At 38.3% G+C, this 203,859-nt stretch overlaps 1 protein-coding gene and 2 pseudogenes across 5 annotated transcripts; 1 reads left to right on the top strand and 2 right to left on the bottom strand.

Moving 5' to 3' along the window:
* Positions 1-7,722: 7,722 nt before the first annotated feature.
* LOC101035029 (metallothionein-2 pseudogene) lies at positions 7,723-7,908 on the bottom strand (annotated as a pseudogene).
* An 18,630-nt stretch (positions 7,909-26,538) lies between these two features.
* Positions 26,539-199,230, bottom strand: FYB1 (FYN binding protein 1). Of its 5 annotated transcripts, none has more exons than XM_074386421.1 (19): positions 198,658-199,230; positions 179,017-179,144; positions 125,012-126,164; positions 79,756-79,912; positions 68,742-68,788; positions 66,304-66,323; positions 65,704-65,738; positions 64,628-64,748; positions 61,598-61,757; positions 60,951-61,092; positions 56,982-57,004; positions 53,808-53,874; positions 52,482-52,619; positions 50,421-50,446; positions 48,227-48,293; positions 40,757-40,856; positions 40,136-40,298; positions 30,819-30,852; positions 26,539-28,736 (listed from the first exon to the last, which is right to left on the bottom strand). In XM_074386421.1, the coding sequence occupies exons 3-19, from the start codon at positions 126,135-126,137 to the stop codon at positions 28,556-28,558; spliced, it is 2,607 nt and encodes an 868-aa protein (XP_074242522.1). In that variant the 5' UTR covers positions 126,138-126,164; positions 179,017-179,144; positions 198,658-199,230; the 3' UTR covers positions 26,539-28,555. The 5 variants fall into 5 exon arrangements, with proteins under 5 accessions (XP_074242522.1, XP_003925959.1, XP_074242511.1 ...); XM_003925910.3 differs by lacking the exon at positions 179,017-179,144 and having other exon boundaries at positions 26,539-27,940; positions 28,705-28,736; positions 198,658-199,226; XM_074386410.1 differs by lacking the exon at positions 179,017-179,144 and having other exon boundaries at positions 198,658-199,229.
* LOC120365378 (5S ribosomal RNA) lies at positions 123,462-123,578 on the top strand (annotated as a pseudogene).
* Positions 199,231-203,859: the final 4,629 nt, after the last annotated feature.

The following is a 203,859-nucleotide window of genomic DNA, read 5'->3' as shown; positions in this document are numbered from 1 at the left end:
TCTTTCTCTTTTCACAGGGCATGGTGGCTCATGCTTGTAATCCTAGCAGTTTGGGAGGCTGAGGCAGGAGGATCCTTTGAGCCCAGAAATTCCAGACTAGCCTAGGCAACATAGCAAAATCTCGTCTGTGATAAAATAATAATAAAATTATCTGGCATGATGGCATGCTCTTGTAATACCAGCTACTTGGGAGGCTGAGGTGGGAGGTTCACTTGAGCTCAGATTTTCAAGTCTGCATCGAGCAGTAATCACACCACTGCACTTCAGCCTGGGTAGTAAAGCAAAACCCTATCTCGAAAAAAAAAAAAAAGAAAGAAATCTTTCTTTTTGCAAAGTAATGAATTCAGTAGTGCATGACTGCTAACATCACAGAAAATTATCCTTATTTTCTGTTTATTTTAAAAATATTTTGCTAATCTAGTAGCTTTATAATAATAGCTAACATCTCAAGTTAAAATATATAATTAGGCATAGATAATAGTAAAGGATAATGCATGTAAATTCATATTTCACATAATTCTAATATTTTTAATTTTTTTAAATGTTGGCTAATATGACATCTGATTCCATTATCGTTGCTTTTTCCTTGTAACTACAGAAGCTGATAAAGTACTAAAATCAGAAGTATCAGATCTGCCGTTATTTAAAAACCTGTGCTGTGCTTTTATTATTTGTATTACATACGGTTTCTTTGCAAGATTTTTCTTAAGCCATGTGTACATTGTATGAGGAATAGTTTATAATATCCTCCTTAAATCCACTTAACTAGATAAAGCATATGGCCTTATGCCAAAGTGGAGAGAATTCCTGAGAGATTGTTGTGAATTCTTCTGAGTTGTAGAACTCCCAGTCTTTCCTCAAAATACTTACACGACTCATGTTAATTTAACCTACTGACAAGAAGAAAGCTCCATTGTTAATCTGTATAATAAATATCAATAGTTTAAGTTTTTCTTTCTTTTCATTTTTCTTTTCTCTCTTTTTTTTTTTTTTTTTTTTTGAATGGGACAGGTACAGGTAGAAAGCTAAAAAAATTTCCCCAAATTCCTCCACCAAAAACCGTAACAAAAAAGGACACAGAAATCAGAGTGAGGCACAGTGAGCAACTAGAAAACTAGAAAACTGGAAAACTGGAACTCTCTAGCTATCTAGATTTGAAGACTAAGCCACTGCAAGGTAGGAAGGCAGAACACAAGGCTCTTGCATTAAGCGCGGGATCCTAGGAGTGGACCAAAGTGGGCCCAGGTTGGTAGTGCCCCCTGGCTTCCAGCAGTAGCAATTACAAATCCTTTCTGGAGAAAGCCCATTGCTCCTAGGATCGTTACATATTAAGATCAAACAAATAAAGGCTCAAACAAAGAAAAGCTCACATTGAAAGATCACTAAGCTCCTAGAAAAAAACTAGCTGTGGGTAAGAATCCATAGAAATCAAAATGAACAAATTTTGATGCCAAGGACTTCAGATACTAATCATATGAAACAAAATACAAGGTATCTATCCTATATTTAATAATTTTTAATGAATTTATGATTCTATCCATGATAGAATAATGAGTGTTGGATGTACCTTCCTACAGTAAACAATTGTTAATTTAGAGACAAATATATGAAACAGCAGCTTTTAGGCATTGGACAATAGTGTGGCACTGTGACCTGGACATAAAAGGAGCAAAAGAAAGTGAGTTTCACATTCTCTCCAGCTTTGAAAATACAACACAAAATTTATGGGACCTAAACAGAGCAGCAGTCTCACAGAATGGAGGAAAGAAAAATCAAAGTTGAGATAATGAGGCAATTGAATGTTGAGGGGCAGAATACCAGAGATGAGAGAGCTGTATGAAGTAGAAGCTCCAGAAATCTGCACGGGGATACCCTTGCTTATGTAGATAAGTTTTAAGCTGGACAAGCATGGGGAAAGACTCAGTGAAACTTGGCAAAGAACAGCCCCTGGGGACTCTGAACTAAATGGACATTCCAGAGGTTGCAGATTGCTGATAGACATCTAACCGGCAAGTAAAGAGACTTTGGTGAACACTTTGAGTATTCAGGTAAGACTCCCAAAAGGCTATGCATTAGGAAATGAGTTGTGCTGAAACCCCACAAAGGCCATAACTTATAGAAAAGGAATAAGTCTACTATAGATATACCTAAACAGAGCCCAAAGTCAAGCCTCAATAGGATCAAGCTGATCTGCCAATTAATTAACTAAAGAACAAGGGAAAACTTATTAAAAATAAAACAACAATATTTCAACTCTGCAACACATCACATTGCTAATGTTCAGCATACAACACAAATTTTATGAGATTTTTGAAAAATCAGGAAAATACAACTCATCCTCCTGATTAAAAAAAGTCAATTAAAAGCAAGAACAGAGAAAGCACAGACATTGGAATTAATAGAATTTCATAAATATGATAAAAGATTTAAAAGAAATGTTGGACACAATAAGTAAACAGGTGGAGACTCTCTAGAGGAATGTATTCTGTAAAAAAGAACCAAGTGAAAATTTTAGAAATGAAAAATACAGTGCCAGCAATGATGATATGTTAGTCAGAAATTCAGTAAATGATGACAGATTGTACCCTAAAAAAGAAAAGGTCTGTGAATTTGAAGACAAACTAACAAAAAGCATAGAGAAGAAAAAGACTGGGGAAAAAAGGAAGAAGAAAAAGCTTCAATGACACATATTTAAAATATCAGATAGTCTGAAATACACATAACTGAAATCCTAGAAGAAGTGGAGAGAAAGATTGGGCAGAGAAAATAAAGTAATAATGAATAAACCTCTAGCTAGACTGACAAGAAAAAGGAGACAAGAAAGAAATAACAAATATCTAAAACTGAAGGATGGGACATTACTGTAGAACCTACAGATGTTAAAAGTATAGGAAGGGAATATTAACTTTATGCCAATAAATTTGTCAACTTAGATGAGGTGGACCAAATTTTTCAAAGACAGAAAATACCAAAGCTTACTTAAGAAGCTATTTGGCCGGGCGCGGTGGCTCAAGCCTGTAATCCCAGCACTTTGGGAGGCCGAGGCGGGTGAATCATGAGGTCAAGAGATCGAGACCATCCCGGTCAACATAGTGAAACCCCGTCTCTACTAAAAATACAAAAAATTAGCTGGGCATGGTGGCACGTGCCTGTAATCCCAGCTACTCAGGAGGCTGAGGCAGGAGAATTGTCTGAACCCAGGAGGCGGAGGTTGCAGTGAGCCGAGATCGCGCCATTGCACTCCAGCCTGGGTAACAAGAGCAAAAACTCTGTCTAAAAAAAAAAAAAAAAAAAAAAAAAAAGAAGCTATTTGGTAGATATACAAAGTGATTATAAAATTTATATAGAAAGGCAAAGATCTAAAATTGCCAGCACAATACTAAAGAAACATTATCTGAATTCAAGACTTACTCTAAAGCCAGAGTGAAGGCAAGTTTAGAGAAAGGATGGACATAAATTAATAGGACAAAAATAAAGTGTGTTAGTCTGTTCTCAAACTGCTCTAAAGACATAGCCAAGACTGGGTAATGTATAGAGAAAAGAGATTTAATTGACTCAAAGTTTTGCAGGGCTGGGGAGATCTCAGGAAACTTATAATCACGACAGAAGGGAAAGAGGCATGTCTTACATGGCAGCAGGCAAAAGAGCAAATGAGCAAAGGGGGAAGCACCTTATAAAACCTTCATGTCTTATGAGAACTCAGTCACTATCACAAGAACAGCATGAGGAAAACTGCCCCCATGATCCAGTTACCTCCCATTAGGTCCCACTTTCGATATGTGGGGATTATGGGAATTCCAATTCAAGATGAGATTTGGGTGGGGACACAGAGCCAAACCGTATCATAAAGAGCTCACAAAGTATATATATTTAATTAATTTTTTTTTTGAGACGGAGTTTCGCTCTTGTTACCCAGGCTGGAGTGCAATGGCGCGATCTCGGCTCACCGCAACCTCCGCCTCCTGGGTTCAGGCAATTCTCCTGCCTCAGCCTCCGGAGTAGCTGGGATTACAGGCACGCGCCACCATGCCCAGCTAATTTTTTGCACCTTTAGTAGAGATGGGGTTTCACCATGTTGACCAGGATGGTCTCGATCTCTTGACCTCGTGATCCACCCGCCTCGGCCTCCCAAAGTGCTGGGATTACAGGCTTGAGCCACCGCGCCCGGCAATTAATTTTTGACAAAGGTGCAAAGACAATTCATTGTAGATAGTCTTTTTCAACAAATGGTGTTGGATCAATTGGATATCCACATACAAATAACAAATCTTGATCTAGATGTTACACTGTATGCAAAAATTAACTCAAAATGAATCATAAACCTAAATGTAAAATTGAAACTATGCAACTTCTAGAAAAAAAATAGAAAACAATTTCTGTAGCCTTGAGTGAAGCAAAGATTTCTTAGATACTATACTGAGAAATCTGATCAATATGGGAAATAATTGATAGATTGAAGTTCATCAATAAGAAAAACTTCTGCTCCTGCAAAGATGCTTTTAAGAGAATAAAAACAGAAGCTGCAGACTGAGAAAATGTTTTCAAATCATGTATCTGATAAAGTAATTGTATGCAGGCTATATAAAGAGCTCTCAACACTCACTAATAGAAAAAAACTAAACAATGAAAACAAAATGGACAAAAACTTGAATAGACATTTCACCAAAAAAGATACACACGTGGAAAATAAGCACATAGAAATTACTCAATAAGTTATCAAGAATATGGTCATTAAAAGCACAATAAGATATCACTACGTATCTATTAGAATGTCTTTAAAAGTGCATAAAAATACAAAAATGTCAAGGATGTGGAACAAGTGCAACTCTCTTACATTATTGGTGGGGACGCAAAATACCTCAGTGACTTTGGAAATTCGTCAGCCAGTTTCTTTTGAAGTTATGCATGCACTTGTTGTACAACTCAGCATTCCCACGCCTGGGTGTTGCCCAAGTGAAATAACTAATGTTCACATGAAAATCTGGATGTGAGCATTTATAGGGGCTTTACTTATAATTGCCAAAAACTAAAATCAACCAAATGTCTCTCAACTGGAAAATGGATAGACAAATTATAGAGTTTTTATACACTTGAATATCACTTAGTATTAAAAAAGAGCAGATTACTGAATCACGAAACAATATACATGAATTTCTTTTCTTCTTTTTTTTTTTTTTTTTTTTTGTTGTTGTTACCCAGGCTGAGTGCAATGAAGTGATCTTGGCTCACTGCCACCTCCCGGGTTCAAGCAATTCTCCTGCCCCAGCCTCTCAAGTAGCTGGGGTTACAGGCACGTGCCACAACACCTGGGTAATTTTGTATTTTTCGTAGAGATGGAGTTTCTCCATGTTGGTCAGACTGGTCTAAATTCCTGACCTCAGGTGATCCACACGACGTGGCCTCCCAAAATGCTGGTATTATGGGTGTGAGCCACAGTGCCCAGCCTACAATATGCATGAATTTCAAATGTATTATGCTAAGTGAAAGAAGCCAGACTTAAAAGACTATATACTGTATGATTTTATTTATTTGACATTCTAGAAAAGGCAGAACTATAGTAACAGAAAGATCAGGGGTGGCCAGGATCTTGGGTTGGGCAGTGGAGTTAACTGTAACATGGCACAGGGTGGTTTTAGGAGTGATGGAATAGTTCTATTTCTTGCATACAGTGGTGGTTATGTGACTGTATGTGTTTCTTAAACTTACAGAAGTGCATATTAAAAAGGGCAAATTTGCCTTATGTAATTTATACTTTAATAAAAATGGAAATAACAAAAATCATTATTGTAAGAGGTAAAAAATACATGGAGCACCAAATGAAAAGATCTAGTTGGATTCCAAGAAAAAGAATTGAGAGATCAAAGGAGATATAATATTTGAAGAGATTATACATTTTCTGGGACTTACAAAAAACACAAATTAATGAATATAAGAGGGATAATATATGCAAATCAGGATAAATCAAGTGAAATGTAAACCTTGATGTTATATAGTAAAAGTACAGAACACTAAAAACAAAGCAGGTGGAGAGGAAAGGCAAATGCAGAAATTACAATTAGAATAATTATGTAGTTTCCTCAACATAAATAATATGGGGAAAACAGGAAAAATATCATTAGAGTACTGAATAAAAATCAGTATCAACCAAAATTTCTGTATTTTTAATATTTATCTTCAATAAAAATGAAAAAATAAAGTTATTTCTATATAATCAAAAAAATATGGGAAAGAATTTTAAGAAGGCATCCTTTCATGATAAAAATTTGCAACAAACTAGGCATACAGGGAACATACCTCAACATAAAAAAGGCCATATATGACAAACCTACCACTAACATTGTACAGAATGGGGAAAAATCCAGAGCCATTTCTCTAAGAACTGGAATAAGATGAGAATGCTCACTTTCACCACTCCTATTCAACATAGTAAAGAAAATGCTAGCCAGTATAATCAGGCAAGAAAAAGAAGTAAAAGACATCCAAATTTGAAAAAGGAAGTGTAATTTTACTTTTTGCTGACGATATATGATCTTACATCTAGTAAAACCTAAAGACTCCACTAAAGACTCTTTGATCTGACAAATACTTTCAGTAAAGTTGCAAGATATAAAATCAACACACAAAAGTAGTAACATTTCTATATACCTGTAATGAACTAGCTGAGAAAGAAATTAAGAAGGCAATCCCATTTATAATAGCTACAAAAAATACCTAGGAATAATTTTAACTAAAAAGGTGAACCATCTCTACAAAGAAAACTAAAAAAGCTCCAATGGAAGAAATTGAAGAGGAAACAAACAAATGGAAAGACATCCCATGCTCACGGATTGTAAGAATTAACATCATTTAAATGGCTGTAGTGTTCAAAGCAATCTACAGATTTAATGCATTTCCTATCAAATTGTTTATGTCATTTTCTCACAGACTTAGAAAAAGGCAATTCTAAAATTTGTATTAATCCAGAAGAGCCAGAATAACCAAAGCAATCCTGAGCAAAAGAGAACAAAGCTGGAAGTGTCACTGACTTCAAAATATATTACAAGGCTATAGTAACCAAAATATCATGGTATTGATATGAAAACAGGCAAATAGACCAATGTAAGAGAGTAGACAATCAAGAGATAAATCTATGTATTTATAGTCAACTGACTCCAACCAACTGACTAAGAACTTACACTGGGGAAAGGACAACTTCTTCAATAAATGGTGCTTGGAAAACTGTGTAACAATTTACAGAAGTATGAAGCTAGACCCTTATCTCTCACTGTACACAAAAATCAACTCATGACAGATTAAAGCCTTAAATGTAAGATCCCAAACTATAAAACTACTAGAAGAAAACATTAGGGAAAATACTTCAGGATATTGGTCTAGACAAAGATTTTATGGCTAAGACCCCAAAAGCATAGACAACAGAAACAAAAATAGACAAATGGGATTATATTACACTTAAAACTTCTGCATGGCAAAGCAATCAACAGAATAAAGAGACAACTTGTTGAAAGGAGCAAATATCTGCAGACCACCAAGGAACTAATATCCAGAATATGCTAGGAACTCAAACAACTCAATTTTTTTTTTCAAGTCAAAGCTGTTTTATTATCATTCACACTATTTCATAGAAAAAGGAAAGTAGCAAACGGGTCAGGGTTGTACATTTTTAAAAACTCCAGGTTTGTAGGGGTCGTGTTATTTAAACATGGGAGCAGGGCTGCCCTGGCATCAGCTGCAGCAGCTGCACTTGTCTGACTCCCCTTTGCAGATGCAGCCCTGGCCACACTTGGCACAGCCCACAGAGCAGCAGGAGCAGCAGCCTTTCTTGCAGGAGGTGCATTTGTGCTCTTTGCACTTGCAGGAGCCGGCTCAGGTGCAGGAGTAACTGGTGGCACAGGAGCAGTTGGGATCCATCCCTAGCTGAAGAGGCAGCTGGAGTCGAACACAGCTGCATGCGAACTCACTGGGACTTGGAGGAGGCGTGGTCAGCTCAATTTTAAAAACCCAACAATCTCATTAAAAAGTGGGTAAAGGGCACGAGTAGACATTTCTCAAAAGACAACATACAAATGGCCAACAGGTTTATAAAAAATGCTCAACATCCATAATTATCAGGGAAATGAAAAATCAAAACCACAATGAGATATCATCTTACCCCAGTTAGAATGATTATTATTTAAAAAAAGACAAAAAAAAATAGATGCAGGTGAGGATGTAGAAAAAAAGAGAACTCTTTTACACTGTTGGTGGGAATGTAAGTTAGTACATTGAGTATGTAAAACAGTATAGAGATTTCTCAAAAAATAAAAAATAGAGCTACTATATGATCCAGTAAGCTCACACTGGGTATTTATTTAAAGGAAAGGGAATCAGTATACCAAAGGAATATCTGTACCTTTGTATTTATTATAGCACTATTCACAATAGCAAAGATGTGGAATCAACCTAACTGTCTGTCAGTAGATGAATGAATAAAGAAAGATGTGGTATATATAAACAATGGAATACTATTTGGCCGTAAAAAGGGATAAAATTATGTCATTTGCAGCAACATGAGTGGAACTGGAGGTTATGATGTTAAATGAAATAAGCTAGGCATATAAAGACACATATTGTATGTTCTCACCCATATGTGGGAGCTATAAAAGTTGATGTCATGGAGATAAAGAATAGAATGATAGATACCAGAGGCTGGGGAGGGTGTGTGGATGGGAGGGAGGGTGATCAAGAATGATTGGTGAGTGGGTGCAAACATACAGTGATTTAGAAGAAATAAGTTCTGATTTTCAATAGCAGAGTAGGGTGACTACAGTTAGTGCAATGTATTGTGTATTTCAAAGTAGCTACAAGAGATGACTTGAAATGTTTGTGAAACAGAACTCACAAATACTCAGGGTGATTGATACCACAAATACTTTTACTTGATAATTACATATTCTAGACATGTAACAAATACTCACATGTACCCACGAAATATGTAAATTATTATGCATCAATAAAAAATGGGAACACTTACCACAAGACTTGACTAAATTAACTTTATTATGTGTACTTAAAGAATAAGAAAGTGGCATTGGAATGACAGTCTGAGATACAAGAAAGAATAAGAGTAAAGAAATTGGTAAAACATGTAGACAAATTTAAACAAAAACACTCTGCCCTTAATAATAAAAGTATTTTAATTTTAGGGTTTGAAAAGGAAAGAAATAAAATACCTGACACCAATAACTTGTCATTTAGGAGCAGGGGATCTTAGTCATACATTCTTGTACTTGCCTTTTTATATATTTGTCTTTGTTGCGTATACAGTCGAGAGTGAAAAGTGCAAGAAACTGTATATATATGGTTTTCAAGTGGGATAGCATCTGGGAGATTATGGAGAGATATGTGGAAGCCACTGCCTTTGTGGAAGCTTCTACCTATGCAGACCAGGAGCCAAGGGCTTGGTATTGTGCTTGGGGGTGGAATTGAACAGTGATTTAGTTTGGCTCTGTGTCCTCACTCAAATCTCATCTCGAATTCTAATCTCTATAATCCTCACATGTCGAGGGAGGTACCAGCTGGAGGTGATTGGATCATGCTGTTCTTATGATAGTGAATGAGGTCTCATGCTCTTGCTTGCTCTCTCACCTGCTGCTATGGAAAATGTGCCTGCTTCCCCTTCCACCGTGATTGTAAGTTTCCTGAGGCCTCCCCAGACAGGCAGAACGGTGAGTCAAACCTCTTTTCTTTATAAATTAAATTACCCAGGCTCAGGTATGTCTTTATAGCAGTCTGAAAATGGACTAATACAAACAATGAAGTCAGCAGGTGATATGAGTTTAGAGTAGAAAAGTAAGAATTGTCTGTGATCCACTGAATATATTTGTGTCTGTCCATTACCACATCTGACTGCTGGAACTTTCTGAGAGTAATAACCTCTGTGTGGTGCTTGTTTTCCAAATGCTGCACAATTTCTTTCATTGGCCAATTCTAACCCTATAGAAAAAAAGATTCTGGGATGTGTTGTTTTCCCTTTGTGTGGGGGTCCCCAAGGCTATTCCAGGTTTGATGATTTGGCTAGCAGGACTGACATGATTCAGCATGTAGTCATGTTCATAGCTATGATTCGTTATGGTGAAAAGATTCAAAGCAAAACAAGCAAAAGGAAAAGGCACAATGAGTGAAGTCCAGAGGAAGCCAGGTACAAACTTCCAATAATTCTTCTCCAGTACAGTCACACACATACTTAATTCCTCCAGCAACGATTTATGACAGCACATTTGAAATGTTGTTTCCCAAGGCAGTGTGTTGGAGACTTAGTGCCCGGGGTTTTTATTGAGGACTGGTCAAATAAGTACCCTCTGCCTAGCATGAACCAACATTCCCGACTTCTAGAGTAAAGCAGATGTTCAATGTAAATCATATTGTTTGTACAAACAGTCTAGGCACAGCGAGCCATTCTTATCAGTTCTGGGAATGTTGGAAATCCTCTCAAAATCCAGGTCCCCAGACAGCAATCCAAAGCCAACTTTCCAAGCAGGATGTTTTAAGGCAGCAGTCTCAGGCTTGCTATGTTAAGTCTTTTCTGCATAGGGCCTGAGACCTGGTGCTTTACTGCCCAAGTCGAAAACAGACAATCCAGCACATGGTGCTAATAAAGAGAGAGACTGGGTGACTAGCAGCCAAAAATGTCAATTCTTCAATACAGAAGTGATTATTATGCTCACTACACTTTGAAAGCATTGGGTAAATACCACATATTTTCTTCTGTGGGTTTGGAGGTATGCATCATGTTCAGGAGACAATTTCTTTATTCTTATAAGTACCGTTTTGCCCACCTGGTAAGCTGGGAAACGGAATTTATAGATATTGCTTTAAAAGTTGAAGTAACAAAATATTTAGCAGTTACACTTATCTTAGCTATATGCTTTTCAGTTTGTTGTGACAGAACTAATCCCTTGCATTGCAGGGTGGTATTGGTAATCCATATGACTTTCACATACTTTCAGCCAAACAAGTAGTTGGGACTGAGGCTGTAAGACAATCTGATTTGATGGTGACTTAGTATGTTATGAGAAATTATGACTCAACTTTTAAAATACTTTCTTTTTTCAATGTTAATAGTGCAACTAATCCAAAAATGCCTGGTAAAAATGTGAATAGGTATTATATATTTTTACTTTTCAAATTTAAAGTACGTAAGGAAATTTCTTACAGAAAGAATTTCTTACATAAAGGATTTCTTACATAAAGAAATTATGGCTTCTTTACAAGCCACCACGCCCGGCTTGTAAAGAAATTTCTTTTTTTTTCTTTTCTTTTCTTTTTTTTTTTGAGACAGAGTTTCACTGTTGTTACCCAGGCTGGTGTGCAATGGCACGATCTCGGCTCACCGCAACCTCCGCCTCCTGGGTTCAAGCAATTCTCCTGCCTCAGCCTCCCCAGTAGCTGGGACTACAGGTGTGCACCACCACGCCCGCCTAATTTTTGTATTTTTAGTAGAGACGGGGTTTCACCTTGTTGACCAAGATGGTCTCGATCTCTTGACCTCGTGATCCACCTGCCTCGGCCTCCCAGCCCAAAGTGCTGGGATTATAGGCGTGAGCCACCGCACCCGGCCAATAAAGAAATTTCTTAAAGCATGTAAAGAAATAACAGATTCTGAGCCGGGCGCGGTGGCTCAAGCCTGTAATCCCAGCACTTTGGGAGGCCGAGGCAGGTGGATCACGAGGTCGAGAGATCGAGACCATCCTGGTCAACATGGTGAAACCCCGTCTCTACTAAAAATACAAAAAAGTAGCTGGGTGTGGTGGCGCGTGCCTGTAATCCCAGCTACTCCGGAGGCTGAGGCAGGAGAATTGCCTGAACCCAGGAGGCGGAGGTTGGGGTGAGCCGAGACCGCGCCATTGCACTCCAGCCTGGGTAACAAGAGCGAAACTCGGTCTCAAAAAAAAAAAAAAAAGAAAGAAAGAAATACCAGATTCTTTGATAAGCATGATCATAATTGGCAACTTGTTATGTTCTTGTGTTGGAATTTTGCCTTTGTAATGTCTCTGATAAGTATTTTTTTTTTCATAATTATATATTTCTGGTGAGACTTCATTTGGTTGGAAATTGCCTTTCAGTTAATTTTCTTTTTTAAGAAAAGAAACTAAAATCATTCTTTAAAATGTTATTGAAGCAACATTGCCACAATTTTTTTTTCTTTCTTTCTTTTTTTTTTTTTTTTTTTTTGAGACGGTGTTTCACTCTTGTTACCCAGGCTGGAGTGCAATGGCGCAATCTCGGCTCACCGCAACCTCCGCCTCCTGGGTTCAGGCAATTCTCCTGCCTCAGCCTCCTGAGTAGCTGGAATTACAGGCACACACCACGATGCTCAGCTAATTTTTTGTATTCTTAGTAGAGATGGGGTTTCACCATGTTGACCAGGATGGTCTCGATTTCTTGACCTCGTGATCCACCCGCCTCGGCCTCCCAAAGTGCTGGGATTACAGGCTTGAGCCACCGCGCCTGGCCTATCATTGCCACATTTTAAAAAATACTTAAAAATTAGCTTACACAATGAAAACAGGTATAGAAGTATCAAAATAATGTAACCAAGGAGGAATCTCATTTCATTCTCTTTCAATTTGGCTTATCATATTTGTAATGACTAATTTCACATGAGAAAATACGCTGCAATAAGTAATTTAATAACCTGTAATTAGAGTCATAATGTCAAATGCTTGTGATACAGTACCTGGAAGTTAAAAAGATATTGGGACATCTGAATCCAATACTTCAATGGAAAGCTTACTATGAAAGGCCTTCTGATATACAAAATATCTAACAGTGAAGGAAAAGAGATAATACATGTTTCTTTGAATGTATGGTTGATCTCATAAGAAAAAGAGGGAAATCCCCAGGGATTGAAAGACTGGCTTCCAGGGAGTTGGAAACCAGAATGGTTAGCTGCAGCTGACATGATGACTTCCCAGGGTCTTTTGACAATGTTGACATTTAAGAGACTTGTGTTTTAAAATTAGTTTGGGAAACCTAAGATTTTGGGTCTATGGAAAGGTGGGAAATTGGAAGTAAGACTTCTCTCACAGATAGAGCCTAAGATCTGGAGGGACTACATGGTCAGGAAAAAGGTGGATTAGAATAAATAATCATTCCAGCCAAGGGACATGTTGAGGTTCCCCTATCTGTCCAGTTTTGGACTCTGAGTGTGGAATGAAAGACTCCCTTGAGGATTCAAGCATGCTGTCATAGAGTTTCAAAGTTCCCCTCTACACTTACTGGCAAAGTCTGGGAAATTCCAAGTAAATATATTGAAGTCCTGACTTAGTATAACTGGGACACCCAAAAGATGCAGAGATAAATCTCTGGAAAAATGCACCCTTGTCCCAGACATCACAGGATTCCTTCAGAAAAAGCCCACCCAAAGGTGAGCAAGAATCAGCAGAATCACAAAAGTGGAGAATGATACTCCCCACTAAGAATTTCAGATAATAAAATTATTCATACATAATACAAATAATGATGTTAAAATGTTTAAGAGAATGAAAGATAGACTAAAAAAACTATGAATACAAAACAAGCAATTGAAAATTATCAGATGGATTTGAAAAGTAATCAAGTAGACCTTAGAAAAAAATATATAAAATTAAAAACCCAATGGATAGGTACTTTAAAATCTACCTGCAATAGCAATATCTATCTTAAATGTTTTATTTATATTCCTTTCTCTCTTTTTTTTTTTTTTTTTTTTTTTGAGACAGGGTCTTGCTCTGCTGCCCAGGCTGGTCAGGTGCTGAATTTAAATAGTTTTATAAGTAAATCATATCAAAACATTTAAGAGAGCGGGTGTGGTGGCTCATGCCTGTAATCCTAGCATTTCGGGAGGCTGAGGCAGGAGGATCAGTTGAGGACAGGAGTTCAAAGTCAGTCCAGTAATGTAAGGAGACACTGTCTGTACAAAAAAAAAAAAAAAAAAAAAAAAAAAAAAGAAAGAAAAAGAAAAAAAAGAAAAGAAAAGAAAAAAGAAAAATTTTAAAAATTAGCTGGATGTGGTGGTACATGCCTGTATTTCTAGCTGCTGAGGAGATTGAAGCAGGATTGTTTGACCCCAGGAGTTCGAGGCTGCAGTGAGCCATGATTGTAGCACTGTGCTTCAGCCTAGGCAACAGAGACCCTGTCTCAAATAAAGACAAAAACAAACCAAAACTGAAAATTAAAACAAACAAAGAAAACACGACATTGAAGGACCAGGTAACCCTAATCTTATTCATACTTTTACAAAAAATAAAATGAGAAGGCATACCTTAAATGCTTCTATGAGCTTAATATAACCTTAGTATCCAAACCAAATGCAGTTGAGGAGAACAATAATACAGGCCAATTTGTAGATGACACTTATGATCACAGTTTCCAAAACTCATATAGAAAATATTAGCAAGCTGAATCCAGTGTTGTATTACGTGTAGCACAAATAGCCAGCACAGGTTTGAAGAAAATGAAGAAGGTGAAAGGACTTGCCTTAGTATCTATCAAGACCTTTTATAAAAATGTTAAATAAATAGAAAATGGAACAGAATAGAGAATCTCACAACAGACCCATAGATACATGGAACCTTGGTAGATGATAGCCTTACATGTTAGTAGAGAGGTTTGGACCAGTCATTAAATGGCCTGGAGAAATATTTATCTGCTTATTCACACTGGGGCAAGGGAGAAAGGGAGATCTACATTTCTGGGTGGTTCAAAGAACTTAAAGTAAAAAGTAAAACTGTAAAACTTTTAGAAGAAAACACAGGATAGTATCTTCCTCAGTTGGTGAAGGTAAGCGTTTCTTAAACAGGACACAAAAAGCCATTTGGCAGTATCTATTCAAGTGGAGGATGTGCAATCCTGCGTACCCTCCCATTTATGGTACACTCCTGTGTTTATGGCATAAAGAGACCTTCAGCCATGTGTCCTAGGAAATTCTAACATGAACATTCAGGGAAGCTTTCTTTAGGATAGCAAAAATATTGGGAACAATCTAACATGGCCTTCAACTGAAAAATAGAAATATCTGTAGGTTAGTAATTCAATAGAATTAGATACCTTTTCCAAACATAATGAGGACCAACGAAAGCAGGATGTGGAAAAGTATGTATTGGTTGAGTGGGTGGCTCCTGAGTGTAATCCCAGCACTTTGGGAGGCCAAGGCAGGCGAATCACTTGAGGTCGGGAGTTTAAGAACAACCTGGCCAACATGGTGAAATCCTATCTCTACCAAAAAATACAAAAATTAGCCAGATGTGGTGGCTGGTGCCTGTAATCCCAGCTACTTGGGAGGCTGAGGCCTGAGAATCAATTGAACCCTGGAGGTGGAGGCTAGAGTGAGCTGAGATCATGCCACTGCACTCCAGCCTGGGCAATAGTGAGACCCTGTCTCCAAACAAAAAAAGAGATAAAGATAAAAGAAAAGTACATATGGTATGATACTAGCTATATAAAGTTTTTTTAAAAAAAACCTACAAAATAATACTGAAAAATTTCCATGTGTAATAAAACATAAATAAATGCATGGAAATGACAAATTGTAAAACTGGGTGACAGTTTTCCCTGGGAAGGTGGAAAAGAGGAAGCGAAGTGTAATTGGGATGAAGTACACAGGTAGCTTTAAATATATTTGTGATGCTTTATATAACGATAGAAGTATTTCTTAAAAAGCAACTGAGAGGGAGATGGGAAACTGTTTTACTACTATCATAAATTTAAAAATTAAACATTCAATGAAATTTATCTTCCATTACTGAAAAGGTTAGGGGCAATTTATGATAAACAAGAAACTATCACTAATGTGAGGTCACAGCTTAATTTCACAAGAGCATTGCCTTTCTTGTTCATCCCCTTTACACACCGTATGTGACTCTGAATGGTTTTTGCCTGTTTGTAAAAATAAAATCCACTTTCAAAAGGTAAACATTTATAATATTTTAATAATAAAGATATTAAAATCATTTTTCTTAAGTCCTAAAGGCAAATTTGAAGATAGAATCTCTCTGCATCCTCTTTTTTTGCATAATAAGATATTTATTGATACATAATATTTGTACATATTTGTGGGTTACATGTGAAATGTTAATACATGCATAGAATGTGTAATGATCAAGTCAGGGTGTGTAGGCTATCCATCACCTTGAATGTTTATTATTTCTTTGTATTGGGAACATTTCAAATCTTCTTTTTTGGCTACTATGAATTATACAATGAATTATTGTTAACTATAGTCACCCTACTGTGCTATGACACATTAGACGTTCCTTCCAGCTAATTGCATGTCTGTGCCCATTCACCACCCTTTAGTCCTCCCTACCTTTCACTCCTCCCAACACACCCTTCCCAGCCTCTAGTATCTATCATTGTACTCTCACCTCTATAAGATCAACTTTTCTAGATCCCACATATGGGTGAGAACATTCAGTATTTGTCTTTCTGTGCCTGGCTTGTTTAATTTAATTTAATAACCTCCAGTTGCATCCATGTTACCACAAATGGCAGGATTTTATTCCTCTTCTACGACCGACTAGTGTTTCATTGTGTATATAAACCACAGTTTCTTTATCTATTCATCCGCTGATAGACACTTAGATTGATTCCATATATTGATTCACTACTTTGAATAGTGCTGCAATAAACATAGTGTGAACTATCCCTTTTGTTTTGTTTAGTTTAGAGGCAGGGGTCTGTCGCTCAGGCTAGAGTGCAGTGGGCATGATCATAGCTCACTGCAGCCTTGAACTCCTGGGCTTTAGGGATCCTCTTGCCTCAGACTCCCTGAATAGGTGGAACTACAGGCACACCCCACTGTGCCCTTTGTATTTTTTATTTTTGGTAGAGACGTGGTCTTGCTCTGTTCCCCAGACTGGTCTCAAGCTCCTAGCTTCAAGAAATCCTCCTGCTTTCACCTCCCAAAGTGTTGGGATTACAGGCATGAGCTGTAGCACTTGGCCAGGTATTCTTCTGATACACTGATAAATCTTAATTTTATACAAAATATTGAAATAGGTTTACATTCCCTAATGTTGGCTTCTTTGTAGATAACAATACTATTCTGGATATGTAACCTTAGATACGTTTGCTAAACAGTCAATCCTAATATATTGTCATCATTTTTCTTCAGTTATTATAAACTTTACAGCTCATGATATCAAATCAACCTAATATTAATTAAATGTATATATTAGGCTTATAACTTCCTTTCTTAAAACTAGGCTTTTGACTTTATTTACTATTATTCTGATTGTCATCTGTATCATAATAAAAAAGAACCAATGATTTTCCTAATTTCTGACTTCCTGTGTCTTACGGATAATTTTCAAGCTTTTCTTTGTTTGTTGCTTATTATTATTATCTTTTGAGATTAGGGAGAAGTGTGTGTCATATATAAAATGAAAGCGGGATATCACAATTAAGACCTTTGGCACAGGGTATAAACCTTATTGGCTTTGTAATCTGGGCAAATCATGTATCATCTCTAAGCCTCATTTTTTAAAAATAGTAAGATGATGAGGTCAGGAATTCAAGACCAGCCTGACCAACATGAGGAAACCCCATCTCTACTAAAAATACAAATATTAGCAGGGCATGGTGGTGGGTGCCTGTAATCCCAACTACTCAGGAGGCTGAGGCAGGAGAATCACTTGAGCCTGGGAGGCAGTGGTTGTATTGAGCTGAGATCGTGCCACTGCACTCCAGACTGGGTGACAGTGCGAAATTCCATCTCAAAAATAAATAAATAAATACATAAAAATAAATAAAATAGTAAAATGGCCCTCACTTGAAAGGGTTGATGTAAGGTTTAAATAAGACAAGGCCCATTAGGCACTTAGCACAATGGCTAGCAAATACTAAGCACTCAGTATACTAAGCAAATACTAAGCTCAAATATGATGAAGAAGATGATGATAATGCAGCATAAATGTGACTTACTTAAATGCTGAGATTGGACCATTTTACCATTCAAATAAGTGAATAAAAAATATGGAATAACAAGAAATAGGCTTGCAATGAATGTTCACCTCTCGACTGCATCTCAACTTACTCAATATAAATTTTGTTACTTAGGTGATGCTGCAGCTGAAAGGATTCAGGATGCTTGCAGGGCCCTGGCAAGCCAGAACACCCCCTTAATGATGTAGGGAGAGTCAGCTCTAGGGTCTGGTCCATAAAATATACTCCTTTATGTCTCTTTCTAGTCAATGACAGAACCACTATTCCTGCAGAAACATTACTTCCAATCAATCTCTATTAACTTTTCCTAGTGTGTGAACCTATTCCTCAGCTGATGTAAGAGTTGGTTGGTAAAGCTCCCACATGCAATTTACTTTTGAAAATTGCCCTTGGCTCGAAGGGGCAATGGTGCCCAGAAATTTGTAGAAAATTGAGGTTGAGGAAGGGGGATGCCTCCAGCAGCAAATGACTGACTGGGAGGGTATAAAAGCCCCCCTCCCTTGCCTCAAGGTAACGTAATTCAGTGACGCCTTTCTTGCTGTGGAATCAGGGTGAGGCTGGGCTTTAGCTGCATCTACATCTTTGCCTAACTTCTCCTGTGCTCTTTTCCTTCCTCACTCCCTATAGGTTTCTCCTGAGAACACGCCCATAGCAAATCCCTTGCACAAGAATTCCTGTCTTGAGCTCTGCTTCTAGAGAATCGGAGTGTTGTGGACTGATTGCTTGTGCTTGCCACACCTCCAAGTTTCATACGTTGAAACACAGTCCTTAGTGTGATGGTGTTTGGAGGTTGGGTCTTTGAGAGGTTGGGCCTTTGGGGGCTCAGGGATTGTTGAAGAGTGGTCCCTGGTGTTATGGTATTGGAAGGTTGAGTCTTTGATAGTGAAACCCTCATGGGTGGGATTAGTACCTTTATAAGAAGAGGCCAGAAAGCTAGCTCACTCTCTGCTGTAGAGTAAAAACAGAAGAACAACTAGGCAGTCTACATTCTGGAAGAGGGCCCTCCCCAGAACCTGACCATGCTGGCATCCTGATCTTGGACTCCCCAGCCTCCAGTGCTGTACTAAATACATTTCTACTGTTTATAAGCATCCAGTCTATGGTACTTTGTTATAGCAGTCCCAATGGATGAAAACACCAACCTAAGGTATCTTCCTACTAAGTCTACTTCTATAGATAGAGACATTATGAATAGTGGAGATCATTGTTGTTTCTCCTCTAGATGAAGGCACAAACACCTATATGTGTTCTTTAATAGCTTGCAGTTTTGGTTTTTGTAGTTCTGCACATTTATTTAGATCTTGGAAATTAGGTAACCACTATATCTTAGTGCTATAGTGGTTAGATCCACACATATTAAAGATAAGAAGCAATACACAATAAAGATAAAAAGATCTTTTAGATTCAAACATATTAAAGATAAGAAGCCAAAAGAAAACTCAGGTTTCCTGAGGCATGTGAGAGGCAAGAGGATTTCAGTGCTTTACTTAACACAGCTTCCACCATTTAGGGTGAACCTCTGACAAACATATTGAATTAAGCAAATTCAAAATATTCAAAATAAGTATAGTAACCTAAATTTCATCATAACTAAAAAAGACTAATAAAGATTCCCTTAGCCGGGCATGGTGGCTGTAATCCCAGCACTTTGGGAGGCCGAGGCAAGCTATTTACTAGGTCAGGAGATGGAGACCATCCTGGCTAACATGGTGAAAACCCATCTCTACTAAAAATACAAAAAATTGGCCGGGCATGATGGCATGCACCTGTAGTTATAGCTACTCAGGAGTCTGAGGCAGGAGAATCCCTTGAACCCAGGAGGCAGAAGTTTCAGTGAGCCAAGATTATACCACAGTACTCCAGACTGGGTGACAGAGTGAGACTCTATCTCAAACAAACAAACAAAAAACAGATTCCCTTTAGTATTGCTGCTAGAGACATGATGGAAAGCTAAGCTTTCATGTATGATGACATATGTGTTGAGATCATTAAGCTGAAAGAGAAGATACGGTTTACATTACTAAATAAAACTTCATGAACTTAATATAAGGTTTTTGTTTTTTTTTTTGAGACGGAGTTTCGCTCTTGTTACCCAGGCTGGAGTGCAATGGCACGATCTCGGCTCACTGCAACCTCCGCCTCCTGGGTTCAGGCAATTCTCCTGCCTCAGCCTCCTGAGTAGCTGGGATTACAGGCACGCACCACCATGCCCAGGTAACTTTTTGTATTTTTAGTAGAGACGGGGTTTCACCATGTTGACCAGGATGGTCTCGATCTCTTGACCTCGTGATCCACCCGCCTCGGCCTCCCAAAGTGCTGGGATTACAAGCTTGAGCCACCGCGCCCGGCCAATATAAGGTTTTTTAAAAATATGACAATATTTCAAAGATCTATTTCCAAGAACTGAGATGAGAGGGCTTACCTTGGTGGTCATAGCAGATATTTGTTTGCTCTCCATTGCTGATAACAAACTGGCCCCAGACAGCCTACATTATATAAGAATATTATATTCAGTTGAGCACATCCCAAACCACAGTTTGACTTTAGACTTCTGTTTGGTTTCAGGCGGTGGTATTGGCAAAATTTCAGATGCTAAAGAATGTTGTGCAGCCACATTACTTCTTTACTTTTTTGTGATCATACTCTTATTGGACTACTCAATGGCCTTTGGTGCTACTAAAAGTGATGGAATATGGCTGTTATAGACACTAAATACATCTTGTTCATCACTCACCTATACATAAAGTTTCCACAATATTGGCAGGGTTGGATAGCTAGAGTGGCCTGTCCTTCATCTGATTTATTTCTTATCATAAATAGCACAGGTTGTAGACTAACTGCATGGGACAACTCTGACCTACAGAGATTTTTTTTTTTTTTTTTGCTCTGAATAGTGCATTTAAAAAATTCAACTTACAATAAAAACAAGTGGAAATTTTATATATAAACCTTGATATTCAGCTTCTCTTGAAAAATAGGAGAATCAACACTGGGCTCACAATTCATTGGAGCTGAGTCATACATACATCAGCAGGGCCTACGTGGGAAACAAACAGCAAACTCAAATTGGGAAATTTGAGGAAGGCTTCATTCAGGGATTGTTTACAAATATGTGAACAGTATGTCAGGAAGCCACAAAATAAAAGACAGAACCCTAGGGCTGGTAAACATGGGAAGTGGTTGCAATTCTGAAGGAGCAAGTCCAGGGAGAAGCACTGGAACCCAGAGAGCCAGCACAATGCGGAAAAGCTTGTCCAACAGAGCTGTGGCCTTTGAGTGAAGAACACTGCCAGCTTGTAAGGACCTCTCTGGGAGGATGCTGCAGAAATAAATCTCCAAACCTCACTCTCTGTCCCTCTCATTGAGTGCTAGTGCTCCCCAACAGGCCCAATGAAACTGGCAGCTAGAAGTCAAGGGAGCCTCTTGAGGCAATCCATAAAGGTTGGTCTCAAGAAGCACAGAACAGGATGGAGACAGGTGGAGAGGGGGAATCTGGAGGCCAAACAGAAGATACCCAGCATAATTAGCAACTCATTCCCATGGACAGGCCTTATATTCTGCAGTTTGCCATGGTCCCCCACCTTCTGTACTGTCTCCACACCAAAGCTGATTATCAGTTATCATTTATCATCATGCCAATATGGTGTTCCTCATAGGACAAAACCAATCTTTTACCAACGTCTGTATCAAAAGTAGGCAAGGAATGATAAAGGACCAAATTCTTCAAGAAAACTGAGGAAAACTAATACATAAGAGAAACATTAATATGTGTTTAATATGTAAGCAGAATATACCTTGATCTTCTCTTAAAACATTTTTGGTCACATGTGTTGGCTCATGTCTGTAATCTCAGCACTTTGGGAAGCCAAGGTGGGTGGATCACTTGAGTCCAGAAATTTGAGACCAGTCTGGGCAACATAGTGAGACTCCCCATCTCTACAAAAATAAAAAATTAGCCAGGCCTGGTGGCATGTGCCTATAGTCCCAACTACTGGGGAGGCTGAGGTGGGAGGATTGCTTGAGCCTGGGAGATCAAGGGTGCAGTGAGCTAAGATGGCACCACTGCACTCTGGCCTGGGCAACAGAGTGAGACCCTGTCTCAAAAAAAAATTTTTATATACCCTGTTTCACTCATGAGGTCGAGTTTGCTTTCCCTGAATTTTTTATTGAAAAATTATCTTTCTGCCACTGAGTGTAGTCTTGTTTGGGAGGCTAATTCTAGGTGACTTTTTGCTGCTATGGGAGCTGAAGGGTTACAACCCTCCCTCCCCCCCACCACATGGTCAGGCACATGACTCAAGCACTGTCAATGGAGTTCGCTCTCCAGGGACTTTGACTCATGAGAAAGTTACTCAAGGGCAATTGTAAATTTCTGTTGTTTGCTGCCAATCATGAATAATAACTGAATCATTACCTAAACTGAGGAGGAAGACCATTAATAAGTTGGTTTTTAAAAATACTTTTCCAACATTTGGGAAACTTTTCTAACGCAGTAGGCTGTGGAGAGAGTTATAGAGGAATTACTGGTTGCAGATGAACTCCCAAAGATGAGAAGCACTTGTTGAGCATCTATTCATTTTTCAAATTTGCAAATAAAGGTGAAGATTGTGCCTATGCTCCAGCCTACTTTAGGAGAATGTACATACAGCCTAGTGTTTTCCTGGAGAGAATAGAATGGAAACTGTTCATGACTGTGCAATGTCATCTTGTACAGGTCATGACCTTTCCAGGATGACCCACCGATAATGATGAGCAAGGCAAAGTCACAAAGCCTGGCTATTTTGGCCTGAAGGAAGATAAGTATTGGGCCGCATTTACTCCAGAGGCCCCAGTCTGGTCGGCTGAAGCTTTGTCGGGTTTGCATCATGTTCAACCTTTTTCTCTGCCCAATTTTGCTTCCTCCCCTTCCTTTCACAGATACTGATCCTTAATAGACATCTCTTTCCTCAAACTCTATCCCATCTGTTTCCAGAAAGCCTGATAGCGACATCAATGCACTCAGCTTGGTCTTGATTGCTTCAGTGAATTTTTCTAAGGTGGCCAATGACATACATGTTGGTAAATCAAACAGACATTTCTTGGTCATCAATTTACTTAATCTCTTATGGCATCTGAAATAGTAATTAAGAAAAAATTACAGTGGCAGCCCACAGAATTCACACAGTTCTTGCAGACACATCATTTATTTATTTTTTCATTAATAAATATATAATGAAGGGCTTCAAATATGACATAAAGTAAGAAATATAAAAACAAATCAGACAAAATCATTTGTTTTCTAGGGGCTCTGTTTAATGAAATTTCATTGGATATGGAGAATAAAAGCGGAGAAAGAGAGCAGCCTCCATGTTTTGAGCTTGGATGACTGGATGATTCAGATGTCACTGAGGTAGAATCTCCAGGAAAGATAATTAGTTTAAAAGGGGAAAGAGGTTCGTTTTTGAGTTCCATGAGTTACAGGCACCTGTGGGGTATCACGTAGAGATGACTTCAGAGTAATCATACCAGAGATCAAGGTGTAGTAAGTTGAAGACTGAATATACTCTGAGCATATGGCAAAGGATGAATAGGGATGGGAGATTCTCAAATGTGACTGAGCGTCAAACTCATATTTAGAGTTAAGGAAAAATGAATTACAAAGTTTTTTTTTTCCCTAGAGACTTTTATTTGTTGATCTGCAGAGAAAAATGTATCTTTTTACGAACGCTTCAGATGTCCTGTGTTCAGCTTGGATTCTCTGGAAAGCAGACACCAAGACAGCGTGAAAATGGGAGGGGAGGAATACATATGTGGGTGGGGAAGAATACATGTGTGAGAGGAAATGGGAAGGGAGCCGGAAAAGGCCAGATGAGCTCTCACACTGCTGTGCAAATCTTCACCAATAAAAGCGGGAAGCGGGATGGTTAGAAGTGGCTCAGAGCATTCTGCAGGTTTAGCAAGCTTGTGAGGGAGTTCTCAAACTGAAGTTGGCCATGTGAGGAGTTCTGTATCTTTCAGCAGCAGGCCTGCCTTAGTATCCCTGCAACACTGAGTCATTGGTTAGAGCAGCCTGTGGGAAGCCTGGTCTTGGCACAAACATTGTGACGGATTTCAGAATACAGCAGCTGGGGCCTTTTGGGCAATTAAATGCCCCATAGTTGGAGGTCTTTGAGGCACATTCTCTTGGCTGCCACATGGACCCTGTCATTTTAAGACAATGAAATGAGGGGGAAAAAATCCAGCTGGGCTGTAGCTGGACAGGTATTTCGGCCTAAGGCAAAGTTCCATGCTGCTTTTTAGATGGGAAAGATTTCAATGTTTGTAAGCCTAGAGAAAGGAATCTGTATAGTGGGAGAACATAAAGAAGAGGGATAAAGAGAGGGAGGGAGAAAGGGAGAAAGAGAATCAGAAAGATTAAATTGTAAAGGACAAACACTCCAGAAAAGGCAGGAAGAAATAGGATCCAAAGCTTATGGGTTTGAATTTGAGGCATGACATCTTATTCTCTGGGACAGTGTCTGGATATGGGTTAAGGTCGAAGGTTGTAGGGAACTGAAAGGAATTGCATTAAGTTATCTTTTTTTTTTTTTTTTTTTTTTTTGAGACCGAGTTTCGCTCTTGTTACCCAGGCTGGAGTGCAATGGCGCGATCTCGGCTCACCGCAACCTCCGCCTCCTGGGTTCAGGCAATTCTCCTGCCTCAGCCTCCTGAGTAGCTGGGATTACAAGCACGCACCACCATGCCCAGCTAATTTTTTGTGTTTTTTTTTTAGTAGAGACGGGGTTTCATCATGTTGACCAGGATGGTCTCGATCTCTTGACCTCGTGATCCACCCGCCTTGGCCTCCCAAAGTGCTGGGATTACAGGCTTGAGCCACCGCGCCCGGCCAAGTTATCTTAATTTCTGACACAATATAGGAGGCAAAGTGTTAGGAGCCCTGGTAAGAGGTTTGGTCTTGAAGAGGAGATATCCCATCATCTGACGCTGAAGCTAAAGAGGCAAGGCTGGATGCCGAGAAAGACTCTTTTGTGATGTGGGATCAAGTTAAGGGAGAAAAAGACTAATGGCCTCAATATTAAAAAATATATATATATATATATATATATATATACATATATATATATATATGTATATATATTTCTTCTTTTTTGAGACAGGGTCAGTTTTTTTTTTTTTTTTTTTTTTTTTTTTTTTTTTTTTTTTGAGACAGTGGCACAATCATGGCTTATTGCAGCCTCAACCTCCTGGGCTTCAGTGATCCTCCCACTTCAGCCTCTGAAGTAGCTGGAACTACAGGCATGTGTCACCACACCCAGATAATTTATTGTATTTATTGTAGAGGCAGGGTTTTGCCATCTTGTCCCGGCTAGTCTGGAACTCCTGGGCTCATGAAATCTGACCGCCTCAGACTCCCAAAGTGCTGGGATTACAGACGTGAGCCACTGTGCCTGGCTAGCCTTGATTTTTTTAATGAAGTAGGAGGCAAGGTTATCCATTGAAGGTATTATTTATTTGCAGATCATCTCAAAAGACAAAATTCCATACATAAGACTATAACAGAAATCATATTTAATATATTAAAATTAATACTTCAAATATATCTTTCACATTAAGATGATTATCTATTATATAAATCTTTCCTAGGTACGTGTGTCTGTTTTCTTGATGTATAAACCAAAACTCTGAAATATTATCTTGATCTAACTTCAACTTTTAAAAACTGGCAGAGTATTGAATTTCTGTAATCCTCAATCAGAAAAAAAATTACTGGCAGACTGCAATGTGAGTCTGCCCCATCGAAGGTAGGAGGAAGGATGGTTGGAAGTGTTTCAGAGCACTCTGAAGGTTTTGCAAGGTTATTAGGGTGTCCTCAAACTAGAGCTGGCCAAAAACTTCAGCAGAAAAACTATCCTGTCTGTGTATTATATATACATTTACTACCAACTTTAATAAACAGAACCACTTTTGAACCAGGTAATTTCATCTAGTATGAAAAGAAGTTCATTATATGGTCATACACTGACTAACACTATCTAAAAGTAGACATCAAAGTATTTCATAATTGGAGAGAATCTTTGGAGATTAGTGGCTTCTAATCTGGGGGGCCTCAGACACCCAATATATATATATTTACCAGTGGAAGTTGATGGTTTATTATCAAATTTCAAAGTACCTAATAGAAATCCCACTTCATTTCTGTAAAGATTTTCAGTTCCTTTACAGTTATTTGAAATTATTTCAGTTCTGTGGGGCTGCTTCAGAAAGTCCAATGGGCCTTTGCAATATTAAAATGTGGAGAATGCATTAATCATTATTTAATCAATGAGTTTAAAAAACAGGCAAAAGCTTCTGAAACATGGGACTAAATTAGAGGGAACATTATAAAAGCCTAAGATAATTGGTAGTGAAGAGTTGGAAAAACTTACTTAGTCTAATCTTGTAATTTACAGATGAGAAGACTGAGATGATAAATAACTTATTCAATATCACATCCTGGTTCATTAGTGGAAGAGCCAGCATTAGGATTTGCTCATTTTGTACTTTAGAAGTTGTTAAAAAGTTACTTAATGTATTATTTTCTTGGGTGTTAGGGTTTTCCATTCTTTAAATCATGCTATTTAGTGTTCTTAGCATTTGAAACCCAAATGCTTCACATTTTATTTTTGGATTGCTTTGGAAATGAGTAACTCCTGATAGGGAATGGCCCAATCCAAATACCAGAGTTTTAATAATTTCTACTTCCTCTGCTGGCCAACTTTCCAGTAAAATTTTTTTTTTAAAGAAAGAAAAATTCGGAGGCTGACGTGGGTGGATCATGAGGCCAGGAGATCGAGACCATCCTGGCTAAGGGGTGAAAACCTGTCTCTACTAAAAATAGAAAAAAATTAGCTGGGCATGGTCATAGGTGCCTATAGTCCTAGCCACTCAGGAGGCTGAGGCAGGAGAATCACTTGAACCTGGAAGCCAGAGGTTGCAGTGAGCTGAGATTGCATCACTGCCCTCCAGCCTGGGCAACAGAGTGAGACTCCATCCCCCCACCCCCCACCAAAAAAAAAAAAAAAAAAAAGAAAGAAAGAAAATAAAGAAAAAAAATGTAGCAGTAATTGAAACAAAAACGTTAAAAAGTGTCTTCATTATAAAAAGGTGCTGTGCCATAAAAGCCTAGTTAGTTTCAAGGTCCATTCTTCCACTCCTCATAATTTTAGGATTGCCCTCATTCAGATCTACTCTAGTTATAATAGTACTTTAAACAGAGCATAGAATTAAACCATTAGCATGTGAATCTCCAAAAAGAGAACTTGTTTCAGACTCTTCTAAAGTTTAGATTTCAATGTGCACACTAAATGCCTAACATTCATATCAAATAATTAACATATATATACAATTACCAAATAGGGGCAAATTTTATACAAAAATTCTACTACTGCTATAATTTTTTTAAAACATTTAACACACAAGCAAGAGAAAAAACAGCGCTGCTTTTTAAAAAGGCAGGTCATTTGAATAGAGAATATAAGACATAATCATAATTAGAAGTAGAAACAATAATTTTTCTTTTGTGGAATGTTTTAAAATTTCCTTCTGTATATTATTATTCTTCCTTAGGATTTTTAGACAGATCATTTCTTCTTGAATGATTTTCCTTTTTCTTTTCTTTTTATTTCTTGAAGGAGGATTACTTATTGGTGGTCTAAAAGAAGTATCTTCAAATTCTTCATAATTGTAGCCAAAGGAGAAATGGGATATTTAATAATTCTTACATCTCACTAATCTAGTCTTCTGAGATAGCAATTAAGCAGAAAGATCATTTTCTATGCTCAAAATTTTAAAACTTTGTAAAGATAATTGGGATTTCATAACAAATGATAATAAGTGGTTTTGTGCATTAATTTCCTTGATACCCAATAACATGCCAATTAAAATTCAGACTTCATAGTGGCACCTAATGAACACAGCAGAATGACCAAAGTTGAGTGCTAGTCATTGTCATATATACAACCTGAAAGAAAAAAGTACAAATTTAAATATTGTTATAAAAAACATACTAAGTATTCCAAATTTGAAAATATGAGTGGTTCATCCTCCCCTGGCTAAGGATTGAAAAAAAAAAACAAAACTGGCTCACTTTATAAAAAATGAGTTAAATGGAAGGCCATATATTTAACTTTTTAAAATTTAGTATATAATTCCAACAAAACATCTGAATGGATTTATTCTCTATTAAAACAAGACTCAAGATTATTTTATGTGGCACTTAATCAGACATACTTTTTGGTAGTCACTCTGAATGAGGTTGAAGATATTAAAGAGCAAGCAAGAATTATAAGTTTAAAAGACTAAAGGGCATCATGGTCAATGCTATGCACCATTTCAACTAGATTAATTTTTTAGATTACAGTTTGAAACTCTATGATGCTTAGAGAATATTAGCATTACTGGTTATGAAATAGGTACCTCTTTATTTGCGAAAAATATTTATTTGGATAAGAAATTATTATGATTCATAGTAGAATGAAAAATTTACCAATTATTTTTATACTTCTGTTCTCAAAGAAAATAAATGAGGTTTTCCCTTAATTTCCCATCTTGTGGGAAATGTGATATTTTCCCCCCATTACGCCAGGGCGCTTACCTTTTCTATTTTCAAGTGATTCAAATTCTGATCACATTGGAAGTCTCTAATCCAACAAGTTATTTTTAGTATTTGCAAAAACAGAAAATTCACTGTTACTGTTCTCTGTGGTGGTATTATATAAGACTTACCATCAGCAATATCATCATAGATCTCTCCATCACTGTAAATGTAAAAAATAATTTTTATCTTAATGAAACTATCTTCTTAGCATTAGAGCAATACATAGAAGAAAAGATGATTTTATATACAGTATGATTTTATATAACACAATTTAAGGCTTGTTAAGCATAGTATGCATTTATAAGTATAAACAAATTTGGTATTATCTCTTCTTTCATTGACTTAATCTAATCCTCTGTTTTATTTTACATGCAGAATAATTAAAGGTGCTTCAAGAGCACAGACTATGCCTTACTCATCTTTGCAAGACATGTTTGTTAACAATGTACTGAACATCATGATGTAATACTCCCATTGTGGGCTTTAATTCAAAGCCGCAGTATCTGTTAATATCAGATTCATACTTTCACTTGAATTGCAAATGGTGAATGAAATACAACAATAATTGGCATAGGAAATGGCTCATCATTTTCACATTTCTAATTATAACTCATACATATGATAAAATATATAAATACTAGTTACAGAATGTGTAGCCAAGATATGATTATTATGGTGACTCTTACGTAATTTTAAAACTATTACTTATTATTGTAGACAGTATCCATAATAGCAGTTTTGCTACTTTTACACATTTTAGGTTTTGCCTGGCTCTTAATCTTTGTGATATTTTCCATCCAACACACATACTGAGTCCCTTCTATGTACCAGGAGACATAAATAGGAGTAAGAGACAAGCTTTGCTTTTAAGTACCTTATAATCAAACAGGAGATTTTATAAGAAATAAAAATCGAGAGTATTATAAACATGAACATTCCCTTGAAATGTAAGATATACTTCTAAAGTTCAGAAATGTAGGGTGGCTTTGTCTCTTAGACCAGACCAACTCTTCGCTGTACAATCTCTGTGCTTTATCATGGAAGCAGCAGCAGGCCCTTCAAACTGCTGCCAAGTATGGCAGATGTTGTGAGCTCCCTATGTCTTCTGTTTGGATCTTTTCGCTGAGATGGAAGGAGGGAGGGTTTGGCTAATGGAAATCTCATCCAAATGCAACAAGGACAGATTTTTCTGTCATTTACAGGATAAACATTTATTAAGTATTCGCTTCAATAGGTGGTGAACCAACAATTACTACAGTGTCCTTCCTAAATTCTCTCAATCAGCCTGTAATAATCACTGGTGAAGATGTTGTCCTATTATTTGCTACACATTCTGTCCTTAAACTTTGTATCTTTCATAGAACAAAACCTATTGAAAGTTTCATGCCTCCCACTTGATTAATGTGCTGAGAACAAAGGTATTGATTATTTTTCTTTGGCCTCCACTAGTTTGCCAACAAATCTCTTCACACTGATTTGTCTTTTTCTGATTGGTGTCAGGCTGTGATGGATATACAATTTGTGACTCCTCCTGGATCTTTTCATTGAGCTGAATTCTGTAAATCTTTGCATTGGCATGTTACCTAACCTGACAATGGAGTTCATTTCTTGCAATGGGTTACTTGGAACAGAATCTCATCATGTTTTGGGGGACTCCAGAGACACACTAGTACCAGACTGTGACAGACTGTGACAATGTCTTATTCATAAGAATAGAAGAATCATTGACTATTATCTTTTTTTCTGGCATGCTTCCAAAAAAGGCAACATAGTACTCTACTATGACTAGTGTGAGTGAAGTAAAGCCTTTAATTAAGGGCTAAACTATGAACTGTTAACAGGTGATATTAGTACCTACAGTGAACTCAATAATTGGTCCCAAATTAATTGCATTCAACCAATTGCATTAGCAAGTAAAATACAAAGTATTAATGAAAAGGTTACTGGCTTTGACCTGTCTGTCTTCAGTGTTTGCTGAGAGCCTAATGAATATAGAAAACTATTAACTATGAGCTGTGTAATTTTAAATGAGAAGGGCTTCTTGCCTATTTAAAAGAGTAGGACTTTATGAAAACCTTAACTTTATTACAGATACTAACATGTTAACATTAGTATAGCATATTGTTTTTAAATTTATTTATGATAGTTTAGGTTATGTTATTCAAATAAGATTAGAAATCTTTTTCAAAGAAAGGCACAAAATTCTTTTCACATGCGTAGTAGTAAAAGAAAATGGGCTTACTTGTCCACTAGATAACTCCGAAGGACATAGCCATCTATGAAGAATAAAGAAAATACATTTTATTAATAATACAGGTTTGAAAAATGTTTACTATTTCTTTCAGGAAATCAAAACATGAGAGTAATCATAATATAGCACACTAAATAATTGTATCTATCTCTGGAAATGACCCATTTTTCTTCCTTGTGTCTACTTTTGTGTGCTTCCTTTTTTTCCCCTTTCTCTCTAACTTTTCTCTTTCTCCAATATGTCTCTTTTTTTCTCCCATTTCATATTTTCTCCCTTCACTTTAAATAAAAAAACTTTTCATTAAGCTACTGTAGGCTGTAGCACAGAGTTCTTTCAATTTTTAATCTATTTCTTCAATATGTTACCCCCCTCATGATCCAGTTTTAGGAAGAATTTAGTAAGCAGAGATTATAAAAGTAGCTTACTGGTAAATATTTTAAATACTACCAGATCTAAGACTTACTTAAAAAATTTTTCTTATATTGAGCAGAGATAGAACTCTATTCAACTCCCCTTTCAGATGCCAGCCAGCTATTGACTATTAGGGGGACTATGCGTTGTAAATAGTCTCAAAACGGCTCTCTTTCAGCAGAGGAAGAAATTCCTATATTGCTTTGATATTGAACAGTATCGACATTTGCATTTCATCGCTCATGGAGCAAAAAGCTTTATTAGAAGGGCACATACTATAGATTCTATGATGACTGGTCAAGTAGAAAATAAACCATATTTGATGCAATAAAACTAAGTTCTGTTGTTGTTGTTGTATAAGGGGCACCTATATTTGCCCCTGATTGTGCAAATGTTTCTCAGGAAAAATATAAACTATTTTTCTTAGGAAAATGTCTGCTGATATCTAATTAATATTACTAATATTTGGAAAAATTAGTTTTGTGTTAGTGCCTAAAATCTGTTGTATGCTTGAAATTAGTACCATTTGTTGCTTCTTCAATACAATCCCTAAATAATTTCTCTCAGTGAGTCAATCTATTGGTTGTGGTCCACTTTAGATCTAACTTCGGTTCTAAATCAAAGTAAATACGTTAAAAAATTATAAAGAGAAAGCTCATAACCAAAATTAATAATACAAGTGATAAACTTACTTAAATGTATTGATGTCGTATTGCTATTGATTAAACATGAAAAATTTTTTTAAAGTTAGAATCATAAAACTGAATTTTTTTTTTTTTTTTTGAGACGGAGTTTCACTTGTTACCCAGATGGGAATGCAATGGTGCGGTCTCGGCTCACCGCAACCTCTGCCTCCTGGGTTCAGGCAATTCTCCTGCCTCAGCCTCCTGAGTAGCTCGGATTACAGGACTGTGCCACCATGCCCAGCTACTTTTTTGTATTTTTAGTAGAGACAAGGTTTCACCATGTTGACCAGGATGGTCTCGATCTCTTGACCTTGTGATCCACCCGCCTCGGCCTCCCAAAGTGCTGGGATTACAGGCTTGAGCCACTGCACCCGGCCCATAAAACTGAATTTATATGTTAACATTTAAGAAAATGAACTTTCTCTTGAAGTATTATAGGGTTAAAAAAACTCCACAAAATATTTTATCAAGAAGTTCACCACTTTTTAATAAAAACGATTTATATGTATCATTTTTGAAATAGAAAGAATCAAAGTTACCTTTGAATTTTTGTAGTAGGAAAGTAATGAAAAAAGTGTCAATATAATAAAAGCACAATAACATAATATATTACTTGGAGTATAAAAAAATAGAACATGTTGTACCTTCCTTTTTATTTCAATTAATGCAAAGGTAGCAAAAAGTATTAATGTAAGACCATCTACAATTAATATCTATAGTCTGTGGGTAGGCTTTGATATCACAGTTCATTTCATATTAACAGACTTTCTTTTTAAACAAGGTATAATTTAATATAACTTTTAAAAAAGGGATAAGCTCATATCCAACAAATTCAATTCTACATGTGTCTCTCAGAAGACAAAAATCTGTGTGTGCAAATAACAAGCTTTTAGAACAATTTGTGGATATTTATATCAGGGTCCTCATACCTGAAATAACTACTATCTGTATCTATACTTACAGCTACACTAAAATTTGAACAGTTTTCTACAAATAGTAACAGCCACATACTTTTTTATCAGTCAAAATTGGGGGTTCTGCTTTCTTTTTGGATTTTTTGCTAAAACAAATTGGAAAATAACATGAGAGTAAATGTTCCCATTACATACTCATGTTGATGTTAATAATTTAAAAACGATGTATATGATTTGTTAGGGCTTCATAAAGTCTCTGAGATGAAATTGGAAGATAAATTAGAGAAATACATAAGAATTATAAACAGTTGTTAGAGACTGAAGCCATACTGGCGCCAAGCATAAAGTTCAAAACAGAGAATGTAATCACCATTTTAGAAATTAAAGATTTTTATTTGCTTATACTTTGAAGTAATCTATTTTTAAAAACTCATTTATGCTACAATTTTGCAGGCTTGGATAAAACACTAAATGTCAAGAGAGCTAAAACAATCCTTTACATGACCAAAGTTCATCATTCATGGTATACAACTTAATACCTCAGCTTTACAAATTACTTCTAAAAAACATATTTCTTAGATTCTGAACCTGTATTTTCATTCCCTCCTGTATCTGTGTGTTCACAAGTTCTAAGGAACAGCCTTCTCCTGTGCTGAACACTTTGTTGCTATTGTTGTGTGTGTGTGTGTGTGTGTGTGTGTGTGTGTGAAATACATAAACATCAATAATTGAGACTATTTATGAAAAATGTATTAGGGAGACAGAATGTGAGATGGTACCATGCTGCAGAAATAATGTGATAACATGGGGCTTGTTAGCTATAAAATCGCTATTATGTAGCATTTTACACGGTAAATGACGTTTAATACAGTACAGGCTTTGCTGTCTGGTACCTTTAAAAATCTCAGCTAAAACTTCATTCTATTAAAAGCATGATTTATGACAGTGTCAAAATAAGTGACTTACCATAAATTTTTTTTTTTTTTTTTTTTTTTTTTTTTTTGAGACGGAGTTTCGCTCTTGTTACCCAGGCTGGAGTGCAATGGTGCGATCTCGGCTCACCGCAACCTCCGCCTCCCGGGTTCAGGCAATTCTCCTGCCTCAGCCTCCTGAGTAGCTGGGATTATAGGCACGCGCCACCATGCCCAGCTAATTTTTTGTATTTTTAGTAGAGACGGGGTTTCACCATGTTGACCAGGTTGGTCTCGATCTCTCGACCTTGTGATCCACCCGCCTCGGCCTCCCAAAGTGCTGGGATTACAGGCTTGAGCCACCGCGCCCGGCCTATAAATTTTTAAATAATCTCTCCATTATCAGTCATATATATATATATATATATATATATATATATATATATACACACACACACACACATATATTCACTTTGATCGGTACTTTTATTTTATTTTTCTGTACATTCTTTTTTCTTTTTTTTATTATACTTTAAGTCCTGGGGTACATGTGCAGATTGTGCAGTATTGTTACACGGGCATACAAATGCCATGGTGAAAAGAAATACATATCTTTTTTGCAGTAGGATAATCTCTTTGTTCATGTTATGTGTGTACATTTATTACAGGGAATATTAGTGAAAAATATAAACACATGAAATCAACAACAACAACAAAAATCTCATCATGGTCTGTACCATGCAGCATGGTGGCTATGTTTAGCCCTGTGGTATTGTGAGTGCTGGCACACCAGGGATTCTCACATATTGTATGAAATTATTATTGGAAACCTCAGATTCATACAGCAGAACATAATGGCTTGAAACAAATGTGAAATATGTGGTGGGGTAGAGCTAACACCTACCCCGCACATGTGCCAGTTAATTTCTTCCCCAAACATTTGCTTGCTACAGTGCAGATGTGTCTCAGGACTAATGACTACCTTTTAGAAGGGTATTGTGAATACAGATTAACTAAGGAAATAGAAAACAATCTTTGGAAAAGTGGAAATTACCTTCATTCTAATATTCTCAAATTTTTACTTAATAAAAATGACAACGTAATATTTCATCGTTATTTTATTTGTTGTGAGTAAATCCAGAAATAAAGTTAAATGTACTCAATTTGGTCTCATGCAGTTTAAAAACAATAAAATCATATGGTACAGATTTACCTAGGCAAGTGGAACAATGTCCAATTTCAATGCAAAATACTCATAATATAATAAAAAGAAAAAACAAAGTGTGTATAATACTGAATATACATTATTATCCTAGTTTTATAAAAGTGGTCACTCTTACCCTCTTTCTTCTCTGTCTCTGTTGTTATTTCTGCAGTTTCCTATTTGGATGACATTTTAACTTTCTAAATTTTAAAAATTTTCCTTCAGTGAGCATGTGTTGTTTTAAAATTGAAAAAAAAATATGCAAGTTAAAAAAATGATCAATTAGATTTGGGAAGATCAAAAGCACCTTTAAAATCCCTTCATCTTTGATGCCTAAAGAAAATGGAAAGTGTTTTGGCCACAAATAACTCAGACAAAAAGTGTCTCATTCTACATTTTTTGTAGAAATTTTTTTCAGTGACAGGAGGTGGGAAAACTCACAGCTTATGAGACATAGAGTTGTGGAATATGCATACATATTAGTGAGAAATTCTAAACATTTGGAAACGTGCCAGAAATTTATAGTTAAGATGTCAACACCCACACAAGTCAGTGGGTGAGACTTGATTGAATGTGATAATGCCTGTAAAAGTGGCTTATGTCCCCACTCTGTAATGGCAAGGGATTGTTGTTCATGCTTTAGCCTTTAATTGCTATCATTATGAACTTCAGGTTGAAGTAAGCTGTGCTTTTCTTTTTTGATGGATTAAAGAAGAATGGAGGCTAAGGATAATGTTAGTTTCACCATGGTGCTGGTTTACAAACGCAAAGCCAATTTCCAAATTGTTTCATTCAACCCAGCAAGCCCTGCGCAAGGTGCAAGGCACTGTGTAATGTGTTGACAATACAATGTTGAGAATATTTCGTTGAAGTGACTCTGAAGCTTGGAGTCTAATAAGAGTAATAGATTGGTAAAACAATAATGACAATGACAGCAGCAAAAGAAATATGGTAGAGTTGGGGAGAGATTAATTGTGATGATGTGGCTGGGAGTAGGGACAGGAGGTGCTTCTAATTTTAGATGACAACTAAGTTGTTTTTAATAGAGAATCACGGGCATTCCAAGTTGAATAAAATAGCATAGTAGGATGAAATACAGATTTTTTTTTTTTTGAGACGGAATTTCACTCTACCACCAGGCTGGAGTGCAGTGGCGCAACCTCGGCTCACTGCAACCTCTGCCTTCTGGGTTCAAGTGATTCTCCTGCCTTAGCCTCCTGAGTAGCTGGGATTACAGGCGTGTGCCACTGTGCTCGGCTAACTTTTGTACTTTTAGTAGAGATGGGGTTTCGCCATGTTGGCCAGGCTGATCTCAAACTCCTGACTAAAGTGATTTGCTCACCTCAGCCTCTCAAAGTGCTAGGATTACAGGTGTGAGCTACGATGCCCAGCCAAAACACCTAATTTATTCAGGGAATAAGTAAATAGTTTGTATTTCTGAAGTGTCAGTTGTAGATGGAAAATAGCAGTGGGTGAGGGTGAGGCTAGATCATAAAGAGTTTTATGTGCTAGCTTAAATTCTATATTTAAAAAAAATAATATTTGGGTAACAGTGTGGAGAAGTGGATTCTGAGTATAAGGGCAAAGATAGAAATGTCATTAGAAAGGCTATTGCAATCATCTGGGAGAGGGAGGGTTAAAACCCTACAATAATCTTACAGAGGTGTGCGAAGAATGAATTAACTATTTTTAAAAATTAAGAATGTCAAGGACCCAGTCCGTGGAAGGAGCAAGCAGGTTTGTAAAAATTAAGAAAGGCAGGAGGTTAGGAAAAACACAAATGAAATTAAGCAGATAAGGTGATTAAATCTTGGAATAATACTTCACCTGAAAGCCAGTAACAGATGGTCCTAGTGCCTCTCTTTTACACTCGCACCCTTACCACGTGGGTACTTGCAACTGACAGTACTTAGTTTAAACATTTTTTCACTGATGGCTTTTCTCTGGCTTCTGGAACTCTGTCAGCTTACTGAGTATCCTGTGTTCCTCCATACCTGCCCAGGAATAGGCTTCAGCTCCTGAAGGACAGGAGTTGGTGTAAAAATACCCCATTTTGTTTCCCCCTGGATGGGATAACACTGACACTTGGGGGTCTAGAGCAGGATCAGGCTCCAATAATCCAAGTGGTAACTTTTTTGGCAATAAGATTTTATTGGCTGCCTTCGCTTCCCTATCTCATTTCTCCACTTGCCACTGGCATTTTTCCAGAATCACTCCCTTTATGGGGAAGCCAAACAAAGACAAAACCAGCCCAAAGGAAATCTTTACATAAAAAGCAACAGGTAGGTGCTGCCATATAATCATGTGGTTTCCATCCTGTCTGAGATGTACCCCAAACCCATCTAAGAATTTAGGTAGTTAACCATGAACTGAGAAACTGTAAAGTGCACTGGTACTGCAGCAGAAAGGAAAAAGATATTTACATGAAACTCTTGATTATAATCTATCAGAAGTTTATGAAACATTTCACCTCATTCTTAGAAGATGACACATTGTAAGAGGACAGGAGACCTCTAGTATTTGTAATAGTACTTAGAATTATTGATGTTCCAATAGAAAATGATAGTAGATTATGCAGTTATTCTGAATGGCTACTTATTCTTAAGGTTCGCTGGTTCCTAGGAAGATAGGAGTCTCTTTGAGTTTATCTTACTGGTTCCATAACTATTCCTGTCCATCTATATCCATTCATGGTTGTTGAGGAGATCATTACAATCTTGTTACTCAGGATATGTGAGGATCCATGCTGATCCAAGGACCAGCAGCATCAATTACCTGCGAGCTTGATTAACTAGAATGTCATGTCATTTTTACAAATGCAAGGTGGAAAAAATAAACAAACAAAAAAAGAATGCCAGGCTTCACTTCTGCATTTTCAACAAGATCCCCATTGACGTGTATGCACCTCAAAGTTGGAGGAGCATTGCTTTAGATAAGATTTGCTGCTAAGGATAGGAAACTTAGGTCACTATGGCAAGATTTTCTTCTACTATACTTCTTAGTATAGTAGGTGCCAAGATATGTACAAGCTGATAGCTTGTGCCCTGGAGAGAGGTCTATATGACTAATACTAGGACAATCCTCTGTTGTAAAAAATGTGAAATTATTTGCAAAGTGGAGGACAGAAAACACATCATTTAGACTCAACACCCTTTGGAGCCTGATTTCTATTGTAGTATTTAATTTCTTTTAGTTTGGTTTCTCTTATTTCTATGATTTTTGTAACATGGCTATAAATCCTACCCCAAATTAAATAGCTTTCTTACTTTTTCTACCATATGTCATGAGAGATCCAGCGCATTATTATCATAATTATTATTTAGAATATTCAATTGACTATATTCATCATAGCATTTAATAATTTAAAAATCTTCGAACTTCTAAATATTTTTTGATGAACTTTTGATGCTTATAGTTCTGTTTGCACTAGGGATGTTCCTTAAGGTAGAGCCGTGCAAATCCTAGTCTGAATGGGGGTTTTCTTTGTTTCCTGGGGATCTTTCTACATGTTATCTTCAGTGAACTTACAATCTTAATATTACACTGCCCTTGCCCTTTATCTTTCATACCCACATTCCTCATTTTCCTTTGAAAAGCCAACCACACCTCCTCCGTGATAAACTTTACATCATTTCCTCCACCCTTGAGTCACTGTGTTTTATTCTTGAAACTCCATTTCAATTTCTGTCCCTGAGTCACCTTCCTCCCATTAAAATTAAACTCAGAGTCCATGTTTTCCATGCAGATTGACCAAGCTGATATGGGGCAGCTGTGGTGGCTATCCAATTTCAAATAAAAGACCATGTAATTTTGAATTACTCTTCTCTTGACTTTAAATAAGCTTTCTTTTGAAATTTGACAGAAATATTTCCATCTGTCAGCTTTCTTTTATTTTCCATTTTTTTTTTTGTTTGTTTGTTTCTTGAGTCAGGGTCTTGCTCTGTTGCCCCAGCTGGAGTGCAGCAGTGTGATCATGGTTCATTGCATCTTGGAACTCCTCAGTTCAAGTGATGTTTTTTCTGCCTTAGCTTCCCAAGTAGCTGGGACTACAGGCGCACACCACTACATCTGTCTAATTTATCTTTGATTTTTAGTAAAGTCTAGCTCTCGCTATGTTGCCCAGGCTGATCTCAAACTCCTGAGATCAAGCAATCATCCTGCCACAACCTCCCAAGGTGCTGGGATTACAGGTAAGAGCCACCACACCTGGCCCCCATCTGTCAGCTTTAATACCTGATAAAGTCAAAGGAGATGGGAGCTTTTTTGGATTTATTTGGAATATCATGTTGCACTAAGTGTGTTCAAATAGGAAACGAAAACAAGTGAATTTGCAACAGAATTCTATACAATTCTATATAATTCGAAATTCAACATAATTTTAAAACCAGGTCAGAGCAAGAGACACTGTCTACTTTAGCACAGCGGTTCTCATTTTAGTGTCAGAACACATGAACAAGCTAGAGAAAAGTTATGATCACTGTTTTTACCTCATTTCTAGAACTCAAGATTCAGCAAGTCAAGGGTGAGTCCAGGAAACTGCGATTTTAATAAACACACAAGGGCTTTCTGATGCTGATGGTCTATAGGACTGCATTTTGAGAAGCAGTAATTTGGCGTTATCTTTGACACCAGAGTATATAGATAGTAGATAGTAAATGAAAAGAGATTAAAATATATTGATTTCAGTACAGCAAAATGACCAACTTTTTTTTTTTTTTTTTTTTTTTTTTTTTTTTTTTTTTTTTTTTTTTTTTAGGCAGAGTTTCACTCTTGTTACCCAGGCTGGAGTGCAATGGCACGATCTCGGCTCACCGCAACCTCCGCCTCCTGGGTTCAGGCAATTCTCCCGCCTCAGCCTCCTGAGTAGCCGGGATTACAGGCACACGCCACCACACCCAGCTAATTTTTTGTATTTTTAGTAGAGACGGGGTTTCACCATGTTGACCAGGATGGTCTCGATCTCTTGACCTCGTGATCCACCCGCCTCGGCCTCCCAAAGTGCTGGGATTACAGGATTGAGCCACCGCGCCTGGCCAAAATGATCAACTTTTTAACATTTGCCACAATTTACAAAGGATAAAGCAAAAAGATAAGAGTTAGTAAACAGAGTAGTCACTGAAATTTGTTTGGTTGTTAAATTCTGGAGTGACATGTATATATTACAGTACAAGTAATGACTTACATTTCCCTTCTTCATTTCTGCAGAGAACTTTTGTATCATCTGTGTTTTGTATAACTTCTAGAGAGTCACCAGGTTTTACCTGTAGATCTCTGGTTCCCCACTTTTTAGAAGTTATGGAAGATGTAACTTTAGTTGAATATAAAACTCTAATTTCACCATCATACTAAAAAAAAAAGAACAATATTTAAATTATTGGTTTATGTGCATTATTAAAACAACTTATGTATTGACGGATTTATTAAATAGGTATTTGCTAAAGAAATAATGCAGTGTTTTCTAAATATAATGTAAGAATATTAAAGAAAATTTTGAGGGACAGACATCATTCATAACCTCACATACCCAATATAACAACTATTTTTAGTACCTTCTTATTAAGGTTCAAAGGACAGCTTAATTTAGATGATTATCACAGTATGAATACTGTGTATGTATTATAGTTTGCTTAATGTTTTAAAAAATAAATTTAAATCTAAAATAAATTTTGTACAAAGTAAAAGAGTTATAATTGCTAACTGTAGTATTGATAATTATACTTTAAAGTGTGCATTTTGGCACTTAAAAATAATCAGATTTTTCAATAGTGCTTTGTACTTTATGTAATATTTAGATATGACATACTTTAAATTTTTTCCTGAAGTCTTTTTCTTCTTTTTCCAGCTTTTTTAGCTTCTTAAGGTCCTTTTCTTCTGTCTTAGCTTTTCCAATATTAGGTCCTTGACTAGGATGGCAGAACACACATAAAACAACACTTTGTTTAGAAAATATAAAAAGAATAATCCATAACAGAGAAAATTCATGACATTATATTTTCAACTTTTTGTTTCAGTTAATTCTTTCTGTTAGAAATCCAGTAACTGTCATTATAATAAATGTCACTGTAATTTCATAATGTAGCAGGGTTTCCTCAAGCAAATATAGATTATGAAAATTAAAATGGAAGTGAGAGATTAGATTTCTTCTTATACTGAACCATATAAAATCACTGAGTCATGGTTTAAACATGGATTGCATGCCAGCAGTTTCATATGATTTAACCTATTCTTAAACCTCCCTATATTTTCAACACTTTATAGATATGTTAGTAGCTTTGCCAATGTCATAAGAAAGGCTTTTTTTTTTTTTGAGACGGAGTTTCGCTCTTGTTACCCAGGCTGGAGTGCAATGGCGTGATCTCGGCTCACCGCAACCTCTGCCTCCTGGGTTCAGGCAATTCTCCTGCCTCAGCCTCCTGAGTAGCTGGGATTACAGGCACGTGCCACCATGCCCAGCTAATTTTTTTGTATTTTTAGTAGAGACGGGGTTTCACCATGTTGACCAGGATGGTCTCGATCTCTTGACCTCCTGATCCACCCGCCTCGGCCTCCCAAAGTGCTGGGATTACAGGCTGAGCCACCGCGCCTGGCAAGGCTTTTTTTTTTAAAAGGAGACTTCAAAAAAAATCGATTTTTTTTTATTTATAACATTTATATGTTATTTTGTTCACATCTACTTAAAATGTATCCAGAGTTTTGGTTACTAAAAAAATCTTAGGTAAAAGTTAAGATTTTAGATATTATAAGAAGGAACTTCCTAAAAAAGATGGCTATTAGTGATCTTTCACTTCATCACTTTATCAATTGTTCGTGTGTGTGTGTGTGTGTGTGTGTGTGTGTGTTTGTGAAAGGGGGGAAGGGAGAGAGAAAATAAGAAATATAAGCACATGCTAAGTGTTTGGATCAATTAACGAACTTAATTTAAAAAAAAAAACCCCTAGGATCTAGGTATAGAAATCTACTATATTTTGTAGATACCAGTTGGTCTGAAGCCAATTACTACAATTTAAGTGAACATGTCTAAAACAGTGATTTTTCTAGCCTGTCCACACACAGGATCACCTGGGAAGTTTTTGGCACATACTGCTAGCCAAATGATGAATGAACTCCCATTCATAACCACTACAAAGAGAATAAAATACCTAGGAATACAACTTAAAGGGATGTGAAGGACTCCTTCAAGGAGAACTATGAACCACTACTCAAGGAAATAAGAGAGGACACAAACAAATGGAAAAACATTCCATGCTCATGGATAGGAAGAATCAATATCATGAAAATGGCCATACTGTTCAAAGTAATTTATAGATTCAATGCTACCCTCATCAAGCTGCCATTAACTTTTCTTCATAGAATTATAAAAAAAAGCTACTTTAAATTTCATATAGAACAAAAAAAGAGCCCGTATAGCCAAGACAATCTTAAGCAAAAAAGAACAAGGCTGGAGGCATCATGCTACCTGACTTCAAACTATATGCAAGGCTACAGTAATCAAAACAGCATGGTACTGGCACCAAAACAGAGATATAGACCAGTGGAACAGAACAGAGTCCTCAGAAATAATGCCACACATCTACAACCATCTGATCTTTGGCAAACCTGACAAAAACAAGCAACGGGAAAGGATTTCCTATTTAATAAATGGTGTTGGGAAAACTGGCTAGCCATATGCAGAAAACTGAAACTGAACTCCTTCCTTACACCTTATACAAAAAATTAACTCAAGGTGGATTAAAGACTTAAACGTAAGACCTAAAACCAAAAAACCCTAGAAGAAAACCTAGGCAATAGCATTCAGGACATAGGCATAGGCAAAGACTTTACTACTAAAACACCAAAAGCAATGGTAACAAAAACCAAAATTGACAAATAGGATCTAATTAAACTAAAGATGTTCTGCACAACAATAGAAATTATCATCAGAGTGAATAGGCAACCTACAGAATGGGAGAAAATTTTTGTAATCTGTACATCTGACAAAAAGCTAACATCCAGAATCTACAAAGAACTTAAACAAATATGCAAGAAAAAAACAACCCCATCAAAAAGTGGGTGAGGGATATAAACAGACACATCTCAGAAGAAGAAATGTATGTGGCCAACAAACATAAAGAAAAGTTCATCATCACTGGTCATTAGAGAAATGCAAATCAAAACCATAACACCTCATTCCAGTTGGAATGGCAATCATTAAAAAGTCAGGAAACAACAAGTCAGGAAACAACAGATGCTGAAGAGGATGTAGAGAAACAGAAACACTTTTACACTGTTGGTGGGAGTATAAATGAGTCCAACCACTGTGAAAGACAGTGTGGCAATTTCTCAAGGATTTAGAACCAGAAATATCATTTGATCCAGCAATCCCATTATTGGGTATATATCCAAAGGATTATAAATCATTCTATTATAAAGACACATGTACACATATGTTTATTGTGGCACTGTTTACAATAGCAAAGACTTGGAACCAACCTGAATGCCCATCAATGGTAGACTGGGTAAAGAAAATACGGCACATATACACCATGGAATACTATGTAGCTATAAAAAAAAGGATGAGTTCATGTCCTTTGCAGGGACATGGATGAAGCTGGAAACTATTATTCTCAGCAAACTAACACAAGAACAGAAAACCAAACACTGCATGTTCTCACTCATAAGTGGAAGTTGAACAATGAGAACAGATGGGCATGGGAAGGGGAACATCACACACACTGGGGCCTCTCAGGGAGTGGGGGGTTAGGGGAGGGATAATATAAGGAGAATACCTAATGTAGATGATGAGATGATGGGTGCAGCAAACCACCATGGCACGTGTATATCCCTGTAACAAAACTGCACGTTCTGCACATATACCCCAGAACTTAAAGTATAATAATAAAAAGCATACTACCGCTCTTGCCCAATGTTTGGACATTCTAATTTTAATTAATTTTAAAATTTAACTTAGTTTGAGTAGGGTCCAGGTAGTAATGGACATATTTTAAGAGATTCCCAGGTGATATTAATTTGTAACCAAGATTGACAACCATTCACTAGGGTTAAATTATGGATGGTAGGGAGGGGCTGTAGATTTCTTCAGTGAGCATTTTAAAAATTAGAATACAAAAATTTTTATTTAGATGGTCTAAGATAAAGTTTTGTTTGTAACCAATTTATTTTAAATATTTAATTCTCAATTTTGGAATCTTAGCATTTAGTTCATTCACTGTGGAAAGAATTAGTACAATATCTACCTTAGGTCTCGTGTCTGCCCTCAGTACTGCCTGCCTATGGTAGTCTGGGCATTTGTGAAATTACTTCCCCAGATTAGCTCTCTGGGGCAATCAGAATATACATGAAAGTTAGACGTCACCTAAAAGCTATCTTTTAAAAATTTATTGAAATTTTGTATCCTGAGACGTTGCTGAAGTTGTTTATCAGTTTCAGGAGATTTTGGGCTGAGATGATGGGGTCTTCTATATATACAATCATGTCATCTGCAAATAGAGACAATTTGATTTCCTCCTTTCCAATTTGAATACCCTTTATTTCTTTTTCTTGCCTGATTGCTCTGGCTAGAACTTCCAGTACTATACTGAATAGGAGTGGTGAGAGAGGGCATCCTTGTCTACTGCCAGATTTCAAAGGGAATGCTTCCAGTTTTTGCCCATTCAGTATGATATTGGCTGTTGGTTTGTCGTAAATAACTTTTATTATTTTGAAATACGTTCTGTCAATACCTAGTTTATTGATGGTTTTTAGCATAAAGGCCTGTTGAATTTTGTCAAAGGCCTTCTCTGCATCAATTGAGATAATCATGTGGTTTTTGTCTTTGGTTCTGTTTATGTGGTGAATTATGTTTATGGACTTGCATACGCAAGCCTTGCATTCCTGGGATGAATCCTACTTGATCATGGTGGATGAGCTTTTTGATATGTAATCGGTTTGCCAGTATTTTATTGAAGATTTTTGCATCTATGTTCATCATGGATATTGGCCTGAAATTTTCTTTTCTTGTTGAGTCTCTGCCGGGTTTTGGTCTCAGGATGATGTTTGTCTCATAAAATGATTTGGGAAGGATTCCCTCTTCACAAGCATTCCTATACACCAGTAACAGACTTAAAGAGAGCCAAATCAAGAATGAACTGCCATTCACAATTGCTACAAAGAGAATAAAATACCTAGAAATACAACTAACAAGGAACGTAAAGGACCTCTTCAAGGAGAACTACAAGCCACTGCTCAACAAAATAAGAGAAGACACAAACAGATGGAGAAACATTCCATGTTCATGGTTAGGAAGAATCAACATCGTGAAAATGGCCATACTGCCCAAAGTAATTTACAAATTCAATGCTATTCCCATCAAGCTACCAATGACCTTCTTCACAGAACTGGAAAAAAACACCTTAAACTTCATATGGAACCAAAAGAGAGCCCGCATAGCCAAGTCAATTCTAAGCAAAAAGAACAAAGCAGGAGGCATCACACTACCAGACTTCAAACTATACTATGAGGCTACAGTAATCAAAACAGCATGGTACTGGTACCAAAACAGAGATATAGACCAATGGAACAGAACAGAGGCCTCAGAGGAAATACAGCATACCCACAACCATCTGATCTTCGACAAACCTGACAAAAACAAGCAATGGGGAAAGGATTCCCTGTTTAATAAATGGTGTTGGGAAAGCTGGCTAGCCATGTGCAGAAAGCAGAAACAGGACCCCTTCCTGATGCCTTACACCAAAATTAACTCCAGATGGATTAAAGACTTAAACATCAGACCTAACACCATAAAAACCCTAGAAGAAAATCTAGGCAAAACCATTCAGGACATAGTAGGCAAGGACTTCATGACCAAAACGCCAAAAGCAATGGCAACAAAAGCCAAAATAGACAAATGGGACCTAATCAAACTCCACAGCTTCTGCATGGCAAAAGAAACAGTCAGTAGAGTGAATCAGCAACCAACAGAATGGGAAAAAAATTTTGCAGTCTACCCATCTGACAAGGGGCTGATATCCAGAATTTACAAAGAACTAAAGCAGATCTACAAGAAAAAAACAAACAAGCCCATTCAAAAATGGGCGAAGGATATAATAGATATTTTACAAAAGAAGACATACAGGAGGCCAACAAACATATGAAAAAATGCTCATCATCATTGGTCATTAGAGAAATGCAAATCAAAACCACATTGAGATACCATCTCACACCAGTTAGAATGGCGATCATTAACAAATCTGGAAACAACAGATGCTGGAGAGGATGTGGAGAAATAGGAACACTTTTACACTGTTGGTGGGAATGTAAATTAATTCAACCATTGTGGAAGACAGTGTGGCGATTCCTCAAGGACCTAAAAATAGAAATCCCATTTGACCCAGCAATCCCATTATTGGGTATATATTCAAAGGATTTTAAATCATTCTACTATAAGGACACGTGCACACGAATGTTCATTGCAGCACTGTTTACAATAGCAAAGACCTGGAACCAACCCAAATGCCCAACGATGATAGACTGGATAGGCAAAATGTGGTATATATACACCATGGAATTTTACGCAGCCATCAAAAACGATGAGTTCACATCCTTTGTAGGGACATGGATGAACCTGGAAACCAACATTCTCAGCAAACTGACACAAGAGCAGAAAATCAAACACTGCATGTTCTCACTCATAGGTGGGTGTTGATCAATGAGAACACATGGACACAGGGAGGGGAGCACTACACACTGGGGTCCGTTGGGGGGAAATGGGGGAGGGGCGGGGGGTGGGGAGGTGGGAAGAGATAGCATGGGGAGAAATGACAGATACAGGTGAGGGGACGGAAGGCAGAAAACCACACTGCCATGTGTGTACATAAGCAACAATCTTGCATGTTCTTCACATGTACCCCAACACCTAAAATGCAATAAAAAATTTATTGAAATTTATTTAAAAATAGAATATGACATTAGAGAACATAAATTTGCTTTAAATTCTGAAAATAAGCAAAAAGAGGAAGAAAATTGTCCATATCACATAAAGCTTAGTCAGCTGGGGTTTATTTTGTTTGAAGAATACGGCTAGTGTGTGACTCTGGGTTCCTGGAGAGGTATTTTACAGAATGTGATGGCATTTCCACAGTAATGTAAAGTGAAAAAATGCATTAACAACCATCAAGGACTAAAATGCCAGTGGCGAGAAATATTAAAACTTGAACATATTACTGAAGACTAGATTTTTGTTTCATGAAGAATTGAAAACAGGGCAACAATTCTCCTTTCATGGTTCTTATTTGTTTTGCCTGCAGAACTTGATCTTCGTATATGAATTATGACATATTTTTCCTTCAGAGTCTTTGATCTTGATACTCTCCGTAGTCCAATAAAATTAGTTTAAAAATGTTGGTTAAAAAAATAAATAAATAGTTAGCATTTACTAATGCATTTTTACCAGTACAGCTCAGAAGACACCACTTACTGCATTCCATTTATGTTACTTTAATCCTTTAATCAAACACAAGATCTTTTGAGTCATCGTTTTTTTCTTGAAAAAGCTATATAGGTGCTCTTGCTTTTATACCCAGTATGTATCAAATCATTTCATGTATTTATTGGGTTATGAGAAGGCATCCCACCATGTTATTTTATATTTCAAAAACAATTCCAAAAGGTACTCGTTTTGTATTACTTTATCTTACTTGATTTTACACGATTTTAGGCTAAACGTAGTTTTTGAAGACTTTAATGTAACCAACCTAAAAGTCCCTTTAAAAAACCAATCTTTTTTTTCTTTTTTTCATAAAGGAAACTATCCTGCAGAAGACAGAGGTAGCTTGAAAAAGATGGGTGAGTGCTGAGATGTAAGCTAAGAAGTGTAATCAAGAAAAAAAAGGTTTGGGGAAAACAGTAAAAACAAAGAGAGAAGAAGAATCTGTGAGACTGGTTTTGACCAAGACCTTAAACATATTTTCCCAGTGAAGAAATGAATAAATGAACCAGACATCAGTGAGTCACAGGCCCAAGGCTAATCAGGAAACAAGGAACAAAACCAGGGAGATGGAAGAGAAGGAGGGAAGGAAGAGATGGAGGTGGGAGCAAAGGACTGGGGCTATGTACTCACAAACCTAGCAGAGAGGGAAGAAACCGAGCTGAGATGGGAAGACAACAGCTTTAGAGAGAAGGCCAGAGCCAACGTCATCGCACACAGTAGACACACATCCCACTGGGTTTTTATTTCAGTTGAATTTTCTTGAGTAATCTCATTTTCATCACTTCGTTGTAATGCAAGCATTTTAATTACCTCATCTCTGCTGATGGAACAGGGAAATCAGAGGTATCCACATCATCATAAACTTCATCTCCCATGTCTAACAAAAGGCAGAATGTCAAAGGTTGAAACACTGTTAGTTGAGATTTTGATATGAGCATTCAATGATGTTTTTAATGTAAAGATTGCTTTAAGAACAATAAAAGAAGTTTTCCTAGCGTCTTGGTACATTTCTCCTGGAAGCATTGCCTGATTCTGAAAGGGGAGAGGTTGTTATTTGCCAGAATGTTTGTATTAAATTATCCTCAAAAAACCAGTGCCCATAACGATAATCATTATTATCTGGAACAAAACTCATGGCACAGTGACTAAGATTACCTGGAGATCTACAAGTACAACGAAAGGCAGGAGTGGCAAATTGCTGATAAATAAATCCACATTACTGGCCATTGGCAGGATGAAGCAGAGATACGAATTGTGATTCTGGTAGGATTTAGGGGGCTGTGATAATATACATCATCCTATTTAAATGTCCTTCCCCTTCCTTCCCTCTTTCCTTCCTCTCACTGGTCTGTTTGCCATTACCTTTTACCTTACAGTGATATTAGGTGTGGCACTGCCTTTAAATGGAAAGATTATTTCTTTTAATTAAATACTTCTGATACAAACAGGTATTGAGAAACAGTACAGTATCGGCAGAAAAGTTGCCATGACCTTAACTGCTTCAGTGACTTTTCCAGTCATTAGAGCTTTTTCTTCCTTCAAAGCTTCTTATTAGTAAAGTCAGGAAGAATGCTTCCTCTCTGCACCTATCAATTGCTGTACAGCCAATGAAGCTGAAGAGATTGAATCGAAGAAATTGCAAATATTTTAAAGAGTCGTTACCATAAAGAGGTTAAATGTTCTCTGGTAGTGGCAAGGAATTGATTTCCTTTATAAATCCCACCCGCATGTCCCCCTCCCTTGTGTGTGTATTCAGGTTAACTAATTTAACAGGATAAAACTTGCTCAGCTGCATGAAAAATAATGCTTTAAAAAATGTCATTTAGAAGAGTCAAAGCTATTACTCCGTGCACATGCACTTAAAACACATTTAAGAACAACAAGCAATTCTTTTTTTGTTTTTAATTTAAATTTACTTATTTTACTTTAGGTGCATACTACATCTGTCATTTCTCCCCATGTTATCCCTCCCCACTGTCCCCTCCCTCCCCACCCCCCACTGTCTCTCCCCTACCCCACCGACTGTCCCCAGGTGTGATGCTCCTCTCCCTGAGTCCACATTAAGAACAACAAGCAATTCTAACAAAACTTTATTTTTTACAGAATTGATTACATTTGTTCCATTTTATAGCTACTTTTTGTCAATACGTTAATTTTTTTGAATACTTTAAAAATACTATAGACTAGAATACAAGCTGATTATCAGGCATTGATCAGTTTTATTTGGTCTCTTACATATTTTCAAATTGATAACTGAAAAGAAAGTTCTAATATCAGATAAAGGGTCTAGAAAAATAGATTACCTCTGTGTTGGTTTGCTCTTTTAATATACTTATAAGTTAAAATAAGTAAACTTTTTGAAAGCCCTTGAATATTCTTGAGACAAAATTTTACTTTGTTCAAAGTAAATTTTTAAAACATCTAAAGATCTGTCTCAGAAGGGATGAAAAAATAATAACTGATTGAAATTGTATAAAGAAATGATTATATTTCACATTTTCCAAACACAATATAAACTATCCATTTAAATATCCAAAGAAATTAGATTTAGAAGAGACTTACTGGCATATAATCTGGCATGGGTATAGATATCCTTATGCAGAAGTCTCATGTATCAAATTTGGACTGAATTGGGGCAGGCGGACACAGGGAAAGTTGGTGCCCTTCCCTTCCCACTTATCCCTAACTCCATAGGAGCCGCTATTTGCTACTCCTGATCCTGGAAGAACAGTTTAAAAACTGTCAGTCTTATTTTTCTAGGTAGAGGTGAAAGAAAAGAAAAGGAAAAACAAAACTATCAGTCTTTTTTATTTTTCTCATCTTGTTATTTTATCATTGAGCAACTGTGGCCACTCAAGGTGAAGTTACTAGCTTGAGGTTACGCAACTTATTATTTTCAGAGTCAGGACTTTAATGCACATACTGTGATTATATCCAATGCTTTCCTACTACCACACTGCAAGAAATAAAGATACAGAACATACAATTAGTTATTATTACTCACCCAATTGTTTAGGAGGAGCAGGGAAACTACAAAGAAAGTAAGAACACAATTATAATCAGACTAATGTGAACACAGAAATTGATTCCGTTATATAAGAGAGTATAAAGAGGCAACAGCCTGGAGGCATATTAGGTTAATTAATCTGTTGATCATTCTTTCTTTCTCACCCTTAATTTCTCCACTAAGTTTATCAATTTGGAATTTAGCAAGAAACTTTTTGGGCCGGGTGCGGTGGCTCAGGCCTGCAATCCCAGCACTTTGAGATGCCATGGTGGGTGGATCACCTGAGGTCAGGAGTTAGAGACCAGCCTGGCTAACATGGTGAAACCTCATTTCTGCTAAAAAAAAAATTACCAAAAAATTAGCCGGGGACGGTGGAGCATGCCTGTAGCGCCTGTGATCCCAGCTACTCAGAAGGCTGAGGAAGGAGAATTGCTTGAACCCGGGAGGTGGAGGTTGCAGTGAGCTGAGATCTTGCTATTGCACTCCAAGAACAAAACTCCACCTCAATAAATACATAAATAAATAAATAAATAAAGGAAATTTTTTTAACCCCAAATGTTTGCCAAAACATCCAGAGTTGAGATAATCAGTTCGTTTATTTGGCCCACAGTCATTGGCCCAAAATTTCCAGATTTTTTTTTTATATGAAGTTTGGGCATATTATCACACCAGAGTAAATAAAAGGGACTCAGTATTTTGGAGTCATCGTGGCATACATATCTCTGCCTCCAAACTGCTTATTTGAACTAAGAAGCAGCAATACAGACTCAAAATTAACAGAGGTCATAGGAATATAACCATGTTTCCCAGTATTTGCATATGTACCCCCAAACAGGAAAATGGTGAATAAGAGAAATATTTACTTAAACCAGAGAGTGAGAACTTATTAATTAAAGTGATCTGAAGTTAGGATTAGGTGGCATTTAGCTGCAACAGAACACCAGTGCTTCTATTTCCTGAAACATGACTTCTAAATACAAGACACACACACACACACACACACACACACACACACACACACATCACGGAAAGAATGGTGCATGGGACAGAAATGACTGGTTAGAATACAGTGTGAGAAATTATTAATTCAAATAATCCCAAATCAGATTTGGGTGTAATTGAAGCGGAAAAAAAAGCTCTGTCTCTTATTTTTAAGTAAGGGATATATTTGAGTAATGTTGCTCAAGAGAAGAGAAGGTTTCTTGTGTTTTCCTGGAATTTCAGGTGTACCGTGTATTGACTTGTTGCTTTGGTGTTTTACAACCCAATTGGGAAGGCTATACGGAATTAACATCTTATAAAGACTTCAGCTAAATGTGGTGAATTCATGAGGTAAATAAAAACTGAAAGATTTTCTTTTTACCAAGGAATGTGATTAAGATCTTTCAAATTCATGTGTATGGAATTTATACTACAGCATTATTTTTGGACTGGACAGAGAAAAGTTATACCTTAGATTTTATTTAAACAAACTTGATATATTTAGAATACTTTTAGTACAGGAAAACTAATTATTATATCATTATATAATGGAACAGAGTTACAAGGCTTCAATTATTATATTTAAAGAAAAAATTCAAAATCATGTTCTTTATTTTAAACTAATTATTAAAAAAGAATGCATATTTTGAAGAGTATTCAATAAAAAAATACTATATAGTAAAATGTGGCATTGGAATTGTGAGTTTTCAGATGAAATGCTATATTTTAAAAAGTCCTACTAAATGTGTATGTCAGTGTTTGTGTATGACTGTGTGCATGAGCGTGAGAGGGTATGTGTGCACTTATGTGTACTTGTGTGTTTTTGTGCATGTTTGTGAAGAAAATAAAGTATATCTTTAAACTGTATAATTATTTTTGAGTACTTGGCCTTCTCTTATGTAGTGCATGAGCTTAAAGATGACACCATAAATGGGGCTAAGGTGATTAATGGAAAACTACATTAAGATGATTTAAGTCTACTAGAATTTGGTTATTGGTTATAGAATATTAGTAGCATTTGATTTAATAAATATTAGTGTAATTATTGTATACTGGATTTGGTTGGTTGACTCTTACGATGAACCTTCATTATTGTCTGACTCAGAGACTTTAGGTTTCTCTCGTATACTTTTCTTTTTGTCATCTTTTCCCTTTAACATCTTCAAAATCCCCCAGGACCACGTGTTACTCTTCTCTTGAACCTGTAGCATGGAGCTTTGGAGCATGCAGGCATTGATCAGAATGTAATAATCAGTGACAAGTGAAGACATTTTGTGGATATTTAGATTCTTTATAATTACACCCCATTAATAATTCAGGCAGTAAACAACCCATTGTATTGAACAAGATAGTGTTATTAAGCTTATAGATCATGATGACTGAATAATGCTTCTACTATCTTGATAATTTTTTTTCTATTAAGTGAGAATTCTCTCACTTCTTAAAATGTGACACAAGCCCATAATGATTAAGTTTTAAACAACTGGGTGCGGTGGCTCCCACCTGTGATTCTGGCACTTTGGGAAGCCATGGTGGGAGGATTGCTTAAGCCCAGGAGTTTGAGACCAGCCTGGGCAACATAGTGAGACCTCATCTCTACAAAAAATAAAAAACATTAGCTGGGTGTGGTGGTGTACACCTGTGGTCCCAAGCTGCTCAGAGGCTGAGGTGGGAGGATTGCTTGAGCCTGAGAGTTTGAGGCTGCAGTGAGCTGTAATCCTACCACTGCACTCCAGCCTGGGCAAGAGAGTGAGCCCTGGTCTCAGAAAAGAAAACCACAAAAGCTTAAGCATCAATTTTGCTTTATTTATGATTAAAACGAAGTAATTAAGAGAGCTTAAATTTTAAAATATGCCATTTAAAATGGAAAAGAAAATTTATTACCTAAAATATTTTTATTTTTGTGAATTGTTCTAATTATTATAAATGAACAGATATGTTTTATTAAGCTAAAGGATTAAGTATTCAGTACTGGTTCTGCCACAGGTAGCATATGGTCTCAATTTATTTGGGTTACCTACATTACAATCATGTTATAACACAAGGGATAGCCATGCAACTGATAAACTCTTCAGGGATTGTTGTAAAAGTAAATTATTGATGAATAAAGACTTGATTAGAAAAGGTTTTAAAAAATATCCACGACACCTGTAATTTATCTTTTTTTCATTGACTTCTTTTGCCATAGTTACTGAGGATCTTCTAAACAATCAACCACTTCATTTGATGTGTGTTGTAATTACACTTCCTGGCTTACAATTGCTGTTACTTAAACATTCAAATCATTTGGGGTAATATAAGAAAGAACACTATTTTCTGCTTTTTATTTTAACTGAAAATCAAAACTAAATTTCATATATATATATAATAATTTTCAGAAAGCAGTTCACTAATTATTCTTACCCATCATCAGCATCTTCCTCTTCAATGCCATCATAAATGTCATCATCTGGTGGTGGAGGGAATATCCCTTCATTTGGATTGAGGGAAAATCTTCTGTTAATTTTATAATTTGGTCATGTAATGGTCACTCAGATTTTAATTATAAATTGTCCTTATTTAACTGCAGAGAGCATTTCACTTTCATATAAACCATTTAGATAAAAATCTTTATTTTCCTACTATTCCATAATTAATTACTTTGTTGATCATTTTATAAAGAATTCTTAGGACTGAAATTACAAAAACAAAATGAGGGCTAAGAGGCACTGAGGACTTGAATTGAAAGGAATAAGGTTGCATAAACATGAGAAAAAGTAAACTTAAATAGTAGATGGAGTTAAATATTTATTGTGGAAAGAGATGTGAGGAGGTGACACAAATCTAGCTAACTAGTTAATAGTGAAGAGAAATTTAGGAAGATACTAATCAAGATACAAGTGAAAAGCAAATGGATGAAAGGTGAATTTGTAAACATTGATGGTAGTTGAAACAAAAAGAAGTGAAAAGTGACTTTTAAAATACCTATTTTTGAAAGTTAAACTCTTTCTCCTTTCATTTGTTACTCTATGCTCCTCAGGAAACTTGCTATTTGACAGATATTTTACTTAACAACTGTTTATTGAGTACTTTCTATGTGCAGGAAATATGTAAAATGACCTTGAAATTTGACTTTTAGTATGAAGATTCTAGCACTGCAAAGTATTAGATCAACTCTTTTATTTTGTTGCTGGGAAATATAAGGGCCATTGAACTAGAGTCAAGGTGACTTGATAGGTTATCATCCAAACAAAAACACTTCTGAAAGTGAAGGAGAATGCTGTTATTAATTGTGCTCTGACATCAGGTAATCTAACTGCTTCGGCCTCCCAAAGTGCCGGGATTACAGGAGTGAGCCACCATGCCCAGCCAAGAGTTTGAGACCAGCCTGGCCAACATGGTGAAACCCCATCTCTACTAAAAATACAAAAATTAGCTGAGTGTAGTAGCTACTTGGGAGGCTGAGGCACTAGAATTACTTGAATCCCAGAGGAGATTATGCTACTGCACTCCAGCCTAGGTGACAGAGTGAGACTTTTGTCTCAAAAAAAAAAAAAAAAAAAAATTGTGGTCTGATGACTGGTATAAATCAAGACTGCCTTGAACACATTGGAGTAGAGTCACCATATGATCTGTAACAAACTTAAAGAGTTTCTTGCTCAGAGCTACTTGGTGGCCAGGACTAGAATTCAGTTCACTGACTCCCAAGCTAGTGTTCTTTCCATCGTATTAAGATCGCTCTCATTATTTGTAAACTATTTTCTTCATTAATATACACAAACATAATGAAGACTTATGGAAAAATTACTGATAAAGTGCATAGTTTCTCATGCTCATATATTAGAATTAATATTGTTAAAAGGACCATACTACTCAAAGCAATTTACAAATTTAGTGCAATCCCTATCAAAATACCAATGTCATTTTTCACAGAATAGTAAAAACAATCCTTCAGTTTGTATGAAATAAAAAAAGAGCATTAATAGCCAAAGCAATCCTGAGCAAAAGAATAAAGCTGGAAGCATCACACTCCCTGACCTCAAATTATATTACGAAGCTGTTGTAACCAAAACCGCATAGCATTGTTATAAAAACAGAAACAAAAATCAATGAAACAGAATAGACAACCCAGAAGTAAAGCCACATATTTATAGCCAACTGATTTTAGAAAAAGTCACCAAGAGCATACACTGCTGGGGAAAAAAATCCTCATCAATAAACGGTGCTGGGAAAACTGGATATCCATATTTTAAAAGAATGAAACTAGGCCCCATCTCTCACCATATACAAAAATCAACTCAAGGTAGATTAAGAATTTAAATGTAAGTCCTAAAAGTAGAAAACAACAAGAAGAAAACATAGAGAAAACACTTCAACACACTGATCTAGGTAGAGATTTTATGATGAACACCCCAAAAGCACAGGCAACAAAAACAAAAATAGACAAATGGGATTATATTAAACTAAAAGCTTCTGTATAGCAAAGCAATCAACGGAGTGATGAGATGACTTGTTGAATGGGAGAAAATATTTGCAAATGATTCATCCCAAAAGGGATAAATATGCAGAACATACAAAAACTCAATCAACTCAACAGCAAAATTCCCAAATGGGCAAAGGATCTCAAAAAAAGACATACAATGGCCAACAGGTATATCATAAAAATGCTCTATATCAGTAATCATCAGGGAAATGGAAATCAAAACCACAATGAGATAGGTATTATCTTACCCCAGTTAGAATGGCTGTTATCAAAAAGAAAAATAAATAACAAATGCTGGCAAGGATATGGAAAAAAAGGAACACTTACTGTTGGTGGAAATATACATTAGTGCAGTGATTATGGAAAATATTCTGGAGATTTTTCAAAAAAACTAAAAATAAAACTATTAACGCAATCCAGCAATCTCACTACTGGATATTTATCCAAAGAAAAGGAAATCAGTATATCAAATGGATATCTGCATCCCCATGTTTATTGCAGCACTATCCACAGTCGTAAAGATATAGAATCAACCTAATTGTCTATCACTGGATGAAAGAATAAAGAAAACATGGTATATACACAATGGAATACTATTTGCTCATAAAAAAGAATGAAATCATGTCATTTGCAGCAACATGAATGAAACTGGAGACCATATTAAATGGAATAAGTCAGATATAGAAAGACAAATATTGCATGTACTCACATATATGTGGAAGCTAAAAAAGTAGATTTCATGAAGGTAGAGAGTAGAGTGATGGTTACCATAGGCTGAGACAGGTGTGAATGTGTTTTGGGGGACATCAAGAGAGATTAGTGAATGGGCACAAGCACACAGTTAGATAGAAAAAATAAGTTCTAATGTTTAACAGCAGAGTAGGGTGACTATAGTTAATAATAATGCATTGTACATTTCAAAATAGCCAGAAGTGAGAACTCTAAATGTTCTCAACACATAAAAATGATAAATGCTCATGATGATGGATAGCCTAAATACACCGACTTGAACATTACACATTCTATGCATGGAATAAAATATCACATGGGCTCCATAAATATATGCAAATATATGTATCAATTGTAAAATGGAATTTTAAAAAGTGTTTGCTTACCTCCACTTCCACTCTGACTGTGGCTAGAAAAAAAACCCAAAATATTAAATTAATCTATGAATTAATTAGCTATGAAGAAGAGAAGTACATTTCCTCATCAGTTATTCAAAAGAGAAATAACATTCCAGTTGAAAGTTCTTAGAATATTACATGAACGTTCTTAGAATATTACATGTGAAGAGGAAAAGACATTTCTTAACATTGTAGATGAGTAATGACAAGGCAGTAAAACAACACAAACAAAAACAACAAGAATTAAGTAAATTACAGCACTACGTATGATATTGAAAATGACGATACTGTTTGCTTTTGACATTTTCCTATGTGATTGTTTTCAGATGATACATTATTACATCAATCCATAGAAGGACCATTAAAACAAACTCCAAGGATATTATTCCAAGAGTCACACAGAGCAATTATCATTCCGTTAAATTCCATTATCTTTTAATATCTTATGACCACAGCTTTTTACTTTAGTGTAATAGCAGTCATTTTTTTAAAGGGAGAACTTTTTAAAACTTGAAATTTCATTCATGGGGCTTTTATTTGATATGACTCATCTCTAAATTCAGATTGCCTGTGTTGCTTATTTACTTCCATAACATCCTATAGTTTCTCTACTTTAGCATGTATGTTATAATTGTCTGTTTTCTTGCCTATATCTCCCACTAAAATGTGAGTTCTGTGAGAGCAAAGGAAATGTAGACTCTGAAAATGGAAGAAATCCCAGAAGTCATCTCTTCAATTTCCTCATTGTACAGAAAAGAAACCAGGCTCAGGTACAGCACGGTGGCTCACGCCTATAATCCCAGCATTTTGGGAGTCTGAGGTAGGTGGATCACGAGGTCAAGAGATGGACACCATCCTGGCCGACATGGTAAAACCCTGTCTCTACTGAAAATACAAAAATTAGCTGGGCGTGTTGGCGTGCACCTGTAGTCCCAGCTACTTGGGAGGCTGAGGCAGGAGAATTGCTTGAACCCAGGAGGTGGAGGTTGCAATGAGCTGAGATTGTGCCATTGCACTCCAGCTTGGTCAACAGAGTGAGACTCTGTCTCAGAAAAAGAAAAAAAAGAAAAAAAAGAAACCAGGCTCTGAGAAATTGACTTGATTACTCCCACTTTTACACCTAGCTGCACTAACTATACCGCAAGTTTTCCACATTAGTTAATCTGCAGGCAACAGATATCCGTTTATGGTAGCGTCTTAGTGGACAATTATATAGTACTCATATCTGATTTCCTAATGTTAAAAATGAGTGAAAGAAATTGATCTGATGCAGATCTCCTGTTAAATTTGAAATAAAAACATAAAGTTGCTGTCAGGGACTTTGTAGAAAAACATGCTATAAATGTCTTCCTACATAAATGAGGAACTGCTTTTTGAAGAAGTTGCAGTACACTCTCCACTTGCTTATGTGCCATTTTGACATTTATGTTTCCTGACTCTTCCCTCTGAGCATGATGCATGAAGCAGGCAGTTGGAATGATGTGAAGAGCTGCACTCCGCCTGGCTGCCACTCTTGGCAGATACTTTTCATCTTGGATTTTTATACCAATTTCCAAAGAACAGGGTTGTTGGAATCAGGAGCAAAACTCCTGTTTTATTTCATTTCTAGAACAATTATTCACTTCCTAAAATGGCCTGTTTAGAATGTAACATATTTGATGAAGCGAAGAAGAGGTAGAGAAAGCAGGGCAGGACAGGAGAGGAGAGGGAGAGAGAGAGATACATGGAAGGAAGAAGGTTTGCTATGAAATGGAAGAGGGGTATTTACATTTGCAATTCTTTTTTCTTCAATGTTTCATATTCACTGTAGATATTGTTTTAGTGGAGAAGAAAAAGAGAAGGAAGGACAGCTGTCAGGGGCTGTGCTCTGAAACCTCAAGTCTGCTCCTAGAGTTTCAAGCACTCACAGCCATCACTCTTCACTCTAGGGAAACAGGAAAGAGCCGGTAGAGTGCCTGAGCCAGGAGTCATGAGCAGGAGGGAGAAGAAGATGATGCCTTTTCTTCTTATTCTTGCCAGGGCAAGCTGCCGGCTACACTCAGCATCTTCCCTTTCTCTAAGAACAAAGTATGTTCTGTTATGAGATCTCTGCCAGCAGCAGCTGCAGTCTCAAAAATAAAACATGTATAGAAATGGCTTCTTTAATTTTCCTATTAAGGGTGCATGAGAGAGGGACAGATGCTAGTATATACTGTGGGGCTATACTTGTTTAAAATATTGAGTGTTAAAACCACACAACTCTTCCAACTTTCTTCTTTTACTAAAGATTTTTTTTCCATTACTTGTTTACTAAACTGGAGCAGGTTTTTAGAGTTATGGTATGTATGGATTCAATAAAACAGAAAAAGGTGATAATGCTAGTTTTGGGAAATAGTCATCCAACATGGTTAAACAAGGTTCCATTTTAAGAACATCATTTTTTTCCTGGATTTATTATTTTTTTCTTGAGAATGCACATCAGTGTGAATACGCATTCATTAATGTAACTGGAAATCTTTCACCAAAAATTAAGAAATGTGCTTTTAAAAAAACCAAAGACACACACAAAGTGTATACATTGGTAATATACTTGATATACTTACATCCAGCAAATTCTGGAAATTACAGAATATGACAATCTGGAATTTCATCTGACCTCAAAACTGGCATTTACTGACTCACACTAGGTCAATGTGTTTCTTATGACTAAAGTCTATTAATGATTTCCAAACTCTAGTGCATTCATTGTATATTTTGATATATGTTGCATAATTTATGCTTAGAACATGGTAAGAAGGCATAGCAGGCTATAATTCATTTTAGAAAGACAAAACTACTAGAAAGACACTAACAAGTTTAACTGATACCATGATACAAAAGATCATAAGAGGAAAATGTAATTCTTCATATGCTTTATAAGTGTATTACTATATCTGTATTTGGTGTTTTAGAAATGGCTGACAATTAACATTGTTTCCTTTGAAATCTGAGTTATGAAGAATGCAGACACAGTTTTTCCCAGGTGAAGAGCTAGCACAGATTATGGTTTTTGGGATCACAATGGAGGTTTTCTAGTTTTATAAGGTAGTCATTAAAAGAAATAAAGATTTTGAACTGGGCTAGAGATTTTCCTCCTTTTTTCCTTTCAACTTGAGATGATTATGGCTTTAACTGAAAGGGAGGTGTTGAAGGAAAGAAGGAATGAAAGGAGAAGGGGAATGGAAAAGTACAAAAGACATAAAAGAACAAGAGAAAATCAGAGCTGGAACAAAGAGAAGAAGAGGAGAGATGGAGAGAGAAAGGAAGCAGCAGACTGAGAAAGGAAACAAGAGAAGGAGAGGTACAAGGGAGGGATGGCCCATCTCCTCTCATTGGTCCTCCAGAAAAGATGTTCTTTTCTGTTCCCCTATACCAGGAAGGTACTCCCATAATTCTTGGAGTGAAGGTCACTTTAATCTAGTGGAGTAAATGGGCCATGAAAAGTTGGACCCTTAACTGATACCTAGGGATCATAAAAAATGGAGTTTTTACTTTTCAAGAGCAAACTGGGGTTGCAAGGAAAGTCATTTTTTGGATATATTTTTCAAAAATAACAAACATTTAGAATCAGAGATTTCAGACAAAAAATGGGGTAAATTTTATATTTTATGCTTCATATTTCACCAAATCATATTTATATTAGGCATATCCCTAAGATCAAGTCATAAACATTATAAAAGTTTTTTAGAATGACAGCACATTTTATAAGATCTGGCAAATGGCCCACTATATTTCAAGTAGTATTTGAAGCGTATCATATAGAAACACTACGGAGTTTCAAATGACCTTTCAACCATGTTGGGATTACTGTAAGTGGTCATTTAGTTTAGTGATAGAGAGCAGTAGGAAATATGAAAGGTAAAATTCTAGAATCTTAAAATACAAAATCTCTGCCAAGGAGCCGGTTTGATGTGTTCTACAATACATACTTGCACATACCTGCTGACATCGTCCTGCTCAGCAACATCATCGTACACTTCTTGGTCATCTTCAGTAGGTCTTGAAAGAGCACCAAGAGAGTTTTTTTTCAGTTTCAAAGAATCATAGTCAATCTCTACAGCAGTTGTTTTAATATAGCCATCTACCAAAAAGGGAAAGATTTATGTTCAAGCAACTGTAGTTTAAATAGTTTAAAGTTGTGAATAAAATATTAATTGCACATTTGCTCTTTAAACTCTCTCTTGATTTATTTTCTTGTAGTTCTGATTTACAGACCTCCCAGGTAGACCCACATTTTACTGTAGTCTGTCAAAGTCTGTTCCTGTTGTAGTTTAATGTAAGCCTACATTGTTTTAAAGGTTCTAAAGTGATTCACATGAAGCAGTTTTTCTTTTTAACATCAATGAAAAACCCAATGCTGTTCATTCCTCCTGGAATAGTATAAAACTTTACATTATTTCCCACAAGAAAGATAACACAGATGAGGTGAAGATGGAACTCTACCTGCTATTTAACAGTTTTCTACCTTTGTCCACCCTGTAAAGTACTCCTAACTCGATGCCTACGAGGAGTTCTGAAGGAATATGCACATTGATTATTGCCTCGCAAAGAAAACATTTTGAAGCTGTAGAGAAATTTGCACTCACATGAACCTCTTGCTGTTCTGCCCAGCCATTTTCCTTCTGGGTTGTCTGTGATGCGTATGATTTCAATTTGCTCTCCTTGCTTGAAGCTCAGTTCATTCTTTCCTCCTTTGACATCACAACAAGCTTTTGCAAGATGGATGACTTGAATAGGGCCTGTTAGCTGCAAGGAGAAAAAAATAATCACCTGTTAGCTGCAAAGAGAAAAAAAACAAAGATTCCGAACTTTATATGTAAGCCTACATTCTATTTTAAAAATTCTAAATAAAAAGATTTCCTTACTATTTAGAAAATATTTAAGGAATGGAATTTTGCAAAATAATAAAGCCTGCAACTTGCTCACCTACCTATAACCAACATTTACAGGGTTCAACTAGAAATTGAAGGTGAATGTTTTTCTTATAGGAAGGGTTAGGGAAAAACCACGGAGGCTAAGGAGGACCAGCTAAGAACAGGTTAACATGTGCAGGGGTCAGGGGAGTGAGGCAGAGATCTGCTGACCTAGGAATTCTGTAAGAGGCCTGCAAAGGCAGCCCCCCATTGCTGAATAGCACTTATGTACAACAATCCATGCTGTGTGCTATTTGTCTTTATGGAATATGCCAGGATTCTGTTTGGAAGATGGAGTTTTTTCCCCTTCATATTGTGTAGTTATTCTAATGCATCTCTGCAGATCTAAAACATCAAAAGGAAGATCAGATGGTGGTGCTGGATTGTACTTGTGGGAAAAGCATTTCCTTTTTTTTCTTATCCTCTTAATTTTTTTTTTAACTTTGTGGTAGCTGCCTGTTTGTAAAATTGGAGCAGACATTACCTGCTATGAACATGGCAACATTTCAGAAAGAGGCTTGCCAATCAAAAAATAGCAAGCAAATATCACATGAGGTTTTAAAAATTAATATTCTGAATAGTATAGTGGCTTATTGGTAGAAGAGTAATGATCTTGGTTAGACCATGAATCCTAAACTCTTAATTTTCTAATCCTAAATTGGTGTCTACAACAGAATTTCTTGAATCTTCTGATATGAAAATATGCATTATGACTTTTTAAGAAGTTCTATCTTTATTTATGATGCCATTAATTGTAAACAGATATCATTATGGTGTACAATGAAGAAATAAAGAAAAGAATTTAAGTTATGGTATGCCATGATGTTGATGAGGCTCAGTTCTCATATTTATTTAATTTTTTGCCTATTATCTATTAACATCTTGTGGAAGGAATATAGCTGGTGAAGTCCTAGTCTTGACAAACTTTTGACTTCATATTTAATGGTATGATTTCCACACCCTATCTTTTCTGACTAAAAATATTACTTGAATGAATGAGGTAATATAAAACTGATTTCTCCAAAAGAAACATATAGAAAAACCTTAAATAATTCCTTTAAATCTACAAACAATCTCTTCATGGAAAGTATACTATATAGATTTTCATAAATTAATTGAAATGAATTTTTCACTTGAAAAAGATAAACAGTGGTAGTCATGCATTTTGTGTGAGTAAAATATTCTAATATTAATGTTGTAATCATAATTTTACTTGTATATAGCAAGCTTTTTCAAAATCAAATGAGAATGTTATGATACAGTGCCTGCTGTGTATTATTTTAGTTCTGTAACAAACTTTCTGGAGTAGTGTCATTTATTCTCACTTAAGAAACGGCCACGTGTGGGGGCTTACGCCTATAATCCCAGCACTTTGGGAGGCTGAGGTGGGTAGATCATGAGATCAAGAGATCAAGACTATCTTGGCCAACATGGTGAAACCCCATCTCTACTAAAAAAAAAAAAAAAAAAAAAAAAAAAGAAAAAAAAAATTAGCTGGGCGTGGTGGCACATGCCTGTAGTCCTAGCTACTTGGGAGGCTGAGGCAGGAGCATTGCTTGAACCCGGGAGGCGGAGGTTGCAGTGAGCCAAGCTCGTGCCACTGCACTCCAGCCTGGTGCCTGGCAACCAAACGAGACACTGTCTCAAAAAAAAAAAAAAAAAAAAAAAGATTAAGAATCAGGGGCTCAGAGAAGTTAAGTGAAAAGCCCAAGATCACATAACTTGTATGTACAACTACGATTTGATTCAGTGTGTCTAACTGACTTGCTGCTATATGTTTTCCCTGTAACACGCATTGATTGAACCTTTGCTTTAATACTGTAAATATACTGGGAAGTCATATATAAATCAAATTTTTTATAACTTGAACCACATATTAAATGCTCCAGAGGAATATTTAAAGAAACCATACTATGAATTCTTTTTGAAAGAATAATTTTGTAATTCAGATAATCACCCTAAATATGTCTGGCGTGTCAGACATCTTTAGGGTGATTATCTGAATTATCTGTAATTCAGATAATCTGTGGCGGATGAGCCATGCCATCAAAGATGGTGTAGCCAGGAGAAAATAGCCAGTGAGTAGTGTTTACTGGTGGTAGCAATGGTAGAAGACACACAATTACCAGAGATCAGAGAATACAGAGATCAGAATCCAGATAGACAAAGAGGGATGAGAAGCAGTGGGTATCAGAAGTCTGCAGATATATAGACTTAAAGTAAAGGCAAAAATGTAAATCAGGTTTAGATTCTAGCAATGCAGTTCATGGAAATCTTATTCTGAGACAGGTCTGGTTCACCCTGGGGACATCTATGTTCAATGCCCCACTATAAAACAAACCAGAGGGATATTTTTGTGTGTGGTGCTAAGCTCATGGTATAAGTAGGCTATATTATAAGAAATGCATTATGGGGAGAGCCAAGATGGGTTTGAAGAAGCAAATATTCATTCACTCAATCAACATAAAATTTCCTGGGAGCCCACTAATTATAAAACACCATATTTTATTTAAATTTTATTATATTAGTTCAGGGATAAGATGGCGTATTGGACAAAAAAGTACTGTTATGAAGATAATTACTCTTTAGAAAACAATGAGTAAGTAATTCTTCAACTATGCAAGGTTTCCAGAATGGTACTCCTTTTGGGTGAAAGGTATAAAAAGACGTTACTCTTTCACTCATCAGCAAGCAAGCACTTACTTTAAATTTCTTCTTTATTTCTTGTTCTTTCTTTTCTTTCTCTTTCTGTTCCTTTTTCTCCAGCTCTAATCTCTTCTTTTCCTCTTTTTCTCTTTTCTTTTCTTTTTCTTTGGATGCTTCTCTATGAATAAAAATTGTAAGGTTGTTTTCACATCAGCAGGTGTTAATGCATCAGAGCTCCCTACCTAGAAGTTTCTACTCACAACAGAAAAGGTGGTATCTGAAGTATGTGTGAAGGTAAAAAGCCAAGGGTTGTCAAAATCCAGAATGTGTGAGATTATTTTTAAAACCAGTAGGAGGCACACAGCTGAGGCTACCTTCCAGAGGCTTGGCTTTCCCTGACAACTGGTGCCAGCAAGTTGAAGCCACCGTTTATAAAGGCCCTGTTCTTGTTGTATGTTGGCATAAATAGAATCCATCTCTTTTTCTCTCTTTCATATGCACACATGCCTGTGCATTCACAGGTACACATGTAAACCTTGGCTCAGAAACTTGAGTCAGAATTGGTTGAATAATTATTGGGTAGAAAAAATTAAGATATCTGAGATCAACATATAATAAAGTAAGATAGTATATTCATTTCTACTTTCATCCACTTTCCAAGAAATTTCTTTTCCAAAAACCTTCTTTTTTTTTTTTTTTTTTTTTTTTAACATCTTTTCACTTTACCAACAGACACTTTGGCATCTGGGCTCCATGATAAATTATGTTTCATAGCCCCCCTGTGGGTGGAGGTCTGTTCAGGTGAAGAAGGTGTAACAGAAATTAACTCATCTGCCCAAGGATACACTAAGAGTAAGAAATCCAGATTCCTGTCTCCGATTCCCTGCCTGTGGTTTATCGCATAGACTGCACGTCTCTGGCCTCTCACACAACAGCCTTTTAATAGAATCCTTTGTAGAATTCTTAGAGAACTAAATAAGTTTTGGTCTTTTAAATTGAAATAAAAGTTATTATATGTTAGTCATTTGAACAATTCAAGCTTCCCCCCAGTGGTGTTATATACCCACTCTCCCTCACACAAAATATTATATTTCTTTGAAGAAAACTGCCATGGTTAAAAATGTAATTCATACATGTCTTCATATGTTTCGCCTTCACTGTCTTGTTCCTGTAAAGAAAAACATGATGATGATTAATTTTTATTACTTAAAAAGTTAACGTACACATACTACATTTCTTAGACTTAAAATAAAGGCAAAAATATAGATTTTTAAAATTTGAACCACATATTAAATGCTCCAGAGGAATAAATATTTAAAGGAACCATATTGTGATTATTTTTGAAAGAATAATTCAAATACTCAGTAAAACAGCTATTTGTCAGTTTTGTAATTTAAGTGTATGGAAGTTTGGCTTGCTTAAAATATTTCCTTTTCTCCTTAGAAAGACTGGGAAAGCAAAAACAGAAAGATTTTTTTTTCTATCTTGCTATATAAATCAGATGTGCAGTCAGACTTAAGTTTATGTTCAGCACTACAGCATTCTAATGAGTCAGTGTGATGACTGGTGTGTAATGTCTTAAGCATTTTAGATGAAATAAGATTAGAAATGGAAAAATAAAATTACTCATAAGAATTTTCATTGTTTTGGTTTGTACCAATAGGGAGTGAATCATAATACTTGTTAAATATTCTAATTATATTAATATAATATGAGAAGAAGAGAAATCTGACCTCATCAAGATTTCCGGCACCTAAAAGATTAAAAAAATAAAATTTAATACATTTGTAATAAGGAAGCACTTTAATATAAGATTATCGGATATAATATAATAATATTCAAAATAGTTCATAATCTAACAGAACTTAAGTTTTAGCAAAGATATAGAAATAAAAAATAAAATATATACTTTAGATCTTTAATATGGCTTTTTTGATGCTGGTGACTTAATTATAAAATCATTTTATTGGCTTTCATAAAATAATGCAAAGGTCAAGAAATAATTAATACACTATTCCCTTTATGAAAAGAGATGTCCTTTGGTTTCATGGGCTTGTATGGAACATGATGTATTAAAAAAATCACTGTTTCACACCTTTTTACTTGTTAGTTCCCAAGGATTTGTTTTTATGTATCAAACAAATCAAGTTAATTGGATTTAAAAATTTAATGCTCAAGAGTTCATTGTAATATCAAAAATAATTACTGAATATTGAAACATGATCTAATATTGAGTAATAATATAATAATATCAGTAATAAAAACAGTGTGGTGTTGGTATAAGAACAGACAAATAGATCAATGGAATAGAGCAGAGAATTCAGTGACATACACAAATATACCTAAAGCAGCCATAATATATACATACACACACATTGAGCTGATACAATGTAAAAGTAGCACTATAAATTAATGAGAAAAGGATGGATTGTTTACAGTACAGTAAGGAGAAAACTGGCTCCATACATGTGGTAACAATTCTGGATTTCGACCAGCTCCTCAAAAGGGACTGCAAAGAGATCAAAAACCTAAATATAGGTATGTGATAAAATCTACAGAAAAAAAATAGAACGTTTTTATTTTCTAGGAAAAAGGACTTCTTAAATAACAGCATAAATTACAAAGCAAAACTAATGAATTTGATTATATAAAACTTTATGTTCAATGAAGGACAGCATGAGCTAAGCTAATAGACAACAGGCTGAATAGGAGAAGATATTTGCATTGTTTGAAGTTGACATGACATTGAGGTCTGTAACATAAAGGAACTCCTACAAGTCAACTAGAAAAATATACCAATCCCAAGAAAAAGAATGGTCAAAAGGTAAAAAATGGCAACTTACAGAAGAGGAAACCACAAAGACTAATATGCAAATAAAGTGCTCAAACTCAAGAGTATGCAGAGATCTAGAAATTAAAAGGAGACGGCTTTGCATGGTGGCTCACCCCTGTAATCTCAGCACTTTGAGAGGCCGAGGTGAGCGGATCACGAGGTCAGGAGTTCGAGACCAGCTTGACCAACATGGTGAAACCTTGTCTCTACTAAAAATACAAAAATTAGCCAGGCATGGCGGCATGCATCTGTAATCTCAGCTACTCAGGAGGCTGAGGCAAAAAAAAATCGCTGAAACCCAGGAGGAGGAGGTTGTAATGAACTGAAATCATGTCACTGCACTCCAGCCTGGGTGACAGAGTAAGACTCTGTCGAGAGAGAGAGAGAGAGAGAGAGAGAGAGAGAGAGACAGACATAATTTGATACATATAAGAAAAATATGAAAAACTGAATAATGGGACCGATTGATGAGAGTGTAGATAGATGGATCTCTTCTGGAGAGCATGCTGGTCATATTCAGTCCACATAAGTATTCCACAGCTCTGAGCAACCATTATATATCTTAAAGAAAGTCTCTGAGAGGTCCATATGGGGATGAATACAAGAAGGTGCATTGCATTGTTGTTTGTGGTACCAGTGAAATGTGGATGCATACCATGGAGCACTGTGTAGTCGTTAACAGCAACAGAACACAGTGATATGGATGGGCCCCAAAACCGCATTATGCTGATTGTACAAAAAACCTAGAGAAAACTATAATATACTCTTTATGTGAACTAAATACATGCATACATGTCACAATATGTGAGGAATTTGTGCAAACACACATACACATTAAATATGTTAAATTTGTTAGAATATTTGTCTGTAGGAAAGAACAGAAACAAGGATAAAGGAAGTGAGTCATGAGGATGAAAAGGAATAAACAAATAAAACAAGAGAGGGGTCTTGCACAGACCAATGATGATAATGACTCATTAATGAGCCTATAAGAATGATTAGCTCACTTTGGGAGGCTGAGGAGGGCAGATCACTAGGTCAAGAGATCGAGACCATCCTGGCCAGCATGGTGAAACCCTGTCTCTACTAAAAATATAAAAATTAGCTGGGCATGGTGGTGCACGCCTGTAGTCCCAGCTACTTGGGAGGCTGAGGCAGGAGAATTGCTTAAACCTGGGAGGCGGAGGTTGCAGTGAGCTGAGACTGCACCACTGCACTCCAGCCTGGCACCTGGCAATGGAGCAAGACTTTGTCTCAAAAAAAAAAAAAAAAAAAAAAAAAAGATTAGCTCAAACTTCTGTACCTGATTTTACAAATAAAATATGTTTTGCTATTTACCATCAGAGTGTATGACACCATCTTGATTATCTTCATTGACAGGACTTCTGAAAACAAGAAAGAGGAAATAGTGAACATGGAACAAGTAGGTGTTCACCTTACAATGAAAAAGGGAAAAAGGATTATTTTGAGAATTATTCTTTTCTCTTGAACATTTGCCCCAATTTAAGGCTTCAGACATCACTAGCATAGGCTTTAGCCTTATATTTATGCTGCTTTTGTGGAAAAAAAAAAAATGGAGAACTGGGAAACGAGCATAGCATCATTCATTTAAAATAGGCTTATACAATTAATCCATTGCTTCTGGGGGGTAATGTGGGGAACATTCCCATGTGAGACCCCCAAAAGGCGTGAGTCTCACTATATGGTGAGCTTGATCCCAAACACAGTTTCCTACTGGAGGCAGTCGAGCTATCGGGAAAAAAGGAACTTAAAGATGGATGATCAGTTTCTAATATCAACCACAATATTGTTTGGGCCTAAAACTATGCGGTGCTGCTAGACCGAGTGACCCCCTGCCAGCAACCAGTTCCCGCTTTTAACCTTTTTAATGACTCTTTCTTTAAGAATAAGCTTTAACCTTTTCTTTACTTGCCTGACTGCCTTGTACCCTAGATAATGGTTTAACTGCTGGGATATTTGCAAAGCAAACGCCACCATACTGGATGGCTTTGATCCCTGACTCAGAGACTCCTGAATGGGGAAGTTGAGTTAAGTTGAGTCAGGAGTAGACAAAGGAGAATCCGGTTAAAAGATATTCTGATGAGCAAAACCAGAAAACCTTTTCACATCTCAGTTCTAAAACAAGATCAAACCAGAGATACCTGCAGCCAGGAGGAATAATGTCTGGACGTAAACAAGCTTTGTGATCACAGGAAATTCTGTTACAACCACTGATTGCATATCTGATTTCTCTATTGTATAGGCCATGGAAGGTATAGATTTGCATTTCCTCTTGCAATGACGTAAACCAGAGCAAAGAAAGTGTATTTATTCCTGGTCTTTGAAAAATAAAATTTGCTGTTTAGGTACGGCCTATCAGCCTTCCAGATCCCCGTTCTCTGTCTTTCTATTCTCTGTCTCTTTCATATTTCTTCAAGCGCACACTCTCTTCCAGGTATTGGGACCCTCTTGCAGGTCGAGACCTCCGGCAGACGTGCCTACCCGTCCCGGACGGTCCCCATCATCTGACGACCACGAAGGTCGCTGACAGGGTAATATGCTTTTCACTAAATTGACAGTAAATTAACACTTAAATTCTGAAATTATGAGGGCATTCAATTGGTTCTTTGGTACATATACAAAAGAGAATTAGATCTAGGGCTGGACACTGCGGCTCATGCCTGTAATCCCAGCAGTTTGGGAAGAAGCTGAGGCAGATGAATCACTTGAAGGCAGGAGTTCCAGACCATTCTGGCCAACGTGGCAAAACACCCTCTCTCCTAAAAATACTAGATTGGTGCAAAAGTAATTAATGGTTTTTGCCATAAAATGAATGGTAAAAGCCACAATTACTTTTGCACTGACCTAATACAGAAAATTAGCCTGGCATGGTAGTGCACACCTGTAATCTCAGCTACTCAGGAGGCTGAGGTGGGAGAATCACTTGAGCCTGGGAGGTGGGGGTTGCAGCGAGTTGAGATTGAGCCCCTGCACTCCAGCCTGTGCAACAGGGCAAGATTCTGTCTCACAAAAAAAAAAAAAAAAGAGAGAGAGAGAGAGAGGAAATTATATAGTTCCAATCCCTGACTCCTTCATTTTCTCCAGTTGGTTTCTTCTTGGCTTTATTTTTATCGCCCTGTCCTCCAAGGTGTTTCATTCCAATGGCTTCACTCCAACTGCTCTTAATAGCATTATCAATATCTGGGCCCCACAAATCCCTAATATTGTATATAACCATTTATATTTTCTATTCCTCCCAAGTTGATTCCTAAACACAGCTGGAGAAAATTGCTGCCAATTTTACTGACTCTGGACATTACAAACAATTGATGTTCAATCTCAGCTGTAGCTCCCTCTCCTATAATCTCATCACTCTTTCTTTGTAGTCAGCCTTCTCTTGCATTGTCCTTCTCCGTACCTATTAAAAATGTTTACTACTCTCTTCAGTCTGCCATTCCTCTCTTTTCCCTATAATCAGATGACCTTGTTTCTTATTTCACTGATTAAACAGGTCGTCAGGTGTGAACTCTCTTGAGAAAATACATTTCCTTAACCCACAAACTCATCTGCAGTTACACCCATCCTTACCTTCTCCCTACTCTCTGCACCTGTGTTCTGAATTTCATCTGAATTCTCAGTAATTTTACTCCATCAATTACCCACTTTCTTCCATGTGTTGCTTTATTACTTATATTCTTCTTACTTCACTCTTTGCCCTTAAATCTCTCATGCTTTGTTTTCTCTCTCAGCCCAAGTTACTGTCATCCATAAGACACAAACACTTCACTTTACCTCTGTGAATTCTTCACATTACCATAAGATATTCCTCCTTTAACCAGCCAAGCTAAGAAAAAGTTGTCTTTATTCACTGACTCGACTTCCTCTCCTTCCACGCATTTCTTCTCTCACTGCAATCTTTCCTCTATTGCCACTTCTTCCCTGAAACTATTCTTAAAAATATTAGCTACCAAGTCCACTGAACCGTCTCAGACTGCATCTTCCTCGACTGCTTTCTGGCCTTTGACGGTATGGGCCATTTTGCCCTCTTTGAGTCTTCTTTGTTTGTTTCCATGACAAATAGCTCCTGGCTCACTTCTTGTCTCTCTGGCCACTACTCCGCAATTTTCTTTGTGGTTTATTTTCTTTTGACTTTCTTTTTAAATGATGATGTTATGTTGTGTTCTGGTCTTGGTTCTCTTCTTTCTTCACTTTGCAGTTTTTCCTAGATGAATTTCTATACCTCCACAGCTTTATATATGACCTTAGTGCTGGCAAATTCCATGCTGAAATCTCTAGCCCAGGTTTCTTTTCTGCGTGGGTGTCCTACAGCCAGTTCTATATTAACATCTCAGAAACTGCGGTTTCTCCCTTTTAGCCCAGCCTAAACCTGCTCTCCCAATTAGGTTTCTTTTCTTGTTGGATGGCACCACAATTCACATACCCATCACACCACAACTCATTCATTGTTTTTCACTCATCTTCAGTCTCATGTCAAATCAATCATTAAATTCCCCATACTAATTCACTTCCCTCTTCCATTTTCCCCTCTCCCGCTAGACACAAAAATTGGATTATATTATCTCTTGAATCAACTTTTGCAGTAGCCATCTGGTCAGTGTTCTTGTAATCAGAATGACTCCTTCTCTTCCCTATCCTGCGAGTCCCTTCTCCAGCTTTTGCCATCTTTCTAACACAAAAATATGATTATATTACTCTCATGTCCAATAGTCAAACTCCTTAAAGACTTAGGAAAGACAATTACTTGAAGAAGAGATGCTGGTTGCAAAACTAACCCTATTTGAAGAATGTGGGCTGGAAGTGCCTTTTTATCACTAAAACTATAAAATGGATACACCTGTAACTCAGGAAGAACTGTCATGGATATCTATCTCAGTCTCTACCTGAGATGGTAAACATAGGTAGAGTCTGTTAATCTAATAAAGTCACTTCAAAAATAGAAACTCAAAAATTTAACCTATATATGCTTAGCTTTCTATTTGAGTAAGTATAAAGGCCCTGTTAATTAACTCATTAAATTGGTCATGATGAGACACTTGTTTCCTTTAGAGTCGTTTTCATCCTTGGGACATTCAGAATTAAATACAGACATGATGGAATAAGCTAAACTCTTGGTAAAAACAATTTGTGGAATAAGTTTTATAAACATTGGGATAATTAAGTGTTTGTAACATTAAAGAGATTTGTTAGATTAGTGAATATTCAATTAGACTTGCCACATCAATTTAAAATTTGTGGTTTAGACTTTCTAAATTTTAGTTGAAACATTAAGGAGTCTAGGTATTGAGTGTCAATGCCTGCTCACATCAAAAAAGGAGAGTCAAGCAAACATTATCAGTTCCTGATAAAAGGATACACCAAAAAAATAAAAGAACTAAATCAAACCACCTCTACCTCCCATTGTCAATTTCTAGGAAATACAGAGGAGAGAAGAACACATAGCTATATTATAGAGAGTAATCAGCAAAATCTAGGTGATGGGGAACTATAGTATCCACAAACAACTTGATTTCCTCAACAAATAAACTGAAAATAATTTAAAAAAAAAAGACATGGGGAGTGAACCTATATCTTAAAAGAGAATAATGGGCCTGGTGTGGTAGCTCATGCCTGTAATGCCAGCACTTTGAGAGGCTGAGGTGGGTGAATCATCTGAGGTCAGGAGTTTGAGACAAGCCTGGCCAACATGGTGAAACCCTGTCTCTACTAAAAATACAAAAATTAGCCGAGTGTGGTGGTAGATGCCTGTAATCCCAGCTACCGGGGAGGCTGAGGCACGGGAATCTACTGAATCCAGGAGATGGAGGTGGCAGTGAACCAAGATCGTACCACTGCACTCCAGCCTGGATGACAGAGCAAGACTCTGTCTCAAAGAATAACAAAACATAAAACATATATAAACATATACGCCAACAAAGAGGTGAATAATTTGGATACTTATTCAAACAACTTAAAACACATACATGTTGTAAGAGATCATTGGAAATTAGAACACTGACTTCATATTTTATATTAATACACAGAATCTATTTTTTTAGGAATAACTACTGAAATATTTGCAGTTGAAATTATATGATGTTTTGTATTAGTTTCAAAATAATAAAAGAGGCAAGTGGGTGAGGGTATAGATAAAACAAGATTGGCCATGAGTTTACAGTTGTTGAAGTTGGTGAAGAGAACATGGAAGCTCGTTATACTATTAGAATTAAATAGAAAAAGTAAAGTTAATGGCTGTCATTTTTAGAAAGCTTATTAGCTCTTTATTTCCTGATGTATAAAGATGTAAAACTGTTGACCTTTAAACTTTGCTTTATTGTTTTTTTTTTTTTTGGAGACAAGATCTCACCCTGTCCCCCAGGCTGGAGTGCAGAGGCAAGATCATGGTTCACTGCAGCCTGGACCTCCCAGGCTTAGGTATCCTCCCACCTCAGCCTTCCGAATAGCTGAGACAACAGGCATGTGCCACAATGCCCAGCTAAATTTATATATATGCCACAATGCCCAGCTAAATTTATATGTGTGTGTGTGTGTGTGTGTGTGTGTGTGTGTGTGTGTGTGTTTAAAATACAATATAACTATGGCCTCAACTACTTTATTTTTGAAGTTATTTAGGATTTCTGATTCTTATCTGTCTCGAATGTTTTACGCTCTTAAGACATCCTGACCTGAATGATATGATTTCAAGTTACTTCTGGGAACAGCTTTAGGCGTAGGCAGATCAGGCTGCAGATGAAAAGTCCACGCTGTCTTCTGAAATTCCTTCCTTGATCCCAATTAGAGATTCCAGCCTACAGCTTCGGGAGAACTGTAAAGCTTAGGGAAGCTATTCCTCCTTGTTTCTCTAATGCTGGGCTCCTCCAATTCTCCCCTCTCTCCACCCTTATCATCATATATTTGTAGAGACAGGGTTTCACCTACGCATGCATTTAGCTTTTAATTATCAGAAGTTTTTTCTTTCTTTAAAGAAGGAGGAAGAAATCTACATGACACATTAACTTTGTTCTATACTTGCCCTTATTACGAGTAAAATCCTGTGGCCTTTTCTTTGGAATATGTCTTCCTATATTTAACCCACAAGGAATTTGAAAACTGACTTCTTGAAGCCAACACTTTCCAACTGGCGTGAGAGAAGACTAACTGGCAGTGGACTACTGATACGGCAAGTCTCAAGTTTCAGAACATTTTAAGCAGCTCTAATTAATAAAAAGGTTTTAATGGTAAATTCTTACGTTTCCTCCAATTTTACAGACAAAAAAATAAAACATGCACACAAACAAAAACCAAGAAAACCCCTAAAAACTGGAATCTTTCCTTTTCTCACCTTAGTAACTTCCCATTATTATTATTTTTTATTACTTCACTTTTTCTGTCTCATTACTATTAATAACCATGTAATTTGTTTGATATGCCAAAATACTCAACCATTGATTCTGTTTTCATATGAAAAATTAATTATGATGTTAAAATTATAATTTGAAAAGATACCAATAAATGTATTACAATGGCTGGGCACAGTGGCTCACACGTGTAATCTCAGCACTTTGGGAGGCTGAGGCGGGTGGATCACCTGAGATCAGGAGTTCGAGACTAGCCTGGCCAACATGGAGAAACCCCGTCTCTACTAAGACTACAAAAATTAGCTGGGTGTGGCAGCAGGCACCTGTAATCCCGGCTACTTGGGAGGCTGAGGCAGGAGAATCGCTTGAACTCGGAAGGCTGAGAAAGGAGAAGCACTTGAACCTGGGAGGCAGAGGTTGCAGTGAGCCAAGATGGTGCCACTGCACTCCAGCCTGGACAACAGAGCAAGACTCTCTCTCTCTCTCAAAAAACAAACAAACAAACAAACAAACAAACAAACAAACAAAAAACATGTATTACACTAAAAGATGTTGATTTGAACATTTATAATGATAAACATACTCTTTTGACCCATTTCATTTCCTCTTCAAATGCCTGAGTAAAAATAGCAGAAAATGTAACAAACTAATTTCTGACCACTAGGTGGGGAAACAATACAATTTAAAATACAATATAACTTTGGCCTCGACTACTTTATTTTCAAAGTTATTTAGGATTTCTAATTCTCGCCTTTCTCAAGTCTTTTACACTCATAAGACATCCTGGCCTGAATGATATGATTTCAAGTTACTTCTGGGGACAGCTTTAGGAGTAGGCAGATCAGGCTGCAGATGTTAAAGACTACCCTGTCTTCTGAAATTCCTTCCTTGATCCCAATTAGAGATTCCAGTCTATACCTCGGGAGAACTGTAAAGCTTAGGGAAGCCATTCTTCCCCTCCGCTCTAATGCTGGGCTCCTCCAATTCTCCCCTCTCCCTTACCTGATCCTTTTTCCCTCTTGACTGGATCTTTCCCGTCAGCTTACAGACATGCTGTTATTTCCATCTTTAAAAAGGCTTTTGATCTCATTTCTCCCTTCAGTTACAGTCCCATTTCTTTGCTTTCCCTTTCTTTGCAAAGGAGTTGTTTATATTTGCTCTGAGCAATTCCCCTTCTTTCATTCTCTTTTCAAGCCGTTTCAGTCAGGCTTGTTTCCCCATCACTCCTGACAACGTCCCCTGCACTGACCTCCACAGTCCTCACTTTCTGGCCTCCACCAGCACCGGACACCATTGCTCATTGACTTCTCCTTGGATGCTTCCTTTCCTGGGCTTCCAAGACTCTAGCTTTATTAGTTGCTCCTTTAATTCTCCTTTGCCCCTTCTCCTCTCCCAGGCCTCAGAGAGTTACAGTACCCCAGAGCTCAGTTCTTTTCTTCTCTGTTTATAGTCCCTTCCTTGGTCATCTTAACCAGCCCCATGACTTTCAGTGTGAAATAGGTTCCTATTTTTCTTGTCTATATTTTAAACCCAGAATTATCTCCCAGACTCTCCATTTCTTACTCAATTGGTTGCTTAAAAGATACCTCAAACTTAACATAGACATGACCGCATCCTTATTAAACAAAACTTGGTCACCTTTGTTAAACAAAATCTAGGAGGCCATTTTTTTTGGACTAAATTCCCATACTGGGCCCCAGAAGACCAGACTGAAAATCAAAATGGAATCACCCACACTCACCAAACTGAAACTGAGTTGTCATCTGGCCTTTTGGGAAATCAGGAGAGACAGAGAATGGCCTAGTTGCCCAAAGAGGCCAATTTTCATCTTCTGTCACAATAAGTTTTGTTTTAATCTTTACAACAAAGAGTGACCTGAAGTCAGCTGATGTTAACTTCCATTATCTTTCTATTGTGCTGGCTCCCTGTACCTGCCTTATAAGGAAAGTCACTTTGAAATGACCAATCTGCTTTTTGTTCTTTGTTTCTGCTTCTTCAGTTCTTTTTGTTTATAAAGCCAGCCTCCTCTGCTTCACTCATTGGAACTCTTACTATATTTTATGAAACGAAGTGTTGCCCAATTCTAGATGTGCAAATAAAAACACTTGAGATCTTTAGATTTGTGGTAATTTTAACATCTTCAGCCTTTGACATCTTCAGCCTCCCCATGGTGGTGCTTGGGCTGATGGAAACATGATCCTTACATTTGCTTGAGTGAAAAACACTGGAGCCACCCATTCTAGATCCCTATTTTCCTTCATACTCTAAATCCAAATTCTGTTGTCTTTTCCTTCAAAATACACCTAGTATAGGCACACTTCTCACCGCCCACACTGTTCCCATCCTGAGCAGTGCTACTCCGTATCTTCCCTGCATTTCCATAACATCTGACTACTGGTTTCCCTGCTTTGAGAATTGTCTATGTACTGCCTCTTCTCAGCATAACCATTAAGGTGATTTTTACAAAGTACAAGTCAGAAAATGTCACTGCTCTGCTCTGACTCTTTGAGTGGATTCCATTTCACTTAGGATAAGCACTGCAATCCTACCATGGCTTACAGGCCCCTACATGAGATGACTCTCCCTACTGTTCCTTCCCTTGCTCTCTCTGCCTAGAACAGTCTTCCTTCATGTCTAACTCCCTTACTTCTTTTGAATCTTTGCTCAAGTATCACTTTCTATTAGGTTGGTGCGAAAGTAATTGCATTTTTTTGCCATTGAAAGTAATGGCAAAAACTGCAATTAAATATAAGGGAGCTACTCTCACCTCTCTCAAGCAGCAACATGCTATCCCCAACCTCACCCTCATACTCCACCTCCAGTACCTAACTCAGCTCCATTTTCCTTCTAGGAAATACGTCAGGAAGCATCAAGTGCTAATACCATATACTTTACCTGTTTATTATTTATTTACTTATTTATTTTTGAGACAGGGTCTTGTTCTGTCACCCAGGCTGGAGTGCAGTGGCACAATTACAGCTCAAAGCAGCATTGCCTTCCTGAGCTCAAGCAATTCTCCTGCCTCAGCCTCCGGAATATCCAGGTCTACAGTCATCACCATCATGCCCTGCTAATTTTAAATGGGTAGTAGAGACAGGTTCTCACTGTGTTGCCCAGGCCGCTCCCAAACTCCTGAGCTCAAGTGATCCTCCCACTTTGGTCTTCCAAAGTGCTGGGATTACAGGCAGGAGCCACTGTGCCCAGCCCTGTTTATTATTTTCATTTATTTAGTGTCTTGGCCCCTGCTTTGCAGGGGTCTTTATTTGTTTAGTAATATTTCCTGAACTTGTATTACAAAGCCACAATACAGTGGCTCAAAAAATATTTGTTGCGTGACTGTAAAGGAAATCTATTAGATCTTGACCTAAGAGTGGTATTTGATCAGAAACAGGAGGAACGCTTGCAGGTCGGCAGAGGGAATGTTTGGCAAATACTCAGGTGTATGTTTTGAGGACTGGTGCTGTGAGCAGCACAGAAACACCTGTATTTTTCACAAGTCTTCTTACGGACTACTCCATACATTGTCCCTTCGTGTGAAATGTGACCTTTTGAGCCGGAACATCAAGACCCATTTTGCTTTCATTTCCTCTATGCATTTCTAGCTTCCTCTACATGGGGAAAATTTTCTAACCCAGATATTGCTTCATTGTGGAATTTACATGAGCTTTATGATGAGAGCGTGAAAGTCATTCACTACACACATTTTCCCTTTTGAAAAAAAAAGCTGGATATCATGGAGCATTAGAGGCTTTAAATTGACATCCATAAATTCAAATGCTTAGAAGGGTGTGCTGTCAATATAAATGCACAAAGCAGGCCATATATAAGATAATAGCCATGAAGCTGCTCTAACACCCTCTACTTACTATCCTTAAACCCCCAAGAAAGCATATTAAAGTAAAAAAAAAAAAAGTAGTGGTGGTTTTCCATGACAAATATGTTTTTCATCTTTTCCCTAAATTGTAGTCATCAAGCATTTCAGGGAATCTGTCTATCCAATATTGTTATTAACAGTTTCCATTACACGGATTATGGATATTAAGTACTTTTGTTGTAAGGAACATCAATCTGGTAGGGGAATTTAAGTGAAGAAAAACCAAATTGTACTAAATATATTGAGATATTATTTGTGATAAAAGAGAATCGCATAAAGCAATTTTCCACAAGAAGAAAGGAAATATCTAGTCCATTTTGTCTTAAGGATTTATGCTTGCCATTGTCTGAATATTATTCTTACAATGACATTTCATTTTATTCCAATGTGCCACTGGCTTTTTCCTTTACCAACTATTCTATTAAATCCTAGATAAAAAGCCCATGTATAGCAACCCACACAGTGCTGAGATTTCTGAAAAATACCATCTAAGAACATTTAAGCAAGAGTAGGCTTGAATAAAAGTTTCCTAAACACCTAGCCAAAAATTCTGAGGGATGAGAGAAAATCTGTATATATATATATTTTTAATTAAAGGAGGTTATTTAGCATAGTGGTTTAAAGCACATTTACTCTGGATTCAGACTAACATTCATTGAAATTTTTATTCTACACTATTTTGTGATCTTGGAGAAGTTACTTGGCTTCTTTGCAGAGCTAAAGTTCCATTTCCTCATCTGAAATAATGATGATACTACCTAATCAATGAGGTTATAGAGACGATATATGTAAAATGCCTAGCACATCACAGGCAGTCAGTAAAGATGAGGTGGTGGTGATTGTGATAGCGGAGGAGCTGGTGGTTCTCAAGAAAGCTTTAGAACTTTTAAAAACAGTGGAAATTTTCTTCAAATAAATGCTTAAGGGGAAACCCAACATAAAACAGATAAATAAGATTCTAGGGGTATGAGCACTGCCAGCTTGGCCAGCTCTTCTCTCTGCCAGCTGCCCACTTTTGTAGACCCAGAAGCTTCCCATGGAACCCTCAGCATTCAACTAAGCATAGTTTGAAAATCTATGGCAAGAGACTGGGAAAGAAATGGCAAGAGAATCTTTTGCTTACTTTAGGTCAAATGGAGGTTTAATGTTTCTGGGAGGTAGGCTTGGGGCTGGTGGTTGTGTTGGGTGAGATGCTGGCAATGGTGGTTGGCTCGCCGGATGGGCTGGTGGAGGTGGTGGCGGGGAAGTTGTTGAATAAGGCATCTGGTTTTTGCTAGTACCTAAGAAGCAAAGCAAACAATACCATGAATTAAGAAAAATCTTCAAAAACAAGATTATTGATTGCAACTATAGTTGGCTACAAATTCAAGAATTTGGCAAAAATTAACAATTGGCTGTATGGAATTTCCAATAAAGAGTATGTTGATTTTATTATTATTACCATGTTGTATACTGTATATCTTTTCTGAGACAGGGTCCTGCTCTGCTGTGCAGGCTGGAATGCAGTGGTTCCATCATGGTTCACTGTAGCCTCAAACTCCTGGGGTTTCAGGATCTTCCTGTTTCAGCTGCTTGAGTAGCTGGGACTACATGCATGCACCGTAACACCCATATACATTTTTAAAAAAATGTTATACTTTCTGTAGGGATGAGGTCTTGCTATGTTGCCCAGGCTGGTTTTGAACTCCTGGGTGCAAGCCACCCTCCTGCTGTGACCTCCCCAAATGTTGGGATTACAGGTATGAGCCACTATGCCAGGCCTTATTCATCCTTTATATCAATAAAATATATTACACGTATGTATACATGCATAACACACATACACACACACAGACACACAGAGCTTTTCCTGGTTGTTAAACATTTATCAGCATATCATTGCTGGTACCTAAAAGATTCCTAGGTATTATCTGCTAAATAGTGACTAGAATCACTTGTCTCTGTATCTTCCCTCTTTGCTTGATCCTCTCCCTCTCAGTCATTCCTCCATTTGATTTTTGATGCCATATCTTGGGTTTTGGAATTATGCAGCTTGCCTTGTTTCCCCAAAAATGGAATTCAAATTTCTTTCTCATTTTGGGGTGATTTTCTGGGAGGAAAAGACGATAATGTCTTGACAAATATTTCGTTTTAATTTTACCTGCCTTTGAGCACAAATGTAATTTTTTAATGTTTATAACCATTTTCCTTTTAATAGTATTATCTATTCAAATACTTTGCCTATTTCAAAAATAGCATTTTCCTTTTCTTATTGGTTTCTAAAATCTTTTTATTAAAGGTATTAATCTTTTTGTTTCTTAACTGGACCAACTGGACGTAAGTAGGCGGCTTTGAATCCTGCTTTTCCCTGTCCATACATTAAAAAATATACCATAGCAAACAAACCTCTCTCTAAAAACTTCAAAAGAAAATACTGCACTTCACTATAAATTTCCTTACAAGGGTAATACCAAGGTTTTACATAGTATATGCCATAAGCAAATTCCTAATTTCTTTTTAGATATTTCTCCCCGTTGCCAAAGCTCTTCACTTAAGTAATTGCTGACAGTATTGTCTTCTCTCTTCATTCTCTGACCTCACCGCAGTGTTCCTCTTCTTCCTGGAGTTTTAAAGACTTCTCAGGCTCTGCACTGCAGACTCAAGGCCCTCTCGGCCAGATACAGCTCCCATAAGAATACTTCCTCCTTTGCAGCTACTTTTGGAGGTGGAGGTAGACAGAATTAGTTCCCCTATAAATTTCATGAATAAAAAATTCCAACTCGAGATATTTATATTAGAAATGTTGAGTCCAGTTTGTTTTGTCCTAACTAAAATCAAAATTTTTTGATATATCAGACTTTTCCTCTAATCCAATTAGTCAATCCTTTCATGTATAATTTCTGTCACTATCTTATCTTTAGGAAGGCCTTCCTTAATTTGAGAACAGATAATCATAAACAGTATATTTTCTCCTACTTCACTGTGGCTTCATTTTTTTTTTCCATTTAACTCTTTAAAACTATTAGTAATTTATTTTGGAGTTTGTTGTGAGATAGAGATCTAATTTTATAATTGTTGTTGTTCCTAAATCATTTAGCAAATGTTCTTCACCATTTGTCTGATAAGCTATTACTTACCAATTTGACATGCCTCTTTCATCATAGAATAAGTATGAAAAATTCTAGTGAATGTGACAGATGAAAATGGTACCCAGTTATTTTAATTCATAAATAATATGATTCAGTAGATTCATAAATGATTTAAAAACTCTACCCAAAGAGAATATACCTTTGTGAGTCAATATTAATAAACAGTCCAAATAGAGAGAAAAATATTTATTAGTCATCTGTGACTTATCCTTTCATGGAAAGGATTTTGACAAGCAGGAGGCATTACCTTGGGAGAATGATTTAAGGCCAACAAGTGAGAAGTTATTGAGATGGTTTGGGGAATGCTGAGTCTTGGATTTGAAGCACTGAAAACTGACTTCCCCCAAACCCAGGTCCCTTTCTGCCTTTACATAGGCTTATGAGACTTTTTGATGAGGCATCCGGGGGCCTTCTGTGGTTCTGCTTACTTGACATCTATTCTCCTTTCCTCAATTATAATAACTTAAGCATCACAGGAAGGGGTGTGCTTGCGTTTCTACTGAACTTGGAACTAGAAGGGGCTCCTCCTTGACTTGCTGGCAGTGATCTTGCCACTGCCAGGGCAGGGCTCGCCTGAGAGTACAGCAAAACCAGAGGAAAGCAGGGTGAGAGAAGGAAAGGGGCTGGTTAGATTTTAAAGAAAAATTACTTTTGGAAAACAGTCAGAGGTAATCTGAAAGACTTAATGAGGCACTAAACTAAATGTCTTGAGTATGCTTTCCTCATCAAGCTTGGGAGAATATACGCTGAAGTCTTCCTATGTTACAGTAGTATATGACAGTGAAACACTTTGCCTTGCAAAACGTGGTCATTTTCAAATAATGCAAGGAATACATTTGCATGTATACAAAATAATTCTAAGGAAAAACATCTTAGTTTTTCTGAGGAAAAAACCAGTTAGACTTACTTTAATGTCTAACCATTAACATTAGAGTCTAATGATTGACTCTAAAAGCTCAACCTGGACTTTATAAAGTTTTCTAAAATATAATTAGTAATATTAACATCCTCAAAAGTAAAAATATGTTTTTTATTCTGATAGAAAGGGAATGAATATAGTAAAATGAGTAAAGAAATAGAAACAATAAATCTATAAAAATATCTGAGAGTAATGATATTAAATAATATTAAGTAATCACACAATTTTTGCCAGGCACCGTACTAGGCATTCTATATATGTAATCATATTTATTCTGTATACAGCCTTGTGGGGGTATGTGTTATTATCTACTTTCCATTTGGTAGTTAATAAAACTATCCAAGTTCAGAGAATTAGTAAGCATTAATGGTGGGGTTCAAACAGCCAGAATTTGAACTCTAGTCAATTTTATATGATGTCCCTGCACTTTTCTGCTATGCTCTACTGCTTCTCAAGGTAATTAAATGAAAATTATTAGTAAGTTAAAATAGACACATCAGCAAACTGTCCTACAATCTGGGTGTAAGTTCAGCTTTTTTGATTTGTATTTTTCCTCTAAGTGTGATTTTATGAGTGTTTCCAGTTTACTGCAGGAAAGACCTGGCTCTAGAGACTGTAAGGCTCACATATTGGGATGTTTTGGATGCTAATTCAGATGCCTTAGAATTTGATTTTGGAAACCAGACAGCAGGGATGGGAACATTCAAGCTAGTGGGAAAGAGGCTCTTCAAGATGAATGACTGATGCTAGCTGGCTGGAAAATAACTCTCAAGAACTGAAATCAGGGAATTTTAAAATAGCATAAAAGGACTTAGAAGATATGAAATAAGGGGAAAGAACAAGTTTAGACTTCAGTTGGCATTAAGAATTAGAAATGTGCAATTTGAGAGCTAACACCTAAAACTCTGATCTACTTATGGCTCTTATCTCCCAAAGCTCAGGGGGATTGACTAGATAATCTGTGATTTGACGTACTGGAACTGAAAAGACCATCTTGCTAATAAGTCAAGTGGGAGCTTGAGTGACTAACGACAAAATTAAGGAAAATTGACTGTATTTGTATTAGGGAACAGTTTATACCAGTTACAGAAAAATGGGGAGAATTGTGAATAACAAAGAGAGAAATTGCAGTATCTTCTAGAACACGGAAGCAATTCTCAAAACCTAGGAAGTTAATAACCTCTGACTCAAACTTTTCATCTTTTTCAATTTTGGAAGTTTAGAAGAGATCTTGTACAAGTCATATGCCTGTGCTCAGGCAGGCCAGAATGGGCAGAGCACCAGGGCCATTTTACCACGAGGAAATGACCAGGAGGGACCCTCCGTGAGCCAGAGAGTGCCCAGTGGTTATCTGGCCCTGCCTTGAAGAACGACTCCGGGTTCATGGAAATGCAGTCTAATCAAAATGGTGAGATTTTGTCAGTATTTAAAATGCTATAAACAAAAAAGCACATTTGAGGGCAATGGAAGAAGAAGCAGGGAGAGAAGAGGTGCAAATGAATAGAGAGGACCCAATGCGGGTGGTGGTATACTCCTGGGAAATGGAAATTGCATTACTTCGCAAACTTTGCATTTTAGTTATTTCTGTTAGTCAAAAATAGTGGTTCTAGATATTTTTATAACAATCTGGTAACATAAAGATCTACGAAGACTCAGGATATCTACCCTATAGATTCTGATGTTTGTGACTTTTGACTAAGAAGGTCCCTAAAGACTTCATGTCCAGAGGGGTGTAAGGAACATGTGGAGATCTGGTTCTCAATTTCCTTTTAAATCCATGGATTCCTTTAAAAATCCAAAGTCATTACACCATATTGCTGCTTCTAAATGCCACAAAACCTTGACCTAGACTTGGCATTTCTATTCTGGCTTTCTTGGGATATCTTCAAATTGGACCAGGCATTAGAAAACTTGGATTTTATCTCCAGCTCTATCACCAAAGAGCTATTTGTCTTTGGCAAATCACTTAATCTCCATATGATCTAGTTTCTCCATCTGTCAAATGGGAGTAATAGAACCCTAACTGCTTCAAAGGGGTTTAGGGATGAAATGAGCTAATACTTGTGAAAGCATTTTAAAAAGTCAGAAGCATTGTATAAACATAAAGATGATCACACAAGGCTGAGGAGTGTCACAAATAAAATGATTTCTAAGCTACTTTAACTTAAGAAATTTGGAAATTTTTTATTTAAGTTCATCATTTATTTGTTTGAGGATTATCAAGTATCTGTCTCAGAATTCAGCCATGGAATTGGCAACTTGGCATATAGACTTTAATTTTCTCTGGGCCTGTGTAGTTATATAGCATTGCCCATTCAAACAAGAAGAAAAGCTCTAGCAACTCCGTGGCACTGCCAGAGTCTATATTGGTGAACTTTGCATAAGTAGTTTGTAAAACTATTTGGGTGGACACTTAATGGAATCTCTCATGGTTACATGGCCATGTACAGTCAGTCATTCACACCTAATTAAACACAGACTTTCTTGGAACTGAGTCTCTATGAGATCTTACCACATTTACCGCAAAGGTTGTTTGAAATCCCCTTCATTCCCAGACTCTGCCCTTGCCTTCCTCATGTACCACAGATAACTTTACCTCTTACTTTACTAAGAACATGGAGAATGCTGCATCTGACCATCCCCACTTGCCCTGCATTATAACTGAAAATCTCCTGCTATCTTGCTCTCCTGATTTTCCTTGTTCCAGATTCTTTGGAAAGATGGCAATCCTTCTTGCATATACTAACTGGCATTTCTAGTTCCCATCAGTGCCTGCTTTCTTGTACAGCCTTCTCCCTTTATTTTCTCCTTCATTGCATCAAGCAAGAAATATTTACTAAGCACTTACAATGTGCTCTGGACTGTGGATTTCATCTTTCAATGCACTTTCCATCTTAAATATGTTCTGATATCTTCTATTCTAAAATAGCACAACAGTATCCTTTTTTAACCTTTTCCCCACCCTAGACACCAGCTGATTTTGTTCCTTTTCTTCATGGCTAAACTTCTTGGAACAAAAACCTACATTTGCTACTTCTATATCTTTAATGTGCTTGGACAGCCTCATGGAAGAGTGAAAAACGTGAGGCTTAGGTTTAAATTCGGATTCAACCACTTTTATGTTAACTTTCCAGTTTTTATTACTCAATATGAAGACTTAGATAAGTTGCTTGATATCTCCAAGTATTCATTTTCTCATCTGTGAAATGGTCACATACACACACCCTACAGAAGCATCTGACATATTGTATGGTAGTTCTTAATAAATGATCCTATTCTTCTTTGCTACTAATTGATCTGGCTGTCCCATTCATACACTACAGTCTACCCACCTCAACTGCAAAGAAAACAACAAACAAACAAAAACACTTTTTCCTCAAATTAGTCATGTCCAATCCCAGTTCTGTTCAAGAATTTTAGAGTGGCTTAAGAATGAAGAAGTTTAAATCCCTAAATCTACCCCAGGAGGCACCAAAACAACCAAATTCTACTTTCAGATTCTTTACTCCAAAACATACCAGAAACAGTTTTCAAATTGAGAATCTGATAGATCAGTAGAAAGAATGCTTTTGCTGAAGTTATTGAGACCTGGGTTTGACTACTAATTCCACCCAGTATTAGCTGTAAGGCAGTGGGTAGTTTATTTTGCTTCTCTGGGTTATAGATTCTCTGCCTGTTAAAATGGGACTACTGACTCTTAACTTGCAGGTTTGCTATGAGAATTCAAAATGTGTATGTCTGCCAAGCACACAGTAGGTATTCAGTGCTACTTATGAATTACTCTAGAAACTAACACGGTTGTGTTCTATATAAGGCAGGCTCTTTAAAATCTCTAGGACATGTTTGTTTCCATCGGTACAGAGAGATTGGGCTTATCATACTTCAGTAACTTTTATTAGAAGTTTTCTAAACTGCCACCTGTGCTTGAAACAACATGCTAATTGCCACACATCTGATCATTCTGTCAAAAGTAAGATTTTGAAAAACTGCCTGCCCTTTTGAAGTGTGGTGTGGTTGTCCTGTGATTCCCTGGTGTTGGCACCAAGCTCAGAGAGCTCTCTGTTTGTACATACAGCACTGGTATGTGTTTTCTCACATACCAGTTTTATTTTATTTAAAATTTTATTTTATTTTTGCCATAAATTACTTTCTTTTCTCACATGCCAGTTTTATTTTATTTAAAATTTTATTTTATTTAAAATTGCCATAAATTACTTTCTTTTATGTATTCGTTTTCTTCCTAGCCAAACGGGTGAACTTCTGAGGCAGGTCTCCACTGTCAACACCTGTGTATGCCCTACAACACTGCATGCACCACACATTTAATGTTTCACCGATTGACTTTCTTTTTCCTTTGTCGTTTTTCCCTTTAGAAAAGAAAGCTAATTTTAAAAAGCAAACTGTAAAATAAACATATGCACAATAAAACATTTAAGAAAATAGACGAGGGAATGCTGAAAATAAAAATTCCTGTTCTAGAGCCCCATATTCTAGTTACATGCCTCAAAGGCGGCAACAACAACTGTTATTAGTTTCTTAAGTATACTTTAAGAAATTGTTCTATGCTTTTTTTTTTTTTACACAAATGGAACCATGGTACATAACATTATTCTGTACTTTGCTTTCTTAATTTTAAAAAGATGCTGTTGTATATTTCCACAAACTGAACAACTTTGTTTCTTTTAAAATTACAGTGGAGTTCTCCATTGCATGTATTTACCTTATTTTATGTGACCAGTCTCATTATTGCTGGTCATTTAGATTATACAAATAACTACTGAAGTATAATTCATATTAATAAACTGATTTAAAATATACAACTCCATGGTATTAATATATTTACAGTTGTGCAACCAGTACTATAATCTACTTTTGGAATAGACACACCACCTCAAAACTAAGCCCCTGTACTTACTAGCAGTCACTCCCCTTCCTTATCCCCAATCCTTGCTGCCTTAGGCAACCAATAATAATAAGTTTTAGTCTCTTACAGATTGGCTTATTCCAGATATTTCATATCAACAATATGTGGTTGTTTCTGACTAGTTTCTTTCACTTAGTTGTTTTTGCATTCGCTTGTGTTGTAGCAGATACTAATACTATGCTCTTTCTTATGGCTGAACGATATTTCATTGTATAGATATATCACATTTATTTATCCATTCATCAGTTCATGAACATTAAATTGTTTCTACCTTTTGTATGTTATACAGAATGCTGCTATGAACATGAATGCACGTCTTTATGTGGATCCGTGTTCTCATTTCTCCTGAGTAAATGCCAAGATATTACTAGGTAACTCAATGTTCAACCTTCTGAGGAACTCCAGATTGTTTCTTGTTTTATATTTTAGACAATTACAACTTTTAAGTTTTTCTTGTATGTATGTCTTTGACCACAAGTATAAATGCACCTGTAAAATAAATTCCTAGAAAGTGAAGTCAGTAGGTCAAAAGAACTGAGCATTAAAATATTTTGGTAAATAATGCCATTTAGTGATTGAAAAAAATTAATGTGTCCTCTAGCATAGAAGAAGAATACCTGTTTTATCATAACTTCACTGACATGATGTAAATCATCATACATTTTTGGTCCTAATAATCCTAATAGGTAAAAAAAATAAATGCCATAACGATTGAATTTTCATTTTTATATGTGAGGCTGAGCATTCTTTCATATGTTTATAACGCATTTTATTTGTATGAGTATGTCTTCTTTATAAAGAATATTAGAAGTACAGCATCCTATTTAATTAAGTAGCTAGAAAAATGGACATTCTCTTTTATGATTGGTATTAGATATAATACAGAGTATCATATACAACACAAACATATTAGTAGACATTGCTATGTAGGTTACAATATCACTAAAAATTTTCAAGAGATCCTCAGCAGCCTTCAAGTCTAAGGACTTGAAACCTCTGGGTCACAGATGTAGAAAATCTAGTTTTATGGAATTTTTCCTTGCCCTAATTCAAAGCCATCTGTTCTTATCTTCAAAAGACTTGTAAACCATTGTGGATGGGAAAATTTGAAAACCAACTTAGTTGAAAACAAAGCAGTGTAACTATATTAGTATAAAAGCTTTTGCTTTGAATGCAAGCTGCCAAGAAAATGTTGGCCAGCTTAGAGTTCTCCATCAAAATGGAAAGAAAAGTAATACCGAAACATCAGCGCTTAAATAGATAATCAAAGCTGAAATTGGGATGGAGCTGAAGAAGTAGAGAGCAAAACAAACCTAATGATCAGTGAGAGGAAAATAAGTAAAGAAAGGCTTTGATCACTATCATAAACTCTTCCATCTCAGACCTAACTTTAACATTCAACGTCTCTGAATAATTTTTTCAATTGTTAAAAATTCACTTCCCCAAAAACTTTGTTGTTTATTCAATTATATGTAATCATGAAATGTAAATTGTTTTTATAAATGAGTTTATTCATTTTCCATTCATAAAATAATATGAAATTCAAATTAGGCAGTCATTTGACAGGAGATTGCTGACTTTTGGATCTTTTCTTTTTTGGAAGGTTAAGTATGACTTTAAAAAGGAAAAAAGTCATCATATAAGGAAAATTCTTTGTCAGATACTCAAAATTACAGGATGCCTCTTTCCTGCTCTAAGATACGGCATATTTGGGTATAAGACAATAATGGAATCTCTATCCCTCAAATACAAAACGTTGTTTTAAAAGTGTACTAATAGTTTCTACAGGCGCAAAGAAAGCACTAGAAATCAAGTTTTAGAAACATCCTCAGATTAACTGTTTTGTTGAGGTAATCGTGAATGTTTTGTCTAAAACGACATGTAGAAATACTTTGAGAACACTCTGAACATAAAATCAATATAAGCCAGTAATATAACATCTATGAGCAGAGAAAGAATAAACCTTGATGCTGCAGAGGCAATAGCACAGTCTCAGGGAGAGGGAGGGGCAAACACAGGAGCAATAAATCATGTGCTCCAAATTCAGCTGTCTAGGGGAGTCAGGCAGGAGCATGCCTGTGTGCACTGAGCTGGAAGCATGTGATCATGGGGAATAGGAAACGAATGCCCTGCCTCAATGAGGTGGCCACTGTGGGGCTCCAGCCCACTGTAAATATGTTAAGAATAGGCTAGATTTTTTTTTTTTTTTTTTTTTTTTTAGACGGAGTTTCGCTCTTGTTACCCAGGCTGGAGTGCAATGGCGCAATCTTGGCTCACCGCAACCTCCGCCTCCTGGGTTCAGGCAATTCTCCTGCCTAAGCCTCCTGAGTAGCTGGGATTACAGGCACATGCCACCATGCCCAGCTAATTTTTTGTATTTTTAGTAGAGACAGGGTTTCACCATGTTGACCAGGATGGTCTCGATCTCTTGACCTCGTGATCCACCCGCCTCAGCCTCCCAAAGTGCTGGGATTACAGGCTTGAGCCACTGCGCCTGGCCCTAGGCTAGATTTTTCTATAAAATCTTTTAATATTTGAATGTTGGCAACTATTAAGACAAATCAATCAAACAAAAAACTGCACACCCAACAAAGCACACTTTTGGGCTATATTAATTTTTTTTTTTGAGATGGAATTTTGCTCTGTTGCCTGGGTTGGAGTGCAGTGGTGTGATCTCAGCTCACCGCAACCTCCACTTCCCAGGTGAGAGCAATTCTCCTGCCTCAGCTTCCTGAGTAGCTGGTATTACAGGCACCTGCCACCACACCCGGCTAATTTTGTATTTTTAGTAGAGACAGGGTTTCACCAGGCTGGTCTCAAACTCCTGACCTCATTTGATCTGCCTGCTTTGGCCTCCCACAGTACTGAGATTACAGGTGTGAGCCACCATGACTGGCCTGTGCTATGTTAATTTATGACATACACCTTTTTTAAGTAAAGAAAGAGAAAGCCTCACAAAGTAGTTTTAATAAAGGAAATTGTGTAACCCATGGCTCATCCAGGAAGCAAGCTTTTCCTTGCTAAAACTATGAGGTTTTGAAAGGGACAAATTCGACCATCAGACCAGGCAAAGAGTTGTAATGCACTGGGGAAAGAACTAGAATTGCCAGCAAAGAAGGAAGAGCTTCCCTGTAGTGCCTGGACAGAGGAAGTGTTCTCAGCATGACTAAAAGGGAGATAAAGTGATTATGACTCAGTATGCATGTACGAAGCACAACTACATACACAGACATGTTATAAGAGAAAGTATTCAGTTAAGTTAAATATTTGCTACTATTGCTATGGCAGTGACTATTGTCATTGCTTACAAAAAAAAAAAAAAATCCTGAAATTCATATGGAAGCAAAAAAGAGCCCTAAATAGAATAGACAAAGCAATCCTAAGCAAAGAAAAGCAAAGCTGGAAGCATCATATTACCTGTCTCCAAATTCTACTACAAAGCTATAGCAACCAAAACAGCATGGCACTGGTATACAGACACATAGAACAACGGAACAGAATAGAGAACCCAGAAAGAAAGCCACATACCCATAGCCAACTGATCTTTGACAAAGTCAACAAAAATATACACTGGGGAAATGACACTTTATTCAGTAAATGATGCTGGGAAAATTTGACTGCCATTTACAGAAGAATGAAACTAGACTCCTAACTCTCACCATACCCAATAAATTGACACAAGATGGGGTAAAGATTTAAATGTAAAATCTGGAGTTATAAAAATATTAAAAGAAAATCTAGGAAAAACTTGTGGACATTAGCCTAGGCAAAAATTCATGGCTAAGACTTCAAAAGCAAATACAACAAAACCAAAAATAGACAAATGGGACTTAACTAAACTAGAAAGCATCTGTCAGTAAAATAAATAAAGGAACTGAATAAGCAGACAACCTACAGATTGGGAGAAACAATTCGTGAGCTATGCATCCAACAAAGGACTCATATCCAGAATCTACAATCAACTCGAAACCTCTGAAATAACGCTGTTAAAAGGACATGAACAGAAATTTTTCAAAAGAAGACACACATACGACCAACAATATGGAAACGTGCTCCACATCACTAATCAGCAGAGAATTGCAAATTAAAACCTCAATGAGATATGATCGTACGGTAGTCAGAATGGCTATTATTAAAAAAAATTAAAAAAAAAAACAGATGTGGGCAAGGATATGGAGTAAAAGGAATGCATATACACTGTTGGTGGGAATGTATATAAATTAGTACAACTTCTAGAGAAAACAGTATGGAAATTTCTCAAATAACTAAAAACAGAATTACTGTAAGATTTGTCAATCCTACTACTAGATATCCAACCAATAAATAAATAAACAATTTTACAAAAGGAAAAAAACACACCTGCACTTGTATGTTTATCACAGTACTATTCACAATAGCAAAGTCGGAGAGTCAACCTAAGTGTCCATCGATGGATGACACCTATAAAGAAAATGTGCTATATATACCATGGAATACTACTTAGCCATAAAAAAAGAATAAATTCATGTCTTTTACAGTAACAGGGATAAAGGTGGAAGCCATAATCATAAGTGAAACAACTCAGAAACAGAAAGTCGAAAAGCACTTGTTCTCATTTGTAAGTAGGAGTTAAATTACGTATAGACATGGACGTAGAGTGAAATAATGGACACGCAAGACTGGGAAGGGTTGAGGGGTTGGCAAGAATGAGGGATGAGAAATTAATTAATGGGTACAATGTACACTATTTGGGTGATGGGTATAATAAAAGCCCGGACTTCATCACTACACAGTGTATCTATGTCAGTGTATCTATGTTTAAAAAAAAAAAAAAAAACCTCACTTTATCCCTTAAATTTATATAAATAGAAAAGGAGGACACTGTGTCAAAATAAAGCACATAAAGATAAGATGATAAATCAGGTGTTAGAGAAGGGAAAGATATATTAGGTTGCTGCAAATTTAATTGATATTTTTGCCAAAAGTAATGGCAAAACCCGCAATTATCTTTGCACCAACCTAAAAGAAGAAAAGACACAGAAGGAAAAAAAAATATAAAAGCCACAGAGAAGTAGTGGGGTGCAGTGGAGAGAGCGGGTGTTTTAAAATGAGATGATCCCAGAATCAAGCATCTACTAGAGGTATGTTCCTGGATGGTTTTTTCTCTCTCTCTCTCTCTCTCTCTCCCTTTTTTTTTTTTTTAAAGCAAAATAAAAATAAGTATTTTTGATTACACAAATAATATATGACTCATTTCTGGAAGAAGTTTTACAACACAGATAAAGTAGAGTTTCGGATGACCTCTCATTCCTCCTTGCCCTCCCCTTCCCAGATACTACCATTGTTTATCTTTGCAGAATTTTCTCTAAGAATTTACTGACCTGTGTATGTATGTATACACCTAAAAACCTAAAAAGCTCTGCATGCTGAAATACTGTATTGACTATTCTGGCCTATTCTTGTTCTTTGTAAATGTTCCAGAGTATTCTGTGATAGAGATAGGCCAGGTTTGTTTAGTCTTTCCCCTCGACTAAGAACAATGTGATGATGAGCATCTACTCATGCTTTTCTGTATAGATATAAGGGCAGTGTTCTAGGGCAGATATCTAAAAGTAGAATTGCTGAGATGAAAGATTTTCGTATTTTATATTCCTGTAGGATCTGCCAATTGTCCTCCAGTGAGGCTTTAGCAATGTGCCTGATGAAGCCTTATTTCCTCATGCCCTCTCTATCAGGAGACGTTTGTGATCACTTTTTAATTTCATCGGCACAATCACTTAATCTTCCAGGGCATCAGTTTACTCTGCAAAAAGGCAAAAATTCTACTTCACAATAAAGTTATGATAATTATTATATTTAACAACAGTGTCCACCACAAACTCACAAAAGACACTCTATAAATGTTAATTCTGTCCTCTTATTTGAACAATTGTTCCCCTGAGCAGAACAATTTTTTTTAGTGAAAAAAAATTAGTCAAAATAGATGTGTCTCTGTGTAAGTTTCTTACGGTGCGAATAAGCCTTTGCAATTGGTAGCATGCGTTTAATTGTTGAGTAAACCTATTTTAAAAATATTTAGCCCATATTCGTATTCCATTTTTAATTAACAAGCTGCAATTAGGAAGATTTCTCTGGAGATAACATTGCTATATTATCATGCCATGTATTATGACTCAATCTTCCCACCACATTTTTTCTTTCAATTACTGTAAAACCTTAGTTTTTATAGTTCATCATGACAATGTTTGGCCTGTACTTGTTCAGATTTGTTAGCCTGAGGCAAGTAAAGGTGTATTTTAATCACAGTTAATGAAAAGGCATTAACTTTTTTTAGACTTTCACTGAATGAAAACATAATTTTAAAAAACTGCATAGGAAGTCTGTGGATCTCTGAGAATGCCCAAAGACCTCGGGTTGGTCTATACTGACCTAATTGCCACAGTCAGGTTTATCAATTGCATGTAAAGATATCTCTACCTTATTTATCTAATCTTTATACTTTGCTTAGCAATCCTAGCTCTAATATCAAACAATGCCAAGTTTTACAGCTTCTAAGTTTAATTCTTAAATCTTTTTACTATATTATAAAAATTAAATAAAAAACCATAGTCACATTTACTGTGTAATCCTGTATAAAGTCCAAACATAAGCCGGGTGTGGTGATGCCTATAATTCCAACAGTTTGGGAGGCTGAGGCAGGTGGATCACGCAGTCAAGGGATCGAGAACATCCTGGCCATCATGGTGAAACCCTGTCTCTACTAAAAATTCAAAAGTTAGCTGGGCATGGTGGCATGCACCTGTAGTCCCAGCTACTCAGGAGGCTGAGGCAGGAGAATCACTTGAACCTGGGAGGTGGAGGTTGCAGTGAGTTGAGGTTGCGCCATTGCATTTCAACCTGGGCAACAGAGTGGGACTCTGTCTTAAAAAAAAAGAGGCAACAGGCTGTGAAGAGGCCAATAACGTCAGAAGTTATTGCACTACTGAAGTGCAACATTGCCTGATGTGTACTGTTGTCTCCTCCCATTCTTCAATTTTGAAACACAACTTACTTATTGGCTATTCTTAATAAATATCACATTAACTACCAGCTGACACTTTCAGTTAGTATTTCATTCTCTGAGAGTTTCTTCTGGCTATCATTTGCCCTTTCTGTAAGAGCCAAGGCAAACGTGGGCCAAACACCTCAGAATCTAGGAACTGTGAGGTGGGAAAAGCCTTGTTAGATGCCATGGCATTACCTTTTTTGTAATTGGGCAAATGAGGAAGTGACAAGCAGGGGTGAAGATGATAAAGGCAATGAGGAAAGTCAGAAGTCAAAGTTAGAAAATAATAAATTGGCCGGGCGCGGTGGCTCACGCCTGTAATCCCAGCACTTTGGGAGGATGAGGTGGGCGGATCACGAGGTCGAGAGATCGAGACCGTCCTGGTCAACATGGTGAAACCCCGTCTCTACTAAAAATACAAAAATTAGCTGGGCGTGGTGGCGCCTGCCTGTTATCCCAGCTCGGGAGGCTGAGGCAGGAGAATTGCCTGAATCCAGGAGGTGGAGGTTGCGGTGAGCCGAGATCGCGCCATTGCACTCCAGCCTGGGTGACAAGAGCGAAACTCCGTCTCAAAAAAAAAAAAAAAAAAAAAAAAAAAGAAAAGAAAAGAATAAATTGAAAAGATTGGGGAAAAGAAGACAGCACAGTGAGGAGCAGTCTTTAATGCCCTCTTTCTGTAACATCAACCACCAGTTTTCTACACAGAAAGGGAAAAGAATCAGACAAAGCAGACCTACTAAGGGGGTAGAATCACTTAAAAAAAAAAATAATTTCAGCCAGGCGGGGTAGCTCACACCTGTAATCCCAGCACTTTGGGAGGCCAAGGCAGGCACATCACTTGAGCTCAGAAGTTCGAGACCAGCCTGGCCAACATGGTGAAACCCTGTCTCTACTAAATATACAAAAATTAGCCAGGCATGGTGGCGTGAGCCTGTAATCCCAGCTACTCAAGAGGCTGAAGCAGTAGAATTGTTTGAACCCAAGAGGCAGAGATTGCAGTGAGCCAAGATTGTGCCGCTGCATACCAGCATGGACAACAGAGCAAGATTTCATCTCAAAAAAAAAAAAAAAAAAAGTAATTTCAACTTTTATTCTAGATTAGAGGGTACACATGCAGGCTTGTTACACAGGTGCATTGTGTGACACTGAGGTTTGGGGTCCCAGTGATCTCATCTAGTGGTCCCCAAGGTCTATTGTTCTCCTCTTTGTATTCATGGGTATTCCGTGTTTAGCTCTTACTTACAAGTGAGAATATGTGGTATTTGGTTTTTGTTCCTGTGTTAGTTTGCTTAGGATAGTAACCTTCAGTTTTATCCATGTTGCTGCAAAGGACATGACTTTATTCTTTTTTGTTGCTGTGTAGTATTCCATGGTGTATACGTACCACATTTTCTTTATCCCATCCACTGTTGATGGTCACCTAGGTTGATTCCATGTCTTTGCTATTGTGAATAAAGCTGCAGTGAACATACGAGTGTATGTGTCTTTGACAGAATCAATTATTTTCCTTTGGGTATACACCCAGTAGTGGGGATTACTGGGTTGAGTGGTAGTTATGTTTTAAATACTTTGAGAAATCTCTAAGCTACTTTCAGTGGCTGAACTACTTTCCATTCCCACCAACAATTTATAAGTGTTATCTTTTTCTCTGCAGCCTTTTCAGCATCTGTTGTTTTTTGACTTTTTAATAGCGGCCATTCTGATTGGTGTGAGATAGTTTTCTATTGTGGTTTTGACTTGCATTTCTCTGATGATTAGTAACGTTGAGCATTTTTTCATGTTTATTGGCCACTTGTACATCTTCTGAGAAGTGGCTGTTCATGTTCTTTGCCCATTTTTTAATTAGATTTTTTATATTTTGCTTATTGGTTTAAGCTCTATGTAGATTCTGGATATTGGATCTTTGTCAAATTCACAGTTTGTGAACATTTTCTCCCATTCTTTAGGCTGCTTACTCTGCTGGAATTTTTTTTTCTGTGCAGAAGCTTTTTAATTAAGTCCCACTTGCCTATTTTTGTTGCTGTTGCAATTGCTTTTGGGGCTTAGCCATAAATTATTTACCAAAGCCTATGTTGAGAAGGGTACTTCCTAGGTTTTCTTCTAGGATTTTTATATTTTGAGATCTTATATTTAAATCTTTAACCCATCTTGAGTTAATTTTTGTACATGGTGAGAGGCAGGTGTCCAGTTTTATTTTTCTGCATATGGCTAGCCACTTATCTTAGTATCATTTAAGGAAAAGGGAGTCCTCTCTCCATTGCTTATTTTTGTCAGTTTTGTCAAAGGTCAAATGGTTATAGAAGTGTAGGTTCATTTCTGAGTTCTGTATTCTGTTCAGCTGGTCTATATGTCTGTTTTTGTACCAGTATCATACTGTTTGGGTTACTGTAACCTTATAGCATAATTTGAAGTCAGGCAGTGAGACACCACTGACTTAGTCCTTCTTGCTTAGTATTGCTTTGCTGTTCAGTCTCTGTTTTAATTCCAGAGGAATTTTAGAACAGATTTTTTGAATTCTGTGAAAAATGATATTGGTATTTTGATAGTGATAGCATTGAATCTATAAATTTCTTTGGGCAGACAGTACAGCCATTTTAATGGTATCAATTTTTCCAATTCATTAGCATAGAACATTTTTCCATTTATTTGCGTGGTCTCTGATTTCTTTCACCAGTGTTTTGCAGTTCTCCTTGCAGAGGTCTTTGACTTCCTTGGTTAGATGAATTTCTAGGTATTTTATTTTCTTTGTGGCTATTGTAAATGGGATTGTGTTCTTGATTTGGTTCTCAGACAGAATGTTATTGGTGTATAAAAATGCTACTGATATATGTACATAGAATCCCTTTTGGGCCACTTTTCGTATTATCACTTATAGAACAAATCTTTGTTCCTAGAGATAGAACCAATAAACCTTAGGACTGAAAGTCTTATGAATTTACTGTTCCGGTGCTTTTTATATAGTTTGGCATAAACAAACCAGTTGATTATTTGTGAAGCCATATTCCTGGTTTTGCACAGGACTTTAACACATGCAATGAGAATATCATTTAGACTTAGGGATGACATAGCATGAGAAAACCCTGAAAAACACTCTCAATTTTTATCAAAGATGAAAAATCCAACGTCCAGATAAGTTTGACAGATGATGTATTCAGGGATACAAAGCTTAAAATCATGAGATCCAGGAGTAAAATCCTGTTTCTCATCTTTAAGTCTGAAGTTCTTTCTATCGTGCCATGAAACCAGACAAGCTCGTCTCTCTCTCTCTCTCTCTTTCTAGTTTGTTTAAAAACCTTAAAAGGATAAAACATAAGCATCTTCTTTTTGTGACTGTTTTCAGCATCTCAATGGTGAAATAACCGAAAAGGTACATGTTACTTTCTAAGATGAAAGAAGAATCTAAGAAGAGACTAGGAAAAAAGCAAAGTCAACAATTAATAGACTAAGGGCAAATGGGCTCAGGGAGAACTCTTCTCCCATAGAGAAACCATTGCTTCAGCTTTTTCTTAAAATTTACGGTTCTGCGTGTTTGCTTACTCTTACTCGTGTGTGTGCATGTGTGGTGGGACAATTATTTAGGAGTCAGCAAGATTGGTAAATAATAGCAAGGGTTGGGGGAATGTTGATAATCAAATCTCTAAGCTGAGGAAAGAGAAAGGGGGCATGGGGTAGGAAAAGAGAGGAGAATGGGCCAGGCATGGTGACTTATGCCTGTAATCTCAGCACTTCGGGAGGCTGAGGTGGTCAGATCATGAGGTCAGGAGTTCAAAATCAGCCTGACCAACATGATGAAACCCCATCTATACTAAAAATACAAAAATTAGCTGGTGTGGTGGTGCACTACTCAGGAGGCTGAGATAGGAGAATCGCTTGAACTGAGGAGGTGGAGGCTGCAGTGAACTGAGATCATGCCACTGCACTCCGGCCTGGGCAACAGAGACTCCATCTTTAAAAAAAAAAAAAAGAGAGAGAATGGAATGGAGATTCAGCCATGCAGACATTACATTGACGATTCAACCTTCTTTATGGAGAATCCAAGAATATGTCAAAGAAGGAGCCCAGTTGGTAGGGGTAGGGGATTTGACAACGGCAACTGGGTTTGACATCTATCAGACAGGAACACAGGGCTTGGAGAAGACTCCAGTTGATTGATGACTCCGTTCCTAGAGATAGAACCAATAAACCCTAGGACTGAAAGTCTTGTAAGTGGTGAACAGGGTTGGATTGAGTTGACACCATTCTACAATGAAAATGACTCACATTGGCTGGACTATGCCTGTGTCCAATGATTGTAACTAGCTGGTGGCTTCACATCTGCCTTCTTCTGGGACTTATAAAAGAGAAGTGACAAAACTTGCTGTGAAAGCAAGTAGAATCACTGCTGTGTAATTTAGTAATGGGCTCAACAATTTATATGCCTTTTTCATGCAGGTACATGCTGCAGATACTGCAGGATCCTAACTACACAGTCTTCTTCTTGGCCACTCCTTAAAGAATGCTGGGCAGAAAGGAATGTCAGAATTCACTAGCTGGTGGCTCCAAATGGAGGTAGGCAGTACCAGCTTTCAAGAAAGTGTTTGGAGTTGAGTGCTGGTGTGTGGGGAGGGGAAGAAGTGGTTGCTGTTGGTCATTACAATAGTGAGTAAGTTGGTGAATGCTACTGGCTTCTTAGGGGCTTGAGGTCAGGGAGTCTAAAATTCCTGTAAAGGGAGAACTCTGATGAATAAGGAATAGTGCGTTCCGGACTTCAGTGACATTCAAGAACACTGAATCACTCATTCTACAGCTGAGATCCAGAAGAGTTATGTGCTCCAGGAGCAGGTACAGAACACAGATCAGCTCTCCTCAAATACAGCCTCCCTTCTAGGGGAACTCATTCTAGTGCCCCGCAGTGGCCTCTTCACATTTGTTGTCTTCTGTTCAGAGAAGTCTTGCACCGTCGCCCAGGCTAGAGTGCAATGGTGCAATCTCAGCTCACTTTAACCTCCGCCTCCTGGATTCAAGTGATTCTCCTGCCTCACTCTCCCTAGTAGTTGGGATTATAGGCACCCGGCACCACCACACCCAGCTAATTTTTGTATTTTTAGTAGAGACGGAGTTTCACCAGGTTGGTCAGACTGGTCTTGAACTATAGACCCCTGGCGATCCACCCACCTTGGCCTCCCAAAGTGCTGAGATTACTGGTGTGAGCCACCATGTCCAGCCCCAAGCCATTTTTAAATTTGCTTAAGAACAACATGTTTAGAAAGGCACACTGCTGCTATTATAATCAATATTATTAACAAAAGAAAATCTATACTTTGAAATAAAACAACAAAATATTTAACAACCTCCAACTTTGGATGATCATATGATCGGTCATCATTTCTCATGGATTATTCTGAGTGGCCTTACATTAAAAGTGTCCATCTTTAAAAAGATAAATGCTGTTTATCTCTCAAAACAGTCATAAATTATGGGAAAGGAAACAAAGATGAAAACAGTAGCTTTTCAGAAATGAGGATTTTTGTTAAAAGTAAAATAAAAATAGCAACATAACTTCCTGATTTTCCGACTGAAGTTATTTCATGTGCTAGTTATTTGGTTTGGCTCCTTGGGCCCATTTGAATTGAGATGGTGTAGGCAGCTAAAAGAAATGCATTGGTAAAACCACAACTAGGTTTCATCTTGATAGGCAGGAGCAGAAACAGAAAGGAAAGAGGCCAGCCTAATTTCCAGAGACTAGGGGGTTACAATTTCAACTAGGCATCATGGGTCTGTGGGTGCAAGTCAGTTATCCTCATTCTCCTACATGTTTTGTTTCTGACTTTGAAAGATGTAGACTATCTCAGGAACTTTTGTCCTGGCAGCAGTAGAATATAACTTTTTGATGGCTGTCATTATTTCCAGGCATTCGTAGCTCACACTTATTATTTCAGTACCATCCTGAATTTAGTAACATTATGCAGTGGGTCCGCAGGCTGGAGACTAGACACCTATCTTGTTTCCTGAGGGCTGTGGCTAACCTCCAAAGTTTATTGTTTCTGTTGCTGCCTTCTTACTCTTGTGCCCCTGCTACGTAGAGAGGACTCTAGCTCCTTGGGGGACTAACAAACTAAAGAAATCTGTAATCTACCTGTTCCTTTAAATTCACAGAGCTTTAGAACCAGAAGGTATCTTAGAGGTGGTCTCATTCAACATACTCATTTTGCAAATGAGAAGCTGGTCAAAGAAGTTATTTGTCCAAGGTCTCCCAAAGCTGACAGAGTTGGGCCCAGGACTGAATCTCTTGACATGAAACCCAGCTATAGTGCTCAATTTAAGAACAGCAGCTGATTAAATTCTCTACAATCTACTGTGCTCAAACTGCTGATTGTCACAGAATTAGAGAATCATTTAGAATGCAAAACTGTTTCTTTCCCAGTGAGTTTTCCAAACTTTGCCATTGCTTTACTTCAAACATTCGAGCTTCAAAATTTTATATATGAAATGGCACCAACAAAATCCCTAACTCTCTTCACTGCCTTTCTTATGTCCTGGAGACTGCATGTGTACGTGTATGTGCCTTGTGAGCTAAGGTGTCTTGCAGCTTTGGCTTTGAACAACAAAGCTGCTGAAGCTGTTAGAAGCTGCAAGAATACCCACTTCCTACTTTATTGGTGACATATTTTTGCAAAGCTGTTCTCACTCAGCTTCCCCATCTCAAGCAAATTAAGATTTAGAACAATGACTTGAAGTTCCCTTTTATGCTACTTCTGCTCTTGTACAGTAAAATAGCTTCTTGTAAACACAAAATATTTTTCACCAATGAACTGAATTTTAAGTATTATCTGTTACCCTGCATTTACCTCATGCAGCATTTCCCCCAGAGTTAGCTCCTGTGAGCATTGGTCCTACTGAAATGACTTTATAATAAGAAAACTAATTTATTTATAATAAGAAAACTAATTTACCTTTGCTTAACCCAAGATTTTTCTGAACGTATTTGAATCATTTTTCCTCTGCAACATTCATATATAAACATCCTGCAGAAAGAACTTAGTAGATGAGTCATGATGAGATTACAGTAACATTTACTGAGTTTACACTGTATGCCCTCCAGTGTTTCAAGCACTTTAGAGGAATGATGCCTCTGTCAGGCTTAAATATCATAGAACAAATTCAGATTCTACAGTCGTCAAAATGCCCATGATTTAATTTTGGCTGTCCTTCCTGTGCATTACATAATATTGTATAAATCATCTAATCTCTGAGCCTCGGAATCTTCACTGTAATATGGGAAAATAAAGACAGACTATGAGGTCATGTGGAGAGAGACGAAAATAAAGTTACTGGTAAAATATCCAAATAAAGTGGAAAAACATGGCAATATTAAGGTTTTTTTTAAATCGCATCAAGAGTAAAAAAATGCATAAGTCCTTCCATTATGTTTCTATTAACAACTGAGGTGAATTTAAAAAATCTTTAAAGACATATCACCTGGGAAATGACCATTGTATATACTAGATAGCTTTCCCCCACATCTTTTAACACATTGCAATAGTTTTCTGATAGGTACCGGATGATTTTCTCATAATCTTAGGAAATCCTTTATCTTAGGAAACATATCATCTTGTGGAGCACACAGAAAATTTGCTAAGTTTGTAAATCTCCTACCTAACCCTGGTTTTCTGTGGGCTGGGGCACAGAAAAGTCGGTATGTAGTTTCCCATGTAAATGTCGGATTGTTTGTTTGTTTGTTCCCACACTAGCTAACAAGAGTCCTTTTAAGCTCCTGATAATAACAGATAATCTTTTTAGAGTGCTTCCTGTGTGCCAGGCACTGCTCTGAGAGCTCTGTTTATGAAAATGTCCACTTAATCTCTGAAGAACCTTATATGGTAGGCAGTGCTGTTGTTCTCATTTGCAGATGAGGAAACATGCAAATTGTTAGCTTGCCCTAAGTCTGGCAACTGTGGAGGGACAGAGCTCGGATTCAAATCCAGACAGGCTGGTTCCAAAGCTTGCTAACGTGGCCACCGTGCACCCCTCCCCGTGTGGCAGTGGAACAGCAGGAAGGGTCTGGATTCCAGTGTGGGAACAAGAAATACAGGTAGAGTAGGAAAAAAAAGAAAAGAAAAAGAAAAACAATGAGATGATCTTGTCCGTTTTCAGGAGTCAGGGAACTAAGTACACATGATTTATCTTTTCAGTAACTTTTTACTCCACACCTCTCTATTCTCCCATGGATGATCTGAGTTACAGAAAAGTCCACTTTGCTGAATTTCCAAGCTTTGTTTTTAGATGGAGTCTTACTCTGTTGCCCAGGCTGGAGTGCAGTGGTATGATCTTGGCTTACTGCAACCTCTGCCTGCTGGGTTTAAATGATTCTCCTGCCCCAGCCTCCCAAGTAGCTGTACGCGCCACCACACCTGGCTAATCTTGTATTTTTAGTAGAGATGGGGTTTCACCATGTTGGCTAGGCTGGTCTCAAACTTCTGACCTCAGGTGATCCACCTGCCTCGGCCTCCCAAAGTGTTGAGATTACAGGCTTGGGTTAAGTCCAGCACTTCAAGCTTTTACTTCTCTCCAGGGACCTAACGTGCAAGTTTATTCTTCCCCCACCTCCTCTCCTCAACCTCTATCCTCTTCCCTCACCTGCCTGGTTTATGCCTACTCTGTCTTTGGGGCTCAGCTTAGGCATCAGTTCCAGTAGGAAGCCTTCCCTACCTAACCCTCCAGGAATACTTAAGCCTTCAAGCACCCAGTACTCCATACTCTCCTTACCTTGGCACTTAACACGTGGTAATTCAGGTGCCCATTTATCTGACCATGGCTCCTAATAGAAGATAAACTTCAAGAGAGCGTCTCATCTCTACTGGATTCCTGAGGTCTAGCACATGGTTGGTGCTTAAAATTCCTATCCACAACTGCACCATTCCCCGATATTTGCCATGTCCAGAAAAATATTTCTATAATTTCCTTCTTCCTAGGAAAGTTATTCCAGACTTTAGAATGCTGTTGGAAGAAGTGAGGAAGAGAGTGTTTCTACTCAAGCCTCGCCTCCTTTGTTCTTTTCCATTTTCATGTGCTCGCCATTCCCTGACACCCTTCACTAACGCTTAATTCCTGTTCCATTCCTATTCCTCTTCCATTCTTCTCATCCTTATGTGTTAGGAAGAGATCCTTTGTAACAACTCTGTGATGAGAATACATAGTTAGGTGCTGGCCAAGACCAATCAGAGAAGTCCCTATTGAAAGACTAACCAGACCCAGGAAGACTATCTGGGCAGAACTCTGACCCCCACTTTGGTTTTCTGGCCAGGTATCTTGGCTCCCTAGGGGAAGAAAACAGTTGAGATGGAAGCAGAGATGTTTTAGCAAACGATGCTGCTGCCATTGCTGCTGCCTCCATGAAGTGGTAAAAGGTGGTTGGTATTTCCCACTACTTGCAGTTCTGGCTAAGACTGAGAGTAGTAGGGGCAGAAGGCAACTTGAGAGGATGCCATCTACTTTCTACTCCTCCAGCTTCTACCGTATTTATGTTATAATTGTGTAAGTAATAAACCCTTTTATTGAAGCTATCTTATGACCAGGCTATATTCCCATACATTTTTGATTTTTGTAACTATTTTGTCAGTATAAATCTAAGCGATTATATAAAAGATTACTTTTCCGTATATTGCTGGAACAGAAATTCAGAGATGTACTCACTCAGCCAGTCACTCACTCATTCATTCAACCCATGCTTGCCAAGCACACTGTTCAAAGGCATTTTGCTGGGCATCAAGGGAAATTTGGGAGGAGTAGAGCATGGTCCTTGCTTTCATAGAATTCACAATACATACAGGTTTAGGAACAGAAATAACTGACACCATTTAGAACAAAGTATGTATGATGTTGTGGTAAATATTAATTAAGTTTTGGAGGTGTGAGAACTGAGGTAGCAGTGGATCATTATATCAGTGCTGTCCGAAAGAATGTTCTGAGATGATGAAAATGTTCAAACGTTTGTGCTGTCTCTACTATAGCCACTAGCCATATGTGGCTATTGGATGTTTAAAATGCGGCTAGTGCAACTGAGGAGCTGAATTTTAAATGTCTATTTAACTTAAACTTAAATATCCACTGTGGCTAGTGGATATTGTATAGGACGATACAGATCTGAGAGGTCTATAGTCTGTCAGGCAGGTAGAATTATAAAAACTCAGAGAAGCATTGTGTTCCAAGAGGTAGGCTGGAGTGTCAACCGTGTAGAGAGAACTGAAGCTCCTGTGAGCTCTGGACCCTTGCACTACCTGCTTATCTGATGTCTCAAAGGTCTCAAAGACTCCTCAAATTGAACATGTCCAAAATTAAAATCATGTTCCTCCCCTGAATCCTGGCTAGTCTCTCACAACCTGTGACCCTTTAATTGCTCAGACTAAAATCTTGGGCATCATCCTTGACACCCACTTATTCTCACCCACACAGCCAATCCACTGTTTTCTAGTCTAAGTATCTCCCAAACCCAACCTTTTTTCTCATCTCCATGGCTACTTCCTTAGTCCAGGCTCATGGATTACTACATGATCTCCTACTTTTTTTTTTTTAATTTTTTTTAACTGTGATAAGAAAACTTAACATAATGTCTACTTCTTGACAAATTTTTACATGCACAACACTTGCAGTACCTAATTGCTAACTATAGTTGTAATGCTGTACAGCACATCTCCAGAACTCGTTCATCTTGTGTAACTGAAATCATGCACTGGCCTCCTCCTGCTGCTAGAAGAATTCTTCTCAAACATCAAACCAGACCAGGTCACTCATGTTTAGGCTCAAGCTACAAGTCCTTAACATGACATATAAGGTTTGGTTTCTGCCTAACTAACTCCCCAGTACTATTTTTTTTTATTGCTTTTCCCGCTTTATCCTCATTGCATCCTCATTCATCTTCTTATCATTCCACAAATAATGCTAGTGTGAACAGAGTGCAGGTGGCACATACAGGTGCCATCTGTGTGCATGTACATGCACGTGTGTGTGTGTGTGTGTGTGTGTGGTGTGTATGTGGTCAAGTATCATGTACTACTGTTATCTGGTTATATTAAATTTTGAGAAAGCTCCCAGAGTTACTGTGCAGGTTCCTCAAAGCAATAAAATAATGCTTTTACTTAGGCCTGAGGTCTATCTTTGGTTAATATAAAATTTTAATTGCATAAAGGCTTTCAAGAAGACTCAGGCCATGCATGTCATTTTAACTGGGTTAGTAAGCGTGATCCATGCAGGGTCAATATGGGAAGGCAGAGCTTATTTTAGCAGCATCGTCTCCCTTGCCAGCTAGTTCATCATAGACCCAACCAGGGTAAAAACAAGGAGCTATTATTTAAGGTCTTTGAGAGTCAGAGTACTTAGCACATGGGTGATGTCAAATACATTTAGCAGAATAAAGTGCTCAGTGGGGGCAGAGGAGTTAGTCTCTCCTTGTGCTACTATTTTCCCTACAACATTTGGCCCCTCTGCCCGACACAGCATTGGTGCTATCGTTTCCTTTTCCGTTTATTGTTATTGTTAATTTTTTCAGGTGTTTCAGAAAAAATTCATTATCTTCAAAAGGTGTTCAGGGCAGGGTTGTCTTCTTAGGAAAAAAGAAATAAGCCACAGGCAGGCTTCATTCTAAGCAAAACTAAGTTGACAAAGTTTGTCTTCAAAGTCCCCGTGTCTCCTATAGGTGTCTTATTTCCCTTTTTTTTTTTTTTTTTGGTTTGTTTTTTTATTTTGAGATGGAGTTTCACTTTTGTTGCCCAGGCTGGAGTGCAATGGCATCATCTTGGCTTACCGAAACCTCCGCCTTCTGGGTTCAAGCAATTTTTCTGCCTCAACCTCCCAAGTAGCTGGGATTAGAGGGCCTGCCACCATGCCTGGCTAATTTTGTATTTTTAGTAGAGATGGGGGTTTCTCCATGTTGGTCAGCCTGGTCTTGAACTCCCAATCTCACATGATCCGCCCACCTTGGCCTCCCAAAGTACTGGATTACAGATATGAGCCACCACACCTGGCATTGCTTCATTTTTTTAGATACGGTGGAATCCTAATCCAGGAGTGGCTGTATGTACATCTTTAACCACCACTAAAACCAACCGTAATAGGTACATTGGACCTGTTGGCACCTATCCTGAGGGTATTTGCCTCTTACAGAAGCACTGGCTAGAGTGTCTAGCATGAATGGGGAGCGGATGCTAGATACTCTAGTCTTGCATGCTTCTATGCAAGTAAACTGTCAAAGAGTAGCTCTAGGAGCACTTGAGGCCAGCCCAGCATCTACAGTGAGATATTCTAGAATGATTCATACCAACTGCCTGGTTTATAGGAAGTTGTTTTCCTTGATATCTCTATTTTTCCATTCTTACTCTCTATGTGTCCCTAAAAAGAAAGTTTTTATAACAACTCAAAACAAGCTATTCTTGACTTTGCAAAAAGCAAAAAGGTATTTGCCACTTAAAGATGGGCTGATTTGAGCTAAAATATTTCTATTGTCAGTATACATAAGAAACTCTGGGCAAGTTATTAAAAATGGACATACCTAGGCCTCAAAGCAAGATGTTCTGATTCAGGAAGGGAGCTATGGTGGTGGTGGAATAGGGGCAGGAATTTTCATTTTTAAAAAGCATCTAAGCTCCTTCCAGCATGGTGGCCCACAAGCCACACTGGGATAAACACTATCTTGAGGAATGATGGGTAAAAAGGAAATTTTATGAATGATGGGTAAAAAGGAAATTTTATAATAGGTATCAGGTGAAATATTTTGAGATGACAAAAATTTATATCATCTACTGGCAAATCCAGTATTATACTACTATTTAGTAATTTGGAAGAAAAGGCAATTTTTGGTTTTTAGAAAGACCAGAAAATTATTACAAATTAATTTTCTAGGTTAATTTTGTGACCTGATAAGAAAACATGATTATATTATTCACAAAAACTATCTAAAACAGATTGCTGTCAAAGTTTTGAGGTAAATTGTAATTCAACCAACTGATCAATGAAACTGAAACATTTTGGAGTGCTATTCTTGAAGTAGAAGAACAAAATATTCAGACAATAAACAATCCAATTATTTAACAAAAGTAAGTTTTCTTCTCTGAGGAGGTAGGTATACTTATTTAATAAAATCAATAATATTGTTCGTTTATAAGATTTCAAATAACTACAATGTGCAATTTTGAAAAGAAAAGTTAAATGGGCTATTTTGGTGAGTTTGAACATGAAAATCCTAAACCGTTGAGTAACACTCACAGAATACAGAAAGGTTAACTTTCTTGCCTTTTCAAGAAAATTCGCCAAGAATTCTCACATTGAATGAGTAGTTCATTTGAAGGAACAATTGATTTCATATTTGCAGATTATGCCACTGAACATGCTACTGCTATTGAAAACTGGACTTGAATATTCTTTGTTGAATCAAGATGCTGAAGTAACTTCCATCAATTTGTTAGTGTGACTTTAAAAAAATCTCTTCAACAAATGTATGCATTTCTGATGATCCATCCTTTGCCCCCAAATTCATTTTAATGTTGTAATAGAGAGATACTTGTTGGATATAGGTTTTAAAAGTCATATGCTCTCAAAAGCAAGAGATGATACACAACCTGTTCTAACTTAGCTATAAAATTGTACAGAAATTATATGTATTTTATAATAAATATTAAATAATTTATTATATGCCATGGACATCTTTCAATGTCAATATACATTCATTCTTTTTGCTAGATACAAAGTACTATAAGTAAAAACAATTTTGAGACAGCTTTAGTTAACTTTAATTTTAGCTTATATGCTATTAGCATTTATACTTTAATTTTGGTATCTAAGTTAAAACTCTCTTTAGATTTTATAAGTCCTATGGATAGGAAAGAGCACTCATTAGACCAAGTAAACATTGCTTTCTCCTTGACCTATTTCAAGAAGTGAGAAGCCCAGATAAATAATTAACTTGTTCAGTATAGTTGTCCTTATTGTTACCATGTGCACACTCTTCATTGTTATCATAAATACACTGTCAATACCTGAGGATGATTGAATTTTTCACTCTTCTTGCATTGTATAAACCCAAGCCTTAGGTAATTCATTTAAGACAACCCATTATTTTTCTGATATTGATGCTTTGTAGTAGTTAAATGTCTTACTAATGTTTTCTGCCATAGATATGTGATTAAAAGTTCCCAGTCAAGATGGTAGGCCGAGCTCCAAATGGCAGCAAGCTCTGCTCACCCTAAATCTCTTGAAATGATAGAAAAGATAATTTACTTAAAAAAATACCACAATCACACTGGAAAACAAAAAAGTAAACCCACAGTCAGAAACCATGAGGAATCCCTAAAAGATCTGAAGAGAGATCAGATCAAAGAGGTAATAAAAACTCAAAGAGAGCACAAGAGAGCTACAAAAGTGCGAGCTACCCGTAAGAGTTTCACACTCAGAGATGGAGAATATTGGGAGCAGATTGGGGCCCACTGGTGATCCCTTGAGGGTATGAAGCAGGGGCAGCCAGGCACCTCTGACTTCTAAATAACAGAAATACTGAGAACTACCAGTGAGCCCGTGAGTGGGTGAAGCTAAGCAGAGCCCCACTGTCTGCCTCGTCCAGAAGGAAAGAGGAGCATCTGGGTTGAAGACTGGCCATCAAAGCACCCCAAGTCCCAGCACACTAAGCCTGCCCCTCTCTTCCCTCAAGTGGGCTGCACAAACAGAATGGCAGACAACTGAGTTCAATCTCCATGAAAACATACACACAAAACTAAGAACCTTCAAACATTAAGAAGGCAGTACCAAGAAAACAGCACTTGGAAGTCAGTGAAGAGTAGAACTTACACCTAAGGAAACAGAATAACACAGCAAGAGAGGTACAGGAAGAGACCACATCTACAAGCGGATCAAGTTGATGTGATAATGAAAATATTTTATGTTATGTTTAAGCAAAACAAAATGTGATTTAACATCTGCAACAATTGGATGACTTTCCTTTTTTTTTTTTTTTTTTAAACTCATATTCATCCCTGAGGCAGTAGCTGATAGCTACCATCTATTATTCATCTATTTCCATTGGGTCATTGAGTTTTTTCTCCTTTTATCCTTTAAAAAATATTAATTAAATTGCTGCCAATGATTGTCTTTATGATGTACTAGGAACTGTGCTAAGTGTTTTTAGTACATTACCCTTTTAATCCTAAAAATGATTTATGACACAGTACACTTATTATCTCCATTAACAGATGAGAAAACTGAGGCTAAAAGAGGCCAAGAACCCTCCTTGGGGTCCTACAGTAATTGGCACAGTGGTACTAGAACCCAAGTCTTTCTAATAACAAAGCAACTTCTCTTCACTTCTGGTAAAAAATATGATTGTGAAAACTCCTGCATTCTTCAAAACAAAACAAAATGGTCCTGTCTTTATAATACACCTCACTTTTCATAGATCATTAAGTGCTCACAGTGCTTTTTCCAAGTTCTCCTATCAATTTCAAAGCAAGGTTTAAAAAAGCTTTCAGCTTACAAAAATACAGTGAGAAGCTTGAAAATAGGTTTTATCAGTGCTGCATTCATCCTCTTCTTTTATCATTAGGCTCACAAACACAGGCGTCTGCCTACAGCATGAAGACTTGAAAGTGTTTTTCTTCAACTTGATTATCTTTAAAGATCCAACTATAAAGCATTATAAAAGAAAGGCACCTGGATTTTAGGACAACTGCCTAGCTTTCTTTTGCATTGGTCTAATTTCTTTTCAGTACTGTATGAGCACAGGGCTATTTTGAAGATTAAGTACTTCACATACTAAAAAATTATTGAAGAACAAGATGTACATTGTTACTAAATGTTGAGACATCTTGATTGTGGGTTAAGTAGGTCAGTACAGTGGCACTTGGGCAAAGATCAGATTCGGAGCATGAAAAGATGCAGTGCTTTTAGCTCCTCTCACCTCTGAGCCTTCCTGGTCAGTTTGGGCAGGTGGGATGGGGTATCACCAAGCATGGAGTCCTCCTAAAGAAACAAATGTGGTCACCTTGCACAGGACTGTGGGCTCCATTGTCTTTATGGTCTTTATCGACATAGGAGCAGCTCTTAGAGTGATACCCAGTTATTGATTTTCAAAGTCAATTTATTGTAGCATTTCCATTTTTTTCTTTGCCTTGCATACCACCAGTAGCGCTAAGTATGTTTTTCATATTAAATGAATAGTAATTATATGTGCCATTTGAAAGCACTGTGTGGAACAAACCTTAAGCCAATGCAGGGCAGAAGGGGGAACAAAGAAATGAAAATGAAAGGGAACAGAGAACAGGAAAAGAAAGGAAAGAGAGGGAGAGGGTGCAAGAGTCGTTGGTTACAGGTGTTCTGTGGGTAGAACACGACACCACTCTTCTAGGCTGACAGTCAGTTGCTGTGCCCTTGCTACCAACTATTGAAATAGTGAAACTGCTGCAGCCCTCCGAAGGCTCTGACACCCCTCAGGAACACTTGGACCTCTTTGTGGTCCAGCAACTAAAGGGTTAATATCTGCCAGAGCAAAGAACTTGTTTAGCCACTCCAAGTGGTCAGAGCTATGCCATGGAATATGTTAGATATTTGAATAACACCTTTGCACTTTCCCTCATAAGCAAATGTTTAAGAACAACCATAGACTCAACTACCTGTTTGCTTAAATGGATTATTTATTCATTTGCATGTTTTGATGTAATCACTAACTGCTAGTATCCTGACTCAGTGTTATAGCATTTCTTTTGTTTTAAGAAAAATATCTATGGCTTAGAAACCTTCCCCCACCATACCGCCTCCCAACCCCCGCAGCCCCACTGCCCCCACTCTAATCCTTCTCATAGACACTGATATCTTTTTTTTCTCTCTCTCTCTCTCTCTCTCTCTCTCTTTCTCTCTTTTTTGAGATGGAGTTTCCCTTTTGTTGCCCAGGCTAGAATGCAATGGCACGATCTTGACTCACTGCAATCTCCACCTTCCAGGTTCAAGTAATTCTCTTGGCTTAGCCTCCCGAGGAGCTGGGATTACAGGCACCTGCCACCACACCCGGCTAATTTTTTGTATTTTTAGTAGGGACAGGGTTTCACTATGTTGGGAAGGCTGATCTCAAGCTCCTGACCTCAGGTAATCCACCCACCTCGGTCTCCCAAAGTTCTGGGATTACAGGTATGAGCCTCCGCACCTGGCAGACTACAGTACTTTTTAATGTGATCCAGAAACAACCTGCATTAGAATCATCTGGTGAAATCTGGTAACTATTCCAGTTCCTGAGTTCTATCCCAAACCTCTTGAACTAAAATTCTGGGAACATTCTTATGCAACCAGAAGTTTGATAACCTTTGAAAGATGAAGGCACAACTTCGATGATTTTTCTTTTGCTTCTACTGAGTAAATGACACATTCACAGTTGGTTAGAACCACTATCTGTCCTGGTCTTGCTTTTCCTCAGAGACCCATTTAGAGCTCACAATGATCAGGAAGAAAGTAAGAGATGCTGGTTGTCTGGGGTATCCTCATAATATTTTAACTCAGGAAAGAACTTGAAAGCTTTCAGATCTCAGGTTTGGCAGAAGAATGCCTCTTTCTGGAATTCCCGCCCCCCCCCCACCTTTTTTTTTTTTTTTTTTTTTGAAGGATATCTGTTTAGTAGGCATTGAAAATTAAAGAGTGAAACAACCTGACTCTCACATCAATTTGGGGCAACTCAGTTTTCGTACTTGTATTGGGATTGACCAAATTCTCCGGAATATATCCCGTTCATAAGCAGTTCATTTCTAGTAACACAATGACTATCAATAGCAACAGAAAATAAAGCCACTTCCTTCTAACCCTTCCCACTGACTTCTGGAAGGAGGCCTTTGAATAGCCACTTCTGCTAATATTCAAAGGAAGACAACAGCTGTGTGGAAGGGTTTGGCTTGGAGATAGCTGAACTATTCCGAGTAATCAAATGCAAAGATTGTGTTTCTTGTTTTTATTTTTTTGCCTTTGAGAAGGACGGGTCAAAGAAACGAGTAAAGGAAAAAAAGAGGGTGAGCTACAGGGAGAGGCAGGAGCCTGAGTTGCAAAATACCTGCTGTTTTTGAAGGACGGAGACTGCCAATGTTTTGTGTTAATTTTCAAGCTCAAGGTGCAACATAAACCCCTCTGCCTCCTCAAACCTTCAATGAGGTCTGTCCTGCACACATAGGCCTTTGATGAGTGGTCTGCAGTGAAAACTAAGGGAAACTGCTGAGTCCTTGTTTGGGTTATTGCAGTACAGCACAGGGTTGGGGGGCAATCCCCAAACCCATCCAAGTTAGAAGCAGGAGCCGGAAGCCAGAGATGACCTTGAGAAACTGAGCCAGTTGCTCCTTCATAGATCTGCAGAGAGCATTAGATTTTTTGAGTAACATACTGGATGATGTTTAGAACTAACTTTGTCCTGGTTTTAAGGAGCACGGTAACACAGCTTTTATATTTTCTGCCTTAGCCTTTCTACTTTAAAATCATGTTGACGCTTGTAATTCTCTGTGCTTTCTCAGTAGTTCAGAATTCAGCAATCTCTTTAAAGAGATTGCTCCATAAAGCCCAGTATTTTCTGTAGGTTTCACTGACTGAAAAGAAGGGAGATTTGCAGTGATGGTCAAAAGAATAAAAAAGATTTAAGATTTTTGAGAGAGAGCACAGTTTAGAAGATGAGAAAGAAGAAGAAAGTGGGAAAATGAGAGGAAGAAAGTTGGTTGGGGGCAGGTGGTGTAAAGTTACTTGCTCGGTTTTGTAGCACAGGCTGCTCCACCCAAATCTAAGGAGCTCTAGACAATCTTAGGGTATTTGAGTCCTGGAGAAGCTGCAGTGTAGTGGGGAGAGAGCAGGGTCCCCAGCTGATAGGTTGAGACCCAGCAGGAGAACTGGGCACCATATCTAGTTGCATGCCAATCAGCCAGAGCACAACTAATTTCTCTCCATGAGGACAAAGAACTCCAGGATTCAGAGAAATAAAAGGCAGCCCCTTCCTACAAAGAAATGAAACTTCCTGCTTGTTAAATGGCTCCTGTCAGGTCTAGAACATTTTCTTTAACTTAAAGAAGCAGTGATTACTACAAAGCATTTTAAAGGCTTGCCTTATTCTCCCTCTGCATAAAACTGCTTTGTGAAAAATAACTGAGGAGCAAACCACGTGTGTGTGTGTGTGTGTGTGGGTGTCTGGGTGTGTGTGTGTGTTGCTGGCTTTCTCACACACGTGCATCTCACATCTGGTTTCTAACTGAACCAGAAGTGAAAGGCTGTAGAGCTGGGAGAAGCCGAAGTCCTGGAGAAGCTGCAGTCCAGATCCTCAATGAAGTTGCACATGAGGCAACCTCAACTTTTTTAAAGGTGACAATTTGGAAAAGAAATAGGAAGTACTGTAGGATTGCAAAAAGAACACTAAGGGGGATTCATTTCCCCCAGATCCAGGTTTCTTTCTCCACCTAGTAATTGTCAATTACCTTATATTCCAGAATAAGACGAACAAATACTCAAACATGGTATGGATGTCTGTCTATCTGCTTTGTCATTTTTTGGGACAGATTTTTAATTGCCCGGTTATAACTAATCCTGTTACCACACAGGTTGCTTTTGAAAATCAGATGAGCTGTTTTATTGTTCTGAGAATTATAAGAAAAACAAGTAAGAGAAGAGACGTGTGTCCCTCTTTACCTCAGTAGACCTACTGCCACCCCTGGAAACACACAGGCTCTGTTGTCAGGACCAAGGCTGAAAAAGCCGTTGTGGTGTGCAGTCGTGCAGCTGCAGAGAGATGCAGACTGTTATAATAAATACAAACAGCTGATGCTACAATGTAGGTTCTTACTTTGGGGAGAAGAAAACCTCATATGGTTTTTGGCTTTGATTTTTTTCTATAACCAGATGTCTCATCTTCGGTTACATTTTCCTGATAATATCTATTGCTATTGAGTGTTTTAGATGTTTGTTCTACCTTTTATATGCCAGACAGAACGAAGTATAATTTTTTTCCCTTGGTGGAAATTTAAACAAAGAGAGATCTATTTCTTATGTATTTACTATTGGTTAATACAGCAGTTAAATGTCCCCAGCTTTTCAGCACTTTTTCTCTAACTTATTCCTCAGATGCTGGAAAAACAAATAATCTATTGCTCCAGATGATTCCCTGGACTTTCAAGCCATGCCATAACTATCATTGTTGTGTCTTGTCTAAAGGCACAGAAAATTTCCAATACTTTTGTAAAAATAGGTAGCTGGATTTTTGCTTATGAGGCACAGTTTTGTTCTTCCAAGAGCTGGAATTATTCTTTTGTTAGAGAAGTCAATTTCATTTTGTTTTGAAAACAAAAAGCATGCACAAAGACATTCTTTTAGCACAGAAATCCATCATATCAGAAATAGTTTTAGTCAAGGCCAAGAAGAAGCCTTTAATGCCAAATGCATATTCATCGTCTAATCATTTATAAAAGGGTTTTATTTGACTTGGCTTAGAAATTGTTTTAGCAGATTGTATGAAACAAGGCATCTCTTGCTCGCTGAGCAGACTGAATCATAACACATTTGTCCAATATTCTTAGCTAGTTTTAAACAATTTGATGTGTGTAAGCACAATTGAAGGTAAATCAGAAACGGCTTTTATTATTTTTAGTTATGATATATGTATTTGTATTTTATTAAAATTTATTTTCAATCTCCTTCATTTTTGAAGTAAATTACAATTCCATTTTAATGCTTTTAATATTTTAGAGGTTGTATAATTTTGATCAAATTAGGTAAATCATCTCACAATGTATTTTATACTTTATTTGAGGGTAATATATTTCACATTTTATTTATTTCAGCAACTGTAAAAACATTTGTTTATATTACAAGTGGTCATATCTTCTTACATGCTACTAAAGTTGATATAATGCCAGTTGATTTTGCAGTATTTTCATAATTTTTTAGGTGCTTAAACATGTATCAGTTTAAACCTCTTGATTGCAGGAAGAGTTCTTATAGCAAGGGCAAATCATGGCATATTGCCCTAAGCAATGCTATTTGGAAACTTCTGTTGACATAACTAAGACAAGTGACAGTCTTTCTTAAAGCATGGTGAGTATACCTATATGGAAACTTTTCCCTGTAAACTAAATGATAAGTTTGAACTATTGTTGAGCTAAGATTAATATTAAAAGAATGGCTGGTGCCTGAGCAGAAAGAATCTTGAAGGTCAACTTGAGTGTGTAACAGGAAACCAGGAACCTAAGTATACCAAGGGGACTTTTCAATGGCAAATGATGTAGTCTCTGAAGATGAGGAATTTGCCTTTCTTTCGGCCAGCTCCAGGGGCCTTCTCCTTGCCCTGGCTCACTCTCCCATCCAGTGTCCTGTTTCACTTCCTACTCTAAGCAGAATGGCTGATTAAAGGCTTACACAATGCTGGCCCTCAAGGCATTTGCAGGTTAGGAGAGGGCAGACGCTATCAGTCAGGGATTCAGCCCTGGATCTTCCCTATACCCCACGTGGATCATGTCCACAAGACTCCTCAGAGTAGGAAACTTGGGGAGGGGTTAGGGGACACCTGAATGTCCTTGACCAGTGAGCATGGTCCAGAAAACATGGAACAAGGCTTGGGATGGGCACTTAATGCATGTCATTAATAGTTCTTCCATCTTGCTATCTGCCTTGTGAAGGGTTAAATTGATGGATGGTCTTTTTGGAAATGTTGATCCTTAGACTACAATTTAAGTATTTAGTTGGCATTTAAATATGAGGATGGGAAATTTCAGAGTGTCCCTCCTTCAATTCCCAAGTAAAAATAGTAAATAATAATAATAATAATAATAAGGCAACACAATATTATCTAAAACTCACTAGCAGTCATTTCACAAGAAAGGGAAGATAGCATCATGCATAAACTTTAAAAAGTCATGGCTAAGGGAAGAAACAGGATTGTGGTGCCACAGGGGGCAAGCTAATCTTCCCACCTGTTCTCTACACTCAGAAGCAATACTGCGAGAAGACAGTGGTTCTGAAAAAGCCTGTGAATTCTCTTTAATACGCTCCAGGTTGGAGAAGTGAACTCTAAGGTGAGTGAGCAACCTGGGAAGGTCAAGGAAAATCCTTCAGCACAGAAGTCCCAAATACCACAACAGGATCACACAAGAGGCAGAAGGAGGATGAGTTGCCAGGTCTGGCCCTACCCCAATCCAGCACATTGAATGAAATCTCAGGAAATGGAATGGAATCCATGTCCCCAGTAAGGACTGCCTTGGAGACCAGCATAGCTATCATTTATGCCACAGAAGAGTGAATTCAAAGCCACGCCCAGAACTCAAATTGCAATTCTGAAGGGGAGGCAAATTTATCACACTGGATTAAAACTTGCAGATGTATTTATCATCCATCAGCCAGATCAAAAGAACAAGTGTGACCCCTATTCACATAGCACAGCAAATTTCTGAGAGCCTGAGAGAATACTGATAAGATGATTGACACAGACATATCCTGGCTAAGATTCTTAACCTTAAGGGCAAAGATTTCTTTGGAAATCCAGGCAGAAAAGCAAGTCATTTTCAAAGAGGGAAATTTAGGTTGTCTGCATACTTCTCCACAGTAAAATTGAACGCCAAAATTTTGAAATATAGACCATGCAGATTGCTTATAAAAATGAAACATCAGCCGAATGCAGTGGCTCATGCCTGTAATCTCAGCACTTTGGGAAGCCATGGCAGGAGGATCATTTGAGGCCAGGAGTTCTACGCCAGCTTGGACAACAAAGACTCTGTCTCTACAAAAAATTTTAAAATAATTAAAGCTGGGTGTGGTAATACATGACTGTAGTCCCAGCTATTGGGGGGCTGAAGTGGAGGGATTGGTGCCAGGAGTTCAAGGCTGCAGTGAGCTATTATTGTGCCATTGCACTCCTGCCTGAGTGACAGAGCAAGACCCTGTCAGAAAGGAAGAAAGGAAGGAAGAAAAGGAAGAAAAGGAAGGAAGGAAGGAAGAGAGGAAGGAAGGAAGGAAGAAAGGAAGGAAGAAAGGAAGAAAGGAAGAAAGAAAGAAAGAAAAGAAAAGAAAGAAAGAAAGAAAAAGAAAGAAAGAAAAAGAAAAAATGAAAACTTGTTTTAAAAAAAGATCAAGGGATGCTGCTGGGATAGGAAACAACAGGGAACAGTTTGTTTGCTGGCTTATCTTAGAAGAGCAGAAGAGAGAAGTTTCAAAGCGGGAAGATTAATAGGAGTAGCTCGTAAAATTTGACCAGGAACAGTGTGGTAAAGGGAGGAGAGTCTTCCTGAGGCATGTCTATTGTGGGGTTAAACCCAGGTAAGCTGCCTGATTAGCAGTAAGTGGGCTTCTCAGAAGTTTCAACATGCACTAGAAGGAAGCCCTGGAGGTCTTTTGGACAACTGCTTTTTCAGGGATCAAGGAGGGTGAGTGAAATAAACTGGGCTCGGGCTGAAGTAAAAAGACGTTTGACACTAGCCACAAAAGTGTGCACCAGGCCCTGGGAGAATGAGAGTGGAGGGTGTGCTAAGGACCTTGCTGTTACCTGAAGCTGAACCACGCTGTTGAGTATACTACTTCTAATTCCAGTCTGTGCATGAGAGAGCTTTGCCTCCAGTGATTCAGTGTCCTGAAACAGTCCAGTCTGTAAGCTGTTTCAATCAAAGTACCCTGGGATCTTCTCTTTATGTATCTTGTTCTCACGTTTCCAGTGCACAGAGGCATATTAATACTTGGAGAAATCTTGCTTTTAAAAAAAAGCATTTATCGCTACAGTTCTAAAATGTGAACCTAGAATCCCTTTCCTTTGTAGTGGCTAGGAGCAACAATTTGGAAAATATTGCCACATGCTGATATAAAACAGTTTTCAATATGTAAATAGCTAATAAGGTAATGTTAAGAGAATATATACAAAAGGAGAATGGAGGGAAGAAGAAAGGTGATAACTTCAGGGCTTGTGAAGGAAAATCTTACCCACTCCTGGAAACAAGTTACTTGCTGGTGAAAATAGCCCAAGCACCTTTGGGTTTCAAGTTGTTGTGGGCTGGATTAGTTAAGTGATACATACACAGAAGAGGAGGGGGCATAAGTCTTTTGTTAATGCCGTCTGGGACCCTGGCCTTACACCTGTCACTGTCGAGGTGCTTAACTGATCATTCGTATAGCTAACATATGGAAAAAATCAGTCTCGGTTTCTCACCAGTATTAAGAACAAGACTGGAAAAAAGAGTTGGACTGAATATTTCCAGCAGTTTTTTTACTAAATCCTACTTGCAAACCAATAGTCAGGTCAGGGTTTCTTATGAACTCAAACTTTGCTGGTGAGGCACTGCATTGACAAATGGGAAGAAACCTTTTCAGAACTGGCTCAGGACCCAAAAGGAAGCAAAGGATTAGTTCAGAGAATATTTTGATATTTTGGATTTTTTCAAAAAAGTGTTTAGTCTTTTGTAACCTTAAATTGTTCTTAGGAGTGAAAATTTTAGTTTCATGATCAGAAAAGCAACATGTTAAAGTCAAGCTTATAGTTTACAAGGAAGGGCACTAAATAGATTTGCAAGGTAGACCCTCTGTCATAACATTATTTTGTGTACAAGCTCCATCCAGTTGAGTGCAAGTCTAAGGCAGGGGTTATCTATTTTGTTGAAACATTGCTAAGCTACAGAGCATTAAAATCTAACACTGAACAAAATCTGGGAGCAACTAAATTCTGGTGAAATAGAATAATCTTTTTCTTTTTTTCTTTCTTTTTTTTTTTTTTGTGGCGCGATTTTGGCTCACTGCAACATCCGCCTCCTGCATTCAAGTGATTCTCCTGCCTCAGCCTCCTGAGTAGCTGGGGTTACAGGTGTGCACCACCACGCCCAGCTAATTTTTGTATTTTTGGTAGAGATGCCATGTTGGCCAGGCTGGTTTCAAACTCCTGACCTCAGGTGCCCACCTTGACCTCCCAAAGTCCTGGGATTACAGGCATGAGTCACCATGTCTGGCCTGGTTAAATAGAATTCCGTGAAAGAATAAACTTGAGAAGCTAACAAAAAATTATATTACTTCTGTACTCCAAATGAGAGAAGCAGACTGGTTTCTGTCTTCATGGACCTTATAGTGATATTTACAAAACAGACAACAAACAAAAGATATGTTTCAACCAAAGGCCACAAAGAAGGAGAGTAATGAGGATTTTTTGGGTTTCATTTATGCTTGATTCATTGTCTTGCGATATTCCATGTTTTAAGAGAGGCAGCCCAGCACGAGGAGGTAGAATGTGGGTGGGCACACAGTCTATGGAATCAGAGAGACCTGAAATCAGTTCTGACCCTGTTTCATCATGTTATGCCTTTGGGTAAGTTACCCAACCTCTCTGAGCTTTAATTTCCTCTTAGAATTTCTATTTCATGGCTTGGGAGGAATAAACAGGGTAATACGATTCTGATATATAACAAGTCCTCAATAAATGATAAATATTTTTAAGAGTTAATATGTTGGGCAAAGATGATAAGAGATGGCAGATGTATCTGGGGCAGAGGTTTAAGGAATTGGATAGGAACCTGAAAAGGAAGAAATGCGGTAGAAGGCTATGAAAACAGTATTCGTTTAAAAAACATATAGGCTTATTAGACGAATTTTTGTTAACTTGAACACTAGTGTAATTACTTCTAACAACAATAAATAGTCTTTTTAGAGCCTCTACATTCACTTAGCAAGGCATTTCATTTTGATCCAGTCAGTATCTACTAAAGCTTAGTGAATAAATATTTAGTCACAGAATCATTTTTTCTAAAGCTTATAATCCCCCTTCTTTCCCATTTTAATCCAAGCAAATAAATACATTTTCTAATTATACCATGCAACAATAATTTATCTGGAAGCCCTGTTATATGAAAATGCATGCCTAGCTAGATGTATTTAGGGTATATTTTGTTAGAGTTGGCATAAAAACTCCAATCTTGAAAAATTTTAGGGTTTGTAGCAACACACTCAGAAGCATTTTTCCTGGTAGTTGCCAATCTAAGCAGCTATGGCTGATCATAATCCACAGCAAATCCATTGGGCAAATGTATTTATTTCTTCCAGGTTGACAGGTAATGGGGACAACTAAGGCACTCCGGAAACAATGACCTTCGAAAACTGCCTTTGCTAATACAGTGTCTTGGGATGACAGCCATCAATGCTGGCTTTGCAGCCTCTCCACCTCTGCTTGGCTGAGTCAGATGCCTTCCCTTGGCCTCAGTCAGTAGGAGGTGGCAAAATCTGGGGGCACTTGTGACCTAGTGCCACCTGCTGCTTTCTACCCGCCTTTGCTGTGGGGAAGGAGGCATCTGAGGGCAGCACTTTCATGGACTTCTGGTGGAAAGCCTCTCTTCCAGCAATCATTGTTTGACTCTTTGACATCATAAATCATGAATGCATTTTCATATTAAAAACAGAAGAATGTAAAATGCAGTTTCATGATTCCTAGAATAATCTTTATACTATAAACGATCAAAACATGACGAGGTAGGTAGTAAAATTTTAATGCTAATAAAAGTAATAAAATTATAGATAGTACTGATTTATTTTGCTATTATTATATGTTGAATACTGTATTAAGCACTTACAACTAATCTCATTTAGTCATTATAATGTACTGGTGAAGTAGGTGGTATTACACTCATTTTTCAAATGAAGAAAGACATACACTGAAAGAGGTAAAGCTAAGGTCACATAGCTAGTAAACACATAACTCATGCTTAAACCCCAGATCTACTGACTTTGAAGTCTACATTGTATGGCAATGACTCTCATGTTAGACTCTGTACCACTAATAACATTAGTAACAAATAGCCTGGAAACTCTGTACATTGGTTTAAAATGGGTTCATTAAAACTGCTTTATCTATTTCACGGGGCATTATAAGTATTAAAAGGCATAAACATTTTGAAAGTTCTTTGAAAAAAAGTTAAAATATGTACATATTTGTAATAATATATATACATATACACATGGAGCCCTATTTATGATGGTTCAAATTAATGACTATTTGACTTTATGACGGTACAAAAGCAATATGCATTTGGTAGAAACCATGCTACAGTATTCAATAAATTACATGAGATGGTCAACACTTTATTATAAAATAGGCTTTGTGTGAGATGATTTTGCCCAACTGTAGGCTAATGTAAGCATTCAGAGCATGTTTAAAGCAGGCTGGGCTAAGCTATCACATTTGATAGGTTAGGTATATTAAATGTGTTTTCAGTTTATAGTATTTCCAACTTACGAACATTTATCAGGAGGTAACCTCATCATGAGTCAAGAAGTATCTGCAAATATATTCAATATAAATAAAGAATACACTTACGTTTTAAATATAAACAGCGAACAAGCTCAGAATGGTATGTGGAGAAAGTATTAAACTTGCAATCTGAAGACTTGGATTTTAGCCTCAGATGTAGGATTTGGATATGTCACATCTCAACATTCACTTGGGAAATGGGGGATATACTTACACTTAATAAATGAAGGATTTTCTCATCTAAAGATTGTACATGTATGTCACATGTTTGTATGTATGTATATTATTATTTATTTAATAATTATTTTCTACTTACTTATTGCTTTTGTACAATCATATACTCCAGAACTATAAATTATAGAACCTCAGAATTTAAAAAAAATTTGCTACAATAGAAATTTACTTGTTTATCTTGCTTATCTGGTTATCATATAAAATGAATGTATACTTTCTCATTCGGATATATTTTAACCTTCGTAAATGGAATGCTAAATTACTTAGTATTTCTAGCATTGTTTAGGAAAAACAGCAGTGGCAGGATCAAGAATCAGCAGACCCAACTTAAAAATTCTCTGTGTTCAGAAAATAAATGCTTACTTTATGACGCATATGCCAGCTTATTTTCTGCAGTATTGCTTCTAACAGAAAACTTTTGGAAACAGTACAAATTGTTAAATTGATTAAGCTTGTCATTCGCTTACTGAAGTACTATGCAGCTCTAAAGAATAATCAGCTATTCTTTATTAAAAAGTGAAAAGATAAACAGGATTTAAAAAAACAAGGATCAGAGCGTGCATATAATATTCTACCTCTTGAGTAAAAAGCTAGGGGGGCAGTATTTATGTTTGTATTTGCTTGTGCGAGCCTAAAGAAACGTCAGATGAACAAATAAGAAATTAATAACAGTGGTTTTTATGGAGCAGAGGCTGGAAAGACCCAGAAAGTGGCAGACAAGGGTTAACAGTAGCTTCACTGTACTTCATTTTACACTTACTGCATTTTCAGTCAGATTGCAATTTCTACTTAGAAGTTAAAAAAAATTCAAATGCTTTAAAAAAAAAAGTGAATGCTTTAAAGGGGTATTATTGAGAATTTAAAGTTCTGAATCAGACTGGTTAATCCAGGTGTCTATTGAGGTCAGTATAGATTAAGAGGGATTGAGTTTTGATTTGTGAAAGAGGTGAATGAAGAAAGAACAGGATACAGTTTGGAGCATAATACACCCTGAGGCATCAGATGTTGAGGGGATTTCATCGATGACAGTATTTAAAATGTGAACTGTGGCATCCGCTACTGACAGCCGGGAGGCATTCAGGAGCGGAGGAGGGTTGCAAAGAAGAGGAGAAGGAGAACAAGGATAAACTCTGCCTGCTCTGCAGTTCTGTCTGGGTTCCTTGGAGCTTTACTGCACTAACAATCAGACCTTGTCAGGCCTTCAGAGTCAGAAACAGGCCTTGGTTAGCATTTGTGGAAACTCACTGAAAAGCATGGCACCAGGCAATGTGTGTTACCACCATGTGCTGCCACCACCCACACAGGAACTGGAGTGAAACAAAGATGGACGGCGTGGAAGAAAGTTCCCAGGGATTTCTGCCTAACATGAGAACTCCTGTCGGCCGCCATACCACCCTGAACGCGCCAATCTCATCTGATCTCAGAAGCTAAGCAGGGTCGGGCCTGATTAGTACTTGGATGGGAGACTGCTTGGAATACCAGGTGCTGTAGGCCTTTTAAAAGAAAAGTTTTTTTTTTTTTTTTTTTTAAAGAACTCCTTCCCTGGTGTGAAGTCACAGCCATAAAATAGAGGTTATAATATTTAATTTTTTATCTGAGGTGAAGAAATATGAGAAATGAGGAACCTTTTAGAAGGTCTTACAAAAATAACAGTTCTGAATTATGAACCAGTATTGAAACAAGATGACAGATGAGGAGGAGATGCAATGGGAAACAAGGATGAACCTTGCTGGAAGACAGATGGTCATGGGGTCATTCCAAATTTGCTTTCTGTGTGAATGAATTAGCAGACGACGTGATCACTAAGGTGTTTATGAACAAGGAGAATACTGATCTCAGGAAGATCGCCTGTTGCAAGATGTTTCTACTGTGCAAAACCAAAAACAACCTTTAGGCTTAGAACTGCTTTAACTAGACCACACTTTTATAATGAGAAAGACGTGACGAAGAGTAGTGTGGTTGCCTGTAGGCATCTTGTCTCCTTGCGATAAACAACAGTCGCACATCATTTACCTAAAATACGAATCATCTCAGGCATGTGCGAGCTTCTTTCATGCAGTCACTCAGTACCAGAAAATTGCAGTGACATCTCTGGTAGAAATTTAAACTATTTACCCAGAAGGAGAGTAAAATACGCCTTTGGCTGGCTCATTTTCCTAACTATCTATTACTTTATGAATCAGAAAAGTTCAGAAGCTTTATACTGAGAAATAGAAAATAGCTAAAATGATAAACATCAAGTACCATTTCATGAGTCATCTTCCTTTCTTATTTGAATATTGGGCTTAGGAAACACGATGAATTGTGTGGATATTTGCAGTCACTTAAAGGAGGGCCTGCCATCTCTGTACTACTGACATCATGGCCTGAATACTTCTTTGTTGGGGGGCAGTCCTGGGCATTGCAGGATGTTCAACAGCATCCCTGGCTTCTACGCACTAGAGGTCAGTAGCACCCCCCAGCTGTGGCAATCAAAAACACCTCCACACATTGCCAAGTATCCCCTGGGGGTCAGAATTGCTCCCTTTGGGAAGCACCAATCTAGCGGATAGCTCGTTTTCTGTCTAACTCCTCTGTGGTAAGAGGGGTAACATACCTCAGTGACACTCAACAGAAATGAAACCCAACGAAGGAAGTAAACGCAATGGTTACCATTCAGCAAAACCACGTATCAATGAAGTGGATGCATTCCTTCTCCCTTCCCCCCAGAAACCCCAGCTGACCGAGGCATTTTCTCACAGAATGAAGACTGCCTACTTTCCCAGACCTCCCACAGGAAAGAAAAAACATGACAAAGAAAATTCATTATACACATTTAGGAGTACCAGTGACAGAATCATCCCTTGTTACGAAACTTTCCCCAGAAGCCAAAATACTCTCTGCGGTGGAGTAAACCATGCTGAATAGCAAATGAAAAAAGAACTCACTGTTTCCAGAAGAGGTTTTGTGGAATTTCGTCAGGTCAACATTTGGTGGTCTGTTGGGTTTTGGTGGAGGTGGACCCAAGGTAAATAAGGGAGGCAATGGCTTCTGCTTTGGGGTGGCTGAATTCTTTTCCTTTTCCTGACTTTGGCCCCATGGCCCCCCCACTGTCAGCTTAGAAGGGGCCTTAGGGAACCCGGCAGGAGGAGCCCCTGAGGCCGACTCTTCCTGATGGATTTTGCTCAGGAAGATGTTCTTAGCAGCGTCTATCTTCCTATCTTCCTTTTTTTCTTCACCATTTCTGGAGAGGCCTGGGGCTCCCCTGCTCGCAGCAGGTTTCAAAACCACTCCGGGGAAGGGCGAACTTGAAATCTCCCCTGCATGGTCTTTATTTTCTGGGTCTTCCCTTGTTGGTTTTAAAGGGCCGCTTTTGGACCTGATTCCCAGGGGAGCTGGCGACCCTTTTGATGGAGACACATTCTTTGCGGGGCTTTCGTCTTCCTGGGAGTCCTCGGTGCTTAGGGGTGGCTTCTGGCCAAAGGCAGGTTTGGGGAAGAGAGGCTTGGGTTCAAGATCTGGTGATGCTGACATAAATTTCCCTTTAACCCCAGCCAATTTGGGGAACGCTTGCTTCTGTTCACTTTCTGGGGTTGGAGGAGTATGCCCAGATTTCGGGCCTGGTGGCTTTAGGTCATGGTCTTGGTTTACACTGTGAAGTAATGGCTTGTTCCCAGGAGCCCAGGGAAACGCAGGTTTGGAATCTTCTTTGGGCAGGTTGATAGGCTTGGGGCCTACAGGTTTCAGAAATCCCACTTTCGCCTCGGGGTCTCTGGTGGTCGAGTTGGCTGGTGTTCCAAATCTTGGGCCCGTTCCAGTGGGTTTTAGAAACGGAGGCTTGGGTTCCTTGTCAGGCTTTTCCTCAGAAGAAGGTTTGACTGCCACAGGTGGCTTTGGGGACCCAAACTTAGGAAGGTTGCTGGGTCCTGCAGGAGAGCTGGCATTTCCTTGGTTGTTGAATAAGTTCTTTCTTGCTTGTATTCCTGAAGATGAGTTTGGTCCTGTGACTCTGAAGGGCCGGCTATTGACTGAGACCTCCTCTGTCGGGTTGCCCCCTGTGTTAAATTTCGCCATGAGGGACTTCACATCTGCTTTTCCATCCTACAAACATAGGGAACAAAAACTAGCTGAGAGACAGAAGTCTTACTTGCACAGTTTAAAATACTATACCTTAAAGAGCTTCCTGGTTTGAGGCTTGCAACGTTGCTGATTGGTTAGCAAGATATTGTAACATTTATCTTCCTCTCTGGCAAAATAAGTTGTGAGAGTTTCTCGAAAGGGAAGGGCTATGGTTGTGCATATACTTTTTTCTTTTGGTCACCTCAGACTGACTTGCTTATTTTTGTTTAAGGAACAAATCTTTTCTTTCTTCTCACTGTTTCTCTAGCTCTCTTGTTGGATTTACTCTAACCTGATATTATTTACTTTGTGTGTGTGTGTGTGTGTTTTTTTTTTTTTTTTGGACAACAACCTTAAATTATTTACCTTTTAAAGTTTTACTTGAAAAAATATGGAAGTGACTAAAAAAAGACTTCTTCAATATTTTGTAATTGAGATTCTTAAGTAGAAACTACATTTAAAAAATGAAAGTAAGTTCTTCTGTAAATTGAGGCTGTGTGCTTTACACAGCATGGCCATGTTTAACATACATCTCTGGTTTGCAAGAGTTTCTTTTCTTTTTTCTTTTTTTTTTTTTTTTTTTTTTGCTTCTATCCACATTTAAGTTCTATTTGCTAACAGGGAGTTGTGGTGGAAAATCCTCACTCATTTTTATAAGTAAGTAATAAAATGGCTTTTCTACATTATATAACACTAATGATTCACCTGTATCTATACTAGCAGGTGAAGTGTACTCACTTTCAGAATTGTTCTGTTTAGAGGTCATGGTCTGGAGGCACACAGGAAGAGAAGGAAGAAGGAATAAGGATGGGCTTTCAGTCTCATTTTCAGACCTTTCTTTCCACCGTCATCCCTTTTTCTCAGAGGTCCTTCTACTGGGTCTCCCCTGCTTGTCTAGAATTAAGGTATTACTTAGCAAAGATAATAGGCATTCACCTTTCTCTGTATTTACCTGGGAAAATTAATGATATGTTTGCTCTTTGTCTTGAAAACAAAGAGTTTAAAATTTCTAGTTCTTTTAGAAATATTTGAAAATTGGAGGCTTAAAAAAAAAAAATCACTGAAGTCAACCATGTGGCCATGACAATTTTCCTCTTCATGCTTTAAAATTCACGCATAGCGTGTTTTCTACTTCTCACCCGCTACCTTTCATTGCCCCATACCCAGGCACATTTCATCCTTCAAGGTGGAAAATCGGATTCCTCCTGCTGCGAAGGCTGCTTCCACCTCCTGACTCATGCGCGCTTCAGGTGCTCCCACCAGCCCCTACGTTATTTCCGCTTAGAGCGATGAAAACTACCATTTAGTGGGGGATGAATACATGTGCTGAGTATTAGTTATCTCATCCCGTCTCATTCTTACAGTAGTTCTAAACGCGTGTTGTTATTTAACTCCATTTCACAAGAAAGGAAAGCGAGGCTGGAACTACAGGAGGATGGCATGACCAGAGCACGAGAACTGTGTTTAAATCCTAGTTCATTTGTGGGGCCTTAATTGTAGTTGTATAATCTACATAACAGAGATAACGCGTATCTGCCAGAATTGGCATGTCTCTTAGTCATGGAATTTGTAAAATGCCTGTCTGATGTACAATATGGAAATGCCTTGAATATGCTGCCTAACAGTTCTAGGAACGGTGAGCACAGGCAGCCAAACTCGGGTGTGTCTGGGGCTCAGAAGTTCAGAAACTGTCTCGTTTGCTTCTGTATTCCTGCGTCACCTAGACCAGGGCCTGGCTCCCTCAGGGTTCTAATAGATGTTTGGGGAATGAGGGCAGGCACTCAGCTGAATACCGTGCCTAGTGATTTTACAAGAAATGGTGCCCTCAGCAAGAGTTTTTCTCCATACCAAACTATAGGGCATGTGTATTTGCAGGTTGGGAGGTGAGGGGCTTAGGCAAGAGCAGAAAAGCTAACAAAAGCAGCAATTTCCAGCTTGAATTTTGTACATTTAATTTACTTCCCTTATCTGAGTTGTTGGAAGCCGCTTGTTTTCTACCTTTCCTCCCTTTGACACTTTTCTTTCTTTCTTTCTATCTTTCTTTCTTTCTTCTTTTTTTTTTTTTTTTTTTTTTTTTTTTTTTTGAGATGGAGTCTCACTCTTGTTGCTCAGGCTGGAGTGCAATGGCACTATCTCGGCTCATTGCAACCTCCACCTCCTGTTCCAATGATTCTCCTGCTTCAGCCTCCCGAGTCGCTGGGATTACAGGCATGCGCCATCACGCCTGGCTGATTTTTTTGTATTTTCAGTAGAGACGGGGTTTCTCTATGTTGGTCAGACTGGTCTCAAACTCCCAGCCTCAGGTGATCTGCCTGCCTCAGCTTCCCAAAGTGCTGGGATTACAGGCGTGAGCCACCATGCCCAGCCCCTTTGCCACTTTTCTACCACCCCTGATTTCCTCCAATCCTCAAACAATCCCCGAAGGCAAGAGGCAGGAAGACAGCAGAACAAGGGAGAATTTGGGTGCTGGGGGAGGGAATAGGAGAGAATGTGTTCTTCCCTGAACCTTCAGGGAGCTCAGAGTTGCAGAGGACCCCAAATGCCAGTACAAGAAACAAAATGGCAGAATTAATAACAAACATTCACCCCCTGTCTGGAAGGAAGTCTGTCTCTGTGGAAGATGTCTTTTAGTCTAGACTTAATTCCGTAGCATATAATGTATATTCTAGGTTTAAAAAAAGAGGCTGCATAGCAGCGTGACTAAGCGCACAGACTTGGGAGCCAGGCAGCATGGGTTTGAATCTTACCAGCTGTTTAACCTTGGACAAAAGACATCAAAATTCTTTGGGTTTAGTTTTCTCACTTCCCTAACGATAATAATAATACCTAGTCATAGGGCTGTTAGGAAAATTAAACAACTTCCTATGTGTAAAGCACTTTGAAGAGTACCTGGCACACAGGAGGATTTCTCGTTTTTATAAATCAAGTGAAACGTTAGACATTCTCTAGTCCCTTCTCTCGCTGCATTGGTGAGGAAATGGAAAGCAAGAGTTTTAAGTGGTATCCTGCTTATGTGACAACTTTATGTCTTGGATTTCATGGGGGAAAACCCATGAAATACCTTAACCCCAGTTCAAACTCAATGTTCTGGTTTTGGTTTAGAAAATATGAAAGTGGTAGATTTGGATTGGAATGTAAGTCCCTCAGCTGCCAACCCAGACCCAGGAGGCAGTGCAATGTCAAAGTGAATAGCACAGGCTCTGGGGTTAGAACTTGAGTTCAAAGCTTGACTTTGCTGCTTTGCTAACCATGTGATCTAGCAAGGTACTTCTCTGAGGCTCACTTTGCTTCATCTTTAAAGTGAGAATAATAACAGTACCTATAGCTCACAGGGTTTTTTTTGTTTGTTTGTTTTAAAATAAGCATTAAATGGGCAAACGCATGTAAAGTTCTTAGGTAAGAATTGCATGTGATCTATATCTAATAATTATCTGCCATCTCTGTTTTTCTAATTCAGTAGTCACAAAACATTATTTTCTCTAGGTGACCAAATTCTGAAGTTATAATCATTAATGTTATGTCCTAATTTTAAATTAAAGTAGCTAGAACTAACATACTCCTGAATAACATAGTAGAGCTATGATATTTAAGTTTGGTTTACCTACACTGTGAGACTTTCCACTGGATGTTGAAAAACAGGGAAAGAAGGGGCAACAAGTTCCTATGCGGGACATCTTAGAGCGTCTTTGGCACTGATATGTCTGGCGAATCAGTAGCCTGAACTCTGCAACTATCTAATCACTAATATTGGTTTCTTAGCTTTAGAAGTTGGTTAATCATGATCATTGTTAATACATTTAGTAGATACAATTTCCAACACCCAGATTCACCCTTAATGGTAACAATAATAGGTAGATTTTTTTCTTTAGTCATGATAGAAAAAGGGAAAATGATTTTTGAAATGGACATTCTCTCATTCTGATTTCATTGTAAATTGAATATCTTTTCAATTATCTAGTACTTTATATATATTTTTTTACTTAAAAAAGGGTAGGCGTAATATATTCTTGGGTGATAGAGTGAAAAGTAAGCCTTCTGCAACTCCTTAACTTAGTTCCCTGGTTCTAGAATAGGCTGATATCCTGATTTACCAGTACAGTATGAGTTTCCACCTGTTGTTCTGGAATAATGGTTAGCAATGTGCCTTTTTAATCTCAAAACTTATCTTCCTTGAAGAATAAACTACATGGTGACCTTCCCTAGTTCTCTTTAGAGGCAATCACTGTCACTAGTTTCCTATGTATGTTGCTAACCAATGCATATGCAAGCATAAACACACACTTATTCACATGCATACATCCTTCCTTCTCTCACTCTTCACACAAATGGGAACATCTACTCTGCACCTTGCTTTCTCCTAGGGCTGATATTCAGTAGATATACGTCAGTAGAGCTGGATGTATGATCAGCAATCATTTGGATTGTTTGGTACCCATGCCAATTCCAGTTGTTAAATATTTTCAATATTAACCCCACTTTCTTCCCTTGCCGGTTGGACCACATTGGTGGATGTTATTTGCAGAACCTTTTTAACTCTTAATGATATCAAGATTGGGCTTCTACTTATTCATCAGTGGAGGTCTTTCACAATCTGGAAGACATCAGAGTTTATGATATTTTAGTAAAACAAAAATTTCATTTGCGATTTCTTTTCCAAATCCGTTTGAAGAAATTTGTTATTATTTCCACCTGCTATGTATCTATATCATGCTTAGTCCAGACTACTCACAGACGTTGCTCACAAACACAAATATAATAGTAGAAAACCTCTTCATAGAAATTAATTTCCATTAGCCCTCATATATTTTGCTCTTCCTCAGAATTATATATTTTCAGTGGTACAAACTTTTACATTTGCCACAGACCTTGGGAAAATGTCTGTTAATAAAAAATGCTTTTGTTACATCCTCTGGATTTCCAGTCAACAAACCTAGTTTTCAGAAAATCATTTTCAGTTTTAGCCATCTACATAAAAGTAATGAACCAAGTACCTAGTCAAACAAAGGCTGAGATGGAATGAAGGACAGGCATCCCATCTTTCTGTTCTAGAAAGAAAATAGTCCCCTTTGTAGTCAGTTCATTTACATAGTTTCATGCAGAAAACTAAAAACATACTATCTCTATTATTGGAAACAGGATTTTGTTTTGTTTTAGTTTTATTGTTATATTACTCATGGTTTAAAATATTTCTTGGATATTATGCTAATCTAGTTGTTCTTAACTGGGGGCAATTTTTCCCCCAGGGGATGTTTGTCAATGTCTGGAAGCATTTTTGACTAAAATGACCAGCCAGGGAAGGGGTTGGGGCGGTTCCACCAGCAGCGGGTATGTAGAGACCAGGGATGCTGCACATCCTTTCCTGCAGGAGAGCCTCCCACAAGAGAGAATTATCAGCCCCAAATGCAGATAGTGCCAAGGCTGAGAAACACTGAGCTAATTCTATTGCTCTTGAATTACTGAAATTACCTTATCAGAAAGTATGCTTTTAATTATTATTATTTTTTTTTACCAGAGACTACACACTAAAACCTACAAATAACTGTACAGAAACTAAATGATGTAAAAAGGCCACTATCAGCAATGGTTTTTAAAGTTATCCACCTTTGAAAGTCTTCATCGTTAGAATGTTCTTTAAAATACAAAAGAAATAACACTTGCATAAATCATGAGTAACTAATGAATTTAAAATGAATTTGAAGCCAGATTTTACTTCTGTAACATGTGTTTGCATCATTTTTGCTATTAAAGCAAGAGGAGAATGAATCACTGCTGTGGCTGCTGTTACTATTCCCTGTACAAAGCCCATCAAAAAAAGGGAGTAAAATGACTTCACTTGATTGCATATAATGCTTCTAATCATGAGGGAGGCAGTAAATGAATAACAATAGTTTACCCAAATCAGTTTTTCAAAAAATCTTTGATAAATTTTTACCATATGTGGAGCTTCTTTATTTTTATTTTGAGATAAAGTCATTTGTTACCTGTGACTTATTCGGTCTCAACTGCTGGTTCTTCTTATGGAACAAAATTTGTTTCTGCCACTCCATGGTTTCCCATAATAGGACCCCAGTACAATGACATCAGAGGACAACAAGATGCTATGAGGGGGCTCATGAGTGCAGGAGAAAAGTTTCCAGGAAGCCAGCCCTCCTTCTATGCATAAGGTTTCAGAGATTGTAGCCAGGGCGGGTGAAGAAGGTGCGCTGGGCGGGAGGCCCAGCTTCTGCAGGGGTGATGCCTTTTGTTGCTCCAACTTAGAACCTGCTCTGTCAAGACCTGACCAGAAGGCATAACAAAAAGACTGAGGAGATAGAACGTTCCCCCCATAAGCTGGAGAAACTTACCATCCTTGAGGCAGAAAGCGCTCTGGCAAAAATTTGTAACAGATTCAAGCAATGCAAAGTTTTATAGAGCAATAGGATTCAGCATTACTGGTTTGCATTACCTAGATTAAAGACAATAACACATAGGTCCACCATGACCAAACCCTCCACCCCTTCTCATCACACACAACACCCACAGAATGCATGCACACGCACACACACACACACACACACACACACACACACACACAGAGTCTTTTCTCTTTAAAGAGACTTAATCTGTTCTACCCAGTAAACCTGAAAAGGGGAATGGTTTTAAGCTGAAAATAAACTTTCAAAAACTCTTTACTGTTGGAAATGACATTTAAAAACGACTCCAACTTTAGAGTTAATCGTAGCTGGCTGAAAATACAGTACTTCTGATGAGAGCCTTCACAAGCATGGTAGATAGCAAGTCCCACTACGGATAATAAAACTGTAGTGATCTTTTCATCTCCATTAACACTGTTTGGCTGTCTTTTTTTTTTTTTTTTTTTTTTTTTTTTTGAGATGGAGCCTCCCTCTACCACCCAGGCTGGAGTGCAGTGGCGCGATCTTGGCTCACTGCAACCTCTGCTTCCTGGGTTCAAGCAATTCTCGTGCCTCAGCCTTCAAGTAGCTGGTACTACAGGCTCACACTACCATGCCTGGCTAATTTTTATATTTTTAGTAGAGACAGGGTCTTACCATGTTGGTCAGGCTGGTTTTGAACTCTGGAACTCAGGTGATCTACCCACCTCGGCTGCCCAAAGTGCTGGGATTACAGGTGTGAGCCACTTTACCTGGCCTATTTAGATTCTTAATGAATTATATTTTACATGTGTGTTCTCTGTTTCCCCAAGGAGATGTAAAAGCAGGGACCTGGTTTTATTTTCCCTCCTCAACAGCAGTTCCCTTCCTGACAAACAAACAAACACACCCCTGATCCTGGCACATCTCTTTCCATAATATGCATTGAATATACTGGCTGATGGACTGAGTTTACTTAAATTTCACTTTGATTGATCATACAGATGGGAGTGGAGAGAATGATTTTCTTAGCTCCTTTGTTGACCTGCAGTCAACAATAGAATATCTATTTCATTGCAAATGGGCTGTGATGGATTCCAATCGGCTGAGCCTCTGAGGCTGGAGAGAGCACCAGGCCCCTCTTCAACAGGATGTGGGAACTTGACTCTCGCCGCAAATTAAGTGCTTGGGGCAGGAGCCGGCTGCTGCAGGCTCTGAGTGAGGGTATGGGTAGGAGGAGCTGGTGGCGGAAGCAGCGGTGGTAGCCCTGATTGTGACAACCCCTGTATGTTTTTCTGTAACTTGTGAAGGTGGAGATGGAACTGCCACAATCCCGCCAGCCAGCGATGCCCTGTCTGCTGTGACTTTGACTTGTAAGGTGTCATGTGGAAGAAAACACCTGAATTAGGTGGGGCCTTTCTGGGTGGTGTGTGTGCCCTGCCAGATCCCCTTGGACCTTGGCAGAAAACCTCTGCAAATGTCACTGTGCAGCATCTCCTGGTCTGGTGTTATTCCGAGCACTGATGATCTGGACCCTTCTCTTGTTTCTACCGTGTTCTCTCCTCTAGAGTGAAATTAGAGTAGAGGAAGGAAGATAGCCTAGCAAGTAGTAAAGCGTTGATGGTGATGGCCTACCTCCCAAATGCTGGTGCCTTATATTCTGTATAAGGCATGAGCATCAGTTGGATTTTTGTGTACCCCTTGTTTTTAGAACCAGGAACTTGACAGTTACCACCATTCTACAAATTCAGACCTTCAACCTTCTCTTCCTGGTTATCCTACAAAATAACTCCTGTACAAATCGTTTTGACTTTGCCATGGCCTCTGAGGGCTTAAGTATAAATGGATAAGGAAGTTAAATACAACTTTCTAGCCAGGCATGATGGTGGGAGGGTTGCTGGAGCCCACGGTTTGAGTTCAGTCTGAGCAACATAGCGAGACTCTGTCTGTAATATAAATACATACACATAAATATATACATATATGGCTTTCCATGTGTTTCTGAGGTTTGTTTTACTACACATTTTTGAGTTCTTGATGAGGATGGAATGGCAATAGGATGTAGAGAATATAGAGTGAGATGTATGTAGATAGTATAGAATGACAAATGGTCCTAAAAACACTTATTTTTCTTACTCTATTTTATAATTTTTATGGCAAATTTAACTTACATTTGTTTAGGATAATTCACTCAGCTGCATAAACTGAAAATGCCAAATTAGAAAATAGTGTTTCAGGGCTAGGCGCGGTGGCTCTTGCCTATAGTCACAGCACTTTGGGAGGCTGAGGCAGGTGAATCACGAGGTCAGGAATTTGAGACCATCCTGGCCAAGATGGTGAAACCCCACCTCTACTAAAAAAAAAAAAAAAAAAAAATTAGCCGAGTGCAGTGGTGGGTGCCTGTAATCCCAGCTACTCACAAGGCTGAGGCAGGAGAACTGCTTGAACCCGGGAGGTGGAGGTTGCAGTGAACCGAGATTGCCCCATTGCACTCCAGCCTCGGTGACAGAGAAAGACACCATCTCAAAAAAAAAAAAAAAAATAGTGTTTTGGGAGTTTACATTTTGACTAATGAACTTGTAGATAATTGAAAAATATTTTCATAGATTCTTATTAGTGGCTTATTTCCTTCTTAGGATGATAGTTAATGTGTACTTCACAATACAAGTTCTTTCATTGTTTTCTGTTCCTCCAACCTCAAACAGACCTAAATGTCAACTACTATTTCTTACGGTTTTTCTGTTTTCATGTATACACTAACAAAAACTTTAGTTTGCTAAGGACATTTGAAGTCTGAAATAAAAATCCTTGATGTCTGGGAAAGATGCTGTTTGACGAGGGAAAATCGAAATGTTAAACTTCCTTTTTTTTTGTCAGCCTTTGTGTCACTCCCAACAAACACAAAAACACAAACACACGAGACACACGCTCCTGGGCAGTACATTTCTTTTCTACACTCAACATGAAGTTAGAAACTGAAAGCTTATTGTCTACATGGAGTGAAGAGGGGGTGAAGGGATGAGGCTATCTGTGGGGTTTTCTAGAAACTGCCTTCCCAGCATGTGAACAGATCTGTGTGAAAACTGCTAAGAAGAGGAAGAACTCAGTGAGCTAACCAAGGCAGGTGGTAGCAGCTGGGCACAGTGGGTGGCTCAGGCCTATAATCTCAGCACTTGGGGAGGCTGAGGCAGGAGGATTGCTTGGGGCCAGGAGTTTGAGGCCAGCCAACAAAGCAGGGCCTCATTTCTACAATAGAATATGCAGTATTAGCTAGGTGCGGTGGTGCATGCCTGCAGTCCTAGCTACTCTGGAGGCTGAGGTGGGAGGATTGCTTGAGCCCAGAAAGTCAAGGCTGCAGTGAGCCACGAATGCATCACTGTACACTAGCTTGGGTGACAGCATAGCCTTGTCTCAAAAAAAAAAAAAAAAAAAAAGGTAGCAGCTTCTAGTCACTAAAGATCTAGAGTTTGATCTGAGAAAAGTCAAAGCTATACATTAGAAATGGAAGGCTATGGAAGATTCCACAGAGAGAAATGGATACTATTTTGAAACCTCACTCTACAGAATATGACAGTGTGAATATCCTCCCTCCACTCTAACCCTCCTTGCTGTTCCCGTTCCATTTCTTCTCCATTTGAGCTTTGAAGAAAATGCAGTCAGTATTTAGTAATCAAGATTAAATAATATAAGCACCTCATACCTCTTAACTCACTTTTTCTGACAACGGCACAGTTACGAGACTCTGTTATGAGATGAGCATCTTCTCCCGCCTTGGTCATCATTGCACTCTTCACTTTGGGTTGCACTTTCTCTTGTTAAAATTATGTATTTCCACTTTCAAGTTTTCCATGTGTTCATTCTTCCCTTAGCACCCACCCACTCTCTTTTCCCAGGCATGCTGCTCTTTCCAAAGCATTTCATTGCTTCAGCTGCTCTGGGCTCTTACTTGTCCATTCATTCATGAATTCATTCATTTTCTTCTGAATGTTTTAGAGACTCTTTGCCTATGTGCTAAATCTAGTGTGCAGCACTTTGCCATGATCTAGATTAACATCTGTGCTTTACTAAAATCACTTTTCCTGGTGAACAAATCACCTTTACACACCCCCTGCCAAAAAAACCCCAAACTCTACATATACTCATATAATTATAAAAAAAAATTCTAGAGTTTAATAGTTTACGCCTATGCCTAATATTATCATTAAACTAATAATCACGTTAAAATGAAATTTCACTTATCTCATTTGATCCTCCCAAAGCCTGGTTAGTTCTTAGTGTTGTTAATATATAAGCATAAACTGAGTCACCTAAGCTATAGCAAGTGGTAGGATGAGAATCAAACCTAGGGTCTGATTCTAAATTCTGTGCTCACCCTATATGCCATAGGAACTATGACTTTCATTGTCTTTCTCATGTAGTTACTAGTTAAAGTTCTCACACTCAAAACTTTGGCAGTTTCTTATTCTAGTACAAAATGCTTTCAACTAACTCTAGCAATTGACTGCCTGCCCAAGGATCCCTTGTCACTGCAAGGGATGTGACAATGTTTGTCTTACTTATGTTGTGATTTTTACAGATCTAAGATGAGCAAGGAGACAGAGCAAGACATAGGGTTTCTAGGGCTCAAGGACAAAACAGCCTGATCGACTTTGCAACATTGTGGGGAATCTAAAAAGGGGAAACAGCTAAGAGAAGACAAACAATTCCGTATGTTTTAAAAGACGTCTAGTCTGTGTGTGTGTGTTGGTATGAGAGTGGGGTGTTTAGGTAGATGGCTATATTAGGGCTTTTTAAGCTCAACCCTGGTTCCAAACAGCTGCCCCTTAGAGTTGGTTACACGAACCATCTACTGGTAGTGTAGAGTCTCAGGATGGTTTTTAGAAAATACTGAATGGCTTTTAGAAAAATACTATTTCACATCCATTTACATGGCTATAATTTTTTTAAAAAGCAGAAAATAACAAGTGTTGGACAAGATTTGGGGAAATTGAACCCTGGTGCACTGCTGGTGGGAAGGTAAAATAATACAGCTGCTGTAAAAAACAGTATGGTGGTTCTTCAAAAAATTAAGTATAGATTTACCATATGATCCTATGATCCAACAATTCCACTTCCAGGTATATACCTGAAAGAATTGAAAGCCATGTAAATGGATGTGAAGTAGTATCTCATTTTGACTTAAATTTTTAACTAAAAGAAAAATCCATCTAGAAATAATAGATGACTCTCTTTGCGGCACTTTCATTCTTTTGAAAACCATTTAGTATTTAGAAAAGCACAACACAGGAAAGGGTTTTGGTGTGTTTCATTTTTTTGTTGTTCTTTGAACTAACCAAAGGTGTTAACACTTCTTTCACTTTTTTATTCAGACAGAAGTTATCATATATAAATGCATGCTTATCAATCTGATTTTTGCCATGGACCTTCCCAAATTATAACATCTTTCTCCTGTAGTATCTGTTTCTGCCCCTCTTCAACTTCCTTCTGGTAATAAGTTTGAAGCTGCAGCCAAATGAACAATTAGCACCATCTCAGGCAGACAATGAATGAACCAGAATAGTGTCCTGAGACTCTACACTACCGGTTAGATGATTCATCTAACCAACTCGAGGGGGCAGCTGTTTGAAACCAGGGTTGGGCTTAAAAAGCCCTAATATAGTCATCTACCTAAACAACCCATCCCCACACCAACACACACGCACAGACTAGACGTCTTTTAAAACATACGGAATTGTTTGTCTTCTCTTAGCTGTTTCCCCTTTTCAGATTCCCCACGATGTTGAAAGTCGATCAGGCTGTTTTGTCCTTGAGCCCCAGAAACCCTATGTCTTGCTCTGTCTCCTTGCTCATCTTAGATCTGCCAGGATCACAACATAAGTAGGACAAACGTTGTCGCATCCCTTGCAGTGAAGAGGGATTCTTGGGCGAGAGGTCAATTGCTAGAGTTAGTTGGAAACCATTTTGGATTAGAATAAGAAAGAATAGAGTTTAAAGGAAAACAAAAACAAAGTTTTGAGTATGAAAACTTAAACTCTAACTAGTAACTACATGAGAAAGACAACGAAAGCAGAAAATAACAAATGTTGGAGAAGATTTGGGGAAATTGAATGCTGGTGCACTGCTGGTGGGAATGTAAAATAATACAGCTGCTATAGAAAACGGTACGGTGGTTCTTCAAAAAATTAAGCATAAAATTGCCATATGATCCAACAATTCCACTTCCAGGTATATACCCAAAAGAACCGAAAGCAGGGCCTTGAGCAGATATGTGTAGATCCATGTTTGTACTAGCATAATTTATAATACCCAAAGGTGAAAGCAACCCAAGTGTCTGTTGATGGACAGATGGATAAACAAAATGAGGTTTGTAATACAATGGAATGTTATTCAGTCTTAAAGAGGAAGGAAATTCTGACATGTGCTATAACATGGAGAAAGGTTGAAGATACCACACTAAATGAAATAAGCCAGTCACAAAACAACAAGTATCGGCCAGGTGCCGTGGCTCCTGCCTGTAATCCCAGCACTTTGGGAGATCGAGGCGGGTGGATCGCTTGAGATCAGGAGTTCGAGACCCGCCTGGCCAACATGATGAAACCCTGTCTCTACTAAAAATACAAAAATTAGCCCCATGTGGTACTGTGTGTCTATAATTCCAGGTTACCTGGCAGGCTGAGGCAGGAGAATCATCTGAACCTGGGAGGCGGAGGTTGCAGTGAGCTGAGATTGTGCCACTTCACTGCAGCCTGAACAACAGAGCAAGACTCTTGTGTCAAAAACAAGCAAATAATAATAAAAAAATAAAAAGCACCGATAAACAATATTGTGTGATTTCACTTATATGAGGTACCTAGAGTAGTCAAATTCATAAACACAGAAAATAGAATGGTGGTTCCCAGGGGCTGGGAGGAGGAGGGAATATGCAATTAGAGTTTAATGGACATAGAGTTACATTTGGGGAAGATGAAAAAGTTCCTGAAATCGATAGTGGCAATGTTTGCACAACAATGTGAATGTACGTAATGCCACATTTTACCCTTATAATGCATGTAATGGCACATTTTACATTATATATATTTTGCTACAATAAACAATTCAGTAAGAATGTTAAAAAAAACAGTATTTGAAGAATTAAAAATTTAAATTAAATGTAACAGTGGATCAATGTCAAACATCTAGTATGAATAAAACATAAAAAATCCATTTGAGAAATATAAGCACAATTCTCACTCTCTAGGTTTTTTTTTTTTTTTTGACTGATAGCGTAAATAAAAGTATTTTGAGTGGTTTTCCTTGAGATCACTTTGGAGAAATGACATTGTGTGGTAGGATGACCCTGGGGAACTTTTTTTTTTTTTTTTTTGAGGCGGAGTTTCACTCTTGTTACCCATGCTGGAGTGCAATGGCGTGATCTCGGCTAACTGCAACCTCCACCTCCTGGGTTTAAGCAATTTTCCTGCCTCAGCCTCCCGAGTAGCTGGGACTACAGGCACGTGCCACCATGCCCAGCTAATGTTTTGTATTTTTAGTAGAGACGGGGTTTCACCATGTTGACCAGGATGGTCTTGATCTCTTGACCTCGTGATCCACCCAGCTTGGCCTCCCAAAGTGCTGGGATTACAGGCGTGAGCCACTGAGCCCGGTCTGGGACTTTTTTTAAAAGCGTCACTTGCTGTGTGGACCAACCCATCCTGCTGCGCTCCTCTCAGGGATGTCTAGGGAGACTTGCCAGCCCAGCCAGCCAGGGGTGCAAGGAGGAGAGTGTGACATCCTGTGGTGTAGTCAGAGACAAACATTATTAAAAACCAGTGGGATCCTGGATCCGTCTTACTCTGATCCTCACATCTTTATTGATCAATTACTACCAGAAGAGTGGCAGAAATTCAGTGGCAAAGACTGGGGCACCTTTTGGAGGGGGTATCCTGATTTAGCATGAGTGAACAGGATTGGAGTGCAGATGTTGGTTGCTTGTCCATAAATTATGCCCATGTATATGCCAAAAAGACATGCCCATGTATCAGAACCTGTGAATGTGATCTTATCTGGAAAAAGGGTCTTTGTGGGTGTAATTAAGGATCATGCTATGGAATCATTCTGGGTTTAGGGAGTACTACATCCAATGACAAGTGTCCCTACAAGATACAGAAGAAGAGAAGACAGCAGAAGAGGGAAGGGCCATTTCACAAGAGAGGTAGAGGTTTTAGTGATGCAGCCACAAGCCACGGAATCCCTGGAGCCATCCGAAGCTGGAAGAGGCCAGGAATGAATCCTCCCCCAGAGCGTTCACAGGAGCAGAGTTCTGCTGACACCTTGAGTTTGGACTTCTGGCCTCCAAAACTGAGGGAGAAGAGATTTCTGTTGCTGTAAGCTGCCTAGTTTGTGGTACTTTGTTATAGAAGCCACAGGAAAATAATACACACCCTTACAAAGCTCCCAAATTACCTTTATCATGTGTGTGTAATACTATTTTTAATATTGTGTATATTTATATTCACATATATTAGAAATCTCTAATATAAAAATAGTGGTATGTATACAGCTAAAATTCTTCCTGCAGCTCCCTCCGTTGTTCACTCTTTTGTTTGTTTGTTTTTACATTTTAAGTTCTCTCTGGGATACATGTGCAGGTTTGTTACACAGGTAAACGCGTGCCATGGCGGTTTGCCGCACCTCTTCACCCATCACATAAGTATTAAGCTCCGCTTGCATTAGCTATTTATCATGATGCTCTCCCTCCGCCTGCCTCCCAACAGGCCCCAGTGTGTGTTGTTCCCTCCTTGTGATTGTGCTGGATTTCTACGAATGTCCAAGGGTCTATGTGGATGAAGTTTAGGAAGAAGGAAAGAAAAATTGTTTCATGATTAGTTTTTGCTGCACCACCATTTGTTGCCGTATCAGAGGTGACATCCCAGCTGGGATTATCCCTGGCTTGGAAAGACTGAATTGGAGACTAGTCACAGGCAGCAGGTGAGCTCTGGTGGCATTTTACCCGCACTTAGAAGCACAGTCATTTACTGCTCTGACCAACTCACATGACACAGGCTGCAGCCACGTGACTAGTGAAGTATGTATTGAATTTATAGAGGTAAATGGTTTTCCTGGCTTCTTGTCTGTTTAAAGAGGCTGGTTAGCAGAAGTAGGAAAACAAGACAAGCATTGAGCTTTCCAAATTTATCAGAGAAACCCCAGACTAGCTTCTGATGGGGAAATATTCCTTGACATCCAGAGCTTCCCACTGGATTTTCATTCCTGCCCAAATATATTCTTGGTTTATTCCTAGTGGCCAATAGAGACCATTCTAACAATCACTTCTTATCAGTCAGCAACCATATAATTAATACCTGGGACATGCTTGGCCCTGGGCTTTGGTAAAAAGAAAGGAGACACCAATGGGCCTTAAAAATAGAACAATTTCAATTGGAAGCCTGTGAAAGGTTTAGAATCACAACGATTGAGAAATTAAAAAAGAAAGAAAGAAAGAAAGAAAGAAACATCAGCGAACCAAGAAAAGAAACCTGGTAAGGGGTCTGTCTAAGGTCATATAGCTGGGCTAACATCTGGGTCTCTCCCTTGCTCATCCTCTGAACTTTCCACTGCACTATGCTGCCTGACCTGTGGGGTACCAGCTTCTACAGCAGCTTACTCTTAAAAAACAGTCACAGCAAGAACAGAGGGTCACCCAGATTGCCTTCCGTGCCAGGTGCTGTGTTAGGTGATAATGCTGTCATCACTTCATAACAGATCTATGGAGACGTTACTGCTATGCGCATTTGACAGATAAAGAAACTGAGTCATGGAACCATTTAGGAACTCGCCCAGCTGGCGCATGGCAGAGACCACCTTCAAGCTCAGGATCTTGATTCTGGAGCCAGTCTTAACCTCAACCTCTGGAATCACAGCCTAAACCTGCCAGCGAGACCTGGTTCACTCTTGTTCTTAGAAATGTTCCCTTCGAGGCAGTCTCTAGCAACACCTCAGAAAAACGAAATACCATTTCTACATCCCTGACCTCTCTCTCTCTTGTTAACATATCATATAAATGGTGGAAAATGTGATTTCTAAAGCACATTGAGGCTGGTAAAAGCTTCAAAGCCACCGCCTGCACTTACTCTTCGGACCACTAGATGTCAGTGTGATTGCTCTATGACGCAGCCATAACTTCCAAGATGTGGCATTGCCCCAGAAATCAGCTGCCACAGCTCCCAAGCCTCTGGACTCCAGCAGAAGCTGAGGGGAACTTGAAACCCAATGGTAGTAAGCAAATGATGGACACGATAATCAGGCAGTGTGGATTCCAACCTTTAGAATAATTTCTCAAGGGAAATGAAATCCTTTTTAGATTTTCCTTTTTGAAACAGATGGCCAACTTTTTCATGGTGTGCCTTACATGCACCGTGACTTCTTTGATGTCCGTGATCACCTTTAACTGCACATCATAAAACATGTGGTTTTATTGGAAAGAGCAACCTTCTCCTCCTCCTCCTCACCTATCATTTATGGTTAATTTCTTAAGGCACTGGACTATTTGAAGTGAGTGTGTCTCACCTTCTATGGGAATATTTTGCCCCACCTAAAACCTCCTTTGGCATTTTCATAGCATGGACAGAAAAGCACAGCCACAGCTTCGCTCTTCAGGTGATAAAACCATGTGTTTTCCACACAGAATTATTTGTATTTAATGCCAAAATATTGAAAATGGTGAATATTAATAATCTATTATTTTACATTGGTATTCAAAAAGTGTATATAGTTTTATCCCCTCAACAACTCCATGAGATAAGTTATATTATTAACCCCACTTTTAGATGAGAAAGCTGAGACACTGAGAGGGTAAGTGGCTCTCCCAGTCACACAGCTAATAGAAGGCACAGTCAGAGGCCCATTTCCTTGTAACTGCTTCACTGAAAATCTAGTTAAAAGGAAGGGAAAAGGCCTTGTGAATTTTTCAGAAGAATCAGCAATGTATACAAGAGGGTCAAAGGCTCCGACGGAAATTTGGAGTTACTCGCTGCTTTGAAAGCCTCCTTGGCTGATCTGCAGCTGTTTGTCATCATTTATCCAGTTTGCCAGTATTCCTTCTGAGAATATGTAATTGATGGCGGGATAGTCCCTTTCTTTAGTGTGTAGAAATCTCACATGAATCCTCGCCTCTTGCCAGATCTGAAGGTTTGGAGGCAATTGAAAGTTACTCTTTCTCATCAAAAGGATGGACACATGCTTGTCAGGAACCAGGATGAAATAAATCATCTGTGCCCAGCTCTGCTGGCAATAGAACCTTGTTTCTGGTTTCATTGCAAAACATTATTTAACACTAGTGGCACCGGCCTTATCCAGTTACGAAAGAGCAAGTGACAAACACATTCCCCGCCACATTTTTATCTGCTTATCTTCCTTTTGACTACAATGAGGCTGAGTTTCAGTGTTTCATGTTCATTTCTTTTGCTATTTTCCAACAGAACATGCATTTCCTTCAGTTATTCAACTAGCACAGTCTGTGCTGTCAGAATCTGGAAGTGGTGGTTTTTTCCTTCTATAAAAATTGACACACTTATTTGAAAGAAGAATGTACACATTTAGCATAGCTGTTACCTGACTCCTGCAGAATAAGGTGGGAGGATGGCCTGCGTTAGTAGGTGTTCCTGGGCCAGCGCCTGGACCCCACTCACTTTTGGCTGTTGCATCTGCTCTGCTTGTGGAACTCAAGAACTGCGGTGCGTTCTGATGCCTGGCAGGGGTTTGTCCAGAGCAGTGGTTGAGTGAGCCACACCTCCCTCCCCCAACCAGCAGAACTTAGACAAGAAAACTTCTATTATGTCCTCAGGATATTGAGTAAGAAGGAGGGGAAAGGGGAACTTAAAAGTGTCTGTTCAGCCTGGATACTTCTGCTGACATTCCCACCAAGCATGTGATACTTAAAAGGGTAAAACCAAAGCAAGGTTCTCCTGCCTGCCGCCATGTTTACTCAAGAGGAAGAAGTTGTAAGTTCTTTGGTCCCATAATCTTCCCACACACCCAGGGGTGTCACCTACAGTGAGGCCAAGGTGTGATGCTTACAATTGGAAGGGTCCACTGGAACATGTGGAATATTTGGAACCTAACTGCACCTGAGCTCAGGAGGTAAAGTGGGGTGCCTGACCATATCAGTTGAAGGGTGGTCACGCATGTGCTGGAAAGTTCACTAGACTCACTCTGTCAGCTCTCTGTTAGACTATTCTTTAGGCTGGAAGAAATGGAGTATTTAGATAATAATCCATGTTAAAAGACTACACCTAGGGCTGAGCATAGTAGGTTATGCCTGTAATCTCAGTACTTTGCAAAGGTAAGGCAGGAGGATGGCTTGATACCAGAAGTTTGAGACCAGCCTTGACAGCGTGGTGAGACCCTGTCTCTACAAAAATACAAAAATTAGCCAAGTGTGATGGTGCATGCGTGTAGCCTCAGACACTTGGGAGACTGAGGTGGGAGGATTGCTTGAGCACAGGAATTCAAGGCTTGAGGGAGCTGTGATTGCACCACCGTTGCACCCCAGCGTGAGTTAACAGAGCAAGACCCTGTTTCAAGGAAAGAAAAGGAAGGAAGGAAGGGAAGAAGGGAGGGAGTGAGGGAGGGAAGAAAGAAAAACAAAGAAAGGAAGGAAGAAAGAGAGAGAGGGCGTGAGGGAGGAAGGGAGGGGAAAAGAAAGACAGAAAAAGAAAAAGAAAAGAAAGAAAAGGAAAAGGAAAGAAAACCCTCAAAACAGAGACTACCATTGTGACTAAGTGAGACTTTAACAAACTGTGGTTGTGAAATTAACCTCCCCTGCCTTCCTTCTACTCATTCATTCACAAACATCAAACACTGTGTGGGTCAAGCACTGGCCAAGACTAGCAAGATAGAGAAGACAAGGATTTTCCTCTTAGTGGCTTATGATCTTACAGACGTTATGCCAGAGATGGTCACTTTCCTCCTGGTACGATTTTCCCTTCTTATAGAGTAGTGCGGTCAGTAAACTATGGCTCACATGCCAAATCTGGCCTGTGACATGTCCTGTACACACCTCAAGCTAAGAATTTACATTTTTTAAGAATTGTAAGAAAAGAGAGAAGACGCAAAAGAAGACAATGACGATAATGATGATGACATGGCTGAGACTGTACACGGTCTGCAATATTTACCATCTAGTCCTTTGCAGAAAAAGTTTGCCAAAAGTTTAAGATGCTTATTCTCTCCTAAGAGATCTCTGGCTTTTTAACCTGGTCCACAGCTTCACAGGCAAAGGCATTTTCTAGTCACTCTTGCCATTAGATTTGGCCATATGGTTAAGTTTTGGTCAATGGGATCTGTGCAGAAGGGGTCTATGTAGCTTCTTGGTGGTGTCCTAGAGGAGGGAGCTATCATGCTTTCCCCTCCCTGCTGGCTGGGATGCTGTGGGGGCCTGAGCTCTTCTGGTCCATGATGACTGAGGTAACACTCTAGGAAGACTCAGAGTTAGAAGATAGAAGGACCTGGCCCCGACAGAGGAGACAACCCCATCATTGCTGGATTTTGCTAGATGGTTCTAAATAAGAGAACAGGAGGAAAGACATTTAACTTTTAAAAATCAGTGTTATGTTGCGTCTCTTTTGGTGCAACCAAACATGTATTAGACCCACTGTAGAGACAGCCACTGCATAACCAACCATGACACGCTGTGATGAGTGTTAAGCTCCAAGTATGAATAAAGGTGTCTGGAAATACCCAGGAATATGTAAGTCCTACTTTGTCAGGGCAGAAGATATGAGGAAGACCTTACCTAACATGGGACAGTCGATTTGGGGCCATGAAGGAAGCCTAACTGGAATTTGGGATTACTTTTTTTTTCTTCTCCCCTCTGCCAACCTCTCTCAGATGGCCAAAACAAAATAAAACAAAACAATCCACCCAAAGCAATCCACATGCCCTGCCTTCCTGGAATGTACTGCCCACCTGTCCTTTTTTACCTGGCTAACCCTTGCTCATGCTCCAAAGCCCAGTGTAGATGTTATCTCCTTTTGAACTCTGTCCCACAAGACTGGGTAAGGCCTTCCAAGCTCTGGTCTCTTGTATTCTCTTTAAATTGTTGGAGACATGTCTGTTTTTCTCATTAGAGCATGAGTTCCTTAAGGGTTGGTAGTAACTGAGGCTTATTCGTCCTGTATTTCTAGCTTCTAGTACATTGCCTGGCACACAGAAGGCACTTTATAAGCATTGAATAAATTAATTTATTAGATGCCAACGGCAGTTTTCTGGTTTGTGGGGCTGCTGCTGTTTTTTCAATGCATGTGTCCTAGGAAAGGGAAGGTGAGCCAAGCAATTTATATCCCTCAGCCTGTGTATACTAAAAGCATATACATTTATAAAAGTTTGTTTTCCAAAAAGGCAGAAAAGAAATGTAGACATTTAGAAAGTTTTAAAAAATTGAAAGTTTCAATTGATGTGGATGGGTATCTATGCTTAGTGTCTGAAAAGTTTTGAAGATTTAATAAAAACAACTGAAATGCTATGTGGTGAGTTTAGTAATATGATGGTATGTTTTCGAAATAAGTGGAAGTATAGATACTTGCTCAAATTTATCTTATTTTGAGCATTTCTTAATAAATAATAATAAATACTCATTTTTCTATTTTGATAAAATCTTTACTCACAAAGGAAAATTTGTGCAATAATACTATTTGATTACAACAAGATGATGCTGCTGATAATTACAGTTGATTCTCCCCTTGTCACTCTGTGTTCTCTGTTTTATAATCAATAAAAGAGGGAGGGGCACAACACGCACTGGGGCCTGTCGGGAGGGACAGTCGGAAGGAGAGCATCAGGAAAACTAGCCAATGCATGCCGGGCTGAGGACCCAGGTGATAGGTTGGTAAGGGCAGCAAACCACCATGGCACATGGGTACCTATGTAACAAACCTGCACATCCTGCACATGTACCCTGGAATTTAAAATTTAATTTAATTTAATTTAAAAATAAAAAATTTTAAAAAGCAAAAGCATTGCTTTCAATGCAAACCTGTTTCATGCATGCTTTGGCTCATGCAACCAATTTTCTGAACTGGCGAATTAATGTAAGACATTTAAGACTCTGTATAGACTAGTATTTTCCCCTTTCATTTAGAGGAAAATATAAAAATATGAGGAGCATATTTTCCTTTACACATAATTCTTCTTGAGATGGTGTTAACAGAAGGTGAAGTTGGAAAGAAGCACTCGTATTATGTTTCTAAAGGGAACCAATAGTGTAATGTTAGGTTATTATTTGAATATGAAGTTTTCATTATTTTTGTGGCTATTCACTAAAGGTCTTCATAAATTACAGGGAAACCTGAGTAATTAAATTAATAAAAAATCATTCAAAGGCTTCTTAAATAAAGTTTTTGGTTTTACATCTGCTGCAGAATCCTAGCTAACACCTCAGTGCTTCTGGATATTTTATTAAATGTTTAGAGCTTCCACTGCCCCATGCAAGAGTAATTCTAAGCAAATGATGAATGTCTCAATGAATAGCTCATTCTTTGTGGACATGAAAACTAGGCTGCCATTTCCCTATCCTGTGCAGCTCTATTGTGCAACACAAGGAAATAAAACCCTAGGTAAGAGAGCTAGAGTTGGAGGCGGGCGTAGTAGAGATGAAGAAGGTCAGTTCATTCTCAATTCACTACTCCAAATATCAAATATCCGTTTCCGATATAAGAATTTCTGTCTTCTAACCCAGCCCAAATTTTCTACTGCCCCTGTCGCATCCCACACTCTCCTCTTCTTCAGGTTGAGAAACCCTACTCAGTGCAGACTGCTCAGTATAATGACGACTTTGAGGTGTCAGCCTGTTCATGCCTATCACTTGCCAATATGCTTGCTTCTCTGTCCTCTAAATTAAATATTGTACTTATTGTTGTACTTATTAGCAATTACATTTTCCACAATTAAAAAAATGATAGGGTTAATATTCTCAAAGAAGTAAATAGCACGGAGCCGATGGCCATTCCAGCCATCCTTCAAGGAGAGGTGATGATCTGGTTCTGGTGGCCAAACCAGCTCTGCTGTGCCAGTTTAAAGCCTCCGGTGGGCTGAGTGTGATGGGTCACGCCTGTAATCCCAGCACTTTGGGAGGCCTAGGCAGGCGGATCATGAGGTCAAGAAATCGAGACCATCCTGGACAACATGGTGAAACCCCATCTCTACTAAAAATACAAAAATTACCTGGACGTGGTGGTGTGTGCCTGTAATCCTAGCTACTTGGGATGCTGAGGCAAGAATCGCTTGAACCCGGGAGGCAGAGGTTGCAGTGAGCAGAGATTGCACCACTGCACACTAGCCTGGCGACAGAGCCAGACACCATTAAAAAAAAAAAATCCTCCAGTGACTTACTCAGAAAACAAATCATGAATAGGTTTTAAAGTGAAATGATTTATCCTCCAACCAGCCTTTAGCACAGTCCTGAGGGTTTCTCTCACTACAGGGATTGGGTGTCCTGTGAAGATGGATGGGAAAGGGCTGCCACCTTCTGCTTGCTCACCAAGGGAGTGGCTTCCCAGGCTTCGCCACTGCTCCAGACTAATGAGCAGCAGATGAAGCTCCTATGAGTCCACGCCTTTTTGGAAGCTTGTGGTTGCCCTGCCAATATATGCTGGGTTGTCAAGAGCTCTGTCTTTAAGCCAATCACATGCTGATCACAGTTCATTAAAGGTGTATATTCCTCTAGTGAGCTCATTGTCTGTTGTCAGAAATCACTCAGTGCCCAAACACATTAGTATAAGAATGGATTGTGCAGGAGAGAAGAAAAGAAATGGGTTCTGCTTATTTCCTTTGACTTTAACACTCACTTCCCCTTACTCAACACTCATGCACACATATGAGAGAAACATTACAATCTGCAAGCTGCAGGACTGGCTTCTATTTAATGTGTAAAAACTGGCCTTTCTTTCTCTCTCTCTTTCTTTCTTTCCTTTTTTTCTTTCTTTCTCTTTTTTTCTTTTTTTCTTTCTTTCTTTCTTTCCTTCTCCTTCTTTCTTTCTCTTTCTCTCTCTCTCTCTCTTTTTTTTTTTTGGTTCACTCCATTGCCTAGACTGGAGTGCAGTGGTGCGATCTCAGCTCACCGCAACCTCCACCTTCTGAGTTCAAGCAATTCTCTTGCCTCAGCCTCCCTAGTAGCTGGGATTAAAAGCATGTACCACCATTCCCGGCTAATTTTGTATTTTTAGAAGAGATGACGTTTCTCCATGTTGGTCAGGCTGGTCTTGAAATCCTGACCTCAAATGATCTGCCAGCTTTGGCTTCCCAAAGTGCTGGGATTACAGGCATGAACCACCACACCCAGCTCAAAAAGTGACTTTTCTCTACTTTTTTTTTATCCTAAATCCCTCTAACCTCGACCTCTTTTCTCTAATCTGCTTATTCTTCCTGCTTTCTTCCAAATCGGAAACTACTTGGTTAACATCATATATTTTTCCACCTCCACACTTCTAAAATTCTAGAAATGCATTCACATTAGGAAAAGTTATAAGAAACTCGAATACCTTCAAGAGGTTTTTGCTACATGGGGTGTTATAATTAGACAAAACCTTATAAGAGATGGCAGCAATGTCTGAGAAGCAGCGGTATGAGAACTGTATCTGCTTCCCCACTTCACATCCTTGAGTCTCTTCCCGATCCATGCAGAAAAGCAGTTACTGAAGATTTTTGGTTTTGTATAGCTATCAGTAAAATATATTTGAGTATGCACTGCAAAAAATGTGAATACTTATTAATGACCCATATATATATATATGTATGCATTAAATGTGGTGTGTGTGTGCATGTGTGTGTGTGTATGTGCGTGTGTGTGTGTGTGTGTGTGTGTGTGTGTGTGTGAAAATATTTTAACTGAGAGACCATTAGGCTGGGAAGGAACCAGAGTTTTAGGTTTTTATGTTAACAAACCAAAGCCCAATGTAAACAATAAACTTTACCAATTAGAATGGCCAACTAACTTCTAAGTAGAGACTTTACCAATCAGATACTGCCAAGTAACATCTAACTAGTCTTTTCACTTTAACCAGTTCAAATATATTATTTCTGGCTTTTTTCCTAGTCCATCTATGAAAACTCATTGCCCGTGATGCTGCAGTGGAGCTTTCTGAGCCTCTTGTAGTTCTGATGTTGCTAAATTCATGGATTGTTTTTTTTGTTGTTGTTGTTTTTTTTGTTTTTTTTTATTGCATTTTAGGTTTTGGGGTACATGTGATGAACATGCAAGATTGTTGCATAGGTACACACTTGGCAGTGTGGTTTGCTGCCTTCCGTCCCCTCACCTGTATCTGTCATTTCTCCCCATGCTATCTCTTCCCACCTCCCCACCCCCCCGCCCCTCCCCCATTTCCCCCCAACGGACCCCAGTGTGTAGTGCTCCCCTCCCTGTGTCCATGTGTTCTCATTGTTCAACACCCACCTATGAGTGAGAATATATGGTGTTTGATTTTCTGCTCTTGTGTCAGTTTGCTGAGAATGATGGTTTTCAGGTTCATCCATGTCCCTACAAAGGACGTGAACTCATCGTTTTTGATGGCTGCATAATATTCCATGGTGTATATGTACCACATTTTCCCTATCCAGTCCATCATCATTGGGCATTTGGGTTGGTTCCAGGTCTTTGCTATTGTAAACAGTGCTGCAATGAACATTCGTGTGCACGTGTCCTTGTAGTAGAATGATTATTACAAACAACTCTATGCACATAAACTAGTAAAGCTGGAAGAAATGGATAAATTCCTGTACACCTGCATCCTCCCAAGCCTAAACCTGGAAGAAGCCGAAACCCTGAATAGACCAATAACATGGTCTGAAGTCGAGGCAGCAATAAAGAGCCTACCACCCAAAAAAAGCCCAGGTCCAGATGGGTTCACAGCTGAATTCTACCAGACATACAAAGAGGAGCTGATACCATTCCTTCTGAAACTATTCCAGACAATCCAAAAAGAGGGAATCCTTCCCAAATCATTTTACGAGACAAACATCATCCTGATACCAAAACCCGGCAGAGACTCAACAAGAAAAGAAAATTCCAGGCCAATATCCATGATGAACATAGATGCAAAAGTCTTCAATAAAATACTGGCAAACCGATTGCAACAGCATATCGAAAAGCTCATCCACCATGATCAAGTAGGATTCATCCCGGGGATGCAAGGCTGGTTCAACATACGCAAGTCCATAAACGTAATTCACCACATAAACAGAACCAAAGACGAAAACCACATGATTATCTCAATTGATGCAGAGAAGGCTTTTGACAAAATTCAACAACCCTTTATGCTAAAAACCCTCAATAAACTAGGTATTGACGGAACATATCTCAAAACAATAAAAGCTATTTACGACAAACCAACAGCCAATATCATACTGAATGGGCAAAAACTGGAAGCATTCCCTTTGAAATCTGGCAGTAGACAAGGATGCCCTCTCTCACCACTCCTATTCAATATAGTACAGGAAGTTCTAGCCAGAGCAATCAGGCAAGAAAAAGAAATAAAGGGTATCCAAATTGGAAAGGAGGAAATCAAATTGTCTCTATTTGCAGATGACATGAGTGTATATCTGGAAGACCCCATCATCTCAGCCCAAAATCTCCTGAAACTGATAAACAACTTCAGCAAAGTCTCAGGATTGTTTTTTATTCCAATAAACTGTTAAAGTTATCTTGTCCAAAATTTTTCTTTGAACAACATACACATGTATTACTTTATGAATATACTTAACCATTATAGAATACGAACAAAAATAGAAAATCAAAGAGATTTTTAAAATATAAGATTTCTAACAATTTCTCTTCATGCCCAGTGAGCTGTCTTGAACCCTCCTCCTGAGATATTCACTGTATTTTGGAGGCAACTGATAAAAAGAATGGAGAGAGAAACTGATAAAAAGAGTGGAGGGAGAAAATCACATCACTAGAAGTAGGCAAAGCATACAGGAATCTTTCAACAAAACTACCGTGCTCACCACTGGTTGGTTCCACTTGTTTACCAGTGTCAACAAGGTCCTTTGTTCAGCATGCAAGTGTGAACCAAGCCCACAGTCTGATCCAAGGCTTGTTTCATCACAGCATTTTGTCCCGGCTGCAGGCCTCTCATGGGTCCCTGGCGCACATTTCTGAGTCTCTCTTTATTGCTCTCCTGCATGTTAGACATTTAGGTGGAAATGTCCATTATGTAGCCACCTTCTGTAGCCACATTTCAGTTTTATATAGATGGTGCCTGTTGGACAGTCAGTTGAAAATGTCCCTTATGTATAATGAGTGTCCAGCAGGCACCATCTACACAAGACTGAAATGGGAGCTGAGGATCAGCTTTAGACTCCTTTCTCTGACTCGCATGCTCATGTCTAATCAGCATGTCCCGTTGCTCCTCTCTCCCAAGTGTTGTCTGAATCCAGCCTTTTCCCTCCTGTCTCAGTGCACTACCTTCATCACTTCCTGCCTCTTTAACTGCAATAGCTTCTTATGGAATTGTTCTACTTCTAATCCTTTCTTTGCAGCACTATCAACATGATCTTCCTGTGATCAACTGGATGATCTTTGCTTAAGCCTTTCACTAGCTCTCCAAACTTTTAGGAAAAAAAAAAATCAACTCTTTAAGAGTACATACTACTTTGGGAGGTCGAGACGGGTGGATCACAAGGTCAAGAGATCAAGACAATCCTGGCCAACATAGTGAAACCTCATCTCTACTAAAATATACAAAATTGGCTGGGTATGGTGGTGGGCATCTGTAGTCCCAGCTGCTCGGGAGGCTGAGGCAGGAAAATTGCTTGAACCTGGTAAGCGGAGGTTGCAGTGAGGGGAGATCGCGCCACTGCACTCCAGCCTGGCGCCTGGTGCCAGAGCCAGACTCTGTCTCAAAAAAAAAAAAAAAAAAAAAAAAAAAAAAAGAGTACATACAAAGGTTTCCTTCATCAGACCTTACCACCTCTTTACTCGCCTGTGGCATTGCTTCTGCTTCTCTTACTGCATGTCTTCTTCCCTGTCGTCTTACCCTTTGCTAATCCATGCTTTTTCAAACCCAGCTCGAATTTCACCTCCTCCACCAAAGCCTCCTCTGACCCTCTCGAAGTATGTATTGCATCGTATGATAGCATTCTACGTCTTGGTTGTACTAGATCTTGTCAGCGGTAGAGTTCATTTCTTAATTTTCCTGTGTGTCTTTAGAATAGTAGTTCTCAAACTTTAGTGTTCATAAGAATAACCACAGGAGATTCTTAAAGTGCAGATTCCAGATTTTGTAGGTTTAGGGTGGCAACTAGTAAACTGCATTTCTAACTGGTCCTTCCTCCAAGTGACTTTCATCTGTCATTCTTAGAGTTTAGTACAGCATCAGGTGCTCAGGGCTTCAATAAATGTCAATGAAAGAAGGGATTCTTCATCTCTTATCTTCCCATGCCTGGTAAGAAAACATACTAATATGTACCGAGGCAAAAGCTATATTGACTACACTTTTGTCTGTGGAACTTTTGATAGACTGTATCTGGGTGCAGATAATACAACTCACAGCATAAAACTAGTCTTCACACCCGTTTTCTTGCATCTCTGTGTGTACATACACATATACGTTCACATAATTTCATACACACATGCACATACATTCATATAAATCAATTAAAAGCAGTTTGGGAAAATGTAAAATGATGGAGAAATTTGTCTAAATAAAAAGATACCAAAAAGATGTAAAAATCAAGTGTAATACATAACTCTTGGTTGGATTCCGGTTTGAACAAAAAAGGTTGATAATATAATTTTGGCACAACTGGAGAAATTTCAGTATGGGCAATTAAATGGTATAAGATTATTAGTTTTCATAGGGGATGACAATAGTATCATGGTTAAACTAGAGAATGTCCTTATTCATAGGAGGTGCTAAGATATGTAAGAATGAATTGTCATTTGTACAACTTATATTCAGATGACTTAGGAAATAATTTGTACACACACACAATGTGGCAAAACATTAACAATCTGGGGTAAATTTCAGTGAAGGGGATATAGATATGTGCTGTATTATTGTTTAAGCTTTTCTTTAGATTTTAATTTTTAAAAATGAAAAAAATGGAAACACTAGAGTGATTTCATGTAACCATATAGACTTCTAGCTTTTCAAGAAAAGTCTGATTCTCTGATGCAACAATTTACTGGAGCTCTGAGAAGCCTCCGTAGTTTGCTATAATGACTTCCCTCACTGAGGTCACCTGCCTGACTCCAGCAGGCATTCGATTTAAAATCCATGATAGAAAAAACTGAACTCCTTAATAGCATATGTAAGGCTTTCCTTCATCAGGTCTCATCGAGTCATGAGCCTTTGAAATTCTCCTCCTGGTTCTCTTTATAGAATTGATTTTCTTGAATCCCATCAGATTGACCTAAAATGTTTTTCACTTGGGAAGACCTTTTGCCTTGAGAGAGTCAACTGGGAACTAGGGAATAGAAGGCTTGGAAAACCCGTATGAGCTGTTTCCGTTCTTGACACACATATAAAGCCCAGTGCATCTCTCTAAGATCAATCATCAGATTAGAATAAGAGGTGAAAGACTCAGAGGCAAAGGATAACTTTTAACCAGGGTAATAATATTATTTTCACCTTCTGGCATTTGGGGACCTGGCCATACAAATCAGGATGAATAGAACTACATTTGGTTGGTAGATAAAGAAGTAACCTCAAAGGAAACACAGTGAAATCATGATAGAGACTGTCTTTGGGAAGCAATGGTGAGAAACAGGCCTGAGGAAGAATGATGACTGAATTTCAGCTTGATATATATTGTTTATTCTTTTCATATTAGAAAGACTTTAAGCAAAGATGACAAAATCTTGGCCAATTTTTAGTGATGAATACATTGTTGTTTCTTATATATTCTGTTTTCTCTATTTGTAAAATTTCTCAAAACAAACAAATCAAAACGTGTCTACCCCTCAAGGGACAAAGATAGCTACAGATATTTTGTACCATGGGCATACCGACTTTGGAAAAGTTGTCACTTGCGGTAATGTACTGTCAGTTTCTTTCCAGAACTGAACGAAGTAGAAGTAAAATCACAAGCCTCCAGTTTTCTTGAATACTATTGAATATTAGGAATCCCAGATTTTATTTTTATTTATTATTTATTGTGATGGAATCTCACTCTTGTTGCCCAGGCTAGAGTGCAATGGTGCAATCTCGGCTCACTGCAACCTCTGCCTCCCAGGTTCAAGTGATTCTCCTGCCTCAGCCTTCTGAGTAGCTGGGACTACAGGTGCCTGCCACCATGCCCAGTTAATTTATTAGTAGAGCCAAAATTTCACCATATTGGTCAGGCTGGTCTCAAACTCCTGACCTTGTGATCTGCCTGCTCAGCCTCCCAAAGTGGGAGGTGATTTAAAATTAAAATCTGTGGGCCATGCGCAGTGGCTCACATGCAGTGGCTCACACGCCACTGTGCCTGGCCCACAGATTTTAATTTTAAAACACCAAGATTAACATTTTTTGATACTGTATTTCCCCATAATTCCCCAGTGGTTAAAGAAAGAGGTTAGCAAAAGAAAACCAAGCCAAAAAGTATAAGATCCTTCTTATATATAAACTTCCCTTCCTTTTTTTTTTCCTTACTGTGAAAGCTAATAAAGCAGGATCTCTGACGTATGATGTAATCTTTCCTCTGTTTTGGTTCTGGAAGCTAGTAAATTTTAAAACACAATTAGAGTGTTACAGCTGATAGCCCCTTTGGGATTTTTACCTAAATACAGCTTTCTCTCACTATAAAATTAGGATGGTTCTTTCGTCCAATATGATTTTTTGCAATACACGGAGGTAAAATGAGATAGTAACAAGGCTTGTTGTATGGTAGCAGAAGATCTCATCTCTCTGTGTGAAGAGTATGTCTGCGATCCTAGGACTGGTATCTGTCCTGATTGAATGTCCTGCCTTATTGGCCAGAATGGAACTGGGGCTATCAGAAGGAGCCTGGGACTCAGGACCCAGAGAACAGTGGATGAGTCTTATAGAAGACAGGGGCCTGCCTGACATCCCTTACTAAGGGATCCATGTGAAACACAGTAGGCTTTTGAGCTTGTTGGGATGGGACTGATGTCCACCATTCTTCAGGTGGAGAAACGCAGACAAGCTGCTTGCATAAAATGCTAAGCTGATTTGTTATATACACTCATTCTCTGCAGTGTGAACAGAGTGACTATAAAAAAAGAAAACCTGAGGAGAAATCAGCCATTGTCCAGACTTGAATAAAATGACCGTAGAAACTAGTAACTCAAGTGAACTGTATCCATTTGTGGAGTTAGTTGAAACTCTAAACATGCCGGGCACGGTGGCTCAAGTCTGTAATCCCAGCACTTTGGGAGGCCGAGGTGGGTGGATCACAAGGTCAAGAGATCAAGACCATCCTGGTCAACATGATGAAACCCCGTCTCTACTAAAAATACGAAAAATTAGCCGGGCATGGTGGCACGTGCCTGTAATCCCAGCTACGCAGGAGATTGAGGCAGGAGAATAACCCGGGGGAGGGGAGGGGGGCAATTTTACCAAATTCTGATGGCCAGGGCCGTGTGGTTCAATTAAATCAAAGTACTTGCGTGAGGTCCCTGGGCATCTGTATTCTTCAGAGCTCACAGATGGTTCTAATCGGCAATTAAGATCGCGAATCTCTGAACTACTTTATACTGCTTCCAACATAACTGAACTCATCCTAATGTGAGGTAGGCAAAATAATGTCCCCACCTCCCCAAAGATGTCCACCTCCCTATCCCAGGAACTACAAATATGCTACCTTATATGGCAAAGGGGAATTTGCAGGAAAGCAATTAAGAATCTTAAAATGAGAAGATTACTCTGGATTATTTTTGGAGGATCCAAGTAACCATAAGGATCATTACACGTGGAAGTAGACGGCCAGAGGGCCGGTGTCGGAGTGATGCAGCTGAGAAAGACTTGATCAGCTGTTGTTGGCTTTCAAGATGGAGTAAGGCCATGAGCGGAGGAATGCAGGCAGCCTCTGGAAGCTGGAAGAGGCAAAGAAATGGAGCCTCCCCTGGAACCTCCAGAAGAAGCACAGCCCTTCTCACACCTCAGAGAATCATTTCAGACTTCTAACCTCCAGAACTATTAGATAATAAATTGTGTTGCTTTAAGCCACTAAATTTATGGTTATTTGTACAGCACATGTGTGTGTGCATACTAATATTTGTACAGCATATGTGTGTATACTAACTATATGTGGATGTATGTGTATATGTGTGCACATATAGACATGTATGTGTGCATGTATACATGTATAAACACACGTCACACACATATACATACACATACATCTCCATATAATATTAATAGAGTGAATGGAATGGCTGATGGTCCCAGGCCAACCGTAACAAAAATGAAGCATAATCTTGTGCAAACATTTTTCATTTGAAAAGGAAACTATACTAAAGTGTTATGTCATAATATTAATATTGATTAGAACAAGGAGGAAGAAACAAAGATAACGAGGAGAAAGAAGCATTAATCAAGACGTATTTATTCAGGGAGGCAGTTTGATGGAATAGAAAAAATTACTTAGCTCGGAGCAAAAGAGTTCGAGCCACCAGTTTCAGTGGCTGTTGTCCTGGGATTTCTGTGTTACTCTGGACAAGTCACGACCCCGTTTCTAGCCTCAAGTCCATGAATTAAATTAGGGAATGTATTCAAAAGCACCTGGCACAGGGTTCAGCACATGGCAAGCACAAAATAAATGGTTAGCCAATCTCTTCTCCCTAAAAGTACCGAGTACCTTTTGGGTTAAAAAGCTTTCTGTTAAGTGCTGTGGTCAAAGTTAAATAAGAAAAAAATCTCTCAAGAAACCTGAGGCTATTTGGAAAAACACGTATTTCTGGAAAATTCATACTACAATGACAATTACAGGCTAGTATATTTAAAGCATCAAATAAATAGCCGAGTCATGAGAAATTATTACACATTGGAGTGCTCCCGAAATGCTACTTGAAGAATGGGTAGGATTTTGTGGGCTGACAGACCAGGAGATTAGTGTAAACAATGGGAGAAAAAGTGCTAAAAAGGAGGTGCTCAGATGCTAATTATTTCTCAGAATTTTATGTGGCTGGGAGGTGAACAGAAGTACAGAGAACTATTTCTCTTTCTCAGAGGGGAGAACTGAGATAGAGAAGTCTAAGTCCCCCTTGAGTCAGCAATTCTCAGCTGCACCCTGTCCATTTGAGTTTTAGACATTAGACTGCAGTGCCAACATCAGCCTTGTGGATATTGCCTTTGAAGGGGTGTCTAGGTAAGGCTGACTCACTGAAGTGATGGGACTTAAAAAAAAGTGACCGCAAACATGTTTAAGACAGAAGAGAAGCTGCAGGGATGTGGAAGAATAGTATATCATCAAACTGTTTGTCTTAGCTCTGAGCTCTTGAGAAATAGGTCAGTGTAGAACAATGAACAATGATGAACTTTCTCTGAGCCGAACAGTGGCTGAAAGAGCAAGACAGAAAGATATTATTTTCAGAGCATGCACACACACATGCACATGCACACATGCATACCAATCTCCTTCGGTAGTCAGCTTTGATCGAAATGAACATTTCATGTTTGTACAAAAAAAGATTTAAAATAAACTTTTCTGGCATCAGTAGCCCATATTGCCTAGATATATAAGTCACATGAAACTAAAGAAATGAATAAGCCACCAGGAAGACGAGTCAGGGTGGCTCTGGGTGCCAGTCTAGCCATTCTCTTTACAATAACCCACAGATGTGCAGCAGGTCTCAGAAATGGTATTCAGGCTGCCAACAGACCCCGCCATCCTCTCAAATTGAAATTAAATCCTCATTTAAAGCCGTTGTAAGTGTGACATTTTAGCATAAACATTTTATTTTTAAAAGTTTTTATGCAACTAGAAAGAGCCAGCAAATATTTGGCTGGGCAAATAAATGGTCTGGTTTATGAGAAGGAAGTAAGACTTAATTAACCTCCAAAAAGCTGCGAGTTATTAGCTGACTTCATGAAGAACCATGGTGAGCATCGTTAGCACAGTCTCCTGGCCAGCTTAGAAACAGGGTTCTATTTGCTTTATTCTTTCTTCAGTTGATCATTGTTTAGGAGTCCAGTTGTTTTATATCTGTATTCACTATCTTCTAGAGCAGTGGTTCTCAACTCTTCGGTTTCAAGACCACTGAATGCTTAAAAATCATTGGCAAATCCCAAAGTGCTTTTGTTAACATTGGTAATAACTGAGAAAACTTTAATTTACTTATTAATGCATTTAAAATAATAAATCGTACATATTAACATAAAACTTTTATGAAAAATATATTCTCTAAAACAAAACTTTTAGTGAGAGGAATGGAATTGTTTTACATTTTTGCAAATGTCTTTAATATCTGGCATAATAGAAAACAGCTGTATCCTGATGTGTGCTCTGCATTCACTCTGTTATGGCATATCATTTTGATTGAAATATATAAAGATAGGGTCTCATACAGATATGTAGTTGGAAAAGGGAAGAATATCTTAATAGCCTTTTCAGATAATTATGTAGTGTCTAGAAAATTCCACTAAGAACTCAGTGATAATGCAAACGACAAGTAAACAGTAGTATTATTGTGTAGCTGGTTTTGACCTTGTGGATTGCCTGAAAGGGACTTGGTGATTCCCAGGCATCTTTGGATGACATTTTGAGAACCATTGCTCTGGCCTTTCTCTAGCTTAGATGGGGTTTACTGTTATCTGTGGCTAACTCTTTAAGTAAACTAACTGTGAACTCCATATGCATGATATCCAGGCTCTTTTCTAGGTCTTTAAACAGCATCTTTCACTTAGTTCTACAGTCACTGCGCCATCACCACAGCACATATGTCAGCAAGGCTGATTTCACATGAAACCATGAAGAGTGTGAGAAAAGGTCACTCATCGAGGCTGTGTTTGTTTTTTAATTGTATTTGTGTTCCTATTAAAATATTACTAATCCTTAAAATGCTTAAATCCAGGCAGGGACACACATTTGTGAATGTTGGTTAATTTATAAATATAAAAGTATTTATGATTGTTTCCTGTGGAGCCCATGTCCTGGGCAATGTGATTATAGATTTAATCAAATGGTCTTATTGTGTCAAGGAGCTCAGTCCTTGAAATACAAAGAGGCAATTAAAAATCACACAGATGTGGAAGACAGGGTGGCGATTCCTCAAGGATCTAGAACCAGAAATACTATTTGACCCAGCAATCCCATTACTTGGTATATACCCAAAGGAATATAAATCATTCTACTGTAAAGACACATGCACACGTATGTTTATTGCGGCACTATTTACAATGGCAAAGACTTGGAACCAACCCAAATGCCCATCAATGAGAGACTGGATAAAGAAAATGTGGCACATATACACTGTGGAATACTATGCAATCACAAAAAAAGAATGAGTTCATTTCGTTTGCAGGGTCATGGAGGAAGCTGGAAACTATCATTTTCAGCAAACTACCACAGGAACAGAAAACCAAACACTGCATGTTCTTACTCATAAGTGGGAGTTGAACAATGAGAACACATGGACAAAGGGAGGGGAACATTACACACTGGGTCCTGGCAGGGAGAGAGTAGGGAGCAAGGGGAGGGATAGCACTAGGACAAATACCTAATGCATACAGGGCTTAAAACTTAGATGACAGGTTGATGGGTGCAGCAAACCACCATGGCACATGTATACCTACGTAACAAACCTGCACGTTCTGTACATGTATCCCAGAACTTAAAGTATAATAATTAAAAACATTACACAGTTTATAAATACAAACTCAATAATCAGTTAAAATATCCCGGAATAAAAGAGGCCAATGTAGCTTGTGAGGTAGTGGGATTGTTTCCTGTTCACACTATAACTAGCAATGGAGGCGAGAAATGATGACTGTCAGAAAGCTTGAGATGAAGAGAAAACAACAGATAATACCTCAAGGAAATTCAGTTCAGCTTTTTCTCTTTCACGGTCAGTACAAGATCTTAAAAATATTTTTCTTGAGAAATGAACAAAGGTGACATTTTTACCCTTTGGGCTTAGAAAGGGGTCAGCACACATTTCAAAAATAAATAACTCTTGACTGATTTGATGCAGATGTCATCCACAGTTGTCCAAGCAGGGGCAGAAGGAGTGTCAACAATTCGCTACAGGTTTTCATTTAGCAACTTCATGAGTTTAGCAGAATCCATAAAGTGTAGACTACTTTGTTTCTCTTCTTGTTGATAAAATATTTACTTTCTTTTGTATTATGATGCTAGACACCTGAGTAGATATATAGGAGCTGCCATTTTTATTGTACAAACACACGTTAAGCATTTTTTGAGCATGTATTTGGTGCTAGATGCTATACTGAGTGAATAAATGATGAATGAAACTCTAACATTTGACAACCATTAAACATATACGGGAACTTGTAGCTAATAGATCATCAGCTGCCATAAATGAAATCATACATCTTCTATATTTCTCAACAAAACTGTTGATAAGCTTCTAGAGCAGCACTGTGCAGTAGAACTTTTATAGTGATAGAAATGTTCTATTTTGATGTGGTACAATGTGGTAGCCAGTGACCACATTTCACTCTTGAGTACCTGAACTGTGCAATTGAGGAACTAAACTATTAATTTAACTTACTTTCAGTTATTTAAAATTTAAACAGCCACATGTAGCTCGTGGCTACCGTATTGGACAGCACAGGACCAGGACTCTACGATATCTTTTAGTTTTCTAAACGTCTCAGATACTAGATAAATTCTAGGTGTGCCACAATATTTTAAAAGATACTTTATATTAAATTGTTATTAAGGTTCAAACCTGGGTTAATGAGAAGATTAACACACTATTTCCTTTGCTTTGAAGTTGAGGATAAATTTGAAAATAATCACTAGAAGGTTTATGGGAGTAAATCTCTAATTTCAAGAGACCAGAATGTCTTGGAAAACCTGCTGGATGTTTTGGACTTTAATAGACTAAAGAAAGCATTGAGGTTTTTGATAATATAATAACTTATGAATTGGAAAATTAAGGTATTCAATAACTTTGGCAAAGGAGTGAAGGCAAATGCAGAAAATGTAGGCCATTAATGTAGATCCAATTTTTGGCAGATAGTGTGATGTTGCACATGTGGCCAGAGGAACTGTAATGGTTTGGAAAAATATCAGAAATTGAGATGCCATATCCCTAGAGATATAGCAACACCTAAAAATTGTAGGGGATACAGATTTTACAGTCAAATGTTTTCATCATAGCTTAAGAGATGAAGACAAAGATGCAGGCAGCTACATAACAGTAGAAGAATCAGGGAAAAACAAGGAACAATCAAAGGTTCATCACAAGATAGCAAGTTATTAACTGGCAAATTAAAAGACTGGAAAGAAATGTTGTAAATTCAGAGGAAGCTGAGCTCACATTGGATAAGGAGGCTGAGATCTGAAGTCTTAGCTCTGTGTTGCTTAACCAGTTTTCATCCACGGCCAAATTGCTTGACCTGAGTTTCAATGTCGTCATCTATGAAAAAGAGATATTAGCTAATGTAAGGTTGCTGTGAAGATTGGCGTAAGGCTTAACACACAGCAGGTACTTAAGACTACAAGACTACTCAAGTAGTTGTGACTATCGATTACTGCCACCAGGATCTTCTGCAAGTTGCACAAATATAAGAAATGTAATGATGGTGGAGGTAGGCAGAGTAAGTGAATTTCACTTGAGTACAGGTTGATGAAGTAAATAGTAGGAAGCAAGTTTGACAAGTAAGTTGGGCCCACATAACCTATTTTCCTTGAAATCCTGACAAAAGAATTTGGGTTTGACTGTCATCAGTAACTGGAAATAACTGTAGGCTTGTACCCAAAACAGTAGTTAGGTAGATTGGCCAGAGGCTCCACAAGAGATGAATTGAGGGAAAAGGCAAAGAAGGCAGTTGGGAGCAGTTACGATAATCTAAGGGTGAGATGACATTAGGTGCATAGATGGAAATAAAAGGGCATGAGAGATATTTTGAAGAAAGAATGAATTAAATTTGAGCCACACAGTCTGTATGTCCAGGTGTTATAAATGAGTTGAGATTGATCCACTAAGGCCTGGGGACTGTGGGGAATGTCCTAACCTACATGGAGTAACTAGTTCCCTTCAAGATGCAACTAGCATTTTTCTGCTTACCCGTTGATAAAATATCATCATTTCTTGCACAGGCTATGATATAAAAAGTGCTGATAATCACTGAGCTAAGGTACTTAGTGCCACACTGGATATAAGGAAAGAACCAAAAAAAGAGTTAAAATGACTACAATACTTCAAGACAAGATGAGAGGTACTGATGGTGCCATAGGTGGGAAAGGAAACCCATTGGGAGAAATTTGTTTTGAATATTTCAGTCACTGTGAATATAAAACATTCATACAGGTAAATGTCTGGGAAAACAAAATTGCAACAAGAATAGAGGTTAGAGATTATCTGCATTAAAAATGGAAATCAGTCAATTGCATCTGGCTAAAGCATCTGTCAGGGAATGTGAATTAATAGATTCATATGAACCTGTCTCAATCTCCTTTCTCTTTAGATCTGTTCTTTTAATTATTTTCACCCTCACTTTAGACAAAGATATAGAAGCATGATGACACTTACAAATCATGCAAGTATCGGAGGAATAGCTAATACATTGGCTGACATAATCAAAATTCGGAATGGTTTATTGACCCCAAAATCAGAAGATACAGATGAACAAGTGCACACAGCCACGTGAATGTACTTTACACCACTGAATGGTATCCTTAAAGGTTGTTAAGATGGTAAATTTTGTTATGTGTATTTTACAATTTAAAAAGGCAATATTTATTGAGAAGTTTTGTATGTACATCTCTGTATGTATATGTACATATATGTTATATACATCCTATAATATATTAATATGTATTTCTCTGTGTGTGTGTATATATGTGTATGTGCATAAAATTCCTGTGAGAATAAGTTTTAAGGAAGACTGAGGGGGAGAAAGAAAATGCATTACATTTTATTAGGTGAATTTTTAGTTTCTTCCTTTGGGTTTCTCCTAAAGAATTCACTCTAGGGGAAAAAAATCCCCCAGTCGCAATTTGGCAAAGATCAAAATATTTAATTAAGGTGAGATCAATTTGTTTGCAGTACTTTTGCAGGCCAATCCACCTGCCTTCCAAAGAAACAACAATAAAGAGCAGCTGTGGTGTAAGAAAAAACGTTGATGAAGACAATGAGGTCTCTGTAGTCAAACAGGGAGCTATTACCGTGGGTGCAGGAAATGAGAAAAAACAGTCCCAAGCCCTCAAAGTGTCTGCATGCAATCTCTACAACAGCCAGCATCCAATCAGCACAAAGTCTGTCTAGGGCTTATCTAGAAAAACAAAACAAAGATTAGCATAGATCGAAAGATGATTAAGCCTATAGGAAAGTCCAGAGGGCATCAGGGTGAGGCTTCATGTTTGTTTACTTCTTTCCTCCAACAGCTAGGCTTTAAACCACTTCTCCTTGTTACATATGTGTGTGTGTGAGAATATGCTGGGTATTTCTGCACATGCCAGTGTGTCTTTTTGGCCACCCGACTTGCTCATGGAGACTTAGGTGTAAGTTGATTACTCTAAAAGGGACATTACCAAGTTTGATTCAAGAAATGCAAATCGGGGAATGCTGGGAAGATGGCCGCCTAAGAACAGCTCAGGACTTCAGCTCCCAGTGAAAGTGCAGAGGGTGAGTGGATGCCGCATTTCCAGACGAACTCTTATTGCCCACAGACAAGGAGATACCCAGGCAGAGGGGTCGCCAGCGTCGCAGCCCCAGCCACTGCGGCTGTTTTGGCCCCCGCGGGGCTGATTCCGCCCGCCCGGCTGCTGTGACCACTCCCTGTTGCTGCGGTTCTCCGTACAAAAGCCACTGGTCTGGGAGCCCTCTTAGCTGGCGAGCAGAGCCCTGAGACAGCAGAATAGCCCATTCATCTGAAATAGCGAGCCAGGCCAGGAGATTCCTAGGGAAAAAATCCGCCAGGAGCCGGCGCCGCAGTTCGAGCCGACTCCGTGAGTGGCAGCACGGGAGATCCCGGCGCCTTTTCAACAAGCGACCAGAACGCGGGGTCGTTCAACTTAAAAGAAAAGACTCTGAGTCAGGGAGCCAGGTGATCAGGCTCGGTTGGTCCCACCCCTCCACCCCCAACAACAATGAAAACAAAAACAGTAATTGGAAACCCTCTGGGTTGAGCCCTTCAAACCAAGCACAGCTGAACCGGGAGGGTCCGGCTCCGTGGGGGAGGGGTTTCCGCCATTACTGAGACTCTCCACCGCTAGGGAGGCAGGCTGCCGTTGCCGAGGCAACCTGCCACAACAGAGAGAGTCCGCCATAACAGAGGCGGGGCCACCATTGCCGAGACAGTTCTAACTACGCCCTTATAAAAAGTACTACAGGGAAGAGCTCAGGGCAGCTGGGCAGAGCCCACAGCAGCTCAGCAAAACCCCTGCGGGCAGGCAGTGGCTAGGCCTGCGCTAGCTGGGCGGGTCCGACCTGATAGAAAAATCAAAAAAGGCAATAGTGCAACGGAAACTCATAAAGCTCCAACTCCCTGGGACAGAGACAGACAACAGGTGGATAAACCCACAAAAATGGGAAGAAACCAGCGCAAAAAGGATGAAAACTCCCAAAACCAGAACACCTCTCCTACTAAAAGGGATCACAACTCCTCACCAGCAAGGGAACCAGACCAGATGGAGAAGGAGGGTGACGAAATGACAGAATCAGACTTCAGAAGGTGGGTAGTAAGAAACTACAATGAGCTAAAAGAACATGTTCTAACCCATCGCAAAGAAAATAGGAACCTTGAAAAAAGATTGGACGAACTGCTGACGAGAATGGACAGCATAGAGAGGAGTATAAATGAATTGATGGAGCTGAAAAACACAACACGAGAACTTCGTGAAGCATGCACAAGCTTCAACAGCCGAATTGACCAAGCAGAAGAAAGGATATCAGAGGTCGAAGATCAACTCAATGAAATAAAAAGAGAAGGCAAGAACAGAGAAAAAAGCGCAAAAAGGAATGAACAAAATCTTCAAGAAATGTGGGACTATGTGAAAAGATCTAATCTATGTCTGATAGGTGTACCTGAATGTGATGAAGAGAATGAATCCAAGCTGGAAAATACTCTTCAGGATATTATCCAGGAAAACTTCCCCAACCTAGCAAGGCAGACCAATATTCAAATCCAGGAAATACAGAGAACACCACAAAGATATTCCTCAAGAAGAGCAACCCCAAGGCACATAATCGTCAGATTCACCAGGGTTGAAATGAAAGAGAAAATGCTAAGGGCAGCCAGAGAGAAAGGTCGGGTTACCCACAAAGGGAAGCCCATTAGACTCACAGCAGATCTCTCAGCAGAAACCCTACAAGCCAGAAGAGATTGGGGGCCAATATTCAACATCCTCAAAGAAAAGAACTTTCAACCCAGAATCTCCTATCCAGCCAAACTAAGCTTCATAAGTGAAGGAAAAATAAAATCCTTTGTGAACAAGCAAGCACTCAGAGATTTCATCACCACCAAACCTGCTCTACAAGAACTCCTGAAAGAGGCTCTACACATGTAAAGGAACAACCAGTACCAGCCACTCCAAAAACACACCAAATGGTAAAAAAGCATCAACACAATCAAGAATCTGCATCAACTAACCAACAAAACAGCCAGGTAGCATCAAAATGACAGCATCAATTTCACACATAACAATACTATCCCTAAATGTAAATGGACTAAATGCCCCAACCAAAAGACACAGACTGGCAAATTGGATAAAAAGCCAAAACCCATCAGTGTGCTGTATCCAGGAAACCCATCTTACATGCAAGGATACACAAAGGCTCAAAATAAAGGGATGGAGGAAGATCTACCAAGCAAATGGAGAGCAAAAAAAGGCAGGAGTTGCAATTCTCATTTCTGATAAAATAGACTTTAAAGCAACAAAGATCAAAAGAGACAAAGAAGGACATTACATAATGGTAAAAGGATCACCGCAACAAGAAGAGCTAATGATCCTAAATATATACGCACCCAATACAGGAGCACCCAGATACATAAGGCAGTTCTTAATGACTTACAAAGAGACTTAGACTCCCACACAATAATAGTGGGAGACTTTAACACCCCATTGTCAATATTAGACAGATCATCCAGACAGAAAATCAACAAGGATATCCAGGACCTGAATACAGACCTGGAACAAGCAAACCTAATAGACATTTACAGAACTCTCCACCCCAAATCCACAGAATATACATTCTTCTCAGCACCACATCACACCTACTCTAAAATTGACCACATAATTGGCAATAAATCACTCCTCAGCAAATGCAAAAGAACAGAAATCATAACAAACAGCCTCTCAGACCACAGTGCAATCGAGTTAGAACTCAGAATGCAGAAACTAACTCAGAACCGCACAGCTTCATGGAAACTGAACAACTTGCTCTTGAATGTTGACTGGATAAACAATGAAATGAAGGCAGAAATAAAGATGTTCTTCGAAACCAATGAGAACGAAGACACAACATACCAGAATCTCTGGGACACATTTAAAGCAGTCTCCAGAGGAAAATATATAGCAATGAGTGCCCACATGAGAAGAAAGGAGAGATCTAAAATTGACACCCTATCAGCAAAATTGAAAGAGCTAGAGGAGCAAGATAAAAAAAACTCAAAACCTAGCAGAAGACAGGAAATAACTAAGATCAGAGCAGAACTGAAGGAAATAGAGACACAAAAAAACTCTTCAAAAAATCAATAAATCCAGGAGCTGGTTTTTTGAAAAGATCAACAAAATAGACAGACCACTAGCCAGATTAATAAAAAAGAAAAGAGAGAATAACCAAATTGATGCAATAAAAAACGATAAAGGTGATAGCACCACAGATTTCACAGAAATCCAAACCATCATCAGAGATTATTACAAACAACTCTATGCACATAAACTAGTAAACCTGGAAGAAATGGATAAATTCCTGGACACCTGCAACCTCCCAAGCCTAAACCTGAAAGAAGCCGAAACCCTGAATAGACCAATAACATGGTCTGAAGTCGAGGCAGCAATAAAGAGCCTACCACCCAAAAAAAGCCCAGGTCCAGATGGGTTCACAGCTGAATTCTACCAGACATACAAGGAGGAGCTGATACCATTCCTTCTGAAACTATTCCAGACAATCCAAAAAGAGGGAATCCTTCCCAAATCATTTTACGAGACAAACATCATACTGATACCAAAACCCGGCAGAGACTCAACAAGAAAAGAAAATTCCAGGCCAATATCCATGATGAACATAGATGCAAAAATCTTCAATAAAATACTGGCAAACCAATTGCAACAGCATATCAAAAAGCTCATCCACCATGATCAAGTAGGATTCATCCCGGGGATGCAAGGCTGGTTCAACATACGCAAGTCCATAAACGTAATCCACCACATAAACAGAACCAAAGACAAAAACCACATGATTATCTCAATTGATGCAGAGAAGGCTTTTGACAAAATTCAACAACCCTTTATGCTAAAAACCCTCAATAAACTAGGTATTGATGGAACGTATCTCAAAACAATAAAAGCTATTTATGACAACCGACAGCCAATATCATACTGAATGGGCAAAAACTGGAAGCATTCCCTTTGAAATCTGACACTAGACAAGGGTGCCCTCTCTCACCACTCCTATTCAATATAGTACTGGAAGTTCTAGCCAGAGCAATCAGGCAAGAAAAAGAAATAAAGGGTATCCAAATTGGAAAGGAGGAAATCAAATTGTCTCTATTTGCAGATGACATGATTGTATATCTGGAAGACCCCATCATCTCAGCCCAAAATCTCCTGAAACTGATAAACAACTTCAGCAAAGTCTCAGGATACAAAATCAACGTGCAAAAATCACAAGCATTCCTATACACCAGTAATAGACTTCAAGAGAGCCAAATCAAGAACGAACTGCCATTCACAATTGCTACAAAGAGAATAAAGTACCTAGGAATACAACTAACAAGGAATGTAAAGGACCTCTTCAAGGAGAACTACAAGCCATTGCTCAATGAAATAAGAGAGGATACAAACAGATGGAGAAACATTCCATGTTCATGGTTAGGAAGAATCAACATCGTGAAAATGGCCATACTGCCGAAAGTAATTTACAGATTCAACGCTATTCCCATCAAGCTACCAATGACCTTCTTCACAGAACTGGAAAAAACACCTTAAACTTCATATGGAACCAAAAGAGAGCCTGCATAGCCAAGTCAATTCTAAGCAAAAAGAACAAAGCAGGAGGCATCACACTACCGGACTTCAAACTATACTACAAGGCTATAGTAATCAAAACAGCATGGTACTGGTACCAAAACAGAGATATAGACCAATGGAACAGAACAGAGGCCTCAGAGGAAATACAACATACCCACAACCATCTGATCTTTGACAAACCTGACAAAAACAAGCAATGGGGAAAGGATTCCCTGTTTAATAAATGTTGTTGGGAAAACTGGCTAGCCATGTGCAGAAAGCAGAAACAGGACCCCTTCCTGACACCTTACACCAAAATTAACTCCAGATGGATTAAAGACTTAAACATCAGACCTAATACCATAAAAACCTTAGAAGAAAATCTAGGCAAAACCATTCAGGACATAGGTGTAGGCAAGGACTTCATGACCAAAACGCCAAAAGCAATGGGAACAAAAGCCAAAATAGACAAATAGGACCTAATCAAACTCCACAGCTTCTGCACGGCAAAAGAAACAGTCAGTAGAGTGAATCGGCAACCAACAGAATGGGAAAAAAATTTTGCAGTCTACCCATCTGACAAGGGGCTGATATCCAGAATTTACAAAGAACTAAAGCAGATCTACAAAAAAAAAAAAGCAAACAATCCCATTCAAAAATGGGCAAAGGATATGAACAGATACTTTACAAAAGAAGACATACGGGAGGCCAACAAACATATGAAAAAATGCTCATCATCATTGGTCATCAGAGAAATGCAAATCAAAACCACATTGAGATACCATCTCACACCAGTTAGAATGGCGATCATTAAAAAATCGGGAAACAACAGATGCTGGAGAGGATGTGGAGAAATAGGAACACTTCTACACTGTTGGTGGGAATGTAAATTAATTCAACCATTGTGGAAGACAGTGTGGCGATTCCTCAAGGACCTAAAAATAGAAATCCCATTTGACCCAGCAATCCCATTACTGGGTATATATCCAAAGGATTATAAATCATTCTACTACAAGGACACATGCACACGAATGTTCATTGCAGCACTGTTTACAATAGCAAAGACCTGGAACCAACCCAAATGCCCAACGATGATAGACTGGATAGGGAAAATGTGGTACATATACACCATGGAATATTATGCAGCCATCAAAAACGATGAGTTCACGTCCTTTGTAGGGACATGGATGAACCTGGAAACCATTATTCTCAGCAAACTGACACAAGAGCAGAAAATCAAACACCGTATATTCTCGCTCATAGGCGGGTGTTGAACAATGAGAACACATGGACACAGGGAGGGGAGCACTACACACTGGGGTCCGTTGGGGGGAAATGGGGGAGGGGCGGGGGGTGGGGAGGTGGGAAAAGATAGCATGGGGAGAAATGACAGATACAGGTGAGGGGACGGAAGGCAGCAAAGCACACTGCCATGTGTGTACCTATGCAACAATCTTGCATGTTCATCACATGTACCCCAAAACCTAAAATGCAATAAAAAAAAAAGAAATGCAAATCAATAAGTATGATTCACTACATAAATAGAACTAAAAACAAAGGCACATGTTCATCTAGATGGATGCAGAAAGGGTTTCTAATAAAATTCAGCAACCCTTCATGTTAAAAACCCTCAACAAACTATGCATTGAAGGAACATACTCCAAAATAATAAGAGGCATGTACGACAAACTCAATGAGCAAAAGCTGGAAGCATTCCTTTTGAGAACCAGAACACGAAAAGGATTTCCACTCTCACCACTCTTATTCAACATAGTACTGGAAGTCCTAGCCAGAGCAATCAGGCAAGAGAAAGAAATAAAAGACACCCAAATAGGAAAAGAGGAAGTCAAACTATCTCTTTTTGTAGATGATATGATTATTCACCTAGACAACCCCGTAGTGTCTGACCAAAAGCTCCCAGATCTTTTAAAAAATTTCAGCAGTTTCAGGATACAGAATTAATATATGAAAATTAGTAGTATTTCTATATAGCAACAATATCTAAATTGAGAACCAAATCAAGAATGCAATCCTATTCACACTAGCCACAAAAAAAGTACAATACCCAGGACTACAGTTAATCATGGAGATGAAAGAGCTCTATAGTGAAAATTACAAAACACTGCTCAGAGAAATCAGGGATGACACAAATGAAAAATCATTCCATGCTCATGGATTAGAAGAATCAGTATTGTTAAAATGGCCATACTGTCCAAAGCAATTTGCAAGTTCAATGCTATTTCTATCAAACTATAAATGATGTGCTTCACAGAATTAGGAAAAACTATTTTAAAATTCACATGGAACCAAAAAAGAGCCTTAATAGCCAATGCAATCTTAAGCATAAAGAACAAAGTTGTAGCCATCATGTTACTCAACTTCAAACTATACTATAAGGCTATAGTAGCCAAAACAGCATGGTACTTTCTTCCTTTGTGTCTGTATGAAAACAGACACATAAACCAATGTAATGGGATAGAGAGCCTGGAAGTAAAGCTGCACACCTACAACCATCTGATCTGCAGCAAAGGCAACAAAAACAAACAATGAAGAAAAGACCCCATGTTCAACAAATGGTGCTGGGATAACTGACTAGCCATGTGCAGAAGACTGAAGCTGAACCCTTCCTGATACCATATATAAAAGTTAAAGCAAGATGTATTAAAAACTTAAATGTAAAACCTAAAATCATAAACACCCTGGAAGATAATCTAAGCAATAGAATTCAGGACATAGGCACTGGCAAAGATTTCATGATGAAGATGCCAAAAGCAATTGCAACAAAACCAAAAATTGACAAATGCTACCTAATTAAACCAAAAAACTTACGTACATCAAAAGAGAATCTCAACAGGGTACACAGACAGTCTATAGAATGGGGGAAAATGTTTGCAAACTATGCATCTGACAAAGGTCTAATATCAAGAATCTACAGGAAATTTAAAAAACTTAACAAGCAAAAATCAAACAACCCCATTAAAAAGCAGGCAAAAGACATGAACAGGTACTTCTTGAAAGAAGTCATTCATGCAGCCAACAAGTATATGAAAAAAATGCTCAACATCTCTAAGTGCCAGAGAAATGTAAAACAAAACCACAGTGAGATACCATCTCACACCATTCAAAATGTCTATCAGTAAAAATTCAAAAAATGACAGATGCTGGTAAGGTTGAGAAAAAAATTTACACAGTGCTGGTGGAGATGTAAATTCATTCAGCCAATGTGGAAAGCAGTGTGGCAATTGCCATGTGTGTACCTATGCAACAATCTTGCATGTTCTTCACATGTACCCCCAAACCTAAAATGCAATAAAAAAAAAAAAAAAACTAAGAAACAAGCAGATTGAAAAAAAAAAAAAAAAAGAACTTAAAACAGAAGTATCATTTGATTCAGCAATTCCATTATTGGGTATATACCTAAGGAAATATAAATCATTCTGCCTCAAAGATTCATGCATGCATATGTTTATCACAGCACTATCCACAATAGCAAAGATATGGAATCAACCTAAACACCCTTTAGTGGTAGACTGGATAAAGAAAATGTACATATACACCACGGAATACTATTCAGCCATAAAAAAGAATGAGATCATGTCCTTTGGAGCAACTTGGATGGAGTTGCAGGCTATAATCCTAAGTGAACTAACACAGAAACAGAAAACCAAATACTGCATGTTTATACTGCTATGTGGGAGCTAAACATTCAGTTCACATGGACTCAAAGAAGGGAACAACAGGGCCTACTTGAGGGTGGAGGCTTAGAGAATGGAGAGGATCAAAAGAATGCCTATTTATTGGGCACTATGCTGATTACCTGGGTGATGAAATAATCTGTACACTAATCCCCTGTGATTACCTATGTAATCTGTCCATGTAGCCCTGAACCTAAAATAAAAGTTAAATAAATAAATAAATATATGGGACATCACCATACCAGGGGTCCAGGACCTTTGAGTCCGGTTCATGGAAAATGTAGAGAAGGACATAAGCTTCAATTTTATGCCCTGATTCCAAAACTGTATATATTCACATCAGCTTATTCCCCACCTTCCTGTGTATGTGCATCTCCACTGTTTCCCCTTCCTTTTACCTCTCCTTCCTCAAGAGCTAGAATGATGAATAAGTGGTAGAAAGGATTGAGGGGAGTGTGGCCAACATGGGGAGTAGTCAAGGGCTCTATCCTATTTCCTTATTTCTCCTCATTTTTAAGGATGGCTCTGTACTGGCAAAAGAACAGGTATGGTTGAGTTGACTGTGCCCTGCACAACCCTAAGAGGTGCCATGTGCAATGCTGCATACAATACTGATCACTCCCAGTGGGAAATCCACCTCATTTGAAGAGCAGTGTATTGGAAAGGAGCCTCATGGTTTGGGCTCATCTGAATTCTTCCTGCTACAATTTATTAAGTTCTTTTTTTTTTTTTGGCTGGAGGGCATCTTTTTAATACAGATTTGTTCATAGAATTTGTTATTTAAAGTACAAGTCTCTTGTAAACTTAGATTAAAGCCAAAAAGGAAATTTTATTAGGCCAAAGATTTTGCATTACTTTTTCTTTCAGCCATATTCCCTCCACAGTTTTCAGTCACCCTGACTGGTCTCAGAAATCCTTACAGGTTTCATTCCAGGAACTGTTAAATCAGTATTTTTTCCCTTTAAGTTGAAACAAAGCCAACTCTTAGGTAGCCTCAAATTTTTTTTCAATGTATTTTAACAATTTTCTTAAAGCTGTCAAATGCTAGAATCCAAATTAATTATATAAGTTATGTGTCTGTTGTACCATAATTTTAAAAAACAGCTTGGGATTATTGCCAACCAATTCTGTTCCTGTCATAATGATAATTTGGCATAATTAGCTAATCTCCCTTTACCAGCCTCCTAAATGATCTAAGCTTCTATCACAACTCCTTCCTAGGGAAAGTGAAAATATTTCCTGCCATGAGAGCTCCAAGTTAATACTGGCCACACACTATTTTCACATGGTTCCCTCTCTTATGTCTCACATGTAATAGTTCTGAGAGTTGAAAGTGACTTTTTTAGTGGAAGAGTGAAAATGAAAAGCCCACGGGTAGGGAACAAGTCCAGGTTAGACAATGTGCAGTATATCTAGATGAGGGAATCTTATTTGTCTGTTAAAAAGATGTGATAGATCCATGTTAATTGAAAGGAAAAGATGTCCGTGTTACAGAATCACGTGACAAAGACATGGTGAGGAGCAGAATGGAAACATCATCATCTACTCAGGGCAGAATAATACAGAGGGTTAGAGTGTGGGCCTGGGAGCCAGACTGCCTGGATTTGGACATTAACTCCATCCTGATCGTAAGACCTTGAGTAAGTCACTTCTTTGTGCCTCAATTATGTCCTCTGAAAATGAGAATAATGTTGATAATGGTACCTATCTTTCACTTCTTTGTGCCTCAATTATGTCGTCTGAAAATGAGAATAATGTTGATAATGGTACCTATCTTGTATGATTATGATAATACATGTAAAGCACATAGGATAACGGCACACACAAAATAAGTGTTCATATATATATATAACTATATGTCATTTGTCAAATGACTAGTTTTTCTTTCTCTCCTTTCAGCGGAGCCAAGTAAGTCTTAAAATGTAAATAGTTCCCGGAAGGGTGACTCACAAAGAAGGTCATTTTCTTGCCTAATGGATTATCGTTTCCAGATACTAAGTTTTGAAATGTTTAAAAGATTTTCTTGGCTTTGCATGACAAATAGTATTTTAAATAGTAACATACAGAGTATATATGAAAAGCTTATCCCTATATAATTTGACACATGATAAAATCTTTAGTTCATATGCACAAATAGAATCCAATATACAAATTGCCTTAAGCTCTTATTCAAAGGTTGTTAGACTTAAGAAGAATAAAAATTCATAGTGTTGGCACAGTTCACAAAACTGGGCTCATGTCTGTAGATTAACATCTCAAAATGGTAAGGACTATGATTTAAAAAGAAAAATCTCCCCAAATAAATGAATACAAGTGCAACTTCTATAAAATATTATTTATATCAGGCATTTCTTATTGTATACATATATTTATAGCCATTTTTCTTTATATGACAACTGTGACATTTCACCATTTTTGAACATGTTACATGGTGAAGTAAACATATCCAGGGTTAATTTTAGCAAATTTCACTTACAAACATTTGTTGGGAATCTAGCATATGCCAGCACCATAGTGCTCTTAGAAAAGTTTGTGCTAATAAACATTGAAAGTCTGATGCATTGACAATAACTTCTTCTCTTGGCTTTGGGCTTACTTTCCTGTTCTGGTTTTGTTTTGTTTTGTTTTGTTTTTTCAGACAATCTGTTTTCTCTCTTTTGAGGTCTTAGGAATTTGCTCCAGCAGTTTAGGAAGCAAGTATATTTAGTTACTCAGGTGTAACAAGAAGAAAGTTACTTCTATTTAAAGCGGTCTCTACTCTTGACCAGTTTCTGGGTGCGTGGGGAGGGTCAGGTGGAAGCACTCCACAGCAGACTTTATTTGCTGAAGAACTATAAATAAAGAAAAGGGACTTAGGTGTTAAAAATAAGTTTGAATATAACATTCATTACTCTATTTGACTGATAACCAATATTAATTAAGCTTCTGACATGAGCCAGGCACTGGATTAGGAGCTTTTTAAGCAAAGACAAATGCAGACAAGGATCTACTTTTAGGGCCTGGTTGGTGGAGACAGGTAAGAGTGGAAATAGTTTTCCTGGTAATATGATGGCACACTGAGGGCACGAATGGAGAATATCCAGCTATTTGAGGTGGGAAGGGGCAGGGCTTGACTTGGACCACAGGCTCCTTAGAAAAAGTGTCTCTTAGAATGGGCATGGTGGCTCACACCTGTAATCCCAGCACTTTGGGGGGCAGAAATTCTGACATATGCTGTAACATGGAGAAAACTTGAAGAATTTTGCTAAATGAAATAAGCCAGTCACAAACAACTAGCATTGGCCTATTGCTCTGGCTCACACCTGCAATCCCAGCACTTTGGGAGGCAGAGGCAGGCAGATCACGCAAGGTGAGGAGTTTGAGAACAACCTGGCCAACATAATGAAGCCTTGTCTCTACGAAAAGTACAAAAATTGAGCCGGCATGATGGTACACCCATGTAATCCCAGCTACTCAGGAGGCTGAGGCAGGAGAATCACTTGAACTAGGGAGGTACTTATTGCAGTGAGCTGAGATCATGCCACTGAACTCCATCCTGGGCGATGGGAGTAAGACTCCATATCAAAAAAAAAAAAAAAAAAAAAAAAAAAAAAAAAGAAAAGAAAAGAAAAAAAATGACCCTTAAGTTAACTGTTGAAATATGTTTCCCAGACAGGGTACTCTAAATATCTTAAATATTCCCCCTTAGAATGGACAAAGATACCATTGGTGACAGTTTAGCACAATACTGACCGACATGGTAGCTATTACCCACATGTAGCTATTACCCACATGTAGCTATTTAAGTTTAAATTTATGTTAATTAAAATTAAATAAAACAAACAAGTTAATTCCTCAGTTGCACTAGCCACAATCTAAAGGCTCAATAGTGAAATGTGGCCAGTGGTTATGGCACTGGGCAGTGCAGACACACACAACTTCTCCTTTATCACTGAAATTTCTCTTGGCCAGTGTAGGAAACGGTAAGCAACCAAGCACTGCTGGAGTGTAAGTTTTAAGGGGGCTATAGCAAGAGCCAAGCCTAGGGATACAGGTTGTGGCCAAAGAATGGAGGACTTACATGTGACATCATGAAGTTCTGACTTTATCCACTAGGCCAGATGTCAGCAAATATTTTCTGTAAGGGGCCTGATAGGAAATATTTTTGGCTCCTGAGACCACAGGGTCTTTGCCAAAATGACGGAACTCTGCTCTTGTAGTATGAGGGCAGCCATAGACAGTACATAAATGTGTGAGCATGGCTATGTTACAATAACACATTCTTTGTACAAACTGACAATGAGCTGGATTTGTCCATGGCCATAGTTTGCTGACCGCCGCACTTGGCCTTTAGAAGTTAGATGGAGGATTGAAGCTGGAAATTAGATGTGTGTTTAGAAAGACCATTCTAGTGAGAGATGGACTTAAGGGGTGAAAGATGCAAAAATGTAATAGTCCAGTCAAAGAGGACAAGAGCCTGAATTCTGAAAAAAATCCTGTTGAACATGATTTGAGAGAAAATGATGTGTATGTGTAAGCTGGGTATCAGGGCACTGGTGGAAATGGAGAAATATAAAACGACCCAGAAGGTGGGGGATGCACTCAGCAAGTTACAGAATACAAGAGGAGGAACAGTTCTGGGGAAAGATGATGACTTCATCAAGTGAGCCATCAGCAAAGAGTTAGTAGCTGATATGGTTTGGCTCTGTGTCCCCACCCAAATCTCATCTCAAATTGTAATCCCCATAATCCCCATGTGTTGAGGGAGGGATTTCGTGGGAGATGACTGGATCATGGGAGTGGTTTGCGCCATGCTCTTCTCGTAATAGTGAGTGAGTTCTCACGAGATCTGATGGGCTTTTCTCTTTTTGCGCTCTCTCTCTCTTACCTGCTGCCACGTAAGACATGCCTGCTTCCCCTTTTACCATGATTGTAACTTTCCTGAGGCCTCTCTAGCCATGTGGAACTGTGAGTCAATTAAACCTTTTCTTTATAGATTAGCCACTCTCAGGCAGTTCTTTATAGCAGCAAGAGAATGGACAAATACAGGAGCTAAAGTCTTGTGAAAGGCAGAGAATGCTGATGCTGAAGGAGGGCAGGCAGAGTGAGAGAGGGGCCAGTATAAGAGAGAGGCCTTGTGTGTTACCAAAATAGAAAGTGTGACTCAAAGGGTACTGAGAAGGACTTGTTAGAGACAGAGGAAGGAGAATCAGGGAAGAATGGCATTGCGGAAATCAAGGGAAGACTATCAAATGCCATCAACATGTTTAAAAAGATTCCACTTGGTTTAATGATTAGGAAACATTTTGGGAACATTATCTAGAATAGATTTTGTCAAACAAAATAAAACAAAAATATCACCACCAAAGTGTCTGGAAATCTCCTTTTTTGAGTAGTATTAAGTGGAGCAATAGTAGGACTTTTCATGTTCTTGGTTATTTTTCTTCTTTTGGTGTTAAGTGGCAGGATTACTTGAAAGCAGAGAGAAAATTAGGGTCCTTTGAATCTCACCTTGAAAATTACATGGTCCCGCAGTTACACTATCCTGGTATGGAAGTGCAGGAGAGATCTTCTGGGTGATCTCTGGAAACTTCGGGGATGAGTTTCATGCTGTGAGTGCTGGCAAGTGGCTAGACAACCTTTCAAAATGATATGACATTCTGATTTCAGGAATAGGAAAAACAAAATGGAGGACTTCTTAAGCTGATATTTTATGCAATAACCATCATTGATACATACAAATGTTTTATCCTGAAGTCACCTTAATTAAAAAAAATCAAATATTAACATTTTTAAGATGGAATCATGTCATTTTTTAGTGTTTTATCTTGCAATTTAATGGTCAAAGTTTCATAATCACCTCAATGAAAGCATTTCAAATGATGATTTATAGTAAGCTTTGAGGATGACTGTATTAGAAGAATATTTTACATGTCTTGTGGGTGAATGTATCTCACTCAAAACTTGGGTGATTTGTTGTTTCAAGTTTTTCATTTTAAAACAGGAAAACTGAAAATAGAGGCTTGTAATTTGCAACAGTGTTTCTTGAGAGAATAAGAACTAGTATTTAATCCTGAAGGAACTAATTTAGAGCATGAAATTATGAGAATGACACATTTCCCAACACTTGGCAAGTTAATATAAATACCCTATAAACCACACTAGGGGAAAAGTTAAATTGAATAACAATAACAGTAACAACAATAAAAATATAAGAAGCAGTCCTTCATTCCCAGAGACCAGTGAGCTCACTCAGTTAGAGGGGAATGGTTTTAACTGGAAATGTATTTACCATGGGATTGCTTTATTCTCTGTATGGGCTGCTCTCTACTCCCTGGCCAGATCCTGCCCTGACTTTAAGGCCATCCTGAGAACAGGTAGTGCTACTTGAGTAGCTGGAAAAAATTGCTAAAGGGCAAAGTGTGAAAAGTAAGGTGCACCCTATACAGAGCAATGCTAAGAAAGAAAGCTAGACCCTGTATACCAGTCCTTTTTTTGATACTGAGAAAAATACAATTAGAATCAGAGCTATGATTTAAGAACTAAATAAAATTACTGTAAGGTTTACTTATTTATACATGGATAAGGACGTCAATAAATATTGTGAAAATAGAAGCAATGAGGGAAGGAAAGAGGACAACTAATTCTGTTGGATATTATAATATAAAGTAGTAATTTAAAAGGTATGATAATGGTACAAAAATAAAATAGAGATGGCTCAAAGAGAGCCAATATGTAATAATTTAAAGGTAGCAAAAACAGAGAATGTGTTGCAATAATTAAAAGGATATAAAGTGTATAACAGCATGTGATAATGTTTATGAAACTTATGTGAAAAAATAGGATGATAATTATGTAAAATGCATATGCTTGTAGATAAAGACTAGTCACATAATGTGAGAAAAATAGCTACAGTTGTGGATTATTTTTTAAAATTTCCTTTAATATATTTTTGATCACACACACACAGTTGTGCAAGGAAGTGAAATTAATTGGTATAAATTCATCCTAATTCTTTTTATAAAGGTCAAAGCATATGTCTTAAGAGAAGGGCTCACAGTATCATTAGCACAGTTAACTAATGATCTGGTACCAACCTAGTAACACACACATAGAGGGAGACATGCAAACTCATACTAAGTTTATGAAGCAGCAAGTTCCCTTTGTATTCTACCTCTAGACTAGGTTGGGTCCATTTCTTTTTACCCCAGAGAACTAGCAGAGTGGAATAGTTTAAGCATAGGTTCTGGAGCCAGACTGACTAGGATTGGATCTTTCTAGCTGCTAATCACTTAACCTCTCTCCCTGCTGGTTCTTGGATTCATGAAAGGGACTAAAAGTAGTATATCATCCAGGGTTGCTGCAAGAATTGTGATTTGATATTTTAAAAATACAACAGTGTCTGGCATTGGGGAAGCACTTAGTAAAATGTTAGCAATTGTTATCGATACTATATATTTTATTTTTTAAAATACAAAGTTTTAAAAGTGATTTGAACCTTGATATAGCTCAGGACAATGTTATGCTTACAGGAGGAAGATAGAAACAATCATTTTTTCTATTCCTAAAGAAAAGTACACTTTTTACTGCCCAGATTATCTCGTCTATTAATCTAATTCTTTGAGAGTCACTGAGATGACATTGTAGTGGTAATAAATACTTCCAAAAAATGAGGAAACCATGTTTAAAATTTACAGTGCAAGAAAGTGAACTGATGGAAACTCCCCGAAGTAGATATATTAATGATAACTCTCAAATTTAAGTGAGTACTTATTTTCACATTTTAAAGACTCAAAGCCTAGTTTTATTTTCATGAAATAAAAATGTCTATAAACACTGCCAAAACCCATCTGGGGAGCTCAGAACCTCCCTTGCTCTTTAGAGACTGAACCTATGGCTCATGATGAACCCTTGGGAAATGACAATAACCAAATCTTTTTTTAAAAAGAATTTTTAAAGTTCAGGGGTTCATGTACAGGATTGTTATATAGGTAAGTGCGTGTCCTAAGGGTTTGTTGAACAGATTATTTCATCACCCAGGCATTAAGCCTAGTACCCAATATTTTACCTGATCTCCTTCCTCCTTCCATCCTTCCATCCTGCACCCTCTGATATGCCCAAGTGTGTGTTGTTCACCTCTATGAGTCCATGTGTCCTCATCATTCAGCTTGCACTTGTAAGTGAGAACATGTAGTATTTGGTTTTCTGTTACTGTGTTAATTTGCTAAGGATAGCTGCCTCCAGCTCCATCCATGTCCCACCCATGAACAAGGACATGATCTCATTCTTTTTTACAGCCGCCTAGTATTCTACGGCATATGTGTACCACATTTTCTTTATCCAACCTTCCATAGATGAACATTTAGGTTGATTACATGTCTTTGCTATTTGAATAGTGCTGCAAAGAACACACACATGCAAGTATCTTTATAATAGAACAATTTATATTCCTTTGGATCTATACTCAGTAATGGGATTGCTGGGTTGAATGGTAGTTCTGTCTTTCGGTCTTTGAGTAATTGTCATACTATCCTCTATGATGGTTGAAGTAATTTACACCCCCACCAACAGTGTATAAGTGTTCTTTTTTCTCCACAACCTAGCCAGCATCTGGTTTTTGTTTATTTTTTATTTTTTGACTTTTTAATAATAGCCATTCTGACTGGTGTGAGTTGGTATCTCACGGTGGTTTTGGACAATGACAAAATCCAAGCAAAAACAGCATAAGCTGAGGCTGGCTTATATTTTCAAAATAAGAATTCTATTTTCGATTATGATCTTAGCGTTACCCTAAATTAACAAAAATTGATTGGTATGAATATCCTCATTTCCATTTAGAAGGAAATTTTTGTTTTAAACTGTGTAGTTACTTATTAAATTAGAAGCATGTTTTTGCCTTAATCAGAACAGGTTTTTGTAGGATTACGAGCCTGGTGAAAAACATATTGGCAACTCAAGGTATGCAAAATAGCATGGTGGAATGCAAAATAATTGGGAAGGAAACACATCTGAAAACTGAAGGTGCTTGATGAGAATTTCAAGGCATTGACAAGAGAAATGCTGAAGACAGAACATTTCAAATCAAGAGAGATCAGAGCAAGAGAGATGGCAAAGTGGAAGTTTTCATGAGAAAAAGAAAGATGAAACCAAGCATTAAAGGAAGCTCCAGGACCGGTCTAGCAGAGGGCAAGTGAAGGAGAAGCAGCAAAAGCACAGCTGTAAAAGGCAGAAATAGAAAGGCCTTATACTTTGTGCAGGGACATGTCTAGAAAAATATTTACTGAAGTGTTAATAATGGTTTTCTTCAGATGGTGAGATTTTTGCCTTTTCTACATTTTCCCATATTTTAGGAAAAATTTATCATCACATGCATCTTATTTTTACAAGAGGGGAAAATGATGAAGCTATTCACATTAAGGGGGAAAAGGTTTGTTGTGGATTATCTCATTTGGTAGATAAATGGAGGTATAAACACATGGGTTAAGAATATAGAAAATGAAGTTCAGTACTTCCCAGCTCTACTCGCCCAGTCTATGTGACATTTAAACTTTCCCCTCCACACTTTTTTATAAAAAAATTTAAGCATATGCAAAAGTTGGAATTGAAGTTGGAAGTTAACACTAACATACTGCCACCTACATCCTCTAACGGTTAACATTTTTCATGGTTGCTTTATCACATCTGTCCATTTACCTGTTTACCTGGTTTTTGTTGTTGTTGTTGTTTTGGATGAGTTTCAAAGTTGCAGACATCAGTACCTTTTTCGATACCAAATTTTAACCACCCGTAAATTCCTTTCATAAACACACACTCAAGACTCATCCAGAACCTCCCATCAGGCTGTCATTCATTTAAATATGGCCCCATTTTCCACACCTAGATACCACTTCCCTTCCAAATGTGTCCAAAATCAACTGCCTATCCAGAAGACAAATTTTATGAAACCTTATCCTGACTCTTTCTATATACCCAGAACTGTATACTTTGAAGCCAGAGGGAAACTATCTGACCTGCATCACCAACTCCAATGTTTTCAGCAATAAAGCAGGTAACGTAAAAAGTGGGCTTGTGGAAGATAAATCCAGTGGGTCTGATAATGGAGACCAACTCAGCCTCAGTGTGGAGGATGCAACAAGAAGGTAAGAGCTACTCAGAGAACTTGAGAAAACAGAATTTTACTGTCAAGGTAAGGCTTTCACAGTCAACCAGCCAGCTCCAAGGAGCCTTGAATTTTATCAATATCTCTCCTTTGCTTCCACTGAGGATCTGGGACACTTAAAGGTACAAATTTACTAGAACAGTTAACGTAGTCAGTTCACTGTTAAATAGAATCTAATTACAAGTATTTATGGGGGCAGTGTTTATATCCATTCAGTTAAATACAGATCTTAGCAATGGAAAAGGTGATACACATATTACAAATGCAAAACTGTGGTGTGTTTCTAGTTAGTGCCAGTTAACTGCCCAAGAAGGCATTTTTTCCTAACCCCCTAGATTGACTACCTGTCTGCAATGAACCCAAAGGAGAAACCAGTATTCACAGTGATCAAAAGGGAGACCTCATATCATTTCCCAGAAATGTGCTGGCAGCCCCCTGGCCTTTTTGCGCGCGCGCGCGCGTGTGTGTGTGTGTGTGTGTGTGTGTGTGTGTGTGTGTATGTGTAACTTACAAATTAAAAAGACAGACTTACCATGTAGAAGAGTAGAATAGTGAGAAGAATATTGAAGAGGAAAGGAGTACAGAACATTACATATGGTTTTTGATGCAGAATTAGAATTAGCCATCAAGACACAGTTATCCCGGCTGTTTTACGGAAATTCCCTACCTCTCTCCTTGCCCTGCTTATCAAATTAGCTCAGGGTGACTAAGATTTACATCAGAGAATGGAAACCATCTTCAGTAGGCATGCTTGGTAGCTATAGGTGGACTTTGCTTAGAAATCAGAAGCAGCAACCATTTCACCCTCACAGTCTTTCTTGTTTGTTTGCTTGACGATTAAGACATAGTTCGGAAATTCCCTGTCTTTCCCTCCGCTGCCTCCTAGGTGATGGAGTTGGGCAGTCTTTATTGCAACCCTATTGCATTGGGTGGCTATGTTCTGCTATTGAAGAAAGTCCACCCAGCCAGAAATGCTGTCTCATGTAGTTGTGGGTAAATGTGATAAAATTAATTTCCCTTGGATGAATGTCCTCTTGTGATAAAATGAATGTAACCACTTTTATTTTAAAGTTGCAATGAATAAAAGTACTGGTAGTTCTTTTGGATTATGTTCATACCTTGAAAAATCACATATTTTCATGTAAGTTGAGCCTCCCAAATATCAATGGAAGTATTTTCACTAGATTTCACCCAAATTATTTTCTCTAAATATTTGTTATAGATCAGATTCAGTAGATGTTAATTTCATCTCTATATCTTTTCATCTCTGCCAGAACTTGGATAAGGGCTGAATTAATTGTTGACTTACCAGTTTCTGTAGTTCAAATCAGAATATAGAATATTCTGAACTCTGCTTTAAAATTCCATTAGCTAGTTTTAAAAGGTATATAGTAAAATTCTAAAAATTTTTATGAGAAAAGTTAATTTTTACCCATGTTTTCAAAGAGCAGATAACATTTTTTGGGGAAAAGTGGGACTTATAAAGCAAAAGGTCCTAATATGAAAAAAAAGAGAAATACCTTTTAAATATTTTTATAAAAGTCTCTCTTCCCAAGACACTGATCTTGACTTAGGTTTGTTTTGAAGAATTTTTTTTTTTTGCATGTAGAACTTACAAAATCTTTTAGAAATATTTTGTATAGATTTTGCTGTGTGACAGGCATTATACTGAAGCATATTCACACATAAACCCACGCAACCGTGAAAATAAACTTAGTAAGTAGATATAGTGACTCATCCCTTTTTACATATGGATAAATTGAGGCACAGAGAAGGTAAATTGTAATCAGAGGAACTGAAATAGAAATCCAGGAAGTCCAGCTCCAGAAGAGATCGTTTTTAACTTTGCTCACTAGAAGTTTACTGATTTTCGCTTAGAATTCCAAAACACTGGCATAAGTGATGATCAGAATGGACTAAACAGTAAATGAATAACTAATGCAGATTTTGACTGGATGTTTGAATCACTTGGAGAGTTTTTTTTTTTTAAAAAAAGCTACCTGAGCCACCAGGCCTGCCGAATCGAAATCTCTGAGTTTGGCACTCAAACAACTGCATACTTTAAAATTCAACAGATAGTTAAAATGGACAGCCAGGTTCAGGACCACTGATCCAAAGAGTCTTTAGCTATGCCTGAGTTTGGGAGATCTCAAATTTAAGCATGTACCAGAATCACCGGGAGGGCTTTGTTAATACACAGGTGGCTGGCCCTACCTCCAGAATTTCTTATTTAGTGAGTATTGGGTACAGCCTAAGAATTTCTATTAAGTTCCCATGTGATGTTGATGTGCTGGTTTAAGAGCACACTTTGAGAACCACCATCTTAATAGATTGAGGTAGGGGTGCAATGTGGCGATGGAGACCTGGAGGTACTAGATTAATTCCCCAGTGTCTCATCAACCCTGATGCTGAACCATTTCCCCTCCTTTGTTGATTTATTCAATAGCATTTATCAGGGATGAAGGGGGAAAACAGAAATGAAAGATATGAAGCTAGCCAGGCACGGTGGCTCACACCTGTAATCCCAGCACTTTGGGAGGCCAAGGTGGGCGGATTACCAGAGGTCAGGGGTTTGAGACCAGCCTGGACAACATGGTGAAACTCCATCCCTACTAAAAACACAAAAATAATCCAGGTGTGGTGGTGCATATCTACATCTGTGATCCCAGCTATTTGGGAGGCTGAGGCAGGAGAATTGCTTGAATTGGGGAGGCAGAGGTTGTAGTGAGCTGAGATCATGCCATTGTACTCCAGCCTGGGCAACAGAGCAAGACTCTGTCTCAAAAAAAAAAAAAAAAAAAAAAAAAAAAAAAAAAAAAAAAAAGAAGAAGAAGCTAAAGGGAAGTGCAGGAAAGACAAGGAAAGAGAGGGATCAATTTCCAGTCAGTAAATGAAAGCTTGTGGCTCTCTCACTGACCTGGCACATGTCAGTGATAGACTAAATATAATGCGAAAAAAAATCGAAGATAGCAATATTTAAAAGGAAGATAAATCTTTCTATTTTATTTTATTTTATTTTTGAGACGGAGTTTCGCTCTTGTTACCCAGGCTGGAGTGCAATGGCGCCATCTCGGCTCACCGCAACCTCCGCCTCCTGGGTTCAGGCAATTCTCCTGCCTCAGCCTCCTGAGTAGCTGGGATTACAGGCACGAGCCACCATGCCCAGCTAATTTTTTTGTATTTTTAGTAGAGAAGGGGTTTCACCATGTTGACCAGGATGGTCTCGATCTCTTGACCTCGTGATCCACCCACCTCGGCCTCCCAAAGTGCTGGGATTACAGGCTTGAGCCACCGCGCCCGGCCAAATCTTTCTATTTTAGAAAGAACAGAAGCACAAGGAAACGAATAAAACTGGAAGACTGAAGTAGCGAAAAGGTGTAGAAAGCTTTGTTAATTTAGCTCTTACAGCGTAGGTTCCCTCCTAAGGGCAGGAAGAGACATGCTTTTCCCTCCTCAGCAACGTGAAGGGGGACTAGATGGTACGTTGCTGAGACTGTGTTGGTATAAACCAGTGATTCTCAACTGGAGGGCTGGGAATTTGTCCCCCCTCATACTACCATGGGCCATTCTATAACATCTGAAAATGCTTTGAGTTCTCACGTGGAAGGGTGCAGAGGTGCTACTGCTATCTCGTTGGTAGAGCCCAGAGATGCTGCGAAACATCTAACAACGCACAGAGGTGCTGTAGTCCAGCTGGATCTAGTTGGCAGAGACCAGAGTTGCTGCTAATCATTTTCCAATGCACAAAAATGCAGGAAACCCAGCTCCAGAACAAGAAACTCTGGACTAAGTATTATAGCACAGCACCAGGAGCTAGGCCAGGAGGCCAATTGACTTAGTGATGAGTATGCGAAATGTCCAGAATTACTGTGGGCCTGAATCATCCAGATCTGGCTCTGGGCCGGAGGCCTCAGGAAGAAGCAGTACAGATAAGTATAGCATGATAGACTGTGGAGTGAAGGCGGGTAGGAGGCAAACTAACCAACCCATCAACAAAATGTCCTCGAAATTTGTGTACAACATGAAATTCCGTAACACAGGAAGAAAACTATTAATAAGAAATAGAACTCAACAAAATAAACCATAAAATATAGGGTTATATCAATTAAATTAAAACAATAGAACAATCTGAAAAGGACGTTAAGAATTTAGGATCCATCAAGAAATAAAGAAATATAATGATATCCAAAACAGAATATAAGAGTATTTAAAACAAACACACGCATGTATTAGGCAGGAATGTGAGGGATAAGAGAAACAATTCCAAAAACTGGAAGTACAAACTTTATCATTAAAGCAAAAACACAAGAAATAGGATAAAATCTGCATTGGACACAGATAGGGTGAGCAGCTTTCCTGGTCTGCCTGGAACTGAAAGTTTTCTAGGACATGGGATGTTAGTGCTATAACCAGGAGAGTGCTAGACACACTGGAACAATTGCTGATCCTCAACACAGATGAAAAAAACACTAGTGAATGGGAAGATGAAGCTGATAAACTGATTTAAGATTCATCAAAGAGAGACCCAGAGAAAAAAGTTTGGAAGAGCAATTATAATCATGGAGGATAGGCAATCGGAGACCAATAGAAACTTTAGGAAAAAAAGCATAGAGTGGAGGAAATTAGAGTAATGGTTTTTAAAAAGATAATGACTAAGAATTGTAAAGAATTGAAGAAAGTCATTAGGCTTTAGATCAGAGTTTGGCAACTATAGCTTGTTGGGTAAATCCAGCCTGACATCCATTTTTATAAATAAAGTTTTATTGGAACACAGCCAAACCCATTTGTGTATGTGGTGTTTATGGCTGCTTTCATGTTACTGTAGTAGAGCTCAGTAACTGTGACAGAGAGCAGAGGCCCTGAAAAGGCGAAAACATTTACTACTGGGCTCTTTAGAGAAAATGTTTTTAGCCTTCTGTTTTAAATTGATACTATGAGTACCAAGCAGGATAAGCAAAATAAATTCACATCTCTATGAAGCATAGAAAAGCCTCAGAACATAAAGGGCTTTAAGGGGGCAACAATTTCAAATACAAGGAATGACAATTAGGTTTGAAAGCACACTTCCACTGGCAACAAAAGAAGTCAGAAGCCAATCATGTGAGCCTGTAAAGTGCTGAGGAAAAGTAACTACAAATTTAGAATATTTATAGTCAGCTCAACTATCATTTAAGAGTAATGTCAAAATGAAGTTCTCATTCATTCAGAGACCTATACCTTGTACATGGTAATATATAATATTCCTATTCTTCCAAATTGATGATGTTCTTTGCCATGACCCTGAATGCATGGGGATTATACATCCTTATAATTCTGCCCTGCTTAACTGAGATATGTGCATGTGACTTACTTTGACCAATTAAGTGTACGTGACAGTGATGTTCACCTCCTCCAAGCAGAAGGTTTAAGAACCAGAAATAGGGTTGAAGGACTGTATTCAATGGGCAATTATCCTGTATTAAGATCCTAGCTGTGGTTGGGTAATAATAGTAGACATATTGAATAATCTTAGAAATTGTTAGACAGCAAACACATGAACAGAAAACCAAATACTGCATGTTCTCACTCATGAGTGGGAGTTGAACAATGAGAACACGTGGACACAGGGAGAGGAACAACACATACCAGGGCCTATTGCAGTGTGGGGGTGCAAGGTGAGGGAACTTCGAGGACAGGCCAATAGGTGCAGTGAACCACCATGGCACATGTATACCTCTGTAACAAACTTGCACGTTCTGCACATGTATCCCTGAACTTAAAGTAAAATTAAAAAAAGAAAAAAAAAAAGAATGTATGTAGATTAAGACAAGAAAAAAAAAAGATATTATTAGCAGGCAAGAGTTATGTGTACCTGTGCAAGAAGATATATGAATCCAGAGCAAAAAAGCCAAATTAAGAAACAATGAGGCCAGGTGCAGTGGCTCACGCCTGTAATCCCAGCACCTTGGGAGGCCAAGGCAGTTGGATCACTTGAGGTCAGGAGATCGAGACCAGCCTGACCAACGTGGTAAAACCCTGTCTCTACTAAAAATACAAAAATTAGCCAAGTGTGGTGGCAGGTGTCTATAACCCCAGCTACCAGGGAGGCTGAGGCAAGAGAATCACTTGAACCCAGAGGCAGAGGTTGCAGTGAGCAGAGATTGTGCTACTGCACTCCAGCCTGGGTAATGGGGAAAGACTCTGTCTAAACGTGGAATTTTATGAACTGTATTGATCGATGTAACAGAGTTGGAAGCCTAGAAGCAGAGTCCCACAAAGATGGGTAATGAACATGTGGCAGAGGAGGCATTAGAAAGTAATCGGAGGGGCCATCACGGTAGCTTACACCTGTAATCCCAACACTTCAGGAGACCGAGGTGGGTAGATCACGAGGTCAGGAGTTTGTGACCAGCCTGCCCAACATGGTGAAACCCTGTCTCTACTAAAAATACAAAACTTAGCCAGGCATGGTGCCTGTAGTCCCAGATGCTCAGCGGGCTGAGGCAGAAGAATTGCTTGAACCTAGGAGGCGGAGGTTGCAGTGAGCCAAGATCATGCCACTGCACTCCAGCCTGACAACAGAGAGAAACTCTGTCTCAAAAAAAAAAGAAAGAAAGAAAAAGAAAAAAAGAAAGAAAAGAAAAAGAAAAAGAAAAAAAGTGATTGGAGAGATGACAAGCTAACACAAATAATATGCAGCCACTGGTTATCCATATCAGCTAATATTAGATGCCTGCCTTGCATCACAAGTATAAATGACATCCTGATGATTAAAGACCTACGCATGAAAACAGAGTCTTTAAAAACACTTCGAGGAAAAATTAGAAAAATGACTTCAATATTTAAGGGGTAGGGATTCATTTCAATGCTTGTAATTGACACAGGATTAATGCCTAGAATATATAAGGAATTCCTCTGAATTAACCTGAAAAAAGAAATCCATAAAAAATGGAGAAAGCACATGAGAGATAATTTACAGAACAGTTTACTGGAATGGCCAATAAACTTATAAAACGTGTTCAATCTTAGTTATAATCAGACAAGTTTAAATTAAAACAATAATGAAGTGCAGTTTTACATGTAACAAATTGTCAAAACTCTCAGTAAATATGACAATGTCAAGTTTTAGGGACAATGTGGAGAAATGGCAACTTTTGTACAAGGCTGGTGGGAGGTAAATCATTACAATAACCTTAATGTTAGATAAACTTGAAAGTTCTCATACCCTCTATGCAAAAGAATGTTCATCTACCAGTGTTTGAAATTGAAAATAATGGCAACAAATCAAATGTTGGAGCATAGATGAATAAATTGCAATAGAATTACACAGCAATTCAATAGATTGAACGGCATGTGTCCAAAAGGATATTCTTGAAAAACCCCAACGTAGAGTGAAAGGAGGCAAATTGCAGAAATCTTTTTAAAAAAATCTGGGCAAAACAATACTATATGTTTGAAGATATTATTCGTTTATTTTACACACACAAATAAAATAAAAGCATTATACCATGGCTGGGAAGGCTATTCTGAAATGCATTTTTAAAATAATTGTTTCTCTGCTATGAGGAGGGACATGGAATTGGAAAGGGGCAGAAAGGGACTTTAATATTCTCGTTTTCAGTTTTAATATAGATTCCAGAACAGTAATATGCATTAATTGTAGGTGATGGGTATGTGAGCATTTGTTATGTGTTTCATAATACTTTAAAAAGAGAAGGACACGAGAGGAAAGAAAGGGTGATGGAATGCAGTCCTAGAACTGGGGAAGTGACATTGAAGTTGCCAAATCAAGAGCTGGAGCCCCATGCATACCCACTTCAAGAGCAAGCGTGCCACGAGTTTAGTGTATTCTAACACATGCTCTAAGAAGTGGCTCACATCTCCTCTTAGATGCACTGATGTGTTATATGAGTGCAAGATATCGGCTAGAATTTGGGCCTCTTATCCTTGGCTCAAAACTCACTTGTTATAGCACAGGATTTTTTTTTTTTCTTTTTATGCAGTGGGAGAGATCTTGCTGTAGAAGGCAGGTATTCCCTTTTGCAGAAGGGGAGGATATGAATAGGCCAGAGATGGTGACAGGGGAGTGTTCGGAGTGATATTAGCCTATTACTCAGGACAATGATTGGCCTCCACAGTTTACCCAAGAAAAAAAATAATCACCTCTTTAATTGAAGGAAGAAGGTTGGAACCCCAGCCCTCACAGGGAACCTTCTAGCTCAGTTTCCAGATTCTCAGATTTCCCTGTTATACCAGTTCTCAACTGGGGCTCCCATCGCAGCCCAGCAGATTATTTTTTTTCACATCTTAGGACCTGTTCCCTTCAGAAACTCTGTACTTATTTTCTAACTTGGCTGTAGTCAAATTTGTGGCCATAATTTTGAGGGAGCAAAATTGGAACAAAGCCAATATTTAAGGCCCAAGCCAGGATTAAGACTATCTGAAGAGGATGTGTGTCACTTCAGAAGTAGCCTTTCCCTCAAAATATGAAGCAGGTAATGGCACCCATTCCTCAGCTCAGGTGTCTCCGAGGGCTGCTGTGGTGAGCAGTACTGTCAAATTCCAGGTCTGAATGTTTGTGTTCCTCTAAAATTCATCTGTCAAAATCCTATCCTCCAAGGTGATGGTATGAGAAGGTGAGCTCTTTTGTGAGGTGCTTAGGATGTAAGGACAGAGCCCTCACTCTGTGCCTTCTTTCATTCTACATTGGGATGGTTTTGAAACATATCCCTTTGGACACATGCAGTTCAATTCTACATTAGATTTGTTACCATGTTTTCAGTTTCAAACAGTGGTAGATGAACATTCTTTTGCATAGAGCCACCACCCACTCTTTTTTTTTTAATTGCATTTTAGGTTTTGGGGTACATGTGAAGAACATGCAAGATTGTTGCATAGGTACACACACGGCAGTGTGGTTTTCTGCCTTCCATCCCCTCGCCTGTATCTGTCATTTCTCCCCATGCTATCTCTTCCCACCTCCCCAACCCCCATCCCTCCCCCATTTCCCACCAACGGACCCCAGTGTGTAGTGCTCCCCTCCCTATGTTCATGTGTTCTCATTGTTCAACACCCGCCTATGAGTGAGAATATGCGGTGTTTGATTATCTGCTCTTGTGTCAGTTTGCTGAGAATGATGGTTTCCAGGTTCATCCATGTCCCTACAAAGGACGTGAACTCATTGTTTTTGATGGCTGTGTAATATTCCATGGCACCACCCACTCTTAATGCATATGGGATAATAATAATCCTTATAGAAGAAGCCAAAGGAGCTTGTTTGTCCCTTCTAGTATGTGAGGACACAGCAAGAACCCAGCAGTCTGCAATTGGAAGAGGGCCCTCACCAGACTATGACTAAACTAGTATTCTTATCTTGGGTTTTACAACCCCCAAAACTGTAAAAAATAAATTTCTGTTGTTTACGAGCTACCCAGTATAATGCCTTTTGCTGTGGCAGCCCAAATGGACTAAGGCAGCTTCAAGACCCAGCCTGTAGCCACTGCCTGTTCCATAAAACCACCTCTTGTTACTCTTCTCTTCTCTTCTCTTGCTTGTTCTCCAGGCGTCCTGGTCTTTTTGCAGCTCTAAGCTTTCTCCTGTCTCATCTCTCTTGCATCTGCCACTTTTTCACCTTGAAATGCTCTCTACCCCCACTGGATGCATGCCCAGCTCATTCTCACTTTTTGGTGTAGCAATGCTCAGCCCTCACTGAGCCCCACCTCAAGTTTCCGTTTCACTGGTTTTGAGGCCTAAGAACAGGGATGTTTTATAAGTGCTGCAGTGATTCCCATGTGTAGCCAGAGTAGAGAGCTACTACTGCTTCAGCCTGAACATCCCCTCACCAGAGACCAGACACCTCTCTCAAGCGGATGCCTCCCCTCCATTTTCTATCTGAGCTCTTCATTTGCCTTCTTCAGAGCTCAGTGTAAGACATTTTATTTATTTGTTCACTTTGTGTTTTTGATCTATCACTTCCAGGGAACAGTGGTTCTCCAAGCATGGGCCCTGAGGTAGCAGCATTAGCCTGGCCTGAGAACTAATTAGAAATGCACGTTTCTGGCTGGCGTGGTGGCTTACGCCTGTAATCCTAGTACTTTGGGAGGCCAAGGTGGGAGAGTCACCTGAGATCAGGAGTTCAAGACCAGCCTGGCCAACATGGTGAAACCCCATCTCTACTAAAAATACAAAAATTTAACTGGACATAGTGGCAGGTACCTGTAATCCCAGCTACTCATGAGGCCAAGGCAGGAGAATCATTTGAAACTGGAGGCGGAGGTTGCAGTGAGCTCAGATTGCACTATTGCACTCCAGCTAGGGCAACAAGACCGAAACTCTGTCTCAAAGAAAAAAAAAAAAAGAAAAGAAAAAGAAAAAGAAAAAAAGAGAAAAGAAATGCACATTTTTAGGCCCCATCTGTGATCCTCCATGAGATTCTCACATTTGCCAAACTTTGAGAACCACTACCCTAAGTGTAAGCTGTGGGTAGCAGCCTGGACCCCATATGTTGCTCACCCTCCATTCCCATGACTAGCAGAGTGCAGACTTGAAGAAGCGGCTCAAAAAGCCTTTGTTGAATGAATGAGTGACAGCACAGTTTGATGATATTCCTGTCAGGAGCTCCCACGTAGCTTGAAAACTAGATGAAACGAGCAAAACAAACCAAAAACCTCAAACTCAATTTTTACTTTATTTTTTCTGACCTTCTAAGGTTTATGCATAAAATACAAAAAGATGGTACATGAATAGAACAACTATTTCTCCATTTCTTCAATTTAGAATGTATGTAAACATACTTGTCAAGTGAACAAGTATCATTCTATCGTTTTCATTTTAGCACTGTAAAGTGAGCTGATCTAAGGCTATAGACTAACTCCGTTTCCACAGAGGCAGATAGAATAGAATTCTATTGCCTCTTCTCCCACTTTTAAAATCCAGAATCACACTTTGAATAAGGATGTAGGGGAATACCTAAGCCAACTCTGTACCTTTACTGAGCCTCTTGAAAGAGGGCTGAAGAGATCGGGTCAAGATTCCACAAGGAGAAATGGGGAGTTAGAGCTGGAACCCAGCACCCCTAGCTAGGTTGGAAGATGAACCCAGTGTCGTGTGTCTAATGCCCATCAATCTTAATATCCGATGTGTTTATCCTCATAAAACACCAAGTGCCTTTGTGCTTCATTCTCACACATTTTCACAGTTCCCTTATCAATAAGTCACAAGGAAAGGTCAATAAAAGGTGAATTTCCTGATAACCACTTGGTCTGCTTTTGGATTGCTCCCTTCCTGGACAGTTCAGGAAGTGAGGGAGGTGGGGAGTCGTCACAGTGGTGACACAGCAGATGAGCTTGGGGTGGAGAAGGGAGTTACGTAGTCACTAAACCCCCCTTTCTGGATCCTGGGATGAAGAACCACAAAGCCAGGTACTCTTTCAGTCTCCCATCCCAGTGGCCTCTGCAACATTTTAATAAAGTGAGCGTTCTGAAAGTAGGAAAACTCGCAGTGACCACAGCAGAAGCAGCCGTGCCAGCTGACCCTCAAGCCTACCAGACTTGGCCACCAGCCTGAGGATAGGTCCAGACACCCCTAAAGGCCAGCCCTGGGCTTTTGTTTGACTACCAGCTTGTCTTCCTAGGTATCTACTTTTTCTGAGATGTAACAAAATTTAGATGAACTCAGGCTCTGAGAGCAGATAGAACTGTGCTCAAATTCCAGGCTCAATATTCAGTCGCTCTGTGGCTGTGAGAAAATTACTAACTCTCTTCAAGACTCAGCTCACTCAGCTAGAAAATAGGGAGAAGAGGAATAACCACTTGCAGGGATTGTTAGAGGAATTTAATGAGATAGTGTATGTCAGGGCTTAGCAATCTTAACTGCCAGTATCACTCCCCTCCTGCATTCACTAGGAGTTTCTATGCCTCCTTTGGAAACTATTTATTTGGGGCTGGAATACAGGAAGCCAGCACCTATCCAATGTCTGGCATGAGCCTGTACTGTAACACGTGCTTTATAATTGCAAACTTATTATCCACAACAATCCTGTGGGATAGCTATCATCATCATCATCATCGTCATCATCATCATCACATCATCATCACATCATCACAGTCATTGGATGAGAAAACAAACCCAAAGCTTAAGTGACTTACGGAAAACAACCAGTAAGCAAAACCAATCAACAAGAAGCCAGGGATATAGCCCGTTGACTGTATCGGATCTCTTTCAAGGAGAAAAAACAGAGTGTTTTCCTTTCTTGAATATGCTACATGGCTTTCTGCCACTTGTTGTAGAGTGACAGCAGCAATGTTAGGGAGAGAGAAATTAAGGGGAAGTAACTTAATTTTGGAGTATAACTTTTCATGCTACAAAGATAGGCATGGATATACAAAGATAGGCATGCATATACCATAACTGCACTGGAAAATTCACTTACTATGCCATTGTAAAGTGAGAAACTTAGTGTGCTGCTTAACAACAGGGTAACTTGTGTTAGAAGTTTTAAATACATGTAGGTTTTCACCTAGCTTCTTTGCTCATAGTTCTGTCAATGCAAAATAATCAGACAAAGCATATTAAAAATGCTTGTGACAGTCTTGTCTATATTACCATAAGGAAAGAAAAAGAAACAACAGAAGTTTCCAACTCTGGAACTGATTAAAACAAATTCTGGACTACTACACAGTTATTAAAAATAATTTATCCTTAAAAATGACATTGTAACTCAGATATTATTAAAGATATTTTAAATAAAACGTGAGGAAGTGGTTCATAAAGTGTGATAACATTTATAAAATTACATTTATAAAATGTGGATTTAAAATGATGACATTCTGGAAGAATCTGTGTTAACCTAGTGATTGTCCTTCAGTTGATAGAATTATAGAATATGCTTATTGTTTAATTTCTGCATATTTGTTTTTTTTTTTTTGAAAAACAGTGTCGCCCAGGTTGGAGTGGTGTGACATGATTATTGATCCTGGTGCCCTGAACTTCTGAACTCAAATAATCCTCCTGCCTCAGCTTTCCTAGTAGGTGGGACCACAGGCATGCACCAACAGACCTGGTTGATTTATTTATTTATTTATTTAATTTTTTATAGGAGTGACATCTCGCTTTGTTGCCCAGGCTGGTCTCTAGCTCCTCAAGTAATCCTCCCACTTTGACCTCCCAAAGAACTAGGGTTACAGGCATGAGCCACCACACCTGTCCATTATCCATATTTCTAAGAAGTTTTTTTGAGAAATACATCTTTCTTTCCTTTTCTTTCTTTTTCTTTTTTCTTTTTTTTTTTGTTTCTTTCTCCTTCCTTCCTTTCTTCCTTCCTTCCTTCCTTCCTTCCTTCCTTCCTTTTATTTAGACAAAGTTTCACTCATCATCCAGGCGGGAGTACAGTGGCACAATCTCAGTTTACTGCAACCTCTGTCTCCTGGGTTCAAGTGATTCTCCTGCCTCAACCTCCCAAGTAGCTGAAATTATAAGCACGGGCCACCATCCCCAGCTAATTTTGTACTTTAGTAGAGACAGGGTTTCACCATGTTGGTCAGGCAGGTTTCAAACTCCTGACCTCATGTGATCCACCCTCCGTGGCCTCCCAAAGTGCTGGGATGACATGTGTGAGCCACCGTGTCTGGCTGTGTTACTTTTATAATAAGAAAACCGTAATCTTTAGAAAAATCATCACTCATATATTATACCAAATACGTGCTCTCCAGTTAAACTTCCTTTTTTCTTGCCATTATCTGTGTCACCTAAGAAAATCCAAGTAACACTTTATAAACCACAGTGCCCTTGTTTAAGGTCAAGCTGTTTTCTAAGAATTCTGTACCTAAAGACCCATTCTGGAAATGCAGAGGGATTTCTAAGTCCTGTTCACACCTGGGCCTGGGACTGCCTTCTGCAGGTGTTGCCGCACACAGGGTCATGTCCTAACGTTTCCTCCACCACTGCACACTCCCATTCTTAAGACTCTGTGACTCGCACCCCATTGCTCTTTTACCTCTCTCCCCCATGACAACATCATGCTCTCTCACCTCTACTCTTTCCCTATCCTAACTCAAGGTGCTTTCAGACAATACACAGTCACATCAACACACATCACTGAATGACCCTTTCGTTCTCCCTGTTCCAGTGTCTGCAATGCACTCCAGCCTCCCATTGTGTGAGCATAGGAGCCATCGTCTCAACTCCTGTCTTCTCACTGGGGGCTGACAAAAGGAAGGTATCCTCTTCGTAGTAAGAGAAGGGATAACAAATTTCCAGTCTTCTGGGGATCAGGGAATAGGGGACAAAGATAGAAAATTGGCTCTCTTCTAGACCACATATATTTTGGAAGCCCACCCACCGCCCCCCCCCCTTTTTTTTTGCAAGGAAATAATGGAAAATTGTGAAGCAGTCTATTACTGCTGTAGTTCAGCTATGTTCTAGGTTAAATTCGTACTGGGAACCCACTCATCGTTTTAAATATGCTTCAAAAAATGACTTCCCATTAACTTTGGGTATACAATCTGTCCCTAAGGTTTAGACTATTTGGGCTTTGTTTGCTTCTCCTAATTAACATTTTAAAAATGTATTTTCAAACAGAAGAGGTTCTTTTATAAAATCTCCCGTGTTATCAAAATGGCAATCACCATCAGCAACGTTTCCCAGCCTTCGCCACTGGAGTCCTTTCCTGGGAGTCAAAGAGCTCCTAAGAGGAAGCTTGACTAGACTACTGGGGTTGGCATCCAGCTATCATAAGAGGCAAAGACAAAGAATGCACATTTTCTTTCTGTAAGGTAGTGCTCTTCCTCTATTCTGAAGGCTAGAATCAAAAAAAGGAACTCCAGAAGCCACGTCTCTCAATTGGCATGAAAAAGACTCAGCAGCTTCCTCAGCCCAAGGAACAATGAGTAGCCGAGCAAAATCCCAAAGGCTCGTAGGACCTAGCTGTGAAGCACCCTCAACCCTGTCTGTTCTGTGGAGAGAGGAGTAGCACGTTTGCCAGGAGACCGGGGAGAGTAATAAAATCTATTACTTACCATTTTGATTGAAAAGAGTTGATGTGTCGGACACAAAATGACCCCGAAGACGGTGTGGCTTGGAGAGTGAATGTGCAAGTTAGCTATGCAGAGTGTACTTCCTTTTCTGAGCTGTGTGGTCTATGCAGCTTTCACACACTGATATGTGAGGCTATATTTGCATGTTATCTCAACCCTTAGAGCATTTGTATAGCTGGCCAGGTTTATCATGTTACTGTTTTTTAATAATACAGAAACAGGTATAGGTTTTCAAGTCTGAAAAATTGATACGAAATTTTTAGAAGTGCCTAGATATTAAATTTTGTTACACATTATTGATCTGTTTTTATAACCTCTGTATTTTTGAATAAATATGTGTATATATGTGTGTGCATGTCTGTCTCTGCATCTCTCTATGAAGGACTCACACCAAAATTAATAGTGTTTGATGTGAGTGGATATATTATTACAAATAATTCCTTTTTTGTATCTTTTGGAGTTTTTCAAGTTTTCTATCTTGGGTGTATAGCACTTGTGTAAAAACATAACTGTAGTCATTATTAAAAAGAACAAAAGTATCATGATAATTTTAATGAACAACTCCAATTGTGTTTAAATTCATATTACCAGTATTTAAATGATGGAAACACTCATAAGCTTATCATAGAATATCATTCATTTCCATAAAAAAAAGTGCAGCTCAATCTAGGTTCATGTGCTAATTTTGGGGTTAACATTTGTTAGGATCAGACATTAAGGGCAAAGGATTTGATCTCAATTAGTCAGACTTTCCAATCATCCATGTACCTCTCTAAACACATTCTGATATATCGCCTTTTACTAAAGTAGTTCAAGGGTGGAAGGTCATTTTTGTTTTCCATGGCGAAGGAAAGACAGGATTCCTTTTTTGGTGGTTGCAAATTTCCAGATCTTGTTTTAAGTATTACAGTGCTTATTTAGTGTAAGGTCACCAAATTTCTACACTTGATGCTGATCAAACACTAATTACTCCTAAATCCATACAAAATCCCATTTCAAAAAAGATGTTACCTGTTATTTATTCCTCAAAATAAAAATGTTTTCAAAATTAAGATATAATCAGAAATCCAGACTCACACGACAGGAGAAAAGCCAGGGCAGAGATTGAGTTCCAGAGGTAGAAACTGGTACTGTCCTGAAAACTTTACATATTATAAAGAGGGGTTTGAGGCATGGTCAGAATCTGGGTGGATGGTCAGGAATCTGAAGTTGCAAAGTATCTTACACATAATAAATGCTTAATGAATAAATAGAGGAGGAAGATCAAAGCAAGACTGATGTATGGGAGCCAGGCATCTTTTTTGGTATAACACATTTTCCAGAATGCTTTGAAATGGAGACATTCTTTACCTGCACTAGAAAGCCTCTAATCTACTGTCTGTTGGAATAGAGATCATCATAGTGCAGATACAGCTTAGGGTAAAGAGGACCACTCTAAAGCAATGGTTCTCAACCTGGCTGCACATTAAAATCACCTGGGGTGTTTAAATAGTCTCAGCTCCCAGGCCTCACCCCAGGTTATTATATGAACATCTCTGGGACTGAAACCCAGGCACTGGTGTATTTCAAAGCTCCCCAGGTGACTCCAATGTACGTGCAAGTTTGAGAGCCTTTGCCTAAAAGAAGGAGCAGGTGACTCTTACTAGCAAGATAGTGAACAGATCCCCAGGCGAGCCTTATGGGTAGAAATAATCCTGACACTCTGACACTGTTTACCACTAAGTTAATTAACATATTTTCCCTATGTGCTACATAAGAATTGCTTAAACTTTGTCATTCTATGATTTGCCCTCTATGCCAGTAAGTTGGACACAAATGATAAACAGGAATCCAGCAGTTATTCAGTTAATGGTGTAATTTATTGGGTAAGTCTCTGGTTAGGAGAATTTTGAAATTCATTTCATCCATCTGAATTCCATTTCAATTTGGGCTTATTTCCAAATGCAGATTAAGGTAATTTTTAGCTGTTATTGGAATAAATATAGTGGTCTTTCAAACACACATATATAAGAAAAGTATTATTTTCAACCCCACTCTCATGGGGTTACTTATTGCTTTTGCCATAAGGAAAAAAAAAAAAAAGAGTTGAAGCTCCCAACTATAACTTGCAGTCTACAAGTATATTTTCATATTTAGTTTTTAAAGCATAATCATGTTACTTTAAAAACATATGTCAAACCTCACATATGTGAGTATATCTCCTGTGAAGGTAAACGTCAGTATGTAAGCTCCTGAGCAGGAAGATAAAACAGAAAATGCAACAAAAATGACAGCATAGTGATACCATCTAAAAATGATAAACCTATATTTTCGCAGGGTGGGCATGGCAATTATTCCTGCTAGTAGAAGGGAGGAGTAACTTAGACAATGCAAAAGTGATTATAATTCTTTAAATACTTGGGCATATACTCTTTTTTCATAAGTTTTTATTCTGAAAAACAGTTTTTGTTCAGGCAGTGGTGCAATCAATGAGTCTGCCCCTTCAGTACTCACTGAAGGCAGTGGCTAGGTGGAGTCTGTGAGGTCTAGAAGCATGGGGTGGCTAGGGAAAACCAGCTTTGTTTTTTAAAGTCAGCTTGCAAGTAGATAAAGGAGAGAGCACTAATAAAATCTGAGTAATACTAATGATTATTACTGAAATGCATTGTCAGTGTTTTATCCATTAGGCTTTTTTTTTTTTTTTTTTTTTTTTGAGGTAGAGTCTTGCTCTGTCCCCCAGGCTGGAGTGCAGTGGCGCCATCTCAGCTCACGGCAACCTCTGCCTCCTGGGTTCAAGCAATTCTCTTGCTTCAGCCTCCCGAGTAGCTGAGACTATAGGCACTTGCCACCACACCTGGTTTTTGTATTTTTAGTAGAGACAGGGTTTCATCATCTTGGCGAGGCTGGTCTTGAAATCCTGACCTCATGATCCATCCACTTTGGCCTCCCAAAATGCTGGGATTACAGGTATTAGGCCTTAAAAGAAATATGGTTAATTGTTAGCATAGAAGGTTAGAAATAGTTATAAACTCCTGTGATACATTTTAATTTATTTTAATTTTTATAACCTAAATGTCTAACATTTTAGAGAAGAAACAAATAGTCATCGACTCTGTGTGCCCAACAGTAATGCGCCTGGCTAAGACCCCTGAGATAGAACAGAGTGATGTTGAATCTCACCTTTTCCAAAAAGGCTTCGCTGCTGCCAGCTCACTGATGTCCCCCTTTTTCTGGAAGCCTGCAGGCTACACTACAAAACCAAGCTCTTAATATATTTGTCTTTTATGGTTCTCTAATTGCATTGTGTGTATTAGGTTTGGCTCCCCAACTAGATTGGAAACTGCCCCAATGAGAATTAATTTTCATACTTTCTTTTCTCACTCTAAGATCTTATGTCAGCTAATTTTAAATACTTTTTTTTGGTCTCATGAATTCCTTTCAGAATCTGATGAAAGCAATGTACATTTTATACACCAGTTTTGCATGTGTACAATCTTCCTTGAAATTCATCATTTATGGGAAGCTATAAGAGAGCCTTTGGCTAAAATATTGCCAAACACTGAGAGATGATCATTACCATGCTGCTCTTTGATCATGAAATTAAAGCAAACTCACAAGTAGATTCATAAAAATTCAAGGAAATTCAGTCTCCCTGTTTGGCTGGATATGAAATAGCAAATGGGAAGTAGCAGGAGAAAGCAGAATAAGAACACACGTACTTAAGGAGGCTATGCAGGAGGAAGTGGGCACTTCCTTGATTTGGGTTATTTCTCTTTCACTTTTTGTTTAAAAAACAAAGTGAACTTTTTCACTCCTGTACTTTCTACTTTTAATGAAAGGGGATCTTAACTCTTTCAGAACATCAGTGCTCTGAAAGAAATAGCTTATTAATCAACTTACTTTTGGCTAAAAGGAGAGTTCCCACCACATTCTAATGGAATGAGAAAATTGTATTGAAACTCAAGAAAAGAAGGGAGCATTTGTCTTTACAATTTAAACCCAATTCCAGGTGAATGTTTACTACTCTAAAAATAATCTGCTAAAATAGGACAATGAAAAATTTAATCTAGACTTCATGTAAGGAGTTTTTATCAAACCAATCAACTTGGAGAGCAAAGAGACAAAGAATAACACCTATAGAAAAATTCTAGATAGTATATTACCTTGCTTTTTGTTTTTTGTAATTTTGTCCATTTTTTGTATCATACCCTCTCTTTGGGTTTTTAGGGGACGCGTGAGCTCTGTGGGTCTGTTGGGTTCTGCTGTTTTCTTCTCATGACTTCTCATCTCTTTTGTCCTTGCATATGTTTCACAGAAGCAGAATCTAAGTCATAGTCTTTTCGCTTCAATGAGTCTCAGAGACAAGTTTTAACTAACGCACACTCTCATGGGGTTGCTTATTGCTTTTGCTGTTTTGTTAATGATAATTTGCTCTTTAATGAATAAAATTAAAGTCCTACATGAAAAGTGGATCTATTTTTCTTTTTCTTCCTTTTTTTCCTTTCTTTCTTTTGTTCATTCTTTCTCTCCTTCTTTCCTTCTTTTCTTCCTTTCCCTCCTTCCCTTCCTTCCTTCCTTTCCTCCCTCTCTCCTTCTCTTTTCTTTTTCCTTTCTTTCATTCATTCTTTCTCTCTCTCTTTCTTTCTTAATGGGCCATTTGCTGCTCTTAGCATGATGGTAGGTAATGGGCATGAAGTAGAGGTGGAAGAACAAAGGCTAGGAGCCAAATACCTGTCACAAGACGGATATTTGACTGTCCCGTGAATTATGTGTGTGTATGTAAGAATTGCTTTATTAAGGAAAAATACAGAGCTAGCCTTTGATCAGCTCTCATGAGGATTGACTCATCTATCACAAGGACAGCATGCGGGAACTGCCCCTATGATCCAATCACATCCCACCAAGTCCCTCCCTCAACACATGGGGATTACAATTTGAGATGATGTTTGGGTGGTGACACAGAGCCAGACCATGTCATCTACCATTTTGGGCTGTTTTCATAAGTAACTATTGGGAGACTAATATAGGAGATGCTACTATTGGGTCCCACTACACAATCAAAAGGCCTTGCAGGAGAGACAATTGTGTAAAGCCAGGGTGAGAATGCTGACCCACGCTTTGAACATTAGACAACAGGTGTATGTTCACTGTCTACTCTGTGATCAGTAGAATGAATAAGTGACTTGAATTTTGAGTATAAAAAGG

Source organism: Saimiri boliviensis, chromosome 1 (genome assembly GCF_048565385.1).
Source record: "Saimiri boliviensis isolate mSaiBol1 chromosome 1, mSaiBol1.pri, whole genome shotgun sequence".
NCBI lineage: Eukaryota > Metazoa > Chordata > Mammalia > Primates > Cebidae > Saimiri > Saimiri boliviensis.
Note: the sequence above shows the minus strand (reverse complement) of the source record. Positions and strands in the feature narration are given on the sequence as shown.

What these genes read in the sequence shown, in the direction of transcription:
- FYB1 (XM_074386410.1), bottom strand. An exon ending in GAGCAGGACGATGTCAGCAG is followed by an intron (nt 57,005 to 60,950) that starts GTATGTGCAAGT and finishes TTTTTTTTCTAG; the next exon opens with CCACAGTCAGAGTGGAAGTG. An exon ending in TGCTCCTCCTAAACAATTGG is followed by an intron (nt 48,294 to 50,420) that starts GTGAGTAATAAT and finishes GCCTTTTGTTAG; the next exon opens with ACATGGGAGATGAAGTTTAT.